Source organism: Mirounga leonina, unplaced genomic scaffold (genome assembly GCF_011800145.1).
Source record: "Mirounga leonina isolate KUSES-001 unplaced genomic scaffold, KU_Mleo_1.0 Mir_82, whole genome shotgun sequence".
NCBI classification, from domain to species: domain Eukaryota; kingdom Metazoa; phylum Chordata; class Mammalia; order Carnivora; family Phocidae; genus Mirounga; species Mirounga leonina.
In genome coordinates this window covers 30,614,477-30,901,659 of record NW_023270825.1, presented here as the reverse complement: position 1 = coordinate 30,901,659, position 287,183 = coordinate 30,614,477, and the positions used below count along the sequence as shown (strand labels likewise).

The following is a 287,183-nucleotide window of genomic DNA, read 5'->3' as shown; positions in this document are numbered from 1 at the left end:
ATTCACAAGAAAATTTGCCAATTTATCTGATCTCTGCTCTTGTTCCAAACTAGCAATCTGCCTTCCGGAAAGGAACACACAGCTCCTCGTAGGGCCATATTTAAGAACTATAAGTAGTATGCATTGCCTGTTATTTCCATCTTCCTTCCCTGAGAAAACAAAAATGATTTCTTGGGATCTTCAGTGTTATGCATTGGATTGTCTTCCCCCGAAAATGCATATGTGGAAATCCTATTTGGAGGTAGTGTTTTTAAAGAGGTAATTAAGTTCAAATGAGGTCATTAGGGCAGGTCCTAATCCCAAATGATTGGTGTCCTTATAAGCATAGGGAATTGGGACACAGACACATCCCGAGGGAAGACGATGTAAAGACATAGGGAGAAGACAGCATCCACAAGGCCAGGAGACAGGCCTGGGACACGCCCTTCCCTCACGGCCCTCAGATGGAACAGTCCCTGCTGCCCTCTTGATCTGGGACTTCTGGCCTCCACAACTGTGAAAAAATACATTTCTGTTGTTTAAGCCACCTGGGCAGCAGCCCTAGCAACCTAGGACATCCAGTCTCAAAATGGGGGTCTGACCAAGGCTCTCTCTGACAACAGTGACCTATCCAGGCAAAAAGGGAGTCAGGGAGGGAGGCGGCGAGGGAGGTATGTCAGTCAGCACCCAGGTGGAGCGGGACTTTTTGTTTTAAGATTTTATTTATTTATTTGACAGAGAGAGAGAGGGAGAGAGCACACAAGCAGAGGGAGCGGCAGGGAGAGGGAGAAACAAGCTCCCACAGAGCAGGGAGCCCGACATGGGGCTCGATCCCAGGACCCCGGGATCATGAACTGAGCCCAAGGCAGACGCTTCACCCACTGAGTCCCCCGGGAGCAGGACTTTGAATGCCGTACTAGGGATGTGGACGTGGTTCCATAGGCAAGTGAAAGCTTTGTAAGGATTTGAAGACCGAATGATGTGCTCTGAACATAATACCTTAGAAAAGAACTTGGTGGACAGTGAGTTGGAGTGAGAGCCAAGCCGGAGACCACATGCTGATGAGAGAGGAGGAGGGGCAGGCCTTGGATGATTAGAACACAGGCGGGCTTGAGTCCATCTGGAAGAAATGGGAGGAGTGCTCACCTGTTTGGGGCGATCATTCAGGTCAAGGGTTCCGAGCTCTGTGGTTGACTGTATGAAGAGAAACAGACAAAAGGGCCAAAAAGACTGTACATGTCTATGGCAAGGAGAAGAAAAGGGGGAAATAGAGAAATGAAGGAAAGCTTTGATTGGAAAGAGCATGTCAGGGGCCAGTGCAGAAGGTCAAGGAGTGTGGGACTGAGGAGCCAGGAACCAGGGAAGAGTTTCTCACCCTTGTTTGGGGGGCTGGGCGGGGGAATAGAGCCAGGGAATTGCTTCTGGGGTGAAAATAGAAGTAGCTGGCCCCCATAGCAAGTTGTAGAGGGAGTTGAAGGAGTAAAGGACAGCCTGTCTGTGAGGGCAAAACCAGGTAAGCAGTGACCCAGCCCCTCCTACTTCTCCCCGTAGCTACTTGAACACTGAGGCTGCAAAGGCAAACCGGGATTGGTGGGACAGTGTGCAGAGAGAGGTTTCTTGGGGACACAGCCTCTGTGGCTCTACCAGGTCAGGATGCTGACTGGCTTGGTTCTTATATTCCTGGGATGGAGAGTCACAGTATTTCCAGAAACACAAGCACTCACCCACTCATGGGCCTGCACTGACACATCAGTGATTAACAAGTGTGGGTTGAGCACCTACTATGTGCCAAATTCTATGCTGGGCACTAAGAATACAGAGGGGCACAGATCCACATGGTTCCTACTGTGAGAACTGGTCTGGTCAGCTGGATCAGGAAGAGCTTCCTTGAGGAAGCCATGAGATGCAAAAACGCATAGGGGTTAGCTAGGCAAGGAGGGTTCCACGTAAAAGGTCCAACACACCAGGAACTGTGAAGTAGGCAGAGCTGGGAGCCAGGAGAGTGGGGTGAGACCATGCTGCAGGGCTAGGCAAGTCTCCTTGGCCATGATCAAGACCTTGTCCATCACCTAAGAGCACTGAAGCCATGGAAGGAGTTTCGCAGGGAACTGAAATAATCTGGTGTGTCTCCAAAAGGTTCTTCTTACTCTGTTGCAAATGGGCAGAGGAAGGTAAGGGCAGGTGCAGAGAGATGAGCCAGCACCGAGCATCAAGAATCCCCTGGTCACACGATAGGAGCTTACTGAAATGTAGATTGGGATCCAGTAGGCCTGACCTGAAACCCTGTGTTTCTTTTCTTTTCTTTTTTTTAAAGATTTTATTTATTTATTTGAGAGAGAGAGAATGAGAGAGAGCACATGAGAGGGGGGAGGGTCAGAGGGAGAAGCAGACTCCCCACCGAGCAGGGAGCCCGATGTGGGACTCGATCCCGGGACCCCAGGATCATGACCTGAGCCGAAGGCAGTCGCTCAACCAACTGAGCCACCCAGGTGCCCGAAACCCTGTGTTTCTAACACGTTCCCAGATGGTGCCCATGCTGCAGGTCCACAGGAGAAATGGGGAGAAATGGACAAATCTCAGACGTCCTTTGGAGGCAGACTCTTCAGTACTTGGCAATGGATAGGACACGGGGGGCAGCGGGGAGAGGAAAATATCAAAACTGGCTCTCAGATTCTGGGTTCTCTGAGATGGGAAGACTGCAGAAGGAGCTGATGAGCCTGATGGACGTCAGCCACTGGAGATAGCAAGTCGGGGGGTGAAAACAGAGTCCCGGGAGCTGGAGTGGACTGACACCCTGTCTTCCCTCCCACAGCCACCGGTGTGCTCAGATAGCTGTCCTCACACTCAGGACACCCAGGCCGGCCTGCCCCAAATCACGACTGGGAGTCCTGCGCTCGCGGCCTTCCCAGGCAGGGCCTGCACTTGGCTCCCAGCGCTGGGCACCACCAGCCTCGCCCTCAACAGGCCACTCAAACTCGGAGGCGCGGAAGGGGGAAGGGCGAGCTGGGGTTGGCAGGACAGTTTGCAGGGGAGAGGATCCGATTTCCTCTGTGACAGAACAAAAGCCACTTTCTCTGGAAAGAACTTAAAGGAGTTGAACGTGTGATCCCCGCCTCCGATTTGCAGAGTCCCTTTAGCAGCCCCCAGGTGCGCAGCGAGCGGGGACGGCTCAGTCCGCTGGCGCCATCTAGCGTGCATGGGGGGGTGATGCTCTGCTGGTCAGAGAAGGGAGGCTTAGGCAGGCGGCAGGCGTGCGGTGGGGGCGGCGAGCGGGGAGATGGACTGGAAGGGGGAGATGCAGCCTGCAGCTGAGTCTGGGGCAGCTGCGGCCTCCTAGGGCAGCGGAGGGGGCAGGCGACTCAGGGGAGTTTCTGATCAATGAGTCTTGGGCTCTGTATTGTCTCCTAGGGCTGTCGGAACAGGTTGTCATAAGTGGGTGGCTTAAAGCAACAGAAATTTATTCTCTCAGTTTTGGAGGCTAGAAGTTCAAAATCAAAGTGTCAGCAGGACCATTCTTCCTCTGAAGGCTGCAGAGGGGGAATCTTTCCTTGCCTCGCCTTGCTTCTAGTGCTACCAGCAGTCCTTGCTCTCTGGTGGTTTATAGATCCCTCCAGTCCCTGTGTCCACCTTCATGGTCTTCCCTGTGTGCCTGTGTCCAAATCTCCCTCTACTTATGAGGACACCAGTATTCGGATTAAAACCTACCCAGTCCAGCATGACCTCATCATAACCTGATTACATCTGCAAAGACCCTATTTCCAAATAAGGTCACCCTCACAAGGACTGGGGGTTCAAACTAGAGAGGATCATTTGGGGGACACGTGTCAATCCAGAAGTGACTCCTCTCACCCAACAGCTGTTCCCTCAGCATCTGCAAAGTGCCCGCCCGTGCTGGGGGCTGGGCTGCTGAGGCTGACTAGCAGACCTGTTCCTCCTCCCTTGAGGTTTTCACAGGTGGTTCTCTAAGTCTGCTCACTGATCTGCCGCCTCCTGGTTCACCCGTGACTCCTCAGCACCCAGAGTCAGTATTTCCTCGATGTAGGAAAGGAGGACGAAGAAGGGCAAGAGACAGGGAAGAAAGGCTGCAGGGATGATGAGGAGGGGGTTACACAGGGGAAAGGGGTGCAGAGCAAAGGGCTAGAGCTTTGCTGAGCATGTGACGTTGGAGCTGGGTCTTCAAGCAAGAGGAATTTGCCAGGCAAGAAAGAGCTAAACAAGGGTGAGGGGCCTTCTAGGCAGAGCTGAAAGTATGCGCTGTGGCCTCGAGGGGTGACAGGGGCTATGATGTTGGGGAGCACGGGGGAGTCTGGTGTGGTTGGAAACGAGGGTGTGTGGATGGGGGGTTGCTGCCAAAGGGCATGGCCTGGAAGACAGAGGCTCTATGGGGAAGGGTTTTGAGGACCATCCTCATGGCTTTAAATACTATCCTGTAGGCGGAGAGGCACCTTGGGGTTTTTTGTTTGTTTGTTTGTTTGTATCTTCGTGCATCACAACATTTTTTAATAGAACATGAGAACATAAATTACCAAAAAACAAACCCAGCCATCATCCATTAACCATAAATTGAAATACTATGCAGCTGTTACAAATGAGGGACTACAAACTTACATAGGGGTAACTATATGCTAAATGTTTTCAAAGTAATTTACTCATGTGACCACATTGTAAGAAAACACACACACACACACACACCTATACATGCATATATCCTCAAGCAAGTGGGTACAAACATTAAGAAATAACTAGACTGAGTAAATGGTTTAATAACTATGTAATTTTATGTTCTGTGAATATTTTGTATGCTAGAAGCAGGCATTAATGTTTTTATTTTATTTTGGGGTTTTTTTAAGTTTATTTTTTTCAGATTTTATTTTAGGGTAGGGGAGAGGCAGGGAGAGAAGGGAAGAGACCCTTAGGCAGACTCCCTGTGGAGCCCAGAGCCCCACACGGGGCTCGATCTCACGACCCTGAGATCATGACCTGAGCCAAAACCAAGAGTCGGATGCTTAACCAACTGTGCCACTCAGGCAACCCTTTTTTAAGTTTATTTTTATTTGTTTGTTTGTTTGTTTAGTATCTATACCCAATGTGGGGCTTGAACTCAGGACCCTGAGATTAAGAGTCGCATGCTCCACCAACTGAGCCAGCCAGGTGCCCCCCCACTTGGAGGTTTTAAAGTCGGCTCTAGGTGTCATAATTACCAGAGACTGGGCAGCAGGCCAAGAGGCATGACAAAGGGGTCCAGAGGGTCTCCTAGATAAAAATTGAAATACAGAGTTGCCCCCACTTTCTGGCAGGACTTAGTCCAGAATAAAACCACGTTGCCTTGAAACTTACCCAAAATACTTCCCACAAGCGCCTCGTAGCGTTTTACTGAGGTGTGGCAACAAGTGCCAAGAAACCTGATCTGTGTTAGTTTAGGTGGGTCCCTTATAGTCTGGCTGTGGGCATCCCCGCAGTTAAGGAAGTGTCTTTTAGTCCCTAGTTTGCTGAGTGTTGTTAAAAATGAATGAATGTTTAATTGTATCAAATCCTTCTTCTGCATCTAGTAAGATGGGAACACGTTTTTCTTTAATTTGTTAATGTAATACATTGTATTGAATATTGATAGAATTTATTGCTATTAAACTATCCTTGTAGGGGCACCTGGCTGGCTCAGTTGGTTAAGTGTCTGACTCTTGATTTCAGTTCAGGTCATGATCTCAGGGTGGTGGGACTGGGTCCCACATCGGGCTCCATGCTCAGCTCGAAGTCGGCTTGGGATTTTGTCTCTGCCTCTCCCTTTGCCCCTCCCCTGCTCATGCTCTCTCTTGCTCTAAATAAATAAGTAAAATCTAAAAAAAAAAAAGAAAAACTATCCTATATCCTTGCTAAACCCTACTTGATTATGATAAGAACATGAGAGTGTGTGTGTTTTAAAATACAGTTTTTTAAAAAAATTTATGCATTTATGCTCATCAGTGAAAATGGTCTATAATTTTTCTTGAACTTGTTTGCTATCAGAGCTATCCTAACTCCATAAAATGAAATAGCTAGCTTGCCTTTTTAGAAGTTTCTGAAACACTTTGTAGGATATAGAGTTTATTGATTTCTTAACAGTTGGACAAAACTGACATATAAAAAACATACGTGCCGGGTGTCTTTTGATGGGAGAGATTTTTGGTTACCGGTTTAATTTCCTGAGTGATTATTGATTTAGTTAGGTTTTCTGTTTTATTAATTTTGGTGGTTTTTTTCTATGAAGTTACCCATTTTAATATTTTTTCAAATTTGTGTAAAGTGTTTTGATATTTAAAATTGTATTATTTGTAATCATGTCCCCTTTTATATTTCTCAATTCCTAAAAATTGTTTACTTGTATGACTTTCTCTTTTATCTTGATCAATATCACCAGAAGTTTATCTATTTCATTCATTTTGTTTATTTTAGATTTATTAACATATTAATTTATATACAGTAAAATGCACCCCTTTTAGTTTTTACTTTTGACACTCATAGAATCATGTAACCACCACCACGATCAAGAAATGTTCCATCTCCCCACGAAATTTCTGTGTTTTCCTTTGTAGCCAACCCCTCCCTCGCCATAGCTCCTGGTAACCATTGATCTGCTTTGTGTCTTTACAGTTTTGCTTTTTACAGAATGTCGTAAAAATAGAACCATACATAGCTTTTTGAGACTGGCTTCTGTTACTTCAGCATAATACATCTGACTTTATCCACTTTATTACATGTATCAGTAAGTCCTTCCTTTTTATTGCCAAATAGTATCCCATCACATGGCTCTACCAGTTTGTTTATTCATTCACCGGCTGAAGGATCTTTGGTTGTTTCCATTACTGACTAATGACATCGAACATCTTTTCATGGGCTCCCTTGCCGTCCATTTGTCTTCTCTGGGAAAATGTCTGTTCAAATCTTTTCCCCCTTTAAAAATTTTGGATAAATAAAATCTTTAAAAAAAAAATAAAAATTTTGGTTATTTTGTTTTCTTTATATATATACACATATATATGAAGAAAAATATATTTATATTTTAATTTATATATTTCCATATTAATCTATCAATTATTATAAATGATTAATTTAATAATTAAATCATATAGGTTATCCATTTATTAATCAAATATATTATATTTATATATTATATAATAATTTAATTTATATATTAATATATTTTAAAAATATATTTTTAAAGTAGGCTCCACATCCAGCATGGAGCCCAATGCGAGACTTGAACTCACCACCCTGAGATCAACACCTGAGCTGATAATCAAGAGTTGAACACTAGAGCACCTGGGTGGCTCAGGTGGTTAAGCCTCGGACTCTTGATTTCTTTCTTTTTTTTTTTTGAAGATTTTATTTATTTATTTGACACAGAGAGGGAGAGAGAGAGACAGCGAGAGAGAGAGCACAAGCAGGGGGAGTGGGAGAGGGAGAAGCAGGCTTCCCGCCAAGCAGGGAGCCCGATGCGGGGCTCAATCCCAAGACTCTAGGATCATGACCTTGAGCCGAAGGCAGACGCTTAACGACTGAGCCACCCAGGCGCCCCGGACTCTTGATTTCTGCTCAGATCATGATCTTGGGCCTCACATGGGGCTCCACGCTCAGCATAGTCTGCTTGGGATCCTCTCCCTCTCCCTCTGCCCCTCCCCCTGCTTGCACATGCACTCTTTCTCTCTCAAATAAATAAATCAATCTTTAAAAATAAATAAATAAAGTTAATAACTTAAAAAACTAGTTTTGGGGTTTGTCAATCTTTCCCTTTCTATGGTTTTATTGTTGCTTTCCATTTCATTAATTTATTATCTAATTTTTACATTTCCTTCTTAATTTGGGCTTACTCTGTATTTGTTTTTGCCTTCATGAGTTGAACACACTTACTTGTTTCCATTTGTTTTTCAATAAATCTATTTAAGGCTACACATTTCCTCTAAATGCCACTTTAGTTACATCTCACAAGATTTGATTAGTAGTACAGTTGACCCTTGAACCACGCAGGGGTTAGAGGTATTGAACCCCACCCCATGCACATATAACTTTTGCCCCCCCAAAAACTTAACTAGTATACCCTACTGTTGACCAGAAGCCTTACTGATAACATAAACAGTTGATAAACACACATTTTGTATGTTATGTGTATTACATAGAGAAAAAAATGTTAATAAGAAAATCACAAGAGAGGGCACCTGGGTGGCTCAGTTGGTTAAGCAACTGCCTTCAGCTCAGGTCATGATCCTGGAGTCCCGGGATCGAGTCCCACATCGAGCTCCCTGCTCAGCGGGGAGTCTGCTTCTCCCTCTGACCCTCCTCCCTCTCATGCTCTCTGTCTCTCATTCTCTCTCTCTCAAACAAATAAATAAAATCTTAAAAAAAGAAAAGAAAATCATAAGAGAAAAATACATTTACAGAATTGTACTGTATTTATTAAAAAAAAACCCATGTATAATTGGACTCACGAAGTTCAAACCCATGTTGTTCAAAGGTCAGCTGTACTTCCATTGCTCGGTTCTAAATAAGTGTAATTTCACCTTTAACCATGAGCTATTTGGGAATAAATTGTTAAGTTCTCAAATGTGGATTAAAAATACTTTTTAAACAAATTGTTGCTTTTTAATTGCATTGCATTTAGTAGAGACAGTGATTAGTATAACAGACTATTTGAAATACATTGAGATTTTCTTTGTGATCTTATAACTGGTCAATATTTGTGATGCTCCTTTCACATGTGAAGTAATGTATGCTCTCTATTTTTTTTGTGCAAGTTTCTATATCCAAGCAAAAATACTTTGAATGGTGCCCAGCATGTAAGTTCTTAGTAACTCTGAGCTAATAGTATTACTATCTTCTATTTTCCCATTTTTTTTCTGCATGATCTATCCATTTATGATAGAGGCTGTTAGAATCTCCCACCAGGCCTAGGCATTTGTCTATTTCTTCTTGTCATTATGGTCCTTCTTGCTTTCCACAATTTGAGGCCATTTTATCAATTATCTATGACTGTATAACGAATTACCTGCCCCCCCCCCCCAAACTTCATGGCTTAAAACAACACTACACTTGTATAATCTCACAGCTTCTGAGTCTGAGATTCAGAAATGGCTTAACTTGGTGGTTCTGGTTTGGGGTCTCTCTGTGGGGCCACTGTCCTCTGAAGGTGTGCCCAGGGCTGGAGGACTGGTTCCAAGCTCACCCACATGGTTGGCAGCTCGGTGCAGGCTGTCTCCCTGCCGACCCCTCCCGGGCTGCTGGAGTGTCCACATGGCATGGCAGCTGGCTTTCCCCAGAGCAAGTGATTCAAGAGTGTGTGAGGCAGAGCTGTGATGTCTTTTATGATGTAGCTTTGGACACCACATTCCATTACTTCACCACATGCTAGTCATTAGAAGTGAGCTGCTAAGCTCAGCCCATATTCAAGGCGGGGGAGTTAGGCTCCATCTTTTGAGGGAGAGGGGGTTAAAGAATCTGTGTGCATATTTAAAAAAGTGATTTGGTTATGTTATTCGATCTACCAAGATTTGTGCTGTCCTCTTTTGTTAATGACATATTCCTTTATTATGTACTTTTCCTCTTCATCTTTTATTAATTTTTTTTCTTTTTTTTTATTCTTATGTTAATCCCCATACATTACATCATTAGTTTTAGATGAAGTGTTCCATGATTCATTGTTTGTGCATAACACCCAGTGCTCCATGCAGAATGTGCCCTCCTCAATACCCACCACCAGGCTAACCCATCCTCCCACCCCCCTCCCCTCTAGAACCCTCAGTTTGTTTTTCAGAGTCCATCGTCTCTCATGGTTCGTCTACCCCTCTGATTTCCCCCGCTTCATTCTTCCCCTCCTGCTACCTTCTTCTTCTTCTTTTTTTTTTTCTTAACATAGATTGCATTATTTGTTTCAGAGGTACAGATCTGAGATTCAACAGTCTTGCACAATTCACAGCGCTTACCACAGCACATACCCTCCCCAGTGTCTATCACCCAGTCACCCCATCCCTCCCACCCCACCCCCCACTCCAACAACCCTCAGTTTGATTCCTGCGATTAAGAATTCCTCATATCAGTGAGATCATATGATACATGTCTTTCTCTGTTTGACTTATTTCACTCAACATAATAACCTCCAGTTCCATCCACATCGTTGCAAATGGCAAGATCTCATTCCTTTTGATGGCTGCATCATATTCCATTGTAGATATATACCACATCTTCTTTATCCATTCATCTGTCGATGGACATCTTGGCTCTTTCCACAGTTTGGCTATTGTGGACATTGCTGCTATAAACATCGGGGTGCACATACCCCTTCGGATCCCTACTTTTGTATCTTTGGGGTAAATACCCAGTAGTGCAATTGCTGGATCATACGGTAGCTCTATTTTCCACTTTTTGAGGAACCTCCATACAGTTTTCCAGAGTGGCTGCACCAGCTTGCATTCCCACCAACAGTGTAGGAGGGTTGCCCTTTCTCCGCATCCCCGCCAACATCTGTGGTTCCCTGACTTGTTAATTTTAGCCATTCTGACTGGTGTGAGGTGGTATCTCATTGAGGTTTTGATTTGGATTTCCCTGATGCTGAGCGATATTGAGCACTTTTTCATGTGTCTGTTGGCCATTTGGATGTCTTCTTTGGAAAAATGTCTGTTCATGTCTTCTGCCCATTTCTTGATTGGATTCTTTGTTCTTTGGGTGTTGAGTTTGATGAGTTCTTTATAGATTTTGGATACTAGCCCTTTATCTGATATGTCATTTGCAAATATCTTCTCCCTTTCTGTCGGTTGTCTTTTGGTTTTGTTGACTGTTTCCTTTGCTTTGCAAAAGCTTTTTATCTTGATGAAGTCCCAATAGTTCATTTTTGCCCTTGCTTCCCTTGCCTTTGGCGATGTTTCTAGGAAGAAGTTGCTTCGGCTGAGGTCAAAGAGGTTGCTGCCTGTGTTTCTCCTTTAGGATTTTGATGGACTCCTGTCTCACATTGAGGTCTTTCAACCATTTGGAGTCTATTTTTGTGTGTGGTGTAAGGAAATGGTCCAGTTTCATTCTTCTGCATGTGGCTATCCAATTTTCCCAACACCATTTGTTGAAGAGACTGTCTTTGTTCCATTGGACATTCTTTCCTGCTTTGTCGAAGATTAGTTGACCATAGAGTTGAGGGTCCGTTTCTGGGCTCTCTATTCTGTTCCATTGATCCATGTGTCTGTTTTTGTGCCAGTACCATGGTGTCTTGATGATGACAGCTTTGTAATAGAGCTTGAAGTCCGAAATTGTGATGCCGCCGGCTTTGCTTTTCTTTTTCAACATTCCTCTGGCTATGCGGGGTCTTTTCTGGTTCCATATAAATTTTAGGATTATTTGTTCCATTTCTTTGAAAAAAGTGGATGGTATTTTGATGGGGATTGCATTGAATGTGTAGATTGCTCTAGGTAGCATTGACATCTTCACAATATTTGTTCTTCCAATCCATGAGCATGGAACGTTTTTCCATTTCTTTGTGTCTTCCTCAATTTCTTTCATGAGTATTTTATAGTTTTCTGAGTACAGATCCTTTGTCTCTTTGGTTAGATTTATTCCTAGGTATCTTATGGTTTTGGGTGCAATTGTAAATGGGATTGACTCCTTAATTTCTCTTTCTTCTGTCTTGTTGTTGGTGTATAGGAATGACACTGACTTCTGTGCATTGATTTTATATCCTGCCACTTTACTGAATTCCTGTATGAGTTCTAGCAGTTTGGGGGTGGAGTCTTTTGGGTTTTCCACATAAAGTATCATATCATCTGCAAAGAGTGAGAGTTTGACTTCTTCTTTGCCAATTTGGATGCCTTTGATTTCTTTTTGTTGTCTGATTGCTGTGGCTAGGACTTCCAATACTATGTTGAATAGCAGTGGTGATAGTGGACATCCCTGCCGCGTTCCTGACCTTAGGGGGAAAGCTCTCAGTTTTTCCCCATTGAGAATAATATTCGCTGTAGGTTTTTCATAGATGGCTTTTATGATATTGAGGTATGTACCCTCTATCCCTATACTCTGAAGAGTTTTGATCAAGAAAGGATGCTGTACTTTGTCAAAAGCTTTTTCTGCATCTATTGAGAGGATCATATGATTCTTGTTCTTTCTTTTGTTAACGTATTGTATCACATTGATTGATTTGCGGATGTTGAACCAACCTTGCAGCCCAGGGATAATTCCCACTTGGTCATGGTGAATAATCCTTTTAATGTACTGTTGGATCCTATTGGCTAGTATTTTGGTGAGAATTTTTGCATCCATGTTCATCAGGGATATTGGTCTGTAATTCTCCTTCTTGATGGGGTCTTTGTCTGGTTTTGGGATCAAGGTAATGCTGGCCTCATAAAATGAGTTTGGAAGTTTTCCTTCTGTTTCTATTTTTTGGAACAGTTTCAGAAGAATAGGTATTAATTCTTCTTGAAATGTTTGGTAGAATTCCCCTGGGAAGCCATCTGGCCCTGGGCTTTTGTTTTTTGGGAGATTTTTGATGACTGCTTCAATTTCCTTAGTGGTTATAGGTCTGTTCAGGTTTTCTATTTCATCCTGGTTCAGTTTTGGTAGTTGATACATCTCTAGGAATGCATCCATCTCTTCCAGGTTATCTAATTTGCTGGCATAGAGTTGCTCATAATATGTTCTTATAATTGTTTGTATTTCTTTGGTGTTGGTTGTGATCTCTCCTCTTTCATTCATGATTTTGTTGATTTGGGTCTTTTCTCTTCTCTTTTTGATAAGTCTGGCCAGGGGTTTATCAATCTTGTTAATTCTTTCAAAGAACCAGCTCCTAGTTTCGTTGATCTGTTCTACTGTTCTTTTAGTTTCTATTTCATTGATTTCTGCTCTGATCTTTATTATTTCTCTTCTCCTGCTGGGTTTAGGCTTTATTTGCTGTTCTTTCTCCAGCTCCTTTAGGTGTAGGGTTAGGTTGTGTACTTGAGACCTTTCTTGTTTCTTGAGAAAGGCTTGTATTGCTATATACTTTCCTCTTAGGACTGCCTTTGCTGCATCCCAAAGATTTTGAACAGTTGTGTTTTCATTTTCATTGGTTTCCATGTATTTTTTAAATTCTTCTTTAATTTCCTGGTTGACCCATTCATTCTTCAGTAGGATGCTCTTTAGCCTCCATGTATTTGAGTTCTTTCCGACTTTCCTCTTGTGATTGAGTTCTAGTTTCAAAGCATTGTGGTCTGAAAATAGGCAGGGAATGATCCCAATCTTTTGGTACTGGTTGAGACCTGATTTATGACCTAGGATGTGATCTATTCTGGAGAATGTTCCATGGGCACTAGAGAAGAATGTGTATTCCGTTGCTTTGGGGTGGAATGTTCTGAATATGTCTGTGAAGTCCATTTGGTCCAGTGTGTCATTTAAAGTCTTTATTTCCTTGTTGATCTTTTGCTTAGACGATCTGTCCATTTCAGTGAGGGGGATGTTAAAGTCCCCCACTATTATTGTATTGTTGTTGATGTGTTTCTTTGCTTTTGTTATTAACTGCCTTATATAATTGGCTGCTCCCATGTTAGGGGCATAGATATTTACAATTGTTAGATCTTCTTGTTGGATAGATCCTTTAAGTATGATATAGTGTCCTTCCTCATCTCTTATTACAGTCTTTGGTTTAAAATCTAATTTGTCTGATATAAGGATTGCCACCCCAGCTTTCTTTTGGTGTCCATTAGCATGGTAAATGGTTTTTCACCCCCTCACTTTCAATCTGGGGGTGTCTTTGGTTCTAAAATGAGTCTCTTGCAGACAGCATATTGATGGGTCTTGTTTTTTAATCCAGTCTGTTAGCCTGTGTCTTTTTTTTTTTTTTAAGATTTTATTTTATTTATTTGAGAGAGAGAATGAGAGACAGAGAGCATGAGAGGGGGGAGGGTCAGAGGGAGAAGCAGACTCCCCGCCGAGCAGGGAGCCCGATGTGGGACTGGATCCTGGGACTCCAGGATCATGACCTGAGCTGAAGGCAGTCGCTTAACCAACTGAGCCACCCAGGCGCCCAGCCTGTGTCTTTTTATTGGGGCATTTAGCCCATTTACATTCAGGGTAACTATTGAAAGATAGGAATTTAGTGCCATTGTATTGCCTGTAAGGTGACTGTTACCGTATATTGTCTGTGTTCCTTTCTGGTCTATGTTGCTTTTAGGCTCTCTCTTTGCTTAGAGGACCCCTTTCAAGATTTCCTGTAGGGCTGGTTTTTTGTTTGCAAATTCCTTTAGTTTTTGTTTGTCCTGGAAGCTTTTTATCTCTCCTTCAATTTTCAATGACAGCCTAGCTGGATATAGTATTCTTGGCTGCATATTTTTCTCATTTAGTGCTCTGAATATATCCTGCCAGTCCTTTCTGGCCTGCCAGGTCTCTGTGGATAGGTCTGTTGCCAATCTAATGTTTCTACCATTGTAGATTACATATCTCTTCTCCCGAGCTGCTTTCAGGATTTTCTCTTTGTCTATGAGACTCGTAAGTTTTACTATTAGATGTCGGGGTGTTGACCTATTTTTATTGATTTTGAGAGGGGTTCTCTGTGCTTCCTGGATTTTCATGCCTGTTTCTTTCCCCAAATTAGGGAAGTTCTCTGCTATAATTTGCTCCATTATACCTTCTTCCCCTCTCTCTCTTTCTTCTTCTTCTGGGATCCCAATTATTCTAATGTTGTTTCGTCTTATCGTATCGCTTATCTCTCGAATTCTGCCCTCGTGATCCAGTAGTTATTTATCTCTCTTTTTCTCAGCTTCTTTATTTTCCATCATTTCATCTTCTATATTACTAATTCTCTCTTCTGCCTCATTTATTCTAGCACTTAGCGCCCCCATTTTTGATTGCACCTCATTAATAGCCTTTTTGATTTCTACTTGGTTGGATTTTAGCTCTTTTACTTCTCCAGAAAGGTTTCTCTAATAACTCCCATGCTTTTTTCAAGCCCCGCTAGTATATTTAAAGTGATGATTCTGAACTCTAGATCCGACATCGTACTAATGTCCATATTGAGTAGGTCCCTGGCAGTCGATACTACCTCTTGTTCTTTTTTTGAGGTGATTTTTTCCATGTTGTCATTTTGTCCAGAGGAGAATAGATGAATGAGAGAACAAAATGCTAACGGGGTAACAACATCCCCAGAAAATATACTCTAAACAAATCAGAAAAGACCTGAAGCAGTGGGATAAGAAAGGGAAAGAGAGAAAAAAGAAAAAGAAAAAAAAAAAGAAAAAGATAAAGATAAAAACAAAAACAAACAAAACAAAACAACAACAACAACAAAAAAAAACCCAGAATGTGATCAAGTATGATCAGGCTGGTATATAGATCAGTGCCACACACTATATTTGGGGTGTATTTTGGTCTTTTAGAAGAAAGTGCCTCCCAAAATTTTAAAGAAAGAAAAACTTATATATGTACAAAAATAAGGGTTGATATGATGAAGGGATGGAATATGACTGTAAAAATGGAAATTATAAAAAATTTTATAAAAGGAATTGATAAGAAGTTGTTTGAAAAAAGAAAGAAGAGGATTTAAAAAAAGAAAAAAGAAAAAGAAAAAAAAAGGGAGAGGATGTGATCAGGCAGGGGAATAGAAAACACCATATACTAGAGATTTAGGGTATATTTTGATCTGTTAGAAGAAACTATCTCAAAATTTTAAAGAGAGAACAACTTATATATATGCCAAAAATATGGGTAACTACTATGAAGGGATAGAATATGACTCTAAAAATGAAAAATAAAAATGTTTTTTTTTTAAAAAAAGGGATTGATAAGATGTTGGTTGAAAAAGGGAAAAAGAAAAATTCAAAGAGAAATAAAAAGACAAAAAGTTAAAAAAAATTAACTTTAAAAGACTAAAGAATCATGGTAAAAAAGCCATGAATTCTATGTGCAGTAGTCCCCTAGCGCTGGAGTTCTGCCGTTCTCATTGATCGGTAAACTTGGTCTTGGCTGGCTGTTCTCGCTGATCTTCTGGGGAGGGGCCTGTTGCCGTGGTTTCCAAATGTCTCTGCCGGAGGCGGAATTGCCCCGCCCTTGCCCCCTCCCGGCTAAGTCATCTGCTCGGGTTTGCTCTCCGGGGCTTTTGTTCCCTGCGAGCTTTCCGTACAGCTTTGGAGGCGGAGAGTGAAAATGGCGGCCTCCCAATCTCCATCCCGGAGGAGCTGAGAACTCGGGGCCCCGCTCCTCTGTGAGCCCCCAGAGAAAAGCCGTCAGTCACTCCCGTCTCCCCGGTCTCCGGCCACACTCCATGCTCACCCGGCCTGTGACTGCGCGTTTCTATCTCTGGCACCCGACTAGGTGTGGAGTCTCCAAACCCAGCAGATCCCTGCGGTGCACTCCCGCGTGGCTCCTCCTGGGGGAGGAAGGTGAGTCTCCCCGGATCTGCCGCTTGTTGGGTCCCTGCTGGAGGAGCAGGGGCCCGACGGTGCCGCGGATCACGGTTTATGACAATCCCGAGCTGAGAGCCCGCGCCTGGGCTCCGCCTCTGCAGCCGGCTTCCCTGCTCCGATACCTGGGAGCTCTGCCACACTCAGGCACCCCCGGTCTTTCTGTGACCCCGAGGGTCCTGAGACCACACTGTCCCGGAGGGTTCCACCCCCCGCTTAGCCACCGGAGTGACGTCCCTCAGCGGAGCAGACGTTTAAAAGTTCCGATTTTTTGCTCCGCGGCTCTATCACTTGCCAGAAGCGGCCGACGGAGGCCCCTCCCCCGCCATCTATCCTCCCGAATATCGCCTCGGATTCACTTCTCCACACGTCCTACCTTCCCAGAAAGTGGTCGCTTTGCTGATGAGAGAGTTGTTGCTCTTCTTTTCTTCAATCTCCTGTTGAGTTTGTAGGTGTTCAGATTGGTTTGATCCCTATAGAGCTGAATTCCTGAGAGGAGACGAAATCCAGGTCTCCTACTCCTCCGCCATCTTGCTCCGCCCCCCTATTAATTTTTTAAATACCATATGGTTTATTTGCCTATGTTATGTTGCTAAGTCAGTCTTTCATCCCTTTATTTTCAATTTTTTTTTTTGGTTTTGTTGTAGGTCTCTCTCATAAGTAGCATTTTATTGGATTTTTAGGACTTTGATCTGATACATCTTTTAATATCTGAGTTTATTATGTTTATCTTTCTTATAATTATTAATACATTTGGATTTATTTCCACTATCTCATTTTGTATTATCTTATTACTATTCTTCCCTTTTACTTTGTCCTCTTTTTGTCTGGATTGAAAATGTTACCAATTTTCTATAATCTCTATTTTTTTCTTGTCTAGTTGGGAAGCCATGAGATGGTATTTCCATTCTTTTAGAGGTCACCACATTTTTCTTTAAAAAAATGGAAGTTATTATTTCCATTCTCCCAAATATTTCGTAGACCTTTGCCTGTCTTGAGATTTTTAAAAACTCTACTTCTATTATGCATTTCTAATTCTATTGCTTTGTCATCAAAGAATACAGTCCAAATGGTAAGGATCCTTTCGGATTTGTAGCTTTATGGCTTTACTATGTTGTTTTAAATGTTGCATCTCATAAAAAGAATGTGCATTTATCTTCTCCAGGTACAGGGGATTATGGATAGCTAATAGCTCATTAATTCCACTGCTTGACCATAGAGGAGTGTGGTGATACTTCAGATTACAATTGTTGACCTACCAATTTTGCTCTGAATTTCTGTCATCTGTTGCTTGCCCCATGTCAAGATGCTCCCCTGCGCTATCACAGACACATAGCATATTTATTTTTCAGTGCATTTATTTAATTTTAATGCCAAGCTCTGTTCTCACTTGTTCCAGGTTGGGATAGTCTGTTGCTCAGGCATATAGTCCTCTTTCTTTCTTTCTTTCTTTTTTTTTTTTTTAAGATTCCATTTATGTATTTGACAGAGAGAGACACAGTGAGAAAGGGAACACAAGCAGGGGGAGTGGGAGAGGGAGAAGCAGGCCTCCCACCAAGCAGGGAGCCGGATGCGGGACTTGATCCCAGGACTCTGGGATCATGACCTGAGCCGAAGGCGGACGCTTAACCAACTGAGCCACCCAGGTGCCCCATATAGTCCTCTTTCAATTACAATAAAAACGCTGGTCAAGGTTGGAAATGGGTTGGGGCTCATAAATGGGTGGTCAGGAACTGATAATGGATTTGGCAATGAGGAACAAGAACATTTGAAGAGCTTTCTGACGTCTGTGATCTAGGTCCGCGGTGGAGACTGCGTGCCAGGCAACTTGTCCACTGAGTGGCGCACTAAGCATCTACTTCGGAGCTCACTCATACCCGTCCAACCGGGGCAAGAAAAAGATCCCAGCAAGAAATGTAAGGAATGGGGGATTTTTCGGTGAAAATGAGAGGTCTATATCCAACAGTGTGTGCACGTGCATGCGTGTGTATGTGTGTGTGTGTGTACCAGAACCAGGAACTTACAATAACAGAATGTGTGACTTTTATTTTTTTTTTTAGCAGAGATAATCAATTCAGAGGATAAAACAAACGGTTTGGTTCATTGGTTCATGTGTTTGCTCATTTATTCATTCATTTGGAAACTTTTCTTCAAGTGTTTTTTGTAAAAAAAAAAAAAAAACAACAAAACAAAACCCAAACCTCTACCCAAACATTGATGTAATTAAGGAGTACTTAATCTATTACTTCCTTCTGTAATGTAATATGTGTGTTTTATTTTGAATTTAGCAGAGACGATTTTATATTTCTGCTGCTGAGAAATGTCACGCATTGCTTTAGTTGCTGAAACAAAAAAGTACTGAGTCGTTATGTTTGTGTTATCACCCCCACCACCCTTGCATTGTTGCTCGTTTGGTATGCTTCTCATTTGTCCCATGCAGCTGCTTTGAACCATAATTTTAAAGATTTTATTGCCATGTTGAAAATGATTATAATATGGCAGGCAGCAAAAGGAAGGCATAAAAATAGAAGATTTTCTGTCGGAGCCATGGAGAGATACATGCGCATATGGTTGTAGGCTGCAAGTGGATGATGGAGAAATAAACATATGATATTCTTAGGGGAATTCTTAGTTGTGCGTGGTTTTTCTCTGTTACAAATCATACGCTGTTGCTATAAGAATCTGATAAGGAGGGCGCCTGGGTGGCTCAGTTGGTTAAGCGACTGTCTTCGGCTCAGGTCATGATCCCGGAGTCCTGGGATTGAGTCCCACATCGGGCTCCCAGCTCAGCAGGGAGCCTGCTTCTCCCTCTGACCCTATCCCCTCTCATGCTGTTTCTCTCTCTCTCACTCTCTCTCTCAAATAAATAAATAAATAAAATCTTTAAAAAAAAAAAAGAATCTGATAAGGAATAAGAAAGTGAAGCCAAAAAATATATATGTTTTGATATAAGAAGTTTTTTTAAAATTTAACCTCAATTAATTAACATATAATGTATTATTTGTTTCAAGGGTACAGGTCTATGATTCATCAGACTTATGTAACACCCAGTGCTCATGACATCACATGCCCTCCTTAACGTCCATCACCCAGTTACCCCTTCCCCCCTCCCCCCTCCCCTCCAGCACCCCCCAGTTTGTTTCCTATGATTAAGAGTCTCTTATGGTTGATACACAAAGTTTAATACAAGAAAAACTTCACCATTTGGGTTTCTTTTCTGGCCATTTTTATTATTTGTTTCATTCCATGATTCTTGAAGAAAATAATCTTGTAGAGAGAAAGCTGCTGTGAAAAACCGATCTGCTCTGATGGCCAAATGTCCTGGGTCGTCCACTGTGGCTGCCTGGGGTTTCTCTGCCCACTGAGACTAATAAGAACAGGACGGTTTGAGGATTAAGTTAATGATTTGCATTAATTAGCTGAAATAATCACGTTACATATATTTAAACTTCAGTGCATTAAATTAAGAAAGCCTGGCAAAGCAGAGGGGTGCATCTCCCATTTGAAAGCGTGAGCCAGAGACTTTTCTCTGAACGGCGCCCTGTAGGTGAAGCCACCTGCGGGAGTGCGGAAACAGGGACGGCTTCATTGCGGCTGCCAGGGGTGGGTGGTGGGGGTGGCACCTCCTGGCCTCCCTCTGTTGCCCTCCCTGCAGCTGTTAGAGCAAAGGTGCTGGTTTTTCTGCCACCTGGGGCCTGGAAACAACAGGAGAACTAACTGTCCATTCCGCTTGGAAGTCAAAGCAGGAAAGGAGGGAGGAAGTTGAAGGCTTCAGAGGAGGGATGGCTCAGGGTAACCTCTCCCTTCTGGACAGAGACGGGTCTGGGCAGGCGAGAGCTCTGCAGGTGTTGGCCAGGTGGGCTGGGCAGGGCCTTGGGGTTTCCCACCTGGTTGGTTTCATTGGCCATGGTGCCCTCCTCTCAGCCAGGTCCAGTGGGCTTCTCCTGAGGGGAGGCTTGTGTGGCGTTCTGCTCCCAGGACTGGGCTTCTCCTGAGGGGAGGCCCGTGTGGGGTTCTGCTCCCAGGACTGGGCTTCTCCTGAGGGGCATCTCCTGAGGGGAGGGATTCTGCTCCCAGGACTGGGCTTCTCCTGAGGGGAGGCCCGTGTGGCGTTCTGCTCCCAGGACTTCTTGTCCCTGCCAGTACCAACTTCTCAGAGAACCCTCCAGGCCTCTGCACATGACCCAGATATGCCTGTCTTCCTCACCCTGAAGATGGAGAAAGCCCATTTTACAGATGAGGAAACTGAGGAGGGCTTTATTACCTTCAGGGTGGGAGAATACCTCAACCAGCAGGGGTTCCTTTCTGTGGTACAAATAGCTTCTTGTTCTGGAAAATGCAAACAACACAGGCCTCATTGAATTATTGAGTGGGAGCCTTGGTTTGAAGAGGAAAGACTGATTGTATCAGTGGTTAGACTGTGAGCTCCCTAAGGAGGAGGACTGGCAGGGTCATCTCTGTCCCCTGGGGCTCAACACAGTGACTATCTTGTCATCCTTGGGAATTAAGAGGGAACAGTAACCACCATTATGTCAGAAATTGTATGGGAGCCCGTCTATGCATTTCTGTGAAGTGGCGCTCTCACTATTCCCTTCCTACAGATGGGCAACTGGGGTCTAGAGAGGTCAGATAATTCGTCTAAGGTTAGTGAGGGGCTGCGGCCGGAACTGCATCTTTCACAGGTATCCGGACTGGTTCTGGAACAAGTGGTCCCTTACCTTGACAAATACTATCTTAAGAGAGGGTGCAGTGGGAACCTGGGAGTTTCCTTTCTAATAAGTCAAGAAGATGGACTGGAGCCTGGTTTGACCACAGTTGGGTCCAGTGTGGGTCCTTTGGCAAGGCAGGTGGCCTGGGGTCAGGAACTGCAATTCCTCTTCCCAGCTCTTACTAGCTAGCTGTGTCACTTTGGGTCAGTCACTCACCTTCTCTGGCCCTGAGTTTCTTTATCTGTAAAATGAGAGAATTAGGCTAGTTCAGCCATTCTTGAGGCTTATTTATTTATTTACTTACTTACTTACTAAGATTTTATTTATTTATTTGAGAGAGAGAGAGAGAGAATGAGTGGTGGGAGGGTAGAGGGACAAGCAGACTCCCCACTGAGCAGGGGAGTCTGATGTGGGGCTCATTCCCAGGACCCCGAGATCATGACCTGAGCTGAAAGTAGACGCTTAACTGCCTGAGCCACCCAGGCGCCCAAGATTTTATTTTCAAGTAATCTCTACACCCAATGCGGGGCTCGAATTCACAACCCCAAAATCAAGAGTCACACACTCTACCCACTAAGCCAGCCAGTCACCCCTCCAGATGCTTTTAAACAAGTCCCCAAATACAAATTTTAGATGAAACCCCCTAGTTAATAATTGCTACCAGGAATAACTTTGGTCTTAGACCAAATATTAGGAATTTATTATTTTGGTTTTTAAATACTGCACAAGCAAAATAGAAGAGAAAGAAACAAAAACAAAAAAACACAAAAGAGCCTGTAAAGCCAGAAATTATAGTTCTCTGGGTAAATGATCAATCCTTGTTTTCATTGTTGTTGTTTGTCTGTTTGCTTGTTTTCACCTTTGCCGGCCTGTCCTACAACAAATCAATGTAGCCGAGCTACACATCCAGAAAGGCCTGCACACAGAAGAGATTGCATGTTTGCTTAATTCGCCACCCGGCCCCTCTTCAGCCCAAGCACCTTTCACTCACTTCTCTGGGCTACTGGGCAACCACACGCTCATGGGCGGGAGCAAAGTCTGCCCAAGGCCGCAGTAAGTGGAAAGCGCTCCCACTGGGGAGCAAGGAGCATCTGGGGGCGCCCAGAGCCGGCCTCCAACAGGGGCGGAGGGAGCTTCTCCCACAGGGCCCAGGTGCTAATGACGGGCCAGGGCACCCAAAGCCTGAGCAAGAGGCAGGAGGAAGCCAGCCACACGGTTCTCCAGGAAAGGGACTAGGTGGTTGCACAGAACAGTGGGCTCCCCCTCTGTGTCCGCCCCCCCCCGCCCCCAGCAGCCCTCTCTGCCCCTGGGTCTATCACCTTACAGTAGTTTTTCATGAGGACCCCTTGCCCTAAATCTCCTTATTGGCATCTTTTCCAAGCAGACCACTCACCTCAAATGAACTTGAGCATTTGTTCATCGCCCCAGCCCTGGGGTGCGGTCTCAACGACAGTCAGACAGTAAGAGCGCATGAGGGGCTGTTTTGACACATTACTATGGGGAATTTCAAACAGACACAAAATTAGAGGTTAGTCCGACAAACGTCCAGGTACCGATTTGTGCGCTTCAACAGTTACCAGTATTCTATCAATTTTGTATAATTTGTATAAAAATGCATATAATTTTTTACAATGAGGGGTTGAAACTATATTTCTTGATGGGAAAAGATAGTCCTGGTTTACAGAAAAAGACGTTTTCTAAAGAATTAGTAGTCAGTGCAGCACGTTCCCAATCACGTTGAAATGCATCTTCAGACTTTTGGAACTGCAGATTAACCACCAGATAAATTTGTCCAGCTAACTATCGCTGAGCCCTTGGTGGTATGGGTGGTCTGTCCTGGTGGCTTATTTTAAGAAAGATCTTGTCCCATTTAGAGGGACAGGGTGAGGCGGGCTCCTGCCCTATTTGGAGAGATACCCAGCTGTCACCAGTTTCACAAAACATTTTGCAACTCACTTCACCTGCTGGGTGTGGTGTTTCTGGTTTTGAAGAAAACATCACAAGGAGAAAAAAACCCACCAGGTCTTCAGAAACACGTCGAATTCATAAATGATAAGCACTCGCTTAAAACCATGATGTCAAAGTCTATTTGAGTAAGATGTTTGTGGCATATTCTTGCTAAGTGAAAAAAAAAAAAAAAAGAAAGTTATAACCCTGCCAAAGGGTGATCCTAATTTTGATTTGACAAAGGGAGAAAGCCGGAAAGAACGCCCACATGCTGGGGGCATATGTGGAGGTCTGCTTGTGGAGATATTTGGATTCTTCTTGTTACTCTGGAGAGTTTTTTGTTTTTTGTTTTTTTCCTGAGGCGAGGCATATAGAAAAATAAGCAGTTTGTTTAAAATAAATTATAACACTCAAAATGAATACAATTTTATATTCTGAATCCCAGTATCACTGCCTTTGAAAGCAAGAAGTGCAACTGGGTCTTACTGGGAGAAAGAAGGTCACAGAGCTGGAAGAACCAGTCTGACAAACATGCTGCAAACTACTGTTTCCTCAAGTGTAAAGGAGAGTGGAGGTGGGGGTACAGGGGTGGGTGTTGCACAGAGGAAACAGAAGAGCCCGCAGAACCTGGGGCGCCTTCGACATTTCGTGTGCATGTGTGAGCGCACATGCAAGTGACATTCTCTAGGGCAGCAGGGCTGAAATGTGTGGTTGGCTCCTGATAACATAAGGTTCCCTTCCCCAGGGAGCCTTGAGGCAATCTGTACGTGAAAAACAAAACAAAGTCCAGAAGTGACACCCTGGAAAACAGTGCTCGCTGATGAAAAGAGAACCTCAGGCTGTGGACAGTGTTAGAACATGGGGAGGCCTGCCCCAGGAGCCTCTGCGCTGTTTCTTTAATGAGCATTCCAGCGTGGGCTAAGATTTCCATGAAAAACTCTCATCCACCTTTAAATTGGTGGCAGCCTGTGCAACAAAAGGAAAGGAATGGTTTAACAGAAAACCTGAAAGAATAATACTAAGGCTAACACTAATCCTGTCACTAATCCTAAAACTAATAAGAGCAGTTGCCATTTCTCGGGCCCTTATTATGCACGGGCATTTTGTGTAGATGATCTCACTTAACTCTTGTTACAACCAGGAACCATAAAAATTGATTGTGAGGGGCGCCTGGGTGGCTTAGTCCGTGAAGTGTCTGCCTTCGGCTCAGGTCATGATCCCAGAGTCCTGGGATCGAGTCCCACACCGGGCTCCCTGCTCAGTAGGGAGCCTGCTTCTCCTTCTGTCCCCACCCCCACTCATGCTCTCTCTCTCTCAAAAAAATAAAATCTTAAAAAAAATTGATTGTGATATTATTTAACACCAACGGCATAGGGCTGAGAAATCTTATTCTCTAGAATCATAAGCTATGAGAAACTTTGCTACTTGAAATTTTTTTCCATAAAAGGTCCTGAAGGTTCTGAGCAATGCAGGTCACTATAATGCATGGCAACTTTGATTCCCAGCCTAGGTGCAGAGCTTCTGATAGAGGGTTTCTGGATGTGACATTCCACAGTTAGCTTAATTTTATAGTGAGGAAACAAAGTCCTGAATACACTCCCCAGCCTGGATGGTCATCAGACTTAAAGTTCTAACAGAGCCTAAGCCAGTGTTTTTAAGGGGCTGTGGCCAAGGTCATACAACCCCTCTTATTTTGAATAACTATTACTTTCTTACCAGTAACACCCTCGTTCCTCCTGCCTCAGACAAAGATTTCTGAAAAACCCAACCACCAAACTGTCCTTACTTCATGATGACACCCAATCCAGAACTGCTCCTGCTTACCCCCTTGTTCGTTCCCTGAATCATTCAGCAAAAGTCCCAACCCTTATGAAAACCCCTGCCTACTGTCTTTGGTCGAGATGCCCATGGCTTGCCATGGTCCCACGTGCTTCCTTAGCATCCACTCTTTTCATGTATAGAGATGGTCCAGTGGACTTTATTTATTGGGTCCAGCTCTATGAAGTAGGGGCATTATTATCGCCATATTTAAGGATGAAACCTTAGGTCAAGGAATGTGTCCAAATCACATGGCTTTTAAATGGCAGAACCTGGTTCTGAAGCCAGGCTACCTAAAAATGGCAGCCACCGTTACTGAGCCTTTCCATGGACAAAGCACGTGCTCGAGGCCGCTATGTCTGCGACACATGGGAGGGCCTATAGCTATCCCTCTGTTGAGGTCAATATCTCAAGAGAAGAAGTACATTCAGCAGCTCTATCAGTCATTGCTTCCGGAGTGTGAGAGAATTTGGCCAACAGACAGGTTTCCACAAAGGTGACTGGGGAAGGATTGGCCGGGACGAGTTAGAAGAGTGATCCGAAAACTGAAGTGTAAACGAGAGTCACCTGCAGCAGATGTTAAAACGCAGATTTCCAAACAGATTTCCAAATTTATTTGATTAAATAAACTTCTCAGACACATTAGCTACAAACATGTCAAAGTTTCTTTTCAAACTTGCTGCAAGGGTGAAGGCTTTCCAAAAAAAACAAACAAAACGAAACAAAAAAAAAAACAAATTCAAAGACTTCTTTCTCCGCAGGGACATTTTAAAAGGGAATCGTGAGAGTGTTTCAATCTCTGCTGTTCAATCCAATTGAGCACTCGCCATGGGTTGGTCTGGTAGAGGTGGGCTATAAGGGTAAAATACACACCAGATTTTGAAGACTTAACATGGTAAAAATGTAAAATATCACATTAATATTTTTTATACTGATTGCATATTGAAATGATAATAGTTTGGATTTCTTGAGTTAAATAAAATATGTTATGAAAATTAATTGCACCTCTTTTATTTTACTTTTTTTTTTTAATTTTACTTTTTAAAAGACGTGGCCACTAGCATTTATTTCTATCGGATGTGCGGGTTTAGATAGTCATTGTTGGACTGCAGACAAAAAGAGGGAGGAAGAGTGTCAGGTTAAAGACTATCAGAACCTCCTAGCACTGGTTAAAGCCCTGTAGGCTTCTCCCGCACCTGTTGTAGGCTGGGTGAAGTTCCCAGAAAAGGTTCTTAAGCCAGTTAAAATCTGTCCGAAATTACTCCAGTATTTTCTCAGGAATGCAGTTTTTCTGGGAAGGAACAGAAAATTCATACCAGACTGCACCATTCCATACCAGCTGGGGTTGGGGACAGTTTCTTTCTCAGAGACCATGGGTCTGAGGAGGATCCAGAAATCAGGTTGTCAGTACCTTCGATGAGTCTGATTTCAGAGCTGCTGACCCTGAAGGTGTTTATATAGGCTTGGCAACCCCACAAGAAGGAAGGGGAAATCGCCTCTGAGAACAGCCATCTGCTTCCCAGAATGTCACCTGATGGGAAGCAGGGAACAGGATTGAGCGTGTGGCCAGGCCTCCAGTCAGTCTCTCCCTGAGGTGAGGTAACTCCCACTACACTTACCCTTTTGAATCTACCTCCTTGTGTTCACGTGTTGAGTCCCGTGGCTCAAGGGACTTAGTCACCTTGCCTTTAAAAGAACTGAAAAATGGTGGACATTCCCCCCCTTTTTAAGTTGGCAGCTAAAACTTTTCATCACCAATTGCCATAGTTATAAAGGATGTGATTTCTAGTGCATTTTCAGTAGCGACCTTCCAAAACAAAGCTATTACCTCACTCTTAAGCAAACCCATTGAGATCTGCATACCATTGCAATTTGACACCTATTCTGGTCATTTTATTTTTTTAATTTTTTTTTAAGATTTTATTTATTTTTTGATAGAAAGAGGGACAGTGAGAGGGGGAACACAAGCAGGGGGAGTGGGAGAGGGAGAAGCAGGCTTCCCGTGGAGCAGGGAGCCCGATGTGGGGCTCGATCCCAGGGCCCTGGCATCATGACCTGAGCTGAAGGCAGAGGCTTAACGACTGAGCCACCCAGGTGCCCCCCTATTCTGGTCATTTTAAAACATGGAAACCAGTTCTGCTCCTCCCCCTCCTCCTCCTTCTTTTTAAAGATTTATTTATTTATTTGAGAGAGAGAGAGAGAGTGTGTGTGTGCACATGCTGGTGTGGGGGGAAGGGCAGAGGAAAGAGTCTTACACCGACTCCAGGCTGAGCACTGAGCCAAATGCCGGGCTTGATCTTATGACCCTGACATCACGACCTGAGCCTAAACCAAATGTACCACCCAGGCGCCCCCAGTTCTTCTTTGAAGACAGAAATTTGTTTCATTCCTTTTCTTTTTAAGACCCTTTCCATTCCATCACCCCTGCAGATTTTTACCCTAATATGTTTTTATACCTGAAAGTATTTTTAAGCATTTTGTTATTTCTATGCATCAAAATTAGGTATATAAATGGAAATTTTCAGGGCACCTGGGTGGCTCAGTCGGTTAAGTGTCCGCCTTCGGGTCAGGTCATGATCTCAGGCTCCTGGGATCGAGTCCCACATCAGGGTCCCTGCTCAGTGGGGAGTCTGCTTCTCCCTCTCTCTGCTCATGCTCTCTCTCTCTCTCTGTCTCTCTCAAATAAATAAATAAAATCTTTAAATGGAAATTTTGAAATGTTCAATTGCCTGTGATCAAAACAACATAAACGTAGAGGCTGCTTTTAGGCAACAGGCTTGAGGGATAGAAACTGGAGCAAGGCCAAAGGGCCCATAGTGACCACGGAAGCTGATGTATACAGGTTCATTAAGCCATAGGCCCTAAAGGGCCAGTGGGCTCCTTCCAACCAAGCACAATTCCTGAGATTACAAAAAAAAAAAAAAAAAAGGAAACTTCTGTCCATCCCTGTACGCCCTCACTCTGTCCTGTAACTATAGCCCCTCACCACCACCTCATGGCAGAGTCTCTCTTTTGCTGTTCTGTCTCTGGCTCCCTTGCAGTGTATTCAATAAACTTTTATTTCTTTTGTTCTGCCTTGGGGGAATTCTTTCACCTCCTACACCCCACAATAAATATATTACAATTTTTGATAGTTATTCCATTTTGAAAGTAATTTGACTGGAAAGACATCTCTGAATGAGGTGGATTAGGCTATTTTTTTCCCCCATATAACCTTGAATGAATAATATTCATTGCAAGAAGGAGGCATTTATATACATAAGTGCTGAGAAATATTGTTTATACGAATAAGTAGATGGGAATGGATGGAGTTTTGTTAATGTCACTCAATTTGTAAAATTCCTTGTGAGTTATAGGTCAAAAATGATTTTATGACTGATTAAAATTATACTTTTTTTAGATTTATTTATTTATTTGAGGGAGAGAGAACATGAGTGGAGAGGGGCAGAGGGAGAGAGAGAGGATCCCAAGCAGACCCCTTGCTGAGCACAGAGCCCGATGTGGGGCTTGATCTCATGCCCTGAGATCATGACCTGAGCTAAAACCAAGAGTCAGACACTTAACGGATTGTGCTTCCCAGGCACCCCAAAATTACACTTAATAAGGTGTTGGCTGCTTGGTTATAACCTCCTCTAATTTAGTTAAAAGCAAAAGATTGGAAAGGAGGGTTGTTAGGGACTGAACGTCTGTATCCTCCCCCCCCTTCATATGTAGAGATCCTAATCCCCAGTGAGATGGTGTTTGAAGGTGGGCCTTTGGAGATGATCAGGTAATGGGATTAGTGCCCTTATAAAGGACACCCAGAGAGCACCCTCACTCTTTCATCCATGTGAGGATACAGCAAGAAGATGGCTGGCTCATCTATGAACCGGGAAGTGGGCTCTCATCTCGTCCAGGAATCTCCTGGAGCCTTGATCTTAGATTTAGTCCCAGAACTGTCAGAAATAAATGTTTTTTATAAGCCACCCAGTTTACGGTATTCTGTTATAGCATCTCAGACTGGCTAAGACAAGTATCTAGCATTACAGGTGGGTTCCTTAACATGGAATTTAATGCCCAGATATCCCTTGGAAAGTCTTGGTGTGTCCCCGGGGGTTCACATACACTGGGTGGCCCTGGGCAGGCAAGCTGGATGGAGCAGCTGCTGCAGCTTCAAACTCCAAGTAAAGATAACCTTGACCACCCACTGGGAGGTGAAAGCCGCTGCCTCTCAGGGTGCACTTCCTGACCCATCACCCTCAGGGCTGCCTGCCCCTGGCCTCGCCTTCCCTCTTGTGTGACAGATTGTTTTCTGAAACTCCTCTCTCTCTCTCTTTTTTAAGCAGGCTCCACACCCAGCATGAAGCCCAACATGGAGCTTGAACTCACGACCCTGAGATCAAGACCTGAGCTGAAATCAAGAGTCCAGACACTAAACCGACTGAGCCACCCAGGCACCCCTGAAACATCTCTGGTCCTTACGTTGTCCTTGCATGCTTACCCAGTATTTACTTTTCATCACGGCAGTGTCACTTAGAACCTTTGAGATAACCGGCTTGGGTCCCCATGCTCACTTTGCTGTGTGACCCCCGGAAGTGACTTCCTCTAGGTCTCCGTCTCAGTCACCTCTAATGAAAACTCGGTTTCTTTTCAGGTTTAAGTGATTGAATGCACACACGGACTGGGCAGCCGTGTCAGGAACAGTAAGCACTCAATACATGTAAGCTGTTAGTATTATTATTGGCATTGCCCTAAATTTGGCCTCTTTCAAACCTTCCTGGGATAGGCAATACTCGTAAAATGCTTTGAGACTCAAAAGAGAAATCACCGAGCACATTCTCAAGCCCTGCTGCTAGAATCATATTACTGTGCTCCTCGTTAGCCCCATTTTCCTGGAGGAGGTTGGGTCGAGGAGGCAGTGTGCTGCGTGAGGGCTGTGGGGAGCACAGCACGGCCCCCGAGCCAGATCTCCATTCCGCTCTCAGCCTCTGTTTTCCAAGGCTCCGCTCTGCCCACCTCTCCATTCCATACTGAAATTGGCCTTGGCCCAGTGGAAAGAGCAAATGGGCTTTGAGTTTAGACAAACTTGGGTTTGAATCCCGCACTGTCATAGTTATGGAACTTGGAAAATAGACCTCTAAAAAGAATGTATTTCCTCTTCCATCAAATGGGGTTAGCAATACCCATATTCGGTGTTGAGAAGGTCAACTGAGCTAAGTCTACAAAACCCCTTGCACGGGACTTGGCACAGAGGAGGACTCCGACGATTCTTGAACGTTACAAGGTACAGTAAGTAATTATTAGCGTAACTTCCTACATCAGACGTAGTGAGAAAAATAAGCATGACTCAGGCAAATGAGGTGGTTTCACACATCTTTGCCAAAGCAGAGCCTAGCACAGGAAGACAGATAAGCCTGTTCAGCCTGCCCTAGTAGAAGGGGGTTGGGTGGTTGTAAATTGGACCTAAGGCAGACTGGGCCATTTTGAAGCTGAGCGGCTCATTTGTTCAACATTTAGGCGGCTAGCCTAGTTGACGATGACCCTGTTACACTTCATCCTCGTCTATGAGGTGAGCTCTCTATGTTTGTACCATGTGACCTGATCTCCTCTGATGGGACGAGAAGAGACACCTTGCCTAAACCGGACTAATCAGATTTTTCTGTCCAGGGAACTTGGATTGGGACTAAGAGATTCCACTCTCATTCTGGGATCTGCTTTGGAGGGAGAAGATATAAAAACCGGGGGACATGGTGTGGCCAACTTCTGCCATGTGGACCAAGAGTCAGGGCAAACCAGCCTGCAGGGAGCAAGCAAGTGAAATTAGAGAGAGAGAGAGAGGAGAGGGAGAGGAAGACTGTATTTCTACATTCTTAACAGTTCCCACTTCCTGTTTCCAGACTCCTTCTCAGGCCTGGATCCATTCTTGCCCTTGGATTTCCTTAGACACTTCTGAGTTCTTGCTTAATGATAAATACATCTTGTGTTCCTTGCACTGGATGATGTTGTGTGTGAAGCTATTTTGCCCTGAAGTTACAGAAGCCAGCTTAAGCAAAAAGAAGAAATTAGTGGAAGGTCCCAGGGCTCTCATGAGGTTGAGGAGGTTTGAACAACTCAGTTTCAGGAGGAGGCAGCATTAGGGACATTCTGAGTACTTCGGCCGCAGAATGGGAAGCAGACTTCCTTCTGGCATGCATGCCATTAAGATGTCTCCATGTTGGGTCTCTCAGTTCCAAACTCAAAATTCCTGAGGTAGAGAGAATCTCATTGACCCATGATGAGCAATTACTCATGGCTGTGGGGTAGCTCCAGGCAGCGGAGGGTCTAACCAGGAGGGCAGGACATACCGCTCCTCAAGAACAAGAAGTGGGCATCGGTCAGCCAGCCCCGTAGTGTCGTGTATGGGCTGGCTTGTGTGGCTGCCTATCGTGCACGGGGAATTGTCTTCTTGCTGAGAAGGAGAAAAGGTTTATAAAATAAGGTCTCTAACATCAAGAAGTTTATAGTCTGCCCACAAATAATCCTACTCCGAGGTAGCCTGTGGCAACTGCTAGCGGAGATGTAAAGCATGAACGCTACAGGAATTTAGAGAAAGGCAAGTTGCCGGGTGCCTGGGTGGCTCAGTCGTTAAGCGTCTGCCTTCGGCTCAGGTCATGATCCCAGGGTCCTGGGATCGAGCCCCGCATCGGGCTCCCTGCTTGGCAGGAAGCCTGCTTCTCCCTCTCCCACTCCCCCTGCTTGTGTTCCTGCTCTCGCTATCTCTCTGTCAAATAAATAAATAAAATCTTTAAAAAAAAAAAAAAAAAGAAAGGCAAGTTGCCTTGCAGGTGTGGGGACTACAGCCCAGATTCTAGGCAAGGTCAAGGTTGACAAATGACTTATTGAACAAAACACTAAAAATGCACTCAACATGCCTTATAATCATAACCAGAAGGAACATGTACTTAAAATCAAATGTTAAATGCAATAGAGTATGAATGTGTTTTTTGGTGCACTAATCCAGAGTGTGTGAGCCACGTTGTCATACAAATAGGCACCAAGTGAAGCGTAGATACACACTGATTGTGTCTTGCCCAAAAGTAAGGTAAGTTACTCATATTCCTGGAACCCTTGGTCCTGCCCAAATTGTAAGCCTCTGGTCAGCCAATCTCCCCTCAACTCTCGTCCCCATAGTGTTCGTGCTTGGGATCTCCTGGACCCTTCCTCCACTGGTCACTGGAAGCCTCCTTCCAAGGCAAATACAGTTTTAAAATATTTATTTTTATTGGTATATAACTGACATTCAACATTATACTAGTTTCAGGTGTATTATGTAATGATTCAATATTTGTATATATTGCTAAATGATCACAATTCGTCTGTTCACCACACATAGTTACAATTTCTTTCCATGTGATGAAAACTTTTAAAATCTGCTCTCCTAGCAACTTTCAAATATGCAATACTGTGTTTTTAACTGTAGTCATCATGCAGTACATGACATCTGCAGAATTGACTTATTTTATGGCAAATACATTCTTTTTTTTAAAGATTTTATTTATTTGAGAGAGAGACAGTGGGGGGAGGAGCAGACTCTCTGCTGCTGAGCAGGGAGCCCGATTAGGGGCTCCATCCCAGGACTCTGGGATCATGACCTGAGCCAAAGACAGACACTTAACGACTGAGCCACCCAGGCGCCCCATGGTGAATACATTCTTAATCTGTCCTCAGAATACTCTCTCCCCATCTTGGCCTCTAACAAAAACCTGGGTGACTTCATCTATTTTCACTGTCCAGCTGCCACATCTCTGGGGATCCCTTTCAACTGGATCTTCAAAACTGTTCTGGAGGTGCCTGGCTGGCTCAGTCAGAAGGGCTTGCAACTCTTATCTCAGGATCATGAATTCGAGCTCCACGTTGAGTGTAGAGATAACTAAACAAAATAATAAAATAAACTTAAAAAAAAAAAAAACCCAAAACACCAAAACCTGCTCTGGCCTGCACTGTCTCCCATGCTTCAGACCCTATGCACCCACTGCCTGCTGGAATCTCCTCCCAGAGATTCCAGGACATGGCTGTCCCACGTACTTCCTACTCAGAGAACCTGAGGGAATTCATGGGCATTACCCCCTCAGCCTGTGTTCTCTGTGCACTCATACAACAGCCTGGAGGTGAAATTTGATTCTTGCCTCCCCCTTACCCACCCTGCCACATCTATCACCAACGTGTTATAACTTACCTTCTCAGCATTTCTCTAATTTGTCCCCTGCCTTTACCATTGCCCTATCAATCCCATGATTGACTGAATTAAGGCACAACTGTCGTTGCTTTGCCATCTCTCTTCATGACCTATTGCTCTGTGACAAATTACCCCACAACTTAACAGTTGGAAACAAGTATGTATTGTGTCCCACGGTTTCTGAGGGTTAGGAATCTGGGAGTGGCTTAGCTGGGTGGTTCTGGCTCAGCATCACTTAGGGGGCTGCATCCTGCTGTTGGCGAGGGCTGTGGTTATCTCAAGACTCAATGGGGCTGGAGAATCTGCTTCAAGCCTACTCACGTGGTTGTTGGCTGGTCTCCCTTCCTTGCCGGCTGTTGGCTGGAGGCTTCAGTCAGCCTCTCCTTAGGTTACCTGAGTGTCACCGCACTGCAGCTGGCTTCTCTCTGAGGTAATGGTGTGTTTCTGTGTGTGACAGAGAGAGAGAAAGAGAGAGAGAGGGAGAGAGAGATTACTCAATATGGAATCCACAGTCTTTTTAAACCTAATTTCCAATGTTTTCACTTCTGCTGTATTCTACTGGTTGCATAGACCAAACCTCGTGTACATGTAGGAGAGTGTGAAAACCAAAATGTGAGGATCCCTGGGGGTCATCTTGGGAGTTGGCTACCACAACATCAATTTATCCCTTTCTTTGATAAAAACATCCCTTGATTGTCCTTTGGGAAACCACCCGTACCCCACTATTAAGTTACGGTATAAATGGGGCTGCCCCTTCTCCATTTCTGGTATGTGTCCCCATTTGCAGAATGGGTCTTGATTAGCTAAGGCCCATATCAATATATTTTGCTATGGATTGAATGTTTGTGTCCCTCTAAGATTCATATGTTGAAACCCTAATTTCCAATGTGATGGTATTTGGAGGTGGTACCTTTGGAAGGTAATTAGGGTTAGATTAGGTCATGAGGATGGGGCTCTCATGATGAGATTAACATCTTTATAGAAAGAGGAGAAGAAACGTGATTTCTCTCTTTTCATGTTTGCCCCAAGGAAGGCCATATGAGGGCACAACCAGGAAGAGGACCCTTTCAAGAATCTGACCATACTGGCACCTTGGTCCTGGACTTCCAGCTTCCAGAACTGTGAGAAGCAAATGGTTATTGTTTAAGCGCCCCAGTCTATGGTATTCTGTTATAGCAGTCTGAATAGACTAAGACACAGTTTTTCTGGCCATAGCGATAGTTCTTGAATGAGCAGATAACCCAGTTGAAAGTCAATGAGACATTAGGAAATGTTCGCTAGAGCTTCTGGGAAGGATCGAAGAAGCTTCAATGGAAGCTCCTGGAAGTGATGTTCTCTCTTCCTCTGGATTTGGTGGCATGAGGTTCTGAGGCTAGGGCTGCTAACATCTTGCTAACACAAGCTGAGCCAGCCTGGGAATGAAGCTGACTCTCTGGGGAAGTAGAGCCAAATATGGATGCTGGAGATGCTCCTTGAGCTCTAGATCAAGCCAAGCTTACAGCTGGGCCTGTCTGTAAATTTTTCAGTTATATATATATATTTTTTTAAAGATTTTATCTATTTATTTGTGAGAGAGAGCACATGAGAGGGGGGAGCGTCAGAGGGAGAAGCAGACCCCCCGCCGAGCAGGGAGCCCGATGTGGGACTCGATCCCGGGACTCCGGGATCATGACCTGAGCCGAAGGCAGTCGCTCAACCAACTGAGCCACCCAGGTGCCCTAATTTTTCAGTTATATTAACCAATAAGTAAACTCATTTTCTTAAGATGGTTATACTAGAAATTCTGTTCCTTGCCATATAGAGTCCCAACTGATTTTGGCCTCTTACAAACTTCCCCCTCTAAAACATAAATCTGATCATGTTATCTCCTGGCATAAGATCTTACAACATCTACTCAGTGTTCACTGGATAAAGTCTGAGCTCATTAACATAGTGGCTGAGGCTTACCATAGTCCTCTCTATCTCCACATCCAGCCTCTTTTTTCCATGCTTCTGTTTTGAGCAACACTCAACTATTTATACCATATGCCCTAACTGTTCTGAAGAGGGTCCCTGGCTGGGAGCATATGAGCCTTAATCATGAATTAGGGTGGTAGAAAACATAAGCGAGAACTAGAGTCAGCCTAATCAAATTAGCCTGGGAGTCCCAGGCCTAGATCCACAAGCTACACTCGTTCTGTGATAACCCTGGAGATCCTGGGCTTCTGGTTTTCCATCAGGCTCCCCGTTTCTTCAGCTCTGAATTCCTCACAGTGTCTTACTGTGCATTCAGCCAGACCTCTACAGAGCTCAATAGGACAACATAATTGCACCCTCAGGATATCTTATTCCACTTCTCCTTAACCCAAGCCATGACCATTTGAATTAAGTACTCGATATCCAAGCTCTTAAAATGGGACACTGTTTATAGGAATAAACACACAGCAGAACTTCTCATTCCCTTCCACCGCTCTTTATCCAAAGCATCCAGTTTTCTTCTGAGCTAAACTTGGCCACTAGTGGGTACTCTGATTTATCAGACAGATGTCAAGTGTTCTACACTGGATTGGTCGTGTGTGTCTTGACCCTAATTATTGTATTAGAGAAGGAATAATTTCCAGTATTGGAGATGATCTTTTTTTTTTTTCTTTCAAGATTTTATTTAAATTCAAGTTAGTTAACAGTATTGGAGCTGATCTTGCGGTGGGGGGCTCTCTTCGGGGGATCTCACATGTGTGTCCCACCACAATGACTCTGTTATAAGTTGGTATAAGGAGTTAATACCTTTGAGGCTTCCCCCTCGATGTTGAAGAGCTCAGTAATTGGAAAGATGGAAAGAGCTCAGTAATTGTTTGTTCCCAGTTCCTGACAGCTTGGAGGATGGAGTAGGTATAGAAGTCAACAAGCACTGGTAGGCTCTTGTCCAGTTCTCTTTCATAAACCCCTTGAATAGTTTGGTCTTTGGAATGCTGTAGTCTGTTATCTTTTACCTACAGAGGACTTGGGGTCATGAGAAAGAAGCTTTCATGTTCTTCATGGAAGAAGAACATGGGTTCTCCCTGTTACAGCAGCCTAACCTCCACTACGATTTCTGTCTTTTCTTTTTTTTAAAAAAAGATTTTATTTATTTATTTAACACACAGAGAGAGAGAGAGAGAGAGAGCACAAGCAGGGGGAGCAGGAGAGGGAGAAACAGGCTCCCCGCTAAGAAAGGAGCCTGATGCAGGACTCGATCCCATGACCCTGGGATCATGACCTGAGCCGAAGGCAGACACTTAACCATCTGAGCCACCCAGGTGCCCGATTTCTGTCTTTTCTGAATGGAGAGCTGAGGCAGCCTGTCTCAGTACAGCTGCAATGTGCTGCTGAGCGGACCAGGCACTGGGTCAAATACATTCCAAGCACTGCCTCACTTACCCCTTATAACAACCCTATGAAGTAAGTACTACTATTGACTGATTTCTGACATGGGGAAGTGAGGCTTAGAAAGATCTGTGACACGCTGAAGATCATAGTGTCACTCCCTAACGAAGATCGTCCGAGTGCCTGTGGTGTGCCAGGCCCTACTTCAGCCTCTGGAGCTGGATGGATGTTGGGGCTGAAATTCCAGCACACACGACTCCAGGTCCTTCAGCCTTAGCTGATGGGGTCAGCTGCTTCCCCTGTATGTTCAACCCATTGTTCTTTGTGATACCAACTGGATGCTTCTGTCCTTGTCCTAATGCTTATGCTGAAACCATTTACACATTCTAGCTCACACATTTCTTTTTTTTTTTTTTAAAGATTTTATTTATTTATTTGAGAGAGAGAGAGAATGAGAGAGAGAGAGCATGAGGGGGGGAGGGTCAGAGGGAGAAGCAGACTCCCCGCTGAGCAGGGAGCCTGATGTGGGACTCGATCCCGGGACTCCAGGATCATGACCTGAGCCGAAGACAGTCGCTTAACCAACTGAGCCACCCAGGCACCCTCTAGCTCACACATTTCTAACACAGAAACAAGGATGCAGCTAAAGTTATTTACCTGTGATGTGAAATGTTGTCTCCTGATTTAATAAATGCTATAAGGTTTTGGATTTCCCTTTTGGGTAAACTTTGGAATGAAAATCCTTTGGAACCACTGAGGTGGAAGAGACATGCTGAGCTTCACTGCTTCCAGCTGTGTGACTTTGAGTTTTGGTGTCAACATTTTTTTTTTTAAGGAGGGTATGAATTGATTTTAGAGAGTTGTATGAGGGCTGACTTGGCTACTAAATCCAAAGCCCTGAACGCTATGCCTGGCACACAGTGAGGGGAAGATGAATGCCGCTTTTATTGAGGAGGATGAGAACTGCTTGGAGGCCACTGGATTTTGCAATCAGGTGGATGATGAACAGTGAGAGCAGTTTCAATGGAGAGGTGGGGGCGGAGAGGAGGAAGTCTGCTGCAGATGAACGAGAGCTTGAGAAAGTGGCATCTCAGTGTGTAAAGACTACCTGCTCTGTTAAGAAATATGTTGGCTTAAAACTGTGGAAGGAGCCGTGATGTCCTTCGATAGATGAATGGATAAAGAAGATGTGGTTGATATATACCATATTACTCAGCCATCAGAAAGGATGAATACTTACTGTTCACATAGACGTGGATGAAACTGGAGGGGATTATGCTAAGTGAAATAAGTCAATTGGAGAAAGACAATTATCATACGGTTTCACTCATATGTGGAATATAAGAAATAGTGCAGAAGACTGTAAGGGAAGGGAGGGAAAACTGGATGGGAAGAAATCAGAGAGGGAGACAAACCATGAGAGACTCTTAACTACGGGAAACAAACTGAGAGTTGCTGAAGGGGAGATGGATGAGGAGATGGGGAAACTGGGGGATGGGCATTAAGGAGGGCACATGGTGATCAGCACTGGGTGTTACACGCAACTGATGAATTGTTGAACACTACATCTGAAACTAATGGTGTACTGTGTGTCTGAATTTAAAAAAAAGAACTATGTTGGCTTAGGAAAGGCAAGATGGGGCAGTTTGACAAGTGACAGAGGCTAAGAGAAGAATTTCTTTAAAAAAGTTTTAGGGCACCTGGGTGGTTCAGTTGGTTAAGCATCTGCCTTTGACTCAGGTCATGATCCTAAGGTCCTTGGATGGAGTCCTGCATCAGGCTCCCTGCTTGGCGGGGAGTCTGCTTCTCTCTTTCCATCTGCCCCTCCCCCCTGCTTTCTCTCTCTCTCTCTCAAATAAATAAAAAAAATCTTTTAAAAAAGTTTTAAAGGGGAAAGCAAAGCAGCTTGGACAGTTAAGGATCAAAGAGGTAGTGGAGAGGATGGAACTTTAGAAAAAAAGGAGAGAGAGAAAAATAATCAATGGAGCAAGGTCTAGAATCTGGTGCACAAAGAACCAAAGGCTTGAACAGAAATTGCACCCCTTGTTTCTCTGGGACAGATGAGAAGAAGATGGGTGAAGATACAGGTAATCTGAAGATGGAGGGGTGAGAGATGGAAGCAGTGGCAGCCTGATAACTTCAATTCTTTTTTCTTTATTCCCAGACAATAGAAGATAATGTCTATTTTCTGTATGACGTAGGAAGCACTGTGGTAGTTAGCCTTCAATGACCCCTGTCATCCCCTCCTCCTGGTTCTCATGGCCTGTGTAGCTCCCTCCCACACTGTCCACACCGTACCCCGGTTGGCCTCTGTAACCGATAGCATACGACAGAAGCTCTGTGCTCTGGGTTGAATTGTGTCTTCTGCAGAAAGGTGTGTTGAAGTTCTAACCCCCAGTGCCTCAGGATGTGACCTTAGTTGGAAATAGGGTCTTTATAGACGTAATTAAGGTAAAATGAGATCTTTAGGGCAGGCTGTAATCCAATACGATTGGTGTCCTTATCAAAAAGGGGAAACTCAGGCAGAAATTCAAACAAAGACAAACACGTGCAGAGGGACAATGATGAAGACACAAAGGAGGAGACAGCCATGTGAATGGAGTGGTGCATCTGCAAGCCAAAAACACCAAGGATGGCTGACAAACACCAGACACTAGGAAGAGGCAAAAAGGATCCTCCCCTAGAGCTGTTGGAGGAAGCACAGCTCTGCTGATACCTTGATTTGGGACTTCTAGCCTCCGGAACTGTGACACAATACATTTCTATTGTTGTAACCCACCCAGTTTTTGGTATTTTGTGATGGCAGCCCTAGCAAACTAATACACTATGGTATGTCATTTCCAAGATCAGTTTATAAAAAGACTGTAACTTCTTCTTTGGTGCACTCTCTCTTGGGATAGTCAGCTGCCATGTCATGAGGACATTCAGGCAGCCTATGGAGAGACCCACATGGGAAAGAACCAAAGTCTCCAGTCAACAGCCAGCAAGGGCCTAAGGTGTGTCAAGAGTTGTGGGAGTGAACTTGGAAGTAGATCCCCCCAGTTGAGGCCTCAGATGAGACCGCAGCTCCAGCTGACAGCTTGACTGCAGTTTCATGAGAGACTCTAAGCTGAACCACCCAGGCAAGCCATTCCTGAATTCCCAAATCACGGAAACTATGAGATAATAAATGCTGTTGTTTCAAGTTGTTAACTTTAGGGGTACTTTGTCACACAGTAACAGATAACTAATACACCTGCTAACAATGGAGGAGACATTGTTGCTTAACAAGAGGAGAGAGAGCACGGAATGGCTGCTGAGATCATGAGAAAGGGAGCAGCAAACCAACAACACAGTTCTGATTAGTGGATGCAAATTATAGTTCAGAACCACTTGATGAGGGTGCCAGTTAGATGTTCAGATTCCTGAGCATCACATTTCTGAATCAGGCTTTTCTCTGGGTAAATGGCACTGGGGATCTACTCTTGGAAAAGTGCCCAAATGATTCTTTTTAAAGAACCATTGAGTTAGGAGTGCCTCGGTGGCTCAGTCAGTTAAGCACCGGCCTTCAGTTCAGGTCATGATCCCAGGGTCCTGGGATGGAGCCCTGCATCGAGTTCCCTGCTCAGTGGGGAGTCTGCTTCTTCCTCTCTCTGCCCCCCACCTCATGCTCTCTCTCTCTCTCCCCCAAATGAATAAATAAAATCTAAAAAAAAAACAAAAAACAAAAAAACCCAAACCATTGAGTTAGAGGATAATTGAGAGCAGAGATAAAAGTGGGATAGAACTAGAATTTAAACTGGGTGTTAATTCATAGCACAACTGACATCAATGTCACTATGCTATGGACATATAAAGAATTTCTAAGTTTTGTCAGTAATTCAAGAAATTCTGAGTTAGTGGGAATTACTTTGTATCCCTAAGAAAATATTCTCAGGAGCCCTTTGCTAATCTTCCCTTCTCTTCGTTTCTAAAGATACTGCCCTATTTCTCCTTCAGCTCAATCCCTGTGCAGAGAAGCTCTGCCATTTCCGATTTCTACCTCACTCCAACCTTCTCTAGCCTTGGTGGCCAGGACTCTTCAAAGTCAGGAGAAGTGCTTCTGGGATTTCTGGAGCCACTTCCTAATGTACAGAAAGGCATCCCACGAAGGTCATGCTTTTGTGAAAAGGGCCTTGACAGGAAAATCAGGAAGTGAAATGTTCTGGGCAGAATAGATGGTTAAATTCTGTAAGCCTCAGCTTCTTCATTTAAAAAATGTTATACACCTCCATGGAAGGGTTGTGTAAGGATTGACTGAGTTGATGTGTACAGTGTCCTTAGACAATGCCTGGCACACAATAGTGGCTCAGGAAACAGGAGCTGTCAATATTAAGAAGTATGGTAAGGGGGATGTGTTTAGGTGCTCTGAACTTAAGTTTATCTGCTTCCCCATGACTGTCCCAATCAGGGCTCCAGCCATAACCTGAGTGAGATATGGGTATTTGGAGGAGGGAAGATGGAGCTAGATGATCGATGGATTTTATGGGGAACAAAAAAGTAAGTTCCTAGATCTAGGTCAGCATTCCTCTCAGACTCCTGGTTGAGTATTAGAATGACCTGCAGCCCTTACTAACAAACTAGGGTTCCAGCCCAGACAATTAAATCAGAATTTCAGCCAGTAGGGACCCAAGCAGCAGAACATTACAAACACATCCCAGATGATTTTAGTTTATGGCTGGTGTTGAGAAACACTGATGTAGGCACTAAAATTAAAGTAGTGGGTTCACAGGTCTTTTAATTATTATGCACTAAGTTAAACAACGATAAAAAAAATCACAATGTAGCAATAGAAAGAAGTCAAATAGGGCTGTAGGGGTAAATCTGTCAAAAAATGGAACATTTTAAAAAATCATAAATTTCCAAGAGAAATTAAGGATACCCTTTCAAAAAATCTTTAGAATTATTAGCTAGAAGCAAGGAAGTAGCACTTTTTCTTTGTGTTGGAAGATTTGGATAGGAATTTTTAAGCATCTGGTGGTATTTAGGGCATTTTCAGAAAAACAGAGTTACTGATTGGGTACTTACCCTGGTCATGTGCTTGCATCATGTTAAGCGGAAAAACAGACACAAATTTGAATATACACTTTTGATCATAAATATATTAAAGAGACATGGAAAATGCCCATGATTATGTTTTATGAATAAAAACCTCTCATGAAACCAAATTCTATATATGAGGATGATTCGTATTTTCAAAATGCAATTGTTCTTTTTAGAAGCACACTACAGAGAAATTATTTAAAAAGCCAAATAGGTATCCTTCAGGGTTGGGAATAAGAATATACTTTAAACATCTTTTTAAAAAAAATCTATGTTTTTTGAAAATGGTGATGTATTATTTTTGAACTGGAAAATAAAACATGTATTAAACACTCAGGAAAGAAAACAGAAGAAGGAAAAACAGCGAACCATGACCCGAGGTTCATTTGGTGAGCTGGGATCACGAGTGTTCTCTTCTTTCAGTTATTTTCCCTGTTGTACATTTTTGTGACAAAGCATATAGATATTTTTATAATTGGGACACGATGAACTCTTTAAAAATAAAGCTCAAACCCTCTATCCTTGTTTACAGTTTTATCCGCCAAAGGGAGTTGGGTGGAGCTTTCACAAAACAGTTTAAAATTTAGGAATCAGTTAGCTCAGGGGTTGGCAAATGTTTTCTGTAAAGAGCCAGATAGTCAATATTTTAGGTATTGTGGTCCATACGGTCTCTATCGCAACTATGCAGCCCTGCTTCTGTGGCAGGACAACAGATACAGGCAGTAAGTAAAAGAACAGGAGTGGCTGTGTTCAAAAAAAAAAATTTATGGATGGATACTGACCTTTGAATTTCATCTAATTTTCATGTGTCACGAAATCTTCTTTTGATCACCTTCCCCCAACCCCAACCATTAAAAATGTAAAACCATCCTCAGGCCATACAAAAACAAGTGGCAGGCTGGATTAGGCCCACAGGCCATAATTTGCTGATCCCTGTGTTCAGTGAAATCAGGAATGTGACGAATGAAACCTCCCACGGTTATGCTGAAAGACCCCAACAGAGATGGCCAGTAAACTGTGTTAACTTTTTAATTTCATTTTATTGTTTATTTTATTTTATTTTATTATAAGGAAAAAGCCATTGGGTTTTTTTTTTTTTTTTTAAGATTTTATTTATTTGTCAGAGAGAGAGAGACAGCACAAGCAGGGAGAGCGGCAGGCAGAGGGAGAAGCAGGCTCCCCACTGAGCAAGGAGCCTGAGCAGGGAGTCTGCTTGGGATTCTCCCCCACTGCCTCTGCTCCCCCCCGCCCATACTCTCTCTCTCTCTTAAATAAATAAATCTTTAAAGGAAAAAAAAAAAGAAAATGACTACCCCTGTACCCCCTGTGCTCAACCAATGAGAAAACACACTTTTCTCCAAAGACCTTTGGACTTTCCTTCAAAACAATCCCTCCAACTTCCTCCTTCTTCATAACATGTTCTTCTTGTTGGACTTGCCTATGGTTTTTCTGCAGCTTATATATCTTGAGTTACAATTCTCTACTATTCCTGAATAAACTCATTTTGCTGGTGAAATAATGGTTTTATTTTTAAGATTAATAGGCTTTATAAAAAAAATTACTCCTGAAGAAAATCACAATGCTGGGTGCTGAAGACTGCAACTTTTTTCATGATGTACACAGCACCATCAGTCTTGTCTTTCACTCCCCGAAAACCTTCTTTAGATTACTGTTATTGCAGCAAAAATAACATTTAGTGAGTGAAATCACAAGTGATTGCTTCTATCATAGTCAATAGAAAGTGTGGAAAATAATTGGAAGACCATTTTTTTAAAAATTATGCAGAAAGCAAACAAATGTAGCTAAATTAAGTACTGGTTTGGGACAGTTTGTACATTATGAGATGCCGGTGTTTATTAGGCTAGTGGCTAAAGGTGTTTCCTTTAACAAACGCTTATTTTCTTTTAAATCCACCTTCATTCCCCACACCATAGATGACTAAATTCACAATTTTGCTATATACCTACCGAGGCTCTTCTTAAAATAAACAAATATATAGGGGCGCCTGGGTGGCTCAGTCCACTGAGCAACTGCCTTTGGCTCAGGTCATGATCCCAGAGTCCTGGGATGGAGCCCCGTGACGGGCTCCCTGCTCAGCGAGGGTGAGGTGGTGGTGGTGGTGGTGTCTGCTTCTCCCTCCTCCATGCTGTCTCTCAAATAAAATCTTTTTTAAAAAATTAAAAAATAAATGTACGAATGGACGAGCTCATTCCATACAAATTATCCAAATTCTAACCTAGAGTTTCTAAGGGCTGGAAGGTCAGAGTAAGGGTCTGTAGCTCTGCTGCTTCTTGAACTACCTTATCTCTGTGTAACTCTAGTTGCAAACAGCAACCCTTGATGCTGGGCACCTCTGAAAAATGGGGTGCCTTGGGTTCCACCTAAAAGCATTAAAGAAAAGTAACATTTTCACAATCATTCTCTTTATGCCTGCATTGCTAAGCCTGACACCCTTGCTGGGAAAATGTGGAGCTAAGGATGTGGAAGGCTGTTTCACCCTCATTTTGAAACATAGACTTTGTTTTTGATGAATGCTCTACTTTTATGTGTTACATTACAGAAACTTGAACAGGGAGGGTTAACCAAATACTCTTTGGCCTTTAAAAGTAGCTTGAAACCTCTTCCAACCAGATCAGCCCTAGTGCCGAAATCTGCATTCTGGCTTCAATTCACGATGGCCTGCTAGCTGCAGTCCCAATTTGAATATTTCATCATGCAAGAACCTTCCACGTAAAAAATACTGCAGTTCCTTATCCTTCTTAGTATAAGCCACACGTCCACGGTATGATAGTATGGTTAAAATATTCACTTGTGCATTAAGGAGCGTCCTCCAAAACCATGAACAGCAAGAAGCAAGGGGTCACAGATGGCCAAATATTTTTGCAGAGCCTGAGTTTCTTTTACCCAGTACTTTTCGGGGTATCTAAAAAAATACTTCAGACAAAAGAGAAGCGTCATTTGCTCTAGCGTATCTTCACGGGAGAAACAATGACGAACAGCACTTCGCGGCCTAATTGGAGCACATACTCTCAACCGCGGCCCTTCCAGCGCCGGCCCCTGACGGCCACAACCACGCCCATCCCCGCCCCTCGGCTCCGCCCATCGCGGGTGCAGGTCGCTTGGGCGGTTACGGCAAAGAGGTCCCAGCCCCGCGTAAACTTCCGGCTCCGCGGAAATTTCCGTCCCTGGATCCAGCAGGGAGGTCCCAGGGGCGGCACCGGAAGTGACGCAAGGGCGCGCCCTCCATTTTGTGAAACGCAGGAGCAGCTAAGTGCGTCAGTTGTGGAGAGGCGTAGACGAGTTTAGTCCTGGTCTGCGGGGAGGTAGACGGCTCCGTCGCAGACTACGGACCTCTCTGGTCTCCGCTGCCAAAGATCCTGTCCGGTAGGTGAGTGGCTCACTTTGAGGGAAAGGCTTCTCGGATCGAGGCTTCTTCATGGCCGCTCAGATCGTGAGTGGCCAGGGCTGCTCTCTTTGCGGAGGACGGCGTCCAATGAGCGCAGTATATTCGAGGTGGGCGCTGGGGCACGTCTCCCTTTGGGCATTGTTTGAGGGGAACTGATGGTGGAAGGGCGGTCGTGGTTATGGTCGTTTTTACACGGGCTCGTGTGCCCCTCCCTGCCTCCTTACCTCTTCACTACCCGGACCCCCCCGAGTATTGGGCCGAGACCTTTGCTCGGGGTGCGGTTAGGGCTTTCTGCGGGCGGGTACAGTGACTCCAGAACTGTGGAGTCCCGGGGAGGGGGAGGGAGAAGGGCGTTTGGCACGCGCGGCTCACCCCACTGCTGTCTCCGCCGCCGCCATTTTGTGGCTGCCAGCGTCCGCCCGCCGCCGTCTGGGCAGGCGCGGCGGTGGCGTCGCGAGATTCCGGCTTCCACCCGCTGTGACGCTCCTGGGAGGCGGCGACGTGCGCGCGGCTCGTCGCCATTGGGCTGGCCTTGCGGAGGGCGGGGTCGGCTCCGCCCGCACTTCTCGGCCTTTCCTAACTGCGGCAGATGGGAGGGGGCCAGAAGAGCCGGGGAGAGAGTGCGGCTGCGCAGTTCCAGAGGCGGCAGTGGGCGTTGCGGTTGCTGCGGTCTGGGCCCAGGGAAGGATCGTGTTGGGAGCCGAGTTTTAATTTTGTCTGCAAGGGACCTGGCCTAATAAGAGGCAACTCTTGGCAATCTTGTTTATAACATCACCGGGTAAACATTTTATTTTATGCCGTTTATGTTTTTGATCCCTTGACCAGGCATTCTTCTGACATTCACTGGTATTGTCTTAATTGAATTATTTTGTGACAGGAGATACTAGCCGGACACCATGAGTGGTTGTCGAGTATTCATCGGGAGGCTAAATCCAGCGGCCAGGGAAAAAGACGTGGAAAGATTCTTCAAGGGGTATGGACGAATAAGAGATATTGATCTGAAAAGAGGTTTTGGTTTTGTGGTAAGTACTTACAACTGGTTGTTTAGAGCTACTGTTAAGTCGGTAAAGATTTTGATAAGCAGTGGTTTTGATTTTACTGAGTTGAGGGTATTTTTAAGGGATAAAAGAAGCTCACGGTTAGTTGGAGGGAAACCACTCCTCACTTTTCCGTTGAGCTTATGTGTGTGGCACTGTCATTGAGATACTCATGCTGTCACACGGTTTTAGTGATTTTTAATATGGCGTAGAATACACTTTAAAGACAGGTTAAGCACTGGCTTTTTTTTTTTTCCCCCCATGTTTACATTTTAGGAATTTGAGGATCCCAGGGATGCAGATGATGCTGTATATGAACTCGATGGAAAAGAACTGTGCAGTGAAAGGTGAGAACGTTAGTTTTGTAACTAGTTAGCACTGTAAGATAGACTAGGTCAGCTGGCATATTTCAAAGTAAATGTTGGGTAGCTTGTGTGCATTACAAAGCCTTTTTTTCCCCTTCCTGTAGGGTTACTATTGAACATGCTAGGGCTCGGTCTCGAGGTGGACGAGGTAGAGGACGCTATTCTGACCGTTTTAGTAGTCGCAGACCTCGAAATGATAGACGGTATGTGATGGATCGTGAATGGTTGCCTTGAACAATCATTACTGCAGGAGGAGTTTTTAATGCTTAAGAACCATTAGCAATAAGTGGTTTTGGTACTTAGCATATAATCATTTCTATTATTTCTGTGTTAGTCCATTGTTCCTGATGAGTGTGTGTAATAAGTCTTACTATAAAATAATTCAGAAACTCGATGGGAGTCATTTGAATGACTTGTTCTGATTGTTTGAATTTGCCCACAGTCGAACACAGTAGGTACACACTGCTGCATTTCTTCCATTGTGAGTACTCATTTTCTTCCTCAGAAATGCTCCACCTGTAAGAACAGAAAATCGGCTTATAGTTGAGAATTTATCTTCAAGAGTCAGCTGGCAGGTTTGTTGAAATACAGTTTTGAGCTGTTTTAATGTGGCTTTTTAAAAATTAATGGGTTAGTTAATGTTTTATTATGTTTTATTAAAAGTAATTTTATCTTTAATTAAATTAATGGAATTAATTGTAATTTTAAAATTTTAATTAAACGTAATTGGGGGATGTTTGAAATTTTAATATTAGTGATCAAATGTTTAATGTTTTGAGGATATTTTTTCTTGTTTTTAAAATCAATTTTAACCAAATATTAAACCCTTTATTTGCCAGCCTATCTGTGTCGTTGGCCTTATGACGAGGAGTGCCTGTGGGTTATCCTAATCGTTGTCTTGGTCACTCTTGGTTGGGCCTGGTTGACTTTGCCAGTCAGCTCCTACAGTGATCAATTGGCCACCTCTAGATCTGTGTTTGCCGGTCTAGACGTAATCGGTGCACTTACTTGAAGTGCCAGGTTGCAGCGATCCCAGAGCGTTGATAACGTGATCTGATCCCTAAGTTGAGAGCTGTCTTCCTGTAACGCTTCCGAATAAGAGGTCCTGGTCGAAAAGAGTTGAAAGATACGAAATTAGGTGGTCGTTGGAATCCTGATCGCAGTAAAGTGGTCCTTGGTAACTGCACAAGAGTAGAACATGTCTGCATCCGCCAGTAGTCTGCTAATAGGGAGGGCTGTGCGATTAAAGGCTTCCATCGATTGGGTAGTGTCCTTCAAGTGGGTGGCGAAGAGCCAGTCGGGCATATGTCATGAAGGTTTCTCCGACCGATTAATGGTTTGCTGCTTGACTAGCCTAGGGAAATAATAATAAAGGTAAAGTAAACTTTTTTAATGACATATGGGGCACAAAATAACTGGTGTCTTGTAAATGTTCTGTTTTTTTTTTTTTAATATAAAATTCCTACTTTAGTCTTTACTTTAAAAATATGTACTGTTTCTTTTTGTTTTTTTTTTTGTTTTGTTTTGTTTTTTTCCTTTTGTATTGAGCTCAGTATAAACTAATACTACTTTAATGTTAAAATGTGAATATCCTCTAGCATTTTGCTTAAAAGCAATAATGCTTTTTGCTTATTTCGTGCCCTGGCATAGATAATTTTTGAATTCTGATAGAATACAAGTGTGGTAAATGCCATGTTTGTACTTTATCTAACATCTTCTCTTCCAGTAGTCTTGTTTTTTATACCATGTGGTTGTTTGTGTGTCAAGTTGCCTTTTCTTTGCTTGACACAATTGTCTTGTGTTAAGGATCTCAAAGATTTCATGAGACAAGCTGGGGAAGTAACCTTTGCGGATGCACATCGACCTAAATTAAATGAAGGGTGAGTGTGTATTGAAGGTCATAACAGCCTTTTAAAACCTACTGAAAGTTTTACTGTGAATGTTTCCTGAAAACTTAGAATTTGGATATGTTGGAGCGCAGTGGTTCTCCATTGAGGATGAATTTGCTCTGTAGGGGGGCACTGGACCACACTTTTGGTGGTTGTGATGGGTCGAGGGTGCTCCCAGCATCTTGTGGGTGGGTAGAGGCCAGGGATACTGCTAAACATGGCCACCAAGCATAGGAAAAGCCCTCCACTACAAAGAACTGTGTAGCTTAAAATGTCAATGGTTTGGAGGTCAAGAAACCTTGTAATGCTGTTCTCAAGCTCTAAGATTCTTAACCAACTGAGCCACCCAGGCGCCCCAAGCTCTAAGATTCTTAATATAGCAGTAGCAAAAGTATCTAGGAAAGGTAATCTAGATACTCTGGATTGCTATACGTAGTTTGAGACCAGACTACCAGATGTATATAACTTTACAAATGGCTTTTTTTCATTGTAGGGTGGTTGAGTTTGCCTCTTATGGTGATTTAAAGAATGCTATTGAAAAACTTTCCGGAAAGGAAATAAATGGGAGAAAAATCAAATTAATCGAAGGCAGCAAAAGGCACAGGTATCTCTCTTAACATTTAAGACAAAGTTTTAGTTGGTGGGTTTGTAGGGCCTGCCACTTATGTTGTATTTTTTTGTTTTTTGTTTTCCTTTCTAGTAGGTCACGAAGCAGGTCTCGTTCCAGGACCAGGAGTTCCTCTAGGTCTCGTAGCCGGTCTCGTTCCCGGAGTCGCAAGTCTTACAGCAGGTCCAGGAGCAGGAGCCGGAGCCGGAGCAAATCCCGTTCTGTTAGTAGGTCTCCTGTGCCTGAGAAGAGCCAGAAACGTGGTTCTTCAAGTAGATCTAAGTCTCCAGCATCTGTGGATCGTCAGAGGTCCAGGTCCCGATCCCGGTCAAGGTCCAGATCAGTTGACAGTGGCAATTAAACTGTAAATAACTTGCCCTGGGGGCCTTTTTTAAAAAAACAAATTCCCAAACCATACTTGCTAAAAATTCTGGTAAGTATGTGCTTTTCTGTGGGGGGTGGGGTTTGGAGGGGGGTTTGGGTTGGGCTGGATATCTTTGTAGATGTGGACCACCAAGGGGTTGTTGAAAACTAATTGTATTAAATGTCTTTTGATAAGCCTTCCGCTCACATTTTTGTGACTGTCTGAAGTGTATAGTTTGTGTATATTGAGAGAGCTCTTTTATAACTAAAGCAAATTTAATTTTTTTGTACTAGAAAAGATTTGAACATTTTAGTTCTTGGTTATTCAAATATGTTAATTCAGAATTAGTTTAATGCCTCAATTAAACTAATTAATAGCTTTGGACATTTAAAAGAGCTCTAAATTTGCTTGTACATAAAGGCTTGCGTTTTCCTTGTTAGGGTCAAGGGTGTCCTCCCACCCACCCTTTAACAGCTGCCTGACAAAGACACGTTAAAGCAGCTGTTGTTATTGATAATAAAAGATTATAAAACTGCTTTTGTCTGTTTGTCTGAAGGATGTATGCTATTACTTTTTCCTCCCCATCTGTGTTCACGTTTAAAATGCCGTGTAGAGAATCCTGGAGTTTGGTGGTGGATTTTTAAAGGTTTGTTTTGTTTTGTTTTGTGTTTTAATTTAAATCTTATCCTTGCCATTTCTGGGCTAGTCAAAACAAGGGCAGAGAAGTTGCATACTGTCCCAAAACAATGACGGTTAAGTTCCCTGTGTGTGATCCTCTCCCATGCTCTTTCCCTTTAATCACTTTAAAGAAATTGGTATCAATCAGGCTATTATAGTCCGTAGCCAAGAGAAGAATTAATTGGGGAAGCAAATTGTAAAAATGTTTTATGCTTATTTTAAAGGTAATATAATTTTGATAGATTACCATATAAAGTTTAAGTCCATGCACAAGAATGTTTTAAGGGGTTTCACATGTTTTTTCTTTCAATGAGGAGCTGTGGATATGGCAGTATGTTAAAAGGAAAATCGTTTAATAGAGAAGAAAACTGCTTAAGGTTCTACATCCATCTTTGTTTTGAGTCCTATACCTGTAGATAATGAGCTTTATTGTCTCCTAGTAATCTCAGAGACTTAGATTTTCTTAGTCCTCTATAGGAGTGCTCGGTTGGATAAATGTTTGGTTATGGTGAATGGCATGTAGTAGCCAGATAACATCACAAATATCTTCCCTTTATGTCCACTGAATCCTAACTGCTACTTCGTACATAATAACCACTTTACAGGAGGGAATTCAGGGCCAGAGAAGAGTCAAGTAAATGGTGGACTGGTACTGGAATTGAGGAAGTCTAGTTCCCCAGAACCTGAAAAGCACATTTTCTTTTCGTGGATACTCATCTGCCCTAGCCTTGCAGGGGATTTTGAGGAAAGAAGTACCAGAAGGATTGCTTTTGGCTTCCCAAAGTATGGGGATTGGGTAGGAGGAATCTATTTGGGGGTAGGTTTGAAAAGTTGTTTGTATACATTTGTCGTACCCAAAACTATAGAAACTCATGCCACAAAATGGGGAAGCTGATCCTTCTACCATGAATGAGGCGGATTCTAGGGAGAGTTTGAGTGTTGTGCTTATTAATTTACTCGGGTGGAGGCTTAATTAATGTAAAGCAGCGGAACCTTTATATCTTTATTAGGTTGGAAGGCTGGAAATGAGCCAATTGCTACCAAATGGAAAGAGGCAATTTTTTCCCCTTAGGCTTTTATATGTAACTGGGTAGTATAATGGATGTATTTCTTGATGTTTTACCAGTTGACTCTTCTATTTTTAGTTTCTCACCTTTCTTTACCCCTAAAGTGTCAGTGGCTTACCAATTTACTATTAGAAATATTTGTTACAGAGTGAAGCAATAAAATAAGGCCCTTTGAGCAAATGGTAGAGATGACTGGGAGTTGGCTTGAACCAACAAATTAACCTTAATTCCCAGATCCAGGATCTGAGAAATAGGAGTCTGAGTATAATCCTAGGCAAAATTTTAGGGCCAGCTTTTGTGTGACATAGTGTAACTTGTTTTCTTTATATATTTCTTTTACCTAGTTCTCTGTTGAAGGATAATTTGGGAGTATACTAGATCTCAGATCTACCCCTACCTTCCTGAGAAAACTAATTCTGTTGGTTCTGCTTAACCAAGTTTCCTGGCTGGTGATGACTGCTAGTTGGTAGAACAATTTGAACAGATTCGTAGATAAGGGTATATATAATATGTAAAAATAGTTGGGTAGACCTTTTCACAGATCTTTTTTTAAGAGTGTTAGTGACCCAGATTGGTAATTTTTTTTTCAAGTAGGCTCCACACCCACCCTGGAGCCCAGTGCGGGGCTTAAACTGAACCCACAGATCAAAGACCTGAGCTGAGATCAAAAGTTGGATGGACACTTAACCGACTGAGCCACCCAGGCGCCCCCTCCTCCCCCCAATTGGTGATATTTGCTCTGGTATCAGGAGTATTGGTGGTCCTGAACATTGGGCAACTGATGCCCTAAAATTGTCCTCAGGGTTTCGATTGAACTTAACCATAATAAACGGTACAAAAATCACAAGTAAGTAATTAGCCACAGTCTGTTATTTGCAAGTATTGTTTAATGCTTATTTGCATATGAGCAAGATGTATGTTTCATTGGAGAAAATTCAAAATTTTAGACTTTAGAGAAATCACTCATTTTGCAGTAGCTTGTAGTACTCTGACTTTTAAAGGGGATCATACGAAAACCACTGACAGTTAATTGATGGGATAGATTAATGAATAATTCTGTGGATGTTCGTGTTCCCTTGTTTTCTGGCTTTTCCCTTCTCCCTCTGCGTTCTCCAGAAATGTCCATTTCACAAATTACAGCTGAGTTTTTGAGTTAGTCGTGTTTAATTGCTTTTGCATTTTCTGTCTGCTTTTGTACATTCAGTGTCATGTTGGCATTCTCAGGAGCTTTAACCCCAGAAACGTCAGAAGGGAATTTTAAGGTTAGTAAAGGACTTCGGAAGTTTAAAATCTGGCAGCGCTCTGAGCATTTATTTCCTCTTCTCTGTCACAAAGGCTGGAATAGGATTTGGATAGTTGATTTTAGGGTAAAAGCCCCTATTTATTGGCTAGTTCAGAAGTTGAGTGCCTCTTATATGCCTATGGAACACTGTTCTGGAAATTCAGGGACAAAAGGCAGTTTTGGTTTCTGTTTTTCATAGGACTGTCCTTGAACAAGTCTTTATTTTTTAAACAAGTATCAACCTCTGAGCTGGGGATAGGTGAGGCTCTTCAGGTAGACTGTCCTCCCTTCAGGCAAGGTTTGTCAGTTCTGATAGTTCCTGCTGGCATGGCTAGAGAAACTCGACACAAGGCTCTGGTGTTCTTTCATCTTTTGCTCTCCAGTTGATTGCACTGAATTGTCTTCTGACCAGGCTGTGCAAGGGGAGCACTTCTCCCCTTTGTGGGTGCCATTTCCTAGAGTTCCTGGAATGGTTTCTTCAATTTCAGCAGCTGTGTAGGTCATTTTTGTTTTATCTGGAAAGTTGAAAAGAGTCAAAGGTAGAGAGCAACTGTAGTTAATACAAAGCTAGTTCAAAGACAGCACATCCTAGGTGTTAAGTTGTATTCTGTGGGGTTTTGTGGGGTTTTTTCCCCATCTCTTTACCACCTAGCTTCCCGTGACTTAAACTCTGGAGGAAAGATTTGTTTTCCCTTCAACATCCCAAATGGTAATACTACAAATAAGTCTAGTCTTTATTGACTCTTCATCACTTCCTCTCCAACTTGGTACAGGCAATGCAGTGGGAGAGTTACATGTTCCACAGGGTTGACTTGGAAAGGGCAGGGAGGAAAGAGCTTTTAGGGGGTCTTCTAAGTGGAGTTCTCATGCCCCCCTCTTGTATTTGGACACCGATTTTCCTGCCGGTATGGAGGTGAGTGGTGATCATAGGACTCAGGCTTCACCTATCTAGATTGTCCCCATTTTTGTAGAAGGGTACAGGGCTCAGAAACACAAGAACGAGTCTTCACCCTGAGCACAGCTGCTTCAGCCCTTATAGTGCATTAGCTCCAAAGAAGGTCTTCTGAGGTGCATTGTAGCCCTGCAAACTTGGGAATCTGGTTGGTTGATTTAGAAGCTTCCACCTCATACTACTTATGCAAGACAGTGGAGACTAAAGACTTAATGGGCAACAAATTTGAGTTGCTCTCAGGTAAGCATCAGACTAGATTATTTTCCACAACTCTACTGTTTTTGTTTTTTAAAGATTTTGTCAACACGCACAAGCAGGGGGAGCAGCAGACCGAGGAAGAAGTAGGTTCCCCGCTGAGCAAGGAGCCTGATGTGGGACTTGATTCCCAGACCCTGGGATCATGACCTGAGCCGAAGGCAGATGCTTAACCAACTGAGCCACCCAGGCGTCCCTTAAGATTCATTTTAGAGCATGTGCTTGCAAGCAGGGGGAGAGAATCTCAAGCGGATTCAACTGAGCACAGAGCCTGAGGCGGGTATGACCCTGAGATCATGACTTGAGCCAAAGTCAAGAGTTGGGTGTGATACTTAACCAACTGAGCCACCCAGGCCCCCTTCCACTGTAGTTTTAAACCAATGCTTATAAAGTTAGAAAGTACAGTCAGCTACTTATGGTTTCTTTTTGGCTGCTTGATAAGATTCTGTCTTAATTGTAAATCCACATTAGCTACCAAGAGAATGAAGGCCCCCCAGGGAAGGTTGTCTTCCTAGGGTTTGAGTCCATTCCCAGGGTTTAGAAAACATCTTGAAGGAGCCCCTCAAGTTCATGGGAAACAAGATCGAGTTGAAGGATATGAGTGATTCTACTGTTTAGAATTCTACTGAAGTACCTTACTAAGTAAGGTTTCCTGATTTGGAAAAGTGACATTTGCAGTTGAAGTCCACCAAGAGGAAGGGTCTTAGGTTTCCTTGAGGTTTATTATAAAGAGAATAAAAAAAATGCTCTGAACATCATAGAAAAGAGGTGCTGTGCTATTGTTTAGAAAGTAATTCAGTAGTGATCAGACTAAACAAACTAGATAATTGTGATCCTGTAATAAACTTTTGTTTACTGTGTAACCAGAATTGGGAGTCTTTTGGCTCCTGGCTTATTAGGCTGCATTGCTTTAATGTTTTTTCATAAAGGAGTGCCAGTGGTGTTTGGGTCTAACCTGGTTCTAAGAAGAACCTAGTCCTAAAGAAAACTGAATTTTCCAGATTTTGAATAGGAGCTCTTCACACAATTACTACCTCACAGCTATTAAATATCTAAGACATAGAGTCTTCCATGGTCTCCCCAGTTAGTCAAAATTGCCTTATTCCAATGAGGGCAAAGTCTCTCCACAGTCGATTCTTCCAGCTAGAAGACTGGCTGGAGTGCAATTCATGGAAATAGCCCTGGCTCTTTGAAGTTTTTTCCTACTTCTGGTGCTACCTGGTTTCTAGTGACCTCGTTAAGAGTTGAAGCCCCATCTAAAAGGTACCTGCCAGAAATTTGTTTGCTGGCAAGGATCAGGTCCAATATGGGAGAATGCTAAGTGATTCAATACTCACCCTTGGAAGGCTTGATTTTCTCATAGCACCGAAAAATGAAGATGAGAAGAACCCCTTCTCCAAGCTGGAAAATCATGTAAAGGAGAGGGAAGAAGAAAAGCGGTCCAATCTCTTCAGGGGGGAATGTCACATTGAGAATGGTGGAACAAAGCTGAACATTTTGGCATCCAGTTTCCATGCTGACAGTGCGGCTGCACCTGTATAGGTTAAAAAAAACAAACCTAGCCATTATTTCCTTAGAAGGGATGTGAAGGTGTGAATTCACTTGTCCATCTCCCTCCCTCCCCAAATTACCTAAGACCCATTGAATGAAGGTGGGAGTGCATGGTGACTGGTAGGTTCATGGCAGGGAGTTTTTATGAGAGTTTGAGTAGCTTAGAGATTTACCATTTGTCTGCTTCTGCAGGCAAATTAAAGTTTGGAGAGATGTTTGGCTGATGAGGGATGAAAGTGTGAGCCAGTATCATTCATTGGCTTGTTCTATACAGTTTACATATGGGACAGTTGCAGTATGAACATAAGTAGAAAATGGTCTGAAATGCCTGGGGACCTTGTCCCGTTTGCTAGTTTCTGGTTTGAAGATCTTTAATTCCAAAACCATAATGATTAAAAAACAAACGAGGGGGCGCCTGGGTGGCTCAAGTTTGTTGAGCGTCCGGCTCTTGGTTATGGCTCAGGTCATGATCTCAGGGTTGTGAGATCGAGCCCCACATGGGGGCCTTTCTTCAGTGGGGAGTCTGCTTGAGATCCTCTCCCTACACCCCCCCCCCCCAACACACACTCGCTCACTCAAATCTTAAAAGATTCAGCCCCATTATCTATCTTTGGAATATACTCTTGGTTTTGCTCTCGTTTTGTGGACTGAGGAATGGGATGTTTACATTTACTGAATACACATTTATTGAGTTGTGATAGTAGTGTTTTAAAATAGTTACTAAAAATTTCTGAAAGCTGTCTCAGCACATTTATTATGGGGGAACTTAATTACTCTGATGGCCTTTGATTATGTGGCCATTTATCACTGAAAATTGACATCTAGTGGTCATTGAAAGCCTTTTAACTCTAATCACGTGCTATATCTACTATAATAATTTGTTCTTTATTAGTGTGGTTCTTAAAATGGATAATTTTTTAAGTTGTATTTTTAAAGCAATTCAGTTTGGGGGGGCAAGTGGGAGGGCACTAGGGTGCTACTAATGTTTAGACTTCTGCATAAGTATTTGTTTATGGCTGAAAAGAGGCAAAGTTTCTGAAATGTACTGCACTATGTAGACGGTGTGTCTGATAATCCTACACCAGATTATAAGGCTGACTGTCTCTGAAAATAGCCCCTGAGTTTGTGAATTGGATTAAAGTACAGCAGAGGTCCATAGCCACTTCAACTTTTAGTGCCACTTAGCAGAGCTGTCACCCAGTGGTGTCCTTGTCAAGACTAAAGCCTCGGCAGGCAAGGTGGAAGAGTGGAAAAGGAAGATGATCATCACCATGATGACATGGAGCTACTCCAGAGTCGTTTAGCTACCAGATTTCATCAGGAGATGGAATCTAGGCTCAGGAGGGAGCACTTCATCATGAGCTGTTGCTCTTTGGGTTATTAGATGCTTTTGTTCCTAAACCATTTAGTAACTTAACTCCAATGCTTGTCACTGTCCAAAGTTCCTTGTTCAGTTGATGCATTTGTACATACTGCCAGGAAAATGCCTCCCCCGGGTTTTGGATCTTACCTTTTCCTGAGAGACCAGGACAAGAATGAGGCCGGTGGGACATTGAGATCTAAAATAATACCTACTGAGAGAGGCAGAGGGAGAAGCAGGCTTGGCAAGGAGCCTGCTTCTCCCTCTGCCTCTCTCTGTCTCTTAGGAATAAAAAAAAATCTTTAAAAAATAAAATAATACCTACCGTCCATTGAGGCGGAAAAGCGTAGAGAGGATGTAGCCCAGCAGGAAGCCGATGAAAGGCATCAGGGAGGAGGTGGCCAGCAAGTGTGGTGTCATGACAAACATGATACTCTTGCCCACATTGATGACAGAAAGTGCTATGATGGCCACGCTTAACAAAAGCATGACGATCCTCCCTCCCTGTAAATGAGGATAGGAAGAAAAGGCAATTAGAAGGGTGGTAGGGGATAGGGAGGAGCAGAGAGTCTGAGGAAGCATGGGTGGGTGTCAAAGGTGGGAAACATTTTAATGAAAAAATGGTATTTGAAGAGGGAGTGCAAAAAAACCTTCATCTTCCATCTTTTTGGAATTCTTAGGGGTTCCAAGCTAGGAAGCTTCTTGGACAACAGAGACTTAATATTTTTGTTACTGTTGACTGTTAAAAGAACAAGAGAGCCAGATATTTACCAGCAAAATGAATTCTGGAAATCGGTGAAGTGCAGTTTGGGACAAGCAAGCTATGGTGAACCGGAGCCAAGTGCTGAGAACAGGCCACTAGGCTTTTAGAGAGGACAAGCTGGGAGGGGCTGTTTCGCTGAGTCGGCATTGGCAGGGCTATTGCTAGGCCAGGAGAAATTCTTCCTCCTGCTGGGGTATGTAAAGTAAGCTTTCTGTTGGGTAATGCAAGGTATGCTGCTTTTGGCAGTTTGAAGTGTTGGGGAGCAGTGTGGACAGGTTTTCTTGAATTCTATTTTGGGCAGGTGGGTCAAGCAAAATAGGCACTCTTTGGGACCTTGTTACTATTTCCCCGCTAGTACTGGTTCATGAAGACTTTCCAGTAGTCAGTAATGGGAACTTTGAGTCTCTAGCAGTACTAGATGATTATTTGGCCAAGCCAGAGTTTGTTGTTTTTTTTAATTGAGCTATCAGTTAATAGATTTCTAATACTGTTTTTCCTTTTCTGGGGCCAGTTGTTGAGCATCTCTAGTCAGTTTTTCTAGATGAGCATTTGGGGGAAATCCTTTTGGACCATGACAGAGGTTTGGTTGTTGGTTCATTCGAGAGCAGCATTCTTTGTGGAAATATCAGTGAGGTGGTTTCCTTTAGGTTCCAGGGAATCAGGTTTAGAATTCCCAGGACCTTGATGATGGCCAAGTGGCTGGCAAGAGTATGGCATCTAATAATTCCTGGACATAAAGGCCATTTTTAATTTTATTCTTGTTAGAAATGAGGAAGCCTTGCTGGTTCCATAGCATTCCAAAGTCACGAGCTACTCAAAAGGCATACCTACTCTCAGGCGAGTGGTAGTCCCTTCAGGGCTTCCCAACTGTATTTTGAATGAGATTTCCTTTATTTTCACGTTACTAAGCCAGCATGGCTTCTGGTTGACATCTTTGGATCACGGATTTTTCAGTAAATGCTGTGACTCGGAAGGAATGAGACTATTCCGTCCTCCCACAAGTTTTTGGTTACAAATTAGAAGTTTTCTTACAAAGTCATTATCTCTGGAGCCTGTATACACATATCTACCGTATTACCATCACTCGCTCCAAATATTTTGGAACTCAGAAGTTATTCTTGGAACCTGTCATACTTGTCTCAAATACCTCCATTATGGGTACAGACTGCATCCATTTTAGGATGAATTTGATTTCTGGAAGTTGCCAAGAGTCATTTGAAGTGAAGCTGGTAAAGGTGGGTGATCAAGCCAGGTAATGTGATTTTAGACCCCAAATGATTTATAACCATAAAGGGGCAAGCCTACTTTCTCAAGTGACCTGCAGATTGGATAGGAAGGAAGTTACCAAAAAAAGTTTCAGAAATGTTCTGGGTAGTAAGGCAACATCAGAAACAATGCAGGTTCACCCTGCCCCAGGTGAGTGGCTATGAAAGCAGTATTTATTGGGAACAATGGTATGTTTTCATTTATTTTAGAATTTGCTTTATTTTAAAATTTGTTGCATCTTACATACCATTTTATTTTTAAAAAGATTTTACTCATTTATTTGAGAGAGAGAGAGAGAAAGACCAGAGCATGAGCTGGGGGAGGAGGCGGGGAGCAAAGGGAGAGGGAGAAGCAAACTTCCCGCTGAGTAAGGAGCCCGATGTGGGGCTCCATCCCAGGACACTGGGATCATGACCTGAGCCACCCAGGTGCCCCCATCTTACATACCATTTTAAATTTTCAATAGGTGAATTTATGATGAAATTAACAATAAGACTTTTTAGCATGTAACATAAGAATAAAAGCTTTCAAAGTGCACTCACATGTCTATGCATTTTAGCGAATGACACACCAAAGTGATAAAGTATATGCATAAATTTAAGGCTCTTTATCCCTCTAATCTTTTGAGTAAAGGAATATATAGCAAACTTTTGTTGAATTTACCATGTTATTTTCTAATTATTAGGTGTATTGCTTCGAGTTTCCAGTTCATTCATGTGACATGTTTCCTAGTAACATTTTAAAATTGTGATAAAGGGCGCCTGGGTGTCTCAGTCGGTTAAGCCTCTACCTTCGACTCAGGTCTTGTGATCTCAAGGTCCCTTCTCAAAGGGAAGTCTGATTCTCCCTCTCCCTCTCCCCCCCCCCCCCCCCGCTGTTTGTGCTCTCACATACTCTCTCCCTCTCTCTCAAATAAGTAAAATCTTAAAAAATAAAAATTGTGGTAAAATGTATATAATACAAGTTGCCATTTTAACCATTTTTAAGTGTACAATTCAGTGGCATTAATTACATTCAGGAAGTTGTCTTGGTAACATTTTAACATATTGCTCAAATTTCAGCTGCACTGTTTTGCATTTCTATGTTTGAATCCATGTTGCAGCTGATGTGATCATTTAAAGATTTTTATTTGAGAGAGCATGAACGAGGGGGAGGGGTAGAGGGAGAAGGAGAAGCAGACTCCCTGCTGATCAGGGAGCCCGATGCAGGGCTGGGTCCCAGGACCCTGAGATCATGACCTGAGCTGAAGTCAGATGCTTAACCGACTGAGCCACCCAGGTGCCCCCTGATGTAACCATTTAAATGTCACCTGTATCAACTAGTGGTTCTACCCCAGGATAGGAAGGACTTTCACAGACCTCATTGATAACCACATGTTTCAAGTTGTGTTGGAAGACTTAACTGATGAATTGTCCAGTTTGCATTTGGATTGATTTCTCCTTTTGGATTTTTCCTCTACTCAATGACCAAATAGATTTTGTCCCCATCCAGAGTGTAATGGGTAATGTAGGGGTCATTGGGCTACAGAAATTGTCCATGAGCCCAGAAATCCTCTTCTCTGTGGGCAGCTGCTGTATTCCCTCACTCTTGTTCTTCCACTCTTTGGGGTTGTAGAGTGGTTTTGAGCACAGATGTTGGTGTGACCCCGGTGTGAAGGCTGGCTCTGCCAGTCTGTAGGAGCATAAACTTCGCTCAGTTGCTCAACCTTTCTGAGTGAGGTGGACAGCTCAGCACCTGGCATATAAGAACTGACTCACTAAATTGTACCTCCTCTTATTTTTCACGGCTAAAGGAGAGGAATTGACCATCCCAAAGCTTCCTGTTACTCTCAGTCCTGCCATTTGTCCACAACCTCCTGCTGTGACAAGAGGCCATAGGTAGTTGCTTCTCCACAGGTTACCATGTTTTTTGCACCAGCCGACTTCACTGCTCTGTGAAAGCTGATGGAAGCTGTGAGGAGAGTACATTCACAGGCAGCCAATCCATCCGCATGCCGGTGGCCCAGGACATGATCTAGCTCACTTTGCCCACAAAGGTGGCCTACACAGGTTGCTGAATGGCCAAACTAAGAAGATCATCTCATTTAGGGAGTTTGCAGAACTAGAGAAAAGGCAGCAGAAGCAGAGGCAAGTGTTAAAAGACACAACAGCCTGGCAGCAGCCGAAGCCGCCAAGTTGGCAGACATGTGAGACGGAGGTGGGGCGGTTCTCCGGTAGCAGCAGGGAGGGGAAAAGCATAGGGGGACGGGCTGAGTCACTGTAACAGCACGACCCTTATTTAAGGGTGGTGGATGGCTTGTGGTAAAAGTGGACCATGTCATGCTGAGGTTCATCAGCCTGACCGCATAGAATTGAATAAACCCTGGCATGGGTAAGTTAAAGTATGAGTTGAATTGCCATCCCAAATAGAGCATCCTTGAAACTGTATCTTGGCCTATCTAAATGTGACCTCCCACAAAGTAATGCAAGGGATGGAACAGTTTGAGCAGATGCCTTCTGCCAAGCGCCAGTTATCAGAAGTTGGGTAATTGTGATTTGAAAGTCTCTGGAAGGGTTAAGTGTGGAAAAAGGCGGGGACGAGTGTTTGCTCATTTTTCAACTTATCGTTCACTATATCTTATACAAGAGGGAGATCTCACTGGACTCCATTTCTGCTGTTGAATTGAGTGGCAGGCGTGTAACGCAACAGGAATAGGAGCCTGACTGATAGTCCTGGCTCTGCCATGTAAGTTCCTGGGCCTCAGTCATTCCATCTATAAAATTGGAATAAGGCAGGAGACTGAACTTTATCTTGAAAGCCCTTCCAGCTCTAATCTGAGATTGTTTCTGCATCCTCAGATGAATACTTTAATTAAAGTTACTCTGAGTTAAAAAGGAGACATACATTCTTATATTAGTTGTGACTGGCAGTATAGTCCTTGGCTTTGTCACCTATAAAATGGGGAAGAGCAGAGTTGCATTAAATGATACCACGGGTCATTTCACATTTTTAATTTTTTTTTTTTTTTTTTTTTGCATTCCTATACCTCCACAGACTATCTTGAATAAAATTACATGATAGACACAAAGGTTTCTGGGGCTTTTTCCCCCTGCTAATGTGGGGAGTGTCCCAGGTGGAGGGAAGGACGTGCAAAGAGAAAAAAGCTGGGACTGGAGAGGCTGGGGATAGCAAATCAAGAAGGGCCTGGGAAGCCACACTGGGGAGTTTTAAAGTTTATCCTGGAGAGCGTACAGAACTGATGTGTTTTAAGCACAGTAAGAAAGACACAGTAAGAGTTTGTACTTTCCATCTCCATCCGCAGGTTAAAACTGGATCAGGGAGCCAGGTTAGAAGGCTGTTTCAGTTGTCTTGTAAGAGAGGATAGTGGCCTGAGTGGATGATAGTGTTCTCAGAGATGGGGAGGAGTGGATGGATCCAAGTGACACAAGGCAGAATAGACAATCTCCTATTTAGGTGGATATCAGAGGGGATGGAGAGGGGACACTGAGAACGATTTAACGGTTTTGTGGCTCAGGCAGCTAGGCACATGGAACGCCATTCCTTGAGATAATCACATGGGGAGGAGCAGGCTTGGAGAGGAGATGGTTTTAATTTAAGACATACTGAGTTTTAAATGCCTGACGCATATTCAGGTAGAAAGATTGGGCAATTAATAGATGGATTCTGGAGTCAGAGGAGAGTTGAGGGCTGAAGATGGCATTCTGGAAGTCATCAGCTTGTGGATGGTCATTGAGATGGACTAGATCTCATGGTGGGGAGATCCTGGGCTTAGGGAAATCTGGTAAGAAAAGCAGAAAGCCTGGGCTGAAGGCAGAGAAGTAACTTTCACCAGATGAACTTTAACTAGAGAGTCCAAAAGAAGTGCCAGAGAGGTAATAGGAGAGCAGGAGTGCCCGGATCACCACAGCTGAGGGAGAAGTCTTCTGAGAGGGAGGCGATGGTCAACCATACCAATAGTTACTAAAAAGTTAAGGACAAACTGAGAAATGCCTGTTGGATTTGGCAAAGAAAGTAGAACAGGTGGTCATCATCATGCTGAGCGGATGGGAGACCAAGGATGAGAGAAGAGAGGGATTCAAGTAGCTGAGACTAATTGTTGAGGGCCTGTCACTTGTGAGAGCGGCCCTGGTGGGTGTGGTGGGAGTGGAAGGGGGCGGGGGGCGGGGGGGGATGCAGGTGCAGGGAGGGATGTTTCCTGAAGCATGGGTAGGGGAGGAAGGGCAGGTGTTGGAGCCCAGTAGAGGTGGTTTTTGTTTTTGTTTTTATAGCTAGGAAAGAGGTGAGCCTGTATCAAATACTGATTGTGAAGAACCAACCAATACAGAGACTTAAGAAATGAGAGCAGAGGTGGGGGAGGCTGGGGGGACTTGGGGATCATTATCAATAAAAGCATATCTCGGAGAAGCAAGAGTGGAGAGAATGGATGCTGCCCTTCAGAACTGAGGTGGGGTGATCGAACATGGACAGAAGGGGGAATGACTTGACCAGGTCTTCCAACAGGGCGGAAGGGGAGCTGTAGCCACTGTATCAGGACTGGGCCAGGACAAGGGCAAACCTACCCTGGATGATGGTAGTGTGAAAATTGAAAAGTCCTGAAAACTTGACTTACATTTTCTTTGTCTCAGGCCCAAAGCTGCTGCCAAGCCTTGAGCTTCCAAGCAGCAGGCCTTGTAGGCTAGGCTGGCCTGAGGCAGAATCCTTCCTGAGGACGAGCTTGGAGCCCCGGCCCTGGGGGATGAGCAGTGAGCTGGAGGGGGAGACTGACAGGGACTGAGCTCTAGGGTTACAAAGTTGGTAGATGGTCCATCACAGCACTCCCAAGAGTCTATGATTCTTCTAAGGGCAGGGAAGTGGCGTGATGTCCTGTGTGTGACCACAGTGCTCCTCCAAGCCCCCTCTACTCCTCTCTCCCTCCCGTCCCACACCTGAAATGCTGAGAGTGCGTACACTACCTCTTCCCCTGTTTTCCTCTGGCTTCTCATCAAGTCAGGCAAGTTGGCCCTCGTTCCCCCAGAGTTCCTTTATTCGGGCTTCTCCCCCAGGCTGACCCAAATCCTACCCTTTCTTCATGGTCTACCCTCACCCGATCTTCTTGCATTCAGCCAATACTTAATTGTACACTGTATTTGATCTGATTTGTCATGTGTTATCACTTCACTTTCTGCTAATATCAGACTCATTGATGACAATGAAACCTCAGAGTATAGCATAAAACTTAGCATCTAGGAGGTACATAATACAAGTTTTTTATTATGAAAATAATGATCATATAATTGTGTGTGGTGTTTTCCTTCTTTCTCCTAACTTTTCAAAAGTACTCTCATGTACATTACAATCCCATGAAGTAGGTGTACCAATAGTAGACCCTTTTCTTTTTCCAATAAGGAAGGAAACAGACACAGAGAAAGCCCAGTGACTCTCCTCAGGCAATACACTGAGATGATAGTGGTGTTCTTGCTCCCTGCACAGGTCCCCAGGTTCTTACCTTGTGGACATAGCGTACATATTGTGGCCGTTTGGCATTGAGGAAGATCCCAATGGTGCAGGGAATGAGAACCAGGACTAGTGATACCACAATGCCTTTGTAGGGTATCTTGCTCTTCAGATCCCCATCATAGATCCCCCTGGAGTAGACATACAGGAGGAAGGGCATCATGCCCAGGGCAAAGAAGGTGGAGCAGGTGGTCATCACGATGCTGGGTGGGAGAAGCAGGAAGAGTACAGAGAGAGCCCATTAACATAGACTATTCTGTTCATTACCTGCTATGTGTCAGGCACTGTGCTAAGCATTTTACATACATTAATTTCTTTTTTCCGGTAGGCTTAGGAGATACAGGCTACAGGTTGATATTCTCAAGTTCTTTACTTTCTGGTTTATCTTTACATTATTTACGATAAATAGAGTGTGAGTCCCAGAGCCTGGATAATATATCTTCTCAGCTCTAATCTGTATCCTAATTGTACTATTACCATTTCCATTTTCACTCCAATACATGTTAGTCCTGTATAGGGAGAAGCCTTCCAGAAAGGCTGACTGAAAGAATGAAGCAGCTAGGGAACATTGTTGTATTTGTGGATATTCATGTGACAATATATGGCTCTGGCTTCCATTCTTGTGGGAAGGTTGGGCATGAGGGGTTGGCAAGACCCCAGGAAATCCCCACTAAGTGTATGTCTCTCCTCCCCACAGCCCTATTATCTATCTGTACTTCTTCATTGTTTCCATAGAGGTGAAATATAGCTTCAGTGAACATCAAGCATGGCCTAGGTCAAAGGGTCCAGAGTATAGCCATCAAGGACAGCAACAGGTAGAGGTATCACTAGGAATAAGTAGATGTCAGAGGTGAGGAGAGACCCTCAAAGAATATTGTGAACTAAATAATGGGAAAATCCTTCTTCCATGAATATCTAAAACACCTAAACACATATTTGAGCTTGTATGAAAGTTAGGGAGGTTTCCAGGTGCCAGCAACAGAATGCAAAGGAGTTGGTGGGTGAGCTCAAGCTGAAGCCACACTGTGTGGAGTGGGTAGGGGGTGGAGTTTAGTCTTGGTTATCTGGAGGCTTAGGTTTTCATGATAAAGGGAGGGACTAGAACTGAGGTCTATATTTGTGAAAAGAGGAGAGTTAAAACCAAGAAATCAATAATAACTATTGGAAAAATTAATAATTTCATGTGTCAAATATAAAATCATAATGGAAAAAACATTTGGGATAGAATAATAATGCAACACATCTTAAAACACATGGGAGATGACCTTGGATTCACAATAGTTTCTTAGAAAATGACATCTAATACACAAATACAGACTCAAAATGGATGAAAAACCTAAATGTGAGACAGGAATCCATCAAAATCCTCAAGGAGAACATAAGCAGCAATCTCTTCGACCTCGGCCACAGCAACTTCTTGCTAGACACATCTCCAAAGGCAAGGGAAACAAAGGCAAAAATGAACAATTGGGACTTCATCAGGATAAAAAGCTGCACAGCAAATGACAGATAACCAACAGAATGGGAGAAGATATTTGCAAATGACAAATCAAATAAAGGGGTAGGGTCCAAAATCTATAAAGAACTCATCAAACTCAACACCCAAAGAACAAATAATCCAATCACGAAATGGGCAGAAGACATGAACAGACATTTTTCCAAAGAAGACATCCAAATGGCCAACAGACACATAAAAAAGTGCTCAACATCACTCGGCATCAGGGAAATACAAATCAAAACCACAAAGAGATACCACCTCACACCAGTCAGAATGGTTAAAATTAACAAGTCAGGAAATGACAGATGTTGGTGAGGATGCAGAGAAAGGGGAACCCTCCTACACTGTTGGTGGGAATGCAAGCTGGTGCAGCCACTCTGGAAAACAGGATGAAGGGTCCTCAAAAAGTTGAAAATAGAGCTACTCTATGACCCAGCAATTGTACTACTGGGTATTTACCCCAAAGACACAAATGTAGTGATCTGAAGGGGCATGTGCACCCCAATATTTATAGCAGCAATGTCCACAATAGCCAAACTATGGAAAGAACCCAGATGTCCATTGACAGATGAGTGGATAAAGAAGATGTGGTATACATATACAACGGAATATTAGCAGCCATCAAAAAAAAAAAAAAAAAAAGAAATCTTGCCATTTGCAACAACATGGGTGGAACTAGAGGGTATTATGCTAAGCAAAATAAGTCAATCAGAGAAAGACAATTATCATATGATCTCACTGATATGTGGAATTTAAGAAATAAGGCAGAGGATCATAGGGGAAGAGAGGAAAAAATGAAACAAGATGAAACCAGAGACGGAGACAAATGATAAGAGACCTTTATCTTAGGAAACAAACTGAGGGTTGCTGAGGGAAGGGGGGGGATGGGGCAGCTGGGTGATGGACATTGGGGAGGGTATGTGTTATGGTAAACACTGGGTGTTGTGTAAGACGGATGAATCACAGACCTGTACCCCTGGGGCGGGGGGTGGGTAATAAATGTCATGAAACAATAGTTAGCCTTACTACAGAGGATGCACTCTGATATTTTTCTCCTCTTTTAGTTTTTAATCATTTTAAAATAAAATAAAATGGTGGTAGAGACCCTCCCCCGAAAAGAAAGAAAATGACATCTAGAGCACAAAAAAAGAAAAAAATAAATTTGATTTCATCAGAATTAAAAACATTTGTGCTTCAAAGGACACTATCCAAAAAGACATACCAATGGCCAATAAGCATATGAAAAGATGCTCCACATCATTGGTCATTAGAGAAATATAAATCAAAACTATAATGAGATCACCATACTCACTAGTATGGCTACAATAAAAGTGATGGATAATAAGTCTTGGAGAGGATGCGGAGAAATAGGAATCTTCCTGTGTTGTTGCTGGGATGGGCAGTAACCATATGACCCAGGAATTCTACTAGATACATAGTCAAGAGAATTGAGCACATATGTTGACACAAAAACTTGTATACTTACGTTCAGAGCAGCATTATGCATAATAAGCAAGACGTGTAAAACAATAAAAATATCAACTGATGAATGGATAAGTAAAATATGGTGTATCCATACAACTGAATATTATTCAGCCACAAAAAGCAATGTATTAAGTACGGGCACATGTTCCCATATGGGCGAACCTTTTTTTTTTTTTAAGATTTTATTTATTGGGGCACCTGGGTGGCTCAGTTGTTAAGTGTCTGCCTTCGGCTCAGGTTGTGGTCCCAGGGTCCTGGGATCGAGCCCCGTATCGGCTCCCTGCTCAGCTGGATGCCTGCTTCTCCCTCTCCCACTCCCCCTGCTTGTGTTCCCTCTCTTGCTGTGTCTCTCTCCGTCAAATAAAAAAAATAAAAAGATTTTATTTATTTGACAGAGAGTGAGCGCACAAGCAGGGGGAGCGGCAGGCAGAGAGAGAAGCAGGCTCTCTGCTGAGCAGGGAGCCTGATGCAGGGCTCGGTCCCAGGACCCTGGGATCATGACCTCACCTAAAGGCAGACGCTTAACTGACTGAGCCATCCAGGCGCCCCTCACATGGGCGAACCTTGAAAACAATATGCTATGTGAAAGAAGGAGAAACATAAAAGGCCACATATTGTGTGATCCCACTTCTATAAAGTCTATGGAGACATGAAATAGATCAGTGGTTGCCAGGGGCTCGAGTGAGAGAGAAATGTATAGTGATTGCTAACTGGTTTCTTTTTGGGATGATTAAAATGTTCTGGAATTAGATACTGGTGATAGTTGTACAACCTTGTAAATATACTGAAAACTACTGAATTACACACTTTGAAAGGGTGAACTTTATGGTAAGTGAATTATATCTCGATAAAAAAATAAATCTGGGGAGCAACTAAAATCATTCTTAGAGGAAAATTTTTATAGCCTCAAATGTTTATATAGAAAAGCAGAAGACTAAAAATGAACTAAGTATCTTACTCAGAAAATTAGAGAGAAACAAAGTAAAATCAATGAAAATAGAGGGAAGAAAATATTAAAGTTGAGAGAATAAATTTAAAAATTTATATAAATTGAGAGGATGAATTAAACCAAGAGCAGCTTTTTTTTCCAAGTCCAAGAAAAGACACCTCTGGCATGACTAATCAAGGAAAAAGAAGGCACAGATTGATTATATTGGGAATGAAAAAGGGTACATAATTACAGACACATTAAAGATTTTAGGGAGTTATAGAAGAAACCAAGGCCAGTTTTGTACTTTTCATTTTTCAGCTTGGATTGAATGGACAATTTCCTGGGAAATATAATCTATAGAAACCAACTCAAAATGAAGCTGAAAACCTGAATCAACTTAGAATCATTGAGGACATGAAGTAAGTAGTGAAAACCTATCCTCCAAACCCCACATGATGTGTATAGTTTTATCGCAGAGTTTGATTAGACATTCAAAGTATAGATAGTCTCAATATTATACAGAGAATACAAAAAGGGAAACATGCCCCAGTTATTGTATGTAAATAGTATAACTTTATTAAGGTTAAATTTTTTTTATTTAAATTCAATTAATTAACACATAATGTATTATTAGTTTCAGAGGTAGAAGCAGACTGCCCCCTGAGTAGGGAGCCTGACGTGAGATTCCATCCCAGGACCCTGGGACCATGACCTGAGCCAAAGGCAGACGCTTAACCGATTTAGCCACCCAAGCACCCTGAATAGTAGTATAATGTTAAAATCAAAGCTGCAAAAGAACATTATGAGGAAGGAAAGTTAGGGGCCATTCTCACCCATGAACACAGAAGAAAAAATCTTAAATAAAATATTAGCAAACAAATCTAGCAATGCCTTTACAAAATAATAAAAAGAATAAGATGGGTTTATCCCAGCAATGTAAGAATGGGTTAACATTAGACAATCTATCGACATATATTGCTGTATTATCACATTAAAGAAAAATGGTATGATCTTTCATAGCTAAGAAAATTGTCATTCAACAAAATACAGTGTTCATGCATTTAAAAAATTAGCACAGTAGCAGCAGAACAGAATTCCGTAACCTGAAAAGGGTATCTATCAAAAATCTACAGCAAACAGTACATTTTATGGTAAAAAATTAGAAAGTTTCCTCTAAGAAGAAATATAAAGGAAGGATACCTGTTACCCACCTCTATTGTAAATCACACTACATATATATATATGTCTTTGCTAGCACAGCAAAACAAGAAATAAAAACTATATAGGGCTGGGGGGAAAAAAAGAAATTAAATTTTCACGACATGCCAATGATTGGACTGTCCACAGAGGAAATCCAAGTGAAATTCTACTACAACTAGAAAGTAAGAGAATCCATGAGTTTTTTAATACATCAGCAATATGAAAAAATCAGTTGTGTCCTAGGAAAAATAACTACGACATGGTTTTTCTGCCCCCCTACCCCACCACACGCCAGGACATGGATTTTTAAAAAGAGATACCATTTAGCAGATGTAACTACACTTACTGTGGTGAGCATTTTATCGTGTAAATAACTGTCAAATCACTATGCTATACACCTAAAGTTAATATTGTCTGTCAACTATATTGCAATTTAAAAAAAAAAGAAATGCCATAATATTCACAAAATCTATGAAGTGTTTAGAAACAAATCTAACAGAGACATGCAGGATCTTTATAGAAGAAATTATAAAACTCCATAGAAAGGTATAAAATAAGGTCCTGTCCCCCAAAAGAAAAGCTATATCATTTTCATGGATGGGAAGACACAATACTATAAAGATGGCCTCTAAATTTTTAATCTATTAATCAAAATTCCAGCAATATTTTTTGTAGACTTGAGACCTAATCCCCAAAATCAAATGAAGAGTTAAGGGTGAAGTGGAGCTAACAATTTTTTGTCTTTTTTTTTTTTTTTAAGATTTTATTTATTTATTTGTCAGAGAGAGAGTGCACAAGCAGGGGGACTGGCAGGCAGAGGGAGAAGCAGGCTCCCTGCTGAGCAGGGAGTCCAACGAGAGACTCGATCCCAGGACCCTGGGATCATGACCTGAGCTGAAGGCAGAGGCTCAACCGACTGAGCCACCCAGGCACCAACCCCTTTCATTTCTTATTGGTCATTTGTATTTCACATTTCTATGAACTACTTGTTCATATCCTTTTTGTCTACATTTCTTTTGAATTATTGGTTCTTTTTTATTGATTTATAAAAGTTCTTTGCATATTGAAGGAATTAATTCTTTGGCCTATATTTGGCTAATATTTTTTTCCCAGCATAATGTTTGTATCTTGACTTTGTGGTTTTTTTAGCCTTATAAAATTTTTAAATCTTTATGTACATTTTTTGGTGACATTTGGATTTTACATCTGAGATTGCAAAAAACAAGAACAAAAAGTAATTTTTTCTGTATACTTTTTAGTTTCTTTTTTATTTTATTTTACTTTTTTTTTTTTTTTAAGATTTTATTTATTTGCGAGAGAGAGAATGAGAGACAGAGAGCATGAGAGGGAGGAGGGTCAGAGGGAGAAGCAGACTCCCTGACGAGCAGGGAGCCCGATGCGGGACTCGATCCCGGGACTCCAGGATCACGACCTGAGCCGAAGGCAGTCGCTTAACCAACTGAGCCATCCAGGCGCCCACTTTTTTTTTTTTTTTAAAGATTTTATTTATTTATTTGACAGAGAGAGAGACAGCGAGAGAGGGAACACAAGCAGGGGGAGTGGGAGAGTGAGAAGCAGGCTTCCTGCCGAGCAGGGAGCCCGATGTGGGACTCGATCCCAGGACCCTGAGATCATGACCTGAGCCGAAGGCAGACACTTAACCACTGAGCCACCCAAGCATCCCATTCTTCTTTTTTAAACAGTTTTTAGTTTATTTATTTGAGAGGCAGAGAGAGAGGGAGAGCATGGGGAGGAGCAGAGGCAGAGGGACAAGCAGAACTCCAACCCAGGACCCTGAGATCATGACCTGAACGAAACCAAGAGTTGGACGCTTAACCAACTGGGCCACCTAGGTGCCCCATAGCTAACATAATTTTCAAGAAGAACCAGGTGTGGGGACTTACCTTTCAGGTATCAAGACTTACAAAGTCACTGTAATTAAGAACTGGTACTGGTGGTACTGGGGCAAGGTAGTCACACAGACCAGTAGAAGAGAGAGCTCAGACAAAACCCATGCATATTGGTGAATTTTATCTATGTGAGAGATGGAATTACAAATTACCAGAGAAAAATTCACTCAGTGGTACTGGGAATTCTCTCTTCATCTGGAAAAGATAAAATTAGGTCACACTATACATAAAAGTAAGTTCTAGGTTGAAAATCTCCATGTGAAAAGCATAACTTTAGAACTTTTCAAAGAAAATGTAGGGGAATATCATCATGACCTTGAGCATAGTCAATGATATCTTAAAGGAACCCTCCCCAAACACAAACTGTCAAGGAAAAATATTGGTAAATTTGACTAAATTAAAATAAGCACTCTGTATTATAAGACATCATCATCAAGGTATAAAGACCAGCCCCAAACTGTGAGTAGACCATTGCAACACACAAAAACAACAAATAACTAGAAATCAATGAGAAAAAACACAACAGTCCCATAGAAAAATCGGCAAAGGACATATTTCTAGAAGAAGACCAATGGTGAAACAGTCATTGGCCAAATGGCCAATAAACATATGAAAAGGTGCTAAACCTCCCTTGAAATCATTTGCAGCTGCTGTGACTCATTTCACTCTCACCAGATGGCGCACATTACAAAGTCTGACAATTCCGAGGACAGATGAAGACAAGGAAAAAGAAGGATCTTCATACACTGCTGGGGAAAGTGTGAAGTGCAAGGACTACTCTGGAGACTTATTTGTAGGTGTGTGGACCCCACCACCTAGCAGTCCTGCTTTGATTATATGCACTCTCACATGGGAGCATGGGGCACAGTTACAAGAATGTTCAAAGCAGCAGAACATGAAATCCACATAAATAAATGTCTGCCAAGAGAACAGATACATTCAAGCACACTGCACTGGGGCTCAAATGCACTGAAGTAGGCATTCTACTCCTATGCCTGTATCTCCAAAAAGCAAGTTGTCAAGTGATCTGGCCAGTATGGCACTGTTTATATAAAATTTAAGAACATGCAACTACAACAATGTGTCTTGCTTATGGATATATACAAATAGGTAGTAATAGTGTAAAAGGGTCTGTGCTCCCTTGGGGTGGGTAGCGGGGTACCAGATTGGGGAGGGACACACGGGGGCGACAGTGCTAGCTATTGATCTCTTCTTGGGAGAAAAGCCACACACAACTTGTGTGCTTGTTTTGATGCCCTTGAACAGAGGAGTCATGCTTACTTTGGCTTGGCATGTCAGAAGTTCTGGAATTTGCTCTGGGACATGGTGTGCCTTGTGAACTCAGGGGGATGGAAACCATGCTCCAAGACCTCCAGGTACCTCCAGGATCACTGTCGTGATCCTCCCTTTACCATGAGGATCAGGGAGGGGAGGTGACTTGCCCAGACTCTAGCTCTGAGATCCGACGGAGCTTGTTCTGGCAGAACAGCGTGGGCCTGGCTGCCTCTTGGGGGGCCAGAGGGCCAGAGGGAAAGGAGCACGTGTAGTTTTTTTATTTCTCTTTCCTGCTTCTCGGAGCACTGCACATGCCCAACTTTTGGACATCTGTATACCCTGTGGGGAGGACAGGTTTGGAGCCCTTGTCAATAAAGGCACTGGAGGGGGCGCCTGGGTGGCTCAGTCGTTAAGCGTCTGCCTTGGGCTCAGGTCATGATCCCAGGGTCCTGGGATCGAGCCCCACATTGGGCTCCCTGCTCGGAGGAGAGCCTGCTTCTCCCTCTCCCGCTCCCCCTGCTTGTGTTCCCTCTCTCACTGTCTCTATCAGATAGGGGCGCCTGGGTGGCTCAGTCGTTAAGCGTCTGCCTTCGGCTCAGGTCATGATCCCAGGGTCCTGGGATCGAGCCCCACATCAGCTCCCTGCTCCGCAGGAAGCCTGCTTCTCCCTCTCCCGCTCCCCCTGCTTGTGTTCCCTCTCTCGCTGTGTCTCTCTCTGTCAAATGAATAAATAAAATCTTAAAAAAAAAAAAAAAAAGGCACTGGAGGCTGAAGCTGAGGGCGCGTGGGGGTACCCGACAGCCTCTGGTGAAGTGTGAGATTCCTGGTTAGGCGCCCACGTGGGGGGCGCGCGGAGGCCTGCGGGCTGGTTGAACGTGCGGGGCCGCAGAGGCGGCCAGAAGAGCTCGCGGCCCTCTGGCGCTCTCCTCTCCGCTGTCTCTGAAGGGCCAAGCTCGCTTCAACTTTGAGGGCATTTCCCCTCGCCTGTGGGCCCCCGCACTCCTGGGAGCTGGCGTGTGGGGCAGCCTCGAGGAGGGAGCTGCCGCGGCTGCCCCCCCGCGGCCCGGCCTCCCGGAAGGTGGCCTCCGCCTGTGATGGCGGCCGCCGCGGACCCCGCCGCTGTGAGGAGCAACGCGCGCAGGGGAGCCCGGGACCGGCTCCAGGCGCGACTTCGCCGCAGGTTCTGGGAAACCTCTGGCAAGTCTCTGGGCTTCGGCTCCTGATCTATGAAGCGGAACCGGCGTCGTCAGGTCCGCCCCAACCCTACAGGGGAAATCGTCTAGTGTGGTGCTTGGAGAGAGGCCCTGACTGGTAGCCTCGGACCGGCACATACTCCGTTTGGCTTGCACAGGGCTTTAAAAAAATGTTAAGGAGTGGCCAATAGGGAAAACCTCGGAGTTTTCCTGTAAAAAGGGAGATTCCACCTTCTCCTGAAAAGCAGGAAGCAGGCGGCGGCGGCTGGGCGCTCCCGCAGAACACCCACGGCAGAGACCCGCGGCCCCACGGCTGGCGGGCCCCCTGCAGCCACTTTGTTCCCTTATGGTCATGCCTGGCCCTGAAGGCACCTGAGCGAAAGGACGGGATTTGGAGCCTCCCAGACCTTGGACAAATGTACTAGCTGCTCTGTGGCTCAGTTTCCTCATCTTTAGAATGGGACTCGGCACAGCACCTCCTCCCAGGAGGCCGTATGAGGATTTCATGGGAGGCGCTTGCTGCGTGCCTGGCTCTTTTGTATGATCAGTATCATCTCATCGTAATTAGCGTAAGGCGTTGTCCCACATGAACTCCAATGGTAAGTTAAAGTCTGGCAGCCCGTGAAGGGAGATGGGGAGACACATGCTCTGCTGCTGGGGTCTGAGGCATGGTTTCATGCGCGTGGGGGCTTGTCTGTGGGAAGGGGCTTTGTGGCAGAAGGCGGGCATCCCAGCATTTCTCTGTGGGGTCTTCGTAGAAGTGAGGGTCCCCAGAGGCCCAGGCAAGGAGGCCGAGCAGGAGAGCAGGAGGGCTCATGTTCCCGCGTGGCTGGAGGCTGGGCTGGTGGTGGGCTCGGACCTGGCAGGGGCAGGCATGCTGCTGCACCTCGCTGGCACCCACGGGCTGCTGAGGCTGGGACATCTGGTCACTCACACCCACAAACACCCCTTCTACACTGGGATGAAGCTGCGGTCCGGGTTTCTCAGGACGCAGGGGCCGTAGTGAGCCTTGTCCACAGGGCAGATTGAAGACGGAGGGCTTGCTTTGCAGCAGGAAGGATTTGGATCAGAGGCAGGGAAGACTTTCCTCACAGGTAGTTGAACATTGAACATGTTCCCATGGGAGACTGTACAAGCCAACCCCCCCCCTTTTTTTTTAAGATTTTATTTATTTATTTGAGACAGGGAGAATGAGAGAGAGAGAGCATGAGATGGGGGAGGGTCAGAGGGAGAAGCAGACTCCCTGCCGAGCAGGGAGCCGGATGCGGGACTCGATCCAGGGACTCCAGGATCATGACCTGAGCCGAAGGCAGTCGCTTAACCAACTGAGCCACCCAGGCACCCCAAACCCCCTTTTTGTGCCTGTCTTCCCATCAACTGCCTCAGTGAGGGCTGAGTCACATGGGTAGAGAGTCTGGAGCTCAGAAGGTGGGTCCCAGGGAAGACCCACTCACTCTTGGTTTTCCACTTAAAGATCGGTGGCCTTCCTCTGCATCACCTGACTTGGCTGGTGTGCTTAGCACGTTTGGCAGGGAGCTAGCCAGCACAAGCAGCCGCGCTGTCCGAACCCACTGCCCTGCCTGGCACGGGATGGGGTCTCCACTGAGGACTGAACCTCGGAGGGGGCAGGCTGGAGACGAAGGCTCACAGAGAGGCAAGGGCTTTTGCTGGTGATTTTCCCTCAGCCAGCGTGGGCTGCTGCTGAGGCTGGAGCAGGTCTGAAATGGCCTCACTCTGGCAGGCGTTCTAGATCAGAGTCCCACCTGTTTGGAAGGACAGGTGTTCAGCCGGCCCCTACAGAAGCGAGCCCAGATTTCTGCTGTGATGCTTTGGGTGAGGGGTTCTACCCCTACCAGTTTGGCTGAGGTGCATGCAGCCCAGCATGGCTTGTGCCAGCACCGGGGAACTCTAGAATCTGCCTGGTTATGTCTTTGCATGGATGTGTTCCTGTGTCTGACGGGCCCATGGGGGAAGTTAAGAGAAGCCGTCCCGTATGCCTGGAGAACTGGAAGGATCTTTGAAAAGTCTTGCCTGTTCTACAGGGATGGGAAGGGTCTTTGGTTCTAAGCCACCTTGATCTCCCTGGAGAAGTTTGGAACCCCTGTGCACTCCCTTTCAGATCTCTGGCCTCAAAGCAGACAACTTGCCTACCACGGTAAGGGGGCAGAGTTCCCCAGAGGCCTCTCGGGTTTAAATAGTACTCCTTCAGGTCAGTTCTTGTGGCCCATCTGAGACACCTCTGGAAGAAAGGGGTTTTCAGGAGGCCTCTGGACTAGCTGGGCCCCTTTGACTTGGTGCTTAAACCAAGATGTACCCCAACTCCTGTCTCCGGCCCAGCATAAGCTCTGGCCTCAATGCCCGCCAGCCCCAGCTCTAGTGTCCACCTGACCCCCACTCACTCCCTATCCTGACTTTGACCCTGCTCTTTCCCGAGACTGTGACATCTCCAGTGCAGCTTCCATCCCCAGGCGGCTCCCTCCTTACCTCCAGTCCTACCTGAGGTTCATGTCCCCCTTCATGGCCAGACTGAAGACGTTGGACAGGGTCCCGCCCGGGGAGCAGCCACAGACAAGAATGGCCAGTGCCTCAATGTTGTTTAGCTGGAAGACCTTGCCCAGCGTGAAGGCAGTGAGGGGCATGATGCCATACTGCGCTATCAGGGCGATGGCCAGCCCCTTGGGCTTCCAGAAGTGAGCCTTGATCTTGCCGAATTCCATGGTGCAGCCCAGTGAGAGCATGATAATGAGCAGCAAGAAGACCAGGATGACGCTCAGTGCCTTGTCGGTGGGGCGCTTGCCGAAGTTGGGTGGGAGGGTGAAGTTGAGCGGGGCAGTCACATTGTGGGCCTCCATCTTCCTGCGTGGCTGCTGGAGGCCGGGGGACCCTGCACACCCCTTGTTCTCCACTGACTCCCTTCTGTGCCCAGTCTTTGCTAGGTGCCTTCTTCAGTCCCCTCCCAGGGCAGCAAGCTTCGGGACAAAATGTGGCTCTGGGCAAATAGAAGGATTATGCAACTGGTGCTGTTTCTCTGGCTGCGGCCCCAAAGGGGAGAGAACCCAGAGCCTTATCTGCCTGGCCTTCCCTGCCCTCCACCTCCCGCGCCTCTGCAGCCTTCCCAGGTGTCAGTCACACTTCCCTTGCAACACTTTGCTACCGCTGGGACAGGAGAGCCATTTCTCTCCTTCGCCGCCCACTGAGCGCACTCCACAGGCCTTCTGTCCCGGGGGACCTGTCCAGGCCTGCACCGATCCGGGTCTGGTCCTTCCTGTTCTCTGTTCAGTCCCTGATGCCGCAGTTCTCATTCAGGGGAAGATGCCCTTCCCGTGCCCAGCGGGTCACCTCCATCCGCCCCCAAACCCGGGTAGTGAAACAGTTGAGCGTCACGGTTCCCTGCTGGACAGAGGTAGCCGATCTCAGGGGCTGTGGGACAGGTGTGCTGCTGGCTTCTGGGAGGCGATGGGTCCGTGGCTCTTCTGGAAGACGACAGGGGCCGTGCCCTTCTCGCCTATTCTGGGGAAACCCTTCTCTTATTCCCGAACCTGGACAGAACAGGCCCCGGGGGGAAGAATATGCTCTGCAGAGCGGAAAGCCTGCTGGGATGGTGAGGGGCTTTCAAGAAGCTTGGGGGGCTTTTTCCTTAAAAGGCAGCTCTCAGGGAACCCTTGCCGCAGAGATGTTTGTGCCCCGATTTCCCAGCCACCAGCAGCCTGAGTCGCCCCATTGCTTGGGAAACTTGCTGAGAAGGAAGCAGGAATGCACAGGCTTTTCTCTCTGATTTCCTTCCTGACTGCTCTCCTTGCACTCTGCCCTTGCGTCTCAGGCTGGGAGCCAGGCTCTGGGCGGGCAGCAGAAGTAGAAAGAGGGGCGCACCTAGGGCAGGGCCTGCCGTGTGAGTGTGAGTGTGTGTGTGTGTGTGTGTGTGTGTGTGTGTGTGTGGCAGGCTAGCTGAAGACAAAGCACAAGCTGACACCGTGCAACCTCCCCCCACTCCTGGGTGGGACACATGTGACATCTTCCAGGGATCTCCCAACTATCTTAATGTTAATACCTTGCTAGAGGGGAAAACAACCTTAACTTGACAATGGCCAGGCCCCCAGGATCCTGTAAGTCATTTTTAGCATATGAAAGTCCTTTTGGAAACTTCCCTTGTCTTTAACCTCCCCCAACTCCAAAGTATATAATCAACTGTCCTGTTCCTGTGCTTTAATAAAACCACCTTTTTGCACCAAAAACGTCTCACGAACTCTTGGCTCATGAACCCTACTCCAAAGCACATCAGCAACAAAGCTCCTTTCCTTCTTGATGTAGGAAAGATACTAGGGTTTGAAGCTGACAGCCAAGAAAGAATTCTTGAGACGTCTTTGGTGCAAAACGGTGGTTTTATTAAAGCACAGGGACAGGACCCATGGGCAGAGAAAGCTGCACTGGGGTCTCGAGGAGTGGCTGATTATATCCCAACTTCCAAGTTGGGAGGGCCTTAGGGATAGTGTTAAGTCTCTAAGGAATTTTGGGAGCAAGGTTTCCAGGACCTTGAGGGGGGCTAGCTATTGTTGCGAAAAGGTCATTCATTACTGTCTAATAAAACCTGAGTCATGAGACCCTTCCGATGTATATCGGTGGGTCATATGCTTGGGGGAGGATTGCTAACACGTATCTTGGGGGGTAGAGATAAAGGAAATTTCCAAAGGAATTTTTATATGTTAAAGTAAGCTTAGGATCCTGGGGGTCGGGCTAAGAATGCCTTTTGCCCTTAGCAAAGGACTAACATCAAGGCAGCTGAGTTCCTAGAGGAATGTCACTCGGCCTGTTTCAAGGACTTGTCAGTGGGCTGTAGGTAGTGAGGACATTTAATAATTTTTCTTCTGCCTTTGCTTCCCATATCACTTGGATTGAGTGTAACCAGAAGTTCAGGTACAGGCCTAAAGAAGGCTGCTTCCTCTCATTGGAGCTGGTCAGAAGAGGCACCCTACCAGAGTACTAAGGGCAGAATGATCACACTCTAATACACGTTCCTGCCCTCAGGGACTTTATAGTCCAGAGGAGACCATATGTGACCAGATGGTAACAATGCAAAATATGTCCTAGGCCCAGAATGTCACTTGGGCCAGGCCAAGTCAGGAAACTGGGGCTTCCTACCTAATCTAACTGCAGTTTCAACCTCCCCTACAAACGTAGTCTTAACTGATCAGTCAGGAATTTTCTGACAAGCATCAATGAGGTCATCTGTCACAAGGGCCTTCTCCACCCCCGCCCCCCCCCCCCACAGGAAGATGAAGTAATCTGCATAAGATCCCCTGCCCATCCCCTTAAGGAAAGGTCATCTTGCCCAAAACAATCTTTTGCTAATAACTCTCTTGCCTCGCTCTCCTTCCTATAAAAACCTTACATTTTGTACAACTTTTTGGAGACCCCCCCTACTTGCTACACGGGGTGCTGCCTGATTCATGAATCACTTAATAAAGCCAATCAGATCTTCAAATTCACTTGGTTGAAATTTTTTTTTTTAACATGTGCAACCATACCTGGGACACTGAAGCCAAAACAAGACATTACTTTTTACACAACTGTCTGATGCTCAAGGGGGTGAGGAGTCATCAGTCAGTACCTGTTAGAAGATCAGTTAAAACCTCCCCAGGGTCTGGGAATGTGTCTATTGATTGATTGGGCACAGAGAAAGAGCAGAGCTCTCACGGATGCTGTAAACTGGATACTAACTCAGCAACTCCTCACTTCTCAGAAAACCGAAGTTCTACCTCCCACTGTGGACTTTTCCCTTTGGGAAAACACACTTTCTTACCCTGGCCATGCCTCCCTCCCCACTCTTCACCGCTCCCCACCCCAATCCATTCTGTTTGCTCCCAGCTATGTGCCTTTGCACCAAAAAGAAAAAATCTCTTCTAGGAGGCTGACAACCTCCATCCTTTTTTCCACATCTTCTCTGTACCTCTTCTGATGCCATAAAATTTGGGGGACGGAAGGATCTTTTATGTTATATTAAGATAATGTACAGTCACTGTGCACGTGCTCTGCAACAGATACTGTGATTGAGTTTCTTTTTTTATTAAAGATTTTATTTATTTGAGAGAGAGAGAGAGAGAGAGAGAGAGAGCGTGAGTGGGGGAGGGGCAGAGGGAGAGGAAGAAGCAGACTCCCTGCTGATCAGAGAGCCTGGGGGGGCTTGATCCCAGGACCCTGGACCTGAGCCGAAGGCAGACGCTTAATGACTGAGCCACCCAGGCGCCCCAAAATCCTTCCACCTCTGCCTTTTGAGATCTGGAAGGTTTGAATGGAAAAGCTCTTTGATGACATAGTTTTTCCAAACTGGACTGGTCCAGTTCTTTCACAAGCTCGTTATAGCCAGCAACACAACACTGGAACGATTTACTAGGGGTAGTGGAAGCCAGGTGAATTTACTTAAGGGGCTCTATAGCTTCAGCTCCAGCAAAATGGAGCTCTTTCCCCATATTCTGATGTGGCATAAAAAGCCCTGCATCAGCCATTGCCCTTGCACCCCCAAATCCTACTTGTAGAAAATTCTGCAGAAATACTTGTTTGAATGCACAAAGGATCTAGGTAAAGGGATCCTCACTGCAGCATTGCTTGGAATAGCGAACTGTTGGAAGCAACCTGAGTGTCTGTTAGCAGATGAGAGGTGATGGTGCATTTAAAAGAATGTAGCCATTGAAAATCTAGTAGTGACTCACGATAGGCAAGTGTTTGTGGAATATGGTGCCTAAATGGGGTGTCTCTCTATCGGATGGGGGGCCCCCAAGTGTGGGGCGATGATCAGGTGGAGGCCGGTGGGTGATAGAATTCACCTGAGGCAGGACAAAGGCGGAAGAAGTTTATTGAATCCCCCGCGAGGAAGTGCGCGCAGGATGGAGAGGAGAGACTGTGTCTGGGCAGCGGGTGGGGGCTGTTCAAAGGCAGAATATAAGGTGGTATGGTGCGCTATGGGATCTCCCCTTGTTTGGTGCCTGTGCTTGCTTGTAAGTAGCCCATTGGTCAGTTAGGGCCTGTGGCTATTTGAGGTGGGTCACCAGTTGGGCCTTTGTGTATTCAGTGGGGGTGGGGGTGGGGGTGGGGTCGCTGTGGTCCTTTCTCTATTCCATTGTCCAAGCCTGTTTGCCTAAAAGCGGCCTCTACACAGAAACCCCCATTTCCCTCTCTTCTATTGGAAATCATTTAAAAGCAACAAGAAAAATGGAGGGAAAATCCCATAGACAATATATATAAATAAATTTTGAAGTTTTCATTTATTCATTTATTTAAGTAATCTCTACACCCCAACATGGGGCTTGAATTTACAACTCTGACATTGAGAGTCGCATGCTATTCTGACTGAGTCAGCCAGGCGCTTCCCGCACAAACAATAGGTTTTTTTTAAAGATTTTATTTATTTATTTGAGAGAGAGAGAGAGAGAGCATGAGCGGGTTGGGTAGGGGGCGAGGAGCGGCAGAGGGAGAGGGAGAAGCAGACTCCCCTCTCAGCAGGGATCCCGATGCGGGGCTCGATCCTTGGGCCCTAAGATCATGACCCGAGTCAAAGTCAGATGCTTAACTGACTGAGCCACCAGGCAGCCCCCAGACAATAGTTTTTAATGAAGGTAGGGGATAAATATAGTTTGCAGACTCCAAACTACGCGAAAAGACTGCCCAAGTGCCTGATGGCAGGCAGAAGTCACAAAGGAGAATGTGAAGGGAAAAGGGATGAAGAGGGACAGACAGGGAGGCTCAAAGGAGATAGATGTGAGAAAGTTCCAGAAAAATATGTGCCTCCTGAAGGTGAAGAAGGCAATTTCAAGTGACATGGCTTCTTTGTAACAGCAGTTCTGGGGACTGGGTGAGCAAGGCCGACAGCAGAAGACATTTTAGACCCCAGTTAGGTTCCTGCAACCAGTAGAAGTGGGTGTTTCCGTTACCCATTGCTGCGTAACAAACCCCCTCCAAACTTGATGCCTGAAAACACCAACTTACCGTCTTTCACAATTCTGAGAGGTGGCAGTCTCACCTGGTAGCATTTGCTTGGGGTTCCTTATTACAGTTGCTGTCAGAGGGTGGCTAAGCCTCCTTCACTCACATGTCCACTGCTTCGATTTGTCACGCTCCTCTTTCTCCATGAAGTCTCTCCATGTGGCCAGGATGGGTCTCCTCAGAGCTTAGTGGTCTCGGGATAGTCTGCCTTCTTACGTGGTTGTGACTTCCAGCAGAGCAATTGCTCCAAGGGGCCTGAGCCAAAGCAACAAGGTATCTTGTGACCCAGTTTGGGGAAGGCCCACACTGTCACTTTTACCACATCCTATTTGTGGTAGAGTAGCAAAGAATTTGTGCCCATCTTGAATCCTTCGTGTAAGGCTATACAAGGCAACAGATGGATGAGCAGTAATTGTAGGAAGCAGCCTGTGTCTCTAGTTGATGGTGGTGGGGAAAACTAGCTAGCCTGGAAGGCTCCCCTGGCCACCCCTGCAGGAGCCTCAAGCAAATTACGAGACCATTCAACTGTGAGTTATACCCAGCAGCAAATTAAATCCACCATAAAATGAAAGAGGAAGAGAGTAGGAAAAATTTCCAACAATTGAAGAATACTCACCAGGAAAACATTGCCGTAGAGCAGATGAGAACAGTCCAAACATTATGCTGCTGAATTCTAAAAAGGGAATCTAGTCATTGCTTCTATGAAGGAAAACCACAAAATAGAAACACAAGAACACAAATAATTTTTTTTGAGTCACCATTCTGGAATCCTTAATGTAATAATTGATTCAGGTTCTCAATAGTTGCTAAAGCCTTTGGGTAAGAGGTAATTGGGCAACAAGATATTCATCTGGTGATAAAGTAGCACCATACAGATTAATTAGTAATTATAGGGAAGATATGTACCTTTACCTTGGTAAAACTTGGCAGTTACCCACCTTAACCACGTGATCAAACTGTGAATTACTAATAATGAGACAGCCTGACATCATATGCCTTCTGATGGAATGCAATATGAAATGCACAATATAATCATAGCCAAATATGTCTAATATGAATCTAATTAAATTTTTAGACTTAGCTGATAGCTTATTGAAAATATAAGTGTTACAAAACAAATGAAATATAAAGAACTAAAGACGAATCTAGAATATGGGACACTAGAATATGGGTGTATTTTTAAAAAAGTAAATATAACAAAAGTTGGGGGGCTTCTACATTAAAAGAAAATGAAGAGACATAACCAAATGCAATGTATGATTGGATACTGCTTAAAAAATATCTAATATTTTGAGGGTGATTGAGGAAATTTTACTATGGATTATATATTAGATGATATTATGGAATCATTTTTTGGGTTTTTTTTTTTAAGATTTTATTCATTTATTTGTCAGAGAGAGAGAGAGAAAGAGCACAAGCAGAGGGAGAAGCAGGCTCCCCGCTAAGCAAGGAGCCTGACTCAGGACTCGATCCCAGGACCCCAGGACCATGACCTGAGCCAAAGGCAGATGCTTAACCGGCTGAGCCACCCAGGCGCCCCTTATTGTTAAATTAGTACTGTAGTTACGTATGGCAGGCTGACGTTTTTGTGGATAGAGTGTCACGATGTCTGCAGTTTATTTTGAAATGGTTTGGAAAAATGTGTTTGTGTATTGTGTGTGTGTAAAGAGAGGGCAAAATCTCAAAAAGATATGGTGCAATGCTCACAGCTGTGGATCTATGGGAAGGATCTATGGATGCTCATTGTATTATTTTTCCAACACATCTGTCAGTTTGCAATTTTTCAAAATAAAAAGTTGAAGAGAGAAAGAACACAGGGAAGAGATGTTGAGATAATAGGAGGAGAGGAAGCATGGGCAGGTAGAACTCAGAGAAAATAAAGTATCAGAGAAATAAAGATGAAATGGAAGGAGGTACAGGGGCACCTCGGTGCCTCAGTTGGTTAAGCATCTGCCCTCAGCTCAGATCATGATCTGGGTCCTGGGATCGAGCCACGCATTGAGCTCCCTGCTCAGCTGGGAGCCTGCTCCTCACTCTCCCGCTGCCCCTCCCACCCGCTCGTCTCTCTCTCTCTCTCTCTCTCTCTCTCTCTCTCTCTCGCTCAAATAAATAAATAAAATATTTTAAAATTTTTGTTTAGAGATGGAAGGAGGTACAAATAATGGGCAATTTAAAAAAACCATAGTAAGGGATGTGGAGGAGAGACATCAGAAAGGCAATAAAATTGAGTGGAAATAGAGAATTTAAAAAAAGAGTAGAGAGAAATGATAGATCTAGAATACAGGCAAACAAGAATCAGTAGACACATCATTGGAGCCTCTGAAGAAGAACACCAAAACAATGGAACAGATTGAATAGAAATCTGATTTTCTGAAGTGAAGGAGACTATAGTTTACACCATCTGTAAGGGGAGATCAGCCCAGGAGAGGCACCCTAGAGATATAACCTAGTAAAGGTGTTAGACCTTTAAGGATGACCGATTAACCAACTGAACCACCCTCTACTCTCCAGCAACGTTCAAGGCCAGAAGTGGTGTTGCAATACTTACAAGATCATCAAGGGGAAAGAAAAGTGTTACCTAAGGATTTTATATCCAGCCAAATAACCCTTCAACTATAAAGACTACAGATAGTCTTGAACATGAAAAAATTCGGAAAATATTGACTCTATGGACCTTTCTTGAGAAAACTCCCAGAGGATGAATGCCAGCCAAGTCAGAGATAATCAGGGAAAATATGGAAGGAAGATTGGCAGCAAGCCTTGAACACGTTTACTGGGGACCAAGCTAACATAATCCTACACATTACAGTGATTGAAAAGGGTGGAAGAATTATGTGTCCTGACAATATTAAATCATGTAACAAATGTTGGCAGAGAAACGGGGAAAGTAGGTGAGAGGTAGACTCTGTTTCCTGATTGCTATGTCTCTAATAACTGGGGGCCAAAGAACATTCCTCAAAGCTGACAAAAAACACCCAACCTCTGAGAAAGATATTATGGACTAAAATTGTGTAGAAGAAGAAAAAAAGGGAAGAAGAGAAATGTGCTCATTTTTTGTTGTTCATAGAAAGATAATTGTTAGATAATAGAAAACAAGAGGTATTCTTTAAGATTGTCATTATAAAAGTAAAAGCTGGGCATGCCTGGGTGGCTCAGTTGGTTAAGCATCTGCCTTTGGCCCAGGTCATGATCCTGGATTTCCTGGGATCAAGCCCCACATCAGGCTCCCTGCTCAGCAGGGAGTCTGTTTCTCCCTCTCCCTCTGTTCCTCCCCCCACTTGTGCTCTCTCTCTCAAATAAATAAAATCTTTAAAGAAATAGTAAAACTAAAAACTAGAGCAAAAATGAAAACGTGAAATTTGAGAGGAATTACTCACAGCAGCAAAGACGACAGATTAGTAAAAGCTTTTTAAAATTATAAAGTATAATATATTAATATGATAGAACTAAGGCTAACATGTGGCATATCAATAAATGTTGAAACAGGCTTAACTCACCTACAAAAAAAAAAAAGATTCAGACTGTTCTTTAGGCAAGATCCACTTTTTTTTTTTTTAAGATTTTTTATTCATTTGAGAGAGAGAGAGCATGAGCAGCAGGGAGGGTCAGAGGGAGAGGGAGAAGTAGCCTCCCTGCTGAGCAGGGAGCCCAACGCGGGTCTTGATCCCAGGACCCCGGGACCATGACCTGAGCCGAAGGCAGACGCTTAACTGACTGAGCCACCCAGGTGCCCCAAGACCCACCTTTATACTGTAAATCAAACAAATGACCCATCTAGGACAAAGTGTCTTCTGAAAGGTTGAAAAGGAAAGTATGTACAAAGGTACATGAGGCAAATACAAAGAAAACAGAGCACAGGTCATAATTTTTTTTTTTTTTAAGATTTTACTTATTTATTAGAGAGAGAGCGTGAGTGAGCACGGGAGGGGAGGGGGCAGAAGGAGAAGCAGACTCTCTGCTGAGCAGAGGGCCTGACTCGGGACTCGATCCCAGAATCCTGAGATATGACCTGAGCCGAAGGCAGGCGCTTAATTGACTGAGCCACCCAGGTGCCCCACAGGTCATAATATCAAGTAAAGTGAAGATGAAGAAAGATACTTTATATGCTCAAAGATGCAATTGACAGTGACTACAGCGATTATAAATATGTACCAAATAACAAAGCACAATATTCATAAAGCTACAATTACAGGAGATACAAGTTAAAAACAAAGAAGCAAACAAGTAGCAGGGGACTAGAATGCATCCCTCTCAATCAGTTATAAATCATCCAGAAAAAATAAATTGGGTTATAGAAGACCAAATATTATACTTAGAGAAGCAGATTCAGGTTCATAATTTCTTATCCAAAACTTCCCATGACTTTTCAAGGTTTGGAAAGATGATACGGTGCATTGACTGCACACTATGTGACATCCCAGTCAGGGTCTGGGGCAGTATCATGATGAAACATATCAATATTCCTGATATTCTGGTATTTCTGCCATGGATCATACAATGGGATAAAGAAAGACCATAAATAGCTTCACACCAGTTCAGAATAGGGTTCGCTGTTAAAGGAATCAACAAAACAAACTTTTAGATGGCAGAGCATTTTGGATTTGGAAATTGTAGATTTGGGAAGGTGAATGTGTATTTGATATTAACCTATAACTGTTATCTTGAAAAGGAATGAAGGATCTTGAAAGTACCTGTCACTGGGGCTGGGTGGGTGGGAGAGGTTCAAGCAGAGAGGACTTTTTCAGGGGACTCACATATCAAGGATCGATCTAACCCAAGACTCTGGGGTTAAGACCAGTTGGGAGGGGAAAGACAGGTTAGTGGAGGGGGGATGAATGGAAGGCATTCACATAGTCCTCAGCATGGTCTGTTACACGTCTATTGAGATTAAAGCAAAATGGTACTGTCCAATGTTCTAGCATGTGGTTGGGAAATGTGTGTACAAGCTACTAAATCAGCAAAGATGGCAAACACCCTCTTTCCCACACTTTTAGAGGACTGAACCCATTCCAAAATAAATATAAAACGTGCTGAAATGGGGGATAGCAAACTGGGCATTGACACATCGGCTGGCTTGTCCTGGAGCTTCCTGTGGCTAGAGATGGTGACCCACCCCTGGAGTCCTTTTGAACTGTTTCTGTTCCACGAGGCACTTCTGTCAGTGTCTGAATTGGATGCTGCATAGCTGGAGGTCTCAGGTGGTCCTGGGGAGACCAATAATAGAGAACTTGGCCCACCTCTAAGAGCTGATAGGTCAGGTGGATGCTGAGAGGATGTGGTGTGGGCAGAGGGCATTAGGGCTGTGGCAGACCATGATCAGCTGACCTGATAATGATGAGCTAGCGCTGGGGGCTGGGGAGACGGCTCCCAGAGTCTTACCACCTTTCCTGAAGAAGTTCTTCAGTTATCCTCTGGAATCACTCAGGCTATGATTATTGCCAGTCTCCCTATGGTTTCTATACCGCTCAGCCTGGAATATGGTGAGACTGGTGGACAGGTAAGCCTCACCCCTTAAGCATTTCTTACCTGCTTGTAGATGTGAGCAAATATTCATTCCATGGCCAGGAGAGAGCAAGATGCATGGGAGGCTAAAGTCCCAGGGGCAGATGGTTGCGGGACTCACAGGGTCAGGGGTCCTTTATAACATTGATTTCTTTTTGGCTTAAACAAAATTACACAAGTCACCTGAGTGTATTTTAGAGGAGGGAGAAAATAAAGATAAGTACAAAGGACAAAACAAAAAGCTCACCAGAGATAAGCACGGTTAATATTTTAGCGGCTTCATCTGGGTTCCAGAGGACCCAAGACTTGTGGAGGTGCTTCTAAGACTCCATAAATGCTAGTTAGAATTTAATTAAGAAAGGGTACATGATCTGGGCCATAGAAAAACTGTAGGGAGCAAATGTGCAGGTGAGCTTGGATGAGCAGCCACGCATAGGAACCCGTCTCTTGGCCAACTTGCACCCAGCCCCGCCCACTGCCCCTGGGTGCTTACTTGTGCCTGTCCTGCCTGTGTCTTGTGGGCAGGCTGGAGCCCTGCAGCCCCACAGGGGGACCCACGGGAAATCCTAGGGGAGCCACATGAAGGTAGAACCCAGTGCAGATGGATTAAAGGCCCAGAAGCCTCATGGCCTTCCCTTATGTTCACCTCACAGGGAAGTCATGGGCTGTGCTAACAAGAGGGGAATTTGTAACATGGTGGTAGTGTTACATCATCCAATGGATCATTTTGGCATTGGTCTTTTATTATTGAAGTATGGCAAATATCTTTTCATAGAAATACCTTTTTAAATTTATATTATTTATTTGACACAGAGAGAGAGGCAGGCAGAGGAAGAGCGAGAAGCAGGCTCCCCACTGAGCAAGGAGCCTGATGTGGGACTTGATCCCAGGACCCTGAGATTATGACCTGAGCAGATGCTTAACCGATGGAGCCACCCAGGCACCCCTAGGAATACCTTTTGATAAGTGGCAGGATGATAATGCTAAATATTAACCTTCCCTGTCCCTAAACCCGACTGTCCTGCATTCTGTGACCCCTTGGCAGCCTGGCCGGTGAGTTCTCAGGCCTTTAGAGGAGGATTTCAGAAATGCAGAGAGAAAAAAACATGTGGATACTCAGCTTTTTATTTGAAACTCAAAACAGAGAGAAGGGTCTTGATCATTTTTTTAAAAAAGATTTTATTTATTTATTTGACACACAGAGAGATAGAGAACACAAGCAGGGGGAGCGGCAGGCAGAGGGAGAGGGAGAAGCAGGCCTCCCACCGAGCAGGGACCCCCATGCAGGACTCGATCCCAGGACCCTGGGATCATGACCTGAGCCGAAGGCAGATGCACAACCGACTGAGCCACCCAGGCACCCCAGGTCTTGATCATTTTTAAGACCAAGGTCTAAACAGTAGTTTCAGAAGACCTGGGGCAGGGAGAGAAGAGAATCTGGGGAAGAGAAGCTGCTCAGAAAGGGCTTGCACCCTGCCCCGCTATCTCAATGAGGGTCACAAGCCCAGGTTGGGGACAGTCACCTGAATACATCTGGGGGCTCTGAGGGCAGAGAAGACTTGTGCTCCTTCCCACATAGGGCCTGGGGGAATCCACAGATCGAGAACCCCCTGCTGTGGCCAGCTGCAGTTCCGTGGAGGTGGCAGGATGGCACCTCTGGGCAGAGAGGGTCCAATCTGGTGAACTCCTCCTCTCTGAGACTCCGGCTGCCCAAAGGGCATGCGGCTGGCTGGGTCTGGGGTAGGGGGAAGCAGGATGCATGGACAGACCATGATGGGGAAGAGTGTCCTGGGCAGAGGGAACAGCCACTGGGGAGGGTCGGGGCTGGGGGCTTGTGGGACAGGCTTGGAGAGCAGTAAGGGGGGTCAGGTAGTGAAGCGGCCAAGGGAGGGAGCCAGGAGTGGGTGATGAGGAAAGAGAGAGAGCCTGCAGCTGGACCCTGCTGGTGTTTGTGGTGGGAAACCACTGAGGGCTTTAAAAAGGGAAATGACGCGATCTGACAGATCTGGCTGCTTTGTGGAAAAATGCCTTCAGGAAAGCAAGCGTGGAAGCAGGAAGACTATGGCAATAACCCAGACCAGACCCGAAAGTTGCTTAGGCTCTCGCTGGGCTGTCCGGTATGGAAGCCACGAGCCACAGTTTGGCTGCAAGGACTTGAAATGTGGCTGGTCTGAACTGACATGCCCTCTGTTAAATACATGCTCAAGTTCAAAGACTTACCACAAAAATAAAATACCGCATTGATTATTTATTTTTAAAGATTTTATTTATTTATTTATTTGAGAGAGAGGGAGTGCGTGCGCGAGAGGGAACACAAGCAGGGGGAGTGGGAGAGGGAGAAGCAGGCCTCCTGTGGAGCAGGGAGCCGGATGTGGGGCTCAATCCCAGGACCCCGGGATCATGACCTGAGCCGAAGGCAGACGCTTAACCAACTGAGCCACCCAGGTGCCCCGTCCCTGGACCACCCAGGCGCCCTCACATTGATAATTAAAAAAAAAAAACATTTATCACAGTTGAAATGATAATATGTTGACCATGTTGCATTACATAACATATATTTTTAAAATTAATCCGAGCTGCTTCATTTTACCTTCTAAATCTGGTGTCTAGGAAATCTAAAATTACGCACGGGGCTCGCATTTGCGCCTCGCACTCTTATCTGCATCGGGCGCGCCGAGCAAGCGCGAGCTGTCAGTGCCCGGGAACGGGTGGCCCTGTGCAGCTGCAGAAGCAGAGCATGGCAGTGGCGACGTGAGGGCCCGGCAACTGGTTTATCCACGATGAGGAAGGAACGGGTCTGGGGAAGAGACGTTCATGAATACCTTTTGGAAATGTGTGAGAGGTTAGTTTGTCCTGCGAAGAGCTGCAATCTAGCGGGGGAGTCAGGGCAGACGTTTGGCAGTCCTCAGTATCTGGGTGCTGCGCACGGTGCTGACATCAGAGCAGGTGAACCTGGATTCGGGACGCGAGGTCTGCACTCAGAGCCCGGAGGCATCCTAGCCTTCACCATGAGGGACCCGGAGGAAGACCCCGCAAAGAAGCCCGAGAAAGCAGGAGGAGGGAGGCGCAGAGACTCAGCAAAGTGTGCTGTCCAAACTCCTGGAGAACTCACTGCCTGGAGGTCGGACTTGAATGCCCCGTGCTTGTTGCTTGTCGGAAGCTGGCCCCTCCCTCCGAGGAGGAGGAGGCCCGGAGAGGCTGCATGGCCTCACTGGCTCCTTACCCCAAGCTCCCCCTTCAGATCAGTCCTGTACATCCTCAGCGGAGAGGGGATGAGAGGAGAGAGCCTGGCCTGGAGAATTGCACCAAAGCCAAGGGAATGGAGATGCCACCCCCATACCTCCCTTTACTTTTCTCTTCTGAGAATCCAAGGATTGGCCAAACTGAGCCAGTGCCATCCCCACAACTATCAGGTCTCCTTGAATGGAGTCTTATCCTCAGCATCATCCTCCCAGAGCACAGCTCTGCTCAACACACACACACACACACACACACACACACCAGCCCTCCATGTCCTACAGGATTAAAATCCAAACTCTTTAGCAAGATGTCCAAGGCTTTCCATGACTTGACACGGTTTCGGAATTCTCCCTGTCCCCATCCTGTAGGGGCTCAGCTCTCATTGGAGGGGCATTGGTCACATTTGTGGGTCCTTGATGAAGGCGCTCAATTAATGCCTGGGAACCTCTCAGGACACTTTCCATACACTCTTCAGTTCCTCATTTCCCTGCAAAGCTTCCTCCCAGATGGGAAGCTTCTGGAGGACGAGAGCAGAGACAGGTGGGGGCGGGGGCAGCTGGCAGCTCTGGGGCACTCATCTGTAGTGGGCAGTTTTTAGTTTTTGAACATCCCAGAAGCCACCCTCCTGCCCTCTATGGGCACAGGACCCAGGTTTAAAAAGCCATTTTATTGTGACTGAAGGATGCAAAGCAAAGGTAAGATGGGTTCCTATCTAGGGGGCAGTGTACCCAGTGTCCACCGTGGCAGCCGGCCCCCGGCCTAGATGGTTCCTGCCAGTTTGAGTCTGATCTGATCTCCAGTCCCCTATGACTTCTGTGAGAACCCCTTCCTTCTTTCAACAGTCCCCCTTTTTGTTTAAGACCATCAAAGTTGGGGCGCCTGGGTGGCTCAGTTGGTTAAGTGACTGCCTTCGGCTCAGGTCATGATCCTGGAGTCCCGGGATCGAGTCCCGCATCGGGCTCCCTGCTCGGCGGGGAGCCTGCTTCTCCCTCTGACCCTCCCCCCTCTCATGCTCTCTGTCTCTCATTCTCTCCCTCTCAAATAAATAAATAAAATCTTAAAAAAAAAAGACCATCAAAGTTGATTTCTATGGTTTTCAACCATACGCTCTGACCCACATATGATGCAAAAACATTATTAGATTAAAGTCCCCTGGGTAGGTGGAGAGGGATACAGCATACAGGTACTCAGAAGTTACTATCAATGCTCTCTTTCTGGATCTGGGTGATCTGTACTTAGATATATATTTTCTTATTTTTTTTGTAACGTATATATGTACATATGTATGTGTATGTGTCATTTAGATGTAGAAAATATTTCATAATAAATATAAGCCTTAAAACAATCACTGGAATGAACTGGAAATCGAGTGCTAGTTCACATGCAACTCTATTCATATCCGGGGAAAAGTAAACAGGTCCCGCTTTCATGGATTTAGTGTTCTAGGTCAGGAATAAAACACAGTCCGTGGCAGCACCAAACTGGATCTAGTAAGTATGTTTGCACCCTGGAAATGCGACCTGTTTGGTGCAATGCCGGGTCAGACTACCAGCCTGATGGCCATGTGAAGTCAGCTGGAATTCTGAAATCAATCAATAGCAAGGTTAGCAACAAGGGGCGATTTAGATCCTTACATTTGCCTTTCAAAAAGTAGCCCAAGTAGGAAAATTGTGAAAGAAAACGGAAGAGAGGAGAAGAAATACAGGAAAGTTGAAAACATTTTGCTGATAGAGGCAGAAAAAGAGTTTTTAAGCACTTTTGGATGTTGTTTTCTATCTATATGATTACAAACGATCTCTTTCTTTAGTTAAGTGTGAATGATTAAAGCTTTATATGAGCGCATGTAGGAAATTCCTTATTTGAGCATAAGGAATTATATAATTTGTTTTTAATAACTAGAGCATCCCTACTCCAACTAAACATGTTAGAACAGATTTGAAGGGGTCTCAAGTTATCATCAGCTGCCCTAGAACCCAAATGTCTCCATCTGATTCTGGGAAGAGGTGCACATTTGTCCATCTTTACATTCTCTGCAGCTCCTGGGTGCTGTTAAATAAATGATTGCTTTGTGTGTGGTAAAATTACATCCTGGTTTAGTGGAAGAATCAGTGGACAAAATCCTAGCCGCTCTTACCAATTCTGCCACCAGATGGCAGCAAGCCACCTCTGATGGGATTGCCCTACACCTAGGGACTGCTGCTGGGTTGGGGGCTGGGGGAGTAAATTGGGATGGAGAGGCCATGGAAGGTGTAGAGACCATGGAAGATGTAGGGATGGTGTTCTGATATGGAGAATCCTTTGTAGAAGAGGGAACAACCTGCCAGAAGCATAACTCAGTTTTTCCCAGTTCACAGCTTCATAAAGCTCTGTATATATACAGCTTTCTTATTAACACAATTTAAGAATATCTTTCTACATATCCATATGTCCTCTTGACTTTTTATCCACAGTCGTTCTGAAATAATATAAGCTGCTTTTGCTTTTATGGCCCAACTCCTCTTCTAAACTTAGAGACTTCTAATTGGTTCACAAAAGGCATTTAAGAATATGAAGTCTGCTTCCCTCCTCATTGAAGGAACACCAATGGCATTTATTGAGGACCTACTTTGTACCAAGCATTTTACATGGCAAGTTCCTTGTCTTTCTTAAATAGCCTTGTGAAATATTTTCCATTATCCCCATTTTACAGATGAGAAAACTGAGGTACAGAGAGCAAAATAACTGGTCCCCTAATGAGTCAGTAGCAGACTAAGGGTCTGAACCCTAAATCTGTTGTCCTCCACACTCATGCATGTGTCATAGGGGTTCTCAACATTGGCACTGGATAATTTGGGCTAGATAATTTTTTGTTGCAGGGGTGGGAGAGCCGTTGTTATCCTGTATATTGCTGGGTGTTGAGCAGCCTCGCTGGCCTCTACCCCCTAGATACCAGTAGCACCCCTCTACCCTACTTGTGAGAACCAAAAATGTCTCCAGACTTTGCCACATGACCCCTGGGAAGCAAATGCATCACCACTGAGAGCCACTGATATATCGGAAGCTTTAGCTGAGCTTCTGGTTGCTGCAGACCAGTGCTGCCTTAGAACAGGGAGACAGGGCTCTGCCAGGCATGGGCTTTTTGAGAGTCCTGCTTCGCCTTGTTCCAGCTGCTGTCCTCTCTGTAGGGTGAGGAGTCCACAGAGTCAAGGAAACATGCCCACCTAGAGCAACCCCAACCTTCTGAAACATATTCCATTTTTCCAGGGCCTGAGTGGGTTTACTGCCAGTCCTCCTAGCTGATGGAATGTACACTCTGACCCCTGAAGGGTGGTCCAGGGTGTCTACTGAGGTGGGAGGAAGTGGGCAGAGCTGGCCAGGCCAACGAGGTTGTTTGGACACAAATGTGTGTACAAGGAACTTCTGGTGAAGGGTGATGGTGTTGGAGATGGGAGGAGAAGGGTGGTGGGCTGTGGGCCAGGGGTTCCATTTGTATCTTTTTTTTTTTTTTTAAGATTTTATTTCTTTATTTGACAGATAGAGCGAGAGCGAGAGCGAGAGAGCAGCAGAGGGAGAGGGAGCAGACTCCCACTGAGCAGGGAGCCTGTTAGGGAACTCGATCCCAGGACCCCGGGATCATGACTTGAGCCACAGTCAGATGCTTAATCGACTGAGCCACCCAGGCGCCTCTCCATTTGTATCTTGACTCAGTTTGCAAATACTAAGGCAGTCCTGCTCCAGACCCCAGCTGTTGGCATAGCTGTGGGAGATGTGGTTGTAGGTCACACATTCTGACGCGTCTGTTTGAAGATCTTAGAATCACCATATTTGGCAACATAGAAAGGCTCTCAGGGTTCCAGGCTTTCTCCTGAATCACATTTTCTGCAGGGAACTGTTTACTATATTTACATTTCACTTGGTGGTCACTTCCCACAAAGAAACAGTTACCATGTTTCTCCTGGAAAAGCAGAAAGAAGTCAAACCAATAAAGGCACTTGGAGAAGTGGGTGTATTCAGCTCTGCAGAGGAGTAGTCGAAATCCTGGGTCCTCCCACCCCCAGATGGAACAATCTTTACTATCTTCACTTTGAAATGACCTCCAGGTATACATGGTCTCAAGTAATTTAGGTATGGAAATGTTTTAATTCATTTGCAATTACTTAAAGCACGAAGTCTATCCATAATCTCTATTAATAGATATTTTAATGTTGTTTTCAGTTTTTTGAACAGTGTAAGTAATACATGTCTGTCAGTGGAGGACCGGTTATTCATTTACAGTGCATCCACATGCTGGAATCCAAAGCAAACATTACAATCAGTAGCAAGTTTAAGAAGATGAGCCAAGATTAATTTCCTTATTTATTCGTGTAACAAATATATTCTGAGCACATAGTAGGTGTTGGTGCTGGGTTAGACACTGGATAATAAAAACACATGTTTTGACTTGCAAAGATGTCCATTATGGAACATCAAGCTTAAAAAACCATCTTACAGTGTACAATATACATGCTATTATGTATTTATATAAATGTAATAGTAATCATTTCCTGAATGCTGGGATTCACAATGCCTGAAAAATGAGGCTAAGCTCATACATGAGAATTTCACTTAATCCTTAGGTCTGTGAGGTACGTATTGGCCTCTCCGTTTTGCAAGAGACGAGTGAGATTTAGGGAGGTTAAGTCATACACACACCCTTAAGCTGCACAGTTAGGATCGACTCTAACTACAGAGCCTGAGATCTCTGTCATTGTGCTTTATAGCTTTTCCAAAAATATATACACACAAGGAAGTAGTGACCTGTCCTGTTTAGGATTATGGGCAAATCACAGAGATTATTCTTTCTATTTTCTGAATTTTAAATGAACTATGTAGTAAATTTGTCAACTTTCAGAAAAAAATTTGTGGTTTTGATTAAGATTGCATTTAATTTATAGAAGACGGTGGGTAGAATTACCATCTCTATAATTTTCAGAATTCTCGTCTAGGAATGTGGCAGATCTTTCCATATATATTCAAGTTATTTCTGCCCTGCCCTTAAATTAAGTATGGTAATTTTAAATGCATAGATTTCACACCTTTCTTGTTAAGTTTAATTTTAGTCCTGGTTGCTACTTTAAAACAGACTTTCTTTCCAGTTTCTTTTTCTAACTGGTTATTTCTGTTCTAAGTCAAAGTAATTGATTCTTGGGTGTTAATTTTTATTCAGCCACTGCATCGAGTCATCTTATTTGTTTTTGAATTGAGGCAAAATTCATATAACATTCAAGGAACAATTTAAAAGTTAACAATTCAGTGGTATGTAGTACATTTATAATGTTGTGCAAGCACCCTGTCTAATTGCAAAACGTTGAATCACCTTGAAATAAAACCCCCATCCTTTAAGCTATTGTTCCCCATGAGCTTTTTGTTTTGTTTTGTTTTTTAATTGAATTTTAGAAGCCAGGGCTGTGAAGCCCATGCATTTCTTTGGGTCACATGGCTTTGCCACCGGCTGGAAGTGGTTGTGATGGTTCTGTGACAAAGCGGTCTGTGGGTCTTCTCGTCTCCTCCATTGTGGGAAATCCCACAGATACGGGATTTTTCCATCACTCAGATTCCAACCTTCCTTCTTTGCTGCTCGCCTTCCCCACAAACTTGATCAGGCTGAGGCTTCTTGCTCAGCTGGGTTAGCTCAGTCAGTTAGGACTAACTCCTCAAATTTCCTGGATTTTGCATGGAAAGCCTCTGGATGTGTCTTTGGGGATGACCCAGGTAGAGAAATCAAACGGATCTAAGGTTTTTCTGTAGTCTTCGACACATCTCCACCCCCATTCCCAGCCTGCTTGAAAATAAATAGTTTGAGATATTCATGCTGAAATGACCCTCAGACCTCCTTTAGCCGGTCACAAGCCTGGGTCTTGTTGCCAAGGATAATTGGTGCTTCCACACGGCTGGAGCCGAGCTACGTGCTGCCAGGCTGGCCAAGGAGCCCCCGGGGGCTTGGGGAAGGTGGCGGGCTGGGGGTGAGGGCAAACATGCAGGAGAGCCAGCTGGGTTTGTGACGGTCCACACTTGGGGACATTTGCATAATATATGCCTATTATTTGTATAAGCTGAAATGTATTCCCAATTCGACGTAGTTCAACTTCCTCATTCTTTTAAAAAACGTGTATTAATAACGCAAGTAACACATGAAAACCCTTGCAATGTTTTTACTGTTACTTTACATTTGTTTTTTATTTCATTTCTCATGTCTATCTCTGGGCCTGGGGTTGCTGTGTGTGTGTGTGTGTGTGTGTGTGTGTATCGATCTGGGTGCCACGATCTGTGCTCGGCATTGAAGACATTAGGACAATGTCTTTCTTTTTTTTTTTTTTAAGATTTTATTTATTGACAGAGAGAGAGAGCGAGAGCAGGAACACAAGCAGCGGGAGTGGGAGAGGGAGAGCAGGCTTCCCGCCGAGGAGGGAACCCGACTGAGCCACCCAGGCGCCCCAGGACAATATCTTTCATGTCTTCAATGAACGCCCAGTAGGGAGGATTAGAAACCCAACTCCGTTGGTCCTCCACCTCCATCCCATGTGGTTTCTCTCTCTCTTTCCTCACATGCAGCCCCCACCGGGGTTGTAGCCCTGGGTTAGTTACAGCCGGCAGAATGATGTGTGGGGTGAAGTGGGCTCACAGATGAAGAGCCAGCTCTCAGTGGGTCGCAGTGGTGCTGGGAGACTTGTGACTTCTGGTGTGTGTGTGTGGAAACCCTGTATCTTCTGAGCCCCTCCCTTGGGCTTTGGTATCTGTTCTACACTGAATGTTTGTGTCCCCCCCAAATTCCCATGTTGAAGCCCTACCCCCAGGGTGATGGTGTTCAGAGGTTCATAAAAATGTCATGATCTTCTATTGCCGTGTTCATATTTTTCCTTGCAAAAGCTACGTTTTTCCTTGCAAAAGCTACGTTTCTCCTTTCTGAAAGTGGTTGCTGGTGAATTATAAGCTTTCTCATTATAAAATGCCCTTCTTTGTTTCTTTTAACGTCGCTTTGGGGGGTGATAAGGATTGGATGAGGTCAAGAGGGTGCAGCCCCGAGGGCGGGATTAGTGCCCTTCAGTAGGAGTCAGAGAGAGGCTGCTCCCCTCTCTGCTCTCTGCTATGTGAGGAAGCCCGCACTCCCGAAGAGTGCTCTCACCAGAACTCCCATAATCTTTGACTTCCAGCCTCCAGAACTGTGAGAAATAAATTTCTGTTGTTTGTAAGTCACCCATTTCTGTGATAATAGCCCAAATGGACCAAGATAGGATCTAATGCTGGGGTTCCAGTACTGTGGTACTGTGGGCTTGTATCTAAGCCGTGGTGGGTGAGGGCAGGAGACTGATCTAGAAGACATTCTAGATGATGCCTGGACCGGCTGGTTCTGTTCTCCTTTTCATCCCCTCCCCAGGCAACCTCGGAGCCCATGCTCACGGCTCCTCCACCTGCTGGTTTCACAGCCCCACCCTACCTCTGTCATCCCCTCGCTTGGTCTCTTTTTCAATTGCATGTTCTCCAGTGATCATTTAAATTAAAATTTCTGAAAGATTTAATGTGTTAATTAAGTATTCAACAATTGGCCAAAGATCTTACTGTGGAAGTAGACACCAACAGCAACAGTGCTGGTCATTGAAAATAGAGTGCGGCAAGGTTTAAAGTGGAATCAAGCCACAGGGAGCTGCCACACAGGCACGATAGTCCCTCAAGGTGAGGACTGGAACCCAGGACCCAGGTCATGAGATCTTAGACATGTTACCTCATCTTCATGTGAGGTATAGAGCTCTACCTACCTTCCTACTCTGGGAACCTTTTTTTTTTTTTTTTTTTAAGATTTTATTTATTTATTTGAGAGAGAGAAAGAGTGAAGGAGAGGGAGAGCATGAGCAGGGGGGAGGGGCAGAGGGAGAGGGAGAAGCAGGCTCCCTGCTGAGCAGGGAGCCTGACGTGGGACTTGATCCCAGGACCCTGAGATCATGACCTGAGCTGAAGGCAGACGCTTAACCTACTGAGCCACCCAGGCGCCCTCTGGGAAACTTTTTGACCATGATTTTAACTGGAATACATTAACCTCATATCACAGAAGTATGGTTTTCAGAGATCTTGGCAGATCAATATTCTGTCCTTCCCCTCCATTTGTCTTCCTTTCTAAACTTTTAAAATGAAATTCTAACATTTCCCTGTAGCCTCACCAACAGAATAGATGGTTATGGCAGAGCGCAATTTTCAAAGATGGTGCAACACTATTCCCCGTCCCATGTGCTCTTCTGAAACCTCCTCCTCCAGCAAGAGGTAAAGCCTGTCTCTTTGCTAGAAATGGTGTGGACCTTTGTCATTACCATGGCCCATAGCATATGGTGCAAATGGTGTAATGACTTCTGAGACTGGTTCATAAAAATGTCATGATCTTCTATTGCTGTGTTCATATTTTTCCTTGCAAAAGCTACAGTTTCTCCTTATGTAAGTATTAATAACTTGATATATATGTATTAATATATTAATAATATATTAACAACTTTATATAAAGCTTTATAAGCTTTACCATTATAAAATGCCCTTCTTTGTTTCTTTTAATGTCACTTCTATTGGTTTTTTTTATGGATTTACATATTCCTGGTATACTTTTGTGCATTTAAAGATTGTTAAACTGTCTAAATCCCTGTTTAGGTATGTCTCTTACATACATAGCGTAGATTTTTCATTTTACTTTGTTGGCCAACCTAAACATTTCTTCTTTTATTAGGTGAGGTAAGCATATTTACACAATTGGTATGATCAGTGTTTGGCTCAGTTCTGTCGTATGTTATATGTCATAAATCTGTTTTGTTGTTCACATATTTTGTCATAATTCTTTCACTGTGTGGACTTTTTCATCTCTCTCTCAATATACCTTTTGGTATTTAGGAAGGTTTTACTTTTGTTCTAACAGCTGTCTTTATATTCATACCTCTTTTTTTTTAAAAGATTTTATTTATTTATTTGAGAGAGAGAATGAGAGAAAGAGAGCATGAGAGAGGGGAGGGTCAGAGGGAGAAGCAGACTCCCCGCTGAGCAGGGAGCCCAATGCGGGACTCGATCCCAGGACCCTGGGATCATGACCTGAGCCGAAGGCAGTCGCTTAACCAACTGAGCCACCCAGGTGTCCTATATTCATACCTTTCTATCATGCATGTAGTACCCTCTCTTCCTCAACTTGGAGGTGGCCTATTGTCTTTTCGGGCCATAATAGGAACCATGTTAAAATTAGGTGGTAAACTCCTCTCCCTATCCCCTCCTTTTCCACTGGTATTTGACCTAATATTCTTATTCTCACATGATGCTTACAAAGCAGTCTGCATGCTTCTTCTATTTTCCCTACACACATTCTCCATTCTGGCCTCATTTATGATGTTACATTGTATTTATTTACCTTTTCCGAGCACATAAGCACCACATCCTATCTCGTCTCATTTATGACTTTATATAAAGCTTTATAAGCTTTACCATTATAAAATGCCCTTCTTTGTTTCTTTTAATGTCACTTCTATTGGTTTTTTTTATGGATTTACATATTCCTGGTACACTTTTGTGTCAGTGTACACTGGGTCATCATTTTATGGGTAAATTTATATTCAGTGCCCACCACCAGTGCTCATGTAGATGCTTTCCAGCATTTTTTGTTTTCTAAAACCTAATTTTCTAGTAGATTCCTCAGGAAGGGATTACAGAAAAAATATTCTTGAGTTCTTGCATGTTATTACAGTTTACCGTGGCCTTTATACCGGAAGGTCCACAGCTCACATTTTCTTTTCCTGAGTATCTTAAATATGTTATTCCATTGTATTTTGGCAAACAAACAAACAAACAAACAAACAAAACTGCTGTTGGAAGGTCCGATGACAACCTCATTTTCTTTCCCTTATAAGTGATTTGATCTTTTTGCTCGGATGTTCAAGTGATCCATTTCTTTCCCACTTTTTTTAAGTGAGTGGAGTATTTTTGGAGAGAGGGCTGAGTGAGGAGAGTTTCTTCTTGGCTCTAGAACTCCTTCCTCGGTTGTTTTTGCAAAATGATTTAAAAAAAAAAAAGATGACCTGCTGTTTTCTGAGACTTGTTTCCTCAGACTCCCTCTCCCGTTCTGACATTTTCTCTCCTTTGCTCCTTGTGTCCAGTCCTGTTCCAAGTCCATGTGTTTCCAGCACTTCTGGTTCCAGGTGGGGCTTTCTCTGGAAGGGGGTATGGCTTGTTAGTTTTGGGAGGTTGTAGGACCCGGTGCCTTCAGTCACGGCTGTGCTGTGGTGACTCATCCTGACCCATGAACTGGGTCCTCTGCATTTCAGCTACTTAGCTTAGATTAAGTTGCTGCATTTCCAGTGAGTTTTGGGAATTGGGGAGGGGCCTCCTGGTTTTTTGGGATACCTTGTTTAGTGCTGTTGCAGATGCTGTCTGTGGGGCTCTGGCTTGGCTATCCTGGTTATTCCATATGCTGCGGGGGGACTCACGGGAGTTTCCACAACTGTGCTACTCCCACCATTTTCTCAGAAGCCCGTCTCTTTCCCCCCACTTTTCAAGAGTCAACTTTATTTTTTAAGAAAGATTCAGATTTACAGAAATATTGCAAAGAGAGTACAGAGAGTTCCCATATACTGTGCACCCAGGTTTCTTTATTATCCACATCGTACATTTGTATGGTACACTAAATACCATTATGAAACCAATATCAGTATATCGTTATTCATTAAAGTCAATATTTTATTCAGATTTCCTCATTTTTTACCTAGCATTCTTTTCCTGTTCCAGGATCCCATCTAGGATACTATATGACCTGTAGTCCTCACGTCTCCTTAGGCTTCCCTTGGCTATGTCACTGTCTCAGACTGCCCTTGTTTTTGAGGAGAACTGGTCAGATATTTTGTAGAATGTCCCTTGTTTGGGATTTGTCTGATGCTTTTCTCAAGATTAGATTGTGTTTATGGGTTTTGGGGAGGAAGACCACAGAGGTAAAGTGCCGTTCTCCTCACATCATCTCAAGGGTACCTGCTCCCCCTGTTTCCTTGCTCATTCTGATTCCTCTGCCCAGCGCAGAGAAGCCAAGACTCACCAAACTTGAATCAGATCCCAGAGGTAGAAAGTGATGGAGGCAGGAGTTGAACCCAAACTCTGTCTTACCTTGGAGCCTGTATCCTTAACCACTCTGCCATGCTAGAAATTGATTAATTAATTTAGCAAAGGCCTCACACCACCCTCTTCTTTCTAGTTCCACATTGTCTCTTCTCCCTAGAGCTCCTCTTACAAGGGGTCATGAACGCATCCCTTTTATCCTTGCTTTAAATGGAAGACGTCCACTCTTCCTCCGTGTCCAGGGGCCAGGCCATTTCCCTCCGTGCCCACCTCCCCCCCATCAGGTCACAAAGAAGCCCCGTGATGAATGGGGAAAAGCGGAAGGAGAGGGAGGGGGGGCAAGAGAAGAAAGGGGAGGGGGAGGGGGAGGACGAGGGGGAGGAGGATGGAGCGGGGGCCAGAGTGGCAGAGCCACAAACCTTAATTTAATCACAGGGCCCCATGCTCAATTTAACAGACACAAGGGCTCAGAATGGGGTCCCTGTGTGGCGGTGGGGCAATCAGCCTGCTGCAGTTCCTGGGAAAGCATTAATTGCGGATGACAATGTGTAAACAGTGGGGATGAATGGAGTGTGCAGGTGTGAGCGGCTGGGGCCAGCTGGGGCTGTTTGCACACGCGCGACTCCTTCACTGCTGACCTGCTCCCCAGAACCAGATGCGGCAGCAAGCAGTTGGGAAACCGTTGAGGGTGTTGGAGTTTGGCGCAGAGCAAGTGGCCAAGAGCAGAGGGGAAGAAGCAGGGGAGGGACTGGAAGGGCAGAGGCCGGGGAGAACTGCGGAGGCTGTGAGCCAAGCCCTACACAGGCTGCTGGCTCTCTGGAAAGCAAGGCTGGACTTCCGATGACAGCTTAGTGTTGTGGCCTTGGGTCTGGGCTTGGGGCTGCTGGCTACCTGGGTGAGGAAACTGGACATGCCTCTTTGAGGTCTAGAGGTCCGAGGGTCCGAGGGCCCAGAGATGTTCTTGGGGAAGGGCTCTGAATCAGCACAGGACGTCCAGCCTGATCTGGGCAGGAAGGCGGTGGTGGTTGTGAGGAATTGGACAGATGCTGACAGGCAGATCCAGAGAAGCCTGGACATTCCAACACCTTTCATCTGAGCATCCCAGAGCTTTTTTCCAAAGCTGTCCCTCCTGGCAAATGTCAAAACAGAGGCCCCTGGTGCGTAGGATAGGGGTGAGGTCTCTGTGGGGCCACAGCTGGCTCTTGGAATTGGCCTGGTCCACTTAGAGCAAGCACGGCTAGCTATGGGCACATGACATCCTACAATAACGACAATGCGACTTACTAGTATGGATTCTACTTACTGAGCTCTACACACTGCACTTCTATAAACCCGTGGGTCTACTTCACAAGCAGCTTCCTCTGTCTCTCTCGCCTTCCCAATTTTGTTGTGACTCTCTGGGGACAAAGACAATGTCCCCCATCTCTCCTGTCTCTCCCATGATTCATAGAACTCAGGTGGGCCCTCAGGAATCCCAAGGGTTCAGCCTTTATCCTGTAGGCAGTGGGGGTCCCTGCCTGTTTTAGGAACTTGATTGTCGCTGGGTGTCACAGTGTGACAACCCAGAGAGTAGAGGAATGGCTTGGCAGAAGGTTTGAAGGAGTTGCTAGAAACCAGGTGAGGCATGAGGACAGGCAAGGCAGTGGAGTTGGGAGGAGGGGCTGAGTGGAGAGACCTCGAGGAGTTGAATTCCCAGGATTTATGGGGTGTGACGGCCTGGGGTTCTGGTTTGAATGACTGGCCAGGTGGTGGCAGCAGTATGTGTCCCCAGCAGGGAATGAGGTTCATAGTAGAAGATAATGAGATGAATTTTTTTAAATTTATTTTTTTAAAAAGATTTTATTTATTTATTTGACAGAGAGAGACACAGCGAGAGAGGGAACACAAGCAGGGGGAGTGGGAGAGGGAGAAGCAGGCTTCCCGCGGAGCAGGGAGCCCGACGCGGGGCTCGATCCCAGGACCCTGGGATCATGACCTGAGCCGAAGGCAGACGCTTAACGACTGAGCCATCCAGGCGACCTGAGATGAATTTGGAATGACTTTTTTTCCAATGGTCACTGTGGACAGTGAGGTAATAGTGAGGAACTGAGAGCCAAAAATCAGTCCTATGCAGATTTCCGAAGGAGGGTCAGCATGCAGGGTCCCCATGTCCAGTCTCAGCCGGAGGGCCCTGGGCCAGGCTGAGTCCCCAGCAGGGAGTGCCCCTGCTCAGGAGAGCCAAGCTCATTCTGAACGCCTGCTGCAGCTGGGCCCAGAGCTAGGGAACGGGCAGGGTGAACTGGTGGTGCAAACTGACAACGGGCTCAGAAGAGGGGAAGAAAAATCAAGTTGGCATTAAAGTGTCTCATGCATCAGCCAAGGAAAACAACACACAGATGCGGATTGAACTCAGAATCTTGAATCTGTGTTTTCTTCAGGTAGCCTATTCAGTCCCTCCCTGCTGCTTGTTTTTATTGCCTTATTTTTTTGAGAGAGAGATTACTTCTTTTCTCCTGCAAGGCCCGGCACCTGAAATGAGGTTAAAAACTGAAGTTACTCTCCAGCCAGAGGAAGGACAATGGTAACTCTCTGTATTTTGGGGTCATTTTCCTATTTTAGTTTTAAAATAATGGTTTCTAGTATTGTGGTTCATCAACTGCCAGCTCTGGGCAAATTGACTTAAGTGCTCTCTGCCTTAGTTTCCCCATCTATAAAATGGGGATAATGCCTGCTGCAGGGCACTACTGGGAAGACCACAGGAATTCCTGCATGGACTTGCTTAGGGGCGTGCTGGCTCATTGTGAGCATCACCAAATATTATTATGACAACTGGGGGGTCTCCCAGCCTTTCCTGCATCAGTCCTCCTTGGGGAGCCCTCTGGCTTTTATGCTCCATTGGTCCTGGTACAGACTGTGACCACAGTTCCTTGGGATCTCAAGATGAAGTCCTAAAGAGAGGTCAGAATGGCCCAAAAACTCATTGCTCCTACTCTTTCATCTGAGATGCTTTATCTCTGTAGGTCAGACTTGAACAGTGGTTTCTCCATGTTGGGATTTCTTGAATCAGATAGAAAACACTGATGGACAGATACAGAGAAAACAATGACGGACAGATACAACTATTTTGGCAAGTAGGGATATTAAAGAATCATCATCATTTCACATAGGGACATTTTAGCACCAAAAATGTTGGAAGGGGGCATTTGACACTGATGATTTTTGACCTTCAAACATCCATTCACCTGCTGCAGGTAACAGCTCCCAAGTTTTTGCGGCCTTCATCTTCTCCACAGTCAGCCCCTGACTCAGAGCTGAAGCCCCGTGGAAGCCCGTCATGGTTTCTCCTTCCTCTAACCCCAGTGATGGAACCCCGTGGCTTCACCAGATGCAGTGAGGCACAAAGAGACTTCCTGGAATTCTGGGACAGGAGTGGCTGCTCCTTTCTGCTGAACTCTCATCTGAGAGGACATTGTGATGGAGGTGGTGCTGCCATATTGTTATCATGTGGAACATGAAGCCTACAGGGAGGAAGGGAGAGTCCAAAGATGAAGATGTTATTTGAACTCCAAGTCCAGCCATGAAGACTCTGGCTTTTTTTTTTTTTTTTTAAGATTTTATTTATTTAATTGACAGAGAGAGACACAGTGAGAGAGGAACACAAGCAGGGGGAGTGGGAGAGGGAGAAGCAGGCTTCCCGCTGAGCAGGGAGCCCGATGCGGGGCTCGATCCCAGGACCCTGGGATCATGACCTGAGCCGAAGGCAGATGCTTAATGACTGAGCCACCCAGGTGCCCCCCCCCTTTTTAAGGAAACTTTTAATTTAAGGATAGTTTTGCATTTACAGAAAAATTATAATAATATAGAGAGTTCCCATAGACCCGGACCCAGGTTCTCCCATTATTAACATCCTGTATTGGTATGGTATACATATTAGTTAACGAAGTGATACTGATACATTTTCATTAAATAAAGTCCATATTTTATTCAGGTGTTCCTACTTTTCCCATCATGCCCCGTTTTCTGTCCTAGGAGCCCATCCAGAACACCACACTACTTTTAGTCCTCATGTCCTCTTGGGCTTCTCTTGGCTGTGACATTTTCTCAGATTTTCCTTGTTTTTGGTTACCTCAACACTGGTGAGAAATACTGGTCAGGTATTTTGTAAAATGCCCCCCAGTTGGAGTTTGTCTGATGTTTTTCTCATAAATAGACTGGGTTATATGTTTTCAGAGGAAGCCCATAGAAGTCGAGTGCCATTCTCATCACAACATATCAAAGGTACATACTGTTAACGTGCCTTATCACTGTTACTGTTGACCTTGATCACCCGGCTGAGGTTAGGTTGGTCAGGTTTCTCCGCTGTAAAGTTACTTTTTCAATCTCCCTTTTTCTAGACTGCACTTTTGGGAAGGGAGTCAGCATGGGTAGCTCATGCTTAAGGAGTGGGGATTTATGTTCCTTCCCTTTGAGGATGGAGTATCTACATAAATTATTTGGAATCTTCTGTGTGGGAGATTTGTCTCTTTCCCCCCATTTATTTATTCAATCATTTATTTATATAAATATAAATACTCTTGTATATTTATTTTATACTTTGGGATATAATCCAACACTGTATTTTGTTGCTCAAAACATTCCAACTTTGGGCATCGGGAGATCGGTCAGTTGCCTCCCATCATTGGGGTCACCTGGACTTTTTTAGTAACATGAGCTATCAATTCCTTCTTAGTCCAAGTCCGTTTAGATCAGGGTTTCTGTCGCTTGTAACCAAAAGATTCTTAACAAATCTTAAAAGAAGAGAGAGCCCTTAGGTTACATTACTTGTTGAAAATCTCACATGTTTCTTATGTCAATGCACCTAGTGTGACCATTTTACACTGGAAAGCGCAGATCCTCCCTTGGGCTGTGGCGACCACTTCGCTGAACACTGTAATAATATCAGGAGGCTCAGGAGATTGGGGCTGTGTGTGGTTCAAGTTCCAGCCTTGTGGTCTTAGACAAGTCACGTGATCTCCGAGTTATAAAAGTGGCACAGAGATGAGAAGGGATTAAGTGACAGCACATCATTGTGATTCAATCCAGAGGCCAAGACTGTGCCTCTCATCCACTAATAAACCAGCTACTGGGGAGTGTAAATGAAGCTCTCAGAGCAGGGCTGCCAGATAAAATATAGGATGCCTAGTTAACATCAGATAAATAATGAAGAATTTTGGTTTAAGTATATGCCAAATAGTGCATGGGGATATACTTACACTAAAAATTCACTGTTTATCTGAAATTCAAAGTTAACTGGGTGTCCTGTATCTTGCTAAATCTCTGGCAACCCTACCTCAAAGGCCCTCCATTTTCAGGTTCCCCGGGGCATGGCCTGCAGGGAATGGTCTCTGCCACTCCAGCCCCACTGATGAAGGAATGTGAACCGCGTGGTGTTTGTGGAAGAGTAGGATTTTGTGGTCAGACTGACATGAGTTCAAACTTCTGCTCCACCACTTTGGGCAAGTTGCTTAACCATTCTGAGCCCAGTTTCCATGCTTCATCGTTCAGTCAGTTGATAATTCATAGAGACCACAATAACACTTTCCAGGGATGAAATGAGCTATGGGTTTGATATCTGTGGGCCCTACGTCAATGAGGGCTGCTACAGGTGTTACTCTTATCTGGACAAATGAGCAGAAAGTCCTGAGAGGGCAAGAGAGGAGATTCAAGGTCACAGTAAGGCACCCTCCTCACTCCCAGTGTGTGCCCTTCTCTGGCCCTGCAGGAATGCCAAATCCCAGAAGCAGCGGCCACGGTGCCGATGGGCTGTGAGTGCTCTGTGAGGATCTCGGGGGGCCTGGGCTCTTTGCTGAGGATCAGCATCTACCTGGGGTCCAGCTTTCCAAGGTCTTGGGGTCCTCCAGGTAGAGCTGGGCCTGAGGTTGAAGGCAGGAGCCTGTGTTGATAAGGATCTAGAACCAGCTATCTGGGGAGACAAAAGAGAAAACTAGTCCCTGGGGCAGAGGCTGGCCGTACTGTTCGTAAGCAGGGCAGGTGGGTACAAATGATGATAGGTAAATTTATTGAGCACTTAGTATGTGCCAGGCACTGTTTTTACATACTCCCCCCCATTTTAAGATAGAACTGATATAGAACATGGTATTAGCTGAATTATGATTTAGCCAAATAATGACTTGATATAGGTATGTACTGCAAAATGATTACTACAAGTCTAGTTAACATGCATCACCTCACATAGTGACGTTTTTCCTTGTGTTGAGAACTTTTAGGATTTACTCTCTTAACAAGTTTCTAATATACATAGAATACGGTATTGATAACAATAGTCAGCATGCTGTACATAACATTCCCAGAAGTTATTTATCTTATAAGCAGAAGTTTTCAGCTTTTGACCACTTTTACCCATTTAACCCCCCTGCTGCCAGAAACCACCAATCTATTCTCTGTAGCTATGAGTTTTTGGTTTTCTGGAGATTCCACATATAAGTGAGTTCATACAGTATTTGCCTCTCTCTGTCTGACTTATTTCACTTAGCATAATGCCCTCAAGGTCCATCCATGATGTCACAAATGGCAGAATTTCTTTTCTTTTTTTTTTTAAGATTTTATTTATTTATTTGAGAGAGAGAATGAGACAGAGAGCATGAGAGAGGGGAGGGTCAGAGGGAGAAGCAGACTTCCCACTGAGCAGGGAACCCGATGCGGGACTCGATCCCGGGACTCCAGGATCATGACCTGAGCTGAAGGCAGCCGCTTAACCGACTGACTGAGCCACCCAGGCGCCCCTCTTTTTTTTTTTTTTTTAAAGATTTTATTTATTTGACAGAGAGAGACACAGCGAAAGAGGGAACACAAGCAGGGGGAGTGGGAGAGGGAGAAGCAGGCCTCCCGCTGAGCAAGGAGCCCGATGTGGGGCTCGATCCCAGAACCCTGGGATCATGACCCGAGCTGAAGGCAGACGCTTAATGACCGAGCCACCCAGGTGCCCCCAGAATTTCTTTTTTATGGCTGAATAATATTCCTCTGTGTGTGTGTGTGTGTGTGTGTAAATCTTCTTTATCCATTCATCCATTGGTGGACACTTAGGTTGTTTCCCAAGTCTTGGCTATGGTAAATAATGCTGCAATGAACATGGGGTACAGATATCTTTTCGAGATAGTGATTTTGTTTCCTTTGGATATATACCCAGACATGGAATTACTGGATCATATGTTATTTCTATATTTAATTTTTTGAGGAACCTTTCCTAGTGTTTTCCACAGTGGCCGTACCAGTTTACATTCCCCCCAACAGTGTGTGAGAGGGCTCCCTTTTCTCTACGGCCTTGCCAGCATGATGCCATCATTCTGATGACAGCCACTCTGACATATGTGAGGTGTCATGTACTTGTCAGGTATGACTTCATTGTAATTCTCACAATTCCTCATTTTGTTGGTGGGGAGACTGAGCCACAGAAGGATCAGGAAACTTGCCCAAGGTCACACAGCAGATGGGACAGCCGGGGAGCGGCGCCCTAGCCACACGCTCTGCTCTGAGGTCAGGGTTTGGCGGCTCCAGAAGGCCCACTCTTCACCTTCCCCACCAGCCTGGCAGGCCTGAAACTCACCCGAGCCTTTGGCCTCCGTCAAACGGGGTGGGGTGGGGGGGGGTGGGGGGGGGAAGACTGCTGAGCGCCAGGCATCAGCTAACACGCTGGGTCTCCTGTTTCACTTAGTTCCCACAATCGCCCTCTGAGGGGATGTGAGTGTATCTTCATTGCGAGACAACCGTGAGGGTTATGCAGCTTGCCCAAGGCCATGATTTACAAGGGCCATGATTCACATGTGAATTTCCAACTTGCAGGTGCCTGGAGGTGTCAGGGAGGGGAGGAGGAGGCCAGGGATGACCTTTCCCCTCCGTGCCAGCCCTAGAAGAGGTGGAAGTGCCCGCCTTACACTTTTGATTTATAGTGGGGTGGGGTTTAGTCCCAGGGGTCAACTTGGGAAGCCACTGGAGGATTCTATTTTAAAAAATGAATTTGTAATTTGTAATAGTGAAAACAAAACAAAACAACAAACCCCAAGCAAACAGGAAGACAACTTACATGTTCAACAATGGGGGAACCAGTTAACTGAATTGCCGTACAGGCCCTTAATGGTGTATAGCTGCTTAAAAATTTTCAGACTTACATAGAAAAATGCTCCAGATAAAGCAAAAGCAGGAGATAAAACTGTTGACGCAACACGATCCCCATCAGACAACGAGAATTTTATATGCGGCGAAAAAGAGGAGAAGAATATGCTCCGGAACATTGGTAGCGGTTACCTCCAGGCTGTGAAATTTTAGGGCAATTTACAATTTCTTAATTATGCTGTTATGTACTTGCCCCATAATTTGCAAAGCAGTTCACTGACTCACAGACCGCTGGAGTTGAAGGCCATCAAGGTGGCATCCAACCAGGGCATTTTAACAGGGGGAAACTGAGGCCCAAGCCCGGCCAGGTGGTTCAGGCTGGTGGGCGGTTCAGGGCGGCCCTGCCCAGAGTGGGGTGAAGCCTGCACTACGCGTGACGGGGGTGGCCACACGGGGGAGTGTGGGGCGCTCCCTCCACGGAGCACAGCTAGAGCACGGACGAGGGGAGAGGGGAAGGGTGAAGGTGGGTGGGGGCTGGGTGGAAGCGAAGATTGGGGGCCTTTCAAAAATGGAAACCAGATGAGCCTTTCAAAGGGGAGCCATTCTCCACGGCGCGCTCCTTTGTTGCGGGCTGTGAGGCGGCGGCAGCTGCGCCCTCGGCCCCAGCCCACGGCCCGATGGGGCGGACACGGATAACTGCATTAGATGCACTCAGCTCTTTTCAATGAAACGCTCTTGTTGGCGGCACAATAGGGAAACGGGGCAGCAACCCCGGGGGTGGGGGCGCCCTGCCCCGCCCTGCCCCGCCCGCGGAGAGCGCCGACTCATTTTTCAGGGCTGGGCTAATTGACGTTTGCCCGCTGTGTGGTTCAAGAGAAAAGGCTGAGCTCAAGTCCACTTCCACCGGAAACGAGCGCCCCCGCCCCCCCCTCCGTGGGTCGGTCCCTGGGGGCACAGCCAGGGACCACAGCGCAGCTAGCCTTGGGCGGGGAGGGGACGCGCGCCGTGCAGAATCCCTGCCTGGCGTGGCTTTGGCTGCGGTAGAAGGTGTCCTGAAGGGGTATCCCGAAGGGCTTGGGCGCCCAGCCCTGTTTCTGTGGGAGAAATACACTTCGGGAAGGAGGCAGGTGACAGCTTAAGTGTGGAAGACAATTTCAGGGCTGGAAGGCTCCATTAGTGATTACCAAATGCCACATTCTTTGAGTGGTTCTCCTAAAGATAGCCCAGAACATTCTTTATAAGTCGGAGGAAGAAAAAAAAAAAAGGAAAGAATGATATTTCTTGTCCCCTACAATGCTTTGTCTAGGAATGAGGTTTTACAGGTGTGGAAACCAAGGTTTAGAGAGGTTATTGGTTTGCTGAAATTGCACATGGGTGAAGCGTACATAGGTAAAGGCAGAGCTGGAGTTTGAACCCGGGTCTGTTTGACTTTAAAGCAGGGTTTCCCAACCTGGGCACGACTGACATTGTGGCCTTGAGAACTCTTTGCTGGGGGTGCTGTCCGGGGCATCACAGAAGGGCAGCATCCCTGGCCTTCACCTTCTAGATGCCAGTGGCACCCCCCTTCCAGCTGTGGCAACCAAACATCTCTCCAGACATTGCCGAATGTGCCCTGGGGGGCAGTTCATCCTTGCCCAGAACCGCTGTTGTAAAGCAACCCCCCTGCTTCATGGGCTGGCTGGCTGGTTTTCCCTGGGCTCAGCGTTTCATCTGAGGATGGGAATTGGGGAAACCAATCCAATCAGCAATGTGGGATCCTTTTCATAGAGGTTAGCCCTGGGGTTTTTAGAGGGTGTGGCTGAAGAAGAGTTGGCTTAATCAGACAAGGCCAAATTGCCTGGACACCAGAGCCCGAAGTTACATTGAGTGCTGGATGCATTTTGAATGGGGTATTTGTCTGTCTGGGGTGGCCCTCAGCCCCCTCAACTGCTCTCCCCCTTTCTTTCTGCCAAGACTGTCCCACAGAGGGTGAGCCAGTCTCCTTCCTCCATTCACTCTGCCAAAGAGCAAGAGTAGCCTGGGCCACTAGAAGAGCTAAAACATGAGGGGACGCAGCCAGGGAAGGCAAGATGAAAAGAGGTAACGTCACCCATGCAAAATAGAGCCTGAGCCTCATGGTAAAATAAGAGGGATCTTGTTGCAGCCAGCAGCTCCCCTGGGGCCCACAGTGATGGGAAGGGGCTTTGCCCTGATTTTCACAAGTAAGTGCTCACAACCTTTTTAGCTGCAACTTGGGAGTGTGATCCTTCCTCCACCTCCGTGTCCTGCTGGGCCTTGCTGCTGCTTGAACTTACTACTAAATTGTTCAACTCCCCAGTCCCTGGAGCTACTCAAAAGCCAATCCCAGGCTCAGGGGCCACCCTGAACTGAGGCCTGTTTCAGTTCAACCGCCTCCTCCTTCTTAAGAAGAGTTGATTAATAACTGGGCACCCTCATATTTGTTTTCCTGAATCTGACCTTCCTACTACCCAAATGGCTACATTGACTTTTTACTGGAAATGCCATTTATAAAAGGCCCCTCTGGGAAGAGTGTCAGGTCCGTAGGGAAGTCAGAGGCATGAGGGCCTCTAGGCTTTAGGCTTGTCCCCAGCACCCTCCCAGGCTGCAGTTCCTGGGTGGGGGGCTCAGAGACTTGGGGTTGTTGCTTATTCTTTTTTGATTGAGCCCTGTCAAGAGACCATAGGGGGTAAGGATTCGAGGAGTTACAAGAGAAGAACAGACATCTGGAAAGAAAGGAAGTGGGAAATCAGGATAGTAAGGAGCCATCAACATTTCAGATAACAAAGGGTTGGGACTTTTGATAATTGCATTTTGTCTTTGTATCAAGTATTTGGGGTCAGCCTAAAAACATGTATGTGCATCACCTGCACTCACACAGACTTAGTTTAGTTTGGCATAGGATATGCACCCTTCTGTTTCCTTTTTTATGTTCCCAATAATACATATTTGGTGGCCACACTTCCTTCTAAATGGACCGTGTCAAAAAAAGAAGACACGAAAATAAGCGTGTGTGAACATGTGTGTGTGTCTCTACCATATGTAACCGCTTCTTTTCTTTGCATGCCCCCTCCCTTGGGTGGTTCACACTTGCCCTCCTTTTGCTGAGATAATTTGCACTCACCAACTTCATTAGTTGCAACCCCCTCCTGCCCTGGGACAAAAAATGGGGCCAAACTGTTCAAAAGAACACATGGAGACCCCATTAATGCTGGCCCTAATTGTGCCAATTCAACCCCCTCAATAACTCTAATTAAAACCTGTCTTGTGTGGGGCGCTGAATGGCAACACAGCTGTCATTCCAAACAATCACAAAACAGAGCTATAGAAAAAAAAAAGGTCTCTACATGCAATTTTTGGTGGTGGTTGTTATGGAAAGGGTCAATGGAGAGGATTAAGACAGGGGTGCAGTCAGAGTGGGGAACCTTGAAAACTCTTCTATGTCAGGTCACAGTTTGAAATCTGAAGACCTCTAGCTTTTCCCCCCAGTTCCTCCCTCCCTCTCCTCCCCCCAGGCAGGAACACCTGCAAACTGACTGGAAGGGGCCATGACCACCAGACACATGGATACCACAAGTCGACTCAAACATCTGAAAGAAAAGGAAAAAAAAAAACCCAACAAAACCGCACACCAAAACCCCGAGAATGAGTTTTTTCTCTGCTTCCACCCTTGTCTTTTTAGGACCCAGCTGCACTTTGCTGGGCACCATAAATAACTCTGCAATTACATTAATTGGTTGCATATTTGTTGACACTGAGGGCGAAGCCCTTGAGGTTGGGGGAGGTGGATTTCACCTACGACTTAACACTCCTCCATTCTGCCATCCCTCCAAGGCTGATTTCCAACCACTCCATTCAGTTTTTCCGGATGGAGGAAAGCAGTGGGCTGACAGGCCCATTTCTGAATAAGCTTTGACAGCCCCCAATCAGACTCATGTCTCCTCTGCTGGCTGTCCCCGGATCCATTTGTTGATGCGCTGGGTTAGAAGTTACATCCCACGATGGGAGAACTTGAGAGACGGGTTCCTGGCAACACTTGATGGAGTTTAATTCCCTTTGGAGGCAGGGGGTGTGGTGGGCTCATTGTCAGGCATACTGTTTGGATGGAATGAGAACTGGCTAGACCTTTGTCTGAATCCGCAAACCCATCTTGGACTCTCCTAATGGGTTGGCCCACCCTATGGAGTCTCTCGAATTCCAGTCCTTAGGAAGCAATCGGATCTTAGTTACATCCTTTACCCCAGTCACTGGGCAAGACTCGGAGAGTTGTGCTTGAAAACCAGCTCTGTTTTAGTCAGGACTTCACAGGGCAGGGTGGAGGGTGAGCGGGTCCCAGATTGAGTCCCAGCCGGCAGCTCAAAGTTGGCTAAGGACCAGCGACTCAGAACTCATTTCCCCGCTGCCAGAGCTAGGATGGAGGGAATTCTTCTGGGGTCCCAGCCTAGGGCTGGAGGGTGAGTGAGAGTGTGTCACACACGCTGATGTTTTGTCTTGGAAGTGGCCCTGATGAGTGGTCGGTCGGAGCCACCCTTGAGTGGAGGGGCCATGTCTGTCTTGCTCATTGCTCTTTCCTCGGCACCCAGAGTGAGCCGGGCACATAGGGAGCTCTCAGCTAGTGTTGGATGGCGGGTAAAGACCTGAAGTTCTGGTTTCCAGGTGCTCTAAGCTCTCAAGAAGGAAGGAATGACATCAGACTGAAGTCATGTGGTTCACTTCTACAAGGTACAGTAGAAAGGATGTAGGCTTTGGAGCTCACAGACCGTAACGTGGATATGTTTCCTTTTTAGAGCCATTGTAAGGATAAGGAAGCTCATGTAAGTAAACACAACAAAAGTTACTTCCTTTTCCTCTCTCTGTGAAACCAGTTAGGAGAAGGACTTTTTTTTTTTTTTTTTTTAGATTTTAGTTATTTATTTGAGAGAGAGAGAGAGAGAGAATAAGCAGGGGGGAAGGGCTGAGGGAGAGGGAGAAGCTCAGGGTTCCCCACCGAACGGGGAGCCCTACACAGGGCTCGATCCCAGGACCCTGAGATCATGACCTGAGCTGAAGGCCGTCGCTCAACCTACTGAGCCACCCAGGTGCCCCAGGAGGAGAGAAGGACTTTCTGAATCAAGACTTCTGAGTTCCATATTTAAAAATAAAAATAAAAAAAAGACTTCTGCAAAAGAAGGATAATGTAGTCTTGCAAATTAGCAAAAGGGAAAGCAGGCTTGAGAACCTAAGAGGCAGGACAAAACTGGCCTCCAGGCATGTGCTCACCTCTCAGGGGCAGTTCTTTGTGTTTGCTCTTCCCTCTGGCGGGAACGCTGCAGATCTCTGCAGGGCTCAATCCCTTACTCCTTCAGATCCCTGCTCCAATGTCACCCATTCAGGGTGGTCTTCTTCCATCACCCTATCCAAAATAGCAACATCCCCCTCCCATCACTCTCTATGTCCCTTACTGCTTTATTTTCTTTATGCTGCTTATCACCCTCTGCTATATAACATAGTAGTTGATTTGTTACCCATCTTCTCTTATTACATCTTAAGTGTTATGAGAATCGGAACTTACTTGTTTTGTTCATTGCTGTACTTAAAATAGTGCCTGACTGGGCGCCTGGGTGGCTCAGTTGGTTAAGCGACTGCCTTCAGCTCAGGTCATGATCCCGGAGTCCTGGGATTGAGTCCCACATTGGGCTCCCTGCTCGGCGGGGAGTCTGCTTCTCCCTCTAACCCTACCCCCTCTTGCGCGCGCTCTCTCTCTCTCTCAAATAAATAAATAAAATCTTTAAAAAAAAAATAGTGCCTGACACGTTGTAGTTGCTCTATCAGTATTTACTGAATGGATGGATGAGGTAGTGACTCTCTGATCACCTAACAGGAAGAGAATATCTGGCCCCAGATATTTGTTGGGTCGAGTTACTTCATGATGAATGCATTGTAAGAGGGCGGCCCCTCTCTCTTTGGTTCCCAACCTGGGGTTCCTAGAGCGGTGGTTAGGATCATGGTCTTTGGAGCCAGAGCAATCTGGATTCAGATGTTGGCTCCACCCCTCAATAGCAACCTGAACTTGGGACAATTATCCAGCGCTTCTGAGCCTCGGTTTCCTCACCTGAAGATAGTAATAGTTGCTACCTCAAAGACTGTACAGTGATTTGAGAGAACGTTTGAGAAGTGTTTACGACAAATCTTGGCACAAAATGTGTGTAGAACAAATGGTGTACCATTGTCACCATGGGCATCGTCATCTTTATTATTTTGATGCCGAGATCCCCTCATCCCGGAGAGTGGGGCTGACGTAGGCATGGCAGTACCATGGGGGTAATACAATGGGGCAGAAGTGACAAAAGGGAGTGTCAACTTTTATTTTGAAATTACTCTCCCCCGCCAATCAAACTCCAGGGTGGTAAGCCAAACCCCATTTTGATAGGGTTTTTTTTTTTTTTATTCCTTTGCTCTCTTATTTTTAAAACTTACACTTGGTTGCCAATGGCATAGTCACGTAGATGCAGAAGGACCACACATTCCTCACAGAGTTTATTCTCTTGAGCTTGAACCGCCGGTGCAGAAGGTCCCCACATGGTACTTGGGTCATTATCACCTTGGCAAGGAATCTGATTCCTATTCAAACCAGAACAGGTTTCTGTCCGAGGCCAGAGTAAACGCCATCCCTTCAAAGAGGCCAAACAGATGAGTCAGGAATGGACAAATCTGAGTCTTATTCTTTGGTTTCCCCAGGAGGTTGTGAGTGGGCACACCATCATTCTCTTACCATCCACCAAGAGCTGACCTTAGATGTGGGCTAAGAAGGTTGCTTGCTCTGGGGGCTCTCAACTTTGGTCCTCTGACTTCTCTGGGACATATCAGCATTTCCCTCCTGCAGTTATTTTTCTACCTGCTTCCCCTGTATCAATTATATTGTAGGATTGTATGTACGTTTATGTGTGCATATGGAAACAAAGGATACACACAAAAAACCTAGGCATTCCCTGCTTTGGGGGAAGTTGGAAAAAATGTAGGTTTTGGAATTATCTGGATCTCAACTTCAAATTCTAGTTTTGCCATGTGCTAGCTTTGTGACCCAGGCCAAGTCACTTATTTTCTATAAAAGCTTAACTGGGTAAAAGGTCCTAGGGGAAAGTCTGCTGATGTTCCACCTGTGTGAACACCTTATGCACACCAGAAGGAGCTCTCCTTACCTCTCCTGGCAAGAGAAATGGGGTTGCTTATGCAAAAACTGGGTTATGATGTCTTGCACTATGTTTGTGCCATTCATAATAATTTACAAAGCATATCGTTGAGGTTTAACTAATACCTACCCTCACAAAATAATCAGGCAGCCTAAAAAGATTCCTGCAAAAAACTGAGTTTTAGTAACAATATATTGTAAAAGAATCAAATACTGTTTTTCAAGCAAAAGCAAAGAAAATGGCCCAACTGATACTGCTCTAAGTTTTACTTTTCAGCCTGCCAGATTACGAGGTAAAAACAAAGATCTGGCAAGAAATCAGCTACAAAAACAAATGGAAATTATCTTAAGTCTACTTAAAATATGAATTTACAGCAACTCTCAATGAAGAGTCTTGTCCTAAGTAAATATTTTGCCTTGAAATATTAGTGAGTAATAAATTAAAGCCATCGTGGTTAGTAAAACATAAAAATACCAGTTATTTCATGTTTCTCCCTTTTAAAATATTCTATGTGCTGTGTACATAATATATCAGTACAAATGGTACATTATAACTAGATATATAAATATACATAGTGGGGATGAATGCTCAAAACATTTTAAAAATTAATTTACTTGAGAGAGAGTGTGAGCTAGTGGGGGGCGGGAGAGGGCGGGAAGAGCAGAGGGAGAGGGACAAGCAGACTCCATGCTGAGCGCAGAGCCCGGACACAGGGCTCCATCCCATGACCTGAGCCAAAACCAAGAGTCAGGCACTCAACCAACTGAGCCACCCAGGGGCTGCTCAAAACATTTTTACTGACAGAGGCATTCAACAAAAAACGTTTGGAGCCTACCCGTGCTCCTCTGGTTGTGTAGGTGGAGGGCAGAGGAGTAAAGGTATGTTTTCAGGGTCTGGCTGTGAGCTAGTCCTGGGGTACCACACAGGCACTGGGAAACAGGGGTCCAGAACTTTTTAGCTGTACAGGATTTTGTTGTTGCTAGAGATACAGTTGTAGTACCTTCCTGCTATTTACTATGCATCATGGAAACAGCTTGGATGGTTTTCTCTCCCTCTGCAGTTTAGCTATATTTGTAAAAAAAAAAAAAAAAAAAAAAGGGGGTGGCAATGCCAAGGCTCAGATTGTGTCCAGGGGATGTTGGTCACCTCAAGAATGAGGGCTTCTAATGGTGACACTTGTACACTAATAATCAATACACTAATTATATTAATTCATGTCTATTAAAGATTTTGAGTGTTAATCCTATAACTCTCTCAGTTAAGAGTAGTGTATATTTTAGAACCTAATGAAATTGAGTTTCTTTAGAAACATCCCACTCACCAGGTGTTTAGAAATATTCCATTCATCAGGGTTGTAAGTGATGAGGCTGCTCTTCTTGCAGTGTGGGGAGGAAGAGAACATTTTACTGGAGCTCAGAAAGTGCTGGGCCCCAGGAGGAGGAGGCTACTGGGACCGAGCTGGAAGGAAGGTAAGAAGGGGAGCAATGGGTGGGAGGATAGCACAGAGAGAAAGGCGAGGAGAGGCAAAGCAGGGTCTCAGGAGAAAGATAAGCTCAGAAAAGTAGCAAGGAGGAGAAGGCGTGGGTGGAAATGGTGGTGAGGAGAACCCTGGGGAGGAAGGGCCATGGGCTCACTACACTCCCTGCTTCTATTAAATCCAATTAAAGTGTTGAAAATCAGATCACATGTGAAGATTTTAACATGAATTTTTCATTACAGTGTTGGATGGGGGTGGGGGCAGGGAGGAGGGGAGGAAGGAAGCAAACAGCAAGGAAAGCACCAGGCCCCGCCATGTGAGGATGGGAGCCTCCTCCCAGGACACACGGGGCCTACGCCTGTTTCGGTGCTGGGGCCCACCAGAAACCCTGGCCTCCTCCCTCAAGTACCTTCTGCCCGTTTTTATTTCCCTTCACCCCAGACAACCCCATTCTATAGGTAGGGCACGTGACAGCTAGGGCCAGAAAGAGGGAGGTGGTCACCAAAGGTCCTTTGCTGGGATCTCAGAGAGGAAACCCCTGCCGTGTCCCCCATGCCCTGCCTTGGCATTGCCCCTGAGGACGCAGGGTTCCAAAGGCAGAGAAGAAAGGAGTAAGATACCAGCTTTTTGAACATAGCCAAATTTATTTGTGCGCCCAAGAGCACATACTTAAGTGCTATTTGCTTCAGAACTTGGTGTGAGAAAAAGAGCTCAGGAACCCCAAGCAGTCAAAAAGGTCCCTTTCAGATCCCAAGAAAACATCACAAGGAAGAGAAAAGGTTTGCTCAGGTGGGAAGGGCAGCTCTCGTGCCCAGCGCCTCCTTCCTTCAAAAAGTGCACCTGCTGTACTTTAGTCAAAAATACTTACGGAGCCTCAGCTTGATGCCTGGCTCTGTTCTAGCAACTGTGTCTCCAGCCCGGAGCGTGTGCCTTCTGTTGGGTGACGCAGACGATAAACAAGGGAGCAAAGACACTCTTTGAAGTTCTCCTAGGTGGGGTGTAGGAAATACCCCAATCGCACATTTTATCTGGTTTTTGTCCTGGTTATTTCCTCCTTGACTGGAAAACCCGCACCTGGCCAAGCTGTGGCAAAGAGCTCCTAGTCCCCCATCACCTGGCGGAGCGGGGATGAAAACCCAAACTATGCCTCCTTTCAGCCCCTCCTCCCTCTCTGCCCTTGGGTATCCTGCCCAGTGAAGTTCCTTGTGGAGTAAATAAATTTGGCTAAGTTCAAAAAGCTAGTCAAGAGGGAAGCATGTTTGGCCACATTGAGTACAGTGCTGATCTTTTCCCGTGGACTTGCCTTTGACCCCTCTCTTGTCTGACCGTGGGAAGGACCAGAGGCATGGCTCGGGTGAATGGGGATCCAGGTCAGCAAGAAGGTCCCTCTCCTTGAACTCCCCTCTCCATGCTCAGCTCCCCTCCTGCCCAGGGGGCCGTCCCCTGAGCCTGGGGTTTAATCTCCGCCAGGCCTCCAAACCGCTGGGCCTGCTGGTGTGTGGTCTGTCACACTGATGTGCCTCAGCAGCTGGAAATCCTGAGGAGGGAAGTGGGGGGACCTCGAGCACAAAACCCTGGCCCTTCTCAAAACAAAACGAATGACTTCGGCTCTTAATCAGGTTAAGGCTGAGGTGGGAGAATCATGTTTGGTTTTACACAGACAAAGTCTTTCTTAGGTCTCTGCTTTCAGAGGAATCTTCGACTGCCCTTTATGCAAATGGCCACGGCAGCCCGGGCAGGACGTGCTGGGGCTCAGCCAGGCCTGGGGGAAAGACCAGACCCTCTGCATGCAGGATGGCGATTTGGCCTTTATCAACCGGACCTCTGTCTGCAGTGGACCTTGGTATGGCTTACCCCCCACTCTGGCTCTCAGAAGCCAGAACCACAGCTTTTGGGACTGTGCCTTGCACAGCCTTAAGCTTTGATGGGTGGGCTTCTTCAAAAACGGGCCTGCAAATTTAAGTTTTAAGAATTAATTTCTATGGTAAGACAGTTAAGGGAGCTTGTTATTTATAGGACCTCAACTGTGAAAGGATACATTTGCAAAGCAAAGAATTCTGTCCCATCCCCTGTTCCCCAACAGCTGCCCTGACCAGATTTTCAGCTACCAGGATATCCTCAAGTCTATAATGATTCTAAAAGTGATATAGTATAAATAACTGAAGGCTGGCCCAGGGTTGCTAGATTTGGCAAATAAAAATACAGGACAGTTCATTGAATTTGAATTTCAGAGAAACAGTGAATAGATTTTTTTTTTTTTAAGATTTTATTTATTTATTTGACAGAGAGAGACACAGTGAGAGAGGGAACACAAGCAGGGGGAGTGGGAGAGGTGTACCGAACAGGGAGCCCGATGCGGGGCTCGATCCCAGGACCCTGGGATCATGACCTGAGTCAAAGGCAGACGCTTAATGTCTGAGCCACCCAGGTACCCCAACAGTGAATAGATTTTTAGCATAAGTATGTCCCGTGCCATAAATCAAGGTTATGCGGTATTTGGAATATACTTACCAAAAAAATGATGCGTTACTTATCCGACACTCAAATTTTAACAGGGCATCCTGTGCTTTTTCTCTCAGCCCTGCTCTGGCCCTCTTTTGTAAGAGCCCCAGAAGATTCTTTTCTCTCTTGGTTTCTTCGAGGTCCTCCTCTTTTTTGTGCTGGGATGCTTTGGGGACTTCGGTCTTCTGGGGGCCCTGTCGTTCTTCTATGTTTCTGTCCAGTTAGAATGCCCCGGTGTCTCAGTGTGGGGTTTCTCATCTGCTCTCCCTCACTCAGTCTTACTTCTAGGTGCTGGGTTGTCAAGATACAGCCTCGGGTTCTGAGGACGAAAGCCCGTGCAGGTGTTCTCTGCAGTTTAGTAACCCACTGCTGTGTGCCAGGCACTGCCCGCCACTCCACCAAGATTCATCCATTTAGCACTCACAGTGAGACTCTGAGGAAGGCACTGGTTTTGTGTGGCAAAATAGATAGAACATAAAAATTACCATTTTAACCATTTTTAGGTGTATAGCTGGGCATCAAGCATATTCACATTGTGGTATAACCATCACCATAATTTATTTCCCAAACTCTTTATCTTTCCAAACTAAAACTCCAGAACCATCAGACACTATCTGCCCATTCCCCCCGCTCTCCAGCGCCTGGCAACCAGCATTCTGCTTTCTGTGTCTCTGAATTTGTCCGCTCTAGGTACCTTCTCTGAGTGGAATCTTGCAGTCTCTGCCCTGTGTGTTAGGCTTATTTCACTTAGCATCATGTCTTCAACCTTTAACTATGCAGTAGCACGTGTCAGAATCTCCTGCCTTTTTAAGGCTGAATAATATTCCATTCCATACATACACCACGTTTTGTGTATCCGTTCACCAGATGATGGACATTTGGGTTGCTTCCACCTTTTGGCTATTGTGAATAAGTCCTCTGTGAACATGGGTGTGCAAATATCTGTTCAATTGTCTGCTTTCCATTCTTTTGGGTACATACTCAGAAGTGGAATTGCTGCGTCATATGGGAATTCTATAACGTTTTTGTTTTTTGCAGATGTGCCAAGTTGTTTTCCATAGCAGCCATGCCATGTCACATCCCTCCCAGCAAAGCACAAGGCTTCTAATTTCTCCATATCCTTGCCAGCACTTCTTTTTTTTAATTTGATTTTATTATGTTATGTTACTCACCATACATTACATCATTAGTTTTTGATGTAGCGTTCCATGATTCATTGTTTGCGTGTAACACCCAGTGCTCCATTCAGTAGTGTCCTCTTTAATACCCATCACCAGGCTGACCCACCCCTCCCACCCACCTCCCCTCTAGAACACTCAGTTTATTTCTCAGAGTCCATAGTCTCTCAGGGTTCGTCTCCCCCTCCGATTTCCCACCCTTCATTTTTCCCTTCCTACTATCTTCTTTTTTTTTTTAGCCAAACTATGGAAAGAGCCAAGATGTCCATCAACAGATGAATGGATAAAGAAGATGTGGTATATATATACAAGGGAATATTATGCAGCCATCAAAAAAAAACTAAATCTTGCCATTGACATTGACGTGGATGGAACTAGAGGATATTATGCTAAGGAAAATAAGTCAATCAGAGAAAGACAAGTATCGTATGATCTCACTGATATGAGGAATTCTTAATCTCAAGAAACAAACTGAGGATTGCTGGAGTGGTGGGGGGTGGGAGGGGTGGGGTGGCTGGGTGATAGACATTGGGGAGGGTATGTGCTATGGTGAGTGCTGTGAATTGTATAAGACTGATGAATCACAGACCTGTACCCCTGAAACAAATAATACATTATATGCTTGCCAACACTTCTTTTCTTATTTTTTTTTTCTTAGTAATAGCCATCCTAATGGGTGTAAATGAGGAAGGCACTTCTTTAAAAAAGATTTTATTTATTTATTTATTTGAGAGAGAGAGTGAGAGCCAGAGTGGCGGGGAGGAGCATAGAGAGAGGGACAAGCAGACTCTGCACTGAGCGTGGAACCCAACACCAGACTTGAAAACACGGCCCTGAGATCATGACCTGAGCTGAAATCAAGAGTTGGAGGCTTAACCACCCAGGTGCCCCAAGGAAGGCACTTTTAATTACTATTTCACAAATGAGAAAACTGAGGCCCAGAGACGGGGAGTGACTTGTCCATGGTCAGCCAGCAAGTCACAGAGATGGAATTTGAATCAAGGTCTGCCTAACTCCCAAATTGGAACTCTTAACTCTTATGTTAAATTTCCTGTCTCTAATATATGCATCCAAATGCAAGTTTTTCTGTCTTTGCCAGATGTCTAATTGTGCAAGACATCTGGTAAAGGCACAAGTGTAGGAATGAAATATGTCCACGGATACATGTTCTTATTAAAAATACATCTCTCCCATGGGAAAATAGCAATAGCAAATAATCTGCATTTCATCCTACTTAATTTTAAAATAATTTATTCAATTTGGGTCTCCCATGAGTCCTTTACCTCAGTGTCATCTGGCCTTTTATTTTATTTTTTATTTTTAATTTTTTTAAGGTTTTATTTATTTATTTGAGAGCGAGCATGAGCTGGGGGAGGGGCAGAGGGAGAGGGAGAGGCAGACTCCCCGCGGAGCAGGGAGCCCGATGAGGGGTCCTGGGATCATGACCTGAGCCGAAGGCAGAAGCTTCACCAACTGAGCCACCCAGGCGCCCCTCATCTGGCCATTTGAACGGCCAAACTAACAAGTGTGATTGAGCATGGATTTTGACCTTGTGGCGGAGGGTAGAGAAGGCAGAAAATAGAAGCTGTGGGTCCCAACCTCAAGACGCCCATGGTTCCTCTGGTCCGAGAGCTGTGGCTGTCTGAGGGGCATTGTCCAGCAGCACAGACACAGGACCACAGGGGGCAGCAGGTTGTCGGTAAGACACAATTCAGAAGGGCTAGGCCGATGGCAGCGCCCCTGCGGACAGTCAGGGGTGTGCTTGCCTGAGGGCGGCCTGCCTCCTTGGCTGGCGGCAAAGCCTGGTACGCCTCCATGCAGTGCCCCCGAGGGAAGGGGGCTGTGCTTGGTGTTGCCCTACCTCTCAGACCCAGATCGTGCCTGATTACTGCTTTGTCCAGTGGCCGGAGACCTCTGGTGCCACCATTAACCTTGAACCTAGGTCCCACGGAGACCACCTGGCTCCTGCCTCTGGGTCCAGCAGAGCCCTTCGATTGTCTCATAGGAACAGTCCCATCTAGTCACCCAGATCTTACAGGCTAGAGGTGAAGAGCATGGGCTGTGGGGTTAGACACGCTCAGGTTTGGAAACGACTCTGCCACTGACGTCTGTTTAACCCCAGGATAGTGCCTTAGCCTCTCCGCATTAGTTTCCTGATCTGAAAAATGGGAACAATATTAGGGAAATGAAGTGTGTTTTAAAAAGTGCTTCAGATATTGTAAATGCTCGATAAATACCAGCCATGAAAATACATATATATGTAGGGCTTGCGGAAAAAAAGCCACTAGATTTACGTTTGTTTCTTCTTGTCAGACAGTTGTGTCGGTGACATCACCCCGGCCCACCCCTGGGGGAGGCGGGCGGCGGACGGGTTGGAGAGGAGAGAAGGCCGTCTAGGTGAGGATGCCGTCTGAACGGGGAGGCTTGCACCTCGCGGAGTGGTGCTCACTGAGTATTTGTTGGGCTGGGGCCTCCTGACTCGGGGGCCGTGGGAGTGAGGGCCATGGAAGCATTTGGATTGGTGTGCAGTGAGAGGGGAGAGGGGACTGGATTGGAGCTTTCTTTTTTCTATTTTTTTTATTTTTTAAAATTTTATTTATTTATTTGACACAGAGAGAGAGAGAGCACAAGCAGGGGGGAGTGGCAGAGGCAGTGGGAGAAACAGGCTCCCTGCTAAGCAGGGAGCCTGATGCGGTGCTCGATCCCAGGACCCTGGGATCATGACCTGAGCCGAAGGCAGATGCTTAACTGACTGAGGCACCCAGGGCGCCCCTTTTTTTTCTATTTTAAACAACACTTTCCCCTTATCACAGATACAAAGTTCATTGTAGAGAAAAGAGAAAATACAGATAACCAGGGGTCTTTGGACAGAGGTGTGTGATGGAGACAGTGGAGGGGGGGAATGGTGTCTTATTTTCTGGAAACGCACTGCAGCTTGGGAAAATCAGATGGCAATGTGATCACTGCAAAGCTGTGGGGGAGCAACAGGGTTGGGGGAGGGGATTTGAGCTTGCAGGGCCAAGTGTCTGGGGGCACCGTGGGTGGCAGCCCAGGCGTGGGTACCAGGGGGAACTTTGGGTGGTGAGGAGATCTTGCACCCTGTTTATGACAAGCAGGTGAGGTGGACGGGCTGAGGCAGTAGCCTGAGTCACCAAAGCACAAGTCAGCCCTGAGACTGTAAACAAACCCCCAGTGCAGGGACTGAACGTTGGGATGATGAACAGAAGGCCTGGAGTTAGGGGCACTTCAGTTAAGGGAGCGGTGGGAGGGAATCAGAGGGGAAATGAGGTGTGTGGGAGTGGAGTAGGCTCCGTAATACCCCCGAAGATGTCCACATCCTGGTCCCCAAGACCTGTGAATATGTTGCTTTATATGGCAAAAGGGACTTTGCAGATACGATTAAATAAATATCTTGAGATAGAGAAACTATTCTGGATTGTCTGGGTGGGCTCCATGCAATCACAAGGGGCCTTATAATAGGGAGGGAGGAGGGCCAGATCAGAGAGAGATCGGAAGATGCTATGCTACTGCTGTTCCTGGTAGAGGGTGGGCCACCAACCAAGGAATGCAGGCGGCCTCCAGAAAAAGGCATGGTAGCGGACTCTTCCCTAGAGCCTCTCAAAGGAATGCAGCCCTGACCATACATTGATTTGAGCTCACTGAGACGGCTTTTGGACTTCTGAGCTCCGTAACTGTCAGATGGTAAATTTGGGTTGTATTTAAGCACTGTGGTAATTTGTTACAGCAGCAATAGGAAACCGGTCCAGGGAGGGAACCAACAGGCACTGTGCGGGGCTTCTGCTAGACCCCTGGCATGTGTGTCTTAGTACAGCCTGGGGTCTGGAGAGCATGCTCGAGCTGGTGCTGCACATGCCTTCACTTGCTGGAAATCGATGCAAGACCCCAGGGCAGGTCTCCCCCTTTCTTCCCATTGTGCATCAGGCATCCCTGGTTCTTGTGACCTTCCCACGTTGGGGGAAGTCACATCTGCCTCTTTTATGTCTTTCCATGGCTGACGGTGACCAAGCTGTCCAGGTTGCTAGTACCAACCTTGATGAAGAGGGTAAGTTCTAGGTGCCCACATTGGTCAAGTCCCCAGAATGCCGCCTGGGAGGTCGCCCACACTGCAGCGAGGTGGCTCACAGATGGGGCAAACTGAGTCCCTTCAGCAGCTAGAGGGAAGGAGCACACTAGCTGAGCTGGTGAAGGACTCCTCCAAGGTGGGAGGCAGAGCTTGGGGGTTGGCCGAATCCTCTGATCTTGGGGCTGTTGCAGGTTCTGAAATGCCTCCAGGACTGAGTGGGCCTCGCCAGGGTCTGAGTTCCAGTGTTCCAGCTCTCCGTGGTCCTAACTCACCCTTGCAGTTGCTCCCTGGGTGCGCACAGCTCCAGGAAGGCTGTGGGTTGGAAAGGCCTCGGCCTGCTACTGCCCAGAAGCAGAACTGGCCCCTCTCTCTCTCTCCAGTGACCAGACTCCTCTAAAGGAGCAGAGCTTACAGCACAAGAAAGGGCTTGCTGTACTCTTTCTCCCAGGACACGGTGCCTACTGACCCTTCATTTACATGACTAAAGGGACTCAAGTAGCTTTTCCAAAATAAGGCCATCTGCTGGAGGCAAGTGTCTGCCCCAGCCTGCACCCCAAGGTAAATGGCAAATTATCTTGCTAAAGAAGATGAAAAACCCAACGCATTCTACTACACCCCATGGTTTCATTCCTTCCTTCCCCCCAGCAATGCTGTGCAGGCCTTGCTACCCATCTTTGGTGGCGGTGGGAATGGCCAGAGAGGCCTGGATTGGAATCCTAGCCCTCTGTCTCCATGCCCGGGGCTGATCCACTGCCCCAGGATGTTTCTTAAATGAGATCAGATTGTCCCTCTGCCACCCGTGGGAGCCCATTCCAACTTTTTGTCAAATGGATAAAGCATTCTGATGGTTTGAGACAGCTTCTTATTCTAATGACCTCTAAAGGCATTATTTCTCCTAAACTGCAATCTGCCACATCATGAACTAGTCTCCTCGCTGTTTGGCTTGCTTGGATCAGCCCACTTTTCTCGTTCTGCCTAGATAGCACCCAGGTTCTGGTAGAGCAAGAATAGCCCAAGAATAGAGAGCCATGGCTGCTCTATGTGATGTGGTTTCACCCTGTGTCCTGGTTTCAGTTCGCTCAATGGCAGATTCTGAGACAAGGAATTTTGGTCAAGTAGTTTATTTGGAGATGATCCAAGGAAACACAGTAAGGGAATGTGGAAGTGCAACAGAGAAGGGAGAAATGCCAACTAATGGTTCGTTAATGAGAGGGTCACTGCTGCGGGCAGCTGGAGCTTAATCCTTGGGGGACCCACTGAGGGACTGTGGAACACACCTCAGAATTGTCTTGCTGGGTGTTAAGGAAGGTGAGGAATGTGCCCCGATTCTGGTTCTCCATTGGGTGAGAGTTGCCCCTGGGGGTATTACCTTCCAAGGCACTTCTGGCTGCCCTCTGCATAGGATGAGTAGCCTCTGGAGCCAGAGGAAGTCCTCAGGCAGAAAGAAGAGGTACCTGAGGTTAGCAGGCTGCACGGAGACTTGTGGTCTGAAAGGATGTGGGTGGGACATGAAAAGCGTTTGCTTCAAGTCATGTCAGCAGTGCCACTTCTCCCAAACCCACTAGATAGGTTGTGTTAATACCATCCAGGGACCACAGGACCCAGTTTTAGTTGATTTTTAAAAGCACTTGCAACTTTGGTAAAGTATCGGTATTTTTTGGCTTTGATGCTTTTTCAGATGTCTCCCAAAACACAAAGATAAAATTTACCTATTTTTTTTAGTATAGACTAAAACTCATTCCATCTTGCAATTATGATATGGGTGCACTGGAACCCTTTTATAAATGTAAGATACATTACAAGAGCTTAGTGATCCTAGTGTTTCCTATGTCCTGAAACATTTATTTTGTCCTCCTAGGAATTATTTCCTCATCACTCATCATTTATTCCCAACTATGCTGAAAAAGACTAAAATAAGAAAACTGAAGAATGGCAGAATTACCTAGAATGATGATGCAGTAATGTCATCGATCATTAGTTATCATTCTTCAGTTTTCTTAATTCATTGCTTAAAGTATTATATCATTTTTCAAGAAGAAGTAAAAGAGGCCTGGAGATACCATCTTTGTGATCTGCTTTTAGTTTTATTGCATGCAACTGAAAATTCTGACTTTTTAATTTTCTACCTTTAGTGGCAAAGAGAAGGAAATTGATAGAGAAAGAGGTTTCACAATTATTACATAAATCGGAAGATAAATGCAAAGAGTCGGTAGCACTCCAGAATATAAGCAAGTGAAGATGGTGAAATTATGTAAGAGAAATCTTAGCCTATGACTCTTTGGACGATAATATCTTAGTGGATTTTCCTCCAGCTCAATTATCAATGAATTAAGAATATGGTTTTTAAAAAGATTTATTTATTTATTTTAGAAAGAGAGTGTGTATCGCGGGGGGGGGGGCGGCGCGTTGAGGATAGAGGGAGAGGGAGACAGAGAATCTCAAGGAGACTCCCTACTGAGCATGGAGCGTGATGCAGGGGTTCAATCTTAGGATCCTCAGCTCATGATCTGAGCCGAAATCAAGAGTTGGAGGGTTAACTGACTGAGCCACCCAGGTGCCCCAAGAATATGTTTTTAAGGACAAAAAGGAAATATGTTGTTTTCATTCAGTTAATCACTCAACAAGATGAACTTCATTTCACAATATTTTATGGGAAGAGCCTGCACCTTCCTATTTTGCTAAAAAGATGGACAATATTCTTCAATATTTTAGGTTTTTTGAGCACCAAAATTTACTTGAGGTGGTTTGTGAGTAGACAAATGTTGAAGATAGGTGTATGTGCAAAGAGGAAATAGATGCAGAAATGAAAATATTAATTAGATTGAAGGTTTAAAATTAGGTTTGTAAACCTGGAAATGAAAATGTTTTGCAGTTATGAAACAAAGAAGATGGTTATACTCTCTTCAACAAAATTATGTGTCACCAAAAAAAAAAAAAACAAACCCATAAAAAAATAAATTATGAGCCACCAAATCTTTCAAGAGTATTGTGTTTTGATGAGGCAAATGCAAATAGAAGAACCATAAGGCATGATAAGCTAGATCATTTAGAGATATAGTTGAAATCTGGAATCAGTATTTACATGATGAATATGTTCCAAGTTCATGACATTTGATGCATGGATGTTTTCAGTCAAATTTGTTGTTTATTTCAGGTATGTTACCTTCAAAACTAGGAAAATATGAAATAAAATTTGGGACTTGTTATATTTATGTTCTTTTTAAAGATTTTTATTTATTTATTTGAGACAGAGAGAATGAGAGACAGAGAGCATGAGAGAGAGGAGGGTCAGAGGGAGAAGCAGACTCCCTGCCGAGCAGGGAGCCCGATGCGGGACTCGATTCCGGGACTCCAGGATCATGACCTGAGCCGAAGGCAGTCGCTTAACCAACTGAGCCACCCAGGCGCCCTATATTTACGTTCTTATTAACATTTCTAACAAAGTTGTTTACAGCTATCTGTGGTAGCCAGTTTCCAAGATGGCTCCCACTGATCCCTGCCTCCTGGTCTTCACACCCCTGTGTAGTCCCTTCCCACATTATACTGGGGTTGATTTGTGTGACCAATAGAATATGGCAGAAGTGATGGTATGTCACTACTGAGATTAGGTTATAAAAGACTGCAGCTTCCATCTTGGGCTCTCGTTCTGATCACTTGTTCTGGGGGAAGACAAGTATCCTGCTGTGAGGACCCATGTGGAGAAGAAAGAACATATCCGGTCAACAGCCAGGGAGGAACTGAAGCTTGCTAACAACAATGAGGGAGAAGTAGGCTTCCCGAGGAGCAGGGAGCCTGATATGGGGCTTGATCCCAGGACCCTGGGATCATGACCTGAGCCGAAGGCAGATGCTTAACTGACTGAGCCATCCAGGCACCCCGAGGATGCCAAAACTTTTGATGTGCATGCATAAAGTTCACCTTTGTGGTTAAGCCTCAGTTCCTCATCTGAATAATGAGACTAATAATGCTGTATTATATATTTGAAAGTTGCTAAGAGAGTAGATCTTAAAAGTTCTTATCACAAGAAAAAACTGTAACTATTTGAGGAGGCAGATGTTAACTTATTGTGGTAATCATTTCACATATATACATGTATCAAATCATTGTGTTAATACAATGTTATATGCCAATTATATCTCAAAAAAAAGAAAAGAGTCTGGATATCTGGCCCTAAGCCTATTAGTATTTTTGAGCATGAGGGAGCTGAACATGCAGAGATAGAGGAAAGCCACAACTTAACATTCTGAACTCTAGTGCACTGTTCATGGTTCTTTTGTTTGGCAACTCCAGGCATCAGAATGATGATAGCTCCTACTGCTAGTTGTCTCCCAGGATTTTATTCTTCTTGGTAACATAAATCCTGATTTTTAGCTGCACACCTGTGGCCACCTCAAATTAAGATGAAATTTTTTCAGTCTTTTTTTGTAGCTAGATGTGGTCATACGGGTAAAATAAAATGTGACTTCTAGGAGATGTCTTTAAAGAGAGAGGCATATGGGGCGCCTGGGTGGCTCAGTCGTTAGGCGTCTGCCTTCGGCTCAGGTCATGATCCCAGGATCCTGGGATCAAGCCAAGCATGGGGCTTCCTGCTCAGCGGGGAGCCTGCTTCTCCCTCTCCACTCCCCCTGCTTGTGTTCCTTGCTGTCTCTCTGTGTCAAATAAATAAAATCTTTAAAAAAATAAAATAAAATAAAAAAATAAAGAGAGAGGCATGCTCCTTTTTGACCCTTTTCCCTCCTTGCTGACAAGAAAACAGTTGTGATGTCTAGAACTTGGGCAGCCATCTTGGGCTTCGAGGTAGAAGCTGCTTACTAAGAATGACACAGTAGGGATGCCTGAGTGGCTCGGTTGGTTAAGCGTCTGGCTCTTGGTTTCAGCTCAGGTCATCTCAGGTTTGTGGGATTGAGCTCCCAGGTTCATGGGATTGAGCCCCCTGTTGGGTCCCACACTCAGTGGGGAGTCTGCTTCTCTCTCTCTCCCTTTGCCCCTCCCCCTGCTTGCATGCTCTCTCTCTCTAAAATAAATAAATAAATCTTAAAAAAAAAAAAGGATGACAGAGTGATACTAAAAGAAGCCTGGGTTAGAGAGAGCTACCCTTGACTTTGAAGGGAGTTTGTGTACAAAAGAGAGAAATAAGCTTCTAAATTGTTTAAATCACTCTAATCATTTTTGACATGCATATTTTTTCAGCTTCAATGAGGTAAAATTGACAGATAAAATTGTAAGATAGTTGAAGTGCACAACATTATAATTTGATATATGTATACATTATGAAAGGTTTTTCCCATCGAGTCAATTAACATATCCATCACCTCACATAGTTTCCTTTTTTTTTTTTTTTAAACCCAAGATTCTTGGTGTTTCAGGTTTCTGAGTGCAGTAATATATTTGAAAAGAATCCAGGACCTTGGACACTACTCATCTTTTTCTGTTGGTAGCTGTTGTCATAAGTGAAGCAAACATAAATCACGGTATATTTATATTATAGAAGGACTTTTCTCCAAAGCATCATTCAAGATCTACCTTCGTTATGAGGCCTTCCCTGGTCATTAGGTCTGTAGTGGATCCCTGCTGAGTCCCCAAAACACATTACTTTTAAATATGGTCTCCAAGAATCTGTCTGCTTTGTATCTTAAATTAGATTGTAATCTCTCAGAGGGCAGGGTGTGCACCCAAAGATTCCTCATAATAGTGAGCATTGTGCTGGGCACAGAAGGAGATGAACCAAAGTGCTTCTTAAAATAAAAGGAAAGGTTCTATTTGGAATATGAGACAAGGCAAGACTCCTCGGGATTATATAGAAACACAGATATTCTTGAAACGGGCATTCCGAGCTAATACTAAATATTTGAGGACTTTAGGCCTCAATATGGGATATAAAGTATTACTTTTCTTCTACTGAAATATCCTCCCTTGCAAATAGAAGTCCCACAGGACAAGGAGTATGGCTAGAACTGGACAGACCAGATGCCAGAATAGCTAGATTTATTTTTGGACCATAAGCCTGGCCTCCAGGGAAAGACGGAACTTGTCAATTTCACTTTTTGCTTGGATCAGAAGATCGAGCCTGGCAGAGAGACGCTGTTTGGGACTAGTAGTTCTCTGGAATTTCTAACCTTCTCTGGGGTTGGGAGGGATTGGGAGAAGAAAATGCATCATTTGAATGATGGCCATGGTTATGACAGGCCCTGCATGCCAACCAGAGGGAAAGAAAATACTTGCTGAGCAAAGTAACTGGAAAGCAGTTGCTCATATTTTAAACTAAGCTACATGGTCGAAATCCAGAAAATGTAGACTTTTGGACCAGTAACCAGTTGGAAATAGGCTTTCTGGCTGGAAAGCAGCATGCGGTGTTATGGATGGAAAGGACGACTGTGATGCCTTTTCCCTGGGTGCGTTGAGCTGCCAGATACTGGGGGCCATCGCAAGCATATTTACTTACTCCAGCAGATTTCTCAATAATTCCGGCAACAGAAAGAAAGTGGAGTCAGGACAGACCTGTCAGGCTGCTGAGCCCCATGATACCATTTCCATCCTGCCGATCCCTGGTGGGTGAACACATGGGGCACACGGAAATTAATATAAGCGCTGCAAGAGGCACAGTAGTACTGGACCAGTGTCACAAGTCCAGCTGGGTGAATTCCCAGCATGCCGGATCCTAGGGGCAGTTTCCATGCTCTTCCCTGCAGCTCAGTGAAGCTCCCAAGTCTCAGTTCTTTTGCAGGTCACTGCAGAGATCCCCCATGCAGCACACAGGGAGCATCTAACTCTAAAGCATTTGAGACTGGACACTGCAGTCATCACACGACAGAGGCGGAATTAGAATCTGAAAACCTGGCCTTGAATATGGGATGTCATTTACCAGCCAAATGAGGCAAGGAAGTCACAATCTCATGGCGTATCCGTTTACTTACCTGTCAAGTTGGATCTATCGCTCTACTTCTCAGGATCATTCTGAGGATAAAATGAGATGAGGCATTTGCCTTACCCTCTTCTTATGCCAGAGGTGATGTTTCTAACTTAACCGTCTCCTTTAATCCTGAGCACTCAGGAAGTGGAGACTATTTTTATCCCCATTTTACGGAGGGAAAGACTGGACCCCCGACAAGTAAAGTGACTTGTGCAAGGTTATGCCACTAGGTGGCAGACCCAGGATTTGAACCCATCCTGTCTAGCTGCAGAAAGCAGTCTGACAACTGTGTTACTTTTCGGCAGAGGAAGAGAAGCAGTTCCCTTAGAGATGTCCTTTGTTTTTGTTTGGAGAACCACAAGTACTTTGTTATTGTTCCAGCATCCAGTCTGGGCTGTCTTATCCGAGGGCACCGGGGAGAGTTTAAGTCTATTAAGTAGGGAGCAGTACATTCAGGTTTGCTCTTTAGAAGGATGTAGGGTGGAGGCTGGATGGGGCAGGCAAGGGGTGTGGGCAAAGCTGAATGCAGGAGTTGGGTGGGAAGCATGTTCACACAGTCCAGAAGAGAAGGCATAAGGGAGCAGAGCTAACCTTTGATAGGACCTCTCAGGCACAGACGGGGGGAGGAATTAAGCACTGGTGGTGCTGCTTCCAGTCTGGCTGGAGAAAGAATTCCCTCCTAGTGAAGTGAGTGGTCCGTACCAATGGAAGTAAACACTAAGGGTTGTAGTCCACATAAAAAGAGAAACCATGGTTCTCTTGGGTTGAATGCAATGGATCATCTCGCTCTGGCCCAGGAGCTGGTGTGATGCAGATGTGACCATTCCCAAGATGGCCCTTTGGAGACCATCCTGGGCAGAGCCCTCCAACATCCGGCTGGACCTTTTGTTGTGCTATCATCTCCAAGTGGGTTGGGCACCCAGGAGAGGTCCCCTCTCCCCAATCTGACCCAGCTGTGGGGTCTTTGCACCCACAGACTAGCCCTCCCCTTCAATACTTTCCTTCCACTCCCCCAATAGGAGACCAGGTCCCCTCTGACCTCCTCTCCCAGAACTCCTAGGCCACAGAGTGGTTGCCCCTTGGCCCTGCAGTCCAAGGCAGGGAGCCGGGATGCCTGGGTCCCAACCCTGGATCCACTGCAGGGTTCCAGGTGGGCACTATCCCATACCCACAGGGGCCCTTCCCAGCGGGCAGATGCCTAGCACGTGCTTCACCTTATCTCCTCGGCACTTCTCCTGGAGGAAATGCTGTAGGACTTGGGTTGTCACCCCCTGGAAGCTTCTTTGAAAGAAGTGAATGCATCCACTCCCCACTCCCAACGCCAGTCACAGCCTGCCCTTTGCAGGTCACTTTCTCAGTTGTTTTTGGTGTCGATGCGGCGGGAAAGCAGATTTCTTAACTCCTTTGAGCCCTAGTATCCTCTTCAGAAAAATGGGGCTGCAAGTATTTTTCCTGCTTATTTTGCTGGACTTGTTGGGACAACTCGCGGACTTACGTTGAAAATTACACATGCTTAGGGCATGGTCTTTAGCCGGGTGGGCATTCCGGGAGTTAGGGCTGCTGGAGCTCTTCGAGGCTTCCTCAGACAGAAGGGCCGAGAGAAAGTTCCTCTTCCAGTCTCTCCCGAAGCCCACTCAGGCTGAGCAAGCGGGTGTCGCTCCTCAGTGGGCTTGACCGCGAGCCGCCCCTCCGTCCGCTCTCCGATTGGCTTTCACCTGCCAGAGGGTCGGCTGCTACGGGCCCCTCGGCCCGTCAATCAGGGCCGCCCGGCTCCGCCCCGCCCCTCCCGGGGGTTTATAACGGGAATTCCCATGGCCCGGGCTCTGGCGTCCAACCTGCTGCCGCCGCGGCCCGGCCGAGCCGAGCGAGCGAACGCCGCGCGCAGAGCACACGCTCGCGCTCCAGCTCCCCTCCCTGGCGGTTCATGACCGCGCGCTCTGAGCTCAGCCCCGCCACCCCCGCCGCCCCGCCGCCCGCCGCCGCGAGGGCCCCCCGAGGGAAGGAAGGCAGGCGCGGCCGTGCGTCCCGCGGAATCCGCGCCCCCCGGCCCGCAGCCGGCTGCCCGGCCCGGCTGGCACCATGCTGCCCGCGCGCTGCGCCCGCCTGCTCACGCCCCACTTGCTGCTCGTGTTGGTGCAGCTGTCCCTAGCTCGCGGCCACCGCACCACGGGCCCCAGGGTAAGTGCGCCCCCGGCCGCGCGCCCACCTGCGGAGGGAGACTGAGGTCGCCTGCCCACATCCCTCGGAGCGGGGGGAGGGGGAAGGGAGGTGTCAGACCTCGGGGCTCCCCCCTGCCCCCCCGCATCTACCACCGGGTCCCCGCGGGCTTCTGGGCGAACAACAATTTCTCCCGTTCTACCCCCACCCCCATCCTTTCTTGCAGCGCCGACTCTGCCTCCCACCTCCCCCCCAGCCCCCACCCCGAACTGTCACTGTTGGGTTTTCTTTCCCCGTCTCTTCTCCCAGGCTGTTTTGCTCCGAGCGGGTGCCTCCAGCGTCCGCTTTTAAAAGGCTCGCTCTCCGCTCGAGTGGGCTGCCCTGTGGTCTCACACTGCGCCCGGTCCGGGTCCCGGAGCGCCGGGCGTTCTTGGCAGGCGGCGGGGGGTGGGGGGTGGGGCCAGCTCTGCCTCCAGAGTTTTAGGTTACCCGAGAGCCACACAAGGACCTTGTGTTGTTGTTGTTTTAAAAAGCGATCGCTGCTCGTAAAACCCACAGCAGATAATTTTAATGCTCTCTCCTGCTGGGCACAGCCCCAGAGGAGGGGTGGAGGTGGGGGCTGCGGAGAGGAGCTGAGCAGTGTTCAAGAGTCTCTTCTCCCTGACTTCGGGGCTGGGGGGTTGAACTACTTGTTGAACCTTGGTCTGATTGGAGTTTCTGAACGATATGAAACGTGCCAATTGTGTGCACAGGACAGGCTGTCCAGAGCATTGTAAAAAAAATCTCCTGGAACTGAAGGCATTATGCTCATCTCTGCTCTAGATGATTGCTCTTCCCATCCCAATTGGTCTAAATGAAGGATTCCGCTGCCTTAAAAAATGTGCTCTTAAACCACCTGGTGGCTCATTTGACCCAACTTAATCCAGAGGATCTCTGGCCAAGAATCAGCTTATGTCAGGGCAGTCTCTCGGGATAGCTGCTTGCCTCAACTGGCAGCCTGAGAGTCCGTGAGCTGCAGCTGGAATCTTTGTGAAAACCAGGTTGGCTCCTTAAGCCCCGGGGGCTTTCCTGGATATCTCCGGGCCTACCCCCCTTACCACCTGTTCAGACTGCAGGTTCTTTATTCGCCGCTCTTGCTATATGAGAATCCTCTTTATAGCTGTCGTGTGTGGAGGAAAAGCCTTGCAAAGGCTGGCCAGCCTTCATGACTGCCCAGATGCTGGCTGCTGACGTGGGAGCCCAGCTATCACTGTGAGATCAGATTTGCAGCCACTTAGGAAAGAAAAGTGTTTGTCCCCGTGTTGTGCCGGCCCTCGCTTTTATGACCAGATGTGCCCCAGCAGCAGTTAAGGTGCCGCAGATTAGATCCAGGGCGTGTCGTAAATCCTCGACAGCAGGCGTTCCCGAAGCTGGGGCAAGTGTGGGCTCCGGGAGGGACTTTTATGGATGCAGATGAGGATGCCTTTTAAATGAAGCTGCTTGGTTTGATATTAGGACTCGCAGCTCTTAAACTCCGAGGTCAGGAGAGCCACAGCGTTCCCTCCAATAATTAGGAACAGTCAAGACAGAGACGCAGACCAGAGCACCCCGACTGAAATCTGGATACCCGCCCACACGAGAGGCCCGGAGACAAATGGTGGGGGGCTCGTTTGCTGCTGGGCATGTCTAGCATCTCAAGCCATATGGCTTTCCTTCTCTGCCTCCTGAAATTGGAGGAAGCAACTTTTAGGGGAAAGCTAGGGGCTTCAGGGAAAAATAGGGACATTGGTTAGGTTTCCCTCCAGCTTATTTGGTTTAATCATTTGATAGACGTGATGAAATAAAACAGGAACTGTAAATAGGCTTGTGTGGATCCCAACTGCATTCTCTCTCTCTCTTTCTTACACACACACACACGTGTTTAAAAAGTACCCAGGGAAAGCTGTTGTCTTGAGCGTGTGGTTACTTGGGTGCATTTATAGATGACAAGAAGAGCTGCCTTTCAGGAACCCAGGGGCTGGGCAATTTCCACGATCGCTTATGCTTAGAAGAACAAGGAGGGGGGGTCTTTTTTTTTTTTTTTTAAAGTTATTTATTTATTTATTGAGAGGGAGAGAGAATGATAGAGAGAGAGCATGAGAAGGAGGAGGGTCAGAGGGAGAAGCAGACTCCCTGCTGAGCAGGGAGCTTGATGTGGGACTCGATCCCGGGACTCCAGGATCATGACCTGAGCCGAAGGCAGTCGCTTAACCAACTGAGCCACCAAGGCGCCCAGGAGGGGGGTCTTTTTAGTGCCATTTTGCAAGTGAGACTCAGGGAAGCTAGCTGGCTTGCTTGAAACACTCATGGTGCCTATGTAGCTGTGGGAGTCAAATCCCAGTTTATATGGATTTACAGGTGGTGCGCTCTCTGTGCTCCCAAGCTGCTGCAGGGAGTGCTCATCCCACCGGTGGTGCCGTTCCTCGATGAGACAATACCGATCCCGGATGCATCAGGGGAGGCTGTAGGAAAGCGTTGATACTACTTTTTGGTGTCTGAATCGCTAAAGGGTGATGTCTTCGAGTTTCAGCCTATCCCCAAAGGCTCCAGCGCTCCTCTGTGGCTTCTTGGTGGCCTGAGGTGTGTGGCTCTGATTGCCAGTGGCAGTGTCAGAGGAGGAGCAGAAACATCTGGCTCGTCGCAGGATTCCCTTGGGCACCCCTGGGTCTCTTCTGTTAATCTTCTGAGTGACAGAGGCTTAAGGATTGGCATCTTTTCCAGCTGACTTTCTAGGAAACCGAGAGCATGCCCTTTTGGTTTAACTTTATCTGGCTCACTAATTGAGCTCCCCCGAGGCCTAGACCCCAATCCTCGCTCCCTTATTTGCTTCCTGCCTTCATAAAATTCCTGACATCTGTTTGACTCTGGAAACCAACAGCTATCAAGTATCAGATTGGAGGCTATTATGTAGGAAGCACCTGATTTTTTGGTCTCCGAGTTCGGAGCAGCCACTTGGCTACCTGGGATGCGGTCAGGATCCTTTTAATTACCGAGGAGGCAGTCATTTCTTTAATCCTGTACAATTTACTGAAAATGTTTCAGGGGAGGATGGGGTGGGGGAGGGGCTCTCCCAGGCTGATGGAGTCTGGCTGATGGTCAGGCCAAGTCAACTGCCTGTCTTTGTCTAATCCTCTGTCTGCCGTGGAAGCCCAGGAGCTGGGTGACGGCGGGAATGGGGCCCATCTTCTTTACTGGTGCATCCCCAGAGCTCAGCACAGGGCCAGGTGCCTGGTGGGGATGGACTTTGTTGTTGTTTGCAGAAAAAAATAAATTAATGCAGACAATGCACGTTTAACAGCATTCCACGGGTTCCACTTTCTTAGTGCTTTAGCACGACTGGAGGCTGGAAGTAGATTTAAGAAGTTTGAAAATAGGAGAAAATGGGAAGGTCAAGAAGTCTGAGTAAGGAATTTGGTTTCTTGTTTTATGTCTATTCTTTATTGGTTCTTTCTCCTCTCGCTGGCGTGCTTTGCCCTTCAAAACCCAGCTCCTGCACCACTCCCCAGGAACTTTCCTGCAGAACACGCTTTTGGGGAGAATTGGTCACTCTCTCCTTCGACCAACTTCTGTATCTGGTTTACTTACCTTCTAACTTTTGCTGATCTTTCTATAATGAGCATCTCGAGATCAGGCCAGCATCTCCACCTTCTCAGCACTGACTTGCCCCCTTGGACATCACGCACAGCCCTGTCTTGTGACATGAACAAACTCACACCCCCGTGAGGGCAGAATAGAGGTCTTATTTGTCAGTGTGCTGGGTCACTCTGCAAAGCATTCTGTAACTGTTTACTGAAACGGATCAGACTCTGTAGTGATGTCCAAGCTAGACCCCTTGCTCCCATTTAAACCTGAAATTGGTTACTTCACGAATAATGTCCCCCCCCATTTATAGGCTTTTGTTCTTTGTTTAAAAATTAGTATGTGTGGTGGTTGTAGGAGGTTTGGGGGAGGAGAGACAGAGCAAGCAAACTGGGATGGGGAACAGGTGTGAAGCAGCTTCTAGACAGTACCCTTCCTTTTTGACTAGTCTGCCTCAGTGTCTGGACTGGGGTGGGTCCTTGAGTCTGTGTAGACACCCTTCTTATTACCTGTGTGCCGGGTAATAACAAGACCCTTCTTTTCCACCTGGGGGATTTATCTGAAATGCTACTCAGGTGTTAGGCAAAAAACTTGGTTTAAACATTTTGATAGAAGTGGCATGTGAAATTTAAAGGCACAAAATTGAGAAGGACAGGAAGATGAAATAATCATCTTAGAAACTGTAGGAAATGCTATCAAATGGAAAACACTTTGATATTTTCTCATTATCTCCCAAAGTTGAAGTTCACACTCTAATGGCCCAGCAATTCCAGTCCTAAGTACATATGCCCAAGAGAAACTCATGTCCAGAAGGAGACCGATGCAACCATGTTTGTAATACTCTAAGCCTGGAAAAAGCCCAAAGGCCCACTAGTTGGAGGGCAGATTAGTTGATGTATTCACATGGTAGAGGATTATACACAGGCAAAACAAATGAGCAACAGTGACATGCAAATATATGGATGAATCTTGGTAATATGATATTAAGTAAAAGAAATACACCAAAAGATGGAGCATGTCATCTTATAAACTTAAAAAGAGCTAAAATTAAAGAAAGTATCTTCTAGGAATACATATAGCTACAATAATGCTCTATGAAAAGAAAAGCAAGGTAATGCTGGACACAGGATTTAGGGTGAAGTTCTGGGGGAGCAGACGGGTGGAACCACATGGTGGGGTAAACCATATGGTTAGTGTAAGTTAGTGTCAATACTTTACCTTTTGCGGGAGGGAAGGATGGGTTTGAAGGTATTTGTCCATTAGTAAAGATTAGTGGTTGATTAAATGAAAAATGAAAGTGGGCCCTGCATAGACCAATGTTGAGCGTCATGAACCAAAGTTTATGATTAATTCAATTCTTGGCACCACACGGGCAGACAAACCAAAGTTCCTAGAGCAGGGACTCCTGTCTTGCCTCCTTCTGCTCCCCGTCTTCTAGATGTGCATGTGGCCCTACCTAAAATACCACGTTGGGGAGTGATTATTGGCTTTTGTTTCAATTCTTGGCCGGCTAGTCACAGGGCAGGCCCAGGCCCTGGCATTAGATATCTACATCAGCTGGCCAAAGGGCTCATTTGTAAGGCTGAGTCGGCAGTGAGCAGTCTTCCCTCTCCCTTGCTCAGGGGGATCGACCCTGTACATCTGAGTCCCCAGCCCTGCAGAGTAGAAAAGTTCATTAGCTGATGCTTGGGTCAGAAGCCTTACTGGCCAGTTCAGGGGGTGGGGGAGGGGGAAGGGAGTGTTTCTGGTTTGATGCCTGTCTTCATTCTGGCCTCCTCCCTCACCCCCCTGGCAGGGCCTGGGGGAAGGGAGCATGGCCTTCCTTAGCAGGTACAGGGCACCCTTTCTCTCCCGACCACATAGAGACCTATTGTTTAAGCAGCCAAGTTCCTGGCATTGCTGGGGGTTTGGGGGGGGGGGGTCGATGTCCACGAGGAGGCCCCCTCCTTCCTCGTTTGTCACTGCAGAGCTGTTTGGGAGAGGACAAGGGTTGAGTTGCGGATGAGAAATCGATCGGAGCTGTTTGCGAGGCCTGCCAAACAGGGTTAGCATTGTACATATGTGCTCTGCACTCATCTAGAGTCACCGAGGGGATAAGAGAATTGGATCTCCAAGAACATTCCCAACAACCCCATAAAGACCCCAAAGCAACATGGGTCATTATGGCAATTAACTGGATTTCCCTTTGCATCTGACATCATTCTAAACTCAAATGCTAGATCACGACATAATCTTACCTTTGGCAGAAATCTAAGCTTGTTAGGTGTGGAGCCCTGTGTACTCCCCAGACATTGATTTCAGCCTCCTTGTTTTGGAGCCAGGGTGGGGCAGCCTCTGCGATCGGGGAAGGGCTGCTCAGGAAAGCTCGAGCTTCAGGACAGGCCTCGCCCCCCACCCCCCACCCGGGGAGGACAGTACTGACTGAGGTTCCTGGAGACAATGCGGCGGATGCTTTGAAACCTGACAAATACTCTGCAAATGTGAGGCTCTGCCCTTGCTCTTTAAAAGTCATTTCACAGGGCAGCATGGATCTATCGGACTCAGATAAGGGCTGAATGTTCTTCTTCTTCTTTTTTTTCTTTAAAGTATTGACAGTGGGGAAAAACTGTATCCACTTCCCAGAACAGTTCATTTTTAGGACTAGATAAGCGTCTCTAGGACAGTGCTGGAGTTTTAAGTATTTTTGGTGGAGTTTATTGTGTATGTGTTCTTGGAGAACTCTGCAAGCTGGGGAGAGGACATAAAAGTAGATCGTAAGTGCGAGGGTGAAGTGGAGAGTGTTGTGAGAGCCGACAGACTGCCCCTTGCTCCCTCGGGTGCACAGAGCTGCTGACCAGCTTGAACACAGTGACTTCCCTTTGTCTGCAGCTTTGTCCGCTGGACCTTTATGCGGGGATGGTAATGTTCTATATCGGCAGCGTCCAATATTAGACACGCGTGGCTGTCGAAGATTTAAACGTGGTTAGCACAACTGAGGAACTGAATTTTCAATTTATTTGATTTCAATTAATTTAAAAGTTAATATTAATAGCCACATATGGCTAGTGGCTATCATGCTGGAGAGCATGGGTGTCTAGCCGTTGCGCCCCGCCCTGCCTCCTGCCCGATACCACCACACGCCCCAGATTGTGGCCGTACCGAACCACATCGCATTTCCTAACCTCTCTTTTCCTTCCCGTCTCTGTCTGTCAGAATCCTGCCCATCATTTGAATGGCTCCACACAGTCCTCCCAGGCTGGCCCCAAGCAGAGTTCTCTCTGCAACTCCTTTCTGGAGGTTGTAGGGGAGAATCCATTTTATTGCCTTTTCCAGCTTCTAGAAACTGCCTATATTCCCTGGTTGGTAGTCCCGTTCCACCTTCAAATCCAGCAATAGCTGGTCAAGGATTTTTCATGCTGCCATCTCTCTGGTTCCGACTCTCCTGCTTCCCTCCTCCTCCCCCCACTTAAGGACTCATGTGATTGATTACATTGGGCCCTCTGGAGAGTCCAGATGTTCTCCTTATCTTATGGTTAGCTGATTAGCAATCCTGACTCCTCCTTGCCATGTAACATAGCATTATTAGGATTAGGATATGGGCATCTTTGGGGGGGGGGGGGGGGTGTTGTTCTGCTTACCACATTCATTAAGGGTCGAATGTAGTGCCTGGCTCATAGAAGGTGATTGATAAACGGGGCCATTATAATGACCTACATCTCTTATTTTCTTTCCTTTCAGAGTGGGAATCTCTTAATGGTGGAGTTATTTAATTTTCTTTATAGACTCTATCCTGCCCAAGAACAGGTGCTTAGTAAATGTTCATTGAACAATAGAATTTTCGATAAATGTAGATTCTTTCCTTATAAAGATATATTGAACAGTAAAAAAAAAAACCCTGCAAATCAGAATATATGAACCTGTTTGAGCAAAACAAAAAAAGTTGGTTTATGTATAGAAAAATTGGGTGGATTATAAGTCATGTGGTTAATGGTTAATTATCATGGGGATATTCCACTTCTATGAGATGCGTTTTAGTATTTATTAAACTAATTTTGTTTATGATGAGCTTTTTTAATCTTAGAGGACAATAATAAAGATTAAAACATGACTGATTTAAAAAAAAAAGTCCCAAACCTGTCTCAATCCAGCCTGAATATCCTTGGATTCAGTCTACATCTGACAGTCAGCCTGTGCTCATGGTAGGCTGATTTTTAGGTTTAGTCACTATTAGCACCAGGCCTCCTACTCATTTTCAGCATGCTTTGAACTCAATTTGCATAAACTTTTTTTTTAAAGATTTTATTTATTTATTTGACAGAGAGAGAGAGCACAAGCAGGGGGAGCGGCAGGCACAGGGAGAGGGAGAAGCAGGCTCCCCATGGAGCAGGGAGCCTGATGCAGGGACCCTGGGATCATGACCAGAGCAGAAGGCAGCCGCTCAACCGACTGAGCCATGCAGGTGCCCCGAACTCAGTTTGCTTTAAAGGAGAATTTCCAATTAACCTTAGCAGGACATAAGTGTAAAAATGTACTTATTGCTGCTGGTGGGAATATAAATTAGCATGATCACTTTGTAGAATTGACCTTTTACTTTCACTCTGGTATATGCCCTAGAGAAACATGCTTAAATATGTGCCAAGACACATGTTTAAGGATGTTCATAGCAGCATTGTTTGGTAGCAATAACAACATTGGAAACCAGCTAAAAGCCCATCAGCAGGAGACTAGAAATATGAATTATGGTATATACAAAAAGTGGAATACTACACAGCACCAAAAATAGCTAATCTGAAGCTATAACCATTATTATGGGTCAATTTCATAGTCAAAATGTTGAGTGAAAAAAGGCAAAACATACAAGAATACATACATTATGCTATTTATATAAAGGTTGAAAGCATGCAAAAGCAATAGATTGTTTAGGAGTGCATACATATGTAAAGAATGCATGAGAAAATTAAGGACAATGATAACTCGGAAGCTCAGGTTAGTGGTTACTTAAGTGTGAGGGTAGGAGGGTGAGTGACACACTGGAGGGGACATGGAAGGCTTGCATTGAATCAGTAATGTTTTATGTTTTTAAAGCTGGAGGTGAGTACATGCATTTTTAAATTCCATTTTGTATGCATTACATAATAGGTCATAAAGTTTTCCAGAAAAGGTAAAAATGCATTTGGATACATCACAACAAAGTTTTAAGAGCAAGCAATAAAAGTGATGCTTCTTTGAGGGGTCCTCTGCTCCGTGCTGCTGATCACACTTTTCCTTTCCCCAGAAGAACATGTTCATGGACATTCAGCCAAACATACGGCCCCCCTTGCCTCCTTGCATTGCTGGCCACCTCCCTCCTGCCCTCCTGAGGCCCTGAGGCCACGCCTCCCCCCCAGCCCAGGCCCAGGTGCTCCCAGGTCTGCCTGACAGTGCTGGTGTTCCTCTCTGCCCTCCTGAGCCTCTGCTCTTCTCACTGTACTTACTCTTGCTGCATGATTGGGAATGAGCTTGATCATTTTCTCAAATTTACTGATCATTATTGATAAATTTATTTGATCAATTTATTGATCATTATTTATAAATCATTACTGATTTATTTGCCATAGTTGGCAAATAAAAAGACTAATACAGGATTGCCTAAATTGTAAATTACATACATTTGAAGGATGTAATTGAATAATATAATGTAAAAGAATATAAATTACAGAAATTTGAATTCAGATAAATAACAATGTCTTAGTGTAAGTATGGCCTAAATAAAAACTTATTTGTTGTTTATCTAAAATTATTTGTTATTCATCTGAAATTCAAATTTAACTGGGTATCTTGTATTATATCTGGCAATCCTACATTAGCTCTTTTTCTTTTAGGAATCATCTGTTCAGGTTTTTTGCTAATTTTTAAAACAAGTGTGGCAATTTTTTTTCTCTGCCTCACTGGCTGACTTGGAAGAGTTTTTGTTTGTTTGTTTGTTTTAATACTAAGGATATTAATCTGTTTTTCTGTCATGTCTGGCAGATGCCTTTCATTATAAAAAGACAATGGTTTCAATCTACTAAATTTTATATCTGTATGTAGTTAATATGTCATTATGGTTTCTATCTTCGGTATCAGGGTGAGAAAGGTCTCCTCCCCCTGCTAAGATTGTAGAAATTAAGGTGAATACGTTTCTAAAGTTTTACAAGCAGCAGAAGAAACATCACATTTAATATTAAATGGACATCCATTAATGTTTGATAGGAGTTTATATAGTATTTTCTGTAAACAAGATCCAAATAAGGTCCACATATTGGTTAATATGTATCTTAAATCTCTGAATCTCTGAGTTTCCCTTCCACTTCCTTTTTACTTTGTAATTTATTTTTGAATAAACAGGTTGTTCTCGGGTTTTCTGCACTAGATGTTATTGACTACATTCCCATAGCATTGTGTACCATGTTCCTCTATCCTTCATATTTCTTGTAAAATGAGAGGTGGATCTAGAGCCTTGATCAGATACAGATTTCATATATTATATATATATATATACATATATATATTTAAAGATTCCATTTATTTATTTGACAGAGAGAGAGAGAGAGAGAGCACAAGCAGGGGCAATGGCTGGCAGAGGGAGAGGGAGAAGCAGGGTCCCTGCTGAGCAGAGAGCCCAGCGTGGGGCTTGATCCCAGGACCCCGAGATCATGACCTGAACTGAAGGCAGTCGCTTAATCGACTGAGCCTAGATTTGATATTTTTTTGGCAAGTATATTTCGTGGGAGTTGGTCTGCACCAGGAGGCACATAACATCTGTGATACTAGCATCATTTGGGGATCCATTAATTTATTAGGAGTTGTCAATGATTTTTTTTTTTAAGAATTTATTTGAGACTGAGAGAGCACGAGTGAGGGGAGGGGCAGAGGGAAATGGAGAAGCTGACTCCCCGCTGAGCCGGGAGCCCATCATGGGGCTTGATCCCAGGACCCCAAGATCTTGGCCTGAGCCAAAGGCAGACACTTAACTGGCTGAGCCACCCAGGCACCCCTGTCAATGATTTTTAAACAACTGACAGGTTATACAGAAAAGGGCTTCTACGTTTTGTGTGGCATTGCCATCTTTCTTGTCTCTGGTGTTGCCTACAGAGAAACGGGGCTTAGTTGCCAATGTTCTCATCTCAGCAATGGCCTCCTGACGGGGAGGCTGTGTGTGACTGCAGAGCTCCGAGAGGGATACCTGCCCTGAGTTCTTGGTGGGTGGCCTAGGAAGGAGAATCTCCTTGATTTCTCGTGGAAGCAGTAAGAGCATGAGCTGGTTTTACTCTCTAGTGCTAATCAAAAGGCCTTTAAAGTATAATTGTCGATCAGCTTTGAGTATGATCTTTGGTAGGTACACATCCATTGGGAATTTATATCATAAGAACGAAGACCACATTTTGAACTGGCTTACCCAATGAAGGTACAAGGAGGGCTTCAGGATTGGTTGGATTCAGCATCTTATTAATGCCATCAAAACATTGCCCTCTGCCATTTGTATTGTCTTTATGTTTCTCCCTTCTGCCTTTTGTGTTACCCGTTTAATTTCAAGCCTAGCTTTTCATGGTGGCAGGATTCCTGCAATGATTCCATACTTCTCATCCCAACATCTTACTTTCTAGAATACAGAAGAGAGAAGTGACTTGAAGTAGCCCCTTTCAGAGGAGGGACAACCTTCATTCCTACTTGATGTCAGACAACTTTGGCTTTTAGGTCATTGATCTAAACTGGATTAAATGCCCATTCTTTGAACCAATCCCTTTGGCCAGGAGAGTGCCGTGCTGTGAGTGACTTAGGTCTGGATTCCTTAGGGCAGTCACTGTGGCAGGGTAGGAGACAGGGTACCTATTTCTGGAGCTGGGGGTCAGGTGGTTCCTCCCTGACCGCATGGCTGCACAAGGTGGGGGAGTGAAAGGGATATGAGGGCAACAAGCACAGTGTCCATTTGGGGATTTGGAGCATTATTTTACCAGCAGAATGGGGAGGTGGGCTGGGTGGTAAGAAGTGTGCTAGACACTGACGGTCACAGCGCAGCAAAGCGGGAGCTCTCCTGTTACTGTGTGATCAGTTCCTTCCTCTATTCAAGGGAGATCAAATCACCTCCAAGGTTACTATCAGCACAGATGTTCTGAGATTAAGAGATGATAGGAAAAAGGGAACGTAGGAAAAATTTGGGTACTTTCTGGGTAGAATAAATCGGCCGAATGAGAATGATTCCAGAAGGCCCCCCAAATGAGATAAGCATGGTGGCTTCATCCCACAGTGGGAAGAAGTCTCAGGGACCCCTTGCTTTTATGCATAAGGTAAGACCTGTCCCCAGTCCACCCAGCCAGAACCCAGATCCCTGCCTCCTTACTCTGTTTGTGACTTTCGCATTTAAAGATGCCCTGGAGAACTTTGGGGATGTGGCAGAGGTCCTGTCAAGGGGAGGGACAAGCTTGAATTCTAGTAGAGGATTGTATTTCTGAGTTGCCTTTGGCCAATTCACCAATTTCCATATGGCCCCAAACTCAGGACATGGTAGTATCTTGACCATCCTTATCACCTGACTATTGGTGTTCTTATACCTTCTGTTTCATAGGGTTCTGGTTTCTCAGTCCCTAAAAGAGATGAATTCCTGGTTGAGACTCTTAATGCTCGTTCATAGCAATGCAATCAGCGCAGACATACACAGAGTTAAGTGGCGAAGGTCTGGAGCTCAGGGGGCATGCTTTATGGTTGGTACAATATTTTCCTGGGAGGCCTTTTTGAGAATCAATACCCGATTTGAGGGTTGAAGTGGAAACCCTTTGTATTTGTTGAAGAGGGTTTGAAAGTGTCCGGGACACTTGGGTGGACACTTTCTCCCTGCCTCCATGGCAGTGATTTCAGAAAACCTGAGGGCAGATCCAGGCCCGCACTGGCCCAGGTGTTCTGAAGGCAGGGGCTGAATAGAGGACTGGATGCATCGTTTCTCTCTGTCTTGACTTCCCCTTGGCTTTGAGGATCACGTACCCTCTCATGGTGGTGTATTGTTCTACCTTCTCCCCATGCAGGGAGAGGCCTAGGACAAAGATAGCACCCACAGCCTAGGCTCCAACTATTGCTGATTCCCGGCTTCTAGCTTTTCTTTCCTGAAAGCTACAGCTACCTTGAGAATGAAATGCATCTCCCATATCATTGCTAGGTGGTGAGAGAGGTCGGAGCCATAACCGTCTGATGAACTGTTTGCTTCCTTGCCCATCCAGAAGGCAGCGTGGCATAGTGCTTTGGAGCCAAAGAGCCCTGCATTGAGTCCTAGCTCTAGTGCTTTCTCACTAGGTGTTCTTGGGCAGATTAACGAAGCTCTGTGTTTCACCCCCTCATCTGTAAATGGAAGATTTTATCTACCTTATTGGGTCATTGTGGACCTTAAATGAAATAATGGCAGGATGCTCAGTAAATGTTAACCATTCATACAAATAATGGATGTAACGGGAAAATGTGAGAGATTCCCAGAAGAACCCAAAGTTGTTTTGCTTCCCTTAGCTTTCCTCCTTAGAATTAAAGCTATAGAGTCCATCAATATGTGGAAGATTTCTAATCTGTGGTTCTGTTACCTTTTGTTTAAAATGAAAACTAGTTCCTGTGTGTGTGTGTGTGTGTGTGTGTGTGAGATAAACCACATTCCTCCCCTTTCCCAACCAGATCAAGGTTAATGGAGGAAAGATGTTCTCTTAAATGGAGGAAAGATGTTCTTTGGTGTGATCTTTCTCCGTTTGCTGTGTGACCATGTCTTCTCCTCCAGGCAGTACTCTGCTTCCTGAAATCTTCCTTCATTTTCTCTTTGCCAAGATGGGAGGTTGTTTTCCTGAGTTTAGCATCCGAAGGAAGCTTGAGTGAGCCTGCTTACCTTCCCTTTTTTCTCTAAGACTGTGGGAAACAGGAGGCAACCAGAGGGCAATGTGCCTCCATATAACTTCTGGGCTCAGGGGTCAGGCTGGTGGCTGCTCAGTATGTTCCCAGATCGGGTCCCCAATCTGCTGCCCCCAGGAGCTGGGAGGAGCAGTGCCTGATTCTCTGGTGCTCTTTACCCTCTAACCCGGTGCCAGCCTTCCTTTGGCCTGGGTTGGAAAGCCTATCCCAGCAGGTCCTGTGGGTGGGCCCAAACCCGATCCTCCAGGCTGCTTTTAGAACCACATTTCAGAAAGGAAAACTCCTGGCCGTTAGCATGGTTTCCTGGAGGGATAGATCAAGATAAGGTGACTTAGGCATCTATATCCACGTTTTCTCCTTCTAAATAGTTTACATTGGTATATTTGGACCATTGACGTTGAAAGTGATTACTGGTATAGTTGGATCAATATCTATCACATTTGTGTAGTTTTCTATCCCTTGTTCATATTCTTGGTTCCTATGTTTGTCTTCCACTTTTTTCCCATCTTTGTGCTTATAATTGTGCATTTTATGTGACTCTATTTCACTCCTTTCTTAGCATATCAATTATACTTCTTTTTTTAAAAACTTTTTTTAGTACTTGCCATAGAATTTGCAATATACATTTAACAATGAATTCAAGCTCACTTTCTTTTTTTTAAGAGAACCTTTTACTTATTGGTTTTTAAAATTCCAGTGTAATTAACATGCGGTATTATATTAGTTTCAGGCATACAACATAACAGTTCATCAATTCTGTACATTACTTAGTGCTCACCACGATAAGTGTAGCCCTCATCTGTCACCAAACAACCTTATTACAATAGTATTGACTGTATTCTCTGTGCTGTACTTTTCCATTTCTATGACTTACTTATTTTGTAACTGGAAGTTTGTCCCTCTTAATCCACCTTATCTAGCCCCCCTACCTGCCTCCCTGCTCTGGTAACTACCAGTTTGTTCTCTGTATTTAAGAGTCCATTTTTTGACTCTTTTATTCTTTGTTTGTTCATTTATTTTGTTTCTTAAATTGTGCATATGAGTGAAATCGTGTGGTATTTGTCTTTCTCTGACTTATTTCACTTAGCATAATATTCTCTAGCTCCATCCATGTTGCAAATGGCAAGATCTCATTCTCTTTTATGGCTAAGTAATATTCCATTGTATGTATATATACCACATCTTCTTTATCCCTTCATCAGCTGATGGACACTTGGGTTGCTTGCATATCTTGGGTCTTGTAAATACTGCTGCTATAAACATGGGGTGCATACTTTCAAATTAGTGTTTTCATTTTCTTTGGGTAAATATCCAGTAGTGGATTTACTAGGTCATATGGTAATTCTATTTTTTTTTTAAAGATTTTATTTATTTATATGACAGAGAGAGACAGCGAGAACAGGAACACAAGCAGGGGGAGTGGGAGAGGGAGAAGCAGGCTTCCCGCTGAGCAGGGAGCCCGATGCGGGGCTTGATCCCAGGACCCTGGGATCATGACCTGAGCCGAAGGCAGATGCTTAATGACTGAGCCACCCAGGTGCCTGGTAATTCTATTTTTTTTAAAGATTTATTTATTTATTTGAGAGAGAGAGCATGAGCGGGGAGGGACAGAGGGAGAAGGAGAGAGAATCTCAGGCAGACTCCGTACTGAGTGTGGAGCCAACACAGGGCTCGATCTCACAACCCTGGGATCACGACTTGAGCCAAAACTAAGAGTCAGCCGCTTAACTGACTGTGCCACCCAGGCACCCCTGCTAATTCTATTTTTAATTTTTTTGAGGAAACTCCATACTGCTTTTCACAGTGGCTTCATCAGTTTGCTTTCCCATCAACAGTGTGTGAGGGTTCCCTTTTCTCCACATCCTCGCTGACACTTGTTAGTTCTTGTCTGTTTGATTCTAGTCATTCTGACAGGTGTACAGTGATACCTCATTGTAGTTTTGATTTGCAGTTCCCTGATGATGAGTAATGTTGAGCATCTTTTCATGTGTTGGTTGGCCATTTGTAGGTCTTCTTTGGCAGAATGTCTATTCAGGCCCTCTCCTCATTTTTAACTGGATTATTTGGGTTTTTTTTAGTGTTGAGTTATATAAAGTCTTTATATATTTTGGATAATAACCACTTATCAGATATGTCATTTGCAAATATCTTCTGTTTTATAGGTTGCCTTTCCTTTTTGTTGATGGTTTCTTTTGCTATGCAAAACTTTTTATTTTGATGTAGTTCCAGTAGCTTATTTTCAACTTTTTTTTTTTTTAAGATTTTATTTATTTATTTGACAGAGAAAGACACAGCAAGAGAGGGAACACAAGCAGGGGGAGTGGGTGAGGGAGAAGCAGGCTTCCCGCTGAGCAGGGAGCCCAATGCGGGGCTCAATCCCAGGACCCTGAGATCATGACCTGAGCCGAAGGCAGGCGCTCAACGACTGAGCCACCCAGGTGCCCCTTATTTTCAACTTTTGTTTCCCTTGCCTCAGGAGACATATCTAGAAAAATGTTTCTACAGCCCATGTCAAAGAAATTACTGCCTACATTTTCCTCTCGGAGTTTTGTGGTTTCAGGTCCTACATCTGGGTCTTTAATCCATTTTGAGTTTATTTTTGTGTATGGTGTAAGAGAGCGGTCCAGTTTTCCCAGCTCCAAAGTCCACTTTGAAATACCACTCTACTGCTTCTTGGTAGTGTAAGTACATTGTAGTAACAAAATTTTCCTAATTCTTCAATCCTGGTTTTTGTTCCATTGGTGTAATTCATCTCACTTGTATATAAGTTATAATCATTGAATGCTTTGTTGTTATTATTTTTTTGAACAAACTTATGTGTGAGATCATTTAAGAATAAGAAAAAAAGTTTTCCTTCTTCAGTGCTCTTGCTTTCTTTATGTAGGTCTGCGTTTCTGACCTATATCATTTTTCTTCTCGCTGAAGAATTTTCTTAAACATTTCTTTTAAGGCATGTCTATTGGCAACAAATTCCCTTAGTTTTTATTTATCTGAGAAAGTCTTTATTTCTCCTTCACTTTTGAAGGATAATTTATCAGGATGCAGAATTCTAGGTTGATGGGTTTTTTTTTCCCTCTCAACAACTTATCAAATATTCCACCCCGCTGTCTTCTTGCTTGCATGGCTTCTGAGGAGAACCCCAATGCAATTCTTACTTTTGCCTTTTTATAGGTGAGGGTTCTTTTCCCTCTGCTCTGGCTTCTTTCAAGATTTTTTTCTTTATCTTTGATTTTCTGGAGTTTGAATGTGACATGCCAACGTGTAGTTTTGGGGCATTTATCCTGCTTGCTGTTTTCTAAGTTTTCTGGATCTGTAGTTTGATATCTGACATTAATTTGGGGGAAAATTCTAAGTTATTATTGCTTCAAATATTTCTCCCGTTCCTTTCTTTTTTCTCCTTGAAATCCTGTGACACGTATGTTACATCATTTGTAGTTGTCCCACAGTCCTTGGATATTCTGTTCTCTTCTCCCCCCCCCCTGTCTTTTTTTCTCTTTGCTTTTAAGTTTGGAAGCTTCTATCAACATATCCTCAAGTTTAGAGATTGTTTCCTCAGCTATGTCCCATCTACTAATGAGCCCATCAAAGGCATGCTTTGTTGTATACCTAAACCAATATAACATTGTATGTCAATTATACTTCAATAATAATAATAATAATAATGATAAAGGCATTCTTCATTTCTGTTACAGTGTTTTTGACCTCTAGCATTTCTTTTGGATTCTTTCTTAGATTTTCCACCTCTCTGCTCACATTACCCATCTGTTCTTGCATGATGTCTACTTTTTCCAGTAGAGCACTTAGCATATTAATCACAGTGCTTTAAAATTACTGATCTGCTAATTCAGACATCTCTCCCATATCTGAATCTGCTTCTGTTGGTAGCTCTGTCTCATCAAATTATGTTTTTTGCTTTTTAGTAAGCCTTGTAATTTTTTGTTGAAATCAGACATGATGAATTACATAGAAAGAACTGTGATAAATAGACCTTCAGTGATGTTGTGGTGAGGTGTGGAGAGTGAGGAAGCATTCTGTTGTCCTATGATTAGGTCTCAGTCTTTTAATGAGCCTGGGCTTCTGGACTGTGAACTTCATAAGGATGTTTCCGTGTTTTTTACTTCACTTACATGGGATAGGATGGCTAGAGCGGGCCAGAATCGGGTATTTCTCTTCCCAAATCAGGTTGATTAGCTATGATAAAACCCCAGTAAGTTAGGCTCTGATTAAATGGTTTCTTTTGATGGTAGGCCTTGTTAAGAAGAACTGGATACTCTGGCTGTTTCTTAATGGGTCCTTCTCCCTCCCCCTGCTGGAAGCATGAGGGGACTTTTCTTTGATATTCACTACGAGACCCTGGTACATTGTTCTTGCCTATCCCCAACACCCAAAGGCTCTCTCCTCACATTAATGATGAAAAAACCAATAACCAGGTGCTCTCCAGTGCTACTACGGGGAGTGAAGAGTGCTTGCCCATCCCTGTGCTCACCATGCTGACTGGGCTAATGACCACATACCACAATGGCCTGGTCCAGCTCGTGGAAACTTTAGTCATATCAGCTTATAACTGGGTGTCGTTAACAAAATCTTGGCCTCTTCTCTGAGGAGTGAGACCCAGCAGTTAAGAATCTTGTTACATCTTGTAGCTACGTATTTCTCAAAGAATATATTTCCTAAAGTATAGTGTGTAGCTCACCTGAGATGCTACAGGGTCCAGAAATGTGCATTTCTCAAAAGTACTGCAGGTGGTTCTCATGCACACCTTTTTTTAAAGAGGTTTGAGACCTCTTTAGGCTAAAATTGTAGAAAGGAATAAAATCGACCAGGCAAGGCCTGGACTCATGGCTTATGCAACCTGTGACTTAAAAGAACATAAATGAATGCAAATTCAATTTGTTTTCACTAATAGGTATTTACATATATCAAGACAAGCTCCCTTGGAAGGAAGGGAGCCCTTTGAAGCCTCTGGCCTCTGCTTTCCCAGATGTTATGTTCATGTTTGAGGGTAGAAGAGCATCTTGTTTTGGGGTTGGAGCCATTCATGTACTGGGTAGCTGCAGTTCTAAAAGGGTGATGTCCAATTCTGTGGAAGACCAAGCCTTTTTTTTTTTTTTTTTTTTTTTTTAAGATTTTATGTATCTGAGAGAGAGAGATTGAGAGAATGAGTGGAAAGAGGGGCAGAAGGAGAAACAGACACTCCGCTGAGCAGGGAGCCCGATGTGGGGCTCCATCCCAGGACCCCGGGATCATGACCTGACCTGAAGGCAGATGCTTAACCGATTGAGCCACCCAAGCGCCCTGGAACACCAAGTCTTTAGGGCCACATGAAGCTGCTATGCCACGAGATGAAATTTAAGATGAAGATTTCTTGGGGTGCCTGGGTGGCTCAGTTGGTTAAGCGTCTGACTCTTGGTTTAGGCTCAGGTCATGATCTCATGAGTCATGGGATCGAGCCCCGTGTCGGGCTCTGCACTCAGCAGGGAGTCTGCTTGAGGATTCTCTCCCTTTGCCCCTCCTCCCACTCACTCGCATGTGCAGACTCTCTCTCTCTCTTTCAAAATATAAATAAATAAATCTTTTTAAAAAATGAAGATTTCTTTTCCCAGCCCCTTGTCCCATACTCAGATGTCCAGTAAGATGAAAATAAGTGCTACAATGTGAATTAGTACCTTGGAGTCCAAGAGCTTCCAAAAAGTTGGATTGCTGGTTGGATTGTTCCATTGACCATCTTTGCCTCCTTTATTGGGGAGGGGGGTTTGGACCTGAGCACAGCTCTAGTTAGGGAAGGGTATTGTGATTCATTCTCTCATTCATTTATTCAATGATGAGTTGGCCTTAGATAGGGCTGTAGGAGGCAAGAAGGAAATTGTTTGCATCTGATCTAGAAAAACCACTAAGTTAAAAGACAAAGCATTCTGATTCCTATTAGGGAGGGGTGTCTTCAGAAGCAACTGACAAATGTCCGAGAAAGGACAGCTTTTGCCAGATGGAAGAATTGTGCAAGTGCTTGTTGCAAAAGGCTTTGTCCTATGTCTTTGTTTTTCACATGCACAACAAGCTATTCAGTGGTTCACATACCACCCCACTGGGAAGCTGGGACTTGTCAGCTGGCAAAGTTGCATGATGCATTGGGAGAGAGGAGTTCAGTGCATTCCGTGGTGGCTCTTTGCCCTGCCACCATCCTGAGAAGTCTATTATAGTAAACATCTGTTGTTTTGGTCTGCCTCGTATCTAGTTCTCTCTTTTCTGGTAATAAAATCTCTACGTTCTTTTGGGGAAAACCCTTCCCTCACTCTCCGTTCCCATAACTTAGGTGGACTATCCCACCTCCCAGTTGCAGGGCGGTAACCTGGGCTTGATCAATCAGTGCGTGCTTTCTCCCAGGTCAGGATGCTCCTGTGACCTGAGCTGGACCAATAAACCCAATTGTGGGACTCTGTGGTACAACTAACTTCTGGGGAAGAGGAACTCTGGGGTTGGGACACTGTGAGGATGTAGGCCCATGGTGGTTGTACGTCACTTGGTCACTATGAATGAAAAGCTTGCCTGAGAATAAAGCCAACATAGAACGAAACAAAGCTGAGAGAGGAAAGAGACTGGTTTCTGAGAATATATTGTGAGCATCTGGATGCAGCTATGCTTGAAACTCCCTTGTATCTTCCATTATACATGCCAGTAACTTCCTGTGGTAGATTAAATATGGCCACAGTTTCTTTGCGACTCTTTTCATTAAGAAGTGGAGTCTGTTTCCTCACCTCTCGAATTTGGTCTGGCCTGTGACTTGCTTTGCCTCATGGAATGTGGTGGGAGCCACAGTGTGTGAGCTCTGGACCTGGGGCCTCGAGGAGCCTTGATGCTTATGCCTTCACCCCCTTGAGCCTCTGCCCCATAGCCACCATGTAAGAAGGTTAATCTGCTGGAGGACAAGAGGCCATGTGTAGGAGAACTGAAGCACCAGTTGCGAGTGCCAATTGCCCAACATGCCCTTGAGACCATTTTGTACCTTCCAGCCTAATTGACCTTCCCACTGAATGTAGCTGACTGAGTGAGGCCAGGTGAAGCCAGCAGAGGAAATGCTCAGTGTAGCCACAGCAGCAGAATCTGTTATTTTAAGCCACTAAATTTTGGAGTGGCTTGTTATGGATCAATCAGTAGCTGATAACACTCCTCTTTTGGCTTAAGTCAATTTGATTTTATTTTTTGTCATTTGCAACAGAGACCGCCTTGCAATGCTTCTAACTGACATACTTATATAATACACTAGCCTTACTGGAAGTGAGCCTTTGCAGAATTTCTTCCCACTTATGCCACTGGGACAGTGAGACCAGCTGCCTCCACCTACATCTCCACTTGTCGATGTACACGTGTGAACTCACTTGGTGGCATCCATTTCTCACTCATGTTTGTATAAGTCATTTGAATGATAGTGCCACTGTGCCTAAAAGGTGGGTTTCTCCAGCACATGCACCTGTCGGGAGACCATTCAACAACTTGTCTTTACTGGTCACTTATGTGATTTGACACTTAGCATTCCTTCACCTCATTGGAGAAAGTTCTTTCCAAGATGACTTCCTGAAGTTGTAGTTCCTTTTTATAGGCATTTACACATGACTTCTGGGGTTCCTGGTCTTTCCTTAAAATACCTAAGAGATATGAAGCATGTTATCTGAGACTAAGAAATGTACTAGAGGCAATGAAATAGCACCAGCCCTAGAGTTGGACGTATATGGGTTCAAAGGCTGGCTCTGACACCTGCTGGCTGAGGGCCTTTTGCATATCACTCAATCTGTATGAAATTTGGTTTCTTTACAGGTACAGTGGGAGGTAATAATACCTACTTCCTGGGGTTATGGAGTCCATTCTGTGAGGGAAGGCATGGGGAGTGCCTGGCAGGCACTGTTGGCAGCCCACATTTAGCAGTGACCTTCAACATCGTTTCTCTTGTTGAAGGCAGAGTATCACAGAACATATTTTCCCCCTCTCCCTTTATTTCATTGTTAACACTGGAAGGAATCATGCATTGTTTGGTTTGGAATCAAGATTGTAATGGGTCGCCTATGATAAAGAATTTTTTCTAATAGCATATCTGTTTATTTCCTTTCAAATATGACCATCATATAGACATGATGCTCGGAATGGTGATGATATTAACAAATTATAACATCATGTGATAATGTTGTATGTAATAAAGATATGATTATGGTGAGATAGTGGTGCTATGGCAACATGTAGGGAAGAGTGGCTATGATTCTTCTGGGAGCAGCATTAAAGAAGTCACACTTGATCTAGGTATTTAACACTGGGTAGGAGTTTCCAAGACAGGGATTGGAGAGGAATTTCCAGGCAAAGGCATGGAGGTATGAGAGAGTGGTATGTTCCAGAGACTGCAGGAAGTTCAGTATGCCATGATGTGGGGTAATTGTAAGGGTATGTAAGGAGGAAGGCTGGATAGGTGGCAGCCAATCATGAGGGATGCGAGGCCTCTATACGCTAGGGAGTTGGACTTAATACTGTAGATAGTAGGGGCACCTGGGTGGCTCAGTCGTTAAGCGTCTGCCTTCGGCTCAGGTCATGATCCTGGGGTCCTGGGATCGAGCCCCACATCGGGCTCCCTGCTCAGCGGGAAGCCTGCTTCTCCCTGTCCCATCCTACCCCCGCTTGTGTTCCCTCTCTCACTGCCTCTCTCTGTCAAATAAATAAATAAAATCTTTAAAAAAAAAAAAGACTTTTTAAAAAAAAATACTGTAGATAGTAGGGCATCGCTGGGGGACTTTAAACACAAGAGTGACATGAAAGTCCAGGCAAATAAAGAGTTTTCAGGGGTGCAAGACTGGAGGCTGCAAGACCAGTTGTGAACTGATTAAAAAGTCCATCTACAGCTGATGAGGATCCAAGTTAAGGTGGTTGTCCTGACCATGGGAGAGAGGAAGGACTAAACTATCGAGGGGGCAGTGTTGTGAGGAGTTGGTGGCCATTTGGATGTGGAATGGTTGAGGGTGAAAGACAAGGAGAAATCGAGGCTGCCTATTTGTTTTCTCACTTAGATTTCAGAAATTAGGTGGTGCCACAAATCCCATGGGGAGGACAGGAAAAGAAGCAGACTTGGTGAGGAGCAGGGGAAGACTGTTTTGGACTTGAATTTGAGGCATCTTGAGAAATCCAAGTGAGGCTATCAGGAGAGCTCCTAGATCAGCTGTAGACGGAGGGACCACCAACATGTAGAAGAGCGTTAAAGCCATTGGTATGAATAAAGTTGTCCAGGGAACATGTATGCTCAGATTCTGGAGAATGCTACCATTAAATTGGGCATAGAAGAAAAACCATGGAAGAGAATGCTGGCAAACTGCATTTTCCAAAGATGACTGCAACAATATCCTCTCTCCCACATGCCCTCTTCCCTGTGTGACTATGCCATTCCTCCCAGAGAAGGGAGGGTCTATGTCCCTTTCTTGCGATCTGGACAGGCTTGTGATATTAGGTGACTTCCAAGCTTCAGAAATAAAAGAAGATGCAGCCTCCACTGGTTCCCTTAGGACATTCACCTTTGGAGCCCTGAAAACCTGAGGCTGCCATGTTTTTAAGAACTCAGGCCACGGCGAGAAGCTATGCATAGGTGTTTCGACTAACAGCCCTAGCTGAGGTCCCCACTGACGACCAGCGTCAACTGCCGGACATGTGACTGAGGACGCTACCCGATTTTCCCTGCCCCCAGCTGTAAATTCACCCATAGCCTTTGAGTCCTTCATGAAGCAAAGAAAAGCCATCCCCACTGTGCCCTTCCTGAATCCTGACCCACAGAATCTGTGAGTATGACAAAATTATTGCTCTAAGTAGCTAAGTTTTAGGATGTTATGGCCTGAATGTTTGTGTCCCCCACTATATTCCTATGTTGAAATGCTAATTCCCAATGTGATGGTATTAGGAGATGGGGTCTGTTAGGAGGTGATTAGGTCATGAAGGTGGAGCCCTCACTAATGGGATCAGTGCCTTTATAACAGAGATCCCAGAGAACTCTCTCACCTCATTTACCATGTGAGGACACAGTGAGATGGTTGTCTATGAGCCAGGAAGCACTGAAGCTGCTGGCACCTTGATCTTGGACTTGCCAGCCTCCAAAACTGTGAGGAACAGATGTTTGCTGTTTAAGACACCAGTCTGGTATCTTTGTTAGAGTAACCCAAACTGACAAGGGCAGGGGGCAATGTGCTATACAGTAATAGATAACTAGATAGCCAAGACAAGGACAACAAGGAAGAGTCAAAGAAGTTGGAAACTAATGGAGAGAGAGACAGAGAAGCCGAGAAGAGGTCCAGATGGCTAACACCTAGGAGGTGTCCAGTGGGTTTGGCCACTAGTAAACCATTGGCCACTTCAGCAGGAGCACCTTCAGTGCATCAGGAAGGCCCAAGTCAGATTGCCATGGAGGAGGAAAGTGGAAAGGGAGTGTGGGCTGCTTTTTCAACAAGATTGCCCATGAAGCATGGGACAGGAAGGCTGGGAATTAGATGGCGATGCAGGGTCAAAGAATTTTCTACGGAAGATGGTAGGGAGAGATTTGAGAGGAGCCAGAGGCTGGAGATGCAGAATTGGAGGAAGGTCTTGAAGGTCTTGAAATAGGAGGGGTTGGATGAGAACGACCACCCTTATGAAGAAATGGTCTTGAACAACCTTTGGCAGGAAGTTGAAAGGATAGTGGTGGAGATAATTTCTGAGGCTGCTAACTGCTTTTACTTTGGTGGCTGCCATGAAGTACTTGGTGGAACAGACGTTGGCTCAGAATTCAGGGATTGACAGCCACAGGAAGCAGTACTATTCCATTTAATGCCTTATCATTGAGGAATTATATTATTGCTTTAATAGCAAAACTTAGGTAGCTTTATTGTCTGTTTATAAAAGGTGAAATCTACCACAGGAAATCTTACATATCTTTTTTGCTTCTACTATGATTAAGAAATTATTTCTATAACATCCTTACTGATGATCTATTTTCTTAAGTACATAAGTGATTGCTTTTTCCATTAAATGAAATTCTGCCTTTTTGAAACTTCTATTCATTGGTCCCAGCTCTCCCTTCAAACCTACACAAAGGAGTATGCATAACATCCTGTTTCATCTTGTGATTAACTAAGGGTAGAGAGAACAAAAGTAAGGACCCAGAATTTAAGGTGACTCTGCCATTTTTTTTTTTTTTTTTAGCTATGAGGTCAGTGTGCCTCTAATTAAGTGACATTCAGTAAAAATGAGGGTAGATGAGACAGAAACAGAAGAGAAGAATGAACCTAAACAGAAAGTAGGTGAGTAAGTTATGGCACAGATCTATGGCTTAATCTATAAAAATGGTCTTGTGTTTTTGATATGGATAAGTTCCCAATGACTTTTGTACTTGGAGGGGAGGGGGAGGAGGTTAAAACATTATTGTATTATAGAGTCCCATTTTGTAAATGATAAATATGCATAGAAAAAAGAGTACACATTAAAATGTTAATTGTTTCTTTTCCTCTGGATGGGGGGATTACGGAGACTTTTCACTTTCCTTGTTTAAAGGGATCATGCATTTCTTGTGTGAATAAATACTATTAGGAAAAATGAAGCAACGGCTGAAATCTGCATGTCTGTTCATTTCAAATGTGAAAGTTGGCCAATCGCATTGCTCATTTACCTGTAGTAAGAAGGTAAGTCCTGGCTGTTGTCTTTCCTGACGTTTCAGCCCCTTGACTGAGGCCATGCTGCACCTTCCGTCTGGTTGCCGCTCAGTGGGTGGTGGGAACAAGACGGACACTGGCCATAGGACAGTGTGCATTTAAACGCAGAAAAAGGAAAGAACACAGCTACACCTCTAAGAATCTGCTGGTCAGGACTGGGAGGGCCTGGGCCTCAGCATCCTTTCTGTCCTCTCTCTCATCTGGCCTCTGTCCCGTTTCTTTGAAAAATATCCATATGTCGGATGCTTCTCTAATCCCGACGGTGCTTTGGGTTCTGTGGGGGCCGTGCTAGCTTTGCTGGGCCCCTGTGACCTTCTTCCTGTTAGTGCTGGAGGTGAGGCAGGAGACCCTTCTGGGCTATTACGGTGACCTCCTCAGGTACAATTAGGAGTTGGCACAGCTGGGCTGAAACAGTGCAGGGAAGTTGTTTTTCTGTTTTGCCTCTCTTTCCTTACCCTTTTACTGTTAATCCTAACTATTGGTGTGTGTGTGTGTGTATTTATCTATTTTTTGGGAGAATTTTATTTGGGAGAATTCTACTTTCCAGACTGTCTCTTCAAACTGTCCCTCTCCTCTTCCTGTCTGTCGCCCAGCACTTCGTGCTCCTACCTGCTAAAGCCGTTGGTGGTGATGGATTGGTTTGCTCACCGTACGTTTGTCTTTTTGCCCACTAGACTGTGGGCTCCTTGAGGGCAGGAACCCTGTATTACCAACAGCATCAGAAGAACTCAGCAGACACTTATCTACAATCTTTGTATTCCCAGCACCCAACACTGCATCAAGTGCTGAATAACCATCCACTGGTAATGGCCCGAGCTAGCATTTCATCATAAATATGCGAGTTTCCTGGGTTTCTGAATCACAGTAGGTATTTTCTCGGTGTGGTCTATAATTTTACTTTAACTGGTATATGCAGCAATTGTCTTACAGTCTGAATGTGTAATACGCTACATCTGCCACAGAGATTGGCTAGCGCCCCTGCCTGTCTGTGCTAAGCCTCTCTAAGCAAATACACATCTTCTGACAGGCTTCCCTTTGACTTTATAGACTGATACATCAATTCTGACTTACAGAGTTCCCATTGCAGTGTCTGGGCGGTGGAAAATTTGGTTGCGGAGGAAGACGGCTTCTAGTGCAGGCTGTGGCATTGGGGAAGCATGATTTCTGGCAAGGATTTATGTAAAACATTTTCAGAATACTGACTGTATCTTTAATGAATGCTCAGTCTCTTATTTTTGTGAGGAGCTATTTTCCATTGGAAAACAATCTTGGGTTTTAAGTTATGCTGTGTAAAAAGTTTCCAGAAAATGTCAGGGCATTTTCCAGGAGCACCCTAGGAGGTAGGAGCAGTTAAAACACTTTTTTAAAAAAATCTGTATTCTGATGGACGTTGGCCATTTAATTTGTTTTTCATTGATTCTTGGGCCAAAAAGAATTCCAGCTGGGTGTGAGTCAGGATAGTGTGAGTGAAGAGCAGTGGAGTCTTGGTCCCACTCCCTGGGGAGGGAGCCACTGGGTTACTAGTCCAGGTGACACAATTGGAGACCAGATTTCTTTTCATCACTCACCTATCAGTCAGTGCTTCGAACCAGGTTTCCTAACTTAGAGCAGATGACTTCCTCCTGCTCTCTGATCATTTGCCTCTGCTCTCTTTTCAGCCGTGTTTTGGGGCTGGTGTGGGGTAACTCCAGATAGAGGAAATCACCTCTGGGGGGAAAGAGAGGCTTAGATGTGATAAGCACATTTTATGAGCAAGTCCCATGTAGGTGTTTTATACAGACCCTCATTTATTTCAGCTAACCGTCCTACAAAGGGGACCAGTTATTGTCCCCACTTATAAATGAGCACACCGAGGTACAGAGAATTTAAGCAAAGTGCTCGGGACTCCTAAGAAGAGTCTGGATTTGTGTCCAAATCTGCCTAGTTACAAAGTCCTACACTTTCCAGTACGCGATGGTGCATTCATAGCGTGTTAGAGTAGGGTTCAGGTTATAGCCAGCACAGGTGAGTGGAAAGAAATAGTTGGGAAGAAACCTTTCTGAAGGCTTTTACTATATTTCAAGCATCGAGGGTGGAGTTTATGATGGCCAGGCAGGAGGCTTAAGCTGGCAAAGCTACTCTGGCACCTTCTGCCCACAAGACAGGCTCTGTTTATTTCATGCCAGCTAATGTGGAGAGTGCCGTCAATGATTTATGCTTGAAGGATTTTTTTTTTTTTTTTTTTTTTGGTCAACAAAAACACTCCTATTGCAACGAGCCTTGGATTCTCAATTTTTAATAAACCAGGCATAGTAGTTGCCTAAGGTCAAGAGCAACAGACTGTGTTTATGCTGAGGTGTCAAGTCCAACACGCTCCCGGTCAGAATCCCCCCCTGAGCAGATGGATTTTCCATCGCCTGACTCTCAGCGTTTAGCCCTGGACATTTGCAGCTTTAGGGTGTCCTCTGGGAGGTCATCAGGGATAACTATTAGGAAGCCCGAAACTGGGGACTTTGGTGGGTAGGGGTCTGTTGGCGGTATTATTACCAGCGAGCTTCCTAGGACTGAGACTCCTCTGAACTATAGGTTGAACACGGACGTGTGGAGCTGTATCCAGACTCTGCGTTACCCTGCTCGGGTCCTCAAGGCCCATGAATGGGGGAGCTGCAAAGGCCAGTAGCAGGGAGTCACCATGGAACTTGTTGCTAATGTTTATGCAGTGACCTGTATGGAGCTGCATACAGTACGGCTATTGTTCTGCATCTCAGGGGGGCCAGTTAGTGGCTGGTGTTAAAATGTGTTCAGGATTTGGATGGAGAATCCTCTCTGCCCACCACTCTATTGGATCCTGGAGGAATGTCCAGAGAGTGTCTGGGCCGAGGGGGTGGGGGTAGAATAAATTGGGGCAGACACTGAGACTGGGGCAAGGCGGGGGGGGACATCCCAGGAGAGCCACATGGCCCTGGCCTCTTTTCCTGAAGGGCACACATTTAAACTTTTTTAAAAATTTATTTTTCAGTTTTACATAGAGTGAATGAAATGCTCACTCTTTCTGGTGTACAGGTCTAGAAATTTGGCCAAATTGCTTGGCGTCGTAACCACCACAGTAAAGATACAGAGTGATTCAGTCACCCCCCTATAGTTTTGCCTTTTCCAGAATGTCCTGTAAATGGAATTATGTAGTCTTTTGAGTCTGGCTTCTTCCATGTATTATAGTACATTTGAGATTCATCCATGTTACTGCACGTATCAATCGTTTATTCCTTTTTATTGCTGAGTATGTATCGTCATTTGTTTATCCACTCACCAGTTGAAGGACCTTTGAGTTTTTTAGAGAGTGTGAATAAAGCTGCTAGAAACATCCATGTACAGGTTTTTGTGTGAACGTAAGTTTTCATTTCTAAGAGTGGGGTTCCTGGGTCATAAGTAAGTGTACACCTAATTTTATGAGAAACTGCCAATTTTTTTTTCCAGAGCGGCTGTACCATTTTGTATTCCCATCTTCAATGTGTGAAGTTTTAGCTGCTTTGCATACTTACCAGCACTTGGTATTGGATGTATGTATATATCTATATTTTTAGCATAGGTATGTGGCATCTCCTGGTTTTTACTTACATTTCTACTTAAATGTTTTGGACATTGTTTCCAAATGAGGTTATATGTCACAATTTTCAGGATTGAAAGAAGTAAACAGCACAGTGATATTACATTGTATTTTCTTGTGTGGAAAACAACCATTCATTTGTGAAGTGCATATACTTAAAAATGTAACACAATTTTGGTAATCTTGTTTTGGTGTTTCTCTATTTTCATATACCCTGAGCCTCTAGCATTTAGGAATGGTATCTGGCTACAATTAAAAGCTACTCAACTGTAGTTGAGGCTGAATTACATCCGGCTTCATTCTTTCACGTAAGGGAATTCTAGATGCACGGTGGTTCTACAAAAGCATGAGGGACCCAGGTTCTTTTGTCTTTCTGTGCCATCATCCTTAGATTGTGGCTTCCTTTCTTAAGGTCACAAGATGGTTTTTATTTTTTGTTTATTTATTTTTAAATATTTTATTTATTTCTTTGACAGAGAGAGAGGGCATAAGCAGGGGGAGCGGCAGGCAGAAGGAGAGGGTGAAGCAGGCTCCCCGCTGAGCAGGGAGCCTGATGTGGGGCTCGATCCCAGGACCCCGGGATCACGACCTGAACCAAAGGCAGACGCTTCACCGACTGAGCCACCCAGGCGCCCCACAAGATGGTTTTTAGAGCTCTAGCTATCATAGTAGCTTCTAGGCAGGAGGGAGGGAATGGGGAATGGCTCTTTTTCTCATGCTAGATGAACATGTATTTCTTCACCCCCCTGGCTGTATCCCTGCTCAGGCTCTAGTTGGTCCATATCCTTCAGACACGGGACTACTTTCTGCCTAGGAGAACAATCCAGACTTTCACTTGGAACCTGTTTATTTCCAGTTTAAACGCAATTTGAACAAGTCCATTACTTGTGTTCATTTGGAAATTGGAAGCCTCAACTTGGAAGCATGAGAACATTGGAGGAGGGATGGCCAACAGCTAGTCTGTGGAGACACTAATCACTGACAGCTTGACAAGGAAGGAAGAGGCAGACGAAACCCAGGGGACAGCCTACAGCCAGCTAGGGCAGGGGCACGTAGCTGCATGTGGCTTCTAAACCTCTGGCATCTTCAGTGTGTCAATCCACCCGGAGGGTTGGCTTGCTATATAATGAGATAATTTCTGTATCTCTTTCCTTTCTATGAGACTGTATCCCCCTGAGGGCAGGAACATGGTGGCTTTTCCATCTGTATCCAATGTTTTATATACCTATACATGAAAATTATGTACTTTTTGCCAGCTTTCTAGGAAGACCAAATAAAGTGAAATAAGATTGGATGCTCTGTGGAACTGTAGAGTTAGGGCTGCCAGAGAAAACACAGGACACCTATTAACTTTGAATTTCAGACAGTGTTTTTTGTTTGTTTTTATTACGAGTATGTCCCAAATGGTGCATAGGATATACTTATATTAAAAATACATTCACTGCTTATCCGAAATTCAGATTCACTAGGAGTTCTTTATTTTGACTTGTTAAATCTGGTAACCCTACTTGGAGTGTATGGGCATCAGGAGAAGGCCTTGATTACCTTTCAGCCTGATATAGCAAGAGGAGTAGAATTGATTTTAATGAAGCATTCATTCTTCGCACAATGGTAGAAAATTTGTTGATCTAATTTTGCTCTGAGTGTGGGCCTGCTCTCTGCTCTTCTGAAGCAGATGAAATAAATTTCCCTTTTCATAACTGCTAATAAGCTGACTGAATACAGCAGCCTTTAGAGAAACCCTAGCTAAGGTTTAAGAGACATAGGGATGACATGGAGCTTGTTACCTCTTTGACTTATCCCTTGCCTGTTTAGAGAAATTTTTTTTTTTTTAAGAGTTGTGTATGCTTTCCTTGAGTATCTGTTTGTGCATTTGGACCTAGAATTAGAACAGGAAAGCTCAGTTCACTGGAGCCAAGAATAAGATCCTTTTGACGTGGGCACAGTAGGCCCATATTGACATATTTGGGGCTTTCTCTGAACCAGTGATTCTCCAAGTGTGGTCCCTGGACCAGCAGCATCAGTACCACCTGGAAACTTAATTAGAAATGTAAATTTGGGGGCGCCTGGGTGGCTCAGTTGTTAAGTGTCTGCCTTCGGCTCAGGTCATGATCCCAGGGTCCTGGGATCGAGCCCCCCGTCGGGCTCCCTGCTCCACGGAAGGCCTGCTTCTCCCTCTCCCAGTCCCCCTGCTTGTGTTCCTGCTCTCGCTATCTCTCTGTTAAATAAATAAATAAAATCTTTAAAAAAAAAAAAAAAGAAATGTAAATTTGGGCCTCACCCCAGACCTGCTGGTCCAGAAACTCGTTGTGTTAGGCCTAGCGTTTTGTTTTTAACAAGTCCTGGAGGCATCTGATGCATAGTAACTTTTGAGAACCGTGGTTCTAAATCAGAGATCAACAAACTTTTTTTTTTTTTTAATCAAGGAGCAGATAGTAAATATTTTAGACTTGAAGGCCATAGGGTGTCTACTACTCAACTCTGCCGTGGCTGTCCTAAATCAGCTACAGACAAGATGTACCCGAGTGGGTGTGGCTGTGTTATGAAGTAAGTACAGCTTTACATCCCAGGCTCAGGGAGCCAGACAGATGTGTCGCTCCTGAGTAGCTTCCTGACCCCTGCAGGAACTAAGACACCTTCGGAACAGGCAGACTTGCTTGTTGCTCGCCTCTTCGAGTCACTGAGAGATGTGAAGTGCTCTTCAACAGCCACAATCAGCAGTGAGAGCTACCAGAAGGAGAAAACGGCAGAACAGAGCTGCTGGGTCTGGTGAAGTAGCTGCAGTCATTAGAGAAGGCTCGCTCTCCATATCGCTGTCCTCTACCACTCCCATCATTCTCTCAGTGTCAAAACTGCTGTGATTTCCGCCACATATCCTTCCTGCCACCACCCCTTTTCTCTGCTGCCTCTGATAGCAAAACTCTTGGAAAGGGTTGCCTATACATGCCTTCCCCATTCCTTGTCTCAGTCTTCTTTTGAACTCACACATGTCAGGCTTTTTTCTCCACCACGTCCCTGAAACAACTTGTTGATGTCACATTGACCTCCAGGCTGGTTAATTCCATGGTCAACATTCATTCCCTACCTTACTAGGCTCTCGGCAGCACTTGACAGGCTTGTTGACTGCCTCCTCCATGACGCGCTTCCCTCAGTTTTCTGGAACATCACTCTCTCAGCTCTCATCCTGTCTTCCTGGATGCTCCCAGCTCATCTCATTTTCTGGTTCCTCCTCCTCCACCCCACCTCTAAATGTTGGAGCTCCTCAGGACCTAGCCCTTGGACCTCCTCATTATACTCAGTCCTTTGCTGATCTCATCTAGTTTTATGGTTTAAATTGCATCTATATGCAGAGTTATCACAGGTCTATGTCAACACATCCAACTTCCTACTCCACATCTCCACCTAGATGTGTACTAGGTATCCAAAATGAGAAGTGAACAAACGAAACTTCATATTTTTCCCACCAAGTCTACCAAATCCATTTACCCTCAATCAATCAAAACCAAACCCAATTACCAACTCAAGCAATGATGACGCCATCTTTACCGATGTGACAAAACCCTTGGAGTCATCCTTGACATTTCTCTCTCTCACATTCCCAATCATAGCCATCAGCACATCCTGTTGACTTTAAAGTGTATCCAGAACCCACCCACTTCCTAACCCCTTGGCTGTATACCCTGGTCCAAGCCACTCTTACCTCTTCCCAGGATTACTATGATAGCTGACATTCTGGCCTCCTCTCTCCAGCCTTTGCCCACCATTCTCCACTGTCCACACGGCAGCAGAGTGAGGCTTTTATAACCAGGATCAGATCAGTCCCTGCTTTGCTTTCCATCCTACAGTGGCTTCCAAAGCCCCCTGGGATTTGTTCCTCTGCTGCCTCTCTGATCTGACCTCCTGATGTTACACCTTGTTTCATTTTTTCAAACTTTTAAAAATCAGAATAATGCTTTTTCCAGACACATTTAGAAGGAACCTCAGTTTGTAGGATGGATATAAATGGTATTAGAAATGTTAATCTTGCTTTAGTTGTCTTTTTTGTGAAGGGTTGAGAAAGTCCTGATTTACATTGCAACAGCAGAATACCTTTGAATTAAACTGACCCAGAAGTTCAAACGAGGATAGTCAGATATTTTTATTTCAAAGTTGAATTATTAGCAGCATTTAGCAGCTGGTTGTTTATTATTGCATGTGCATGTGTGCAGACACGCCAGCCAGGGAAGAAGTATCCAGATTTATAATAAGGTCTCAAACTGCTAATAATAAGCTGTTATTATGATGTGATAAGTTACACATTCATGGGCTCTTTTTTTTTTTTTTTTTAGACATTTGTTTATTTGAGAGAGAGAGCATGTGAGTGGGGGAGGGGCAGAGGGAGAGAGAGAATCTCAAGCAGATTCTCCACTGAGTGCAGAGCCTGACGCAGGGCTCGATCTCCCAACCCTGAGATCATGACCTGAGCCAAAACCAAGAGTCCAATGCCCAACCGACTGAGCCACCCAGGCGCCCCCACATCCTTGGATTCTTAAACAATTGATCCACATACTGTGATGAGAACAGTTGCTGAGTATATGCCTGAGCATTTGAATGTAATACACATGTACTGTTGTAGGGAACTTTGCTTGCTTCTAGAATTTCACATGAACAGACATGTGCAGCGTGAATTTTAAAAAGCAAAACAAAACACATAGAACTGTGGCTTCTTTCTTAATCAATGAATGGTGTATTTAGAAAAGATTTAAGTAGACACACAGAGTTGGCCTGGGAGAAGTTTTTTTTACTGGGTGTCGTGCAAAAACCTTGGGAGCGCAAGGCAGTGTATCTGGGAGCACAGGGCAATGCTTTGGCAGTCTTCAGCTTGGTAACATTTGGACTAAACAATACATCAGTTGGCCATTTAAAAAATGGTTTTATTTTTTAATTTATTTTTTTTGTTTTTTAAAGATTTATTTATTTACTTGAGAGAGAGAGCGAGAGCATAAGCAGGAAGGGCAAGGAAAGGGAGAGAGAATCTCAAGCAAACTCCACGCTGAGCGCAGAGCCCGACTTGGGGCTGAAACCAAGAGTCGGACTCTTGACTGACTGTGCCACCCAAGTGGTCCTAAAAAATGGTTTTATAAAACAGATTCTTTTGACTTATTCTCTTTTTAAGCTATTTTTTAAAAAATAGCAAACATTGTGTTTTGGTTTCTGTACGAACAAAATCTATTGAGCAGTATGCAGGAGGCCAGTGAACTTGGGTGTCTTTTCCAAAGAGCCATTAGGAATGATTCCAAAGACAACTTCTAAGCACCCAGTAGACATTCAGTTAATGAATGTTAGATGTTGAATGAACACAGTGCTAGGTAGAAGGGGAGGCAATATTCAGTGTCTTCTTCAAAAAGCAAAACCTTGCCTTACCCCCCCTTCCTGCCTGTATGATGTGGTTTTGACCATGAACGCTAGGGTCAGATGGGCTGGATTCCATTCCTGGTGCCATCACTTACCAGGTGGTGACCTTGGCCAAGTAACAGAACTTCCCTGTGCCTCAATTTCTTCATCGCTAGGATCTATTAAAAAAATACTACCTCATGGGACTGTTTGGGAGGGTTAAATGAATTAACATGCGAAAATAATGCCTAGAATAATGCCTGACAATAAGAAAAATGTTTGCCGTCATCATCATTATCATGATTATTATTATGAGAGGTGATGCTTTTCATAGCTGCCCATCTAGCAAAGACCACAGGATATTGACCTGAGAACAAAGATTCTCTGTCTCTTCTGAACTTGTAGCATTTTGAGGTGCTTCAGGCAATTCTCAGGACATCAAACACACTCAGGCAAAGATACAAGGCTCGCGAGGACACATCCTTTTTCCGTTAATGTGGATAAGCAACAGGATTGTGGGTATCCCTGATTATTGCTTCTCTGGAGTTTAAGGCATATATTTTTTTTGCTGTTGCTTCTAGGGGCACACACAGTTGGGGAGGGGGGGAGAAGTGCTGATTTAGGGTTATTTTTTGAAGGGGGTCGAATCTTCTTTCACATGGGGCTGGTTTCCCAGTGGGAAATCTCGTTGTTGCCTCTTACAGCCAGGTCAGGCCTGTGGGAAGAATGGGACAAAGCAACCATCTTCCATTCTGGGACAGAGAGGATGCTTAGAAACCCAGATGTTTCCCATGGAGGTGAAGAATAACATCCATCTTCCTGGTGCAGCCCTCCTAGCCTCTTTCTCCAGTCTGGATTCTACCTCCCCAGCATTGTGTCTCCCTTGTCCAACCTGTGTTCTAGCCAAGAGGGAAGTTACTCTACTTCCCACACAGACCCTGAACCTCTGCCTCCTGTACTCTAAAAAATAATGATTATTATTTTAACCACAGGAATTATTCCTACTGCTGTTTACTGAGACCGAGAAGGTGCCAGGCACATGCAGTATCATAACATACCTGTGATTATTTACACTTCACGGACACGCAGAGGAAACAGGAGTATAAAATTTGACCTAAGCCCAAGATCGCTTGGCTTGTGAATGTGAGGTTGGGCTTCAAGCTCTGACCATGTTTGCGTATCTTGTCCTCTTAACTCATAGTTGTCAAAGCTGCACTGGGGATCTGGTAGGCCTGAGACCTGCAGGGAAACCTACTTCGTTCATGCTCCTGGCTTTGGGAAAGTCAGCGGAAACTTGGCAGAAGTAGATTTTTAAAAAAATGTGTTTTCACTATACAATTATTCAACATAACTTTGGAGAGATATTATCCAATATAGAAGTAATAGAACCATCTGTATTAAATCATCCTATCAACATAAATGCTGCTTGCACGCATGTACAGACATGTGCGTGCACACACACACACTCCCCCAGAGTAGGGATGAGAGGCACAGCACATCCTACCTTTACAGTCACAGTGGCTGCCTGCCATAACCATAGTCTCCGGGGAGGTTTGGGTGGTCTCCTCTCTCTTTCCCTGGTGGCAGCCAGGGCTGTTGGCATGGATTGATTTCAGTTTAACGGATCCCATCAGAGCGAGGCCCAGAGCCTTTGAGAGGGGATTGGCTCTGCAGATAGAAGGACGGAGTGCCTCCCTGGGAGCTGTGAAAGCCCCCAAGCCCTTATATTCTGTCGTGGGAAATATCTTTCTGTGATTGGTTTCTCTGGGGCTTTGCTGTGATTGACTCTTTTTTGTTTTTTTTTAAAGATTTTATTTATTTATTTGACACAGAGAGAGCACAAGTAGGCAGAATGGCAGGCAGAGAGAGAGGGAGAAGCAGGCTCTCCACTGAGCAGGGAGTGGGGCTCGATCCCAGGACCTGGGGATCATGACCTGAGCTGAAGGCAGCCGCTCAACCGACTGAGCCACCCAGGCGACCCTCTATGATTGACTCTTCGCGAATGAATGAACCCTAACGTGCTGACTCTGGATATAATTAGTGTGGTTGCTGGCTCTGTGCTTGCCACCCACCTGGCTGTCGGTTTTATGGATATGCAGATTAGGCAGGTGCAGAGGAACTATGGGAAGCCTCACTGGGAGCAGGCATAACATCAACATCATTATTGATAAAGGGCTATTGCCAGAACTGGGATTCAGAGTCCTAATTCCTGTGCTAAGACGTGGCAACAGCTTCCTGCCACATGCAAACTAGTTGCCACACCCCAAATGCCATCGCTCTCTCCACCCGACTCAATTCCAGTATTCATCCAGCACACTGGTGTTGAGCTTCTGCTCCAAGCCAGACACAACCAGACACAGTGATGAGAGCAGAATGGACATAGCCAGTACCATGGTAGAGTTTCTATCTACGGGGGTGGGCAATCAAATAATCATACAGATAAAATACAGCTTCCACATGGTGAGAGCTATAAGGCAGCTTCTTGGCCCTGTGGCTTTGACCCAGCCTGGAAGGCCAGAGGGGCAGAGAGGGCTTCCCCGAGGATGCGATGCTCCAGGTGGGCTGTGGAGGAGGAGGAGGAGGACTTGCTTGGGGAGGAGAGAGGGGAGGCAAGCTAGGCAGAGAGCATGGACTGGGATAGGTTTGGTGGTTGGAGGTGTGAGCCGTGGAAATTCTCCCCATCCTTTAAGCCAATTTGCAGTCACTGTTCCCATGAGGAGCCCTGCTCTATGTCCCTGAGCCCTGGGTTTATTATGGTGTTTGATATACCCGGGTTCCTATGAGGGACTAAATTCCTTGGGGGTGAGAGCCCACAGTTAGTTTCCCGGAAGGGCCATGAACTACCCTTCCTGCCGCAGAGCTGGCTGGATGCCTCCTGAGCTCTGCCTCCTGCCTGAGTCACAGCCTGGGGAGGCCAGGGAAGGATTAGGAGGGAGCGAGCCTGACTGAGCAGCCCCCAGCCCGGCAGACTTCTGCCTTGGTCATTCCATCATGGGCAAGATCTGGCAGACCGGCGGAGAGAAGCCGTGGCTGGCCCAGCCACCCTCATGCCTTTCAGAGTACGCCTGGCCCTTCCCAGGGCAGGCCGTCAGGACACGAAGCTCACAGCCTACACTGGCTTTCATTTCCACTTACTCACAGCAAAATTTAGAGTGATGAGTCCTTCTCTGTTCTGGGCCAAGTTTCCCAGTAGAGCAGGAGACATCAGTTCATTTAGCAAACATTTATTGCACACCCTGATGTGTCATGCCCCGAGTCCCTGGGCTCTGGGGCCTGGGGCCTCAGAGGTGAACAGGCTCTGTCCCCTGTCTGCGGGGGCTCCCAGCCCATGACAGTGCCAGCCCCCTCCACCTCTCTGGACTTGTCTGCAAGGTGGGGGGAGGTGAATGAAATCCCATATCATGCAGGGCTTTGTATTCTGGGGAGGAAGAGGGCTAGCCAACCCCAGGAGAATCTTAGTAGTTCCCTGTGTGCCACACAAGAGCATTCCCAGGGGCTGGGCTGGGGCCCTAACTTGGGTGGTCTCACTGCGTCATCCAGCTGGGCAATGAACCAGTGCTTCTGTGTTTCTTTCCTTGTAGAAAATGGCTCCGAGGGTCTTGAAGACTGTAGTGCTTTGCGTGGCAACCAGAAACGGCGGGCTAGGCGTCACGATGAGGAAAGGTGGGGACCGGGGGAAGGAGGCCTCCTCTCTACCCCAGGACCCCTGAAGTGTTCTGGGGGAGTTTGGCTGGCTGTGGTCATGGGATGCCCACCTGGGAACACTGCTCCTATCTGCCATGATCTCCGAGGACCCAGCGATCTGTTGCAGAATGAGGCAGTGCCCTCGCTCAGAGTGACTGGGCTTTAGATACGCCATTAGCTCATCGAAGAGGCAGCTCAGTTGTCATGGTACAGAGCCAGGCTTTAGAGTGAGACTGCCTGGCTATGTCGTCCTGGACTAGTAGCGGAGCTTCTGGAACTTTCTTGTTGGTAAGATAGAAGTGCAAATACCACATATTGCGCGGAGAGAGTAGAACGCACATGTAATGTCCTTTGCACGGTGGCGGGCATAAAGTTGGCGAGCTCAGTCAGCAGGGGTGGATGTTGCTACCTGCCTCTTTTACTCTTCCCGTCGTGCTCTAGGCGGAAAGGTTCTGTGCACCATTATGTGCTCAGACAGAGTATATGCTGCTGCTTGAAATGCAAGAATGAGGCCCAGGGTTCTCTGAACCCCTCCTGCTACAGGAACTGGCTTTCGTGGGGGAAAGTCATGCCTCAGGTTGACCTCCTGCTGTTGCCCTGGAAAACTGCTCTTGGGTGAAATGTGTTCTCTCTAACCTTGATGTTGGAAATGTGCTGTGGTCTGCCAGCCAGCATTGTTGGCATCGACAGAGGCTTGTTAGGAATGCAGCATCTGGGTGCCCCCCCGACTCCCTGCCTAAGAATCTGCATGTTAACAAGATCCCAGGTGATTCCTATGCACCTTAAAGTTCGAGAAGCCTGCTTGTCCTCGTATCAGCTCATGGGGATCAAGCCCTCACTATATTTTTGGTGTGGTGCGGCGAGGGAACAGATCGGCGGAAGAGAGAAGGGGAGTGAGTAGATGAGACAACCGACAATGAACGGAACTTCACTTGGGACTTGTGAGCATGCTCTCAGGGGAAAGGGAGTAAGGGAAACAGGATAGGGCAGGAGAAGAGACTTGCAAGGATATGGTGCCACTCCCTTATACATGGAATCTAAAAAAAATCAAGCTCATAGAGATAGTAGAATGTGGTTGCCAGCAGTTGGGGGCGGGGAATGGGGAGATATTGGCTAAAGGGTATGAACTTCCAGTTACAAGAGGAATAAACTATGGGGATCGAATGTACAGCATGGTGACTATAGTTAATAATAATCTACTGTGTACTTGAAAGTAGCTAAGAGAGTAGATCTCAAGTGTTCCCACCATGCAAAAGAAGGTAACTATGTGAGGTTACCTTGTTAATTAGCTTAATTGTGGTAATCATTTCATGATGTACACATATATCAGAACATCATGTTGCATGCCTTAAATAGTACAATTTTTATTTTTCAATTATACTTCAGTAAAGCTGGGGAAAAAACCATGTGGTGCCAGATGATGTCTGGCCTTGGCCTGATCTCCCTCTGATTGAGGGGCGGGGGTGCATGGGGAAGACAGGCACATAACCTCCCTGGTGTCCGCTGGTGGAATAGCTGCCTTCATAAGGCAGTTCTGTACTTTCAGCAAATGGGTGATGGATGCATCAGCCAGCAAACGGGATCAGAGTGGGGCATCAGTAGCAGTTACTACTGATGTCCAATAAACATCTATAACTTAATAAGCCTCAAATTGTTCTTCCCTTGCAAACTGAATCCTCCCCAGACTTTCTTATCTCAGTAAATGGCACTACCACTCACCCGTTTGCTCAAGCCAAAAATCTAGAGATCATTCTTGGTCCATTTTTTTTTTTTTCCTTAACCATCCACATCCGGTACATCAGCAAATCCTGTGCAGTCTGCCTCTAAACCCTCTCCCATCTGCACTGACTTCTCTCTCTCCACATACACCATTCTACTTTAAACTGCTACCCCCGTCTCTTGGGCCTGGATAGCGTCAATGACCTCAATGTTGATTTCCCTGCTTCTTTTCTTACCCTCTTCGAAAAGCCCCTGGGGTCAATCTTTTTTTTTTTTTTAAGGACTTTATTTTTTAGAGCAGTTTTAGATACGCAGAAAAAAGGAAGGCACAGAAATTTCCCATACAGCTCCTGCCCCCACACGTACACAAGCCTCCCTCATTATCAGCATCCCCCGCCAGAGTGGGACATTTATTACAACTGGTGAACCTACACTGACACATCGTAATCACCCACAGTCCGTAGTTTACATTAGGGGTCACTCTTGGTGTTGTACATTCTATGGGTTTGGACAAATGCTTAATGGCATGAATCTACCATTGTGGTATCATGCAGAGTGTTTTCACTGCCCCCCAAATCCTCCATGATCTGCCTATTCATCCCTCTCCTGCAATCCCTGGCAACCCCTGATCTTTTTACCGTCTCCCTAGTGTTGCCTTTTTCAGAACGTCATAGAGTTGGAGCCATATAGTATGTAGCCTTTTCAGATTGGCTTCTTTCACTTAGTGATACACATTTCAGGTTCCTCCACGTATTTCATGATAGCTTCTTTCTTTTTAATGCTGAAAAATAGTCCATTCTCTGGATGTACCCCCAGATTATTTATCCATTCACCTACTGAAGAACATCTTGGTAGCCTCCAAGTTTTGGCAACCACGAATAAAGCTGCTATAAGCATTTGTATGTAGGTTTTTGTGTGGATGTAAGTTTTCATCTCCGTTGGGTAAATACCAAGGAGCGCGATTGCTGGGTCATAGGGTGAGAGTTGGCTTAGTTTCGTAAGAAACTGCCAGATTGCTTTCCAAAGTGGCTGCAGCATTTTCCATTCCCACGAGCAGTGGATGAGAGTTCCCATTGCTCCACATCCCCACCAGCATTTGGTGTTGTCGGTGTTCTGAGTTTTGGCCATTCTAATGGGTGTGTATTGGTACTGCTTTGTTTTAATTTGCATTTCTTGATGACATATGATGTGGAGCCTCTTTTCATGTGCTCATTTGCCATTTGTATATCTCCTTTGGTGAGATGTCTGCTAAGGTCTTTGGTTTTGTAATTGGGTTGTTTTGTTTTCTTATTAGGCAGAGCTTTGAAAAAACGTGCACCAGATCACATCATCTTCTTGTGTAAAAGCCTTCAGTGTCTTGGCACTTAGAATGAGTTCAAACTCCTCTCCCTGGCCTGTGTCGAGTCCTACATAATCTGACCTCTCCTCCTACCTGTCCCCCAACCACCTCCTGCATCAGGTAGGATATGGTAAGGTAGGTAAGGTAGGAGGTGTCTCTCATGTTTGAACTTCTTTTCTCCCCCACTAGACTGGAAGGTTCTTGAGGGGAGGAGCCATGATCCTGCCTGGATTTTGTGTGGGTAGCACATTTATTTTTTTTTATTTTTATTTTTTAAAGATTTTATTTATTTATTTGAGACAGAGAGCACATGAGAGGGGGGAGGGTGAGAGGGAGAAGTAGGCTCCCTGCCGAACAGGGAGCCCGATGCGGGACTCGATCTTGGGACTCCAGGATCATGACCTGAGCCGAAGGCAGTCGCTTAACCAACTGAGCCACCCAGGCGCCCCATGGGTAGCACATTCTTGACCTTTGAGTCTCTGCTCAAGTGTTACTCCACCCCCAATGTCTAATCTTTCTTTGACAGCGTGAGCCAGTCACTTGCTGTGCCATCGCCTGGTTCTGTTTCCTTCAGAACACAGATTGCTGTTGGAAATGGTTTGTCCTTTTATTTCTGTGTGTGTCTGCCCCAACCCCCTAAGATGTCAAGCCTGTGAGTGTAGGGGCCTCATGTATCTCGCTCACTGCTGTATCCCCAGTACTAAGAACAGTGCAGGGCACATAACAGGCTCAAGTATTTGTTGCCTCAATGACTGAACCCTGGGAGAAGTGCCTGGGGAGCCTTGAGGGCTGCCAGCTCTCTGGAATCTTCGGGGGCCCAGTTAAGGTCAGGCCGCTCTATCCGTGGTAGGTTAGAAGTTGTTCTTTTCCCAACTTTCTTCTTATCAAAATAAGCAAAGCAGGAAATGAGACCCAGTTTCCTGCTTATCCTCAGACCACCAGGAAAGACAAGTTCTGGAAAAATCAGAGCACACCCTGAGGTGGTGTGCTGGCTCTTCCCGACTGAAGGCGCATCTCCCTGGGGACCTGTTCGCTCTCCAGGAGGGGCTCATCTCAGGAGCCCTCTGGCATGGAGGCCTGTGGAGCTGGTTAATATCACGGCCTTTTTCGTTTTTTTTCCATCTCCTGACTTGGTATTGCCAAAGCCCTGATGAAGTCTGGACATCGCGTGTCTGGGGAACAAATACAAATGAGCTATGTTCTCCTGGAGGACAACTTTGTTTGAAGAACAAGAAACAGGATTTTCCTGATAGGAGATTCTTAGGGCATCATGAAGTTAAGTCATTCAGGCCTTTGAATTGTGTTCTGAGAAGTTTCAGAAGGAGGAGGCCCAGTATCAGGACCGATCACTCCCCTGTGGATAGCTAGGTTGAGTCACAGCATTTGATTTTGCACCGGAGAGGACTGAGCCATCCTCCCTGCTTCAATCTCCAGGTCAGGTGATGGTCCTGATAACTTTGAACGCACAGGGAAGGGAAAGTGGAAAGAATAGGGCTCTGGGGGCCGGGCATTGGATGCCGGAGAGATTTGGATTCTTTCTCTTGTCGTATCTCACTCTCGTGGCCTCCAGTCCTGGAGGGCCTGCAGAGGATCAAATGGCCTTTTCTTCAGACACCGCCGAACCCGACTTTTGTCCCACAGCCAGCACTCTGACCAATCCTGTCAAATCACTCCCAAACCAGCCTCCTCGCTTCATACTTTTCTGCTCCTCACTGGGGCACAGTCAGGGACCATGCACGCTTGCCCTGCTCACAGCTGGTGCTCCTGGGGCAGAATGGCACATAGGCACCCAGTAACCATTCTTGGATGTTGAATGGTGGGAAGTACGTCAGAGTAAGAAGAGCTCACTGAAAGCCGTGTTCCAGCAGTTCTTTATGTGGGGAACCTTGAGGACGTTCCTTGGCCTCTCTGAACCTCAGTTAAAGTGCCCAGGATGGCTCACCCGTTGCCGTGTTAGGATTATGGAGACAATAGTGGCCGACATTTCCTGAGCACTCAGTCTGGGCCGGGCAAGACTTTGCCTTCTTTACGTGTCTTCCCTTTGCTTATGCCATCCTTATGTGGTGGTTCTGTTATCATGCCCATTTCAGAGCTGCGGGAACTGAGGCACAGACGAGTTAAACAGCATATCCAAGGCCACAAACAAGAGCGAGGGGTGGAACCTCTGCACTTATTTCGCCTGACCAGTTGAGATAATACATGCAGAATGTGTTTTGTGAGTGTTGGCCAGTTTCCAGTTGCTTCGGTGTTACACATCCAGGCAGACTTCACAAGGTCCAGGCCTGGGCTTGGTTTTGGAGGTCATTGACGTCTGAGCATTTGCTGTGTGTGTGCTGGGACCCACAAATGCCAGACAGGAAGGGCTTTGCGATTGCTTGAGAATGTGAGGGGGCTGGCAGGATAGGGAGCTGAGCTCAGTAACGTGGTAAGAGGAAACCTCTTCCCCATGCCAGAAAACCACAGAGGGGGTGCAGGATTGCATGGGGCGAGGCCACTTCCCCAGCCACTTCTCCTTGCTCTGGTTTTCTGGAGGGAGGCTGGATGGGCCTGGTCCTCCTTCCTTGCTCACATCTGAACCAAGTGTTTGGCAGGACTGATCATCCAGCAGGACTTCCAAGACACCTTGGCCAGGGGTAACGGAGCAGAGTTCCCTTCTGTCCTGTAACGTGAAACTAAGAGGGAAGAAACTAGAGGAAACTAGAAATGGAATAAGCAGAAGGCAGGGGTCAGTGTGGGCAAGAGAAGGTGACTGGGAACTGGACAAGGAGAGCCACTGGGTTTTGATGCGCTAGGATTCCTGCCGAAGAGAAGGGCCTCTAATAAACCCAGAAAGCTTCACACCTCAGGCCCAGATTGGAGAAGAGATTTACCCAGGGCCTGGAGGAGGCTGTGTGTATCTGTGAGTGTTTGCCCTTGGCACCAAGGCTGGGAAGCGGCAGGTCGGGCTGCCCTGGGAGTCCGCCTCCTCCTCCAGGAAGCAGGCAGGCTTCCTCAGCTGTGCGGTGCCCATGTGCAGCTTGGATTTATTTCAAGATTTTCCTTGTGTGTATCAAAGACGGTTTTTCTTGGCAAATCACAACTTTTTCAGAAAGCAAGAATGCAGTCTCCTCGTAGCTTGGGTCATCGTAATCCCCTGTTTGTTTATGCAGGCTCAGTGTGCTTGAGGCCAGCACCAGAGCCAGCCAGGGTGAGGGTCCAGCCCAGCCCAGAGAGCTTTGTAGCTGGATTTGCACACTGCAGCGTGGCTCCAGCTATGGATCTTTCTGGTCGTCGGCGCATGTAGTATGGCTGCGTGCCCTGGGTTTCCTGTGTGCCCTTCTTGGGGGGCACTCTTCAGGGGGCCGTTTATCTGCTTCCTGGGACCTTTACTTCAGAGTACATGTGAAATAGGAACCCACCTAACATAATAATTTGGGAGAAAAATCTAGATTAATCTATTTTGCCCAATTAATGTGCTCATCTGGGTAGAGTTACTAATATTACATATCTTCAGAGCCCAAATAGTTAAATCATGCACATATATATATATATATATATATAAAAACACATGTATATATGTGTGTGTACACATACATTCATACATACACATGCTTCCTATGCTTATGTCTGTTCTTATTTTCTACCTTTATCATAAATTCACCAAGGATGGGTTAGGAAAACATACCTCTTAAAACTCCCACATGGTACAGATGGTGTAGGCACTGGGACAGAGACAGATGCCCTTCTGGAGAGGAAATGGCCATCTGGAAATCTGTCTACACTGGAGTGGCAACTCTCTGGAGGGTCCGGATCTCTCCAAGGGAAGAGCTCTTCAAAGCACTGGAGCCTCGCCTGGAGAGACAAGCTCACAGGCTGCATAGGAAGAGACCTAGAGGCCAGCGTCTGCCCCAGCCAAGGTTCCTTGGGGCTCTACACGGACCCATTCGAGGAGGAAGAGGAAGCTGGAGCCATTCCACATGCTGAAGTCTTTCTCTTCCCTTCCTTACTCCCTCTTTGTCCCCCAACCAGTTTTGGTCTGAGGGCTGTGGAGTGGTTCTAACAAAGATAGCCACCCTTTATCTAGTATTTGCAGTGTGCCGGGCATTGTGCTAAGTGCTTTATAAGCATCGTTTCTCTAGTCCTCATGACAAATCTGTGGAATGGGCATTATTCTTATTTTATAGATGAAGAAGCTGAGGCTCAGAGAGGTTAAATGACTGTCCTGAGGTCACACAGCAAGTAAGTGGTGGAGCTGGGATTTGAAATCCTGGTCGGTGTGATTCTAAAAGTCATGCTCTTAAATATTGTGCTACCTTGGCCACAGAAATGCCTGAGAAACTGCACGCCTTCCAGGATGCTGGGATGAGTGTTTTAGAGAGATGTTCTGGAAGCCATTTGAAAGTTAATCCCGGGACAAAGGGTACGGAATCTTGGAGACTTCCTTAGGAATCTGAGCGCCCAGAGAGGAAGGGGGGGCAGAGAGACAGCTATGTGGTCTCCAAGGGAAAAGTACAAGTCAATAAAGAGCTTCTTGGGTCTGGATTAAACACAGGTGGGACTTCTTAGTAGTAACTGGGATTTTGGCCAGACTCCATGGGGCTTGTTTCTCGGTGTGGACATGGAAGGAGGCAGGCCTGGGGCAGTGGGGTGGGGGTGGGGGCTCAGGCTGGTAAAGGAGGAGGGAAGCCTTCCTACAAAGAAAGCTCTTTGTGGTATCTGGACCAAGCTGGGGATAGTCTCTTTTCTGGAGATTCAAGTAAGGTCTGGTGCACAACTCACCAGGGGCTTGCTTAGCTCTGCGCCCACAGTGGTCTTCATCTAAGGAGGTAGGGGGCAGGCCGGGAGGGTGTCACAGCCCCCGAGAGAGCAGCCTGACCCCTAGGTCTGCCTTGGAGACTGGGCTGCACCAGGCACATGTACTTCTGTTGCCTTGCTTCTGGGTCATTCCTGGCCCTGTTCCGTCCTCTGCCTCCACCCTGTCTCTGCCCCTGGTGATGGACACCCCTGCTAGTGCCCTTCCTATCCCCGCATATCTCCAGCCAGGTCACCGAGTGACTGCACGGTTGGTCCCATGAGTCAGCTGCTGGGCCACCTCACCCGGGAGGTCCGTGTGGCACTTGTCTTGTGCCAAAGACATTTCTGAGGGTGGCTGGGTCTGTGCTTGGGGCGAGGGTCGGGGGATGTTGAATCTTCTGCGGAAGATTAGTTTAAATTGCCTGAACCAAGTTGTGGCTTTGGGGAAGGATCTTTTTCCCTTTGGCAGCCGACAGGGTGCAGAGTAACACCACCCAGCCACTTCCCAACACTCCTGGGTAGGAGCCAGCAGCCGGGTCCCTGGGTGGAGTTTGGAGGGTCACAGGTCTGAGAAGGGGCCCCCCCGGGACACTAGAGCCTGAGTTGCTGGCCTCCAGGGTTTGGGCTTGGGAAAGCTCCCTCTCCGGAGGGGACCCAGAGAGACAGTCCTGAGAGGAGCCAGGCTGGCGACAGAGAGCTTCTGCACCTCACTCCCTGACAAGGACACTCATCCTCCAGTGCCTCAAGTGGCTCTTGGCCTGGAGCAGGGAATGCAGGAGATGACCTAATTACATCACATTTACTGAAGCGGGCTGGACCCAGAAGATGGTGACAGCCATTTCCAGAATCTTCCTCTAAACCACCTCTCGTATTGATTCTTTCTTTCCATCCGCATTGCCACCGGGTAGCCCAGGCCCCTGTCAGCACCTCCTGCCTGGATTTCTGCCAGTGCCTCTTAACTGCCCATTCTGCGTTTATTCTCTTTCCCGCCAGCCCCTTCTCCCTGCCGCGCTCTGACGAACCAGCAACCAGTGGAAAACACCAGTTATATGAAGTGACTTTCCTACCCAGGCCTCCAAGGGGTCCTTCTGGCCCGAAAGAAGGAGGCCCCCCGCTCTGTCTTCACACCGACATCCCTCTGCAGCCTAACTGGTCTGTGCGCTGCGCCCTGCATGTGCGCGGTCCTTCTGCTCCAAGTGCCCTCCCTTCCTCCCCTCGGCTAAGGGCGCCGACAGTACTTACCCTTCAGGGAGCCCATGTCCACAACCCTCCGCGGGGTCCTCTGCGGCCGCAGCTCCGCCTTGCCCCAGATCCTCTGCCCCCCTGCTGTCACTGCGTCAGACCATCGTCAGGGGGGCAGGCAGTGTCGGCCCCTTCTTCCTGGTTGATCTTTTCTCCTCAACCAGAGCGCTGGCTTCTGGAAGGAAGGGGGCAGGCTGTATTGTTCTGTAGCCCACGGCGGCTCTGGGTCAGGCCTCTAATGGCTACTTGAGAAATGACTGCTGAATTGATCAGAAGGAAACAAGCTGAAGTTGCAGCATGAGGGACCTAGATTAGACCAAAGGGAAGATGTCTAGAGACGGGTTCGCTGTCTAGAAAGGACGACGGAGGAAGGCTGTAGCCGCGCCAGGGCCCGTCCCGTCTATGGATACAAGAGAAAACCGCTGATGAGTAAGCCGGCAGCTGGTAGGTGTGTGGCAATAGCCATAGCAGTCATCAAGGTTGGGGAGGGAAAGGTGGGCAGGGAGGAAAGAAAGGGCCACCCTCCAGTTTTAGCCTCCTTGACGGTCTCCACATTTGGGGCTGGAGTCCGCCTTTCTACTTCTGACTCTTGTCGTTGGTGCAGGCCTTTCTCCGCGCTTCGCTCTCGTGACCCAGCCGTGGTCTGGCCATGAGGGAATTGGATTCGAGGGCGGGGCGGAGAAGGGAAGCAGAAGGCACGCAGGGAGTAAGGGACACCAGCCTTGTTAGGGCCAGAGCCGCGGAGCTGTTCGCCTGTCCCAGGAGTCCCCAGCCGAAGAGTGGCTTTGCCATCCCTTACCTGAAACCGGAGGTGTTCACCAGCCAGCCCGTGTCCGATGCGGGTATGCTCAAGGGCACGGAAACGCCCTTGGTCGCCGCTGCCCTGTGTTTTCTTTTCTTTCTTTTTTTTTTTTAAAAGATTTTATTTATTTATTCATGAGAGACAGAGAGAGAGACAGAGGCAGAGGGAGAAGCAGGCTCCCAAGGAGCAGGGAGCCCGATGTGGGACTCGATCCCAGGACCCTGGGATCATGACCTGAGCCGAAGGCAGACGCTTAACCATCTGAGCCACCCAGGTGCCCTGCCCCGTGTTTTCTAACCAGCGGGGGAGGTTGCTTTGGTTTGCCAGAGATGTGTGGAAGGGCGCGCACGGCTTCCGGAAGGGCCCCCTGGGGGAGGCGGCAGGACCCTGGTTTTGTCGCACACGGGGATACGTATTTTGCCGTATAGTGCATGCCCGCGACGTTGGGCTACAGCTGAGACCCGGTGCTGACCTCCCTCTGCTGTTTGGGCGCCTCTGCGGCCGGCACTCCCAGACTGCTGCAAGGCTGTCCTCGGCCCCCGTCTCCCCGGGGTGCAGTGGGGGCTCTGAGTGAAAGGAGCAACGGAAGTGAGAAACAAAGGCAGCCGTAAAGGAGTCAGGAGGAAAGGGGGCAGTGGGAGCCAGAGGAACTTTTGGTGCTGTTTGGACTTCGGATGTAGCTTTGTGCGTACAGGCGCCTCCTGCTTCCTGCGCTCAGTGGCCAGATTGGGGCATGCCGCGGGCCTCTGCTCTAGTCATTCAAGGGCAGCTCTTGTGCTCTGGGAGCCCCTCTGCCGGAAGAGGGAGAGACGCTGGTGGCCCTCTCCTAGTGACCACAGGAGTGGTGATGGGGAAGAAGGAAGGAGCGAAGGAGCTCTGCCAGGTCTGAAAGCTTTGGGGGGCGGGGATGGGAACACTGGTTCTCCTTCTGTCACCCTGCAAGAAGGTCTGAGCAATTGTGAGATAAGATGCACTGGATGAGCTCAGCCTCGGGCAGCACTTTTCAGAATTCTTGAAGACACGGAACTCTTATATTAAATCAAACCATATTTTTAGCGTGTGTAGGGTGAAGGACATCCTACGCTGTGCAAAGCAAAACTTTGAAATTGATAGGGTCTTCTGAGTTTCGCCCACAGAAAGGCATAGACAAAAAAAGAGTATAGTTTTGTTGCAAAATGAATTCTTAAGAGAGTTTTTATCTTATTATCTTCTATCTTATTAATTCAAGCTCTTGACCCTTATTGGAAAGAATGAGGTCTAACATAAAGTGTTTAAAGATTGTAAAGATTCAGGTGGTAGTAGGGTTGTGATCACATTAATTTCTCATTTAAAAAATTCATTGTTGGGGCACCTGGGTGGCTTAGTTGGTTAAGCGTCTGCCTTGGCTCAGGTCATGATCCGAGGGTCCTGGGATTGAGCCCTGCATCGGGCTCCCTACTCAGCGGGGAGCCTGCTTCTTCCTCTCCCTCTCCCTCTGCCTGCCGCTCCCCATGCTTGTGCTCTCTCTCTCTCTGTCAAATAAATAAACAAATCTTTTAAAAAAACTAAAAAACTAAAAAATAAAAAATACATTGTTGCCATCTCCATAAAACAAGTAAAAGACTTTTTTGACTATAGTTAGGAATAATTGTACTATATTTTAATTTATAACTTTATAGAACAAATATTTTCCACTTCTTTTTGCCGTGGTTCTTGATGATATTGCTGTGGGTTGAAAATCACTATAATATGGAATTAGAAAGAAATGCATCCACACAAATGTAAAATACAAAGAAAACGGACTACTTCACAAGCTATCCAAACTTTAACACTTCATTTGCAAAACAATCCCTAGGATCTCCAGTGAGAATATGTGGAACTGCAGAATGCAGTTTGAAAAATCCTGACTGAGTTGATAGCAGAAATAATAATATAGTAATATCTAAGATTTATCAAGAACCTTTAATGTGCCAACCTACTCTTTTATCTTCAGATCAACCATTGACAGAAACTGCTCTATTTCCTTGTCTTAACAGATGAGGATACTAAGACTCATAGAGATTAAGTATCTTGAATGAGGTCCACAGTCCAGGGATGAGATCCTGGGTCTGTCTACTCAAAGCCTATGTTCTTAACAACTGCATTTTTTTTTAAAGATTTTATTTATTTATTTGAGATAGAAAGAATGAGAGATAGAGAGCATGAGACGGAGGAGGATCAGAGGGAGAAGCAGACTCCCTGCTGAGTAGGGAGCCTGATGCGGGACTCGATCCCGGGACTCCGGGATCATGACCTGAGCTGAAGGCAGTCCCTTAACCAACTGAGCCACCCAGGCGCCCCAATACCTACCTTTTCTGCCGGGTGCAGATGACCCTCCCAAGCAACACCTTCTTTGCTGTGCCTTGTGAAAGGCTCAGACTTGGTTTCTGTTAAAAACATCATAGCTGTCTGACAGTTGGGGTTTTGAGCTAGTCCAGTATGCATCTTGCCCTCAACTGATAAATGAGGACGGCCCCCTCTGCCCCCACATCAGAAATAGAATGGCATTGACTCTGAACTCTGTCCCTGATATTTTTACCTGCTGGGAACAGCTCTCAGCCAGGTGAGATGGGAAGATGGGGTGGAGCTGGACCACAGGGGCCAGAAGTGTTGGGTCCTGGAAAAGTAACTGCTGGGACCAAGTGCTGTGGCCTGTGAAGGATCCACAATCATTGTTTTGTCTCACTCTTCCCCACTGCCCTCCTGTCCCATCTTTTTTTTTTTTTTTTTTTTTTTAAGGGATTGGGAGGGAGGAGGCGAGAATGTGGTAGCTGGGTCGTAGGAGTCTGTATTTTCTTTACTCAATTGCGCAAGGACAAAACCATGTCGGACTGAATTTTTAAAACTCTGAGACTTTATGTAGCCCAAGGCTAGATCAGGTAACTCTTTTTTTTCTTAAATATTTTATTTATTTATTTGAGACAGAGAGAGCACACACAGAGGGAGAGGGAGAGGGAGAGAGAAGCAGACTCCCTGCTGAGTAGGGGGCCAGATGTGGGGCTCCATCCTAGGACCCCAGGATCATGACCTGAGCCAAAGGCAGACGCTTAAGCACTTAAACCACCCAGGCACACCTTTTATTCTTTTTTCCTTTTCTTTTCCTCCTTTTTTTTTTTTTTTTTTTTTTTACATCAGGTAACTCTTATGGGTCCTCACCCGGTGCGTAGGCCTGTGATATTGTGGAGTGTCATAGGTCTGGGTTTGAGTTCTGACTGTGTGGAGTTGAGCAGTTGCTTAACTTTCCTGAGCTTCAGTGTTCTCATCTGCAAAGTGAAATGCAAAATATTACCTCTTGGGTTGTTGTCAGGACTGATGAAAATAATTAAAATAAGATGTCCAGCACTGTGCCTGGCACACAGAAGTCGTACAATAAATGAGAATTCCCCCCAAATTTATTTCTCCAATGCCTCATCCCCTCCAACTTTCTCTTAGAGTACTTTGCAAATGTAGGTGTGCAATTAGGTGTTTTATAGTCTAGGTTAGATAAATATAGTCTTTTTTCTTAGAACTTCTGCACTAAAATATAGTGTTTTTTGGCAGTTTTTTGGTGGATACTGAGACTCCAGCAGATTTAGGTCTGGCATGGAGGATCTATTTAAAGCAAAGAAGCTTCTACTTTAAGCACCGTCTTCCAATATGCTTTAAAATGCATCAGGGCTTGGGAGGATATATCTATTGAGGTAAAAAGGAGCAATTTTGAAATTGTCTTTTTCTGCTTTCCCTACAAGGCTAGTTTCTTGTATAAGATCAAACGTTCTAGCACATTACCCTTAGCCCTATCCTCTTGGAGGCCAGGCTGAGAGGCAGTTATCTCTGGATCTTTTTTTTTTAAGATTTATTTTTATTTTGAGAGAGAGCGCATGGGAGAGCACAAGTGGGAGGGGCAGAGAGAGAGGGAGAGAGAATCTCAAGCAGACTCTGTGCTCAGTGTGGAGCACAATGCAGGGCTTGATCTCACGACCCTGAGATCACAACCCTGAGATCATGACCTGAGCCGAAACCAAGAGTCAGACGCTTAATTGACTGTGCCACCCAGGCACCCCTCATCTCTGGATCTTGATGCAGCCCGAGTACTCTGGCTAGCTTGAGCAACATCAGGAGTTGGTCTGAGTCCGTCTTCCAGTGACTTCTCTGGGTGCTCCTTAGAGTCAGTCTGTTTTTCTGGATCAGCTGAGGAAGAGCATTGTCTTTTAGTGAGGGGTCGCCGTGTTGTGATTCAGACCGAGAAGAACCTTCCACGTGGGTGGCATGTCCTGCATCGGTCCGTCCCATCCTTGAAGTCTGTGCCCGTGTCCTGACTTTGTAGCCTGGCCGTGCTAAGGACTTAGAAGGACATCATGCATATGTGAAATACTAACTGCAGGATTGTAGAGACTCAGCACAGCCCATGATGGGGGCGTGGTACTGGACCAGCGTATTCCACACAGTGTGCCCTGTGCCCAGCACCATGCCTGGCCCAGAGAGGGCTTAATACATTTCTCTCCAGGGAATGAATGTAGCAGTTTGTGGAGCCAGGATGCAAAACTACCTTACAGGGTTTGGTTTGCTTTGCAAGGAAGTACATGCAAGGACGTACATGCAAGGACATTTTTGTTCTAAAGGCAGTTTTCAGGAATGATGGGAGAGCAGATAGTCCTCTGCTTCCCTCCTGTACACTGGAAGCTGGAGTGGCTTGTTCTGCAAGGCCTTATTTTTAGCCATGTGTTTTTCACTCTCCTCCCCTACCCCCCAGATGACAACATATTCATCACTCTGTAGTTTGAGGCTGGTGCAGGTGCATGTGTGCTTTTCAAAGGCTGCTCAGGAGGTGGCTGGCAGATCGTGTCACAGCCGTGCTTTGGCCTGGGAGGTTGGGGTCCATCGTGACTGGTGAGATTCCGAGTCTGGACTGCCTGGCTGTGCCGCCTGAACTGAAGAGGGAGACGATGTGCTGACGAGGCCGTCGCCTGGATGGATGCTGCCAGAGGGTCACCTGGGCCCAGCATGACACCCCACGGAAGTTCAGTGCCTATTTACAGGAGCTGTGTGTGATGCAGAAGAACAGGAAGTCTGATCAAACTCTGGGAGATAAAGGAAGCCGGGAGGAGAGCACCTTCCCCCTCCCATTTGAAGCAAGGACAAGCTCCTTCCAGTCCCTGGCCTCCTGCGGCCCCCGGGCCTCAGGCTGTGGGAGGAGCCTGAGAGGACACCAGAGTTCGGGGTGGAGCTTGGGGGCAACTGTGCTGAAGAGGCAGGTCTGGATCAATCTATTTGGGGTTTTGTGTGTGCTTCACCCTCAACCCTCTAATAGGAAACTTGAAAAATAAAAGTACAAAGGAAAAAAACCAAACAAACCTATCTGTGTTTCTACCATTTAGAGATGGCTGCTGTTAACATTTTGGTGTATTTCCTTCTATCTTTTGTTCCCTCTTCCCTCCCTCTCTCTCTCTCCCTGGAGTGGGAGGAAGATATAATATGTATATATGTGTACATGTATATACTCTGTATGTATTATATATATGCATATGTGTGTGTATTCACTTACATCTGTTATCTGTTGCTATTATACATCTACCTACACACACACATACAAATTTGATATTCTGCTTTGGTTTTACTTATCTTTATATTGTGAACATTGCCTTGGCTAATTGAAAGTCTTGAGAACCCTTTTGGGGCCTGGATGAAAACTTTTCAGTGCTGAGTCTTTGTGGGCATCGTATCTCACGTCAGGACGCCTGAGAAGTCCAATTCCTTGCTTGGTGTGCCCGAGGCCCTCCCAGGTAGATTCAGCCTACCCTCTGCTGTATGGTTTCCCCAGGCTTGCTTACCAGACAGCAGCTGCTCAGTGCAAAGGTAGATGTCCTCTCAATCAGGTTGTCTGGCCCGGTGTTTGACGGAAATGTGGACGTAAGGGTTATGAATGTCTGGACTAAAAGAAAAAGATTCTCTAAAGTAAAACACAGGCTTTATCCTTAAAAGAAAGACTTCCTCTGTGCCCAGGAACTAGAAGAGTTGGAAAGCAGAAGAGCCATTCTCTCTCCCACAGGAGGGGGCTTGCTTTGGTTTTCCACTAATCTTCCATTCCTGCCCGTAGAATTTGACATGGTTCTATTTACTTTTCCTTGGCCCAGTTTGGGTCAACAGGATTTCTCCCCTGCCCAGAACAGCGGCATGCTTGTGTGAAGTAAGACGTGAGCCTGGGCTCTGGACAACAGTAATTAATCCTTGTCTGAGCGACACAGTGGGGATTTTCAGCCCAAGATGGTCTGACAGCACTGGGTTTTACGTGGCACATGGCAGTCCCGCATAGGCCAACGATTTCTTCTTCCCTTTTGTCTGTAAGTGACTTTACAGGCAGTGTGTGTGTGTGTGTGTGTGTGTGTGTGTGAGGGTATGTGTGTGTATGTGTATGTGTGTTAGGTGATCTGGAGCCCAGCCCCAGTGCAGCAGGATCTCAAGATGACCATGGAAATAGCGGTAAAAGGACACACACAGTGTGAGCACACACAGCCCAATATAATTCGATGACATAGCAAGACTGGGATTTCCTCTTCTGTTTATTTCAGTCTGTACTTTCTCAGCTTTCATCCCCAGGGCTTAGTGCTGTAAGGGAGTGGATTTCCTCAAGTGCTACGGATAAAGTGCTTCTTCCTCTGTTATCTCTCTTGTCAATAGAAATTGCTCCACTGTGTACGTGGATATGAAGATGAGCCATACATATATGACACAGTATCTTGACCAAATGAAACAGGCATTAAAATGACATTTTTGCTTCGTGATAATCCCGTGACATTGAAAGTACACTAGTTTCTCCATTTAATTATTATGGGACCATGAAATAATTCCCAGGAGCCTGGAGGGTGTATGCTTCTGCCTCTTCCTTCCCCCATGTTTAGACTTCGTGTGGAAGTCTTTTATCTTGGGTGGGCTGGGGTGGGGCTGGTGTTGATAATGAGAGCAGTCAGTGGTTAGAGTCGGAGGACTCACTGCGACATACGTGAGTGGACACCTGCCTTCTAAGGCCAGAAAACTAGCAGCGGCATCACCAGGAACCCCAAGTAGTGGTCTTGTGAGGGCTAAAGGCGGCCCTCTGGCAGGATGAGAAAGGAGACTTGGCCAGCATGAGCGTCTGTTTTTCGGATGAAATGAGTCAGTCCTAAAGGAGGCTTGTGGGCTTCTCCACCACCCCGGATGCTGGGGGGCTGTTCGTGTGAGGGGTGGGGGTAGGAAGCACACTGCAGGGTGTCAGGGGGTTCACCTGGCACAGCTGACCTGTTGTAGGAGGGACCAGGAGTGTCCGCTCATGACTTCTGTGGGTGGTGGCGGGGCTCACTAAATAGGGTCTCCATTCACTTCCTTTGGGGAAGCATACTGTCGTGTGGAAGAACTTACATCTGACGGTGCAAGGCAAATCCACGAGGAGAGGAAGATAGACTTACAGTGCTATTGCTTTTTCAAGTAACTTAGCTAGCAGCTTTCTTCGTCAACATGCTTGACCCTAGACTCTTGAACCAAAGCTAGTGCTTGTACCCGCCAGAAGATACTAGTGCTTGTACCCCCCAGAAGATACTTCCGAGTGTGTGTGCATTTGCACACACGCATGTGTGGGCATCCATACGGGGGGCACACTCATACCTCAGTCATGAACAGATTCAGTTGACTAGCTCCTTTTTGGGGGCGGTTATCCAACTCCCACCCACCTCACACTCTCCACCCTACTCTGGGCCAAGTGTTGTGAGCTTTATTTCTGCCACATTATGAGCTACTGAGGCATGTCGTTGACCAGCCTAGGAGCCTGACAGCCATATGCAGTGTCACTGTTGTGGAAAATTGATCTCTAGATTTTCAGTTGGCCTTTGCCAATTCTTCCTAAGCTCGGGGCTGCTTGTTTTGACTCCCACAGCCTGCTAAGTAGATTTCACTCCCATTCGGGTCTGTTCTTACAACTGGTATTTCCAAACCTCTTCTGTCTGTGATTACAAAATGGCGCCACATTTACCTTTACTCCTAAATTGCAATGACTTCAAGACCCTCGTCTGCTCAAACAGCATTGGGGTGCTTTAAATATTTCCACAAATTAGTCATGATTTTCCCCTTTGCCCAAAGGAACCTCATTGCTGGCAGTGCCCACCATGAGAACACCAGAGTCTGTGCCAATGGAACTCTCTCCAGCTGCTGCCAAAGCCATTGATTCAGTTGCCAGAGCTGAACTAGGTGTCATGCAGAAGTGGGGAAAAGACCTGCCTCATTTCTGTGTCTCTTTGTCACCTAGGCCCTCGAATCGCTCTGTGCATGCCTAGAATCTCTCAAAGTGATCTTGAGTCTCTTGAACATCCTTTTCAGATTCTGTACCTCCCACTTTGCGCAGAGTCACATCCAGTCTCCTGTGAAAACAATTTTGTTTGGGACCTTGTCCTTCCAAACAGAGGGGCTCAGTCACTGACAGGCACCCAGGTTTATGGGGCCCAACCCCAGCTACCACCACCCCCATAGTCGGTAAGCCCGATCCTGACCAATCTCCTCGCTCATTCCCCGGGGTGTAAAACACACATCACATATCCCTGGGCATAAAAGGCTAGTAGTGACAGTGGGACAGAGTATGGTGGGGCAGGGCCAGGGTGTGCAGGAGTCATGTCTGGGTCCCACTGCCACTGACCAGCATGTTCAGTGACTTGTTAGATAGTTCCACGCATAGCAACACCCAGTGAAAACTTGGAGCATGTCACTGGGCAGAGCCTGTGAGAATATTCGGGATAACTTCGTAAGGAGCCACTAGCCTTGGCAGAATAAATTGTTCCTGCCAGGTGGAGAGATGGTGCCAATGTAGCAGATCCTTACTACCCAGTGTGTGTGTCACTGGGATGAAGGGCTGGGCATCTAAGACCAGACAGGCACTTAAGAGCTCCTTCCCTGTCTTCTTGGCTTTGCATCCAAGTCTGAGTTCTGTCTTGCAACCCACCATGTCTTGGGTACAGTCCGAATATAAGACCACTTTGCTGCTTCTTATTAACCATGAACTTAGCCTTTACTTATTTTTTTTCCCAGTGCTTGTGGACTGGGAGAATTGAAAAAATCTGGGTCCTGGGTCCTGGGTCCTGGGTCGTGGGTCCTGGGTCCTGGAGAATGCTGTGTTTATTTGATTTGGAGTGATGGGGTTTTTATTTATGCTGGTGGGGGCAAGGGGTGGGGATGGGGTGGGCAATTGACTGTCCACGCCCTCACTGCATGAGTTCTGCTGGCTAGTCTGTAGTGACCTGGACTGCAAGCAGGAGACTAGCATAAATGCTGTTTGCCCCGATTGAAAGGCTGATGCCCTGTTGGTGACCAAGGAGGGCCAACACCAAAACGGTTTTTGAGCTGTAAGGACTCCACACATTCAAGAAGATAGTTTTGCCTCCACTCGCCCTCCATTTCTTCTTCCTTGCCAACACGCCCGCTTGTGGCACCCCATGTGTCTCTTCCTCACCTTGTGGGAGTCCAGCAGGGCTGTGATGGGGTTCACAGACAGCCCTGCTCTGGGCAGCAGTCCTCCTCCCCACAGACAGCTATTTGGTTCTTGGTGCTTTTAGCTCATCCAACAGTACTACCCGGTCACTTCCTTGGCCCCAGTACACCCCTTCTTCTCCCTTGCTGCTGCATGCGGCTCTTGTAATTTCCTGATCGGTCTCTGTGGTCTTTCATACGCTTGCCAGGAATTTCCATAGCTCAGGTCTGACCTTGTCTTTTACTTCCTTCACTGGCTTTCAGTTTTTTAAAGATAAAAAAAAAAAGACAACTGGGAATTTTCAAGACCCTCCATGTTCTTGTCCCCAACCTGGCCCTAGAGCCTTATTTCTCCCTAAATGGTCATTCCTAATCTATTCTTAAAAACACGTTTGCAGGGCGCCTGGGTGGTTCAGTCTGTTAAGCGTCTGCCTTTGGCTCAGGTCATGATCCCAGGGTCCTGGATCAAGCCTAGCGTCGGGCTCCCTGCTCGGCGGGAGGCCTGCTTCTCCCTCCTCCCTGCTTGTGTTCTCTCACTCACTTGCTCACTCTTTCTCAAATAAATAAATAAAATCCAAAATAAATAAATAAAAGTAAATAAAAACTAGTTTGCTTCTGTGTACCTGTCCCTGTTGCTTAGGATGCCTTCCTGACATCCCTCCCTGTTGTGGAGATCCGTTATAATCCCCTTGATGGCCCCTTCCCTGAGAAATCCTCCTGGATCCTTCTAGTCTGAATGCACTTCTTACTCTGACCCCACAGACCAGGGGGGTAGCTGCTCTGTCCTTAGCACTCAGCAGAGCCCAGGGGCATACTAGGTGCTCAGCAATTCTTTGCTGAATGGATGCCTCTCTTTTCTTTCTTTTCTCTCCTCTCCTCTTTTCCCTCTCTCTTTTTTAAAGAGTTAGCTATACCACATCTTGGGCTTCTTGGCATCCCATTTTCAAACACACTATCCTTTTGTCTGTGACTTAGCCTTTGCTTCCTGGTTGCTGGTGTTGCAAATGCAGTCCCTATGGAGCAAAGATGCAAGTCTTTGCAACTAGCTCACCTTTGGAGGGCAGGGCCTTTGTTCTTGCTTTTTTTCATAAACCCCACTGCACCTAGCACGATGCCTGGTAATTGAGGGAGTGGGCAGAGAAATCTCCAGAAACATCTTTGACTGCCTATGGGAAGCCCGATGTGCCATTCAAAACAAACATGCTTTGGCATTATTTTTCTTTAGTTTTATGGTTATTTTTGGTTATGGAGTGTGATTTACTTACAGTGTAATTTTTTAGGTCTACACTTTTATGATTTTTAATGTTTATGTAGTTGTATGACCACCAACATAACCAAGATAGAGAATATTCTCCCCACCCCCATTCTCTCACCCTTCTCCTCCTCCTTCCAGTCCCGGGCAATCACTGATACCTGAATAGTTTTGCCTTTTCCAGAATGTCATATAAATGGAGTCATGCAGTATGTGGGTTTTTGAATCTGGCTTCTTTCAGTTACAATCATGCTTCCTTTTTTTTTTTTGAAATTTGATAACGTGGACCCTAACCCACACTTTATCTGTGCCGCCTTTCTCGTAGCCGGGCAGGGGGCATGCACGGGGTGTGGACGGGTCTGTGCGAACTGCCAGCATCTGAGTCAGCCCTACCTTTGCAGCCTTATTAGTGCCTCTTTGGACCGAGGGTCCCAGCTGCTTTGTCAAACCCGCTGACCCTCCGTCCCCTCCTGTCCCCCCGCGGTGGCACCTGACCTACGACAACCTTCTCCCCGGGGTCTTGACCGGTCATCCCCATCGCTGTGGGGGGCACAGTGGAGGGGGGAAACTGAGTAGATGGGGTGGGTGACCACTAAATTCCTCCCTTGGGGAGGGGGCCGGGTGACAAAGGTCAGGCCTCTCCTGGCTAAAACAACAGAAGTGGTTCCAGCTGCCGAACAGCTGGAGGGGGACGTCTGCTTTCCCTCAGCAGCGTGAAAAGCCCTTTAATCGGGGGCGTGCTGTTGTCAGGCCCCGCGGTGAAGGTGTGTCGAAGAAGAGCAGACACCACCGCGGCTGCAGACCTCCCCTTCCCTTTGACCTCCCTTATCTGCCCCCCTCCATCTTCTCGCGCCCCACTCCAAAGCCACTAGATCAAGACCCTCCTTTGCACCTGTGTAAATGCAGTGGCTGTGGGGTCAGGGAAGGGTGAGAGCGAGCTGGCAGAAATCGGGATGTGGATTTTCCAAGCAGATGATGGATTAGATAGCGGGTGGGTGACTGACGTTTTAATGTGAAATTGCTCTTCGTTCCCAAAGACACGCAGGCCCTGGGGGAAAAGACTAAAGTGGGGTTTTGCAGCTGGTGAAGCAAGTGACAAGAGGCGAATAGTCCCTGGTCGGAGAGTCAGAGGCTGAGCTGCAGCTAGACGTCTGGAATGCGGTTCTCTACTGCTTGTTCCAGGCACTGGCTCCGGAGTGGCTTTTTTCTCCTTTCAAAAGCAGAGTTACCTCCCAGAAATGCTTTGTGGTGCCTGAGCTCTAAAAGCTTGAGCTGGACTTTGACTTACAAACATGCCGGGAAAAATATCCCTCCCTTAGGCAAGCTTGCTTTGCCTGCGGACCCTTCTCCTCTCCTGCCCACCGAGGGGCCACCGCTGAAGACCCCGGCCACCGCTGCCAGGGCTGACAGCAGAGCCCCACCTGGCCCTTTCAGGGCAGACATAAAGAATGCTCTGCCACTTACCTGCTTGGCCTGTCTGGGCCTCAGCTTTGTCCTCGTTCATCGGATCAGTTAGTATTTCTTGAGTGCCTGCTTCGGGCAAGGCCCCTGCTGGGCACAAGGGATCCAGCGGTGTGGCCCCCAGATCTTGGTGCCTGGGCAAGAAACGTACAATTAAACTGCTGGTCATTGAATTGCAGTTGTGACACAGGAGACTCGTCACAGGGGTCCCATCTGGGAAGTCAGTGCCCCAAAGAAGCAGCGTTTGCACTGAGATTGGAAGGCCGAACAGGAGGTATGAGGTTGGGGCCCAGTCCAGGGAGAAGGAACTCTCCCAGGGCCAGCGAGTCCCACGGCAGGAAGGAGCAGAGCTGTGGGGCTAACTGGGGGCCCGGCGTGAGGGGCATTTACTGTGCTTGTCACCGACACAGCAGGTAAACGGGTAGGGGTCACTCCCCTTGCCACTCCTTCCAAGTAGCACTTCGCTGTTTGGGCCTGGAGACTGGCCATGGCTTACAATGTTAATTCTGTGGAAAAGCGAATTCAGGGTGTCAAAAACCTGACATATAATAAATGAATCACTGATACCATTTTATCATCTGGCAGTTGTTCTTAGTCAAGTGCATGCACAAGGTGGCTGTAAGACAAACCGGAGTGTGAATCACATTGGCTGTTATATTATCAGAGTTTTCTCTTGACACATACTCATTTCAGGCACAGCAAGCCCGAGCCTCTCAGCTTACTGCCTACCTTATGGAGGGGACGACTTATCTGCAGGGTAGTAGGAAGGCTTCGGGGGCCTGTGTGAGGAGGATTCCCACTGGGCCAGCCTCACTTGGCTACCTACTGATGATATCTGCCGTGGGTATATGGGTCCTATCTCAGCCACTCCGGTACATTCCCTTCAATGTCTTTGTGATTTCTTTTCCTTTAATTCAAGGGAAAAATCCTGTGTTTAATGTATGGCTTTCCTTATCTAATAGATGTTCCTTAAAAGGAAAGAAGAGAACAAACAGCTTACATTACTCTCTGTGTTTGAGAGTTTTAAGCTTTTGGTAGTCGTTGAACAAAGAATATCTCTTTTCACAGTACATGATAAAAAAAAAAAGGAGCTTTTTTTTATCCAAGATATGTTTTCGCTAAGGTTTGACAGTCACTCCATTCATTCTCAAACCTGTGTTGGACCGCTGCTGTAGATCAGGCGCTGAGTTCGGCCCTGCACACGCGAAGAGGGACAAGGCAGTCCTTCACACGCATGTGAACACACAAATGATGGTGCAGTGTGTTGAGGGCTTGGGTGGAAGTATGAACACGAGGCCGCAGGAGCTCCAAGGAGCTAAGTAATGGTGATGTTTAAACATGGAAATGTTTGCTCTTCAGGATGTAACCTCCATGAAGTATGGAATTTGAACTGGAATGGGGAGAAAAGGTTGGCGGTACAGTCAGACATCTAGGCCAGAGATAAAGGACCGAATGAAATCATCGTGGATAAACGAGGAAAGCCTGCTAGCCCGCCTAGTTATTGCAGACTCTCCGACCGAGGCTCCAGTGAGGGATGCCCCAGGGGCTGTTCCAGGCCCAGCCCCGCTCCCAGCTGAATGCAGCCCAAGTGTGTTACTCCAGTTGACACCACGTGGAGCAGAAGAACCTCCCAGCTGAGCCCAGTCAACCCATGGACTTGAGAGAAATGCTTAGTTGTTTAAAGCCACCGAGTACGGGGGTGGTTTGCTTTGCAGCAACAGAGAAGCAAAGCAAAAATATTAAGAGTGAGTAGCGGAAGCTGTGTTATGTGCACATTTATTAAAGAGAAACCTCAGATCCGTTGAGTTTGGCCTGTGATTTTTGAACCTGATATCATAAAGGGGAATGCCTCTTGCCACTCCAAGTGGTGGCCTTCACATTTCTAAGCCCAGTGGCTGGGCCAGCACCCTGGTTGTTTATAATGGCTCCTGCCTCCTCTTCTATGCCTGGGAAAAACTGAGAGAGAAGCCTGTTAGCAGGAAAATGCCAATTTAGAATTTCAGATACTGGTTAAATCAGCATGGTACAGGTGGAAGTTAAGACTGCAAGGCCAACTCCATATTATAAAGGATCGAACATCTCCTAGGTGGAACCTTAGGCTGCCTCTGCTGTTCCCTGTATTGTCATGGACACCTGGCAGTCAGTCAAACCTAGCACGGCTTGTGGCACCGGCGTGGCCTCTCTGTGCAAAAGCTGTGGCAGGGTTTGCATTCTACTCTGCTGGAGCCTGAAGGCTAAGATGGGCATGGGTGCGTTTCAGACAGAAGGGGTTGTTGGTCTGACACTGATTGCATCTACCTCCGTCTCCTCTATGGAGAAGACAGCCCCCAGTCAGTAGCTTACTTTTCCACTAGGAAGGAGGGATTGTTGATGTGTATTTCAAGTGCTTGTCCTACTTTACAAATGTGAGCAGGACACAAACTGCTGTGTGTTTGCTTTGGAATCATTCACTCCCCAAGGAGAGAGGGTGGGAGTAGCAGATGATTGCAAACGCACAATTGTCCTGGCCCCTTTTGTTTGGTTTCCGTATTACACAATCATATTTAGCATAATTGTTTTGTTTTTGTTGTCTTTTGGTTAGGAAGAAGGAAGGGAATGTATGCGAGGATTTTTATGAAAATACTATGCCCCCCTACCCCCAAGGGAAATGGTCCATGCTTTGTCTAGCTGGGGAGACAGCTTGCACCCGCCAAGCACCAAAACCTTCCTTCAACCATGGCTGTTCTCAAGCCCACAACAGACGTCTGTGGCTCGGGGGTTCAGGTTCCCGCAGGGTGACTCAGACTCTGAGTTTGGTCTGTGTGCCGAGCGAACTGACTCAGGCCACACGTTGGCACTTGGGACCTGTAGCCTGAGCTCCTGACTCCCGCAGTAGAGAGGAAAAAGCCACCTTCGTGACTTCAGGTAGACTGAGGAACTCCTGGGATGTGGTGCTGTTGATCAATAAGTATTGAACCGATTTTTATCCTCAGGCTCTGCTTCTTTTTTGCCTTGGTCCAATGGGTCTTAGCTTGGCTCAGCTAGGAGAATTTCCAGGGAGGATGAGCCTCTCTCTCTCCCCCTCTATAGCTGTGCTCTTGGATATGGTAGCCCCTAGCCACACGTGGCTATGCAAATTTAAGTGAACGAAAATTAAATGCAACTAAAAATTTAGTTCCTCGGTTGCATTAGCTACAGTTTAGTGCTTAATAGCCACACGTGGTGTGTGGCCACTGTATTAGACAGCACAGATAAAGAACACGTTTCCATCACAGAAAGTTCTGCTGGACTGCGTGGCTTTTAGCACTGCAGAGTCCCTAGGATTAAGTCCTCTCTGGGTCCTGCAGTCCCCTGTTCCCTTGCTGTACGGCCACTGTCTGCTCATTTGTCTCCACCCTAGAGTGCAAGCCCCGTGGGGGCAGGACCGTGTGGGTTGTGTTCCTGCCTGCCAGGCCTCACACAGTGCTAGGTGCATAGTACAGGCTTGTGGAAGACAAAAGTAGGTGAGTGGATGGCTGAATAAGCAGTGTTTGTGGACCCCAAGTAATCCCCTCGGGCCCTGGAGGTTTGGGTGATCGTATTAGGGCATAGACGTCCTATTAAAAGTCCATTTTATAGAACTCATCGCCTTTTTTTTTTTTTTTAAACAACCACAAATACACACAGCTCCTAAAACAGATGAAAATGAGATGCCACAGACGGTGGAAGACAGTCTTTTAGCAATGGCCCCATGCTGTCTCGGAACTTTTTTACTTGGCCTCAGGGACCAGTAATTTCTAGATGGAACCTTTTGGAAGCCCTTGTGGAGGTGGGAAGGATCTCCATGTGTTGGGGTAGGTGGGGCTTCTTCTGAAGCTCTTTAACCTGTCTATTTGCAGACAGAATGTTCCCCCAGTCATTAAGCTGGTCTCTGGCACGGCTGCTGTTGCGTCTCTGTTGGCCCAGAGCTAGCCATTTCCAAACCAAATTTATGGCTTGTAGTTCAATGCCACGGAGACGCCCACAGCTCTCCTCTCCCGTGAGCTGAGGAAGAGAGAACAGGGCAATCTCCTTGAGTTTGAAAAGACACTTTGTCTTTTCCGATCCCTGCTTTTTAAGGTGAACAAGGGCCCTGTGAGGAGCTTCTCCCACCAGGCTTCTAGTGCCCAGAAGGCAGGCCTGTCTTGTCTGGATCTCCAGCGGTTGGCGGCTGGCACACAGTAGGCTCTTGGTAAACGGTTTTTGACTTCGGGAATCCCGTTTTGCAACTGGGTCAGAGCTCCTACTTGCAGCCTTGCTCTGTAATCATGAAAAAGGCGGTTTTGGTGTAGCTGGAAGCAGAGCTCTGAGCCAGGCTGTGGGTGTCGGATCCAGCACTCACACATACATGCTTGGAGGGGTCACCGGGCTTTGGTTTCTTCATCTGTAAAAAGGAGGATTGTAACTTACCCTGCCTCGTAGGGTGAAATTAGTTAACGTATCATAAGTGATACCTAACTATCAGCTTTTATTATTATTGTTCTTCAGACTTAAGGTCTGGCCACCCAAATCCCTTTGTCACCAAGGATGAGTTCCTTGGTTTTCCCAGGCATTAGAAGTTACAGATAGTTCTGTCCTTGTGTGATCATGAGAAAAAAAAGGGCGTGTTTCTCCTTGGCCCCTGCTGATTCCCACGGCAAAATAACCTAACAAGGTAGGTCTTACGAGCAGGTGTCACTTCAGGTAAATAGTGCGTGGATCCACAGGTGAGAAAACAGTCATGTGATAACAACAGCGACTTGACCTGCTCTCAGACAGTCTTGGGGTCACAGGTTGGCCTGGAAGCCTGGGCGGGAGGATACCAATGCCACCTCTGGCTGGGGGCTGGCTCTTCACCAGGCGAAATTACAGAGCCAGGTCTGGCTGCATTTCTAGGCCACAGACAAGTTGGGAATGGGTCTGGGAGGGCCGCACAGAGGGAGGAAGAGAGACGTTTGAGGCCAGCTTTGCTGGTTGCAGTCACCTGTGTCCTGTGCCCATTCAGGAGCCTGTGGCCAGGGCTTCCCAAGCCCGCCTCACTCAGCTGGACTTTTGCGTTCCAAGTTTTCCATGGTGCACCGTTGGTGGTAGATGGGGAGGCCTGGAGTGGCAGAGAGGTCCGGGTGGGGTAGGAGAGAAAAGACCCACCTCTCAACCTCAGAGACAACTTAAATTTTGAGGTGGAGCCGGGGCAGGAAGCTGTGGAAGACCTCTGCCCACCATGTAATGTAGGGGGGACAGGGGGTGGGAGCATGGCCCAGTGACCTCCTGGGGTGGCAGGAGCCCACAGGCCGGACCTGTCACATTGCACCAGCTGGTCTGGAGGTAATGCCATGTGGGAGATGCTGCTACAAGATCATATTCATCCTTCAAATGCTGGAGGGTCCCAGCTTTGTTCTAGATGCTGGGGATGTATTCACAGGCAAGATAGACATTCTCCTTGTCTTTGCAAGTTTCAGAGTTGGGGATTCCATTGTTAATCAGATCATATAGTTCATCATCACAAACCGTTAAGTGCCGTGAAGGAAAAGTGAGGTGTGAGAGGGTATTATAGGGGACCTGTGCTCATCTGTGAGAGTCAGGGAAAGCCTCCTAAAAGAGATGATATGAGCCAAAATCTGAAGTAGGGGTGGGAGGGGAGGGAGAAGGAACAGTGTGTCCAAAGGCCTGGAGGGAGGAACAAATGTAGCTCATTTGGGAAATGGAAAGCAGGCCAGTGTACCTGAGCAGTGGTGAGCAAGGTGGGGACGAGGCCAGGGAAGGGGCCCCAGGGTCAGATTCTGCCAGGCCTAGGAGACCGTGTGAAAGTCCCCAGGGTGATGGGACACTGCTCTAGGGTTTAAAGCAGGGGCAGCCTGAGGGGAGTGAGGCTGGGGATGCCATGCAGGGTTGAGGTGTGGATGATACCACCCCTGGCCGCTATCTAGTGAGCTTAAACTCTTCCCTCTGTGTGGCAGCCTGGGAGGTAGTGGGCTTCCTCTGCATATGGCTGTCTCTAGTATTGGCTTCAATCCCAGAACACTAGACTCTTATTATGAGACACTATCAGGACATTTCCCTCTGGCCGTGGGCAGGACTCAGGTTGAACCGTGCCTGTGGGAGCCCCGAGGGTCTCCAGGGAAGACAAGTTGCACTGTCCTGGGAGGCCAGCATGGTTTCAGCCCTCAGCTGCTCCCTCCCTGTGCTGAGCAGCCAGCACCCAGGTGTGAGGTCAGGGTAGTGGAAGGGACTGGTTTTATAGTTGGGAGGCAGTCTGTGTGCTAGTGGATGGGCTTGGACACTCTGGGAATTTGGCCAGTATGGGGGTGTGTGTTCCTAGTGCTCCCTTGAAGGGGGTGATGCTGCCCCCAGACTCCCTCTGCTGTTCTGGAAAAGGGTCAAGTTCTCATTTATTTGCTTTGCACAAAGGGCCTCAAGATACATCTGAAACAGGGGTTGTACTCACACCTTCCCTAAACCCTATGAGCTTGGCATGATTATTCAGTCAACTGAAGTATCACCAATAGTCAGGTGTGCCCATGACATTGCCGTGCATTATTGTGGGATATGCATTCTGTCAACTTGTACTGGTAGAGAGCCTTGAGTGGACCTACAACTCTGCTATTTAGGGGTGGATAAGCATGGATCCAGCTCTCAAGGCCCATGCAGCCTAATCACGGGTTATTCAACAGAAGTTCATGGATTACTGTATGATCCAATTATTTTCCAGCTATAGCCTATAGTTGCTAGCAGGGGTTCACTGACAAAAGGGTTCATGGTCTAATAAGTAAGTGGGAGATGCATCATCCTACATGCCCCTTGATCTGCTTATCTCTTGCTGTGTAACAAGATACCATAAAACTGGATGGCTCAGCACAACAATTTATTGTCCCTTACAGCTCCATGGGTTGACTAGGCTCAGCTGGGCAATTCTCACTTGGGGTGTCTCAGGCAATTACTTATTTTTATCCGGTAGCTGCAATCAGATGATAGTGGGGGGTGGACTCATCGAATGGCTTCTTCACTCACTGGTCTCTGTGCCTGGATTGGTTGGGCATCTCTGCCCATGGTTCTGTCACAGGCTAGCTTGGGCTTCCTCATAGTGTGGCGGTCTCGGGGTTGTTTGGCTTCCTGCATGGTGGCTGAGTTCCCCCAGAGTGAGTGTTGCAACAGGCCTGGGAGGAAACTGTAAAGCTCACAAGTCCCAAAACCTCATTTCCACAGCATGTTATTGGTCAAATTGCTGAGGCTAGTCCAGATTCAAGGGGAGGGAATTAGCAAAATGGGAGGAGTAGCACGCAATTTGCTGCTATAATGATGCGTAAGAACGTACCAAAGATGTCTGAGAAGTCCTGCAGTAAAGAAACCATCAGGGCGCCTGGTGGCTCAGTCGGTTAAGCGACTGCCTTCGGCTCAGGTCATGATCCCGGAGTCCCAGGATGGAGTCCCACATCGGGCTGCCGGCTCAGTGGGGAGCCTGCTTCTCCCTCTGACCCTCTCCCCTCTCGTGCTGTTTTTTTTCTCTCTCTCTCAAATAAATAAATCAATAAAATCTTAAAAAAAAAAAGAAACCTGTTTAACCCAGTATTTCCCAATTTGATGATTATTATCTTTTTAAATCAGGAAATCCCTTTCTCATAGAAAATCACTTGTATTTTGCCAGAGAGCAGTAGGCAGAAATTGAAGGGTGATCGAGTTGGGTCTCCAAACTACTTTCTAATAAATTAAATTCTCCAAAGATGGAATGTAGAGATTGCTAGTGAGTTCCTGATTTGGGGAAGTACCCAAACAGGGTCATGTGGCCACGTGCAAGGATGGAGAGGCTGAATATCCTGGTGGTAAAAGCTTTGATTTGACTTCTGACTGATCTAGGTTCAGATCCATCACTTACAGCTGTGTAACGTTGGACCAGTTACCTCTTTCTGGCTGGAGTTTCTTTATCTGCGAAACAAATAGTTCCCATTTCACAGGGCTGTTGCGAGGATTAAGGAGATCCTGCCTGTGAATTATTTATTTAGCACGGGATGCTTTCCTTGGTTAGACTTTGTGGCTCCATTCCACTTCTAGGGTTTAATAACTGGGTTTATTCTGGACTTGCTCCCCCAGGCAAACCAGTATTGTGAGACATGGATTCACCCCTACTTTTCTTAAAAGTAACCTCGACACCCTTTCACTTTTCTCCAACCTAGTTCCTCATAAGCGACCGTGACCCTCAGTGCAACCTCCACTGCTCCAGGACTCAACCCAAACCCATCTGTGCCTCCGACGGCAGGTCCTATGAGTCCATGTGTGAGTACCAGCGAGCCAAGTGCAGAGACCCGACCCTGGGTGTGGTACATCGAGGCAGATGCAAAGGTGAGTGTGTGCACATCCACCCAGCAGAGAGGAGGCTCCCAGGCACCACTGTGCCCTGCATGGGGCGCTGTCCGTGGGGGAGGCTGAGAATGAGTCTGTTACTTGTGTTCCTTGTGTTTCCCCATTGGGGAAGAGGGGAAGGAGAATGGGCCTACCCGAAGGAATGAGCACGATTATGTCTTTCAAACACTGCCACCAGGCTAGGGCTTAGAGAGATGGGCTGCTATCTGGCTAGAGCTATTTATTTTTATTTTTTATTTTTGTAAATGGAGATGCTTAAAATAGCAAGACGTTATTGTTGGCTCCTGAATAAGGAGGGTTTCCAAATTGTTGGCCAACAGATGTATTTTGTTTGGGCTGCTCAGATGTTTAAAAATATTAAAAACATTTGAGACAACATTTAAAAATGGAGAGATTCAACATAAAAATCTGGATTTTTGTACTTCTCATAAATAATTGGAAGCTCGTATTAGGTTTGTGTTCCAGTATTCCATAGAGAAACACATGGCTAGACCTGGGTGGCAGCTTCCTCCTTTGGGGGGGAGGGCTGTTCTCTAATTGTGGTACCTCCAAGCTGAGTGCCACTCTTTGCACACCTGGTTCAGCTCCCTAATTTATATCACGTTCCTCTGCCCTGTAGATATTTACGTTAGCGATCCCTGGGCTGCTTAGAGCTGTTGTAGGAATTGTGTGAGACGAAACAGGCTGCCCTAGAGCTTCTGATCTTCCAAAGAAAGTGCTTGCAATTCTGGAACTCTAAAACATCTTTGAGACCCCTTGGGCTTGCAATTTTTTTTAATAAGCCCGGTGAAAAGTAATAGAGGTGGGACTTTTTTTTCCCATGGGAGGCGCTAAGGGTACTTGGGAGAAAAAAAAACCATAAGCAGAATCTGGTATAAATGCACCTCCCCAACTTTTCAAAGAATAACACTAAGAGGAAGGTGTGGCTGAGCATCACATACCAGCCACTGCCCTTGTGTTGGTAGAAAAGCCAGTTGGAGGTATGGGGGTTCACCCATCTGCAGAGAGGTTTTCCCTCAGCTTTCCTAGTACTGGGGAGCCATTTTGTCTCATGGCTCCAGTGTGGATTCAAGCGGAGTATGAACCTCTCACCTCCTCTCCTCTTATAGACGCTGGTCAGAGCAAGTGTCGCCTGGAGCGGGCTCAGGCCCTGGAGCAAGCCAAGAAGCCGCAGGAGGCGGTGTTTGTCCCGGAGTGCAGCGAAGACGGCTCCTTTACCCAGGTGAGGCCTTGGCCAAGTCTCTCAGACCCATTTCCTGGACTGAGGCCGAGGGGAGGTGCTTGAGAGTGGGAGGGCCCCTCAGAGCCTTTGCTTTCTGGGAAACTGCTGAGGGCTCTTTGACACCCCCCTGTGCTACCTTCTGGTGCCTGCACTCCCCCTCCTGGGCCCCCCATGCCATCCCTTGCCAGCTGGCAGTGGGTCCTGAAAAGGGGCATGGAAGTCCGAGCCAGGAAACCGGCATTGCTTGGTCCCCGTCCTCCCTGCTGGCTGTCTCCGTTTTTCTCTTCTGTCAAATGCAGGCTGATTATTTTTCTTATCCCTGCCAGTTTCCAAGGGCAACCCTGGTAATTCCCTTCACTGTTTATTTCTACCCCTTCTGCACTCCCCTTCTTCCTACCCCTAGTGCTTGAACGAAGCAGGGCTCCCTTTGAGTACACATTGTACCATGATTCTTGGAGTGGGTGCATGTGTGTGTGTGTGTGTGTGTGTGTATGCATGCACTCAGGTTTAAAAATTGCCTTTTGGGCAGTCCCACCTCTCATCCTGCATGGTCTTCTGGTTAGTGCTTTGTGTAAAAGTAACGTTGGCCACGTTGAAGTTGGCACAACTGTTTCTAAAACACAGGTAGCACGAGGTTATGATTGCCATCATTATCATACATAATCATAGTCATTACGTTGTGCATATTATTATATGTTACTATTGTTATGATTGTTATTAAATAGGAATATTACTGTAGCTTATCTCATGGGGCTGTGGTGAGGATTTAAATGCGTTTGTGCATGAACAACACTTGGAACACATAGATGCTATTTAAATATCCTGCATTTTCATCAGCATTATCCCCATATCCACTCTGGTGCTACTCCTCACATCTTCCCAAGATGTTACGGATGATGTCGCTTAAGGAAAGTAGAACCTTTTCTTGAACCTTCCCCTCCTCCATTTTTTATTTATTATGTATTCTGGTGAAAAGAAGGCAGGGGATGTTTGTGTATATGTTTGAAACTGCACTGCTGAGAAATCACGTGTAGGGGAGAAAATCAGACCTCTCTCAACTTAGTTTGGGGCCGAGAATGGGGCGCGGGTGGGGAATAGAAGTCGTAGGGAGGAGGTGAAGTTGATGGCCGTCATTTTTCCCTTTCTCTACAATTGTGTCACCTCCGTGTGTTGCTTGTGAGAATGCTGACTCCTGCCCTTCTGGTTCTGAAGTGCCTTCCGCCTCGTGACAGACAGGTCAGCTTTGGTTTCGGCGAGGCCGGTCCTGACCAGGTGGTGTTTGCCGGCAAAGGAACTTCCAGATTAATCCGGGCAGAATTGCTAAATGAGGGGGCCCCTGAGGTTCAGCAGAGGTTGGATAGACAGTCAAGAGCCCCTTCGTTTGTTTGACACGCTAAGCACTGCCATGTGTCTGCAAGCCCGAGGCTGGCTCGCCGTGGTGGGCGGCTGGCGGCTCGACATCCCGCTCATCCCCGTTACAGTGATTGAAATGGATGTGCTTTTTCCCTTGATCAAAGACGCTGCAGTAACTTCACGAAAGGATCCTGCCTCTTTGAGCGTGCTTCAGTAACAGGGACAGGCTGCCTGAAGGCTGTGAGACAGAGTGCTTTCTCCCTCCCCCAGCCTCCACTATCGCTTAGCCGGACTTTTTTGTTTTGTTTTCTAAGACCAACATCCAGAGACCAGCTGTGTTACTTTAATATTCTTTAGAATATTGATAGGCACGCATCCTGACATTATTACCATATTTTAGCCCTGTGAATTATTACATGGTAATGGGCTCTTGAAGTTTATGGAGGGAGCAAGGGGACCCTAATAGGACTGGATTTGTTTGGCATGGGACACAGCTTGGGACCACATGAGTGGGCTGGTTTTAATGGGGTTCACATGGGATGCGGTGGTCTCTGTTCTCTTCTTTGTTTGCCCTGTCCTCTTCCCTCCCCAGCCCGAACCCCAACCCACACAGCAGGGTGGTGCGCATTAGGTCACGTGCGACTTTGAAAAACCTTGATACCTAGTCTACACCCCAAAGGCTGGGAATGGGCCCCAGACACTGTGTTATTTTAAGCTCCCCAGGTGATGATAGTGTCTGGTCAAAGTTTTGAATGACCCGCTGTTGTCATCACTCTTGTTCTTGACTGCATCCTTGGAATGTGGAGTTCAGGCTCTCTGGGGACCTGCTGAGTCAGGTTGGGAGTTAAGCGCTTTGTCCTTTCCTATGGCCTTATCTGTTTTCTCTTCTGGTGTCAGGAACGTAATTCCTGACATCTGTTCTGCCAAGTCCTCTGCCAAGCAGTTGTCAGATTGCTGCCCAAACCGATTAACTGAAAGCTCAGCTGTAGTGGAAGGGTATTGGATTAACACCACCAGGAAATGTTGGCTGGAGCCTGTCAAGCTGGTGCATCACTGAGTAATAATGATGGCTACTCAGCGGAGTGCTGCTTGGTGCGAGGCACCAAGTTTTAGAGCCGTTAATCTTCACTGGAACCCTTTGAGGTAGTTATTAATACCCTTATTTATAAAGGAAAACTAAGTTTCAGAGAGGTTGAAAAACTGGTTCAAGGTCACTTACACTAGAAAGGGTTTGTACCCAGCCCTACCTAATTTCAAGGGCTGGGCTTTTAATGTTTTTATGCTATAAAAAGTGGCCTTGATGTTTGTGTAATTCATATTCATCACCATTGTTATTCCAGAAGCCCTCACTGTGATGCTAGTGGCCAATCCATAAAGGAAAAAAAAAAAAGAAGAAGAAAAAAAAAAATCCTTTTGATTACAGAAATCTTCAAATATACAAAAAGAAATAATAGTATAATGAACTCCATGTACCCATTACCCAGCTTTAACAATTACTAACGTGTGGCTGATTCTGTTTGATTTCTGTCTTGTTTTCATCTCCCACCCCAAACTGGACTGTTTCAAAGCAAATCCCAGACACAGTGTTGTTTTCATCTCCAGCATTTTGGAGTTCTGTTCTGGGCTGTGTGCTAGTTGCCATGGAGGGTTCAAGAAATGTCAGGACTTGTGCCTTCAAGGAGCTTTCGTTGAAAAGATACGAAAACCAGGGATAAAGTGGCTAATACACATGGTTGTATTTCAAATGCCCATTTACAAGTCAGTAATTTGGAATTCCAAGTGCATTTTATTGTTGAAAAAATTTATACCAATTAGAAGTTTCTGAACAGGGGCACCTGGGTGGCTCAGTTGGTTAAGTGTCTGACTCTTGATTTCAGCTCAGGTCAGGATCTCAGGGTCGTGAGATCAAGCCCCACAGCAGGCTCTGCGCTCAGCGGGGAGTCTGCTCTGGATTCTTTCCCTCCTCTCTGCCCCTCCTCCCTACGCTCTCTCTCTTTGAAATAAATAAATCTTTTTTAAAAAGTTTCTGAACATAAAACCTTAACCAAAACTAAAAGACAAAGGACACTTATTAGCCTTAATGACAAAGGGCTAAAATATGAAGAATTCTTACACACCAGAAAGAAGATCCGAGTAGAAAAGCAGGCAAGAGATACCAACCAGCAGATCACACGGTAGTAACAAATAGCCAATAAGTGAATATGAATCATGACATTTTCCTTAATAATTAAGGAAATACAAACTAAAAAATGTCATTTTGCTTACCAAATTGTTAAAAGTTGGAGAAAAGATAGTAGTATTCAGGGTTGAATATTACTAACTATTGAGAATTTCTAAAGGGAAAAAGCTACCCTCCCACATTACAGTTTGGAAAGTAAATTGGCATTGACATTTTGTGGGATAATTTTGCAATATGGGTCAAAAGTCCTTAGATGTGCCCACATCTTGTGCCTACCCTTCCACTTCTAGGAATTTATTCTAAGGAAACATTAAGAATATGTGCAAATACTTAGCCCCATGGATTTCCATCTAAGTTCTGCTTATAGTAGCAAAAATTTGGAAACAATCTAAATATCCAGTAATGGAGAATCACTTAAACAAATTAATCATAATTTATACTCAATTCATAGCTGCTGCACTCTGCAGCTAGTAAAATGATGTGTTACAGAGGCTCATTTTACGTAGTGGCTGTATGTAGGTATGTTAGGGACTTAATTCATCAAATAATTAAAAAGAGAACTATTTTCATTTTGTTCTAAATAGAAAAGTTATATATGCTTTGTAAAAAAGGAATTCTGATAATGCAGAAGTATTTAAGGTAGAAAGGTAGAGCCGATGATCTTATCTCCTTGAAAAAGCAACAGTTGGGGCGCCTGGTGGCTCAGTCAGTTAAACGTCTGCCTTCGCCTCAGGTCGTCATCCCAGGGTCTTGGGATCGAGCCCCGCATCGGGCTCCCTGCTCGGCGGGAAGCCTGCTTCTCCCTCTCCTTCTGTCTGCCGCTCCCCCTACTTGTGTGCGCGCTCTCTATCTCTCTCTGTCAAATAAATAAATAAAATCTTAAAAAAAAAAAAAGAAAGAACAACTGTTGAGTCTCTAACCCTCCAGTTTTTTCCCTTTATATACTTATCATTATTTAGGACAAAAATCGTATAATACATATCTTCTAATAACATTTTCTATTAAAAAAATTAATAACTAATACAATTTTATTTATTTATTTTAAAGATTTTATTTATTTGTCAGAGAGAGAGAGAGAAAGCGAGCACAAGTGGGGTTGGGGGGAGTGGCAGGCTCAAGCACAAGCAGAGGGAGAAGCAGGCTCCCCACTGAGCAGGGAGCCCGATGTGGGACTCTGATCCCAGGACCCTGGGATCATGACCTGAGCCGAGGGCAGACACTTAACGAACTGAACCATCCAGGTGCCCCTTTAATAACATTTTCTTGAACTAGTTACATTGTGGATTTATTTTCATGTTACATATAAATCTACCTAATTTTAAGAATTTTATTGAAGTATAACTGAGATACAATGTTATATTAGTTTTGGGTGTATAACATAGTGATTCAACTTTGGTACATATTGTGAAATGATCACCTCAATAAGTCTAGTTACCATCTGTCACCATACAAATTTAATACAATAAACTGATTACATTCTCTCTGCTCTACATTACATCCTCATGACTCATTTATTTTACAATTGGAAGTTTGTACTTCTGGTTCCCTTGATCTTTTTCACACCCACCAACCCCTCCCCTCTGGCAACTACCAGTCTGTTCTCTGTATCTGGGCTTTGTTTTGTTTGTTTGTTTTGTTTTTTAGATTCTACATAAAAGTGAAATCATGCAGTATTTGTCTTTCTCTGACTTACTCCACATAACATAGCTCTCAAGATCCATCTGTGTTGTTACAAATGGCAAGATTTTATTCTTTTTATGGTTGAGTAATATTCCATTGCATACACACACACACACTCACACACACACACACAAACACCATGTCTTCTTTATCCATTGTTGGACCCTTAGATTGTTTCCATATCTTGGTTATTGTAAATAATGCTGCAGTGGACATAGGGGTGCTTATATCTTTGTGAATTAGTATTTTCATTTTCTTTAGATAATACCCAGAAGTGGAATTATTGGATCGTATGGTAATTCTATTTTTAATTTTTTAAGGAGCCTCCATATTGTTTCTATAGTCATGCACCAATTACATTACCACCAACAGAGCACGAGGATTCTCTTTTCTTCACATCCTTGCTAAGACTTGTTATTTCTTATCCTTTTGATACTAGCCATTCTGACAGGTGGAAGGTGATATCTCATTGTGGTTTTGATTTGCATTTCCCTGACAATTAGTGATATTGAACATCTTTTCATGTGCTTGTTGGCCATCTGTATGTCTTCTTTGGAAAAATGTCTATTCAGATCCTCTGCACATTTTTAAACTGGATTGTTTGGTTTTTGTTATTAAGTTGTTGTTCTTTATATATTTGTTTATTAACCCCTTATTGAATATATAGGTTGCCTTTTCATTTGGTTGATGTTTTCCTTCTCTGTGCAGAAGCTTTTTGGGTTGATGTAGTCCCATTTGTTTTGTTTATTTTTGCTTTTGTTCCTCTTGCCTTTGGAGCCAGATTAAGAAAAAAAAATTGCTAAGATTGATATCAAGGAGCTTATTGCCTATGTTTTCTTCTAGGGGTTTTATGGTTTCAGGTCTTACATTCAAGTGTTTAATTCATTTTGAGTTTGGGGTGCCTGAGTGGTTCAGTTGGTTAAGCTTCCAACTCTTAATTTTGGCTTGGGTCATGATCTCAGGGTCCTGAGATTGAGCCCCACATTGGGCTCTGCACTGGGTGTGGAGCCTGCTTAAGATTCTCGCTCCCCCTCTCCCTCTGCCCCTCCTCCTCCTCTCTCTACCTCTCTAAAATAAATAAAAAAATAAAAATAATCCAATTTGCATTTATTTTGGGGTATGGTGTAAAACAGTGGTCCAGTTTTGTTCTTTTGCATGTGGCTGTCCAGTTTTCCCAACACCATTTATTGAAGAGACTGTCCTTTCCCCATTGTATATTCTTCCCTCCTTTGTCATATATTAATTGACCATATAGGCGTGGGTTTATTTCTGGGCTCTTGATTCTGGTCCATTGGTTTGTGTGTCTGTTTGAATACTAATACTGTACTGTTTTGATTACTATAGCTTTGTAGTATAGTTTGAAATCTGGGAGTGTGATACCTCTACCTTTGTTCTTTCTCAAGATCGCTTTGGCTATTAAGGGGCTTTGTGGTTCCATACAATTTTAGAATTATTTGTTCTAGTTCTATTAAAAATGCTATTGGAATTTTGATGGGAATTGCACTGAGTCTGTAGATTGTTTTGGGTAGTGTGGACATTTTATTTATCTTTAGATTTTATTTCTTTTTTAAATTTTTTTCTGGATTTTTAAAAATTAATTATTTCTTTCTAAGTCTTTGATGTAGTGCTCCAATGATTCATTAGTTAAGTAAAACACCCAGTGCTCATCACAATGTGGACATTTTAACAATATTAATTCTTCTAATCCATAAACACAAAAATATCTTTGCATTTGTTTGTGCCTTTCTCAATTTCTTTATTTAATGTCTTATAGTTTTCAACGTATAGGTCTTTCACCTCCTTGGTTAAGTTTATTCATAAATATTTATTCTTTTTGATGCAATTGTAAATAGGATTGTTTTCTTGATTTCCCTTTCTGATATTTTATTATTAGTGTATAGAAACACAACAGATTTTTGTATATTAATCTTGTATCCTGCAACTTTACAGACCCATTTATTAGTTCTAACAGCTTTTTTGGTGGAATCTTTAGGGTTCCCTCTGTACAGTATCATGTCATCTGCAAATAGTGAATGTTTTACTTCTTCTTTTCCTATTTAGATGAACTTTATTTCTTTTCCTTGCCTAATTGCTGTGGCTAGGATTTCCAATACTATGTTGAATAAAAGTGGGGAGGGTGACTCCTTGTCTTGTTCCTGATCTTAGAAGTTTTCAGCTTTTCATCATTGAGAATAATATTAGCATTGGGTTTGTCATATATGGCCTTTATTATGTGGAGGTACATTCACTCTATATCCACTTTGTTGAGAAGTTTTAACCATAAATGGATGTCAAATTTTGCCAAATACTTTTTCTGCATCTATTGAGATGATCATATCATTTTTATCTTTCATTTTGTTAATGTGATATATCACTTTGATGATTTGTGGATATTGAACTATCCTTGCATCCTTGGAGTAAATCCCACTTGATCATGGTGTATGATCCTTTAATGTATTGTTGAGTTTGGTTTGCTGATATTTTGTTGAGGAGTTTTATATCTATGTTCTTCAGGGATATTGACCTTTAATTTTCTTTTGTTGTTGTCCTTGTCTGGTTTTGGTATCAGGGTGATGCTGGCTTCTTCTTTATTTTTTAAAAGATTTTTATTTATTTATTTGAGAGAGAGAGAGAGAGAGAGAGAGAGAAAATGAGTGGGGAGGAGGGGCAGAGGGAGAGGGAGAAGCAGACTCCCCACTGAGCAGGGAGCCTTATGAGGGATGACTTGATCCTAGGACCCTGGGATCATGACTTGAGCAAAAGGCAGACGTTTAACCAACTGAGCCACCCAGGCGCCAGTGATGCTGGCTTCTTAAAATGAGTTTGGGAGTGTTCCCTCCTCTTCAACTTTTTGGAAGAGTTTAAGAAGAAGGGTAGGTATTAAATCTTCTTTGAATGCTTGATAGAATTCACCAGTGAAGCCATCTGGTCCTGGACTTTTGCTTTTTGGGAAGATTTAGCTTCAGTATCCTTACTAGTGATCAGTCTATTCAGATTTTCAATTTCTTCTTGATTCAGCTTTAGAAGATTGTATGTTTTTGGAATTTATCCCTTTCTTCTAGTTTGCCCAATTTGTTGGTATGTAATTATTCATAGTATTCTCTTATAATCCTTTGTATTTCTATGGTATATGTTGTAACTTCTCTTTCACTTTTTATTGTATTTGAGTTCTTTCTTTTTTATTTTCTTGGTGAGTCTAGCTGAAGGTTTGTCCATTTTATTTATCTTTTCAAAGAACCAGCTCTTGGGGCGCCTGGGTGGCTCAGTCGTTAAGCGTCTGCCTTCGGCTCAGGTCATGATCTCAGGGTCCTGGGATCGAGCCCCACATCGGACTCCCTGCTCGGCGGGAAGCCTGCTTCTCCCTCTCCCACTCCCCCTGCTTGTGTTCCCTCTCTCGCTGTGTCTCTCTCTGTCAAATAAATAAATAAAATCTTTAAAAAAAAAAAAAAAGAACCAGCTCTTAGTTTCATTGATCTTTTCTATTGTCTTTTTATTCTCTATTTTATTTATTTCTGCTGTTATCTTCTTCCTTATACTACCCTTGGGTTTCATTTGTTCTTCTTTTTCTAGTTCCTTTAGGTGTAAAGTTAGATTGTTTATTTGAGATTTTTCTTGTTTCTTGAGGTAGGCCTGTATTTCTATGAACTTTCCTCTTAGAACCATTATAGCTACATCCATAGATTTTGCTATGTCATTTTTCTGTTTTAATTTGTCTCTAGGTATTTTTTGATTTCTTCTTTGATTTTTTTTCTGGTAGTTTTTCAGTAGCATGTTGTTTAATTTCCAAGTGTTTGTGGTTTTTCCAGTTTTCTTCTTGTAAGTGATTCTTAGTTTCATAACATTGTGGTCAGAAAAGATGCTTGAAATGATTTTATTTTCTTCAGTTTATTGAGATTTGTTTTGTGGCCTAACATGTGATCTATCATAGGGAATGTTCCGTGGGCACTTGAGAAGAATGTATATTCTGCTGCTTTTGGATGGACTGTTCTATGTATATCTATAAGTCCATATGGTCTAATGTGTCATTTTCTGTCTGGACAATCTATCCATTGATGTAAGTAGGGTGCTAAAGTCCCCTGCTATTATTGTATTGCTGTTGATTTCCTCTTCTATGTCTGTTAATATTTGCTTTATATATTTTGGTGTTCCTATGTTGGGTACATATATATTTATAAATGTATCTTTTTGATGGGTTAACCTCTTTATCATTACATAATGCCTTTCTTTGACTTTTATTACAGTCTTTGTTTTAAAGTCTATTTTGTTATATATAAGTTAGCTACACCAGCTTTGTCTTGGTTTCCATTTGCATGAAATATATTTTTCCATTCCTTCACTTTCAGTCTGTGTGTGTCCTTACTTCTGAAGTGAGTCTCTTCTGTATAGGCAGCATATAGATGGGTCTTGTTGTTGTGTTTTTTTCTTTTGTATCCATTCAGCCACTCTATGTCTTTTGACTGGAGAATTTAGTTCATTGACATTTAAAGTACTTATCGACAGATATGTAATCATTGCCATTTTGCTAATTGTTTTCTGGTTGTTTTTGTAGTTTCTCTGTGCTCCTTTTTCTCTCTTCCCTTGTGGTATAATGCCTTTAGTGTTATGTTTAGATTCCTTTCTCATTTTATTTTATTATAAGTTTTGCTTTGTGGTTACCACAAGGTTTACATAGAACATACTATGTATATAACAGTTTACTTTAGGTTGATAGCAACTTGAATTTGAATACATTCCAAAAATCTACATTTTTACTATCACCCCCCAAGGTTTTTATGTGTTTGACATTACACTTAACCTCTTTTTATTTTATATATCTTATAACTAATGTCATTTTAGTTAATTCTACTACTTTTGTCTTTTAACCTTCACACTGGCTTTATAAGTGATTTAATCACTATCTTTATTATATATTTACCTTTTCCAGTGAGATTGTTACTTTTGCATTTTTTTGTTGTTAATTAGTGCCATTTCTTTTTAGTTTAGAAGAAGTCCCTTTAACATTTCTTATAAGGCTGGTTTAGTGGTGATGAATTCTTTTAGCTTTTGCTTATCTGGAAAACTTTCTCTCTTTTTCACTTCTGAATGATAACCTTGCCAGGTAGAATATTTGTGGGTTGGAAGTTGCTGAAAAGTCTGTTCATAGCCTTGTGCAGTTTCCCTTGTATATAACAAGTTGCTTTTCTCTTGATACTTTTAAGATTCACTCTTTAATTTATGACATTTTAATTATAATGTGCCTCGGTGTGGATCTCTTTGGGTTCATTTCATATGGAACTCTCTGGGCTTCCTGGACCTGGATGTCTGTTTTCTCCCCCCAGGTTGGGGAGTTTTGGCAGATAAGATTTCTGCCCCTTTCTTTTTCTCTTCTTCTGGGACCCTTAAAATGTGAATGTTATTCTGCCTGATGTTGTCCTATAGGTCTCTTAACTTAATCTCCATTTTTACAATTCTTTTATCTTTTAAGATTTTATTTATTTAGGGAGAGAGAGAGAGAGAGTGGAGGGGTGGAGGGACAGGGAGAGAATCTCAAGCAGACTCCCCACTGAGTGTGGAGCCTGACGCATGGCTCAATGCTGGGCTTGACGTGGGGCTCGATCTCACAACCCTGAGACCATGACCTGAGCCAAAATCAAGAGTTGGATGCCCAACCAACTGAGCCAGCCAGCTGCCTCTGAAACTCTTTTTTCTTTTTGCTGCTCTGTCTGGGTGAATTCCAATGCTTTGTCTTCCAGCTCGCTGATCCATTCTTCTGCTTCATCCAGACTACTGTTGAACCCCTCTCATGTATTTTTCAGCTCAGTTTTTGTATTCTTTAGCACTGTGACTTCTATTTGGTACTTTAAAAACATTTCCTATCTCTTTGTTGAAGTTCTCACCGAGTTCCGCCATTCTTCTCCCAAATTCAGTGAGCATCTTTATGATCATTTGAATTCTTCACCAGTTTGATTACTTATCTCTGATCGTTACAGAGGTCTTTTCCCGAGATTTTGTCTTGTTCTTTCTTTTGGAACACATTTCTGTTTCCTCATTTTGTCTGACTCCCTGCGTTTGTTTCAATGCATGAGGCAAAACAGCTACCTCTCCCAGTTCTTGAAGCAGTGGCCTTGTATAGATGATGAACCTTATAGTTCAACTTTGCACTAGTTCTTGGTTGTCTCCTGAACTTTTGTGATTGTCCAAACAACCTGATTTATTCTTGATATGCCCCTGTTGTTGAGGGTGTGTCAAGACCTGTCAATGTTACAAGGGAAAGAATCTCATTTAGCACCCAGTTTCAGGCTGACTGGAGGCCAGACCCTCAGGCAGCAGCTTTTAAATGCTTTTAAGGAATATGTATATGTATATATAGTCCTGTGGGGCTGCAGTCAAATCCCTGCCAGCCTCCAGGTCGGGGGATCCGGAGGTGTCCCCTGGGTGACAGTTGCAAAACTCGGGGCTCCAGATGACTATATAAACTCCTTTCTGGGAGGTCTTGTCAAGCTGTGGCAAGGCCAAGGGTTGTGCAGGAATGGTGTCTCCCTGCTTATGTTCCCTGGGAGTGCCTCAGTAGCCTCCTGCAATGTGGGAAACCTGAAGCCTGTCCCTCAGGCTGTAGCTCTAGGATAAGTAAATAGGCCTTTTTCACAGGAAGACTGGGTATGTGTTTCAGTCTGCTGTCTGGGCTGTGCCTGCACAAGGTGTTGGCCTGCCGGCAACTGTCTTAGAATTTATAACTTGGTTATAGTCCCTTGGAGCTCAGGAAAGCCAGCCCCCTTGGTCACCAGGGCCAGGCAGACAAGGGGTATCCCCTGTGCGGTTTGTGTGCGCCGACTTTAGCAGGGCAGCTGGAGAGCGCAGGGGTAGGGCCCACTGTCTGGCTTCAGAAACGTAGTAGGACAATGGCGCAACTGTGCACACCTGAGGGCTTCAGCCATGCTGCTGGAGAGTGCCTTGTCTGCACTGGGCTCGCCAGCCCCAGGTTGGGGGCTGGAGAAAGCCATAACCACTGAAAGTCACCAGCCCCAGTCAGGGTGTGGGAGAGTGTGTTACCACTTGAGCTGCTGACTTTAGCAGAGGAGTGAGAGAATGCCATGGCCATTTGTGCCTATCTACCCCAGCTAGGGAGCAGGGTGGCTCTGCAGCCGCCTGTGCCCTCTGGCCTCAGCAGGGCAATGGGACCATGCTGGGACTGTGCCCTCCTCACCCTTCCCCCCCACCTCCCAGTGGGGCTGGGGAGGGTGTTGTGTCTGAACAGGCCTGCCTGCAGTAGTAGGTGGAGAGTACCCAAATAGCATCTGCTGGTGCTTTGTCTCTAGAGAGAGCCCCAACTGTCTCCTGCTCCTCCAGCAGAAACCCCCAGACCAGGAAATGAATCTCCTTTACATATAGACCGGTGCTTTTTAAATTGCTTTTGCACTGGATCATTCACTGGGGTGAATAGGACTGCCTGCAAGACCTTTAAAGGGGAATCTCAGTTTCTTATAGCATTTTGGGTGCCTTGGATGTCAGCCCCTTGCTTTTCTAAGACAGGTGTTTTGGGGGGCTCATCTCTCTGGCGTGGATCCCAGGGGCTCTCAGAGAGATGCTGGACTGGTGAGAGGCTTCCTTTTTGTGGGTCACCACATGGCTGGGGTGTGTGTGAGAGTTTTTTGGCAAGACCATATCTCTGCCTCTGCCACCCATTTTGATGTGGTCCTTTTATCCTTTGCTGAAGAGAAGCAGTTCGTCTAGTTTTGAGATCTTTTTCAGGGAGAAATGATCCATATGCAGCTGTAGATCCATATGTGGCACAAGAGGAGGTGAGTTCAGGTTCTTCCTGAGCTGCCATCTTGGACCCCCTCCTCTCTACCTGGTTTTTAACGGCTGCACTGTATTCCACTGTGTGACTGCCCTATGAATCCTGGAAATTTGGGGATTCAATTTCTGGAAGTCCAATATTGGGTCAAAAGGACACGCACTTTTTAATGCATCTGATGCATACCACCAAATTGCCTTCCACAGTCTTGAGTGCAATGTGGTTGATTCATGGCTGTTATCAAATACATTCCCAAGCCATTTGAATTTTTTGTGTAGCTGGATGGTTCTAACAATACTATAGAATATAAAACAGCATTTGTAATGTTACTTCTATATGACAAAATGAATTCTGTTTCCCATCTTTGATTTCGTGTTCCAGGAACAGTCTTCCTTAATAAAGATTTATCTGGCACTAACACTTTCCTCATTTTTACTTGTTCTAATCACTACTCCCCACATGAATGCACACATACACATGCTTTTTTATTTCCTGAGGTCATTTTTTTTTGCCTACAGGGGCCGGGGGAGCTGTCATTTTTTTTGATGATGCTTTGTTACGAAGTTGGAAGTGCAAAGAAAAAGTTCTGTGGTTTTTTGGCAAAGATGGTGGGCTCCCCTTGTTGGCATTTCTATAGTTCTTACCGTTATGTTTCGTAAAACCTAGGGAACTACAACTTATTTCCTAAGTGCCTGGGCCAAGCTAGGAAGCAGGTGTGAATATTCCTTTCTTAGCTCCTCCTCCTCACCCCATAGTGCAGAGCTACCGTTCCTGAAGTTGCCCCTGTGGGCCTGAGACGTGACTTGCTTGCCCTGGAATCCCCCGGGTTTACCAGCTGGCCCCTCCTCTTCCAGGTTCCCCGCAAGTATGAAAGGTTATTGATGCTTTGCTGTCCCCAGCAGACTGAACATCGGCAGGCTGGAATGTGCTGAGCATTGTCATAGGGGAAGGGTTCGTCCTATCTTTGATGAGTCTAGGAGCTATGTCTTTTTGTCTTCATGTGGAGCTATCTTACCTAGAGCAGCCATGTGGGTCTCTGCTCACTGCAGAGGCCTCTCTAGGTAAAGTACTAAAACCCTGGCTGCATCCATAAGCTGGAGTGTTCTGCCATAAATGGCTCCTTTGGATGCCCCCAGACAAAGCCAGTTCTGTATGTTTTAGTGGATGGTGGCCTGCTCTGTAGGCTTCCCAAGCCTTCTGTGACGTGCACAATGCCAACTTTTTTTTTTTTTAAAGCAGTTACACGGTTAAAAAAAATCAAGCCCATCCTTTATGTATAAATGGCATAATGGTAAATAGACCCACTGTTGGTCAAGTTGTTGTTTTTCTTGTTCCTTTTTGGTTAAATACTCAATAAACACATTATTATCATTATAATTTGAACATCTCCTGTGCCCAGAGCATCGTATTCCTTGTTTTACATATGTTTTTCATTGTATTGCTTTTGTTCCAAACAACCAGATATTGCGTATGATCATTTATATGAAAATGCCCACTATTTAGCACATAATCGCTATTCAGCAGATGTTAGTTTTCTTCCTCTTTAGGTATCAGTTTGCTCAACGGTAAAATGGGAGAACTAGTTGAGCTCTTTCAGGGGTCAACAGACTGTGACCTGTGAGCTGGCCACCTGGTTTTGTTCTTTAAAATAACAACTTTAGGGGCACCTGGGTGACGTAGTCGGTTAAGCTAAGTAAAGTCCGATCTCAGCTCAGGCCTTGATCGCAGGGTCGTGAGTTCAAGCCCCACGCTGGGCTCCATGCTGGGTGTGGAGCCTACCTAAAAAAAGTAAAATAACAGCTTTAGTGATATAATTCACATTCCATGACATTTATCCTTTCAAGTGTACAATTCAGTGGCTTTTAACATTCACAGAGTTGTGCGCAGCCATCTTCACAATCTTGTGCCGGAACGTTTTCATTGAATCCTGCACTCATTCATTGGCAGTCCTGTGACAGTGAATTTTTAATTTTGTGAATTATGGTAGGGACAGGGCCTGATCCTTCCATGCGTAGGAAGGACTCGTCTAGCAAGTGGTTCATCTACGCTCTTGTACATGGTGGGAGCCCCCACTCTCCTCTTTTCAGTGAGAGAACCGGTTACCCCCGGAGTCACTCATCCGATGCAGAGGAGTGCACGACAGTGTGGGTGGATGGAGCCTGCTTTATGCTTGAACACTGTATCCATTAAGCTCTGTGGTGACCCACCTGCCCAGCCACTGCTCTGTCCTGCTCTTCGATGCTGAATGGCCATGGAGCATCCTCTCCCAGACTGGCTGGCATCATTTGCTTTGCAAACTAGGCACACAACTCAGGCCTGCAGAGGTGATTGTAGGAAGCACCGTTCTGTAATGTGGAGGTGGGAAGGAGGACGAGCTAAAAAGGAACATCCAGACCAGCTTCATAGCTCCAGCCCAGGCACTTAGAAAGAAAACAGCACAGAGGGTGATTGAAACCCCCCACCACTGAACCTCCCTTTCCCCACAGGCAGCAGGAAGGCTGGAGAATCAGGCCTCCATCCCTCTCTCCTTCCCAAGTACACCCCCCTGCAGAAGATCAGCAGCAGACGCTGCCCAGAGCTTACACTTTTCATTTCCACGACAGACAAACGTAGGCACAGACTTACCCGGGGCCGTGGGGAGCTCAGACGCCTAGCTGGGAACACCCAGACCCCGTACGCTTGCCCAGGATCACATAACTTGCAAGTAGAGAGTCAGGATCCAGACCCAAGCAGCCTGGCTCCAACGGTCTTGGTCTTAACCACTACTCTCTACTTCCTCTCTAAAGGACATTGCCATCTTTTAAAGTGATGTTGCCAAACTCCAGCACACCTAGGAGGGTGACTCACCTGAGTAAGATGGGGAAATTATATCACATGAGGAATACTCAAAGGAGCCAGATATGTTTGATTTGCAGGTGAGACGAACCAACAGGTGGGGGTGGGGCCGGAGGGAGAGATGACCAAAGGGATACAGGGAACCATCTTCAAACCTTTGTGGATGACAATAGCTTTTTACTGAGTAGTCCCAGGGAGCTGACCCAGGATCACCGAGTAAACTCTATAGTGACTCAGATTCTGACTCAGAATAGGGAGAACTTTTTACAAGTAGAGCAATCCACAGATGGAATGTCTGACTCAGAGAGACCTTACCTTCCCATCCTGGGAACTGAACTGGCATCTAGCAGGGGTGCTGCTGGGGAGGGGAGGGAGCACAACTGCCCTGGGAAGGAGGTTCCCTCGATGGCCTCTGGAAGGTGACCTCCACACTTTTTTTGGATTTTACAAGACAGTAGCTAACGTTCAGTCGGGTGGGGAGGCACAAGCTGGCATGCAGCAAACACTTAGGAACCTTCCAGGCTGAGCCGTTAATACACACGCAGTTAGGGCTATTGCCACTCTGCTGTGGTTGCACACGACGTGCCAGGAGGTGACCCTGCGGGTCAGTCAGCTAAGCTCTTCTGCAAAATTAAAGGGGTAGGATTTTTTTCCCCCCATCAAAGTAGGGAAAGGCGATAAATAAGAACACAAGAGGGAGGTATGAAGACAGAAAAGTTTCCTTAAAAGTGAAGTCAGATGGGGAAACAAGAAAGAGCACCCACTCCTGCAGGCCACCCCTGTCCCTCCTTTGGCCCACCGCTGGCCAGATTTGCACAGTTCTGCTCTGAATACAGCTCCTACACATGAGCAGCTTTATTACTGGATAATTTTTTTTTAAACAAAAAAGCATATTTGATTCAACTATACTAAAATAAAAAATTTAAAAAAGAAAAAAAACATATTTGAACCCCACCCCCACCCCCGCCACATGGAAATAAAAGCGAGTAAACAAGAGGTGCTGTATTTGCTACTTACAAAGCCTGGGCCATTCTAGGCACCAGACAGAAGGAATGGAGTTAAGGAAAGTCCTCTGGGTCCCTGAGGTTCTAACACTCAGGTTTTTAAAGCATCCCTTATGTGTGTGTTGAGGGGATGATGTTTAAACTTTTTGAAAAAAATACAAAAAATGTTCATCAGATACTGGGAAGAGTGGTCTTAACTGATCATTCGGTACCAGTTTGTAGATTTCCACCTTACTCCTAAGCAGCAGACGTTCAATTTAGAGCAGGGCTGTAGAATCACGGAACTTTTGGGTAAAAGGAGACCTCAGAGGTATCTAGTTCATCTTCCCCTTCCTCTCCCTACCCTGTCTCAATCCGGGGCTCAGGACCCAGTCATCTACCTTCTGCCCGATTGCCACCAGGGACAGGAAGCTTATCACCACCAAAGACAACATACATAATTCATTTCGGGACAATTTATTAGGAAAGTCCTTCTTTGCATTGACTGGAGAGCTGTAATTGGCAACAGATAAACCCCCGTCCTAGCTATAGGACTTACTGAATCCACAGAAATCTCACGTTCCACAGCAAAGTCTGAAGACAGACATCATTATGTCCTTATGAAATTCTCTCTTTTAGCCAACAAATACTCCTTTTTGCCCTGGCAAAAATCCTTACTTCTATCAGTCATTCCCCTATCATACGGATTTATGTCTCTTTTTCCTCTGATTTCAGTTTGCCAAGGCCCCTCTTACAGAGTGTTCTTCCCAAAACTGGGATGTAGTCTTCCCTAAACAGCCTAGGGAAGAATGACTCTGTCTCTCTTTCTAAATACACCACTTCTAACAAATATCATGCTGGCAGCTCCATTACACCATCAACACATAAAAATATAGTCAACCAAGACTCCCATATTTAGGAGGATTTGAAATTGTAAGATTATCTTCCTTCCCTGCAAATTCTCCATTAAACTCTAGAGGATGAGGTAAATATTTTAAAAGGAAAGCCCCTCATTCCCCGACATATAGGCTTCCCTAACCTGGCAGAAGGCAAGAGACAGTGTCTACAGCCAACAAAAAAGAGCAGCACTTTGAAGCTCTGACCTCCATCTTCCCTGCAAAGGGAAGGGGAAAAGGACAAATCAGCTTGTGCTGAGTGCATCCTCTACACCCCACACCATTTTAGATGCTTTATATATCTTGTCTCATTTTATCTTTTCAATAACCTTCAATGTGGGTGCCATTAGCTCAGTATCCTAGACAGGTTCAGAGAGGTTAAGTGACTTTGCCAAAGTCACACAGCTTGTGGCAGAGATTGGTATTTAAACCCCCATCACTTTGACTCCAAAGCCATGTTTTTCCTTCTGCATCTTGTTGCTTCTGAGCCAAACCTGACTAAAGATGAGGGGGACACTTGTGGGATAAGCTTTTCCAAACCGAGGGAAAAACAGCTCATGCTAGCCAGACCAAAAGAATTACACCATCCCTTCCCTCTTCCCCCTTTCTTCTCACTGCCATCGAACTCTCTTCCATGTGTGAAATCACCCAGAAGATTTAATGCTGCAATCACTAGACCCATGAATTAGAAGGCCACATGGCATCAAAACAACTGGAACGTTAAAAACTTGGGAGTGAAGAATGGTCATAAGGCTCCTTGTTCCCAAATTCCCACCTAGAAAAGTACTTGTTTCTCGAGGGTTTCATGATAAATGCCAGAAAGGGCGGGGTGGGGGAAGTTTCCCTTAAAGCAGTAGCTCCTGAACTGTGGTTCCTGCGCCCTCAGCAGCACCTGGCAACTCGTTAGAAATGCAGATTCTTCAACTGATCCCAGACCCAAGGAATCCAGAAGCTGTGTGGGTGGGGCCCAGCCATGGTGTCCTAAGGCCTCCAGGTGCATCTACTGCACACCTGGGAAAGCATGTTCTCCGGCAGCTTCTGACAGAGAGAGCTGTTCTAGGGGAACAAGCCATTGTCTCGGACGGCCCAGGGCCTCATCATCCTTTCAGCTTAGGGCCTGTGGCAGCCACGGGGAAACACAGTTTCTCCGAGCTCCTGTAGGGAATGCGGACAAAAGGAAAGCAAGGGGGCCGCTGGAAATACCGCCCTGACACAAAGTTATCAGTTGGACCAATAGCAAGATGCTGAACTTTCACTGTGCATTAACTTAAGCCGGTGTTACCTGCTAACTGATCTGGGGCAATTGGCAGATAAGAAAGAAAGAAAAAAAAAGGTCTCTTACTCCCGCTGCCAGAAGAGAGTCAGACAAATAGCCACATGCCTCCTGCTTCATAGTTTCCCTGTTTCCCACTGGGAAGTGTGCGTGTGCATGATAGTAGTTGTCTCATGACAGGTTTGGGGGTTGCTCCTAAGAATGTGGCTCAAGCCCGTCCCTTTGCGTATGACTCACATTTTCTATTTTACAGAAGAGGCACAAAGAGAAGAGAGGGGAGGGAGATGAAGCCATGGGGTGAGAAGGTGCTGTGCCTTGGAGGAGATCCCAGTTGTCAGTGAAGGTCCAAGGCAACTCAAGATGGATTTCGAAACAGAGAAAGAGCTTGAGAAAGTGTTACAAAAAGGCGGTGGGGGTTTGCCAGAGGGAAAATTATTTCAGGAAGATTGAGCTAAAATGAGAACCTGATCCGGGGCTCTAAGCAGGTCGGACTGGGAAAAGCAAGGAAATGCAACAAGGCCTTGCACCTCATTACATTGCCTTTTTCTAAAAGCATGTTTCATAGAACACTGGTACCACAAAATGTTCCCCAACAAAATTAAGTGAGGGTCCCCCAGTTAAGTAAGTTTAGGAGTTGCTGCAAACGGTATCTTACCCTTCGAGCTAAATCATGATCTGACTTAAGACTCTGAGAAGTTGTGCAGTCAAGATATATTTTTATTTTCTTTAACCCAATGTTTCCAAAGTTATTTGGCTAGAGAACCCCTTCATTCCCAATAATGCCTAGTCCCACTTCCTAGAACACCAGCTGTATTCACAACCACGTCAGCGTGGCAGGAGTTAGAAGCAGGCAAGACTGGCCTAGGGTATCTGGCGGCCCTTGACAGCAAGGAGAGCAGAAGTCCAACAACAGAGAAGCTACTCTGGGACGCGAGGTCCCACCCCTGTCAGAGAAGCCCCCCAAGAACAGCCAGAGGAAAGCAGGCCAGCCAGGGACCACGGTGGAGGCCCCCCATACTGTCACCCGAACCACGCCAGAAACAGCCTCTCACTCTAGCTGGCGCAAAAGACTTTTCCAGCCGCCTCCTTGATTCGAATATTTATCCCATCTCCCATCTCCCATCTCCCCCACCCCCACCACCTCCCCCCAAAAAGTTCCATATGCCAGAGAATTACAAGGCGCAAAGAGACCCTGTCAGTTCCCTCAGAAGCCAGCACCAGGAGCCATGCCTTTCTCCTTCTTCCTTCTAGGTCTAGGGGACTTCCAGCTGTGATCATGTGATCGGAGAGAGCTGTTCTAGGGAAACTGTGATCATGTCACCTCTCTGTCTCTAGACCTGTTTCCTCCTTTGTAAAATGTTTGGGTTAGACTGGTGATCATTAAGGGTTTTTTGTTGTTGTTGTTGTTTCCCAGCTCCGTCAATTCTGAAATTTTATGGTGGTTTGGAGCCAGGGATACAAATTTTTTTTTTTAAGATTTTTTATTTTATTTATTTATTTGAGAGAGAGGGAGAACAAGCAGGGGGCAGGGCAGAGGGAGAGGGAAAAGCAGACTCCGCACTGAACAAGGAGCCCGATGCAGGGCTGGATCCCAGGACCCTGGGACCATGACCTGAGCCCAAGGCAGATGCTTCACCGACTGAGCCACCCAGGCACCCCAGGGATCCAAATTCTTATGAATTTGGTCAGGACCCAGCTGTGACGTTTAAACACATAACCTCTGCTTCACATGCCTCTCCTGTAAAGGACTTGCACACAGCGTGACTCGGAAGGCCCAGTGAGATCATCGGCGGTGAGTGAAAAGCCGCTGTGAAGTAGAAGAGGTATTTTTTCCATTTGGGGCATTGAAGCAGTGGGGGACAATTGTCTATATGCATAGTCTGGGAGTCTCCTTTGTTTTTCTCACTGCTGTCCTTGCCTTCAGTCCCTGATCTGCTTTATCCTGGAAGCTGGTGTTTGCTCTGCTTCTCTGTACTCATCAGTTACTTCACTGCATTTATTGAGAGTGCTAGCCTCCCACGTTCTTCCAGATGTCCAGGAGTTGGGCTAATGTTGAACAGGCTTAAAATAATTTCACATTTGTCTTAATTTGGACAGAGGTTGACCTGAAATATACCATTGGGCTGTTTATGCAAAAGGCTTCTTGCCAAAAATATTTAAGTATATGAGTCAGAGATGAAATTTGCTCACCTAAAAACACACTGTTTTAAAGTACCTTTAGTGATTTTCTGCCTCCCTGATCTATCCTCTGAAGCAAGTAGGATGTTAAAGTCCCCTGCTATTATTATCATCAATTTCTCTCTTTATGTCCATTAATATTTGCTTTATGTATTTAGGTTCTCCAATGTTGGGTGGATAGATATTTGCAATTGCTATATCCTCTTGTTGGGTTGATCCCTTTATCGTTGTGTAATGCCTTTCTTTGTCTCTTGTTATAGTCTTTGTTTTAAAGGCTATTTTGTCTGATATTAGTGTTGCTACCCTGGCTTCTTTTTTCACTTCCAATTGCATGGTAAATATTTTTCCATCCCCTCACTTTCAGTCTATTTGTATCTTTAAGTCTGAGATAAGTCTCTTTTAGGCAGCACTTAGATGGGTTTTGTTTTTTTAATCCATTCTGCCACCCTCTGTCTTTTGATTGGAGCATTTAGGCCATTTACATTTAAAATAATTATTGATAGGTATGGATTTATTGACATTTTGTTAATTGTTTTCTGATTGTTTTGTTCTCTGTTCCTTTCTCCCTTTGTTCTCTTTCTTTGTGATTGATGAGTTTCTGTAGTGTTATGTTTGGCTTTTTTCCTTTCTTTTTGTGTATCAATTATAGGTTTTGGATTTATGGTTACTGAGAGGTTCACATACAACATTCTTGGTGTATAAAAGCCTATATTAAGTATGCCAGTCCTAGTCAACAGTACAGTTAAGCCGCGAGTAATTTCACTTAGGTGGATGTACAAACACTTTTTGTCTCTGAAGGAAGACCCATCAATTGACATTTCAGCTTTCCCAGGATGCTCCAGAGAGGAATAGGGGCAAATTCCATGGTTTGTATCTATACCTGTGGGCCTGGAACAACCCTGAGCTTTGAGAGCCGCATCGTGAGATGCTGGAAATGGCTCATTACCTTTTCAATTCCTTGTGGCCCATGATTTCCCCATAAATTAAATATGAAAGTTGATTAAGTTGAGGCTGGGGTGGGGGGAGGTAGAACAAAGGGGATTACTTATTAATTTAAAACATTAAATAAGTTTTCAAGGGAGGAAGCCAAACTAGGTAGAATTTATATGTTGATTGCGTGTATATAAACCAACAATTCTATAGAATTTACAGCCTGACTGCTTTTCTGCAAGAAGCCTTACTTCTCACCTCTGAGAGTAATTAAACTGTTTCTGTATGAAAACAAAATTTCCTTCTCCTGCTAATGTTTTCGAACTTTTTGCTGAATTTAGACTACCCCTTCCCCTGGGACTGGTCAGAATAGGATGTTCTTTGGTTTCCATCAGAGAATCTGGCTGTGCCCTTTTTTTTTTTTTTTTTTAAAGATTTTATTTATTTGACAGAGAGAGACACAGCGAGAGAGGGAACACAACCAGGGGGAGTGGGAGAGGGAGAAGCAGGCTTCCCGCGGAGCAGGGAGCCCGATGCGGGGCTTGATCCCAGAACCCTGGGATCATGACCTGAGCCAAAGGCAGACGCTTAACGACTGAGCCACCCAGGCGCCCCTGGCTGTGCCCTTTTTGAGTGTACAGATAGTTTGCTCAAAAATAACACGATGGTAATAAAAATAAATAGCTAAGCTTAACCAGGCACTTACCATGCGAGCTCAGTGCTTTATTTACATTATCTAATTTAATCCTCTCAACAACAGAGTGAGGTAAGTATAATTATCTCCAGTTATTTTTTAAAATATTTTATTTATTTGTTTTTAAAGAGATACAGAGAGCATGAGCGGGGGGAGGGGCAGAGGGAGAGGGAGAGAGAGAATCTCAAGCAGACTCTGCACTGAGTGCAGAACCCGACATGGGCTCGATCTCATGACCCTGAGATCATGACCCTGAGATCATGCCCTGAGCTGAAACCAAGAGTTGGATGCTTAACCGTTGAGCCAGCCAGGCACCCCATAATTATCTCCAGTTTTTAAGTAGACAGGGACAGTCTGAGGCTTGGTTTGATTAAGGACCTTTCCAAGGCTGCAGAGGGTTGGAAAGATAAGTGGTTAACTTAACTTCAGTGGTGGAGCTAGTTAGTTAAGTGAGCTGCCTTCTGACTCCATGACCCTTGCTTTCTGTCTCCATGTAACTTCTTTTACTTCTAGAAGACATCTTGAAAACTCCCCAAGACAACTTACAAACAACCTCTTGATTGAGAATCATGGGTGAACAACACGGGGCTCCTCTGGCAAAGGGAAGTGACCTTTCGGGTCACCTCCTGAGTTCCTCCCAGCCTGAGGATTTTGTAATCTGGAGTCTATTCCTTGGAGCCTGGTCCAAGGAAAACGCTGAGAGCCATGGGGAAAAAGGGGCTGTGTTTGGGCCTGTGGGCCTGGCTGGGGGCTGGGAGGCAGCGTCCACATGCCTGTAGGGATACAATGGGCACACTCAGTGAGCTTGTGGCCCTGGGGACCTGCTTAGCCCAGAGGTCAGATTATATCCCCTGAAACAAAGCGTTGGGTTTAGCCTCCTACTCATGCATTTAGTTCACCCCTCAGTAGCTTTGGCTGGGACTCTGCACGCCTGGGAGGAGAGGGCTTTTGTCCAGCCATTCTCTGCAGCCTGAGTGACCGTAGCACCCAGCCCCAGCAGGCAGCATTGGGCCAGAGGCACTGCTTCCAGTGTTGGACTTGGCGGGGGGCAGCGGGGTAGAGTCTTCATGGAGAGGGAAGCTGGCCTTGGCCATGGGAGCCAAGGGGCCTGGGAGTGAGTCAGTGAGGCAGCCCAGCCCCGAGGACTGGTTTCCCCACAGGTGATTATTGGCCAGGGAGGCGAAAGGAGCCAGCCAGTCCCCATTAAAATGCTGCCGCTGGTGAGAAATCATCTAGGAACTATCCCCTGCAGGGCTGACAGAATCTGAAGGGGGAAACTCCCAAGTTTCCAGCAGCGTTTCCCACCCAAGCCTCTGGAGGTTACTAGGGGAGCTCTGGCCTGGGAGGGGGCCGGCTTGCCAGGTGTCTGTGACACAGCTGAGAGCAGTCATCGCCAGGGCCACCTCGCACCCAGCCATCTCCCATGCCAGGCACTGGACTCACACCGTCTGTTTTCCTCGCCAGGGCCCTCCAGGTTTGGCGTTGTGCTCCCCATTTTATAGTTGGGGCTCAAAGAGCTAAGTAACATGCCTAATTTGTAACTGGCTGGATCCAGATTCAAACCCAGGTCTGTCTGGGTTTCTTCCATTCCGTTATTAGGCTTTCTCAGAAGGTAGCGCCGACTCAACCCAAGACACTGATCGTGGGTGAGCACCTACGGCAGCAACGGTAGGCATCGGGTTTATCGATGTCTCCACGGGGTGAAGTGGGACTGGAATATGGTACTGCAGTAAAGGCATTGACTGTAGTTTCTTTACCCGGGACAGTGGAGGTCAAGGCCTCATTTATACCCAGTCAGCATACTGGTAGGAACACGATGCCCTCCACTTTGCTCTTATCCTGACTTCTGTGGGTAGGTCTGTAGTAAAACAACTAGTCTGGGGGAAGACTACAGCTTTTAGTACCCACGCAAGAGCAGAAGCCATTCTGGAGCTTTTCCGCCTTTCCGATCGTTTCTGGATTTCACCCAGGCCATCAGATCTCTGTTGCCTGTATACCCCTATGTACTTCACCGGTCAGTTTGTATGCTGTTACTGTCCATCCTTGATTTCAATATGTCCTTGATCCCAAGAGGCCCTTTTTCCCCCACATGTTAATATCTTTGCGGTTGGCACCCATCCCGTCCTTGAGGTCCACGTTTAATGTGGCGGGGCTGTTTAAATTGGTGCTACATTTTTAGAATTGATGGGGACCAAGAATTGAGGAAATACGATAATTAAGCACTTATTCAACTCATCAAATGCCTACAGTAAATGCCAGGCATTTTGCTGGATGCTTAGAAGATAGAAAATAACCAGGATGCAGTCCCTTGCCTTAGGAAGGTCACAGTCTTGATGGGGGAGATAAGGACTCTGAATTTAGAGAGCCAGGGTGTATGGAGGGGAGGCTGGGACTGCTTTGCAGAGAAAGTGTATCATGAAATGGGTGGGAATACAAAGGGATTAGAGGAGGGTTGGGGATGATTTGGGGAATGGTATCCCAGACCACTGAATAGTAGGAGCAAACAAATGTTCAGAATCATGAAATCCTAGGATGTGTTTGCGGGCTTCAAAGGGTTCACTGTGGTTCCACTGGAGGGTGTATGTGGAGACATGGGTGTAAAATGAGGCTTCGGGGATAGGCAGGGGGCAGATCGCCGCGGACCTTGAGCTCCACATTAATGAGCTTAATCTCTATCCTGAATCCAATGGCAAATCATGGAGTGGTTTTCAGCACTGATTTGTGTGTAGGAACTCCATGTTGGGAAATGGATGGGAAAGAGAGTGGTGGGATGGGGTGGAGTGAGAGGAAGTGAACAGAGTGATAGCTGTTGGAAGAGAAAGAAGAGTTACCCCAAATGAAGCAAAAGCCTCATTTGTATTTACTGTTCCCAGATAGGGTGGACCGAATTATGGAGGCTTGAGGATGATCACACAGAGGAGCAGCAGGGCATCTAGAACTAGAAGCTGTAGGGTCAAGGGACTTTGTTCTTACCTTAACACTGTCATCTAGTGGGCAACCACTAGTATGTGCCCTGGTCTCAGGAGAGCCACCCGATCAATAGGCAGGCTGATTATATGACCAGATGCTGGGAGAAGCTAGAAAAAGAAGAGCCCACTACTGGTCGCCGCTTGTTAAGAAAGGGTCATTACAGCTGGCCATGGTGACATTCCAACATGTACTTGCCAAATTAGTTCACCAATCAGAATTTTTTACAGTTGTTGGGAGAGTATGCCAGCATTTGGGAGCGGGGAGAATGAAGAGGATATCACTTAATACCTTATATGTCGGTGGTATTTGAGATGTTCAGCATTACACGTCATAAGGAGGACGTAGGTAGGTTGCTGTGTTTGTGCCTGGGAGTCGCACAGAAGACGCATGATCCATGCTGTCAACTGACTGACCCACCTGCAGGAGACTGTGGGGACAGGTGCTGGGGGAGAGGTGGAAGGAGCTCCTCCACCATGGTGGCAACGCTTTGCAAGGGGTGGGAGCTGACTGTTGATACGGTGCCCCACGACTTACGGTTCTCTTCCCCTCCCCCGCTTCCCTGAACAGGTTCAGTGCCATACTTACACAGGGTACTGCTGGTGTGTCACCCCAGATGGGAAGCCCATCAGTGGCTCTTCCGTGCAGAATAAAACTCCTGTATGTTCAGGTACCGTGGGGAGGGGGCGGGAAGAAAGAAGAGAGCTGGAGAGAGACCCCTAGCTGGTCTCTTGCCTCTCGTGGGGAAACCTTGGAGAAATGGTTGAAAGATGGGGGGTGGTTAGGAGCCCTCTTCCAGGTCGAGAGGATTCCACGCTGACACACTTACTCTGTAGGTAGCTGGGCAATCGGGCCAGTATATGCCTGTGTGTATATATTCCTTTATTTTGAGTTAGGTTTCTGGTTCAACGCTCTCTTCCCAAGCCTCAGCTGTAATCCCCAGAGAACGGCATGTAAGTTTTTAGCCGGGGCGCTCTGGTTGCCAGTGGCCTTGGGAGCACATCATTGAGATGGATCTTAAAACCGATCTTAAAACTGAATGGGTTTTAAGGCTGAATGATCAACTAGTGATGTCTGTCATGGCTACACGAGGAGAGAGTGGTGGCCTGCGTGCCATGTATTTGCTCCTCCTCCCCTGAACAATGTAATGCAGACGAATGGAAAACGTTCATCACGGTAGCCCTCAAATCTGGCTGTTAGCAGCAGAGCCTGGGGAAATGAAAAGAGCCCAGTTGTCGAGGCTCTGCCTTGTTTGGTTTGATCCAGTAGGTATGGAGGGAGACCTGGAGACCACCTGTTTGTGAAGCTTCTCAGGTGTTTTGTTTTGTTTTTTTAAAGATTTTATTTATTTTTAAACAGAGAGAGAGACAGCGAGAGAGGGAACAGAAGCAGGGGGAGCGGGAGAGGAAGAAGCAGGCTTCCCGCGGAGCAGGGAGCCCGATGCGGGGCTCCATCCCAGGACCCTGGGATCATGACCTGAGCTAAAGGCAGACGCTTAACCACTCAGCCGCCCAGGCGCCCTCTCAGGTGGTTTTGATGACTACATGAGGGAGGGAATCATTGCTTCATAGTGACCACTACACTAGTCCATAGAGAAATTAAATCCTTGCCAACTCTATGAGCATAGAGAATTTTTGCTCTTAGGTCAACCTCACGGGATCATGGATTTTGGATTCACACAAACTCCACACTTTCTAACATCCATTCAGATGGTAGGGGACTTGAGAGTCACTCCCTTAATTCACTGTGTGGCTCAGCCCTCATTCAAAAAAGCCCATCCAGCCACCAGCTGCTTCATATTTCTTCGTATCTGTGCGTATGAAGTTTTATTTATTTACTTATCTTGAATATTTAATTCCAAGCAAAGTATAAAGCATTATTCTAAAGCCTATGAGAAATTCCAAGGGCTAGCAGTCCTGCTATCCTAACATTTTTATTTTTTCACAACATTTATTCATTTTTCTACTGGCCCTGCTATATAGAGGGAATGGTAAGAAAGGGCAGTAAGTATCTACATTAGGAAACCAAGATTTGCAGGCCAAAATGGAAAGTTTACTTTATTTGTGGTTTACATGGAAACTGGAAACCTTAATTGGGGTTGGTGTGGAGAGGGGCAGGAATGAGCCCTCCTTGCAAATGACCTGGAAAGTTTCATTTAAAGCAAACAAATGCACTAGAAACAAGCCATGCAGGGTAATATAATTGAATTCTCACAAAACTAGTATATGGAGAAGGAGTATGCTATGGAATGAGAAAATAGGGATTCTTTTTTTTTTTTTCTCTTGGTGGCGGGACCTCCACAGATGTCCTTACGTGCGTGTGCTGGCTCTGCCCTGCATGTGTGGGCTTCATGGAGAAGACAGGTGCCATGGGGTCGGGACCGCAGGATGGGTGCACATGGCATCCTAACATGCACAGGGCAAAGTGTTTGGCCAAACACACACACTACCCCCTCCTTGAGGAACAGGCTGCATCTAGAAAATTGTTTCCATGCCTCAGACTATTTTGGCCCATTCAGTACAATTGGACCAACAATTTTCTACTTAATGCAGATGGAAAATCACCGATTTCCTGCCCTAACCAGCAAGGGATGTCAGTCATCGTATTTGCAGTAAGAGGGGCTTCTTTTCAGTTGGCCCTACTGAGTGGACATGGCTCAGAACATGGAGGTGGTAGGAAGTGGGGGAGATGGGCAGTGGAGGTGAGGGGAGGTTTCTGGAATGTTCACCAAGGGAGTTCTGTGGAGGTGAAGTTTTGTAAAAATCTGGTCAGGATTATTGCCTGGAAATCATAGTTCATCTCACTGGGACTGTGATATCAGTGACATTGATGTTAAGCAAATGCCATAGGACGTGTATGTGTGTACTTTGTATATAATGTCCCCAGACTTGTATACAATGTATGTATATACATAACCACATGCTCACAGCATCAGGCTTTGCCAGCTCTTTGAAAGAAACCAACCACAATACATTCTGAATGTCTATGTTTTTGTTTCCCTTTTACCCAAGGTTCAGTCACCGACAAGCCCTTGAGCCAGGGTAACTCAGGAAGGAAAGGTGAGTAGAGTTTTATGCTCTATCCAAATGTTTGCTTCTAAAGCCAGTCCAAGAAGAGTTCTAGACCAGATGGAAGGAGCCTGGGTGTAAGCTAAAAGTCCCCCACAGAAAATCTCCATTCTTATCCTGGGTTTCCTCCTAGAAGCAGCGGAGGAGGTAAGTAAGGCTCATACGGTGGTGGGGACCGCGCGCCCAGAATTTCTGAGGGAGGTGAGTGAGCACAGCATACAGAGCTGGCAGGGACCCCGAGAACCTTGGCTCCTGGGCAGTTCAGTCAGTCAACTACCAGGTAGCCAGTATGCAACCAAAAAGGACGATGAAGGTAGGCATGTCCAGGTCTGCCCCGACCCTCTTGTTTTGGAAACCAGTTTGAACATCTGTTCCCCACTCGCTGATTCTCCTTAATAATTGTTCCAGCCCGTCCAGATTTTCTTCACGAAGACGAGCCCAGCTTCACAGGCTTGCGACCTGTGCTGCTATTGTCTTGGGATTCATAATCATTCTGTCTTTAAACTTGTGTTTTGCTAAGTCAAGCCCCGTGGGACAGTGAGGCGCGCATGTGTGCGTCCTTGTCCCCTGTTGGCATATCGCTTTTGTGATGTGTGCTGTGGGGCTTCCACAGGACGCGAAAAATTTTAATCCTTCTTCACCTAGAACAACATTAAATAGAAAATTTTAAAACACCATGACAAGTCAAGAGAGAGACTGTGGAAGAGAGTATAAAACTTTATAGTCTGGTGCTCTCAATGGCACTGTTTTCCTGCTTTTTGAACAAAGGGCCTTGCGTTTTCATTCTGCACTGAGCCCTACAAATTATGCGGCTAACCTCAATTAAGGCACTTGTCCGAGTGCTGTTTAGTGGGGCAGCCAACATGAGGAATAAGTCCCTGGGATATGCTGACCATAATTTCCAGGGTGGAGGACACTAAGCTCCACTGCCACTTACCTCCAGGACAACAGAGAGAGAGAGAGAGAGAGAGTGCGAGCACATGCTCTGGTAGCTGCATGGGGGACCAATACCAATTTCACTGAGTGTACAAACACTCCAGAACCCCTAGTTCAGGCTCTTGGGTAAAAACCCAGCCAGGAGATGGTAGCTGAGTTTGAGGCTTCGCACGCGAATCTGGGCCTTGGGGAAACTGCACGTTCTTAAATGTCCACATGGCGCGTCGGGCCTATATAGCGTCAGCGTGAGGCACATGGGCTTGTCCTGCACCCGTGGTCACAGGGAGACGGAGGTGAGGTCCAGGACCCTGCCCTGCATGCTTGTCCCATGGGAATGGGAAGAGGAGGCGAAACCACCCTGCCCGAATGCAGGAAATGAGACTCTGGAGAAGCTGCCGGCCTGAATGCAGGTGTTCCAAGAGGACGAGGAAGTGGAGCATCGGGATCCCACTAGAAAACATGGATTAATGGGCCTTCCCACAAGCAGGAATGCATACGTGGGCAAAAAGGAGGGAGCAACTGCCTTTCTGGGTCCTTCCCGGAACAGGGAGAGGCTGCCCTGCATGCTGGCCGTTCCCTTCTAGGTGGGAAAGTGGGAGAGGGGCGTGAATGGTTCTTCCTGCAAAGACCTGACCTCCTCAACACTGTGAATGGCACGTGTGTCTGTCTGCAATTTATTGGAGTTTCAAAGGGGAGCTGCCTTCGATTTGACTTGTTGTAACTGAAGACTTCAGGAACATCGCCTTTATTCTGGGTCACGAGATCGCAGTGGTAGAAAAAACAATTGGCAGTCCTGCAAAACAGACAACTCAGATTTCCCCCACCAAAGGGAACTGAGGGCATGAAGCTGAATGGAGCGCCCACACCGAGAAAGGCGAACCATGGGATCTGGGATCTTAAACTGTACAGAGAAGTACTTTCCAGGTTGATGTGGCTTTGCACCCTGTGGACAACAAAAGAAACAGACCTGTGGCCATTGTGGGTTCTTGCTGATCCAGCTGGGAGAGGACAGGGACACCTGATTGCTCCAGGGACAGTGCAAGGAATAGGGGCGTAGAGTCCGAAGCCTCATCTTAGAGATAAGTTGCTTGGTTTCCAGCAATTTGCTTCCCTACGCCACATGGGCTCCTCCCTCCCAGATGGTTCTGCAGAGGCCTCCTCTTTGGTGCAGAGGCCTGGTGGGGGATGCTAGGGCTCACTCGCCTCTGGAGACTTGACTTTTGCCCAGAGCGTCTCCTTCCTTCTACTTTGGAGGATCAGCTTAGGCGCTAATCCTCTTCTCTTTGTCTGCCATGGGCAGTGCAGAGAAAAGCAGGCTCAGGCCACCTGTAGGAAGGGCCACCTGAAGCCACACCTGTCCAGGAAGCCGGGGTTTGAAGGGGGACAGGGTGCGAGAGGGCATTTGTAATATCCTGTGTCGGCCACTGAGGTCCCTCTCTCAGCTGCCACTTAAGAATGGAATGTGCTCTGGAGGGCAGCAGGTGGGAAGACACAAAGGCCCCTTGTCTGAGCTGGTGCCCACACGTGGGGTCTCCTAGACGACATCTCCCTAGGGCTGGAGTTCACAGCCCTGAGGCCTGCTGCAGAGATGTGCGGCCCGGACCCTCGCGCAGGGTGAGCGGTACAGCCAGAAAGGACGCCCCAGGTCTGGGTGTGAGAGTGGTGGGGGTGGCAGGGGACAGCGGGGGAGGAGCGGGCCCAGGCCCTTCTCTCCCCACCCTCTTGCCTTTGGGAGCCTGCTCCACTGACAGGGCTCAGAGGGATCGGTTCTCTCTGCCTGGAAGGAATGAAAAGGTGTATTGTGCGGAGACCGAGGGTCTGGTTGCCAGCCAGGAATTAGTCCTGCGGAGGAGAGGAGGAGAAGGCCCAGCAGAGGAGGCTGGGGGAGGAGGCTCAGAGAGATAGCAGGAGGAAGGGAGGAGGGAGAGAGGCCAGGCAGTAGCGGGTCACAGGCGGCTGGCCCAGACAGGAGGCCTGGCTTGTGGCTCCTGGGTTCACAGGTGTGGGGCCCGAGGGGAGAAGTGGGGGAAGGAGGGAGGGAGGTGCTGTTATCTTACCCAGATGCACGTGCTCTGGGGGGGGGGGGGGGGTCAGAACTTCAGACTATTTACTTAATCCCTTGGAATGTCCTTGCCTCGCTCTGTTCTTTGGGCCTCTTGTGTTTAACGGACTCCTTTATGGGCACATGTGTGGTAATTAACACGTGCAGCGTAGGTCCCAGGCCATGTGTTTGAGTTTCAAATATCCATTGATCTGGGGCACTCCCATCCTGGCTCCCCTCCCCTTCTTCTCCTTTGGTCCTTGCCCTTGAAGAGAGATACGGGGGCGGGGGGTGTATGTGGGCGGTAGGGGGGCACACGTGCCTCTCCGTGTGTTTTATTGATGCTTCAGAGGATGATCAGAAGAGAGGAAGAGGGCCACCAGCAGCCCCTTGAGCTCTGACAATGTGCTGCTAAAAACAGTCGAAGGCTGCAGAAGCTGAGGTAGAGATGAATTTTTGGTTTCAACTGAAGCAGGTTGAAGGACAGCTGGGACGTGGCTGGGAAGCAAAATGTTAATTTAGAGATCATGAATTTACCCTGAGTGGATTTTCCTGGCCAACCAAGGCTTGCAGATTTTCCTGAGGTGCCTCTTTTTGGGGTCTTGATGCTAAGGAACCCCAAATGGATGATTTGAGGAGCTTCCGAGCTAGCCAAATGCAAAGTCAGGGACTTGTTCTGAGCATGATTGCTTGTGAGGTGCAGGAGGGGAGTTCTCAGCCTTCAGGGGATGATAAGAACAATGAAATGGGAGGATAAGGGGAGAGCACTTGTAAAATTTTTTCCTGGCCATTCTCTGGGAGCTTTCTTCTTCTGAGCACCCAGGACCCTGGAGATCCCCTGCTGATGCTTCAGTAATCAGCAAGTGAAAGTTGAGGACCATCAGGGGTTTTCTGCAGTTTGCATATTTCCTACTTGTTAGAAGTCTGGGATTTAGCTGTTTGAGGAAAGTGAGAGAAAAATAGAAACATTAGCAGACTCTGCTTGTATTTTTTGCACAGACTTCTGTATTTGTCAAGCCAGTGTTGGAGAGGGGCAGAGCTCCCCAAACCCAGCCCACCTTTAATCTGTGGAGACTTTTTAAGCCCCCATGAGCTGCTCCATACCCTGTGCTCTTAAGTAAAGAGCGAGTCACAGTTATTTGTCCAGGGTCCCTTTCTGTGTCTCCATTTTTAGAATCTCTCTTGGAGTCTGGTCTACAGGTTGGGGCCAGCTTGAACTACCTGTCACTCAGGTGATGGATTAAGCAGCATGCTCCTTCAGGGCTGAGGGATGTGCTTCGGGCAGGGGTGATGGGTGGCAGGCATCCCAGATGACGGGGACGGTGCGCTTCCAGCCTCAGCCCTCCTGTGGTCAGCACACCTGAATGAGGTTCACCTCACTGCCCTGAGCTGTGCATCGCTGGCTGCCTCAGGACATTCTACATGTGGAGCATCCCTCCTGCTCAGATGACTCTACCCTCTTCCCAGCTACCCTTCTTTCCTCTCCCCCAGCACTGGGGCGGGGGGGCGGGGTCAGTAGTTGACCTGTCAGCATGGTCGTCAGGTGGCAACAGTCTGATTCGCTACCGTCTGGGGTTGGATGTGAATGGAGACGGGCAGCCGATGGCCTCTACGGGTTGGCCTCTGCTCGCACTGGATTTCCCCGGGGAGAAGCCGTCATTCTGCTACAGCACCTGCTGAAACAGAAGCGGGCCGAGCAGCTCCAGACCCACGAGAGGCAGTCTTCTGCTCTCTGCATGTGTGTGGCTTCGGCTTGCCAGTGCCCGAGCCACCCCGACCAAGCCCGACACGTCAGGCGACCAGCTTTGCAGCGTTTGGTGGCAGAGGGGGGTGCACAGATGTGCTGGAGCATGCATGTGCGTGCTCTGTCTCCTTCCTTCCCCGCCCCAGCTCGCCTCCACGTACTCAAGCCCTGCCCTCTGCCCCAGTCCCTATTCTGGGATCTCTGAAAGGAACGTAAGCGTGGAGGATACTAAATGAAGAGTTTGAATCCCTGCCATATCCCCATTTCCAAGGACTAGAGAGGAAACGGGGTTTAGGGACCTGGAAAAGCCTCCTTGTGGTAGATTCTTATTCTTGGTGTTATTAGTGTTATTAGTAACCTTTGTTTATACTTGGCTTCTTCTTCTTTCATTCAACAAATATTTATTGAGAGCTTCCTAAGTGCCAGGCTTGTTACAGTCACTGAGGACCCAGCGACAACTAACATGATAAGAGCCTAACCTTGTCTTGTGGAACTCACATTCTGATGGTTCTTAGCCTCTTCTTATAGAGGTTATCTTCAGGTGGAGGTAAAGCCTCCCTGGGGAGCACAGACTTCTAGAGGCTGGGAAGCTGTCACCTCTGCAGGAAGGCAAAGCAGGTGGCCCCACCACACAGCCCTGGTTGGTAGTTCTCATGGCCAGAGCCTCTAAGGAAAGACCCTTGGAGAAGGTGCCTGGGATGAGCATGGCCCACTAGCAAGTTCTTTTTTTTTTTTTTTTCTTTAATTTAAATGCAGTTTGCCAACATATAGTACATCGTTAGTTTTTGATGCAGAGTTCAATAATTCATCAGTTGCCTATAACACCCAGTGCTCATCATATCACCTACCCCCCTTAATGCCCATCACCCGGCTACCCCATCCCCCCACCACCCTCTCTTCTGTAACCCTCAGTTTGGTTCCTGTAGTTAAGAGTCGCTCATGGTTTGTCTCCCTCTCTGATGACTTCCCATTCCAGTTCTTGATCCTTCTGCCTGGTACCTTTGTGGGGCCCTGCACGTCCAGGTGAGGACTCAGAGATTGACAGGCCATTGAGAATATGTTCATTGGCTCACTGTTCCTTGACTGAGTGAGTTCAGTTTCAGGCATGACCCAGGAACCTGGATGGAAGCAGGGATTTCTGCGTGTGGGCACAAAGGCCTCCAGGCCACATCTGAGCCACACTCTCCAGCTCTGAGTGCCACACAGCTCCTGGGGGAGAGGCCAATGAATTGCCACTCTCGGGTCCTGTTGTATCACTAATTCTGTGCCTGCTGAAAGAAAACTGAGATCCAGGAGCTGCTTATTTGAAAGTTTACATGGAAAGGCAATGGAGCTAGAATAGCTAAAACAATTTTAAAATGAAAAATTAAGTGGGAGGTATCACTCTGTTTTTTTAAAACAAAGAGATCTTTAATGCTTTACTCCCCCATGACCCTTGATGAATTTTGAATTCATGCTTCCCTGTGTTCTTCTGAACAAATGCAGTGATCTCTCCCTTTTTAAAAATGTTTGTTTCATTTCCTTTTTTAAAAATTACTTTTTTTTTTTAGAGCAGTTTTAGGTTCACAGCAGAATTAAGAGGAAAGTACACAGATTCCCATACAGCCCCTGCCCCCACACAGGCAGAGCTTCCCCACTATCAACATCTACACCAGAGTGGCACATTTGTTACAATTAGTGAGTCTTCACTGACACGTTATTATCTCCCAAGGTTCGTAGTTTACGTTAGGGCTCACTCTTGGTGTTGTACTTTCTGTGGGAATAGACAGATGTAAAATGGCATGTGTCCACCGTTACAGTATCATGCAGAGTATGTTCGCTGCTCTAAAAATCCTCCGTGCTCTCCACCCCTGGCAACCCCTGATCTTTTTACTCCCTCCATAATTTTGCCTTTTCCAGAATGTCACAAAGTTGAAATCATAATACTTTGATTAAGACTTACAGTGCTTTAGTAATCAGGACAGTGTGGTGTTGGCCAAGGGATGAACACATAGATCAGTGGAGCAGAGTAAAGAACCCAGAGAAAGGCCTGCACAAGGCTGGCAAACTGATGGGACAGGGGCATAGAGCGGTTCAGAGGAGGATGACGCTGTAGCGATTGGACATCCATAGGCAAAAACACAAACAAGAAGCCCCAAACCCTCAACCCAAACCTCATATCTTAACAAAAATGAATTCAAAATGGATCTTGGACTTAAATGTAAAATGTAAAACTATTAAAACTTGTAGAAGAAAACATAGGAGGAGATGCTCAGAAACTATAGCTAGGTGAACCTAGGGCTTTTATGTCTTAGAACAACAAACACATGATCCAAAAAATTGAAAAGTTGAGAAATTGGACCTAATTGAAATTAAGAACTTGCTCTGAAAGATCTTGTTAAGAGAACAAAAAAAGTGCAGACTGGGAGGAAATACTTACAAACCATATATCTGACGTAGGACTGCTATCTAGAACATGTAGAGAGCTCTCAGAAACTCAGCCAGTTGAAAAGCAATTCCACTTAAAAAATGGAAAAAATACATGAATAGACATTTTACCAGAGCTCATATGCAGAAGGCAAATAAGCATACAAAAAAGATGTTCAACATCATTAGCCGTAAAGAAATGCCAATTAAGATCATGATAGGATATCACTACACACCTGTTAGAAGAGCTAGGATAAAAAAAAAAATAGTGACAATACCAAATGCTGGTAAGGCTCTTGAGAAGGTGGATCTTTCATACATTGTTGGTAAAAATGTAAAGTGATACACACTCTGGAAAATACTTTGGAAGTTTCTTTTCTTTTTCTTTTTTTTTTTTTAAGATTTTATTTATTTATTTGACAGAGAGAGACACAGCGAGAGAGGGAACACAAGCAGGGGGAGTGGGAGAGGGAGAAGCAGGCTTCCCATTCAGCAGGGAGCCCGATGTGGGGCTCGATCTCAGGACCCTGGGATCATGACCTGAGCCGAAGGCAGACACTTAACGTCTGAGCCACCCAGGCGCCCACTTTGGAAGTTTCTTTAAAGAGTAAACAACGAAACATACACTTATCATATAAACCAGCAAGGGCACCCCTGAGCATTTATTCCAGAGAAATGAAAACTTGTGTGTACCCAAGAACCCATACATGGATGATCATGGCAGCCTTATCTGGGGTAACTGAAGAGGAAAACAACTCAGATGTCTTTCGGTGGATGAAACACAGCTGTGCCTCCGCCCTATGGAATACGACTCAGCAGCAAGAGGGTACAGAGTGTTGGTTTGTGCAAACCACGACTTGGATGGTTCTCAAGGGCATTATGCAGAGTGGGAGAAGCTGGTTTCAAAAGGTCATTTACTGCCTGATTCCATTTATGTAACATTCTAGAAAAGACAAGATTATAAAGATGGAGAAAGGATTAGTGGTTGCCCAGGGTGAGAGATGGGGTGGAGGAGGGCAAGTGTGATGATAAAGGGGCTGTAGAGGGAGATCTTTGTGGTGACGGAATAGTTCTGTATTTTAATTGTGCCGGTGGTTACACAAATCTGCACATGGATAAAACTGCATAGAAATACCCCCCCAACACACATACACAAATGAGTACATATAAAACTGATGGAATGTGGGGCGCCTGGGTGGCTCAGTTGGTTAAGCGACTGCCTTCGGCTCAGGTCATGATCCTGGAGTCCCGGGATCGAGTCCCGCATCGGGCTCCCTGCTCGGCGGGGAGTCTGCTTCTCCCTCTGACCCTCCCCCCTCTCATGTACTCCCTCTCTCTCATTCTCTCTCTCTCAAATAAAAATAAATAAAATCTTTAAAACAAACAAACAAACAAAAAACTGATGGAATGTGAATAAGGTCTATGGATGACACCACTATCAATGTCCTGACTCTGATATTGTACAATAATGAGGTTACCTATTTATTTATGTTCACTATGGGATGTTACCACTGGGGAAAACTGGGTGAAGCGTACATGGAACTTCCCTGTATTATTTTTGCAGCTTCCTGGGACTCTATCATTATTTTAAACTAAAGAGTTAAAAAACTAGCCCAGCTCTCTTTGACCCCAGGTCGGAACTGACTCTGCTGCTGGTGGTTCCTTCTCTCCCCTCCTCCTCCCTTCTCTCCCCTCCTTTCCCTCCTCCTCTTTCTCCTCTTCTTCTTCCATGTCTGGTCTATTTTTTTCACCAGCATCATGTTTTTACTCTTATTTGGGGGAATGTGGAGCTTGAGGATGTAGGGAATTGTTGCAAAAAGACGGCTTTGAGCTTGTTTTTACTTCTTTTGGGATGGAGCATGCAGGTGGGTAGACGGAATGTAAAACCTTGATCTCTTGCTCTGGAAAGGACCTGAGGTGCCCAGATAACCCCTGTTGTCAAAGGTCAGGATTAGGACAGCTCATAGTACATTTCTGAGCCTCATTGTTCATGGGACATGCATCTCAGGAAATGTTCACTAAAATTCTGTCCTCCTCCTGGTATGATTAGGGCTAGGGTCTTAAGGGACTTTTGCAAACAGGCACCGTTGTCTCCCTGTGATGCCCAGAATACATCATTTCGACTTCCACCCTGGGTCCCTGAGTCACACGCTGAGGGGGCTGGTGGCTCTGGCATAAATGTGGTCCCATCAAAAGCAACAACCTTCCAGTGCTTCTGCCAGGCCGAAGTTTATCTCCATGCCTTTGTAAAAGATGACCAATGGCAGCCTAAAAGAATTCAAGAGGGAGGGTGGCCGGTGATGGACATGGTTTGGGCAGAGCCCAAGAATCGAAGGGGACTTGGGATCGTGGAGAGACCTTCTGAATCTCGGGAGGGGGGTGGTGATTTCTTTTTTCCTCATTCTCCAAGGCTCCGCAGTCTCAGAGACCCCAAGAGATGCCATTAATACAGATTCCTCCTCTGGCCCCTTTGACACATTTGCTTTTGAAGGACCTGAAAGAGAAAGCTCTTTGTATGTGGTCAGAATAAACTCATTGTACACCCAAACAATTAACTCCTCAATGGACTTGCCAGCCCCTTGAAAGCCCCGGCCCTGCTTCCCTGGACCTCTTGGGCTCTATTCAGTCCCTTAAGCACACCAATGTTTTTGAGTTTTTGTTTTGTTTTGTTTGTTATTCTGAAAAGTCTTTCGCTGAGAATAGTCAGAGCGGATCAACATTGTCCTCAGCCCGCATTTATCTCCACTTGCCAGCGAATGTCAATCAGGAATCAAAAAGCCAAACAGAGGAGGCTTTGAACGGTGTCATCGGGGGTCGAAGTGACTTCCAGCTGTCTGTGCGTGGGTCAGGCCTTCTCGCAGGGCAAGGAATTGTGCTGTCACACAAACCCACTGTCTGGACAGCCTTGCAGAGCCGTGCGGGGGCTGCAGCTTTCTGGGGCTGCACCTTAAGGACGAGGCATGGTTGGGGGTTGGAGAAATTGGAAGGCCAAACGCCAGGGCTCTGGGTCTGGGCAGTTTCCAGAGCTGCTCACTGCCTCTGGGCCTGGAGCAAATCACTTTCTTGCTCTGAGACTCCATCTCTTTTTATCTGCCTGGTGACTTCCTCTGTGCTGGCCAGTGGTGAGACTAGATGAGGAAAGCCACCTGCCAGAAACTGAGTGTTGCAAAATGTAGCCTCATTATTGTTGATCTTGACATCATCCTTGAGAAATTCTGTCAGGTCTTCCTCATTCATTCATTCATGAATGTGTAAGCTTGCCTTGCTTTTTATTTTACTGTTTTAATTTTTTATTTTATTTTTTTCTTTAGTGTTTCCAAATTTACATTTTTCTCCCTGTAAGAAAAATGATAATCTTTGAATTGGCTTTTTTCAGTGTTCTATCCTCTTCTCCTTGTTCTGGAAGAGTGTTGTGGTGTTAAAGAGAACTATAGTCCTACTATCTGAGGTCCAAAAGAACTACCAACGATGAGCACCAGGGATCACATCATCATGTACATATATGTCAACTGAGATTCAGATAAAATATATGGGAGAGTCTCCCTGCCAATTAAGGATCACTGAAATAATTCAGCTGTGCTGCCTGAGGTTGGATTTGAGATGACATTGGCCCTACCTCCCTTTTGTGTTAACAGCTTTATTGAAGCATAATTACATACCATAAAATTTACCCATCATAAATGTACACTTCAAGGAATTTAGCACATTTAGAGCATCATGTGGCCATCACCAGGGAACATTTCCATCATTCCAAAAAGAAACCTTGTACCCATTTATAGTGACACCCCACTGCCTCCTCCAGCCCCGGGCAACTACAGATCTGGACTCTATAGACTTATCTTTACTGGGCATTTCACCTAAGTGGAATCCTACAATATGTAGCATTAGTACATGGCTTCTTTCATTTAGTCTTATGTTTTTGAAGTTTATCTATGTTGTTATGTATTTGGAATTCGTTATTTTTCATTGTTGAGTAATATTCCATTATATGGGTATTTTCACCATTTGTTTGTTCACCAGTTGACAAACATTTGGATTGTTTCCAGTTTGAGGCTATTGTAAGTAATGCTGCTATGGATATTTGCATACATGTCTCTGGGTGGACCTGTTTTTCTTTTTCTTGGATGGATTCCCAAGAGCGGAGTATTTGGGTTGAATGGTAAGTTTATGTTTAACATTTCAAAGAAATTGCCAAACTGTTACCCAACATGGCTACTCCATTTTACATTCCCACAGCAATGAATGAGGGTTTTAGTTTCTCCACACCCTTGCCAACATTTGGTATTTCCTATTTTTAAAATTTTAGCCATGCTAGTAGGTACATAGTGGTACCTCATTGTGGTTTTAATCTGCATTTTCTTAGCAACTAATCATGTTGAGCATCTTTTCATGTATCCCTTAGCTGTCCATGCATCTTCTTTGATGAAATGTCTATTAAAATATTTTGTTCATTTTAAAATTAGGTTGTTCATCTTCTTTCTTACTGAGTTGAAAAGTTTATTTTTTTAATTTAAAAACTTTGATAGGATTTTAATTTTGTAAATCCAATCTTTTAAAAGTAAGCAGTTGGATAAGATGGTTTATACTCATGGTATTTATACTTTTAAACTCCTTGCTCCTGAGCCTTTAAAGTCTTTACTCCTGCACATTGTCCCGAGACTGGGGAGGCAGGCATCCTTCATTTTTAGAAGAGGATATCACTGCCCAGAGAAGAAAAGTGAGGGGTTCAGGTTACCCAGTTTATTGGATATACAGCCAGGATCTGAGGTGTGACCCCACTGGAGACTGGGAGACTGAGTGGAAGCTTTTCTCTCTCCCCAGGACTCAGTGTGGGGCCTGGTATTGTCCCAAGGCTTGCCGGGAAGCAGAACTGATGTGGACCTTGGACCCAGGCCTTGGACCTGTGTTTGGTAGAAGGGTGCGCTTGTTTGCCGGGCCGGGAACCAGGTGCCCAGGTGCCCAGAGATGATGGTCAGAGGGTCCTGTTGGCTTTGGCTTGGCTTCTCATCCTTTGGGCAGCTGAATCACACAGGTGGTTCTCCTGGAAGCGGGCACTTTGTCTTTTCTCACTTTACAAAGATCTCCATCTGGGCCTCCATTGTAGCAGCACAGCTGTATCTCCTCACCCTTGGTGACGCTGCCCTGCAGGAAGATTCACTCCCTGCACGTGCCTTCATGCGATGTGGGCTCCGGGCCTGCATCTGGGCGACCGTGGAGGTCCTTGGCCTGCAGAAGTGCCAGGCTTTCCCGGGAGACTGGAAACACTTCTTCCTCTCCTTGAGCAACAGACATTCGCTGATTGCTACACCAGATGGGCAGTCCCAGACTCTCATCTGGTTGATGGTAGAAAGAAGCGGAATGTTTTCTGTTATCCTGCTCCGGAGAGAGCTACGGCTCTTGGAATATGGGAGGATTGTAGTTGAATATTAAAATCTTGCAGGAGCCATTTTTCACTTGGGTTCTCACCATTGTCCCTCTGGGAATGTTTGATTTCTCACTTTCCCTTTGTGACTCTTAAGGCCCCTAAAGCGAGGCCACCCCACGTGGAGGGGCTGAGCACACCGTGCTGGGCTATTTAGACTGTGAACTCTGCATCCGGCAGGAGCAACCAAATGTGCATTGCAGCTGCCAAAAGACTTCATTCAGTGGCTCATTGAATTCAATGGAAAGAGGTGTTAATAGAGTCAGGGGAAGTGATGCTATTTTAAAAAATGACATTGTGTGGTTCTGCTCTGTGTTTATTCTCCCTCAATGACTTCCAGATCAAACTTACACGGCTTTGCATCAAAAGATGCCTGTTCTGGACTGCAGTTTGCGGCAAATAAGATATTCAGCAAGTTAACTCCTCTCCCCCTGCTGTATCTCGTTCCTTGGGCTGATTGTCAGATGGTGCAGGATTGCCTCGGCCCCGGTGGGAGCTGCGTCTTGGTGTCAGCACAGGAGCATGATAGCAGGGTCATGTGTCACGCAATGGTCAGGCCGCTGGCCTCAGCCTCCAGCCATGATTAGGGTCTCTCCAGCTCTCCGGTCGGAACACCCCAAGGGTGGGGTGTTGGTGTAAGAAAGGGATCGGAACTCTGTGTTTTTCCTCCCTCCCTGATAAGATGCAGGGAAGTCGGCCAAGGGTTTTGGGAGCTCCAAACGGCGGAGGGTTGTTGTTATGGGTGATGTGACTGGCGTCGCTGAGACTCCGAGAACTTGCATTCTTCATAGTTAATGAACTCGGTGGAGGGGATTAAGAGGTACAACCTTCCAGTTATAAAATAAGTAAGACACGGGGATGTACAGCATAGGGAATATAGTCAGTACTATTGCAAAGCCTTGGTGTGATGAGAGATGGTAACTAGACAAACTGTGGTGACCATTCTGTAACGTGCATGAGCATCAACTCTCCATGTTGTACACCTGAAACTCATACAGTATTGTATGTTAATTATTCTTCCATTAAAATAAACAAATACCAATTATAACAACCAAAACCTTAAAAATAAGAATCATTGGCAAAACAAATATAAATAAATAAATATAAAATAAATGATTGAATAAAATGACAAAAAAATTAGTTAATGCTTGGAGAATATAGTGTTCCGTTGTACAAGATCTCTGGGGGATGGTGTAATCATCCCACTGCCTGAGAACAAGGGGCTCTTCTTCCCCCAGCCCCTCCCAGGGAGAACGCAGAGAAATCTCTAAACTATGTATTCTCGATGGAGGCAGAGATACCAAGAAGGCGAAATTGATTGGGGAGGGGGGACAAAAGCACTCTTGCTCTTTTTACATATAAAGCGCAGATATACATATAGTACATCAACAGATATACAGTGTATCTGTGTTATTAATATTTCATTAGGAAGGCGATTAGGAAAAAAAATCTGAAAATGCTCTTTAGGTGGACGGTAATGAAAAAAAGTTGAGAGGAACTGCCCTGCACTAAGGTTTTGGGGGATCCTGATGAAAGTAACCCAGAGTCCTGAAAGGTGGTAAAGTCCACACTCACTCCTGCCCTGCAGAGGTTCTTGCTCTACAGATAGCTGCTGACTCTGTCGGAACGATGCGCATTAGCACTTTGTTACTGGGAACTTCGTGCTCCCATCATCTATGGTAGAAATTTCAAAGCCAATCCAGGGTTCAGTTTCTCACATCCCCTTCTATTTTGTTTGCCCCCACCTCTCACCGGGAATGGGAGGGCACAATGTTTCACAGTTAGAAGTGTTCTAAGGATTCCTGATTCTCTTCAGTTCAGCATACTGGAGAGAGGATGGTCCTTCCTGCCTTTTCTTCCTTTTTAGGTGAGGATAGAGAAATAGCCAGGTGTTTGGGAGGGAATACACCACAGTCTCTTGTTTTCCGGAAGCTCTTCAATGAGGGCCACTAGGTACTAGGCTGGCACCTTTCACAGAAGGGCAGGAAGGAACTGGGGACACCAGAATTTGATGTCACAAAGTACACCAACCTTATCCTAACATGCCTGGCCAAAAACTCAGGCCTGCTGGGGAAGATGCCCCCCCCCCCCCCCAGCTTTCCTGTGGGGAGGACCAGGGCTGACAGAGTCATCGTGCCGGTACATGCGGGTTGATGGGGAAGGGCCCTCCAAAGTCATGACAGTCGAGTTCCCTTTTGTCCCTCCCCTGGGATGGTGAACATACACCTGGGTTTGTCTTACTGTTGGTGTTTCTCTGGTGTTCTTTTTTTCTTCCTGTTCTTTCTTTCTTTCTTTCCTTTCTCTTGGTCTCTTCATTGGGACTTGGCCGGGCCATGTGCAAACCCCAACCATTCAACAGTGCTGGAGAGTAGATAGTATTTACCTCAATAATGGTAGTCTCTTTTCGATTCTTTTTAACCCTCAATTCAGATGACGGGTCGAAGCCGACACCCACGATGGAGACTCAGCCTGTGTTCGATGGAGATGGTAAGCTTACTTCCGACTCATATGCTCCCACCCATTTTTATAGTTGAGGAACGTCTTTCCTTTGGATGTTTGTATAAGCTTTATTATTAGTTTTTTTCTTTTTTAATTTCAATTCTTCCCAGTTTAAGCTGGGTTGTTTTAACCTTTAAAAAAATGCAAATCCTCCCAGGAACTGGTACACTCTCTACTTCTGGAAAGGCCCTCTGTTCTAGCCAGGCTTCCTGCCTGGCCGCCGATGTCCAACAATAACACAGCCTGGATGGACCCTTCAAGCTGCCAAGACCAAAGAGCCATGGCTGAGAAAGACAGGCCAGCACTGTCCCTTCAGTAGATGAACCAACACTTACAAGTTCCTTTTCTGTGCCTAGCATTGTACTAGGCCTCTGGGGGACAAAGAAGGAATAGTTGAGACGAAGCCTTTGCTCTCGAGACAATGGCAACTACTGGAGAGTTTTATGTGTTAAGTTATATGGTCTCAGTTTTTATCGTAGTGGACATTTTTTGAAGAAAGAGATTACAGTGGTCTGGAGAAAGACTATGTGAACAGATGGGACCTGGGCTGGATCTTGAAAGGGGAAGGGAAGAATCAGGGCATTGCAGTGGGGGGACTGGAATGGGCAGAGGGCAGAGTATGGTGGGGATGAGGTATGGTAGGAAAGTAGGAGGAAAGAGATTGGTTAGTGGACCTGGTTTGGCTAAGTTGGACCTTGAGAGCATTTGAGAGAGATTTCTAGGACAAGAGAAATAGTGTAGCTGGTAGTAAGATAGAGGCTGAATGTCCCTGAAGGTGTGAGGAGTAGACAAGAGGAGCGCTGGGTGCAGAAGGCTGGTCTCTATTTGAGTTTGAACTGCTCATGGCCTACATTCTTCAGTGTGCTTTGCCATATACTCCAGGTTCCCATGAGGAGGAGTATGAAGCTTGGCAGAGTGCAGTTTCTAGAAAGTCTGACAATGAGGTTCGGCTCTCAGTGCAATATACAGCAAGCTTTGAGCAGCTTTCAGTTGAGTGTATCCAGACCTGAATCACGAGACTGGACAGGGAGACAGGAATGAAAAGAAATTATGCCACTGTTGATACTGTGGCTACAGATGTCCCTAGCAGAGGCTCAGCTCTAGGTAGAAGGATTGAAATGTGAGCTAGCCTTTACAACTGGTCATTTAGTGGAACACATATATGTGTGTTCATGCCTAGAAATTCAGATGTTTCTGTGATCCACAAATCTCCTGGATTTTTGGCAAGTCTGGATCTTGAGGGATCAGTGGGAAATGGAGACCGTGTCACCTTGGGAGATCACCCCAACAATTTCACTAAAGAACTCATCACTCTTCAGTGTGTTCAGGGTCCTCCCAATTCTCATACCACTTGTCCACTGTGTGACCCAAGCCCTGAACGGCCTAGAGGCCCCCCAAGCTCTCTGGATGGAGGGGTTCAGCCTCTGTTCATGAGAAACCATTAGGAAGGATATTGACGCACACATTGGACTCATCACTTTCCTGCCCATGTGGAAAAGAGTCTCAGCAAGCTGAAATCTGTTGTGGCTCAGCCGTTTCCTTCAAAATGGTCTCTGTGGTCTGTTTGGCATTCATTTGTTGATTTATCCCCTTTAAATCTTCTTCCAGGGAAGCAGCTGAGAGAGACTTGGCTTGGCCCATGCTCCTCACCTCCTGGGATAATATTTTGATTCCTGGATGGAGCGGCTCAGCGCCTCTGGACTTAGACCACTCTGCCTCTGAGCAGGGGAGGCCCTGGTTGGCTCCTATGAGCTGGCGGGGAGAGGAGCTTCCGTAGTGAGAAGGGAGAAGGCACTGAGACAAAGTGGATGTGAAATGAGGGAGAAAGCTCAAAGCCTTGATGCCTCAGGCTTTAGAAAAAGCTCCTGAAGTCTGGGGGCTGCCCTCCAAGTTAACCACCCCCTTTGCCCAGATTTTATTTTCTCTTTTCTTCTTCTTCTTTTTTTTTTTTCCCAGAAATTACAGCCCCTACTCTATGGATTAAGCACTTGGTAATCAAGGACTCCAAACTGAACAACACCAATGTAAGGAATTCAGGTAAATAATCTGCCTAGGATTGTATACGTGCCTGATTTTCCTGTGGTTGCCCCATGGTTGGTCCATGACTACCTATTGTATGGGCTTGGGCAAGTCATTTAACCTGTCTTGTTTTCAACTTCTACAGCTGTAAAGATCAGAGGAGTGAATCCCTTTCAACTTTAATTTTCTTCAATCAGTAGCTCAGGGATCATCTTTCGTGAGGAGCTGATCCTTTTAGCAAAAGATCTTTTGACTGTATGTTTTACTATTTTAATTGACTCTCTATATGCCATGCAGAAGGATTTGAAAAACATGACCTGGCATGGAAAAGTTGGACTTCAAGCCATAAGAGACTTGGTTCTGTGTGTTTTTTAAGGCTCCGAATAGTTGCTTACAGTCATGTCTTTTCTGGTCTGATCTTTTGAGGGTCTTGTGAGTGGTCAGGTTTTGGTATTGACTGAACCCCTTATAGAAAGGTGATAATTTTTGGAGTGTGATCAGATTTATAGGACTCATTCATAGAGTTCATTTATCATCAATGAAGACCAAAGTCAATAAAGTTCATTTACCATCAGTAAAGACCAGATGTCCACCAAGAGAAAAATTTATTAACAAACCCAATCTGTATCTCTATCGTGGGGAAATTATCCTTCTTTCAGCTTAAGACTTTAGTATGAGAAATGCCCCTCTGCATAATTTATGCCTGCATAAATTTGGTGGATTTCATTTCAGCCCTATCATTTTTTCCTTATGGATATCAAGGTCTATAAACAAAAGATCCATCCCTTTAAACTGATGGGCAGAGTTTTACAAGACCGTTAATTAATGAGTGGGCTGTCTTTGGCCCCCTGTAGGTTTATCCGTATGCCAGCTCTATCCTAAAGATGGTGGTGGGGGAACTTGATTGTGCGAAGTGAGTTACCCGTTGAGGTGAATCCATGCAGCATTGGTTGATTTTCTCTGTGACGTGGGCTGGTCAGTACCTCTGCATGTGTCTGGTTCTCTGTCTGATAAGAGCTGGAGGTATGGGATGATGGGGTGCGAAGACGACTATGTGAGTCCTGTGGACCAGTCTTTGACAGAACAGTGCCATGTTTAAAGCACAGGTGTTGGAATCAGCAAAACTTGCGTTCACTTTCTGGCTCCAGCACTTAGCGAGTGACCCAGGCAAGTGAAATAATCCCACCCAGAGCCTCAATTCTCATCTGGGATCATGATCTTCCCCTCGAAGGGTTGTGAGTAAAGGTTAACTGAGATACTGTCTATCTGGTACTTAAGCAGTGCCGGGCTAAGTGATAAATAGTAAGTGCAAGATAAGCTGAAAGGACATTATTTATTGTTATCATCATTGTGGTAGGAAAGATGGCAATGTTAATGATACCGCTTACAGTGAGCATTCTTTAATAAGGAAAGAATTTGTGATTGTCATTGTGAGCAAAAGCTTCTTTGTAGAACCTTCTTCCACCTCCCCTCTTGCTGTTAGGCAAATAGGATAAGTCAAAGAGACATGGTTTTGGTGCCTGGGGTACCTGGAAGTGACATCTACCAGTGGTCCCCCCATTCCCTGCACCAGGTCTGCAAAGCCCCAGGGTGAGGCTTTATTCTCTCTGTGACCAGGTGGCAGATCTGAGGGCCAGCGCTCTGAAATTCTACAGCACCATTTGCCTGGAACACTCACTTGACATTTAGCAGTTGCTTCCAGAAATTGCTTCTTTTTCATCTACCAGTGGTTAATTTCTCTATCGAGGCTCTAAACTCTGTGAGGGCAAGGGCTTTGTTGCCTTTCTATTATATCTATTATAGAATCTAGCTCACTTTGATTGCTCTGGGGGAGGACAGAGGAGAAAAGACCATCATCATCATCATCATCAAAATCGGAATCATCCTGTGGGGTCCTGCACAACTTGACATGTGTTATCTCACTGAAGCTTCACCACAACCCGATGAGATAAGTAATGTTATCACCTCCATCTGACAGATGTAGAGATGGAGGCTGAGAGAGAGGAAGTAACTTATCCTGGGTCCCAGCTAATAAGGGGTGGGGCTGGGGAAAATGATTTATCTTTGCTTGTCTTCTTGGGCTATTTTCTCGGAGTCAAGTAAAGTGGTGATGTGAAGCTATTTGATGTTTGCATCCACAAGTCCTTTGGCTTTCCATTCCTACTTGCCCTGTAGAGTCGCCAGTTGGATGAGTATTGGGTCTTATTGAGAAATGGTATCCACACAGGTACAACGGCCTTCTTTTTGTTGGTGTGACCCAGCCACCTTCGTTTTTTCCTGGTTGGCCCCAGTTTTGTCTGGAAGGTTAGTGTATAGAACAGGATAGTTCAGGGAGAGCTAAAGCTTCCCTGGGAGAAACTGAGAAAAGCAGTAATTATCAGAGATCGATACCTTAGGCATTTTCTTATAAACTGAGGACTTTTCTCCATCATGATTGAGTAGTAATACTGACTGAGTACCTGTCGACCCTTTTGATGGAATTATGTGCATAGGACGTGGTGTCACAAAGGCATTTAGGCAGGGATTGACAAATGGCCACCTGCCTGTTCGTGCAAATAAAGTTTTATTGGAACACAGCCTTACCCGTTTCTTTACCTATCGTCTATGGCTGTTTGGGAGCTGCAGTAGTAGAGTTGAATAGTTGTGACAGAGACCGTCCGGTCTGCAAAACCTAAATGTTTACTATCTGACCCCTTACAGAGAGCAGTTTGCCGGCCCTTGGCCTATGGGACTGAAATAGAAGCTTTTGGATGGGCATGTGTGCATGGCCAGACCAGGCAGAAATAGGGGCCATGGCTCCTGAGATGTTTCCCAACATGCCCAGGGAAGCCTGCATCATCAGGTCAGGAACTCTGGGCAGCTCACGTGGCCCTGCCCCATCTAACATGAACCTTTGCCAAGCTTCAACATTCTGTTCTGGTTTGTGCTCTCACAAATGGGATGCCAGGGAAGCTTCCTGAGGTCTGGCTTTTGTGGGCAAGGATAGGGAATCATTTGTATATAGAAGGGGTAAACCTCGTAACGGCATAAGCATGGGCTTTGGTATCAGACAAACCAACAGACCTGGCTTCCAGTGCTAGCTTCCCATGAGAGGCCAAGTGACCTCGAGAAAGTTCATAATCTGTGAAACAAAGTTCTTAGTGCCTTGCGGGGGTTTTCTGAGGATTCAACAATATATATGAAATGCCTAATGCAGAGTAGGTACATCATGAATGATTTAAAAAATAATGGCTACTCTTGATGGCATATCTTTATATCTTGTGCCAAGTACTCTTCATGTTATCTCATTTGGTTTGATGAGAAATCAGATAACACTTTGGTGATAACTCATGTCTGGGCAGCTGGCTCTGGTAAGGACTGGAGCCTCTGGGTCAAGCCCCCGAGGCAGTTTCCCGTTAGAGTTTGCCAGAAGATTCTGGGTTAGTTGAGCTTCAGCCCCCACCCATGGGGAGGGCAAAGTGGGACTCAGCAGCTGGTCTAGGTGAGAGTTCTTCCCACTCTCTCTCAGAGGCAAGAAGGCCATCCCAGTTCCTTCTACACCCCAAACATCCTTCTTTCACACTCAGACCCTGTGACGCCAGGTTTGTTTTCTGGCCTGGGGACTGTTGATGTTGGCAAGGTTCCACTGGGCAGCCGAAGCTCTGCAGTAACATGACACATACGGCTGCAGACTTATCCTGTCTCCCTCTCTCCTCCTGGAGGGGTCGGTCCTTGTTTTTAAGGCTTTGTCTTGTGTTCCCTGTGGTCAGGGTCGCCTTCTGAGGACTTGGCAGCCTCAGCGTTGACGGGTTTGCCCCTCTGGACTCCTGACTCTGATTCTGGCCTCTGTGGCACCCCTTGTACCTGGCCAGCCGACACCCTAAAACCTGACAGCAGGCATGTCCTCTCATACGAGTGTTGGCCAGAGACTCTGTGCTGCTTTTAGGACCAAATATGAACTCTTGTGGAGTTTTTGGTATCAGAGCCTGGCTACCAAGGCACTTCTTAATATAACTAGAGTTTAAAAATCTTTTTTAATCATCTACATTTTATAGACGAGAGCAAAGAGATTAAAGAAATGACGAAAACTAGGCCTTGTCTCATTCTTTGTCCCATATTCCATGTCCCACTGCTTCTAATTTTACTATGTGCAGACACTCTCCTACAGCTGTGATTTATAAAAGTCTCTCTCTCTCTCTCTCTCCTTTTTTTTTTCCGTATGACAGAATTCTGTGCTTTCTTGTCTGGGGAAATACTCTCAGGAAGTATGGTCGTGTGAGCCTTACTCTTCTCTTGGGGCAGCGTAGCGATGCCCTCAAGGCTCAGGGGCCCTCTCCCTCTGCCCCCGCTTGGCTGCCTACCTGCTGGAGCCACTGGTGGGGTCACTTGACTTCTCTTCTTCCTCCCCTGTCTCTTTCTTCCCTTTCCTGCCACCTTTCCTTGTTAACTTCTTCCACGATCTGATCTGGGATTTCGAGAAGGCCCTAGAACCTGGCGCTGGGGATGAAATCCAAAAGGACTTGCTTTTCCTCCCTTGCCTCTTTGCCCAGCAGAGCTTCCTTGCGGGCATCACCCGAACGCAGCAGCTTGGGGGAGCTCTGTTTCCCCAAGACCCAGCCGTCAGCAGGGGTACAAGGTGGAAATGCATTTCTTGTAAGTTTTGCCATGAAAACAGCCCCGTCCCCGCACACGTGGGAGCGTTTGCCTAACTCACCACCCGCGTGGCGGGCCAGCTGTTCGCAGCAGCCCTGCTCCTACCTGCCGGCGTCAGCGCCGTGCTCCTCTCGGCCTGCCGCGGGCCCCTTGGCTGCATTTGGACTGCTCCTTCCTCACCAGGGAAGCTCCTGCCGGGACAGCTGCTATGACTGGGATGTGGGGTCACTGAGGCAACAGCACCTCCTGGCCGGATCCCCCAGCCCCCAAACCAACACTCTTGGCCTGCCCAGAAACCGCGGGGTGATGCAATGACCTGAGGCCTGGAAAAATAAACAGCTCTCAGGGAAACCAGCGGTAGCTGTTGTAAGCAAATACCCCACAGCCACCTGGAACCTCGCACATGACGTGATTGTAAGGAAGAATGAGTAATCTGTTAACGTTAGCAGCCGAGGACGGGTCTGGGCTTGCGAGCATTTAAAATATCTGTATAAAAGCAAACCCTTGATGTTTATTTCTATAACTGGCCTTCTGGACGCCTGCCCATCTATCTGCTGCAGGTGTCTTGGTCAATCATGGCCAGGAGAATGGAGCTGGGGACAGGGAAGGGTGGTCATCCCTATGGCTCTCTCCATAGCAACAAAGGCCTTTCTCAAGTCTTCCCTTTGCAGAGAGGAGCCATACACATATTTGGAGGCCCCAGGGAGCCCAGCCCCGCAGTCCATTTTTTCCTTGTTTTAAAATTAGCTTTCCCAGTTGTCTTGCTTCTTCACCCCACCGCATCTGCTTCGGACATAGGGGTGCGGTGGTGGGGCGGGTGAGGTGAGAGTATGATCGGCCTCTGGGCCTTGCTTGAACAGCGAAGGTTTTTTTCCGTAGGTGAGTTTGTACGCTTTTTGGTGTTGATAGCATGACCATGTGCCCTAGCATTTTCTTTTGGCCTCTGCTACTAAAAACCTGAAACTACAGGTCCTGCTAAGGTACTGCAGTTGGCTCCTTCCAATTTGCTAGAAGTCAGCTATGGTCTCTGCTCTGTCCGAGGGTCCTCATTCTGTGTTTATTTGTAAAATGGCTTTGCGAGAAGGCAGGGTATATATCTTATAAACACACTCACACATTAGTGTTTTGGGAGATGAAGAGTGAAGTTATGACACTTTGACAAATTAAAAACTATCTCTTCCATTCCCTCCCCCCACCCCCGCCCCAGCATGTGGCCCCTCCTTCCTTCTTGCCTACATTTTTATTTGCTAGCTCTTGTCCTTAAAGGACAGAGCTTGTCAGATCAAGGTCAATGAAGTTACTGAGCAAAACTAGAAAGAAGACAGCTTGCCACTTCTCAGTACTTGTCATTGCAAAACCACTGGGAAGCATTTCACATTCTTTTTGGTGGAAGGGTCACATGAGCTCACTTAATGGCATGAGGCAGGAGAGATGGAGCCTTTTCTAAAATTTGAGGGGATGTGAGTCAGTGATGCTTTGGGGGAAAAGTTTTTTTAAAAAGTGCCTGTATGCTATATTGGGACGATCCATTCTTGAAGAAATATCTTCTGTAGAATTTATACCTTGTTTTCCTCCACTCCTCAGTTTCTTCTGTGTGGGAAGGCAGAAGTCAGTGCTTCCAACAATGGTGAACCATGCCTGGCCATTTTAGGTTCCACAGAGGGAAATTATTTACACAGGATGGTTGGTTTGTAATTTTCCCTTCCACGTCCTCACCCACGACATTTTGTCCCAGAAGCACGCCCTATTTACAGAGACCCGACTGCAAACACCCCTGTGAGTAGGTGCCCTCAGCCAGCGTCGGGGATGTGGGATGGGCATGGTGACTTTTGTTCTGGAGATGGGGCCTCTGAGCCACAGCCACAGCATGACTCTGAAGGGGTTGAGAGGTACAGGGGAGAACCTGGAACCAACAGCCTTGCCCCTCACTTAACCCCTTCCTGGTGCTTAGGTTCCGCGGGGACGTGGGAGGCGGAGTTTGTGATGTGGGGGCGGGGTTTGTGATGTGGGAGGCGGGGTTTGGGACATGGGAGGCGGAGTTTGGATCAGGTCCCCGAGCCGTGGCGAAGCGCGCCAGATGCTCCCTAATTGTAAGGCTGTGGGTCTCAAAAGTGCATCATCTAGTACCACCACTTCATTTTCAATGTCAGAAAAGAGCCCCGGCTAGTCAAGGGCCTCGTCCAGGGTCACAGGCCCATCAAAAACTGCTATGTGCCAAGGCCTCTACGTGGTGCGAAGGGGAGGAAATGCAAGTAATGTCTAAGGAAGGAGCCGGCTGTTGGGCCCTGGTGTGCCAAAGGGAGGGGGCCGTGGTGCGGTCCACTGCAGTGCAGGGAAATGTTCTATCACTGATCTTGTTTTGAGTTGCTGGCATGGCAAGCATAGAAAGGAAGTCTCCTCTAACTGATTCTTAGCTACATTATTATTTTTTTAGCTCGCCTACAGGCAGTGTGCCTCTGTATCGCCTGCACTTGGCCCAGACTGCTCCCATTACCCACCCTTGATCCATCCCTGCAGTCCAACCGAGGAGACGAGTTATTCACGGCGATGGGTCAGGAAACCCAGGTTCATTCCACATTTGCTGAGGATACTGCTGCCTTAGACCGGCTAAGATCTTAGACTATTTATTAGCTGATGCTGGGGCCAGGTTAAATGCCTCTACTGCTTCACTTAATCCCCCAGAGACCCTATGGGGTGTGTGCTATCATTACCCTGCTTTTATAGGTAAGGAACCTGGGACTTAGGGAGCTGAAGGAAACTGCCCAAGGTCACAGAGCTAACACGTGGTGGAGACTGATCCCTCTGACCCCAAAGCCCATGCTCCTGGCCACCACCCTGTAGGGCCTCTACTCCAGCTGTTGTTGACTTCCATGAAACAGCCACAGAGCCTTCCCTGTGCCAGGCCCTGGGGTGGAGGGTGCGAGAGTGGGAGAGCTAGGCTCTTACTCTTGCTTTCAGCCTTGCCAAGGAAGCCCAGGTGTCCCCACGCCACCCCCACTCCTGTTCCTCTGACTGCCTTGAGTTCTCTCTGGCATTTGGGAACAGCCATCCCACTGAGCCTTGCTGCCTCCTCACCTATTCTGGACCAGAGGTGAAGAGCATCTCTTGGCCAGTTAGTCCATCGGAAGGGGTCATCTGCTCCAGAGACCACCCTCCTCCAGTGGTCCAAAGTCCCTCTGTAGGTTAAGATTGGGTGATGGTATCATTTTCACTTCATTTGGGTACCCACCTGCTAGAGGAAAGGGCCTTTAGATTAAAGAGATGGAAGAACCCATCCCAGTGGAAGAGGTGACCGTTTTAAATTTGTGCATATTCTGTTTCTGTTCGCCCCACCCCTACCTCTACATGCTACACCCCTGAGCACAGTTTCCGGGGTTGACTCCATTCTGTTTGTCAGTGAGGCTGTTTCTTCTCTGACCTGGCAGGGCCTCTCCTCTGGGCCTTTCCCTTTCTAGGCCTGTTGTCTGTCCTCAGATCTGAAGTGAGCCCTGAGCAATGGTTCTGTGCATTCCCCTCCTCTCTCGGGGGCTCTCGCAGTCCCTAGATGACTCTGACTCGGGAATCGGTGATGGCTGAATGGCAGCTCAGTGCTGGGTGTGATGGAGGGCCCACGGTGGCAGGCCAGAGCCAGCCCCACACATGGTGCTTGGAAAAATGGTCCCCCGGGGGCCACTTGGCCCCTCCTGTGAAAAAGTGCAAAGTCCACAAGTAAGAAAAATAACCTCTTCACATAGTTGGCTTGAAACCGTAGGTGCTAAAACTCTTTGTGGCTAAGTAAACAAAAAGGGCCTGCTCCTCGACGTTCCATAAATCACTCCTGAAGATTATGGGCTCCAGCAGCATGTCCTCCCCTGGAGACCACATCCCCGGCCCTTCAAGACCAGGAAAGTCACTGCCTTCGGACCTGGTCCTACCTGTTCCTCCTCTTGTGTCTGCAGTCCCCTTGGCGGCGGATTCTCCGCCCTGAGTCGGCGGCGTAGACCACTGCCACCCTCACATGCTGACTCAGGGAACCCAGAGGCAGGGGCCGTGAGTTCTTCTGCCTCTGGAATGTCAAGTCGTGATTTAGGAAAGGTTGTTTTTAACACATGGTTTGTTATTTTGGGTTATTGTTCAGCATTGCATTCATTTTTGATAAGAGGCTAGGTGGGCGTGTGGTATTGGAAGAGGTTTCAGGCTAATTGTGGGCGACACAATGCTAGTGTTTTCCTTAATGTTCTTGGCCTGGTGGACGATTCCTTTCACAGCGAAACATAAATAAGCTCCTCTCGATTTCCAGGCGGGTCACCTTTTACTGATTTTTTTCCCCCTAAGAAAATCCAGTGCTTGATAGTCTGAGGGTGGAGTGTAGCATTTTCCAGGATGAGTCAAGGGTATAGATATTCTTTTCTCAGCCTCTGTGGTCTCAGCCCCACCGTTGGGCATTTACTCAGCGGTGGGTGGCCCCGTGTCTGAAATGTCAGGCTAGAACAGAATTCCGCGGCTGGAGATGGCACATAGCAGGGATTCAAGCAATAGAGGGGTTCTTGGACTAAATACTCTTTCTGTATCCTTTAAATAGAGACTCCATGGTTCTGCTATGAATAAGGAGCTGGGGGCCAGGGGTGGGAGCAGGGAAGGATGAGGAAGGGTGCCATAGAGTTCTCGCTCTCAGGAACCTACGGTCCAGACAAGTCAGGTCCCAAGGGTGACAGCTCCTCGAGGGGAGCAGATACTCAGTCCTAGACTCAGTAGAGGGAGACTTCACTGTAGGTTGGGGCCCTCAGGGAAAGTTTCAGGGACAGAGGAAGGCCTGAAGTGAGGATAGGCTAAGATCTCAGGGCTAGTTCTTTCTTCTTACTATGTCTTACAGAACTTTCGTGACCTTTCCAGAGGCTGACACGGTGCCAACCTAGGCCCAGTACCAGACTGTGTGAGAACCTGTGTCCACCAAGGCCCCTGACCTCCTCTGCGTCCTGTGAGCCCTAATCTCATGGGTCACTCAGGATCCTGGGTCAGGTCCGAGACTCCGGGAGCACCCTCCTCTCTCAGCCCACCGTCCTCCATTCTGTCAGCTTCCCACTTCCTTTTGTCTCATAAAAGCAGCTCTTGGTCAGGATGGCCTGAGCAGCTGCCCTTCGTTATCAACCGTGCCTCCACTGGGAGGAGAGCTTCTGGTTCTTTCTCCAGGAATATTGCATCATTCATCAAGGCACCTTCCCAGTGCACATTTCTATGGCCCGTGACTCTTCTTGGTTCTTCTGTGTATGGTTTTCTGTAAGACCAGGTTTTTTTTTTCTTGCTCTCATTTTTCATACGGACCTTGTGATGGTTTATTTCATGTGTGAACTTGGCTAGGCTACAGTGCCCAGTTTCTACACCAGTAGACTAGTTTCTACACTAGTCCAGATGTTGCTGCAAAGGTATTTTTTTAGATGAGATTAACATTTGCAATCAGTTGACTTTAAGTAAAGCAGATGACCCTCCATAACATGGGCGGGCGTTGTCCAATCAGTTGAAGGCCTTCAAAGCAAAAACTGAGATTTCCTGAGGAAGGAATTCTGCCGCCAGTCTGTAACACAGAAATCCTGCCTGAGTTTCCATCCTGCTGGCCTGACCTATTGACTTTGGACTCAAGATTGCAGCATCATTCCTACTTGCATTTCTAGCTTGCCGCCTGCCTGGCAAACTTCACACTTGCCAGCCCCATGATCATATGAGCCAATTCCTTAAAATAAATCTCTATTCATGAATATGAATGAAGAGAGAGAGATATATATGCAATAGATAGAGGTAGATCTATGTATCTGGATTTTATGAAATATATATTCATATATATATATATATGAATATATATAGAGAGGGAGGTAGATCTCAATATAGATGGATCTAGGTATCTGGGTATAGATGTAGATGTAGATATAGGTCTCTTATTGGTTCTGTTACTCTGGAGAACCCTGATTGCTACTGACCTGCCCCGACTAACTGCCTTCTCCCCACCCTGCCTCCATCACCATGAGGATCCCCTGCTCTTTCTCCAGAGAGTTCACGATGTGACTGGCCCACGGATACCTGCTGACTTGGGTTACCCAGTGTCTCAGCTTTTCTCTCTGCTCCTTCTTTTAGCAGCTTCTCTTCTGGAAGGCAGCAACCAGAAAGAAAGACCAGCCCAAGGACCTGAAACTCGAATCTTCTAATGTTTATGTTTCTTGGTCATTTTTGTTTAAAAAAGAAAAAAGTGAAGAAGAAGAAAAAAAAGGGAAAAAATGATAAAGGAGAAAAAGTTCCCAGGACAAAAGGATAAACTCTGGGCTAAAATCAGGATTGGGGCTTAGCCGAGGATTTGGGTTGTCCACGCCCTCCTTTGCTCCTAATTACCACGAGTACTTGAGAGGCACAGAGGCAGGGACTAGCCACAGCAGGCCGAGCTGTTCTCCATGCTTATCCTGTCTTGGCGGGACACGTGAGAGCCCATGCCCTGGGCCCGCAGACAGGGTTTGGGTTCGTCTGGTTCAGCCTCGTCTCTCCCTCGCCTGTCCCCCTCCCTGCTGCTGCCACCCCGCTTCAGGCCTGCTTTGCTCTGGAGCTAGAGTAAGTGATGGCAGAGAGGGCTGTGTTTTCTGGTGGCAAGGGCCAGCCCGTGTCCTCCCTTCTTCCACGGGATACTGTTCTGTTGTATTTCTTCTCTCAGGCAGCCAGCGGTCTGTCAGTGAAACTCAAAGCCCACATTGCCAGGTGAGGAGTGGCGTGGCTCTCATCTCTCCTTCGTACCATCCTGGCATTGGCTTGTGCGGGTGGGGTGCGCGAGTGTGTGAGAATGTGTGGGCCTGTCTCTGCACGCCCCCTGGCCGGCCCTGACTGCTCCCCTCGCCATCAGGCCAGACCTTCTGATGTTGTCATCCTTCCCTGAAGTTTCTGAAGCAGAGACCGAATGTTCTAAAGCTGTGGACATGTCTCCTTCTGGGCAGCTCCCTCTCTGAACCAAGGGTCAGGAAGAGACCCTCAAAGGAGACCCCTTGTCTTACGTTATTGCAAGGTGACTTCTTGGTACCTGGGGAAATGGATAGTTGTGAATTTTGAGGTTCATTTGGGAGGCGACCCAGAAGGGCAGAGGGTGACAGCGGCCCTAAGGATGGGGCTGGCTTCTGGGTCCTCAGATACAGAATGAGTTTATGCCCGTTGGTACATTCTGATTTGTATTTGCATGACCTCTGGAGATGCTCTGAAGGAGTAATCGATTGATTGATTGATTATTGATCCATTGATTGACTGAAGGGTGTGGGAGGGCTACAAAAGTCCCTATATAAGGGGCAAATTGATAAATATGGAGTTGAGCAAGTCGAGGTGTTTCACATTCTATTGCTGGGTAACAAACCACCCCAAAACTCACTGGCTGACAACAAAAATAATTTAGCCTTTCTCATGTTTCTGTGGATTGGCTGGGTGTTTCCTTGACGGGCTCTGTCTGAACTCACTCCTGGCTCATCCAGCGGGAGGGTCCATGGGGCAGGAGCGGCCAAGATAGCCAAGGTCATGCCTCTGGCAGTTGGTGCTGGCTGCGGATTGAGGGTCTCCTGTTTTCTTCTGTGTGCCTCTCATCTTCCAGTGTGCTGGCCTGGCTTCCTTCTGTGCTGCTCTCAGGGCAGCTTCTAAGAAGATGAAAGGTGAGGCTGCAAGGCCCCTACAGGCCGAGGCCTGGAAGTGACACACTGGAACCCCAGTCTGCCCTTTGCATTGGTCAAAGCCAGTCAGCGTCTGGCTGATATGGGGAGGTGCAATTCACTGGAGCTATTTTCTAACTATTTGCCACAGCAAGGAAAAGAAGAATTGGGATTCGAATAAAAATCAGACTAGCATCTGGCAGTGAGAGATGGTATTGAAGAGGGTTGGGGAGCATAGCCCAGGAGCCGACTCCCCGGGGCTGGAACCCCCGCTCTGCTCCTCCCTACTTGTATGACTTTGAGGAAACCCTGCAGCCAGCCTGTGTTCCTGGGTCCTTCTCTGCTCAGTGAGGGTAATAATAGCACCTATCTTGAGGCTTGTGATGAGCTTGAAGTGAGTTAATACAAGTCAAGTGCCTGGTACCAAGCTTGGCCCACAGTAAACACTGAAATAGATGTGAGCTATTCGTATTCATTTTGTGTTCTCTAATGGCAGGTGAGTGACGAATGTGGCTTTAAGTTTTCAGTTCCAAAGCAAAGAGGCAAAAATACTCGGGTACAAGATGTGTAGTCTGTTTAGGCTGAGAAAAATCGTTGGTTCAGAAAAAGCTGTGCTGTGTTAATGGGCAAGTACATGAGTTAACACACTTGCTTTCAAATGCGGCAGATTTGGGGAGTCTGCAAAATGACTGAGCTAAAAGAACTTCACGCTAAAAGTAAATGTATTTTTCTCCCAGAGCAAATGATTAGAGGCAGTAACCTGTGTCTAAAATTTAGCAAGATAGGCTCGACGGTCAGAAGACCTTCACTGGGGTCCCAGCTCTCTTCTCTCTGGCTGAATAGGAAAATTCATGAATCCCTCCAAAGCTCAGCTCCTTTGTCTACAAAATGGGCATACTCATAGTGCCCCCCTCGGATGGACAAAGAGATTAAGCAAGCAAAACCCTTTGTCTATCACCTGGCATATACTACTCAATGAGGATTTGCTCTATTATTAGCATAAAGATGGTTTTAAGGGAGATCTTCTCTCTGTTGGAAGATAAATTCTCTGGGTACTCTTCACAGATGGTTAGTGATATTATTATAAACTTCTCCTGTCTCTTTCTTAGAGGGGCATCTGGAATTTTCAGGGTCTGTCCTAAAGTAATAAGCGTATATGCCAACAAGCCATAACCCCTACACTTAGCCTTCTCTCTAGTTCCACGCCAGCCCCCATTTTTCCAAATTAGCGAGCTTTATCACTTGTGTGGTTCTTACTCTCCGTCGAACTCCGTGCGGCCTCTGTGGAAGCTGGCTGCACCCAGGTCAGAGCAGCCTTCAAGGACTTCCAGAAGTCTGTCGACAGCCCCCAAACCACGGGTTGCCACCTCCTCTTCGATGGCTCCTCTCCACATTTCTGCAGTTTCGGGATCCCAACCGTGTGAAGTCAGGTTATCGTTCTCCCTGCCCCTGGGTAAGCTTCCCCTCACTCTCTCTGCCTCTCGCTTTCAGGCTGGATTGATGGCTTTAGAACGTTGGCCGGGAGGATCTTAATTTAAAGCCTCCGTCAGAGGTTGTTTTATGAACGTGGTGCCAGTAAAAAGCTGTCTTCCTTTGGTTTTGCTCCTCTGTCGCCTTTCTCTGGGCATGAAATATGAGGTTGGGAAATAAGGTAACCAAATTGGGATTGGGGGAGCTATTGAAAAACTCTTGCATCGTCCCTGGCAGGGGCCGTGGCTCCATCCCAGCCAGGGGCCCAAGTCAAAATTCTGGGCCTTCAAGCCAGCTTTATGTCTCTGATAAACCAATCAGTTTCTGTCTCTTACTCCAGCTGCCTCTAGAGGCTCTTCTGGTGGTAGTTCTAATCGGGTTCAGAATCCCTAGTCTCTGGTCTGTCAGCTGTTGGGAACTCCTGTTCGTCTGGCTAAGGAGGTTCTGTTTAGTTTTTCTTTTTTTTTTTTTTTTAAAGATTTTATTTATTTATTTGAGACAGAGAGAATGAGAGAGACAGAGAGCACATGAGAAGGGATAGGGTCAGAGGACGAAGCAGACTCCCTGCCGAGCAGGGAGCCCGATGCGGGACTCGATCCAGGGACTCCAGGATCATGACCCGAGCCGAAGGCAGTCGCTTAACCAACTGAGCCATCCAGGCGCCCCTGTTTAGTTTTTCTGTGTTTACATTATAAAAACAGTAGTATTTTTTTTTCATTTTCCAAATTCAAAGTTATATTTTAATAGTGAATGTGTTCAGCATACACACTTCCTGACCCTGAGATATTTTTATGCCCCTAAGGAGACGTTCCCCTCCCCCGCAAGGAGAATCACTGGGCTACTGCTTTTCAACATTTTTCCTGGGAGTGAGACAAAGAATCTTTTCCCCATTGTGTGACTCTTCCCCAACACAGCGTTGGGCTGCTTCGCGGCGCCGTGTACCCCTGCTTTGTTGAAACCTCTGTACAGCTCATTTGTGGGTCATTGACGGAGCTGTTATTTCAGAGGTTTGGCTCCTTTAGAGTTGAGTTGCTGTTATTTTGACCGTTGGTGCTATTCAGTGAGTAGCATGAGTCTCCAGGTTACTGATACCGACCTCCTGGCTCAAAGAATGGTATTTTTATAACACACTGTTAACATTTCATGGGATGCCCAAGACTGTTCCTGTCATCTTCAAGAGGGAAGTTGTGGCATCATATTCGCGAAAGAAATAAAGATATAATAAAGAAGTAGACAAAGCAGAGTAATAGTACAGGTCTATGATGTGACCCCTTTTATTGTAAAAAAACAAACAAGTAGGTGTGTGCATAGGTATTTTCATGTTGTAGGTGCAAGAGCGAAGGTCTAGGGAAGGTAGTGTTTAACTTCGGTGGGATTCTGGGTTTTTCACAATTTTCTTTATACCAAGAAAAGAAACCCCAATGCTATTTATTTTTAATAACGAAAAGACAAACGAAAACACAACAACAGCCACCCAACAGGAGAGGGAAGTCAGGCAGGTAGACCGTTGGGTGGAGTTTTCGGGCCAGGGTCCGTGTGGGGCCGAGGCCTGGGCCCGGCCCGCGGAAACCAGGTTCGGCATTCAGATGCATTCACGGGCTGCCCACGGCTGCTGAGCGCAGACGCTTCCTGTGGGCGTCTCTCTCCCCCACCGGATAGAGCAGCGTTGTGTCCTGGGCTCGAGCCTGTCAAGCCTACTTTGCTCAGCCGTGCTGGAGCCTGGGATGGAGTGGGGATGGCCCTGATTCTGCTCCTCTTGGGCGCTGAGCCTCGATCCCCTGGGGCTGGCGGCCGTGGCTCTGTCCTGCTGGGCTTGGGAGAGTGTCCGCACACACAGGCATGCCTGCGTCAGCTTGTCAGCTCTCAGGGGTCAGGCTCCTGCACCTCCGCCTCTCCCAGAGCCAGGAGACCGTGCATCAGCGAGAACCAGCGGGAACCACTCTGCAAACAGCCCGGAAATTCCACCCCCGGGGCAAAGTGCCGTTCAGATAAGGAGCGGCCCTGCAGCCCCAGCGGGCCTATGGCCCGTAGAACGCACTGCATGTGAGTGCTAATGACCCCTGGCAATGGAGAGGCTACAGGGCGGTTCTGGGCCTCCAGCCCCCCACCCCCACCCCCACCGTGGACCAGTGTGGGAACCACAGCACTGCCTGGTGACTCCCCAGCCACCCATTGCTCGGGGCCAGGCCGGATCCTTGCTCAGAAAGCAGCAGTGATGAGCCACGAGCGCGGGAGAGTCACACAGGCTGCCTCTTCTCTTGCAGAGAAAGTCCATTCGTGCGACCAGGAGAGGCAGAGTGCCCTGGAAGAGGCCCGGCAGAGTCCCCGGGAGGGCATCGTCATCCCCGAGTGCGCCCCCGGGGGGCTCTACAAGCCGGTGCAGTGCCACCAGTCCACTGGCTACTGCTGGTGTGTGCTGGTGGACACGGGGCGCCCGCTGCCTGGAACCTCCACGCGGTAAGCCCCCCCCCCCCCGAGCCTGTCCAGTCCCTGCGATGGACCCTGGGGGAGGAGGAGCAGTTTCCTGTTAGGCTAGCCTCATTTCCCTGCTTGCCTGGCCCGGTGGGAATCAGGGCATTAGGAGAACGCTTCTGCTCACGGGCAGATAGGGTTCTGGTAGAAAGACCTGGGTCCTGGGTTCTGGTCACAGTTCTGTCCCCTCCTAGCTGGGTGACCTCGGAAAAGTAGGTGGCCCCTCAGAACCTCAGTTTACTGGCTAGGACATTAAGGCCCTGCCTGAGTCCCTTGGTTCTGTGGATCCCGGAGATCCTGCGTGCAGACACGAGGTGACATCGCTCTGCTTGAGTGATGACAGTGACATGCCCAAACATGTCTCAGTGGGCACCCTGCTACCGGGATAGCCTGGCAGGTGCTGGACAGCGCAGGAGATATTTTGCTGCCAGCCCTGGGAGTTCTAGGCTTAGTGGCAGCAGGATGGTTGCTGCTGGGCGTGGCTCCAGTGGGCTCAGTTCCCGGCCCCTCCTCACCTTTCCCCGCGCCTCCCCCCCCCCACCCGTGTCTCTCTTCCCAGCTACGTGATGCCCAGTTGTGAGAGCGATGCCAGGGCCAAGATTGCGGAGGTGGACGATCCCTTCAAGGACAGGGAGCTGCCAGGTGGGAGACAAGGCTGCCCCTTGCTGGTGCTCTCACCTCTTTTTGTTCTTCCACCGCCCATCGAGCGGACGTGGCTCCCTCCTCTGCTCTGACTCTGCTTCCTCTTCTGTAGGATTGGGTGGGGGGGTCCTGGGACCTGCATCTAGGCTGGGGTTTGTCCCTAATTACTCCTGTGCCCTTGAGCACATTGTTTCTCCTCCTTGCTCTTAGCTTTTATCTTCAAAATGGGTCATTAGGTTAAAATCCTGTCCTTGCAATCCTGCAATTCTTTGTCCATCCTGGGGTGATTGGGACAGTGTTCTGGGAGCTGAGAGGAGAGCTTTCAGGGAGGGGCTGTCCTGAGGGACGTGGGCAGTGTCCGTGGCCAGCCCTGTACGGTGCTTGCACAATCATCCCGGTGGCACCGGACTCCCACTGGGATGTGACACGAGACGCACAGGCAGGGGGCCCAGGACCTCCAACTGGCTGCTGTGATGGGTTTCTCTTATCTAGAGTGTGCTCTGCCAGGGAGTGACAATAAGGTCACTAAATATTGGTGGCTTGGAACACGGTGGTCTTTTTTTTTTTTTTTAAAGATTATTTGAGAGAGAGAGAATGAGAGACAGAGAGCATGAGAGGGGGTAGGGTCTGCGGGAGAAGCAGGCTCCCCGCTGAGCGGGGAGCCCGATGCAGGACTCGATCCCAGGACTCCAGGATCATGACCTGAGCCGAAGGCAGTTGTTTAACCAACTGAGCCACCCAGGCGCCCCGGAACACGGTGGTCTTTAGCAAGCACAGACTGGGATCAGTGCTGAGGGGAGCTAGGCCACCTTCCCACTCCCCACTCCCCATCAGGACTCCACCCTGGGAGCTGAAAGCAGAGGCTCCTGAAAGTCCGGTTGTAAAAACCACCCTCTCCCAAGATGGGAGTCGTAGAGGCCAGGGTACCTCCTTCTGGTCATCCCCCCAACGACTGTGAACTGAGATTGTGCGATGTGCCAGGCGCTGGGTACGATCCGGTGCTCGGAATTACACGGGGCTCCCACAGCGGAGGAAACGGAGAATATACGAATAAATGAATACAAGCCAGTCTACGTAGCCGTGAGAGGTGCTCTGAAGGGAAAGAGTAGGAGTGCAGGGAGAGGTGCATGAGAGTGCATGAGACCTGCTTCAGGGTCCTGGGGCTTCTCTGAGAAGGTGGCGCTTCACCAGAGACCTGGCGGGTTTGTGGAGGGAAGAGAGTGAGTTGTTGTCACAGAGAGGAGGGTTGTGGGAACAGTTGGGGCTGGCAGTCATGAATTTAGAGAGACGCCCACCTCCCTGGTTGCTCACACCAGCAGAACAATGTGTGGGGGAGAGACTTGGGGTTTTCCTGGAACAGTGCAATGGAGCAAGCGAGAAACAAAGGAAGGGAGGTTTTATCAGCATAACCTAAGCTGGATGAGACAGAAGTGAAGAAAGGAGACGGTTCTTAGAGAAATAAACTGGTAGGGCTACTTGAGTCAACTTTGACCACTGAGGGTTGGCTCCGTCCCTTGTGCCCCCTCAGCACCTGCTCCTTCCTGGGAGAGCAGTGTTTCTCATGCTCTAGCGTGACCACGTGGGACGCACCAGGGACCACCTGACCACCCAGACTCTCCCAGAACGAGCTTGCGTTCCTGGGAGACCACAAACTTGGGTGGATAGGGACCCTGTGTACCGAATCCCTAACATCTGACACAGTGGCTCAGTTGACACTCAGCAAAAATTTGTGGAATGGAAGAAAAGCGAAAGCATGATTTTCTGTTTGTTCTGACGGTCCCTTGCAGGCCGTGAGTAGAGGAACTGCGGAGGTTTATGAGACTCATCTGAGCAATAAACAGTTCTCAGAGTGGATTTGGCTGGACAAGAAGGACTTGGAAAAGTTTGGGAAATGGTGGCCGTTGAAGAAGCTGTTTACTTGATTACTTACCTGACAGCTGCCTTTAAATCTCACTTTATCTTTCAGGCTGTCCAGAAGGGAAGAAGATGGAATTTATCACCAGCCTACTGGATGCCCTCACCACTGACATGGTGCAGGCCATTAACTCAGCAGCGCCTACTGGAGGTGGGAGGTGAGAATGTGAGCAGGACTCAGACCCAGCGGGGGGTGGGGGTCCCCGACTTTTCAGAAGCTTCAGGAGGCCAGGAGAGCGGGGAGGGGTTAGGCAGGGCAAGGGCTGGTCCCACCTTCTGCCAAAAATCTCACCCTCTCCCCTCCCTGTTCTTTGGGAATTGCTTGTCTCTACCTTTTAGTTACCTGATGACAGGCAAATTCAGGGTGTCTGGAGACTTCCAGCACCTTAGTCTCAGGAGTAGATGCACTGGGGGGAGAGTCGCAGGAAGGAGGAGGGGTCTGTAATGGGCAGAGGGGGAAGACACAGCACTTGGTGATTTTCTTCTCTTCTGAGAAGGCAGGAATCATGTGCCTTTTTGGCTTCCTGAAAATCCCAAGGGCTCCGGCAGTGGGATTGGACATTGCCATATCCAAATCCAATTTAGTTCAGGAACCGGTATGTGGGCTGAGGCAGTCCTGACATGGGGCTGAAATGGACACACGCCCTGTGACCAGCATCCCGACACTCACTAATCAGCCCATTAGGTCAGTGGTCGGAGCACACGCGCATGCACGCGTCCATCTATCCCTCCATCCACCCATCTATCCCTTCAGCACCTGGTGAACACACACAGCACGCCAAGCAGTGGTCTAAGGCCTGGGAATGCAGGGATGCAAGGCATATTCGTGTCTTCAAAGTAAGCAGCGTAGTGGGCACCTTAGGCTACAGACAGATACTTGCAAATTGTGTGCTAAGTGCTAGAAATGAGACGGAAGAACAGAGAAGGGTTTGCCAACTCAGTCTGGAGGAATCAGAAAAGCTTCCTGGAGGAGGTGATAGCTGGGCTGAATTTTGAAGGACAGGTAGGACTTAGCCAGTGAAAGAAGGAGAGCCATCCCAAGAAAAGGGAAAGACTACTATGGCTCTAAGAAAGTGCACATTCATAGCCCAGGATGGCTGGGCTGGGGAGGATGGAGCGAGGCGGAGAGGAGAGTAGCAACAGATGAGGCGGAAGGGACAGTCGGAACCAGGAAGCCAGAGGGGAGGCACGGCAGCAGGGGGAGGGGGGAGGTGTGGGTGGAGGGGTTCTGGTTCCTACAGCAGCGGAGGAAGTAGCCAGGCTCGGCAGGGATGGGCAGCCTGCCTCTGGGCTCGGAGGCTCACCAAGGGGGGGTGGGGGGGCTAGTCCCTCCCATCTGCCCAGAGGCATATGTCATCAGCAAGGCAAGGAATGCCAGCACGGTGACAGGTCCGGGCTCCCAGGCCTGTAAGGGGCCCAGGCTGGCGAGCCGCAGAGCCGCAGGGCGTGTATGTATCCAGCACGGGGGTGCAGGGCCATCAGTGGTGCTGCGCCCTGAGGCAGGTGAGGCTGGCTGTCCGGAAAACCCAAGGTGAGATCACATCCAAGTGAGCACAGAGCTTGCCGCCTCCTGGGTGCCACGCTCGGAAGCTGCTGGTCCCGTGCACTAACTCAGCAGCCCCACCGGCCTGTGAGCTCCCGGGCTGGTTTCTGGTTTTGCACGCCCTGTGGATGGGATCAGGCCTCCCCAGGAGGAGCACAGCACCGCGTCTGAGAAGATGGAGACGGGCTGACAGGCTGGCAGATGGGAGCTGCTTGGAGGCAGCCGAGGGTGCTCCGACGGTGCTCAGCCACTGGGCATCTACAGTAGAGAGGACCGTACCCATACCTCCGAGGAGAGGGGGCGGGGTAGATTGTGAGCGCTTATTCAGTATTCCATGCCTTTGCTACTTATGCTTGGAATACCGGTTGTTTCATGCAAAATTGAGGATGAGATATTTGTGCTTATTAGAAGAGAGTGGAAAAAGTACCCAGGAGGGGGGGCATGGGCTTCAAAATTCCAGGTCTGGCTGCTTCCCCCCCCCGAGCCCCCCGGGGCTGCTGGCTCTGACCAGCCACTCGGGGAGCCTGCCTGCTGCTTTTGCAAGCACTCCTGAGGAGACAAGCTTTCAAGTGCGTCCCACTTGCTTCCTTGGGAGCTCAGCCCTTGAGCATGGTCTGGCCGGGGTCCCAGGTGGACTGAGGGTGCCAGGGAAGTACCAGACCCGACTGGGTCCTGGGCCAGTGGATGAGGGGCCTGCAGGGGCTGAGGGCACAGGCGGGGGTCCTCAACCAGGGGACATCAGGACTTGATGCCTTGCCCTCAAATCGCAGGCCGAAGGGATCTTTACAGAAAATAAAAAATAAGAAGTGTATAGTGTTTTTAATACCAGTCTTTAATATCAATGTGTCCTTAGGGAAGAGATTTTCTTTTTTCTTTTTAAAAACCCTCTCTTTTACGGGCGCCTGGGTGGCTCAGTCGGTTAAGCGACTGCCTTCGGCTCAGGTCACGATCCTGGAGTCCCGGGATCGAGTCCCGCATCGGGCTCCCTGCTCAACGGGGAGTCTGCTTCTCCCTCTGACTCTCCTCCCTATCATGCTCTCTGTCTTTCATTCTCTCTCTCTCAAATAAATAAATAAAATCTTTAAAAAAAATAAATAAATAAAATAAAAAATAAATAAAAACCCTCTCTTTTAGGTGTAATACAGATACAGGCTTGGGAGAAGATTAAAAAATATATATTCTTTCCTAAACATGCTTTTCATTTTAAGCTCCTATTATGCCAAACCCGTGTTTGGTTCTGATGGGAATGAAAAGTTTGAGCCGCGCTGGTAATTGTGTTACTTAGAGGCTGCACTCAAACTCAAAAGACAGGCAAGAGGAATCAAGAAGTAGTTTAGAAATCCAGGAAGAGGGGTGAGGGGCAGGAAGAGGGAGAGAGAAGCCCTGGTAGGGGGGGCTGCTGCCAGGCTTACCAGTTTTCCTGGGTTTCAAGCCCTCCAAGGTCTCTCATTATGTTTAGGGTGAGTTCTAGCTCCGACCTGAACTGGCCTGCAGGAGGGTCTCGCCGGCTATGTCCTCCCTCCCATCATTGTGCTCCAGCTGCTGGTCCTTCTCTGTTCCTCAAACAGGCCTTGAACCTGAACCCTCGGGGTTCCTGCCTGCCCCCCGGGTCTCCATGGCAGCTTCTGCTTCAGTCTGGAATATCAGGCCCCATCTTCCTGTGACCCGCCCCGATTGTCCATTTAAATGTCACCTTCTTAGCAACCAACCAATCTAAAAGGGCTACCAGTCACCTTCTATCACCACGCTGCTTTTTAATTTCTCAGCCAAGCATTACACTAGCTGATGTTTTGCTGGTTTGTTTATTTATTGTCTGTCTCACCCCTCCTGAATGAAAATTTAAGTTCTGTAGAGAAGGAACATTGTCTGCCTTCTTCCCTGCTGTATTCCCAGAACTCAGAATAGTCCTTGGCACATAGTAGATGCCCAATAAATATCTGTTGAACAAATAAGCAGCTAGAAGGATGGGTGGATAAATGGATGGATCCCTGGGTGATGCAGAGAGGCATGCCTTGATAAGGCCTCTTTATCCTACGCATCAGAGGGTTCACCACCTACTGCAAGCCTTACTATGAGGCCTACCCTAGCCATCAAATTCACCATGGTGCTCCTCTGTCACCAGGGCCCGACAGCACCCTGCATGGGCCCGAGAGACTTGGGGCACCATGTGGATGGACCCTGGCCAGGCACTCTTCTATGATGTAAGCGCTAAGGCATAGGGCAGGTGAAGATTGGGCAGCACATCTGGAGTAGGGCTGTGGAAGAAAATTTGAGAATCCAGGCTACCTGCGCTTTAGCCTTGGCCCTGAATTCAGGCAGCACTGGGCCTGTAGGCACAGAAGGCTGAAGTCAAGGAAGACACATCTGATCCCTCCTCCCTCCTCTCAGGGTCTGGTAATTAAGGCTGGACATCCACTGGGGCCAGTGGGAAGAGGGGACAAAGAAGTCATGACTTCTCCCTGACCTACCACCTGCCAGGCCTGGAGATTTGGGCTTTGCATGAACTCTTACATCTCTGCTCTTCCCTGTTATAAGCGCTGTGTGGGGTTCTGGGGGCAAACGGGGACAAAGGCATAGTCCCTGGCCTGGAGGAGCTTCGGTCTGGTTGAGAGAAGAGGTATATAATCCATGATTGCACTATGAACTCAGTATGGTAATAGAAGCCCTGAAAGTGCCTCAGGGACTTGGGGGCAAGAGGGCATGTGAGGGAAGGCTTCACAGAGATGACATTTGAGCCACATCTTCATGTATGAAGGGAAAATGCCCCAATCTAGATGGACTGAGGCAGAGGGGCCCTAGGGCCCGTGAGGTAGGGCCTGTGCAAGGAGACGTGAGAAGTATGGTTTAAATCTGGGAGGCAGGCAGAAGGTGAGGCTGTAGATTTGGGCAGAGACCAGATCACGCCCGGCCTTGGGATTCATGCCAAGGGCAGCACGACACCCATGATGAGGTGAGCATTTTTGAAGAATCATCCTGAAGGCTCTAGGGAAGCTGGATGGGAAGGGAGCAAGATGGGGTGGGAAGGTTACAGCTATCATCAGAGAGACAGGTGAGGAGAGGCCGCACTACAGCTATGGGGGAAGGGATGCTGAAGCTTTATCGGTGAAGTTAATCCAATTTGAAGATGACTTATTAGTTATAGGACATGGCAGGGAGGGGAGCTATCTGCTTCCTTTTTGGCCTTCCAGACCGATTTTGGGGTTGGGAGGAGAGCGGTACTGCCCAAATCTAAGAATGGGCAAAGTAGAATGGGGTATCCACAGAACCATCTGTGGTTAGTGCGTGGGAGGATGGCAGTTCTCAATGAAGGTTTGGGGGATGATAGAATTATCCTCATGGTCCTTCCCACCAGGGCTCCAGGAGGAGAGCTCCCCCTTGGATCAGCCCTCCCATGGTGCCCATTAGCATTTATCAGACCCAGAGGAAGAGTTCTGAGATCCCAGCTGGCAGAATCTTCTCGAGCAGGGGAACCCTCTCCTTTCTCCATCTCACCCTAGAGAAAGTCAATTTTGAGGGGAGGTGGGGTGGGCTGTGTGAGCCTTCTGGCCCCTCATGTGGTCCCCTAAGGAGAGATTGTCTGTACTGTGGCTCCCTCCTTCCTGCCCAGCGCAGCTACTTGTCGATGGCCTTTCAAGGAAGAGGCTGGAATGTGGCTGACGCGGCATTTCCCAGCCCCACCCGCCCGCCCAGCTGGCAGGGCCCGGACCCCTCTCCAGATGGGGCTCAGTTGGTCTGCTTGGCTTGGCTAGCACTCCCAGGCCGTCCCGCCTCACCTTCTTTTAAAACTGCTTGGGACAGCAGAACAAGGCCCAAGAGCTTGGCCAAAGCAAGTTTTCTTGTGGCGCATGGGGCCGGCTCTCCAGCTGTGCATTGCCTCCAAGGCCTGGCAGGGGGAGGCTGCAGAAGCAAAACTGAAAGTGTCGCAGGAGAAGGGCAGCACCTGTCACCTGTCCATTCTGGAGACAACTCAGCGGGGCCAGTCCAGGGAGGGACCTAGCTCGAGTGGGTTCCCTCATCCCTGGAGGCAGGAGTCAACAGGACAGCCACCCAAACAGCCCAGAGATGGAGCTGACACCAGTCTTTGGATTTGTTTTTCCAAAATCTGGAATTTGGTATCCTTTGGGTGTGACTTTCCGTACCATATCCAAGGACGCTTGGATAACTCTACACACCCAGTGAGCCCTTTTAGTAGAGTGGGACCTTGCCTGTAGGGAGGCCTGTGACACGGACCAGTGATATGAAGTGATTTAAGGAACCGTCTCGCCCTCTGATGTAGGGTCCCCAGCCCTTACCTGGTGAGCAGATTTCAATTCCAACAGTCCTGATCTCCAGCAGGGGTTGTGTGTACATATGTGAGAGAAAGGTTGGAGGTTTGGTGCCAGTGTAAGCCTAGAGCTAGGAGTGCAAGCTGCCAATGTTTTTAGAGGATACTTCTAGAACCTGCAAGAGCTGGAGGGATCAGTGGGGTATGGCTTTGAGGTCAGGGGTAAGTTTGGGAGAGTCTAACTGTGATGGAAAGGACTCCAATACTGCTTGAGAGGTTTCTGGAAACTCTGGGGAAGGCCCTTTTGCCCCACCCATCCAGCACTTCCCGGGGAAAATCTTAGCTTCTCCTTAACTAACTGAGGCCTCTCTTGGCTCTTTCGCACATGCATGCCCACTGCTGGTTTGACTAAACCCAGACTCCTGATCCATCTCAATTTTGACTCGATCTTGTATGAAGCATGGTGCAGACTTAAGGCTGTTGTAAACCCAGAAACCTGGTTTTCAGAGTTTTAGACTAAATGCCTTCAGTAGTTTTCTATTATGTTTTGTTTTGTTGGAAATACTTGTTGGAAATGACCTCCAAACCCCTCCAGCTACCATCCTTTGTCTCCCCCCATCTTCTTCCAGAAGGCTCACTGTTAAACATTCTTCTGGGACCATGGCTGGAGTCTCCTTCCCTCTAGATCAAGGGTTCTTCACTTGAATCCATTAGCTCGGATGAGGTTTAGGGAGTCCATTAAACCCCAAAAGTCAGCAGAGTGCTATGCGCATATGCAATTTTCCAGAGAAGACCATGACTTTGTTTAGGTTCTCTGAAGGGCCCATGATCCCTCAAAGCTAAGAAATTCTTGCTTTAAGTGCACTTGGAGCTTGGCCAGGGTAAAGCGTTGGGTTCCCAAGTGGGACCCTTGAGTTGCCAGTGTCACATGTAGAGCTGGGCTCTGTGGTCAGGGGTGGGGGTGGGATGTGGGTTTCTGGAAGTCAAAGGAGTTCAGAAGCAGGGAGCCCTATGCTAGCTGGGGAGGAAGGAGGAAGAGGGAGCCCTCCGGGGTCCACAGGACAGGCTGAGGGTGTGGCAGGGTCGAGGGAACCAGAGACACTGCTTGCAAGGGCCTCGGAGGACTTCTCCGGGGGAAGTGAGTATCCTCGGAGCCCCCAGGGCCAGGTTAGGCCAGGGGTCATGGCCGCAGGACCCTGGGGGAGTGAGGAGGGCAGGACTGAGAGGATAAGGGAGACAGGGCAGGGAGGGAGAGTCAGAAGAAAAGGAAGGAGGAGGGGGCAGGAGCAAAATGCTGGTCACTCTGCGTGGGGGGAACCTCCCAGAGGTTGTAAAGTGGGGCGAAGGGCTGCTTCTTGCGCGGACCAGCCCAAAGGAAGGTGGGGGAGCCCCCTCGGTGGAGTCCCTGAGAACCAGGCTGGCGGGAGCCCCAGCAACACGTGTTGGAGGCAGCGGGCCTCTCCTGGCAGGGCGGCAGGGCGGCTGGGCGGGATGACCTCATCCCTTCCCGGCTGGGTGACTGAGGCTTTATTATTCCAGCCTCTAGGTAGACATGACGCTATGCTGAGCCTAAAGGTTAAAGAGCTGCCTTTGCCCATGGGGCTCCCAGGGCCCCTGGCGGAAGGGACCCAGGGGGAGAGCACTCTGTGGGACCGCTGGAGCGCCTCCCTTGGGGCTCTTCCTGGCTCTCCTCCGCAGCCGGGGGGGGGGGCGGGCCTCACATTTAGGGGAACACAGGCAGGCAGGGTGCTTGAGAGGGAGCTGGCCACCCTCCCTCCTGTGCCGTGGACATCTTGATAGAGAATTCTCCGCTGCTCACCCAGTTTTCGCTGCAGGCTTGAGAGTGAATGTTGTGGGTAAAACAGAGGGAGCGCTAAAACACCAAAATACCAGGAGCTGGCAGAAACAAAAATCTGAGTTCCACAACAAATAGCTCCACGTCTGTTCCAAAGACCTTCTGAGCCTGTCTTCCATGACAGACTAGGCAGATCCCCAAAGAGCCAGGGGCGGATGGTCCCTCACACCTTCCCCAGATACTTCCCGCATTAAACCTGTCAGGATGACATCCCACTGGCAGATGGAGTAATTGTGCTGTCTGGGAATCAGCCCAGGATGCCCAGGGGGGCCTGCCCAGGACTGCAATCCAGTTAATTAGGAATGGGCATTTAGCAGGGATGCCTGGCTTTTTGGGGTAATGAAACTTCTTTTCCCCTAAACGTTGAGGTCACTTGGGGGTGGGAAAGGGAAAGAGTTCGCTGGCTCGTTCATAAGGGTGGGGTCAGAGATGGTTCCCCTCCCTTCTGGAAAACTCTGCAAACCCCAGGGAAGAACCCCAAGGTATTGGCAAGTGCCTTGGATATTTTTCTTGCCAGATACAGTTTCAGAATGTGCTGGCAGCCCGGAACCCCTGGTCCGGGATCCCTGTGTGACAGTGAGCCCCTCCACCTCCACTTCTGATCCGTGGTGGTGCTGTAGTTTAACCCAGGGCCCTACAGACTGCTTGAAGGTGTTGGCCTCCCAACCTCAGCCTTATTCCCCCCTACAAAGGGAAAGGTGCCCAGGATTTTGAACACAAGGGCCTGGGCCACATTTACTCGGTGCCAAGCCCTGAGGGCAGGAGCCATAGTCACCCCCTCTGGAGCAGACCAGTCATTGGCTCGAAAAGTTTTACATATTAGCTAGCACCCTGAATGGGTTTGTGGGGGTTGGGGGGGATAGAGCGTAAGTAAAGAAAATGGATGGGCAGGGCGTGCATACAGCTACACATAAAAACATTGGTCTTGCCACTTTATGTCCGGTGTTGACAGGACTGTGTTAGACGTGTGGTCATCACTGTGCCCCTTGAGCCCGGGAAGCCTTCTTGGTTGCTCTCGTCTGGTACTCCTAAGCAAAATCCCCAGGGGTTCTAGTGTACCTGCGGTTTCCTAGGTCCATCCCAGACCTCCAGTCTTAAAATATCTGCATGGAGAGACGCACCCCCAGTAGGTCTGGGACTTGCCAGTTTCAGAACCTCTGTTTGTGTCCATCACAACCGCCTTCTCTCGATTCCTACCGTACTTGGTGCCTGACAGGGACAGACCATGGGAACTTCACACCGAATCATCACTGCCTGATGTCAGGGTATTTGGCTCTGTCTCACCAGGACATTTGAGCAGTTTGAGGCCAGGGCCACTCATCCCAGAACCTGGCCTGGTGTCGGGTGTGTGCATGTGCTCAGAGCACGCTTTCCCATAGTCCCATTCGTTGAGTGTTCACGTTCCCGGGCCAACAGCAGCTTGTCCTGCAGAGAACACCAGGCCAGGAGGACGGCTTGGATCCCGGCTGCGGTTTACTCAGGTGAATTAAATCTAGTCAATATATCCGGAGCACCCATCTTGTACAAGAACCCTCCTGGCTATGGTAGAGGGTGAGACAGGCTCATGTAACGAGGAGGGCCCACTCAGGGACCCTGGAGAAATAAACTCTCCAGTCTTGAGAGTCAAGCAGGAGAGGATGGTTCCATCCTGCTGCCGGCCGAGTGGGGCCGGGAGGTCTTTGGCCCGTTTCTCCCTGGCCGCCAGCAGCACAGCATGAGGACCCTGGCATCTGGCCTTGGGGGAGAGACTTGCGGCGGGGCGGATGGTCCCTGCAGGATCCTGAGTGGGGCTCTCCGGGGCGGGCGGGGGGTCTGCCTGTGGCCCAGGTTTTCAGAACCGGACCCCAGCCACACCCTGGAGGAGCGCGTGGTGCACTGGTACTTCAGCCAGCTGGATAGCAATAGCAGCAACGACATCAACAAGCGGGAGATGAAGCCCTTCAAGCGCTACGTGAAGAAGAAAGCCAAGCCCAAGAAGTGTGCCCGGCGTTTCACGGACTACTGTGACCTGAACAAGGACAAGGTCATCTCACTGCCCGAGCTGAAGGGCTGCCTGGGTGTCAGCAAAGAAGGTGAGTGCTTGCTCCTGTGCTCCTGGCCCTCCAGGACGTGGCTCACCTGGGAACAGGGACCGCGGGCTCCCCCCCGTAGAGGGGACCCCGGGTACTCATGTGTTCAACCACTTACTGAGGGTGTGTTACGCTCTACGCGAGATGCCTGGTGCAGTGAAGGAGTTGACAGGTCAAATCCCTGTCCTTCCACAGTCTACCAGGAGACAAATATGGAAGTATTTACAGACACTGTGGTAAGTGCTGTAGGAGTGCCTCGGGATAGGCCAGGCCACGGTGACGAGTAGACCCACACATGTAATGGCTCAACACAGGACAAGTTTGCTCATCTTGCCCACACAACAGTTCAGCGGGATTCCAGGTCATGGTGCGTGTGTGCGTGCGTTGGGGGGGGGGGGGGGGGGGGCGGGGACGAATAGGAATGGAGATTGCTCTGTGCAGTCTCTCAGGGATCTTGGCTGAGAATGGCTCGTCGTCTTTTATTACGTGGCTTCAAGGTCACCCTGGAGGTCATTTCCATTCCTAGTTGGCCAGACGGAGTCAAGCATGGAGCAGTGCATGGGGGGGAGTTTTCTGGGCCAGTCCTGCAGTGACACACGTCACCTCTCCTATCTCCCGGGCTGGAAGGGCCACCAGGCCACACCGCAGAGTGAGGAAGGCGGGGAGCCCAGGAAGAGGAGGAGAACATGGATTCTGGTGGAAACCTAATCATCTCTGTCCTGATAGAACAAGTGTGGGGTATTGTAGGAACATGTGTAGGGGCACTTAAATTAGCTCAGGGACAGACAGCCTTGGAAAACTTGGTGCAGGAAGTGATGTCTAAACCAACTATGGCCCACGGGCCCCATCTAGTCCGTGGCCTATTTTTGTATGGCTTGTGAGCTAAGGGTGCTTTTTATATTTTTAAAGGGATGTAATTTTCAACAAAGAAGAACAAATGACAGACTGTGCATGGGCCAGAAAGCCTAAAATATCTACTACCTAGTCCTTGACAGAGAAGTTTGCCAAGCCCTAACCTAAACCAGCCCCGAGGAATGGGTAGGAGATGGCCGAGCCCAGGTGTCAGTGGTGGGAGGGGTGTTCTCGGCTACGGCGGCTGAAGCATGAAGGTGTAGAGGTGAGGGAACAGTAGCAGAGGAACTGAAAGATGTTAGTGGGACTGAAATGCGTATTTGAAGATGGCAAGAGCTGGGGGGGTTGACGGGAGGCAAGGGGAGAGTCTCAACTTCATAAGGACAGCAGAGAGCTGTCATAGAGGTCCAGGCAGAGAAATGATTGGATTGGTTTTGCTTTAAAAAATCATTCTGGCTGCAGTGCGGGAAACAGAGACAACCAGTATGGTTTGGACATGTCAGGTTGGATGCACCTGAAGGATGCTCTAGTGCAGGTGAAGGGTCTGGGCGGGTGATACCAATTTATTTGAAGTGGAAGCTTTGAAAAAGCTGAGATTGCCCAGGGAGAAAACATAAGGGCTTTTCCTGGTGCTAACCCTCGGTAGGCACTGAACCCAGCGGGTAGCACAGGAAGCGGATGAATGACCGCTAGGGACCCTGTCTGGGACCTGCCCCCTCCATGGCTCATTGCTCTGACCACTCCTGTCTGGCTGAGGACGCCTCTGTGCGTTCCCCCAGGACGCAGTGCAATGTCATGACTCAAACCCTGCCCTCTGCCCCAGACTAGCTCCTTCACCACAGACAAACCACGCAGCCGTTCTGGCTTTCAGTCTCTTCATCTGTACAATGGGAGCAACCAGGGTATCTGTTGTGCTGATTCAGTGGGACAGTGAGTGAAAACATTTATCCAGCGCCTGAGACGGTGAAGGACCTGGATAGAAGTTCAACATCACTGTTCTTCTTCAGATTATTGCCTGAGGCAGCAGCACCCATGCCCTGAGGAGCCCCCCCTAGTGCGGTGCCTGGCACCATCGCATTATTTCCCAGAGCACAGGCAGAGAGACCACCCAGTGTTGGTGTAGAGCCCAGGCCCACCCAGGAGCTCGTAAGGACCGAGGAGGTTCGGACCCACGGGGTCTGTAATGACTCTGCCCTCAGTCCCCCCTGGTCTATGCAGCGCACAGATGCCAAGGGGAGGCCAAGCGTGGTGACCTCTTGTCCGCAGAGCGGAGAGGGGCTTCCGGGCCTTTCTCTGAAGCCTCGCCAGGCCCCAGGATCTGCCAATGCTGGCTGCTTCCCAGGACCTGAGGGGAGCACCCGGGACAACTGTCACCTGGAATGTGGTATTTAGGGCACACTGCTCCTCCTCAGCGCAGACTCGGCCAAGGCTTTAGTGTCAAGTTACCCTCACAGCGTTGCCCAGGGAGGCCTCTCGAGTGCTTCAGAGTGCAGCCCAGCGCCTTCTTGGCCCAGCACCTGTCCGCCTCCCCCCCTGAACTCCTCCCTCGGGAACGGGACAGGAGAGGCCCGAGAGCCCTGGGACGGCTCTTGACCCCAGAACACACTGCCTGCTTCCAAGGGTGGCTGGGGCACGTGTGTCTGCGTGTGTCTGCGCACAGGCGTGTTTGTGCGTGTCCCCGCGGGCATGCTGTGTGTGTAGGCAAGCGTCTGTGTGCACGTCGGAGCGCGCGCCTGTCTCCGCATGTGTGTGCGTGGTCTGTGCGTGGGCGTGCATGCGTGCATGTCCGTATGTGCGTCTCTCTGGGTTGGTGCGTGTGCACATCTGTGTGGGTGCGTGCAGGCACGTCTGTGTGTGCCTGTGTCCTCAGGCCGTTTTGCAGTCGAGGTGTCTAGGTGAGCCTAGAGAGGAATAGCACTTTGCTCGAGGTCAGAGGTCACACGGGAGGTAGCATCACGGCTAGCCCTTGGACCCAGCCTCAGAATTTCCAGGCCAGAACGCTGTCCCCTCCGTGAGAAGGACTTCAGAGTGTTCGAAGTTGGTCCCTTGTGTGAACTGGCCAGTCTTGCTTGCCTGAGGAAGGCCAAGGGAGACAAGACCAGTGGTGAGTCTGGAGAAATGGGGGAGCAGACCCAGCTTGGGGGGGTGTGAACGGGAGTAGAGGCTGCTGGGAGCAGGGAGCCACCAGCAAACTCAGGGGGGAGACCCATAGTTTTTAAGCAGGCTGTGCCTGCCGGAGAAAGGACCATTAGTGAGAGGCGCAGGGGAGGCGGGGTCGGGGCTGCGGGTAAGAACAGAGGCTCTGAAGGCAGACAAACCTGGCTTTTAATCCTAGCCCTGCCACTCGCTAGCCCTGTAGTCCTCGGCAAGCCATCTAACCTCTCTGAGCCTCAGTTTCCTTGCCTGCAAAATGGAGATGACAGTATCTACCTCATAGGCTTGGTGTGAAGATTTAACAAGATGGTGCATGTGAGGAACTAAGCCCAGTGCCCTGGTCAGTACCCTGGTCCGGGGTGAACGCACGAAAGAAATTGGTAGTTGTAGAGGAGCACGCCCATGGGCTGAAGGCAGCTTCCCTGGGGTCCTCTGCTCTGGGGGGCGGCAGAAAGCCACTTGGGTAGAAGGTTATGTGGGGCCTGAGCCCAGGCATTGGTCATCTGGTGTCATGCGGTGCCCTCTGGTGGGCCGAGAGGGGCTTGCAGGCCAGGTGGGGGCTCAAGGGGGCTGGGGGAGCACACGCGGTTTAGGAACACGTGTCCCTTTGGGTCTCAGGGACCACATTTTCTGGAAGTGCCTGTGAACACAGGTATTTTGACTAAGCAAACTGCCCACTGGGGAGCTGAGCTGTCTGCAGGGCAAGAAGGGGTCAGACATTCTGAGGGCCGGGCCTTCTTTTTTAGCTGCTCCTCCCCAGTTAATAAAACGTCTTCGTCAGGATGATGGTCACCATCCTGTGAGGCAGGCAGCCTGGAGACTTGTTCCTCCATTTGTGAAACATCTCAGCCCTCCCTTGGCCTTGACCGAGGATGCCGCCTACCCTGGGTTCAGGCTCCCCCCACCCACTGCACCCCCTAAGAGTGTGGTGCTGGGAGGACAGAGCCAGGCCTGAGTTCACTTCACACATAAAAGCTATGCCATCTCCAAGTCTCAGTCCCCCCATCATAACACAGGGACAAGTGGATCATTTTGTAACTATCCTATAAAGTTGCCCCGTGGGGTAAATGACGGGATTTGGGTAAAGGATTAGTGCCCTAAGCCTCCCCAAGTGAGGGCTGGGTCCTACTGGGCGTGCATTTCCTTTCCCGAATCTCAGCTCGGTGGGCGGGGACATGACTAAGGTGCCTCTCTCTCTCCCTGTGTCTGAATCTTTCTGCTCAGCACTGACAGAAGCCCCGCTGGGCGGAGCAGATGAATGATGGAATTCTGTCACTGCCCACCTGCCGGCCCCCGAACCCATCACTCTCTTCCCAGGCTTGTTTGGAGGGGACCCCAGAAAGGCATCTTACTGAATGGGTTCGGGCCTGCTCATTTTCCCTGGGGGACGCTGCCAAGACTACCACCTGCAACGAATAGCAACGGATGACCCTCAAGGGGCCTTGACCCAGAGGCCTGGCGGAGCTTACTGGGTGTCTATCTCCTCCAGCCCCAGACACTGGGTGTCTATCTCCTCTGTAAAATCGGACATATCAGTATCTGCCCCGCCCCCGCCCCCCAAACTGGGTTCTGTTGCTCTCAGGTCTTAGGAGTGTGACTGGGAGAGGGGGGCGTTGGGCTGTGGGTTCGCGTGGCCCATGGGTGGGCGTGGGTTCCCGCAGCACTTCATGCCCTTCAAAGCCCTTTCTCCACTTCATGGATTCAGTCAGTCCCCGAGGCAGGCCTGTGAGAGGCAGGGTAGAGGCAGCAAAGCTGTGGCCCTGATTCCCATTCTGTAGACTGACCCAGCGGGGTTAAGGTACGTGCACAAAGTCACGCGGCCTCCAGGGGTCACGCAGAGCTGGCCCGGCTTTTGGTGCACTGGCCTCTCAGCTCCCACTCCTCCTCGAGGAACCCTGGGCCCTGCAGGAGCCTCCGAGACCCATCAGCACAGGGTGTTAGCAGGGGGAGACTTGGGCCTTGTTTAACTCACTCAATGGCTCAAGCCTCAGTTTCCGGATTTGTTAGGTGAAGGGGCGAGACCAGATGGTCACTAAGATTCCCTCCACCCCTGATGTTCTGTGACTTGGAGAACCAGGACCCAAGAAGGTTATGCAAATGTCCATCAGCATCAAAGCCCTTCTTAGCTAATAGCTGAGGGGATTTCAGAGAGGCACCCCAGTGCGGGCCTGGCTCATGGAAAGGGACTTTGTTTAAAGGTGCTGGCCAGCGGTGGCTTCACCCCAGCAGCCCAGGGCCACCAACACCCACAGAACAGGCAGCACAACCTCTGGCTCTCTCCTGAATCCAGTCTTCATTCTGGGGGCTGGAGGAGATAGACACCCAGTAAGCTCCGCCAGGCCTCTGGGTCAAGGCCCCTTGAGGGGCATCCGTTGCTATTCGTTGCGGGTGGTAGTCTTGGCAGCGTCCCCCAGGGAAAATGAGCAGGCCCGAACCCATGCAGTAAGATGCCTTTCTGGGGTCCCCTCCGTGGGCCCCCTAAATGCAGCAACGGTAGTCCAGCAGGAGTGGAGGAGTTGGCCAAGTTCCCTAGGCTGCCATTTTCCATTTTCGTTTGCTGAGGACACGAGGGAAAGATTGGTTCATCCTACAAGGATCCTGCGGTCCCCGCGCACAAAGCCACGCCGGCCTTTCCCAGGTTGGAAGGCTAGCGGCTGGGAGTAGTATGGCTTATTCGGGCTGCACCCCCCGCCCCCCCAGCCGTGCTGCCTCCACAAGGAATGCCAGACTTGTCTCAGGGGCCACTGTGGTGCGCCATGGGGGCAAAGGATGGGCTTCTCTGCAAGTCGAGGCTCCCCGTGTCCTGCCCAGCCCAGGTCTAACAGGCTGCCCTTGTGAGGTAAATGGATGTGTGCGGTTGGGCTTCTCATAAACCCGCCTCTGATCCCTTGCTTCTGCTTTCCCTTCCCAGTAGGACGCCTCGTCTAAGGAGCGGAAAACCAAAGGGCAGGTGGAGAGACCAGGGAGGCAGGACGGACCACCCGACACCTAACCTTCACCAGCTCCCCCGGCCCGGCCACATCCCGTGTAACATAAGTGGTGCCCACCGTGTTTGCACTTTTGATAACTCTCATTCGCGTGTTTTCTTTTCGGTTTCATTTTTAAGCACCAGTATCTAATACCACAGTGGGAAAAGGAAAGGGAAAAGGACTGTTTATTCTCTATCTTATTGTAAGTTTTTGGATCTGCTACTGACAACTTCGAGGGGTTTTTTTTTTGGTGGGGGGTGGGCGGGTGGGTGTTTGTTGCTGGGACTGAGAAGAAAGAGATTTATATACTGTACATAAATATATATGTAAATTGTATAGTTCTTTTGTACAGGTTTTGGCATTTTGCTATTTGTTTATTCCTCTCCCCCAACCCCGCTCCCGTTGTGGGGGCTCCGGACACATAGCCCAGCTTTCTAGAACCCAGGACTGTATCCCCAGCCCACCTGGATTCCATTTGGACACTGACCCCGGTGTGCATGAAGACGGGAGCCCTACGATTATATTGTAGACTCCATTGGTTCTTTCCTGGTGGGAGGAGGGTCCTGCCCTTGCTTTAGCTGTCAGAGGCAGCAGGTCACTGGGCGTTTGGCCTTCCCAAGGGAGGTTGGGTTGAGGGACAGATGGGAGTTGCCCCCAGAGGGATGGCAATAGCCAGCACAGGCACCAGTTCTCCCATGCCCACGTGGTCCTGCTCTCTGGACCTCAGGTGGCCCAGGATCCGTCCGTGGGTATGCCAGTATCCTCGTGACCCACCGAGCAAATGATTCTCAGACGATTTGCATTAGGTCATTTGAAACGTTCTCACCCGTGTTTAGCATCTACTCTGTAAAGCACGAGAAGGGAGGCAAAGAAGAAAAAGATACAGTGAGGCCTTCTATTTAGTGGATGTTTGATGTTTAAGCAGTGGAGGGAAGAGGACAGAGGCCAGCACTGATGGGTGCAGTGCCAGCCCCCTGCAAATGCACAAGTGTGGCTTCCCGAGACTGGCCGTCTCAGCCGCAGGGTCAGGCCGGGGCTTCATCTCCACTCTGTATCTCCCCTGCCATCCTGTCCTCAGCAGTGATGACAAGCCTGAGGGAGGAGTTCGGCTGGTCATCTTGTTGGTAACTCAGTGGTTTCTTTGTTTTTTAACCCAATACTGAGGTTCTTCCTGTTCCCTCAAATGCTCCTAAGGGCTTCTAGGCTTGAGGCCAATTCCAGAGTAAAACTGATTCTGGGTCTCCTACCTCTGCCCCCTGTAGAAGTGTAGGGCTAATAACCCAGCTAGGGGGAAATCCGGGCCTCACCTTCCACAGACATGTTACTGGGATTCCACTGCAGGCTGCCCAGCCTTCCTCTGCCCGGGTGGCCGTGCCCATTCAGACAGCCGTCAGACAGAGAGCAACCAGTGACACTTAGCATCTCTTCCCATGAGCGGCTGTGGCAGCAACGAAGGAGGACAAGTGGCCCAGGACCAGTGCCCCCATCGGATTGCTCTTGGAAATCTGGCCTCCTCTCATATCTCACCCAGCATTCCCATAAGTGCACCCACCTCAGCAGACTGTGTATCCCATTTCGGGTCTGGAAGGAATTGGCACCGTAAGTATGGACCCACTCGAGGCCCTGCTCGGGGAGTGCCTGGGGCGGAGCTGGGGGGCGGGCACGGCCTCCTCGGGACATGCTCTGGCGGGGCCTCGGGCTAGAGAACGTTCTTGAGCAAGTCCTGGAGGTTGTCTCAGGGGTGACTAAGACATGCCAACATGGTAAGGAGGAAAGGGGGCCCCCCACCCCCCACTGGCCTGGACCAGATGACCCAGCGTGCTAGAGTTAGATGGACCTTCCAGAAGGCCACGGCCCCTTTCCCTGACCTGGAGGAAGCATGAAAACACAGATAGGGCGCCCCCCTGTGGAAATTCAGAATCCCCCCTCCCCAACCCTGGCATCTTCTCTCACACACGTGTAGGCTATGTTGTGTGGCTTTCCTTTGTGAGGATGGAGGGAGATATCTGTAGCTTGTTTTATAAAAAATAAAAATGGGTAAACCTTGGTAGCTGTTGCCTCTTTCTTTGGGTGGCTTCTTCTGATGGAAAGGTTTCTTTTTCTTAAAAGTTGGGTGGTTTCCCCTGGTGCTCTGATTCTAGGAAGTCCGAGCTATCAGACTAGAAGGGAACCCTGAAGTGGCCGAGAGGTGTCCCCACGCTTTGCTGTGAGGACACTGATCCCTTTGGCCCTCACCTAGCATGTTTGTGCATCTTGGTACAGCTGCCCCCCGCCCCTCGCAAACCATCACTGGAAGGTCAGCAATGTTGCAGGCCGTGCTATGGGGGTGGGGGGGTGGGAAGCCTGCTCCGTGGCTTCAGGCTGGTGGGGGTGGGTACATCGGCCATAATCCCCATCTCAGGACCCGAGTTGGGAAGCAGCTGTAGACAGGGTGCCGAGCCCCAAAGGGGTTCATGCCATCTCTGGGGTATTCAGGTTGAGGCTGCTCGTCTGGTTCACATTGCTGGGGGGCTTCAGGGTGGGGATTGGCAGCCGAGGGGAGGCTCTAGATGTTCTCGGGTGTTGCTGGCATCTCTTCCTTTCACCCCCTCCCCACACAAAGGGGCCAGCTGTCCCTGGAAATGGCTTCCCCACCACCCTCCGAGGACCTCCTCCAGATTTCCTTTGCCACACTCTGCCCCTCTGCCCTTTGCGGAGAACAGAAGGTAATTCCTCTTGAAAAGTCTCCCCTAACCCGTTCTTCAGCGAAGTGTTCCTGCGAAAGAGGGTCACCCCTGCATGTCGTCA

At 46.6% G+C, this 287,183-nt stretch overlaps 3 protein-coding genes across 9 annotated transcripts; 2 read left to right on the top strand and 1 right to left on the bottom strand.

Moving 5' to 3' along the window:
- The first annotated feature begins 44,642 nt into the window (after positions 1-44,642).
- SRSF5 (serine and arginine rich splicing factor 5) lies at positions 44,643-49,627 on the top strand. Of its 4 annotated transcripts, none has more exons than XM_034993381.1 (8): positions 44,643-44,936; positions 45,707-45,851; positions 46,143-46,213; positions 46,336-46,434; positions 46,737-46,806; positions 48,038-48,111; positions 48,614-48,724; positions 48,821-49,627. In XM_034993381.1, exons 2-8 carry the CDS (start codon positions 45,726-45,728, stop codon positions 49,086-49,088), a joined length of 819 nt encoding a protein of 272 aa, XP_034849272.1. In that variant the 5' UTR covers positions 44,643-44,936; positions 45,707-45,725; the 3' UTR covers positions 49,089-49,627. The 4 variants fall into 4 exon arrangements, with proteins under 4 accessions (XP_034849272.1, XP_034849273.1, XP_034849274.1 ...); XM_034993382.1 differs by having other exon boundaries at positions 44,660-44,811; XM_034993383.1 differs by having other exon boundaries at positions 44,692-44,807.
- A 2,794-nt stretch (positions 49,628-52,421) lies between these two features.
- Positions 52,422-76,680, bottom strand: SLC10A1 (solute carrier family 10 member 1). The gene is made up of 5 exons (XM_034993018.1): positions 75,747-76,680; positions 63,751-63,961; positions 56,562-56,740; positions 54,663-54,859; positions 52,422-52,633 (listed from the first exon to the last, which is right to left on the bottom strand). The coding sequence occupies exons 1-5, from the start codon at positions 76,100-76,102 to the stop codon at positions 52,422-52,424; spliced, it is 1,155 nt and encodes a 384-aa protein (XP_034848909.1). The 5' UTR covers positions 76,103-76,680.
- A 57,599-nt stretch (positions 76,681-134,279) lies between these two features.
- On the top strand, positions 134,280-286,446 carry SMOC1 (SPARC related modular calcium binding 1). 4 transcript variants are annotated; one of them, XM_034992603.1, is made up of 12 exons: positions 134,280-134,628; positions 202,635-202,800; positions 203,931-204,043; positions 230,356-230,455; positions 232,797-232,844; positions 247,800-247,889; positions 249,858-249,938; positions 265,927-266,119; positions 266,694-266,776; positions 268,743-268,848; positions 278,180-278,424; positions 284,342-286,446. In XM_034992603.1, the coding sequence occupies exons 1-12, from the start codon at positions 134,530-134,532 to the stop codon at positions 284,353-284,355; spliced, it is 1,338 nt and encodes a 445-aa protein (XP_034848494.1). In that variant the 5' UTR covers positions 134,280-134,529; the 3' UTR covers positions 284,356-286,446. The 4 variants fall into 4 exon arrangements, with proteins under 4 accessions (XP_034848494.1, XP_034848493.1, XP_034848496.1 ...); XM_034992602.1 differs by having other exon boundaries at positions 284,339-286,446; XM_034992605.1 differs by having other exon boundaries at positions 134,281-134,628; positions 247,833-247,889; positions 284,339-286,446.
- Positions 286,447-287,183: the final 737 nt, after the last annotated feature.

Coding starts and splice junctions, on each gene's coding strand:
- SRSF5 (XM_034993381.1), top strand. CDS start 45,726: ATGAGTGGTTGTCGAGTATTCATCGGGAGGCTAAATCCAGCGGCCAGG. Junction 46,214..46,335: donor AAAGAACTGTGCAGTGAAAG/GTGAGAACGTTA, acceptor CCCTTCCTGTAG/GGTTACTATTGAACATGCTA. Junction 46,435..46,736: donor AGACCTCGAAATGATAGACG/GTATGTGATGGA, acceptor TTTCTTCCTCAG/AAATGCTCCACCTGTAAGAA.
- SLC10A1 (XM_034993018.1), bottom strand. CDS start 76,102: ATGGAGGCCCACAATGTGACTGCCCCGCTCAACTTCACCCTCCCACCC. Junction 63,962..75,746: donor AAGGGGGACATGAACCTCAG/GTAGGACTGGAG, acceptor TCTCCCACCCAG/CATCGTGATGACCACCTGCT. Junction 54,860..56,561: donor CTTTTCCGCCTCAATGGACG/GTAGGTATTATT, acceptor TAACCTATACAG/GTGCAGCCGCACTGTCAGCA.
- SMOC1 (XM_034992602.1), top strand. CDS start 134,530: ATGCTGCCCGCGCGCTGCGCCCGCCTGCTCACGCCCCACTTGCTGCTC. Junction 204,044..230,355: donor AAGACGGCTCCTTTACCCAG/GTGAGGCCTTGG, acceptor TTCCCTGAACAG/GTTCAGTGCCATACTTACAC. Junction 232,845..247,799: donor GGGTAACTCAGGAAGGAAAG/GTGAGTAGAGTT, acceptor CAATAATGGTAG/TCTCTTTTCGATTCTTTTTA.